Source organism: Pelophylax lessonae (genome assembly GCF_965119305.1).
Source record: "Pelophylax lessonae genome assembly, chromosome: 9".
Taxonomy (NCBI): domain Eukaryota; kingdom Metazoa; phylum Chordata; class Amphibia; order Anura; family Ranidae; genus Pelophylax; species Pelophylax lessonae.
Genome location: NC_138776.1, coordinates 30798749 through 31087106, shown reverse-complemented (window position 1 = coordinate 31087106; position 288358 = coordinate 30798749). Strand labels below are relative to the sequence as shown.

At 43.9% G+C, this 288358-nt stretch overlaps 2 protein-coding genes across 2 annotated transcripts in view; both read left to right on the top strand.

Annotated features, from left to right (window-relative positions):
- LOC309563277 (ovostatin-like) overlaps positions 1–51310 on the top strand; it is a 119928-nt gene extending 68618 nt beyond the window's left edge. Inside the window, exons 17-34 of the mRNA XM_082267682.1 lie at positions 5514–5640; positions 8624–8852; positions 11280–11403; positions 17676–17794; positions 17879–17930; positions 23157–23243; positions 26047–26223; positions 28893–28968; positions 29454–29607; positions 32608–32679; positions 35332–35494; positions 36977–37233; positions 37347–37562; positions 40773–40897; positions 43872–43962; positions 46108–46179; positions 48164–48269; positions 51248–51310. Coding sequence (XP_082123808.1) covers positions 5514–5640; positions 8624–8852; positions 11280–11403; positions 17676–17794; positions 17879–17930; positions 23157–23243; positions 26047–26223; positions 28893–28968; positions 29454–29607; positions 32608–32679; positions 35332–35494; positions 36977–37233; positions 37347–37562; positions 40773–40897; positions 43872–43962; positions 46108–46179; positions 48164–48269; positions 51248–51297 — 2297 coding nt within the window. The 3' untranslated portion in view covers positions 51298–51310. The remainder of the gene's footprint in view (positions 1–5513; positions 5641–8623; positions 8853–11279; positions 11404–17675; positions 17795–17878; positions 17931–23156; positions 23244–26046; positions 26224–28892; positions 28969–29453; positions 29608–32607; positions 32680–35331; positions 35495–36976; positions 37234–37346; positions 37563–40772; positions 40898–43871; positions 43963–46107; positions 46180–48163; positions 48270–51247) is intronic.
- A 69402-nt stretch (positions 51311–120712) lies between these two features.
- LOC309564199 (ovostatin-like) lies at positions 120713–276340 on the top strand (the record flags this gene model as incomplete). Its single annotated transcript, XM_082268829.1, has 38 exons — positions 120713–120777; positions 128537–128602; positions 133970–134168; positions 143198–143354; positions 145985–146037; positions 147346–147366; positions 148094–148262; positions 152644–152728; positions 156471–156597; positions 157742–157856; positions 167722–167834; positions 168640–168798; positions 171014–171265; positions 178258–178315; positions 182261–182403; positions 186529–186678; positions 189374–189541; positions 198406–198517; positions 199794–199826; positions 204927–205044; positions 210278–210509; positions 212474–212597; positions 219520–219638; positions 223430–223481; positions 225805–225888; positions 229749–229925; positions 230893–230971; positions 237678–237831; positions 243328–243408; positions 247080–247242; positions 247360–247577; positions 249529–249744; positions 257823–257950; positions 262609–262699; positions 265512–265571; positions 268237–268336; positions 272380–272435; positions 276075–276340. The coding sequence occupies 38 exons, from the start codon at positions 120713–120715 to the stop codon at positions 276075–276077; spliced, it is 4500 nt and encodes a 1499-aa protein (XP_082124955.1). The 3' UTR covers positions 276078–276340.
- Positions 276341–288358: the final 12018 nt, after the last annotated feature.

Here is a 288358-nt window from a genome sequence, read left to right as displayed (position 1 = left end):
TCAATGCAGAGTGACCAGCGTGCCCCCTTTCAATGCAGAGTGACCAGCGTGCCCCCTTTCAATGCAGAGTGACCAGCGTGCCCCCTTTCAATGCAGAGACACTTCTCCTCAGTTCCCCGAGTCATCCCGCCTCCTCCTCGGCCAATTGCATGCGTTCGCCTTTCGGGCCAATCAGGAAGCGGGTCTCAGACACGCTTCCTGATTGGCCAGGAGGAGGATCCATGTGACAATGGCAAATTTTCATTTGCTATTGTCACACAATGGGTGGGCTCGGGGCGCACTGCTCTCAGCCCTGGGTCCACCCTTTTTTTTTTTTTTTTTTTTTTTTTTTGAAGCCTATTAGAGCCTCTGGTTGATCAGATTTAAAAAAAAAAAAAAAAAAAAAAAACACACTCTGACAGCGACAGGCTGCTGACTCACTCGCTGCTAAACTGACTAAGCAGTGAAGAGAGGCGGCATAGGCGGGGCTTGCAACGGCTCCCCACCCTACACCAATGGACAGGTGAGGCACAGTCCAGCCCCGCCCGGACCTGCCATTTTCAGCCATAGGGTGGCCGTGCTGGACATCTCCCAGCCTAAAGATGGATGCAGCCGCAGACAGTGTGTGAACTGTGTATGTGAGTCAGACAGAGTGACACTGCAGATGCGCCCCCCCCCCCCCCAGATGTTGCACCCGGTGCGGCCTGCACCCCCCACGACGCTACGCAACTGGTTGTCTCACATATTATTCTTCCTGAGCATACCCCACAGATTCTCTATGGGATTTAGGTCAGACGAGCTTCCTGGCCAATGAAGCACACTTGATACCATGATCATGTGACCAGGTATTGGTAGTTTTGGCAGTGTGGGCGGTGCCAAGTCCTGCTGGAAAATGAAATCGGCATCTCCATAAAGCTGGTCAGCAGAGGGAAGCATGAAGTGCTGTAGAATTTCCTGGTAGAGGGCTGCACTGACTTTGGACTTGATAAAACACAGTGGACCGACACCAGCAGATGACATGGCTCCCCAAATCATCAGCGACTGTGGAAAATGATGCATTTCATGTGGAAATCAAGGTCTTAGAATCTGGGGGAAGAGTGGAGAGGCACAGAATCCAAGGTGCAGTGTGAAGTTTCCACAGTCAGTGATTTGGGGAGCCATGTCATCTGCTGGTGTTGGTCCACTGTTGATTTATCAAGTCCAAAGTCAGGCAACTGGTGTGATCAAATGCTTTTAAGGGCAGAAGAGGGACCTGGGGTCTAATGGACACCAGACTTCTCCATAAAGTGTACCGGTCACCTGGGCTGAAACTGGAGAGGGCGCACGCATGTGCATTGAGGGGGGCACTGCAGCTGGTACCAATCCTCCTGCAGCAGCTGAAAGGCTGCTTCTCCTCCTACCTCCCGCTAGCATTCAGCTGCTGCAGGAGGAAAAGACAGGGATCAGTACCTGTAAATGGTGACCCAGCTGCCACTCCTGTTATGCCCCTTCAGCTGACAGACCCCCCCCCCCCCCATGTCCTCTCCCTGGCTAGCTGTGCAGTATGCAGACAGGCCAGGGCCATCTTACTGAATGGGCATGCTGGGCAGTTTCCCAGGGGCCCCACCTGTCCAGCGACCCAGCCAAGCATTAATCCCGATTCCCGTGTGCATCCCACCGCCAAACATAGAAGGTGGCAAGCACCTGTCGGCCCTGCGCTGTTGTCAGGCCGCTTGGGCCATGGAGTAATGCCTGTCCGCCTCCACTGGAACAGGCGCACACAGGACAGTCGGGTCTGACTCCAGTCCGTGTGTGTGTTCACCGGACCCAGCCACCAAACTTTGAAGCGGTCATTAGCCTGGCACTGCTGTACCAATAAATATCACCTTATCGATAATTTGTATTTTTATTCTCGTGGTGATTGTGTAGGCGGGGCCCCAGTGCACTGCATTGCCCGGAGCCCTTTTATGCTCTTAAGATGCCACTGACAGGCTGAATAAAGGCATGATCCTCAGCACTGAAACTCCTCATATGATCGGGTCTCTATCCAGATTCCCCGCGGCAGCAGACAGGATGGAGAGCGGGGGAAGGGAATCAAGGAGAACGAGTGCAGAGGAAGGTTATGTTACAACTGCGTGGCTGCCTGTCTTTCCGATCATATGATGAGCTTCTCGGTGCTAAGGATCACGCCTTTTATTCTGCCCATCCGCATACTGAACAGCTAGCCAGGGAGAGGATCAAAGGGTTAAATGTGTGTCTAGGGGGTGCTTTCTAACTGTGTGGGGGATTTACTTGATGAACATAGACCTGTGTTCCTAAATGGAAGAAACACGGGATCCCTGTGTTCATCAATGACAGAACAGCGGTCTGCTGTGTTTACATAGGCAGACTGCCATTCTGTCTCCATTGGGAGCGATCGCTGGTGGCCGGCAGACCTGCTAAATGGCTCCCCCTCTGGCCAATCAGCGTGTGTGCACCCCCACTATCTATTACACTAAGCAATGTACAGGTAACAGAGCCAACCTGCCACCGTAAAACGAAAGCGACTGGTCGGCAAGTGGTTATAGTCAGGCTGGGTTCACGTTGGTGCGATTCAGGAACCAGCATGATTCCTGTGTGGGTTCCCACATCGCATCTCACTCACAGGCAGTTCAAACTGCTCTCTGCAAACCGCTGTGGGTGCCAATGTAAAGTTAATGACGTCTTCCCCCCCCCCCCCCCCCCCCAAATCAGTTTGCAGATCGCAGTGAAATCGGACAGGAATCGGATCGCATGGGTGTGAAAAGGGGTCCTGCACCATTTTGGTGCAAATGGAATGCGATTTCAGCCATACAAACCACATGGCTGCATTTGCATCGCACAGACATCGCATGTGATGTGCACAGCAAGAAATTCTATACAATTGCGACAGTCCTATTGTAATTAGGAAAGGTCATTTTAATATTCAATTACGGTAGGACTGTTTCAATTGTATTCTTTTTTTTTTTTTTTTTTTTTTTCAAAGTGAAGTCAGGCTGGGTTCACACTAGTGCGATGCCAGACATTGCATGCGATTCGCACTGCATTGCTGTGCACATCACATGTGATGTCTGTGTGATGCAAATTCAGCCATGCAGTTTGTATGGCTGAAATCGCATTGCATTCGCAGCAAAATGGTGCCAGACCTCTTTTCACACCCATGTGATCCGATTCCTGTCCTCAGTACGAACTGTGAAAGTGATCTGCAAACTGATTTGGGGTGTCATTAACTTTACATTGACACCCATAGCGGTTCGCAGAGAGCAGTGTGAGATGTGGGAGCCAGCACAGGAATCGCGCTGGTTCCTGCACTGCACCAGTGTGAACCCAGCCTGGCTTTATAACCACTTGCTGTCCGACTGCCATAGTTTTACTGCAGGAGGTCGGCTCTGTTACACGCTGTGATGTGCCTGAACGTGGCTTCGTGTACCGATAGTGGGGGTGTGAACATGTGCCGATTGGCCAAGTAGGAGCCACCGGCCATCCCTGATCACTCCCCATGGAGACAGAACAGCAGTCTGCCTGTCGGTGATGAACACGGGGATCCTGTGTTCCTCCTATTTAGGAACACATGTCTGTGCTCCTACAGTAAGTAAATCCCCCCCACACAGTTAGAAAGCACCCCATAGGAACACATTTAACCCTTTGATTGCCCCTGATGTGAACCCCATCCCTGCCAGTGTCATTACAGTAACCATGCATATTTTTAGCACTGATTACTGTAGTATTGTCACTGGTCCCCACCCAAAAAGTGTCAGGTGTCTGGCGCAATGTCGCAGTCCCACTAAAAATCGCTGATCGCCCGCCATTTCTAGTAAATAAAAATTACCTAAATCTATCCCATAGTTTGTGGACGTGGTAACCTTTGCACAAACCATTTAAATATAAACTTATTGGTTGTGTTTTTTTTTTTTTTTTTTTTTTTTTTTTTTTTAGCAGAAGGTAAAAAAAAAAAAAAAAAAAAAAATCATAATTGTTGCTCTTGCAAAAAGTAAACAGCAGAGGTGATCAAATACCACCAAAAAGTTTATATTTGTGGGAATAAGGTCATCAATTTTATTTGGTTACAGCATCGCACGACTGCCCAATTGTCAAAGTACGCAGTGCCGTATTGCTAAAAATGGCCTGGTCATTTAAGGGGGTAAAACCTTCCGGTCTTTAAGTGGGTTAAAGTCTGTTAAATGGGTGCAGTTGTGCCTAAGCCAGGGATGCAGACCATGCCACTTTCCTCATTGTAGCCCTGCAACTGCAGCAGGTGATTATTATAAAATCACTCCCAATTTGACTTTCATTTTGCACATGGATGCAGACAAACTGCCATTTCTTTAGCGTAACAAAAGATAGCAATCTTCAACAAAGTTATTAAAATTCCTGCAGTGTTCATGGATCACCCAGAGGGAAGAGCGTGGCGGTGGTGGTGTTTTTTTCTCAAGAGTTAACCTGTAATGTTTTGTGAACGGGTATCAAAGGTTACTATGTATCCCTTGTTTAATAGAAGGGGGGCCTCCCAAATATCCGCCCCCTACACGCATAAAGGGGACCTCCCACATTACCATTTCACATGCCCTCAACATGGGAGGGTACTTTTTTTTTTTTTTTTTTTTGGGGGGGGGGGGATGGAGCAAAAATAGAAAGCTGGTCTGAGCACTGTTGATTGCAAACACCTCCATCCCAAATTTACATAAGAAAGCAAAAGGGAGCGCCCAGTGGGACTTTGAGTGAGGTGGATGCAAAAAATAAATAACATAAGTATACAATAGCAGATTTATTAAATACAAATCATGTAATGCATATAAAAATGCATATGAACAACAGACATCCATACATGGCATAATCGCGTAGTAACGTAATAGCATAAATATAGGAAATAGATGACCTGCATAAACTCATATCTGGAGTGAAACTCGACGCGTTTCGTTAGGAGTTTATGCATGTCATCTATTTCCTATATTTATGCTATTACGTTACTACGCTTTTATGCTATGTATTGATGTCTGTTGTTCATATGCATTACATGATTTGTATTTAATCTGCTATTGTATACTTATGTTATTTATTTTTTGCATCCACCTCAAAGTCCCATTGGGCGCTCTCTTTTGCTTTTTTATAGGGATGGAGAGGTATAAAACCTCCCCCCCCCACTGATCTGCTCTCTGCCCAGGCTATGGTATGTACAGCATAGAGAGGAAGTCCTTGCTACTTTTGCAGGATAATATCTGGGTTTGCAAAGGCATTTGGTGTACAGAAAGTGAGTTTATATCCTTTGTGGCTGATATGGAAAATATTTAAATGACCGTTTTTGTGCCCGGAGTTCAACTTAAGGACATTTTACTGCAGACTGACTCCATATAATCGCATCGTTACCCCCAGTTCATAAATTAGTGATCCCTATGCAGGTGAAACCTCTCTAGAAAGAAATTAATAATGGTTTTTGTATATTGGAATTCCGCTTTCTGTGATAATGGTGTGTGTGTGTGTGTGTGTGTGCTTTTTTTTTTTTTTTTTATTCTCACACTGATTCTTTTCTTCGCTCCCAGCTGTACCAGCTAGTGGCCTCGCATTTGCTTCGGATCGGGCTTCAAGTGATTCTTCACGTTCTAATTCAATCGAAACTGTTCGGACGGACTTCTCTGACACTTTCATGTGGCTCATGGTTCCTCTGGAGTAAGTACCTAAAATCATTCATATAAAAGCTTGATGCAAAGTTCCTATTCCACGCATTGTGTATTTTATACGCTTCCTACTCATAGGGGTATATTTATAAGAAAAGTTTGCAGAGCGATTTTTTTTTTTTTTTTTTTTTTTTTTTTTTTTTTTTTTTTTTTTTTGTTATCCCCCCCCCCTTGTGAAACTCATACATGAACTGCAGATTTGACTGTTCTTCATACTGAATAGAATCAAGAAAATGCTACATTATGCATTATGACCACTAGATGGGGCTGCTGATCATCAGCAAAATACTTCTGTACAATGATCATCGGCTCAATCTAGTGGTCACAATGCATATTGCATTTATTCCCCCCTGATTTTCTTCTGTATAAAGGAACAGTCAACCTGGAGAGGGAACCCTTTATAACATTCAATTTTTGCCCCCAGTTGCACAGAATGAATGCGAATGCAGTTTCATTGGACAATTTTTTTTTTTTTTTTTTTTATAAATGCACCCCCATAGCATTGACTAAGTTGGCCAGAAGTGTAACTGCAGTCAAAACTTTGCATTTTGGGTGGAATAGAGGTTTAGAATCTTGATTGTTTTGTCATGTAGGTGTCTCCCTATGGGATGTCTTTTCTCCTGTATGGCCACTGGGATGACAAGTGAGCGGATTCTCTTCACTGGGGACACCCAGCTAATTCTTTGTTTTCGGATGGGGAAGCGTTCAGTGCTGGGACAAGGTCATCTAGAGCCCAGGGCAAACATGCCACAAATCTGCATGCTTGGCTCCAATCCTCAATTTTGCCCCTTCCCCCCCCCCCCCCCCCAAAAAAACAAAAGTCTCCCTTAACACAAATCCTCTACCTCTCAAAATTTCTCCCTCCACCACTCCAAATCCACCGCCCCACAAATTTCCTTCCAGCACACATGCCCCCAAATCATCCCTTCATACAAAAATCCCCCCACCCACCATATTACCTATTCTAGCAAAAAGCCCTCCAAATTCCTCACCCTAGCACAAATCCCCCCCCCCCCCCCCCCTGCAAGTTCCCATACTAGCACAAATGACACCCAATCATCTCTACTAGCACAGATCCCCCCCCAACCATATTACCTTTCCTAGTACAAATCCTCCGCCCCCCCCAAATTTTCCCTTCTAGCACAAAGGCCCCCCATCAGCCCTACTAGCACAAATCTCCCCCCCCCGCCATATTGCCTTTTCTAGCAAAAGCCCTCCAAAACCCCCGTTCCCCTTCTAGCACAAATGCCACCCAATCATCCCTACTAGCACAAATTTCCCCCCCCCCCCCTACCATATAACTTTTTTTTTTTTAAGCACAAATCCCCCCCAATCTCCCCTGTCAACACAAATCTTCCCCCCCCCCCAAACCACCACTAGCACACCTCCCGTAATTTCCCCTCCCCTCTAATCTCCTTGTGGTGCCCCCAAACCTCGTATGATGCCACAGTGCTCAGGGCAGCCGCCCCTCCTGCCCACCCCTTGTCCCGGCCCTGGAAGTGTTTAATGATTTATCTTTATTGGGAAAAACAAACACTTCCCCGCTCTGTCCAAAGCTCAAACAATTAAAATGGCTGCAGTTGCACCATTAACCCTTCCATCACTAGAGACTGCAGATATTATTCTAGATATCTGGGAACCCCTGCTTGTGGTGCAGTGAAACACAACAGACACCTGGTGTATTCGGAAGCGCCAACATGATCACCAGTCATTGCAGGTGAAATGACACCCACTCACGGTAAAATAAAGTTAATGCATACACACACGCGCATACACACAGTATACCAGTAGTTCAAGAAACTGCTTTCAATACTCCGTGACCTTTTTTACTGGGCTTGTAAAATCTTTGCAGCTGCTGCCCCAGAACTACAACTCCCAAGAGCCCTTTTTCTACAGTTTGTGTGTGGGCAGGGGAAGTCCAGACAGCAGCAGCATTGTTCTGCTAGGACAGAACTACACCCCCCCCCCTAAAGAGCCCGTTTTCTAGACATTAGGGTTGATTCGTTTTCTAGACATTAGGGTTGATTTGCTAAAACTGGAGTGGAAAATCTGGTACAGCCGTGCATGGCAGCCAATCAGCTTCTAGCTTCAGCTTGTTCACTTAAGCTTTGAGAATAACCTGGAAGCTGATTGGTTTCTATGCAGAGCTGCACCAGATTCAGTTTTAGTAAATCAACCCCAGTATGTAGACTTTTGAGTCCAGGCAACAGCATTGCTATGCTGGGAAATAAACCAATGTATAGGCATAGGAATTCTGTAGGTCAGGAGGAGGGCTGAGCTCGGGAAACATAGGTTGGGATTCCAGTGAAGCAAAGCTGGTTGGTTGGGAGCACACTAGATTTCTGGCAGAACAGCAAATGATTTCAATGTGGGAGATCTGCATGTACTGCTAAAATGTAATGAATAGGGATGGGCCTAGTTTCAGTCTCGACCTATAATTGGGCAGGCATTGACATTTCACTCCCAGATTCAGCCAATCACCTGTGGCCAGGGCATTTCCCACCCTGCAGCTCAGCTCACATAAAGTGGTGGAGATGCTTGTGACATCATTGACCTAATATGGCCATTTTCATTCCATGAACTTGACCTAATATGGCTTTATTGGCTTAATGATGTCACAAACATCCCCACCCCTTTGTGTATTTGAGCTGCAGGGGGGGGGGGGGGGGGAAATCCTCTGCTTGTGACATTGATCTGATTTGGTCACATGGATATATGAAGTCAGTCATTAACCAAAAATGGCCATATTAGGTTGATGACATTGGCCCAATATGGCCTTCATAGGTCATTGATGTCATGAGCATCCCTCTACCGTTGTGTACATGCAGCTGCCGGGAATGTCCCGGTTCTAACAGATTTCCTTCTGGGTTCACACCAAACCCAAGTTCGTTTCTTTTTTTTTTTTTTTTTTTTTTGTTCCATAGTCCAGTATATTTAGAAGGGTGCATGATTGTGTTTTCTTTCCTGTCTTTCAGTAATGAGGGTCACGCTTCATTATCTGAGGTTGTCCCAGACACCATCACAAAATGGCAAGGAACTGCTTTCTGCCTTTCCGATGGAGGTTTTGGAATGACCAAATATGCGGCCAACTATACAACATTTTTGCCGTTCTTCATGGAGCTCTCCAAGCCCTATTCCTTCATCCGAGGAGAGACTATGATCCTCACAGGAGTCGTACATAACTATCTGGATAATTGTGTCAAGGTGAGCGCTCCCTTCTGATCTACTATAGTGATTCAGCAATTTCTTTTGCATCTTTGTGCTATTGACTTTAGCTTTGAATACACGTAAAGGTGAACATTACACATAGAAAGCAAGTAAATAGAAAGGTGCTACTGCTAATGGGCCTTAAATATAGAGCTACATTTTGATGGTACACAAGAATTCCTTAGCTCTTGGCATCATTTCCAGCCATTTGTTCTCTAAATACAATCTCCCCTCAGGGCTGTGGTAATACAGTAAAAACCTCGGATGTATGTAAAATTACACTAGACCTATCCTTCGAGTATGGAAAGGAACATTTATGATCTATAGTTTAAGGATGATCGAACGGTTCGGGTCGACCTTAGGTTCGACCCGAACATTGGCTGTTCGAGGTTCGTCCGAATTTAGAACTTTTTGCCCAAAAAGTTCGGAATTCGGCAACCAGAACCGACCAAAAGGCAATGGGACAGGAAATGGGCTTTAAAAGCCCGTGATTGGACCAGAACAATTAGCAAAAGCCAATTGAGGGGACAGGAGAATGCTAGGAATGTGATTGGAGTGACTAGGGGGTCCCTAGACCAATCATTAGTGAATACGCCCCTTAGTATACAAGATGGCCCCGGCAAATTCCTAGCATTGTAATACAGGGACATGGAAGAGAATGGAAGCAGTTCTGTTAAATTGGCTTCAAAAGTGTCATTTAGCATTTATTAGTGTGAGGAAAGGGATATCTAGTGTAGTTAGAGTGCACCTTTACACTTTAGTTAGATGCAAAAATGTAGTTTCTGTAGGGAAAGTGTTAAGTGCCAGGGTGACCGTAATGTAGTGTAGGGTGAACTGACAGTGACTGCTATGGCAGGGTGACCAAACCCTTCCAATAGCAGGGTGACCGCAATAGAGAAAAGCTAGTTTCTCTGAAGTCACTTTCGCTGCAGTAATATGGCTTCTCACCCGTCAGCTTGCTTTTTGGCTGCAGGTGTCTATAGGGTTTTTTTTTTGAGGACATGTTTGGAGTCAGGCATGACATCTGAACATGTGTATAGGGGGTATATATATGTATGTATGTATGTATACACACCTAGACATGTATAGGTGTGAAAGGAGCAGAAAACGCTACTTGCGCTAATGAAATTAACACCAATATGGTTACGCTCCTATAACACCTATATATGTTGCAGTGTAAAATACATATAAGTATGTGTGTGTGTATACCACTATACACAAGTTCAGATGTTTTGCCTGCCTCCAAAGAACCCAAAAAAATGCCCAAAAAAAGCTAGCGCCAAAAAAACAAAAAAAAAACACCCAGGTGTGTTGTTGCTGGCATTTTTTTTGGGGGGTTTTTGGAGGCAGGCAAAACATCTGAACTTGTGTGTATGTATGAGAATCCCTCCAAGGGATTTCCTGAAAAAGCAGGGAAAGGGGATGTTGTGATGCCTATATGGTGAATTTTATATATGTATGTATGTATGTATGTATGTATATGTATGTATATGTATATATATGTATATATATATATGTGTATGTGTGTGTGTGTGTATGTATATATATATATATATATATATATATATATATATATATATATATATATATATATATATATATATATATATATATATATATATATATATATATATATATATATATATATATATATATATATATATATATATATATATATATATAATTACAGAGCTCAAAGTCTAGAAGACTGTATAAGAAATTCGAAAAAATGCAGCTAGGTTTTTTTTTTTTTTTTTTTTTATTGAGCTCTGAAATAAAGGTTTGTTTTCTTTTATGCCATATTTACTGCTATATATCAGTCACCATATAGGCATCACAACATCCCCTTTCCCCGCTTTTTCACCTCCCTACATAGTAATTTTTTATGTAGCTGCTGGGAGAGAGGTGAAGGGTTCATTGAATAATTGATTCTGCTGCCTATGATAAGACATACCTATAGGTACTGTAAATATCTCCTAAACATGCACCATTTAGGAGATATTTACCTTGCATGCAGCCAGTGACATCACTGGCGCATGCTCTCTGAAGGAACGGCAGCTTGTGCCGTTCCTTCAGAGCTCCGTGCCGTGACCGTCGGCTCCTGCGTGGGAGTGACGTAATAGCGGGTCTGGCCAATCAGATGGCGGGATGCCGCGATCCCGGAAGACGGTCTACTGAACATGTCGCCCGTCATACAGGTAAGCGGGTGGCACGGCGGGGGCTCATTCTAAGGTAAGTATTTCATAATGAGCTAGTATGCGTTTCTTTCAGGTTGGGGGGGAAAAAAAAATTTAATGAGTTTACAACCTCTTTAAATGGAAAGATTGTTGACATTAATGGTTTGGTTTGACAGGGTCTATTTATGTCATCTGTGAGCCCTATCATTTTCACTATGTCCACTGTCCTTTGCCTTTCCCCTGACAGGTACAAGTGGATTTGGAACCTTCTAATTCTTTCACTGCTGAACTGAAGGATGGAACCCAGAATACCTGTGTGTGCTCCAAAGACCGAGTTAGCTTTATTTGGGAGGTTCAATCACAGGTTCTCGGTATGCATTACAATAGTCTCTAAGCTTTAGGTGCATCTTGAAGTCTTACTGTAGTGTCCTTATTTTGAGGTAATTGAGGATAAAACTCCACTAATCACTATGATCGGGTTGACTTGGAGATGGAATAAGATACACTGGTCAAAAAAATTAAAGGAACACTTTGAAAACACATCAGATCTCAATGGGGAAAAATCTCATGCTGGATATCTATACTGGTATGGACTGGGTAATGTGTTAGGATCTATACTGGTATGGACTGGGTAATGTGTTAGGATAAAAGGAGTGCCACATTGTTTGATGAAAATGATCGCCCTACAGAGGACTGAATTCAAAGACACCCCGAAGTCAAAGTGGAAAAATGATGCAGCAGGCTAGTTCATTTTGCTGAAATTTCATTGCAGCAACTCAAAATGGTCCTCAGTAGTTTGTATGGCCCCCACGTGCTTGTATGCATGTCTGATAACATCAGAGCATGCTCCTAATGAGACGATGGATGGTGTCCTGGGGTATTTCCTCCCAGATCTGGACCAGGGCATCACTGAGGTGCAACCTGGCGGCATCGAATGGACCGAAACATAATGTCCCAGAGGTGTTCTATTGGATTTGGGTCAGGCGAGCGTGGGGGTCATTTAGGAACTGGCTGCATACTCTCACCACATGAGGCCAGGCATTGTCGTGCACCAGGAGGATCCCAGGACCCACTGCACCAGTGAATCGTCAAACAATGGGTCCAAGGATTTCATCCCAATACCGAATGGCAGCCAGGGTGCCATTGTCCAGCCTGTAGAGGTCTGTGCGTCCCTCCATGGAAATGCCTCCCCAGACCCACCACCAAACCAGTCATGCTGAACGATGATACAGGCAATATAACGTTCTCCAGACCCTTTCACGTCTGTCACGTGCTCAGGTTGAACCTGCTCTCATCTGTGAAAAGCAGTGCGCCAGTGGCAGACCTGCCAATTCTGGTGTTCAATGGCAAATGCCAATCGAGCTCCATGGGGCCGGGCAGTGAGCACAGGGCCCACTACAGGACGTTGGGCCCTCAGGCCACCCTCATGAAGTCTTTTTCTGATTGGTCAGACAGAGGCCTGCTGGAGGTCATTTTGTAGGGCTCTGGCAGTGCTCATCCTGTTCCTCCTTGCACAAAGGAGCAGATACCGGTCCTACTAATGGGTTAAGGACCTTCTATAACCCTGTCCAGCCCTCCTAGAGTAACTGCCTGTCTCCTGGAATCTCCTCCATGCTCTAAAGACTGTGCTGGGAGACAAAGCAAACCACCTGGCGATGGCACGTATTGATGTGCCATCCTGGAGGAGTTGGAATGCCTTTGCAACCTCCTATAGGGTCCAGGTATCGCCTCATGCTACCAGTAGTGACACTGACCCTAGCCAAATGCAAAACTAGTGAAAAACAGTCAGAAAAGAGTAGGGAAATGTCAGTGGCCTCCACCTGTAAAACCATCCCGGTTTTGGAGGTTGTCTCATTGTTGCCCATCTAGTGCACCTTTTTGCTTTCATTAACACTAAAGCAGCTGCTACTTAACTGACCAGATCAATATCCTGGGAGGTTTAATTGACTTGATGCTATACTCTAAAAAAAAAATGTAAAGGAACACTTTTTAATCAGTGTAGAATGGGGCCCTAGGAAAGTCTGGTCTGTATTTGCTTTGCCCTATGAAGTGAGCAGTCTACAAGCCAAGAAAAGTCCACAAATAGTCTAGATTTCCTTATTTCCTGCAGGAGCCTGAAGGTTTTAGTTGCCTCCAACCTACATAACCAGCCTCTTTTCAAAATATCACCCAAACGATTTGCTCCTCCAGTACCTCCTGCTCCCCACTATCTCATTCTATACTCTCATCAAGGACTTCTCCAAAGCTTCCCTCTTCCTCTGGAATTCCCTACTCCAAGCCATCCAGCTGTCTCCTACTCTGTCCACCTCCAGTCAATCATTGAAAACTACTTTAGGGAAGCCAATGCCACCTCTACCAAACTGAAATTTTACTTTCTCAAAGGCCCCCCCCTCTATGGGTAAAACTGGCTGGAGTTTTACTTTCTCAAACAACGCACACCCCCTCCCCCCTTACCCATTTTTTAAAAATATTTTTTTTTCCTTCTTGGATTGTGTTCTCATAGCCAGGACCATATTGCATTGTACTGTATGGTCTCTCGTAGCCAGGACCATATTGCATTGTACTGTATGGTCTCTCGTAGCCAGGACCATATTGCATTGTACTGTATGGTCTCTCGTAGCCAGGACCATATTGCATTGTACTGTATGGTCTCTCGTAGCCAGGACCATATTGCATTGTACTGTATGGTCTCCCTTGTATTAAAGTGCTGTCCAAACGGTTGGTGCTAACTAAATCCTGTTTAATAAGTTATAGCTGGTTCTGAACATCCACCGAACCCTAGACCCCCTTCCCAGGTTGCCTAGTGGATTAGCCAGCTCCAGGCTAATTGCAGACATGTATGTTCGTGTGCAAGTTGTAGTATATGATGGAAGATGAGCAAAGAAAAGTATTTGGGTTAAATAATCACTATTCAGTCGCAAAGAGTGCAAGAGGACACAAAGCCATTCAATGCGACTAGGAGAAGCGATTTGCCCACAGGCTATGCATGGTTTTTTTTTTTTTTTTTTACAGTAAGGGCAATAAGAATATGGAACTCTCTTCCACAAATAGTAGTAACTGCGGGGAGTATGGCTACTTTAAGACTCTTGGACGTACATCTCATGCATCAAAACATTCAGGGGTATGGGAAATTAATACGTCCACACACACCTACACAGGTTGAACTGGATGGACTATTGTCTTCGTCCTCAACTACCATGTAACTATGTAACCAGACTCCTCCATCTCACCACTCGTTTGGTGTCTTATATGTATGGGTGGTTCCTGCGCTATCCGAGGTCGTATATGTTTCCCTTCCTGCTGCTGCACCACAATACTGGTACCAGGAACCAGTCAATACAATAGTGCAATTTGGGTGGGTGGTGCGCTTCAGAAGTGGAAATGTAACTTATAAGGGTGTGGCTTAAAACATGGCTTAAAATGGTGAATATATAAAATAAAGACGTGTTCCTGTGATAAAATTGTGTATTCGTTAAATTATGCCGTGGTGATCAAACAAATTAAAATGTAAATAAACCATTACAATATATCTTCTATACAAAAAAAGTGCTGAGTACTTCAATTTCATAAAAAATCAGTAAATAAATAATCCGTTAATAAAGTATAAATATATAGATGGAGTTTCAAAACCAATTAAAGGTGCTTTGTGCTTTCTGAAATAAATAAATAAAGTGCACTGTTCAAGGTGTCCATTTATAAAAATCCAAAAATCAGGTACAATTCCCTTCAATAGCTTCAAAGAATAGTAAACGTGCTCTCATGCAAGAAATAAGGGTGTTGTGACTTGCTGCCTCCACCAGGTGTCACATCTAGGTGTTCTATATTCTCACCTCAATAAGGTGTATATTGCGCCTGTATGTAAAACTTAGCCTCCGGGTAACATGTAGGCTTTTGCTAATTCCAGTCTCCTGTTTCGACCTCCGGGTGTTTTCCTGTCCTGTCCTTTCAGCTTTTGGGGTGTAATCTGTAATCTGGCTATCCCGGGACGGAGCAGCCCGGCCCGGGATAGCCAGATTACAGATTACACCCCAAAAGCTGAAAGGACAGGACAGGAAAACACCCGGAGGTCGAAACAGGAGACTGGAATTAGCAAAAGCCTACATGTTACCCGGAGGCTAAGCTTTACATACAGGCGCAATATACACCTTATTGAGGTGAGAATATAGAACACCTAGATGTGACACCTGGTGGAGGCAGCAAGTCACAACACCCTTCTTTCTTGCATGAGAGCACGTTTACTATTCTTTGAAGCTATTGAAGGGAATTGTACCTGATTTTTGGATTTTTATAAATGGACACCTTGAACAGTGCACTTTATTTATTTATTTCAGAAAGCACAAAGCACCTTTAATTGGTTTTGAAACTCCATCTATATATTTATACTTTATTAACGGATTATTTATTTACTGATTTTTTATGAAATTGAAGTACTCAGCACTTTTTTTGTATAGAAGATATATTGTAATGGTTTATTTACATTTTAATTTGTTTGATCACCACGGCATAATTTAACGAATACACAATTTTATCACAGGAACACGTCTTTATTTTATATATTCACCATTTTAAGCCATGTTTTAAGCCACACCCTTATAAGTTACATTTCCACTTCTGAAGCGCACCACCCACCCAAATTGCACTCGTTTGGTGTCTGCTACTCCTCTCTGCCAATCCCTCCACTGCCTTCTGCTTGCCCAATAAATTAAATTCACAATACTAACAATTTAGAAAGTCATCCACAACTAAGCCCCCAGTTACATCACTTACCTAGTCCAAAATATCAACCTAATCGTTCTCTTCTCTCCTGCTCTATAGCTCCCTTATCCACTCCTCCCATGCTCACCTCTAGGACTTCTCCCGAGCTTCTGCGATCCTATGGAATTCCCTATCCCAATCTGTTCGACTTGTCACCTACTGTCTACTGTTAGATGATCCCTCAAAACCCTCCTTCAGAGAAGCCTATCCGTGCCAAATTGGCCCTTACCCCTATTGAGGTTTCAAAAACAAATTTTGGGACAGAGAAAGACGGGGCTTTGCGGGTCTATGGGAGTGGAAGGATCAGAAAATAGAACCAGTAGTAAAATCAAAATTACATTTTATTGGTTTCTCAAAGTATAAAAAACAAGCATGGATGACCATGCATGTATATTAACAAACAATTACAACATACAATGATTAAAATATAGTGTCACTGTGATTATAGAAACATATCCCATAAGGGTTTAGAAGCAGAAAAAACAAAGCCTGTATAGGTGGAAGGTAGGTCTCAAGCTGGATTCGGTCACGATAGGTCCCCAGCAAGCCGATGCGTTTCGCTTAAGGCTTCCTCAGGGCCTGAGAGACCCTAACAGACCGATGTTTCTATGAGTAACATAAATATAAGTGAATATACAACAGTTTATACATTTGATAATACAGGATGTATAACTAGTCTTTGTATATATTTGGTTCTAATTTTATACTGACCCTTTTTAACAGTGACTTGTTTGGGCGGCAGGGCTGTGGCGGTACATACAATGTTCAGAAGATAATATCTCCATATTTATCATACAAAATTTATATAGGTGTCACGTAAAACACTTTTGTATTATATCCGATGTGTTGAATTGTAGTTGTGTCATCAAGGTCAAGGCTGTGAATAAGAGAACCAATAGGTATACATCCAAGTCTGCAATACTGACACCAGTGATTTTAATATAATCTCTATTTTATAATTTCATAATTTTATAACCAACCTGCTATAAATAGCTCCAATCTTAGCAGATAATTGTCCTCTTCCTGGATTGTTTATCCATATATGCAATGACCCTCGGGTACATTCCATCTAGAAATATGAGTATATATATATTATGTATTATTGGCCACATATAACAATCATAAGATCTCCATTCCATGAGATTGATCATTGGACAATGGGGAATATCCTGAAAGTCATATCTGGGTAAGTAAAGGGGATACTGAAGGACTAGTTGCTAGTTATGTCAGAAGATTGGAACAAAGCGTATAGATACTCACTTAGTGTCACTATTGCACTCGTTTGAGCCAGGTTTTAGAGACCTCTATGCAGTTTGTAGGGAAAGTATCCCCAATCTACTTGTCCTAGGTGGCAGTAGGGTTGACCTAGAGAGGGGTGGGGTACATAAGGGGTTATTGTTATAACTATGGTGGAAAGTCAAGATCTGTGAGGACATATATTACATATTGGAAGGGAGGGGGGAGGGGGGGAGAGAGGGGGGTCAAAAAAACGGATCGGATGAAAAACGGATAACAACTGACGAAAAACGGATGAGAAACGGATAACAACTGACGAAAAACGGATGACAACGGATGAAAAACGGATGACAACTGATGAAAAACGGATGAGAAACGGATGACAACTGATGAAAAACGGATAACAACTGACGAAAAACGGATGAAAAATGGATGGAAAACTGATACATTTTGACGTGACTGAACTGATGAACTGAACGGACCGTATGTGTGAAAGGGGCCTAATTTCCCAGTCTGGGCCTCCCCTGCTCACTTGTGGACATAAAGTAATGCTGAACGTATTTTTTTTTTTTTTTTTTTGGGCTTGTGTGTTGGCTTCTGCCCACCCTTGGTATCCGGACCCCCAACTGACCACTAATTCTGTTCTCTGCAGGAGAGATTAGCTTCAGAGTGACCGCCCAGACCACTTTTATTGGGAAGTCATGTGATGGACCTAGCGATAATTCCCAGCCTTCTCGCAAAGACACCGTTGTGCAAACCAGTTTAGTAGAGGTAAGGCTGGTACCGATGTGTGATTGCATAGATTTTCCCAATGTGTGCTTTAACTTTTTTTATTTTTTCTTTTATTCTTACTAGCCTGAAGGAATCAGTCAAGAACTGACCTTGAGCAATCTCCTCTTTGTGAAATGTAAGTGAAAAAAATACCTTTTTCTCATTTCTTTGGGGGGGGGGGGGGCTTGTTATCTACAGGTTAGCAGTGCCTTGCAGCACTGGGGTTCTCCGTTGGAATACAGGCCAGAACACCATCTGCATGTTCTTCCTGTGCTTGTGTGGGTTTCCTCTAGGTACTCCTGTTTCCTACCACACACCAAAGACCTGGTAGTAGGTTATTTTGCGGCTGTCTAAATTTGGCTCTAGCAGGTGTAGGACTGTGAGATGGGGACAGGGCCTGCCTTTGGGGTGTGCGAGCTGTGCGGCCGCACAGGGCGCCATGGGCAGCAAGGGCGCCATGCGGCCATCACAGCTCACAGAAGATCAGGTGATTCAGGCCGCACAGCGGGAGGTAAGCGGCGACCGCGGCCTGGAGAGGGTTAACACAGGCCGCGGCCACCGCTTACCTCCCACTGTGCCTCGGTCACCTCACGGTCACCTACTGAGGCGAGCTGTGTATTAGGGGGGCTTTGGGGGGTCTCTGATGTAAAGGGGGCTCTGTGTGGGGGGTCTCTGATGTGAGGGGGGGCTTTGTGTAGGGTCTCTGATGTAAGGGGGCTTTGTGTGGGGGGTCTCTGATGTGAGGGGGGCTTTGTGTGGGGGGTCTCTGATGTAAAGGGGGCTCTGTGTGGGGGGTCTCTGATGTAAGGGGGATCTGTGTGGGGTCTCTGATGTGGGGGGGATTTGTGTGGGGGGGTCTCTGAAATGAGGGTGGCTCTGTGTGTGGGGTCTCTGATGTGAGGGGGGCTTTGTGTAGGGGGTCTCTGATGTGAGGGGGGCTTTGTGTAGGGGGTCTCTGATGTGAGGGGGGCTTTGTGTAGGGGGTCTCTGATGTGAGGGGGGCTTTGTGTAGGGGGTCTCTGATGTGAGGGGGGCTTTGTGTGTGGGGTTTCTGATGTGAGGGGGCTTTGTGTGTTGGGTCTCTGATGTGAGGGGGGTTTGTGTGTGGGGTCTCTGATGTGAGGGGGGGCTGTGTGGGGGGGGGGGCTCTCTGATGTAAAGGGGGCTAAGTTATTAGTGATCATAAAAAGAAAACTCAGTGCAGAAAAGGTGCAAGAAAATGCTCGCGGGGAGGGGGGTTGCGCCACAGGATTAGCTCGCACAGGGCGCCTGAACACCTAAGGCCGGCTCTGGATGGGGAACCTTAAATGGTAAGCTTCTTGAGGACAGGTGTTGTAAATTGACGGCACTGCATAAATGCCTGTAATGATAAATCTCCCACTTGGCTGTTTCTCGGCTGTTTCTCAGAGGTCATCGCCATCCAAAGTTCATAACGTATAAATCTCTGGTTTCCTAAATGTATCTCTTGACCGGATTTCCCTAAATAGTTCCTCTGCCTCTTCCAAGACCATAATAAAGAAGTCACGATTTATTTAATTTAGTTAACTTAATTTGACTATATTCTCCCTTTTCTGTACTATGGGCACTCTATTTGGGGTTGTAACAATCATTTTGCTTTCTAAAGTCTTTGACATTTAAGTACTGAGAAATATTGTCTTGAGAGATACAACCGTATGGGGGAGATTTACTGAAACTGGTGCACACAGAATGTAGTGATGGGTATGATAGCGCTCCCAAAAATGACAGGTGGGCACTTCAATTCACAATTAAAAATGAATAGTCACACGTTCAGCAAGGCGTCTCCATCTCCCTGGTACAATCGTTCCTGATGCCCCTTCACAAGCTGAGGATCTGGATAGTCGATCCCACCCAATCCCTGGGCCTCCTCAACAGGTATTGCCTCACAGCTGGATGCACCCTGCCTAACAGTGCTTTTACCGATTTTTTTTTTTTTTTTTTTTTTTTTTTTTTTTTTTTTTCCCACTGTGACTATTCATTTTTAATTGTGAATTTAAGTGCCCACCTGTCATTATTTTTGGGAGCGCTATCATACCCATCAATTTGTTGTCCTATGTCTCTCAGCTAGGATCTGAGCATGGGTCAGCTGCAACCCTGATATGACTCACTGGCACTTTGGCTAAAATTCGTCCATCCCATACAGCTGGATACCACAGTTCTTGGGACCTCTGACTAATCGTTTTTCAGCGCCAGGAATTGCTTGTATGTGTTACATCTGTGCATAATAACCAATCGGCTTTTTCAATGAAAGTGGTTGTAAACCTCAGACATGAAATATAAACCCAGCATATCGCTCTAGAGTGTGTACCTGTCTCAATTTAAAACCAAAAACAGAGTTTCATCTCTGTCTGCTGCTTTGTTCCTTCTGACAAGTGTTCAAGTGCTCCTGACCCAGGGGCGGATCTAGAGCATTTGGCACCCGGGGCAGATCCTATATCTGGCACCCCCCCCCCAGGTGGGCAGGCGACACACCACACATCGACGTGTCGTCAAATGACCTCGCATGTAGGGCCTCCGCGCACTGCGGCCTGAAACCTAAAAATCCTCCTCCCTCTGCTTAACCCCCCCCCCCGGCGGCCAGGCCCCTCCTCCACTGCAAAAACGGTGCAGACTGACCTGAGGCACCAGACAAATACACGTGACTGGCAGTGTTGTCACTAGGATTGGGGTCACCTGGTGCAGTAAACCATGGTGTCGCCCCCCCAAAACATGATTTTCTGGTTTTCTGAAAGTGCGCCAAAGATGCAGCATGCGGGACTTTGATTGCACGTTTTGTTTTTTCTGCTTTTTCTGAAAGCACGCCAAAGTAAAAATCTATAGGACTGCAGCTATAACTGCGGATAAAATGTAGACAGACCCCATTTACATTACACAGCCCCTGTACCTCTGGACCCCTTTACCATACACAGCCCCCGTACCTCTGGACCCCTTTACATTGCACAGCCCCCCCCCACACCTAAGGACCCCTTTACATTACATAGCCCTCCCACATCTATTGCCCCTTTAGATTAGTGCCCCCCAAACACCTCTGGACCTCTTTACATTACACAGCCCCCACACACACCTCTGGACCCCTTTATATTGCACAGTTCGCCCCCCATACCTCTGAACCCTTTTACATTATACAGCCCCTCCATGGACCCCTTTACATTATACAGCCCCCATTCCCATGGAACCCTTTATAATTTACAGCCCCCCTCCAAGGGAACCCTTTACATTATACAGGCCCCCCCCAAGGAACTATTTACATTACACAGGAAAAGCGCCGCCCCCCCACCTCATTGGTAGGAGAGCAGAGCAGCAGGCAGTGAGTCTAAATCATAACGGGACAGGGAGAATCATCAGCCCTGAATATAGCAGGAACTGCCGGAGTTAACTTAGCTAGTTAACACCAGGTGATTGGTTGCTAGGGGGTCCAAGCAACCAATCACCTGCTCCTTAACTTGGAAAGTTTCCACCGGCAGCGCCCGCTGTTTATTCGGAGTTGATGATTCTTCCTGTCCCGTTATGCTTTAGACTCACTGCCTGCTGTTCTGCTCTCCTGTGTCATTGAGCGGTGGAGGCAGTCCAGCTGCCGGCCCTGGGTGGCACCCCCCAATGTGTGGCACCCGGGGCAGACTGCCCCCCCTGTTAGCATGCCACTGCCTGAATTCAAAAGAAAAATGGTGACGGGAGAGATCTCCAGCAAATTGACAACCTCAACTGTGTTCCTGCGTGCTGTGTGAAGGTGGGGGGGGGGGGGGTCTCCTCTCCAGTCAGCTCTCGGACCTCTTCTCTCCAGTCAGCTCTCTACAACTTATGTGGAAGGATTTGTTTTACCTCTGTGTATCACCGAAGGATAGTTTCTTCACTGGGTATATGTAAGGGTTTACAACATGGGTGTCCAACCTTTTGGCTTCTCTGGGCCACGTTGAGTGTAGAGAAATTTTCTCAGGCCGCATATAAAATATATACTATAGTTAAGGTATATAAATAATAAAACCCTGCCGCGCCCTTCCTACACCGTATCAGGAATAATGGAATCAGTATACAGAGGTTTACTTCTTCTGAGAGATATTAAAGGAACACTCTAACCACCATGATCACTTCAGTGATTTGAAGTCATGGTGGTAGGAGTCAGAAACACTGCACATGCTGGGATATTTATAATTGTGTGTTGGGGGCTTAGTGCACCCCTAGCACATACGACTTAGGCAGCCAGAAAATGTAATGTCCTTATTCATACATGTATGAACAAGGACATGACATATTGACAAAACACAACTAGTTATTAATAAACATATTGCAACAATTTACACACACTAATGCACATACCTTTTCTACTTATTTTGCAGACTGCTGGCGGGTAATGCTGGTCATGACGTCGGGTACTGTTGGAGGAAGCAGCGGCTGCAGTAGAGGGCAGAGCCACTGCTTTCTGTATGGCTCCTGTCAAAGGCAGAGTGCATTTCATATCACTCCACCTGTGACAGTCGGACCTATACAGGAAGCAGCGGCTCTGTCATTGACTGCAGACATCCTAAGTCTCCCGTGGCAGCTGGGGGGGGTCGCACGGCGCTTGCAGCCTAGTGCCCGCCCATCCAATGCAGCTTCACCAGTGCCCGCCCATCCAATGCAGCCTGATCAGTGCCCATCCAATGCAGCCTGATCAGTGCCCATCCAATGCAGCCTGATCAGTGCCCATCCAATGCAGCCTGATCAGTGCCCATCCAATGCAGCCTGATCAGTGCCCGCCCATCCAATGCAGCCTCACCAGTGAGTGCCCATCCAATGCAGTCTGCAATGAAGAGAAAGGAGAGCCGCTGGATTACACAGAGCCGGGATCAGTCCTGCCTCCTGGACCGGCTAATATGATAGATGTCACCAATGTGCTGTCTATCATAGGAGCCAGCCCAGGAGGTGGGGCTTTGTATGACCGTGACCGCCAGATAAGCAGTAGATCCCCGCTCTGTTTGTAATCTGGCGGCACTTCCCCCCCCCCCCCCCCGACTCCTCCAAGGCAGCCTCTGCCTACAGTTAGTTGGAAGTCGCTGTGGCCGTGCCCCCTGACTCGACTTCCTTCCTCCCCTGGGCCGCAGGTTGGACAAGCCTGGTTTACAACCATTTTATGCATTGACAGTAAAACCTGGAAGCTGATTGGTTACTATGCACCGCTGCACCAGATTCTGTGTGCACCAGGTTTAGTAAATCTCCCCCTAATTTGTTCCAATCTAAATCAACCGTATAAAACTGAAAACACGGTTCTGGCTGAAATAGTCCTCCTCCTACTCTTTTTAAGGTTATAAACCAGTGTGACATTATTTTTTTTTTTTTTTTTTTTTTCTCTTGCTCCCTCCATCTTTAGCTGGCATGAAGTCGAAGGTGCCATTTAAAATAACTCCTCCAAGCAACGTGGTGCCAGATTCTATTTCAGCATATGTGACTGCTGTTGGTAAGTGGACCTTCTTGGTAGTTGTGCGATTTATCCTCTTCTTTAGCAGGTGTCCTTCATGTTCTGTACTGATTTAAAGGTTCAAAGGGCTGCGATGCTATTTGGTAGAAGTTGAATGGCTCGATCATATCCCAATACTCGGAACAGCCACTATCCTATCCTAAAAATTCTACTTGCCTTGGAATTTCCCAACTTGTGTATACATATAAAGATGAGTTTTTTTTTTTTTTTTGAGTTGTGGAAGAGTTGGACTTCCTGTCAAGTTTTCTATTTTTTTTCTGTGTCCCAATAGAGAAATTCACCTTATTTATCCTGATAACCGTGTAGGAAAAATTCTAAAAGTTGAATTGCCACCAGAAGAGGAATAGAGAAATCCTCCAGCGGGAACACTTGTTTCAATTGTAGCGCTACCCCTGCAGGGGCCGCTGGTAATAGCCGGTTCTTCCCTAATACAGAGGCTGTCAGGCTGCCCACCACCACAAGCGCCAGTCTATGCACTCCCGACTCCAATAACTCAGTTTGTGGCCAGTGATGGCGAACCTTGGCACTCCAGATGTTTTTTGGGCTTCATTTCCCATGATGCTCAACTACACTGCAGAGTGCATTAGCATCTATGGATAATGTAGTTCCAAAACATCTGGGGTGCTAGGGTTCGCCATTGTTGATCTAGGGCAGTGATGGCGAACCTTGGCACCCCAGATGTTTGTTTGGAACTACATTTCCCATGATGCTAATGCACTCTGCAGTGTAGTTGAGCATCATAGGAAGAGGAATGGAGAAATCCTCCAGTGGGAACACTTGTTTCAATTGTAGTGCTACCCCTGCAGGGGCCGCTGGTAATAGTCGGTTCTTCCCTAATACAGAGGCTGTCAGGCTGCCCACCACCACAAGTACCAGTCTGCACTCCCAACTCCAATAACTCAGTCTGTGGCCAGTGATGGCGAACCCTGGCACTCCAGATGTTTTGGAACTAGATTTCCCATGATGCTCAACTACACTGCAGAGTGCATGAGCATCATGGGTAATGTAGTTCCAAAACGTCTGGGGTGCCAGGGTTCGCCATTGTTGGGTCTAGGGCAGGGATCCTCAAACTATGGCCCTCCAGCTGTTGTGGAACTACAAATCCCATGAGGCATTGTACAACTCTGACATGCACAGACATGACTAGGCATGATGGGAATTGTAGTTCCTGAACAACTGGAGGGCCATAGTTTGAAGATCCCTGGTCTAGGGGATGTTTTTTTTTTTTTTTTTTTTTTAAATGTATTGCTTGCAGAACTTTAACCTGTTGGCACCAAGCACTCACAAATATGCGGCCTTTCAGTGGCCTTGGTGCCGAGCGGCCCCATATTTGTGTGCAGTAGAGCTGTGCCGAGAGCGCCCACTGTGCATGCTACCAGCACAGTGACCGGCGGCTAACTGAAGCCTCCCGATCGCAAGCTGCTTAGGATCGGGATTTTTTTCGATCATGTGACTGCCATGATTGAATGTCACATAGCCAAAAGCCCCACCCCTGTCAAGGGGTTAAACAGGAGCAGGGTTATGACATTGATACTCCAAAATGCTGCATAGTAACAAGAGGACACTTTTCTCAAGGCTCACACTCCAGGACTCTGCTGAGGACAAGGGAACAGCTAGTATTCTGAGACCATGTGCAAACTTACTTACTGCACATCCCAAAAGCACACAGCCAACCAGGAATCACAATTCAGGATCCGTACTCACAAATCACCAGGACAGCTGCCCACCTTTCAGCTTCCTCCAGACACTTCTAGTGAGGGAGACCATCCTTCTCTAGATCAGATCCCTTATGGTGAAGTCCTACAGTCAGATCCTCAAAGATCACTTCAGGTCCTCTGCTCTGCCACAGCTAAAACTTCAGAATGGCAACATGCTGCCACAGGGGGCAGCAGCCCCAGAGGCTATGGAATGCTCCCTCCCAAGGAAACAAGGCTTCAGACTATTTAGCAGCTCTCCAGCCACCTTTTGGAAGCTCCCTTCTAGGGATTGGCTAGGCCATGATAAATATTCAGGTTTGTAATATGACCCCCCCCCCCCCCACCCTCATGCTCTGGAAGACTCTTCCAGGGGCAGAAGAAGAAAGCTATCAAAATCCCAGCCTGTGAAGCCCTGAATAAACCAGAAAAAGCAATCCCTGCTCCCTTGCCTACAGAAGTAGCCAAAAGCTAAATTTGCCCAGCATCCTATGCTAGGAGGGTGCTACACAATAACTGTCCTAACAGTGCATCACTTTGGACAGATTTTACTCTACTTTCTGTTGCATAGAGGACAGGAAGTAACTGAAAATCTCCCCAGTGCGACACATGACAAAAAAGACCGACTTTTTTTTTTTTTTTTTTCCCCTTTCCTACTCTACCCAAAAGGGAAAAAAAAAATCAGATTTTAGATATTAAATATTCGGTTCGGATGAGGAGAGCAATTTTTTTTTTGACTGTTTAACAAGGACGGGTGAGTGGTTTTGAGCCATATTTATTCCTTGAATATCTGCTACGTGTTACAAAAGTCACTGACCAATCTTATTTTTTTTTAGGGTCTTTAAAAATGGAGATGTGGTTAACCGTGGGCCCAGTCAGTAGGATGTCTCGATTTAATTTTGAAAATCTGTTTACTTTTATTGTAGAACCAGTCACACTGAACCCCAAGGTGTAGTCCAGCCTCTATTACCCATTAATATTTTTATATCCTGCAGCTGAGTTTACAGAACAATACACTTCCAGAGTTGTGAATCAGACATCTTGCGACACTGATATTGTCTCTGATATTGATAATGTAATCTTTCTAGGTGACGTGTTTGGACTCCCATTGAAAAACCTTCAGGATTTGGTCCAGAAGCCGTATGGATGTGCTGAACAAAACCTGGCGCGAGTGGCTCCCATTATATATGCACTTGATTATCTCAACAGCACAGGCCAGCTAACAAATGAACTTCTGGAGAAGGGAAAGCAGTACATAGCGGAGGGTGAGAATAGATCTCTCACTTCTATGTGCACCATAATAATAATTCCTGAATGTTCTATTTGTGATCACCTTTCTATTCCACTGTTCACCATTCCTCACCTTGCCGTGTGTGTCTTTCTTTCTTTCTCCTTCCTTGCTTCCTCTTTCTTTCTCCTTCCTTGCTTCCTCTTTCTTTCTTTCCTTCCTTGCTTCCTCTTTCTTTCTTTCCTTCCTTGCTTCCGCTTTTTCTTTCCCTTTCCTTCCTTGCTTCCGCTTTTTTCTTTCTCTTTCCTTCCTTGCTTCCGCTTTTTTCTTTCTCTTTCCTTCCTTGCTTCCGCTTTCTTTCTCTTTCCTTCCTTGCTTCCGCTTTCTTTCCTTCCTTCCTTGCTTCCGCTTTCTTTCTTTCCTTCCTTGCTTCCGCTTTCTTTCTTTCTTTCCTTGCTTCCGCTTTCTTTCTTTCTTTCCTTGCTTCCGCTTTCTTTCTTTCTTTCCTTGCTTCCGCTTTCTTTCTTTCTTTCCTTGCTTCCGCTTTCTTTCTTTCTTTCCTTGCTTCCGCTTTCTTTCTTTCTTTCCTTGCTTCCGCTTTTTTCTTTTTCCTTCCTTCCTTGCTTCCGCTTTTTTCCTTCTTTTCCTTCCTTCCTTCCGCTTTTTTCTTTTTTTTCACACTATTACTGGCAGCTTTTGCACAGACTAGCTTTTGGTTTCCCCATAAATCTGGTTGGAACTACACATTATTCATACTAAATATGGCCGCAGCCCCAGAAGGAAAGCGGATCAATTCATTTTAAGCTTTGTGATGGTAACCAGGGAAATCTTAATGCAGAATGACACAATACTAAAAGTTTACTGTAACTTTTAATATTAGATTTTAAAGTGGTTGTAAACCCTTTACATATAACAAGTGAAGCAACAAGCCTTAGGTGATACACAGATAAAGAAAACCCTCCTGCATACGTTGTACCTGTTTATCTGCATCGCTCCTTCTACAGCCTTCTAAAGCGCACAGAACAAAAGCTATTTCTCTGCTCTTGTGGGGATCTGACATCTCGCGCTGCACAGCAGAGATGAGAGCTCAGTGTAATCTGCTACCTGAGTGGAAGGAATCGTTGTTTTTATATTTATGGTCAGAGATGCTTAATCCAAACTTTTTTTAGCATGTGTCAGTCACCTTGACCATAACTCAATGACTAATTTGACAATCTAAAATCCTCATAGGGTTTTTATTTATTTTTGATGGCATGTAAGGCTTTTTATTTGGTACCCTAATCTTAATAAATTCCCTATCCATGGACATTATATTATATATTTTTTTTTTTCTTTATAAATTGTTTACATGTTTTTTTATATAGAGAAAAGGGCACAGTGGCACCGCGCCATCCGGAGCCTTGAGAAGCTTGTTTGTAAACCATTCTCCAGTCTTCATTTGAGCTTCATACCCACAGCTATTACTTTTTTTTTTTTTTTTTTGGTTCCACCTCCCTTTAAAATTGCATTGTAATTTGTACTGTCTTCCTTTTTATTTTGTAAGTCCTGCACAAACCATTGGTGCTCTATAAATGCTGTGTAATAATTGGAGGCCATGGTGATCATAGTGGCAACCTGTAGACCTGATCATTGGTTTGAATCCCGTGGCTGAGACCTGTGACAGAATTGATCTCCGAACTAGCAGGATCTTTTATATGTTTTTATTGTTTTCTTTTAAAAATGCATACATACTAGGGATAGACCGATTATCGGCAAGGTCGATATATCGGGGGCCGATATGCACTTCCCCCATATATTGGTATCGGCCCCAGAACTGGCCGCTATTTTTGTGATGTCATTCTGCCTTCTTAGGCCGCCTCCCTCGCCTTGGACAGCCTCGTCTGGAGTCGGAACTAGTCTTGCTGGAGCGTATCACAGCCATCCACCCACAGCAGCCCTGTGCCAGCCAGCCACCCATAGGCCCTGTGCCAGCCAGCCACCCACAGCCCTGGTGCAAGCCAACCACCACAGGGTGCCAGCCACTCACCCACATCCATAGGCCCTGTGCCAGCCAGCCACCCATAGGCCCTATGCCAGCCAGCCACCCATAGGCCCTATGCCAGCCATCCACAGGCCCGGTGCCAGCCACTCACCCACATCCAGAGGCCCTGTGCCAGCCAGCCACCCATAGGCCCTGTGCCAGCCACCCACAGCCCCGGTGCCAGCCACTCACCCACATCCATAGGCCCTGTGCCAGCCACCCATAGGCCCGGTGCCAGCCACCCACCACAGGGTGCCAGCCACTCACCCACATCCAGAGGCCCTGTGCCAGCCACCCACCCATAGGCCCTGTGCCAGCCACCCACAGCCCCGGTGCCAGCCACCCACCCACCACAGGGTGCCAGCAAGCCAGCCATTAAGCATTAAACAAAAATTAACATGCTCAGTACCAGATTTGTGTCAAAAATTGTCTATTTTTCAAAACTTTAAATGTACAAAATATTGGCAGATACTGGTATGTTGTGACCAAAATATCAGTATCGGCCCTGAAAAAACATATCGGTCTATCCCTCATACATACAATTTATTTATTTTTTCTAGTACAAGCATCAGACCCCTGTAATATGTACTATTAAAAAAAAAAAAAAAACTTGGTATCAGAATCTGTTATACACATTTGTAAAATGCCCAATGTTATGGTGTGTTCTTCTCTCTAATCTTATCTAGGATATTATCGCCAACTTGGATTTGCCAGTGGAGCAGCTTATAAAGTATTCCGCAGTTCTCCACAGTCCAATTCATGGTAATGATTTTTGTTACACCTAAAACCTTTGTGAGATGCCGAAATAATATAAAGCCCAACTGCCTTCAGTTTAAACCTGCTAAAGCTATTCCAAGTACATCAGAACAAAGTGCATAAAGTGTTTAAAGTTCAAGTAGCCACATCTGAGTAGAAAAGCTTGTCTCCTGCCAGCATTCTGCAGAGAAGGATCCTTGTGTGTGTGGAAGCAGTGCTCTCTCTGCTGAGGTCCAGCACACCCCTTACGGAGTCAGAGCTAGAGCTCTTCAATTGGCTCGGACCCAAGGGGTGTCAGCTCTCTGAAAAGAGACTAATCAGTCTTCCACGTAGAGAATGAGGGTCCTTCTGTAAAGCATGCTGGCAGGGGACAGGCCTTTCTATTCAATGTGGCTGTTTTCTAAGAAAGTAGAATCCAAGCACAGTACACTTTTTTTTTTTTTTTTCAGTTGGTTTTTCTGCCTAACGCTGTAACCTTGTGCTTCTTGTAGGCTGACTGCGTACTCCTTTAAGACCTTTGAGCAAGCCAAGAAATATATTTCGATTGATGAAAACAGACAGCAGCAGAGCCTTATCTGGTTGGAGAACACGCAGAGGCTAGAAAATGGCTGCTTTAGACCCCAAGGGGGCTTGTTTACATTCCAGGTCAGACAAACATCTGCTTTTCCACCAATAATATGCCTGCCTAAAAGGGGAGCCATGTGCAAATGATCTTTAACAGCAATGCATTTTAGAGCTTGTTTTGAATGCCTTGTACTGGCTTAAAGGGAAACCGGCTAAATCTGTTATCTGTGAGTTGCGTGAAAGTAAAAAATACACTATATTACCAGGCCAGTCAAGTTCCTCCACCCCCAAACTCGCTCATCCATGTGTTTATAGACCTTGCTTTGTGCACTGGTCCAAATCATTTGGTGTAGGGGGGATTATGGTGTGGGGGTTGTTTTTCAGGGGTTGGGCTTGGCCCCTTCGTTCCAGTGAAGGGACTCTTAAGGCGTCAGCATACCAAGACATTTTGGACCATTTCATGCTCCATGTGGGAAGAGTTTGGGGATGGCCCCTTCCTGTTCCAACATGACCGCGCACCAGTGCACAAAGCAAGGTCCATAAAGACATGGATGAGTGAGTTTTGGGTGAAGGAACTTGACTGGGCTGCACAGTCCGGACTTCAACTCATTAGAACGGAGACACTGAGCCATGCTTCTCGTCCAATACCTCACAAATGTGCTTCTGGAAGAATGGTGAAACATTCCCATAGACACACTCCTAAACCTTGTGGACAGCCTTCCCAGAAGAGTGGAAGCTGTTATAGCTGCAAAGGGTGGGCCAACTCAATATTGACCTTAAGCTGGCCATACACTAGCCGAAAAATCGTTCAAACTCCTTTTCAAAAAAAGAAAAATCGGCCCGTGAGAGCAGACAATCGTGCCATCTAATGACCGAATTTCGAATGATAACTCGTTCAATGGACATCAATGAATCAGTTTTTCGTTCAGTTCGTCACATATTGGACTAGAGGGCATACAATGCGATTAGAGGAGAAGCGTTTTAACCTCAGGCAACGTGGGGGATTCTTTACTGTCAGGGCTACAAGATTGTGGAATTCTCTACCACAAGAGGTGGTTTCTGCGGGAAGTATGGCTACTTTCAAAAGACTCTTAGACGTACATCTCAAGGATCAGAACATTCAGGGGTATGAGAGATGATTACAGCCACACACCTACACAGGTTGAACTGGATGGGCTATGGTCTTTATTCAACCTCGCCTACTATGTAACTACGTAACCTATGCCTAGTGCAAACAGTTCGGGGGGGGAAAAACCTTTCAATTTATCATTCGTTCGGCAGAATTTTCCAAACTGTTCCTTCGATTATTCGGCTCTGAAAAGTTAAAACCGATTTTTCTCTTTGTGCCCATTAACTGGACGAAGAACGAACGGACCAAATGACAGATTTTTAAATAATATTTTTTGGCTGGTGGATGGCCAGCATAAGACTGGGATGTTCACATGGTGTAAAGGCAGGTGTCCCAATACTTTTGGTAATATAGTGTATGTGATTTAAGGTACAGTGCAGAACAGACCGACAGATGGTGGCATTCAAATACATGCTAACAGTAAGGTCCAGTACATTATAGAACAAATACAAATTATATAGACTAATTATTGTCATAGTGAATCTTCTTGTAAAAATGTGAATTAAATAGCATGTGGAATGTATGCTAAATGGAAGCTAGTGACAAATGGCTAGAGAACCGATTTTACTATTCCAGGTATAATTGTATACAAACTAGTCATCAAGCCAATAAGGGCGCCAAATTTCTTATAGGAGTCTAATGTCTTTAATCTGCAAATGCCAACAAGAAAGCTGAACGCAACCAATGCGTTTTCAGGGGCCAAAAAAAAACTTCATCAGGGTCAAAAGTTGGGGACCAGTTGAACATGTTGTAAACCTCAATAAAACAAACTATGAACAATTCTTATTCATATAATTAGGTCATGAGGGGACTCCTCACCTCCTGTCTACTGCTTTCTGAAGAACAGTCTGAATGACGATAAAAGCATGTGTGACCGAACCCTTACATATATGTATTTATTTTTGGGCTGAGCTTGACTTTGGCTTGGTTTTGGTCTGAACCAGTGTTTAACTGATCCTGGAAGGAAGTTGGCAATGCTGGTCCAATCAGCTGCAGACGGGCAATCCCACAGCTGCACGTACGCAAAAGGGCAGGAAAACTTGTGCCATAATAAGTACCTGTAGTAATAATAATAAATCATTGACATATTATGGCCACATGGAATAGTGGTAGATATTGGAGATGCTGGACATGGGACTCTCAGATGATCAAACTGTGGACATAGTCCTTGGATTTCTATTGTGAGAACCAGCATTCATGGTTTAAAACCTCTGCCTACTGATCAGTTTGCATAGGCGTACTTTTGAGTCCATTTAACTTTCCGCCATATAGTCCAGTCCTGATGAAGAATTGTGTGGCCCTTGAAACGTGTTGGTTGTCCTGTTTGTTGTAACTGTTAAACAATGACTTTGGACTTGTAGGGATTTTTCCTTTGCTGCTCTAACTGGTTACACCAGTACAGCCACATGGCCATATTAGGTCAAAATTCACCATGCCCACAGCTGATTGGCCCAGCATTGACAGCTTCCCATTCCATAGGTGTGCTTGGAGTTCAGCTTTTATAGAGATTAAAAACAAAAGTGCAAATGCCGAATAAAATTATTGTATTGGAGGAGCCAGGTTTGGACCCATAAGGGTGACAAAACATTGGTTCCTCTAAATAAAAAAGTGGATTGTTGAGGAGAGCTCCTGATGGGTGAGCACAAATTTAAATAATAAACATATTGAAAAAGGTATATAAATTTATTGAAGAGATAAAGATTATTAAAAGAGAATAAATCTCACAATACAGTGTACAAAATATCCATGTAGTGTAACCATAGTAGTCTCAGCCAGGAGGGACGGGCTGACGCGTTTCGCCCAGAGGCTTTTTCAAATGCCCTTCGGAGAGATATAGAGATGTATATGTATTTGCACACCATAAGCTGGTTGCTGAGAAATCCTATTAAACTGAATTTTTATTATTATTATTATTATTATTATTATTATTATATATATATTTTTTTTTACAGGACACCGATAATGAGGTTCATTTCACAGCATACCTTGCCATTGCACTTCTTGAATCCAAATACAGCTTGGGGGTAAGAAACCATCCAATACAATACTAAGATAGAGAAAGCTTAAAGTCTTGATTTTGAGGAAGAAGGGGAAAAAAAATTTTGCATGTGTATCCTCCTTTTTTTTTTTTTCCCCTTGTTTATTTTCTTATTTCTCCTTTATTAACCTTGGATTAGTGGCAACTGCTACGCTTTCTTTCAATGGTCACCAGACCAGAGTCAATCTCCCTAAAAGGAACAGACACAGGAGCATAAAGGTTTAAACTAGAACTTTTACGCAAAACTTTTATTTTACTTCAGATTGGATAAAATAGGAGGGCTATACCCTTTTCATCAGGTTATATTTTTTTTTTTCCCATCTGTGTCCCATTGGGGAGATTTCCTTTAACTTTGTCCCATAGCCACAACCGGACATGATGGGGAAATCCCAGGTAGTCACCAGAGCTAGTGTCCCCGTTCGAAGGTTTCCCCTATATTCCTATTCTAATGACCACTCCTATTTTGGAATTTCCTTTCACTTTTGGTAATAACAGAAAACAGGACAAATAGGGTGAATCTCTCTAACTGGGGAATATAGACAGTAATAACCCGACAGAGGTTCTAATCTCTCTCCCCCTCTATCCAGATCTAAAAATATAAATAACCCCAGTTAAAGGGGTTCTGACCCCTCAACACTCTATCCAAAACGTTAAAAAAAATGGGTTAAGGTATCTTTAAAGGCTAAGTACAACTTTCTGACCATGTTTTCGGATACACCGTATTTTGGGGTGTGACATGAAACTTGACTGCCCCTTATTACTGAAACCAGGGGTTCTTCTCCCCACCGCCTCCTGTGTTTTTTTTGTTTTTTTTTGTTTTTTTTTGGCATGACTGGTTCCACTTACACAGAGATCTGTGAATGGAAAAGCGACAAATCCCATCCTCCACCACGGCAGAGGAACTTGTATATCTCAATGGAGTACAAGTACGGTGAAGTCACTGCTCTTGTAGTTCATTGAGGTTTTATCCAGCCCCTTGAGGAAAGTTCTGTTCCCATGTCTGGACCTGGGGCTTGAGGAATAGTCTATGAGTGCCCATAAATATGCACGCGCAACCACAATTCAGTGTGCGATTTTTCTTTTTTGTGGAATTTGCCTTTTAGGAAACCCTTGTAGGTCTTGTCCCCACTACCAGCCTGTGACTGGACCGTGAAAGGAGAAGCAGCAGTTTGATAACCTCATCTGTCACTGCTGTCTCCTTCTGTCAGCATGCTCCTTGTCCTCGGTAGACACGTGCAGAATGAAAAAATTTTGTTTCTATTCGCTATTTCAATTTTAATTTAGTTTTAGATTTGTTGAATTCCTTTTTGGGTTTCATTTTTTTTATTCATTTTTGAATTCGGCATTTACATATTAACATTTTGGAAGATGGTTATATTCTATTTTATTCTATTTTAGCCTAGTCCAATTTTTTTTTTTTTTTTTTCAAAAATTTATTCTATTTGAGTTTTGGAAGATTAGGTTATATTCATTCTATTTTCTATTCTATTCAAATTTACTTTTATTCTATTTTAGTATAGTCCAATTTTTTTTTTTCTATTTAAACTTATTCTTTTCAAACTTTGAATGACAGTTATATTCTTTCTATTCTATTTTTATTTCTTTTCCATTTTATTCTTTCTATTGAATTCTATTCTATTGCATTTTCTATTTTCAATTTTTTTCTCTTCTAAGCTATTCTATTCAAAAGTCAAGTTTGTTAGACTGTTATGTTCTTTCTATTCCATTTTTTTTTTTTATTTGAAATTCAAATTTAGAAAGATGGATATACAGTAAACCCCCGCTCCATCCTGGTTCAGTTTTTGCGGTCCCGGTATATTGCGTTTTTTTTTTTTTTTTTGTAATGTTATTTTACTATATAAATCATTAAAAATGAAATATTTTTGTGTTTTTCCATAGCTCCTGCTATGTCTCTCAGTATCTTTTAGGTGTTTAAATGAGTTTCTATTGTTTTAAAGTGTGTTTAAAGACCTTAAAATGCTCTTACACGTACAGTGACAGTAAAAAAAAAAACATGCCTACAATGCATTTTAATAGGGTTTTTCTATTTCGCGGATTTTCACTTTTCGCGGCTGGGTCCGGAACGTAACCCCCGCAATGGAGGGGGGTTTACTGTATTCTATTTTATTCTATTCTTCTATCCATTGGGTAAAACCGAACAGAAAAATAAAAGAATAAAAAAACAATTTCTATTCTTTTTATATTCTATTCTATTTTTCTATCCATTGGGTAAAACAGAACAGAAAAATAAAAGAATATAAAATAGAATTTATATTCTATTTATTTTTCCATTTTCCTTGTTTTCAAATTAGAATTTCGTTTCGTTATTCCGTATTCATTTACATTCACTACTATTTAGAAATTCGGATACATCTAAATTTCCGAAGAATGAAAAATTTTGTCTGAATTTTCGATTCGGAACAAACTGCACGTCTGAGTCCTCGGAGAGGCAATGAAGAACCTGACAGAAGTTTTAAACTTGACCTACTCTATCCAAAGCCATTTAAATAAAATTGAATTTTGTGATCTGCAATAGAGGGAATCTAGATCAAACAGTAACCTTTTGTCTTCTGCACTGAAATTTTAAATGGCTGATGGCCTTCTTCTAAGTACATAAGAGAGTTCCGTTTTTTTCCAGAAAACTCTGCTGGCCGGGGCGATGGAGTGTCTAAAGAATGCATCAACCACACAGCAAAAAATTGGTGATGAGGTCCTCATGCTGTACGCCTTCACATTGGCCGATCTCCCACAATATAGAGATCCTCTGCTGGCCAAACTCATGAAGAAAGCCATAATTAAAGGTACAGTTATAAAAGAACAAAAATCTTCAAACTTCTTCCAGTATCTAAATTGCTAGGGATGGGTAGTGTGAATTTGGTGATGTTTGTGACTTGGCCTATGAAATTTTGTAAAAGTTGGCCTCGAGACTTATGGCACTCTCAAAAACCAGTAGGGATGGGCAAGGTTTGCCAGGTTGGCTTTGTGCACAGTTTAGAAAATCTTTCTCATAATGTAATGTTTGTGAATGAACCCAGTTAAAGTCTATGGGGGTTTGACTCTGTTATCCCATTCTGGCCATTTGTAAAAGCTTATAGGCAGCTATTGAGACAAAAAGTGCCAGAAGCTGGGAACTGCCATGGACTTGTATCAATGGCAAATTAAAACCCAAAAGTACAAGGGTCTTTTTTAGGTGATGGTAAGCCTGGTTTGCCAGTGGAAATGGCAACCTCAACATATGTAAAAGCCATTGGAAGGTGCACACTAGATGCCACACAGTGGTTTGCTGCATGGAAAGGGCAGCCCCATATACTGTTCAGCAACAAGTGTATGCTGCATAACCAAACTTTTAGTGCCAGTTTACACTGGTGCAATGCCAGACATCGCATGTGATTTGCATTGCTGTGCAGATCACATGTGATGTCTGTGCGATGCCATACACTGATTTGCATGGTTCCCGCATCGTACCAATGTGAATCGGGACTTATAATAAAAGGCCATGCAACTCAATATAATCTACCCCAAAATTGGTTTTGTCTTTAAACAAAGTGTGTGTGTGTATCTATAGTGTGTGTTTGTGATAGAGAGATAAAATATATTCTGATATATTATAATTTAATTACATTTATATACACACAATTGATGTGTGTGTGTGTGTGTATATAGTTTGTGTGTGATAGCTATATTATAGCTATATTATAATTTAAATAAATTCTATACAAACAGTGTATGTGTGTGATAGATATATTATATTATAATTTATTTAAATTATAATATAATATATCTATTATAATTTAAATAAATTCTATACAATTAGTGTGTGTATAGTGTATGTGTGTGATATATTATATTTTTAAATAAATTCTATTAAATTCTATACAAACAGTGTGTGTATAGTGTATGTGTGTGATAGATATATAATATTATTTAAATATAATTATAATTTAAATTCTATACAAACAATTAGTGTGTGTGTATAGTGCATGTGTGTGATAGATATATTATAATTTAAATATATTATAATTTAAATAAATTCTATACAAACAATTAGTGTGTGTGTGTGTGTGTGTGTGTGTGTGTGTGTGTATAATGTGTGTGATAGATATGATATATAATAGAATTTTTTTTTTTTTTTTTTTAATTATATTATATCATGGTCCTATGGCACAGACCTTTCATAAACCCTGTGATTGCACTGCATCCATGTGAATGAGCCAACACTACTTTATAAATCTGCTTCTATACATCCTGGTTGTCTTTACATTACACCAACCCTTTCTTTACAGACGGCACAATACACTGGGAAAGAGAAAACATGCCTTCATTACGGCCAGTTCCATTTTTCTGGCCTATATACGCCCCAGCCGAGGTGCAACTCACAGCTTACGTGTTGCTAAGCATGACAAAAGGGATCCGGAAATCTAATTCCGCAGTAAAGGGTAAAAGCTCACCATCCCCTCAAAACGACATGTCCACAATGGCGCAGATGGCCCTGTGGCTCGTTCGCCGGCAGAACTCTCATGGAGGGTTCTCATCTACACAGGTAATTTACAGAAGTTTGTGGAAGGCCAAAAAGTGGTGTTGGTTTAAAACTGCATTTTAACTCTGATTTTTAAGTTTCCATATTATTTGGTTTACAATTTCTCTGTCTGTTAGGACACGGTTGTCGCCCTCCAGGCTCTCGCTAGCTTCGGAAAGTTGCTGTACACTCCGAATGCCCAGCACACCATTCAGGTTAAACGTGGCAATGGAGATATTGGAAACCTTAACTTGAGTCCTGAAAACCGGCTGGTGGTGCAGAGACAGGATTTACCAGAAGCCGAAGGCGACTACAGCTTAGAAGTTGATGGAAGCGGGTGGTTTCTGTCCCAGGTAATACTACAAAGATACGGGTTTAGGAACTTTACTAGGATTGCAGATGACCAAAAATTACAGCAACATTTTGCTGAAGCTTCAACATTTTAATCGAAATGCAATGAGGGGGGGGGGAGAAGGTGTAGTCAAAAAGGTTGTGTAAGATGTTTAGGGGTGCAATGGGTTTAAGTGGTGGTAAAGTCTTGCTGCTAAATTTAAAAAAATTGAGCACCCTGCAGGTATAAGTCATAATATAAAGAAAGTTTTCGTATCTTCGGCTGCTGGAATGGCGATGGCGTCTCTCCAACACATACGCACAGGAGTCACATTGCTGTGACAGAGCGGGCCGTAAATGTAATTTGAGCCACACATGTAGCTTAGACCACATCACCTGCTGATAGTGTGTACATACATGAAAGGATATAATAAAATATTTACAAAAATGTGAGGGGTGTTATCACTTTTCTATGTATGTATGTATGTATGTATGTATGTATGTATTACACCCCTCACATTTTTGTAAATATTGTATTCTATCATTTCATGTGACAACACTGAAGAAATGACACTTTGCTACAATGTAAAGTAGTGCACAGATTGTATATCAGTGTAAATTTGCTGTCCCCTCAAAATAACTCAACACACAGCCATTAATGTCTAAACTGCTGGCAACAAAAGTGAGTACACCCCTAAGCCAAAAATGTCCAAATTGAGCCCAAAGTGTCAATATTTTGTGTGGCCACCATTATTTTCCAGCACTGCCTTAATCCTCTTGGGAATGGAGTTCACCAAAGCTTCACAGGTTGCCTCTTCCACTTCTCCATAACGATATTACAGAGCTGGTGGATGTTAGAGACCTTGCGCTCCTCCAACTTCCGTTTTGAGGATGCCCCACAGATGCTTAATATGGTTTAGGTCTGGAGACATGCTTGGCCAGTCCATCACCTTTGCCCTCAGCTTCTTTAGCAAGGCAGTGGTCATCTTGGAGGAGTGTTTTGGGTCATTATTATGTTGGCATGCAGCCCTGTCCCTGAAGGAAGGGGATCGTGCTCTGCCTCAGTATGTCACAGTACATGTTGGCATTCATGGTTCTCTCAATGAACTGTAGCTCCCCAGTGCCAGCAGCACTCATGCAGCCCCAGACCATGACACTCCCACCACCATGCTTGACTGTAGGCAAGACACACTTGTCTTTGTACTCCTCACCTGGTTGCCACCAAATATGCTTGACACCATCAAATAAGTTTATCTTGGTCTCATCAGACCACAGTATATGGTTCCAGTAATCCATGTCCTCAGTCTGCTTGTCTTCAGCAAACTATTTGCGGGCTTTCTTGTGCATCTTTAGAAGAGGCTTCCTTCTGGGACAGCCATGCTGACCAATTTGATGCAGTGTATGGTCTGAGCACTGACAGGCTGACCCCCCACCCCTTAAACCTCTGCAGCAATGCTGGCAGCTCTCATACGTCAATTTACCAAGGACAACCTCTGGAAATGACGCTGAGCACGTGTACTCAACTGCTTTGGTCGACCATGACGAGGCCTGTTCTGAGTGGAACCTGTCCTGTTAAACCGCTGTATGGTCTTGGCCACCATGCTGCAGCTCAGTTTCAGGGTCTTGGCAATCTTCTTATAGCCTAGGCCATCTTTATGTAGAGCAACATATCTTTTTTCAGATCCTCAGAGTTCTTTGCCATGAGATGTTGAACTTCCATTTACCAGTATGAGAGAGTGAGAGCAATAACACAAAATTTAACACACCTGCTCCCCATTCACACCTGAGACCTTGTAACACTAGGGCGGACAAATCTGACGCTAAGTGACACTTTTTGTGTCCAATTACACCAGTACAATATCGGTGCTAAAAAAATGCATGGTTACTGTATGAATGACACTGATAGGGAAGGGGCTAACACTAGGGGTGATCAAGGGGTTAAGTGTGCTCCTAGGGAGTGCTTTCTAACTGTAGGGGGACTGGATTTACTAACTAGAGGAAAAGAGATTGCTTTTCCTCCTTAGCGGTCTGCCTTGTTTACATATGCAGGCCGCCGTTCTGTCATTCCACCGAACGATTGGTGGTTCCCGGCAGCCACCGGACCCGCTGATTGGTTTCCACTATGGCCAATCACAGCAGGAGCGTCGGTGCGCACGCCTGAAAATCTGTGCACAAAATCACGTACATGTACATGATTTTGTGCAGCCAGGCCGTCCTGCCACAGTATTTTTTGCAGTGCGTGGTTCGGAAGTGTTTAAAGACACTACAGAGAAAATGCTGTATTAATGTAATGTGTCCAATAAGAACTTGGTACATAAATCATAGACCTCAGGTTTACATTAGTAGCTCATCGTTCCACTGTCAGTTGGTAGAAAAAATATTGGTGCAACCTACATCTGTGTAATGTATAGTAGTGATGGTCATCTACATTTAGCGACCGACGTGCACACTACTTTGTGTCAGTAAATTTTGGCTTTACTATCACTACCCACTGCAGTGTAAAGGTCAGGGGTCAGGCTCTGAGACCAGTAGCGCCCCCCCCCCCCCGAGCAGCAGGATGAGTACTCCAGCATATCGCCTTGGCAGAAAACATGGGCTAAGCCAAAGTGTGAGGTCACTAAACCATATTCACCAGAGCTCTTGATGGTGGAGATAGGTTTTGTTGTATCTTAGTACCTGGTCACGCTCCTGAAGTTCATGCAAGGAGCAAAAAGTTCAAGGTTCACCAGAAACCATAATCAAGTTTGTCCTAAGAGATCAGGCAGGGAGCTGTTCAGCATCTCAGGTGGCACAGCGAGAAGAACCACAGCCAGCCAGACATCAGAGATGGCAGGTTCAGATCCAGACCCAAACCTGCAGAGTGCCGGCATGGAGTGTATGACCCTGTCCCAATCGTTGTGTTCCTTCTCCATGTTGGACAGTTGATGCATGGGTTAGTGAGCTTCTTAGTTTTAGTTCCCAGTAGGGTTGTAACCATTAGGATCCCTCTTTCTCGCTACTATATTTCAAAGCCAATCCCTCTGGTGACACAGAATGCTATTTGCCTTAATGTGTTCCAATAGAAGCCTTCAAACTCTACCTACATTCATTGTATGCAAATGTGTTTGCCAGCTGCCTTTCCCACTTGCATAATTGGCTATGCATCCAGGCAATCAGGCAAGTCTTAACATATGAAGACAAACTATTCTCTTAACCTCTTTTAGTAATCCTTTTCTATTGTTTTTTACCCACAGACCACAGTCAAATACTATGTTCCGATACCGAAAGAAAGTGCAGTGTTCTCTCTAGCCGTGTCCACCACCTCGGATAAATGCCTGAATGGAGTGACAAAGGTCTTCAGCATGACTGTCACTGTCGGGTATGGAATACCTCTTCCTTTTTAGCGTAATCTTATTACAGTAGTAAAGAGAAATTGTTTGTGATCTCCAGCTAGGCGCACTTTGCATGCTGGAATGAAGGAGGTGTTGTCACCTGGACGACCGTTATGAGACAGTAGGGAAGCACAAGTACCCACCTCTAGTATAGATGGGCCCCGAAGCCCTAGTCAGGAGACCTAAAGAGAAGCTTCACTACCCCCCACCCTCTCCTTCCCCAGGTTTTAAGAAACCCTTACCTTTTTTAGGCTAGGTTATGTTAAAAAAATGTACTTGCATGCCTGGCAAATCCAGTATTGGTCTGCTAGAATCCTCTGCTCTGCATTGAACAGCTGGGTCCCATGGCGCTATCTCTGCTTCTGACATCAGAGGGTTCAAATAGCTGGCCTCCTGATGACTGGCTCCAGTCCCAGCCTCCTCAGGCCATTCTTTCAAATAATGCACCCTGAAATATGACCTGGAATATGTGAATGGGGGCTGGGTGGCCAAGGGGGGAAAATTAAGAGACTATGGGGGAGGGGGTGTACATATTGCAAAATGACAATATACTATTGGAATATCCTCTCCAAAGTGTGGGTAAGGGTTCAACCATCCTCTTTGTCCTGGTGACCATTTTCACTGAAACTCTGGGAATTGGGAATGCTGTTTCAGAACTGGGATAGGAGAAGGGATGAGTTGGATACTCAACTATGAACTATGCACAATCTTGAGGACAACTAGCTGTAGTGTGCGGCAAGGCCGCTGCTTCACCTGCCACTGAAGTGAAGATGGATGTGTTCCTGCTTGAATTACAAGGTTCTAACTTGGCACACCCTTTCTCACTTGCTGTGTGTGCTGACACCTGTCCACTGACTCTCCGCTGGTTCCTGGGCAGACCCCTGGCAAGCTTCCCGGTACTCACGGACACTGTTTTTCCAAGGTTGCTCTGCCTCCAACTCCACTAGTCGGCTTTCCTGGTCCTCCTGGCTCAGCTCCACACGTCTGGCTTAACAAGGCCGGCCGCCTTTGACCACCATCCACAGCAGCAGGAGAGATGAATATCACCCTCCTCCTGGGACCTGGCTTCCCGCCCAAAGACACCCTGTCACATGTGCCCTTGGCTTTTATAACATATCCCAGGATGCACCACTGTTGTGCCAACCCCCTGGGATAGTTACAAAAGCCTGTGTGTCACTGGCTGGGTTTCCTCCACTGTCCCAACAGGCTCCCCTATTGGATACAATGGGGACCCTCCCTCAGCCCAGATGAGTCCCACCCTGGACACATGCAACCGGCCTAACTATTAATCAGGCTCCCCTGATAAGATGGGAGATACTAGGCTTTGCCTACCTAGCACCTACCTAGGAGGGTGCTACATCAATTTGATGTATACTGCACCACTTTTAGAATGCATGGGAGACACTTTTGCAAGGGATTGTGTAAATAATAAAAAAAAAGTAGAGGTTTATTATCTTTATCTGTGAAATAGATAATCTGAGTGCTCAGTGGGACAGTTGTTTCTATCTAGGAGTAGATGTACCCAGTATCAGAACATTGAAGCTAGGAGGATCAAATGGCATGTTGGTAGGAACATGCTGATCACAGGGTTTTGGTGATAAAGCCATGTTGCATCTCTTGATGCACCTCAGAACGGTCGGTAACAGTAGTTTTATTTTTACATTTTAAGATTTTTTTTTATTTGGAGCCCCATTATAAGGCTTTGGAGAAATATCAAAGGTCTAACCAGATTACTGATGTCTCACTTTTGAGACAAAGCAACAAACTAAGGACAGGGATTCCTCGGTCTCTTTTTCTGCAGCCTGCAGTAACCTTTTTTTCTGCAGCCTGCAGTAACCTAGTTATAAGAATGAAGACCAGAGCGATTTGGTACAGATCACTCACTGTGGTCATTCAGAAAAGGGAGGCCAGTTAACTAAATATTTAGCAGCCCCTTCCCCACCCCTGAGAGTAGAGGGAAGCTGGAAGCACTGCAGGGGAAACGGCACCACACGGGTTGATTAGGGTGTGCCCAGGCACACCCTCTGCACACAAAATGACAAGCAAACACAAGGGCGCACCAGCCTACTGCATTATCCTTTGGAAGGTTTATTAAAAAGAAAGGTTAAAATACTCACAAACAAGTTCTTGATAAACACCCTCTGCACACGCCTATATTCCTAATCCTGTATTTACTAGGACGTATTTTTCACATGCAAGCTAAAGGCTTGAAGGAAAAATCTTGTTTGTAAAGGCCACTGCAGACCACAGATGGCCCCTGCTTACTGCTGTATTTGTTTTATACAATTACAGTATTAAAAAGTTATACAATACATATACATTTTTTGTCCACTTGTGAGCTGAAGTGTGGGGCTGCTGTATAGTGCATTGGACTGACTATTTAAGACAAATGGCACACATTCAATGGAGGGCATGTATTGACACATTTTGCAGCAATGAATGCAATAGTATGACTGTGCCTTTAAAGTGTTTGTTACCCCAACATTTCATATTTCTGCTGTACCATTTCCTTGTGTGAAAAAGTATCCTGTTCTCTGTGTTGCTTCCTTTGTGTGAAATCCCTGGTGTTTCTTCCAGTCCCTCTGCTTTCCTATTAAAAACTGACCTCACTAAGAGTACCAAGCTTGGTCAGTTCTCTAGCTGTGCTGGGAACTCAGCCTGCTCTCCAATGATCAGACTTGTCCTAACACACTCCCCTGCCCAGCCTTTCACTGGGAAGCTCAGTGTGCTGCTGCTTCTCCTCCCCCACCCCCACCCTAGCTATTATGTAGCTGAGAACAGACGGAATGTGATAATTTATAAAGATGGGGGGCATGTATAATGGTTTTTAGATCTATGCAAAAATGTTTTGCCTTTCATTTCAAACTGAAAGGGTTGTTTTACAAGTTGATTGTTTACAATCACTTTTAATGTACATTTTAAGTAGTTGTGGTACATTTATTTATTTCTTATTGTTTGTAGATATCAAGGATCTCATAATGCCTCTGGCATGACACTTGTTAAAATAAGAATGCTGTCTGGATACCACCCCGATTTTTGGTCTCTGAGAGAGGTAATTGTTTGAAGTTTTACCATTGTGTAATGATGGATGCTTCACTTTTTTCTTCCTGGTGACATTAGCTGGGCAATTTTATATCTTCCTGGTGACATTAGCTGGGCAGTTCTAGATCTTCCTGGTGACATTAGCTGGGCAATTCCATATCTTCCTGGTGACATTAGCTGGGCAATTCTAGATCTTCCTGGTGACATTAGCTGGGCAATTCCATATCTTCCTGGTGACATTAGCTGGGCAATTCTAGATCTTCCTGGTGACATTAGCTGGGCAATTCCATATCTTCCTGGTGACATTAGCTGAGCAGTTCTATAGCTTCCCGGTGAGTAACTTTAGCTGGGCAGTTCTATATCTTCCTGGTGACATTAGCTGGGCAGTTCTGTATCTCGCTTTAACCGAACACCACATCACCTGAGTGTTCTAAAATTAAATCTGCAAATTCTGTAATTTTTTTTTTTTTTTCCTGCACATAGCTGTGAAGGGTAAATTGTCAGAATAACCTTTTTACCCTATTTTACCTTAACCACTTGATCTCTGGAAGATTTTACCCTTTTCATGACCAGGGCTCTTTTTTTGTTATTCAGCACTGCACTATTTTAACTGACAATTGCACGTTCATGCAATCGCAAATTAAATTTTTAGCTTTTTTTTTTTTTTCACGCAAATGGAGCTTTCGTTGGGTGATATTCGATCACTCACTACTGGGTTTTTTTATTTTCTGCAATACAAACTAAAGACCATTTCTTTAAAAAAAAAAAAAAAAAAGTTATAAAACCTATTCAATAAAATCAAATTTTGTCATGTTTTAGGCTAAAAATGTATGGCCTCTGCTTAAAATTTTTTGCTAAATGTGAGTTCCTGGTCGCTTTTCTTCTGTTTGTATATAAAGCGGTCAGGGTTTCTCTTCTCTATATCAGAGCCTTATCCTAGAGTAGGGTCTGATTAGAGGTTTATTGGGGACCCAATAATACTTGTAGTGCCACTCTAAGCAAAGAAGAGGACTGTACATAGTCCTGCTGGTACTCAGGAATGGGGTGTTGGCTGTAATTATCACCATGCAGTAGTGTGGCAAACTTGTAAAGATGGCTGCTCAACCCAATTCATTCCATGTGGTAAACGTGTGCAAGTTGGCCTCAGCCTTGCATCACTCCACAAGCCATACCTTCTGACATGTTTTGCCCCACCCACTGGGACCTCCAGGACTAAGCCTCTGTGGGCGGGGCAAAATAAGTCAGGGTATGGTTTGTGGAGTGGGGCAAGGCTGAGGCCAACTTTCACACATTTACCACAAAGACTGGATTGGGTTGAGCAGCAGTCTTCATGGGGGGACCCCATACAAAAAAGGCTAAAAATACATACCCTACCCTCATCCTTGATGAGTCTGGTATAGACCCAGCACAAAATGTGGCGTTGCCCCAAAATTCCATACCAAACCCTCTGGGTCTGGTATGAATTTTAAGTGGGAACCCTAAGCAAAGAAACCATAAAAATCAAGCTTGAGGTCCCCTTCTTTAAATACGAAGTTTGGCAGGCCTGGAAACTATACTACACTATAGGCCACATGCCCTAATAGCTTCATAGGCCCCTGGGCAAAGTAATGCACTGCAGCTTCCCCAAGCCTGCACTACCTCTCCCCAAACAAAACCCCTTAGAATAAAAGGGTCTGTGCTGCAACTTTCCCGCAACCACATGCAATGCATTATATCACCTATAGCGCAACTCTGCCCAGCCCCCCACTCTCCTCATTGGCTCACTGGCTGTAATTAACAGTAGTGGGAGCCAATGGCTACTGCTGCTGTCTCAGCTAATGAGGGAGAGACTCGGGAGAGCCAAGGATCTCATGCACATAGCTGGATCGTGAGGGGGCTCAGGTAAGTATTAGGGGGCTGGGAGCGCTGCTGCACACAGGTTGTTTTGTAACCTCTTTAAAGCTGAATTTCGGGCAAAAGCTTTTTATAAATGTTATCACTGCGGGTCACTTGCTCCATATCTCTGCCATTCACAAAATGCCTTACATTCTTTTCAGTGAATGCAGGGGGCTCTCTGAACACTCAGTTGGGCTTTAATCTCTAGTCTGCATATTCCAAAACTGTAAAATGAAGGTTGTGGTTGCACATGATTAACTTTTTTTTTTTTTTTCTCAAGCTGGAAAATGATAAAATAATTTCTAAATTTGAAGAGAACGCAAAGAGAGAACTTGAAATCTATCTGGAGTCTGTGAGTAATCTGTCATTTGCTCAATTTCCTAAATTCATGTTCCCACTCCTACTTTATGCTCTCGTGTTTTTTTTTTTTTTTTTTTTAAGCATTAGACCCTCTCTTTATACACATGGCACAGCCATGACACTTAGCTTTGCAGCTACAGTAACCATTACCCTCCCCCCGCATTGTGTACTGCCAAATGCAAACCCATTCAAGCAAATAGGGCCACAGTATGGTGGTGCAGTATTTATGGGGTTAAAACAGCTGGTGAGAAGGCAACTTGTCCTCACTACCTGTTTTTAAAGGCCACTATTAATGACCCTTAAAAATGGGCCACCATTATTAGTAATGACCCCAGAATCTAGGCCACCATATTAGTAATGACCCCAGAATCTAGGCCACCACATTAGTAATGACCCCAGAATCTAGGCCACCATTATTAGTAATGACCCCAGAATCTAGGCCACCATTATTGACCCCAGAATCTAGGCAACCATTATTAGTAATGACCCCAGAATCTAGGCAACCATTATTAGTAATGACCCCAGAATCTAGGCCACCGTTATTAGTAATGACCCCAGAATCTAGGCCACCGTTATTAGTAATGACCCCAGAATCTAGGCCACCGTTATTAGTGATAGAATAATTGATGGTGCGCTATATCAAAACTTATAAAGTGTGTATTCCAATCAATACAAAAACAATTCCAAATATAAACAAAATATATATACAGAAATGGTGAAGAAAAGTCCCACGACACAACTGTGTCGATAGTGAGACCACCAACAGTGATGGTGACAAGTGAATGTGTCTTCTATACAATACAAATCAATGTATAAATGTAAATAAACAGTGTATAAGTCCCAACACAATTTTATCAATGGTGAAACCACCAGCAATGGTGAGGTGCTGACAGGTGATGGTTAATTCGCTTTGTGAATTGAAGTTCCCTCCACCTGCTGGAAAGCCTCCTTACCGGACGGAATAGGGTAAGTGCTTTTCTATAGTGAAAATAAACAATCCTGGTGCCCAAACTGAACAAAGTGCTCCCCGCCGTGCATTCACAAGAGCCCGTCATGACGGGGTTATGGTAGCAGCATATCACAGACCAGCGCACTTTACTCTTCATATCACCGTTATTAGTAATGACCCCAGAATCTAGGCCACCATATTAGTAATGACCCCAGAATCTAGGCCACCATTATTAATGACCCCAGAAATGGACCACCATTATTAGTAATGACCCCAGAATCTAGGCCGCTGTTATTAGTAATGACCCCAGAATCTAGGCCGCCGTTATTAGTAGTGACCCCAGAATCTAGGCCGCCGTTATTAGTAATGACCCCAGAATCTAGGCCGCCGTTATTAGTAATGACCCCAGAATCTAGGCCGCCGTTATTAGTAATGACCCCAGAATCTAGGCCGCCGTTGTTAGTAATGACCCCAGAATCTAGGCCGTCGTTGTTAGTAATGACCCCAGAATCTAGGCCGTCGTTGTTAGTAATGACCCCAGAATCTAGGCCACCGTTATTAGTAATGACCCCAGACTCTAGGCCACCGTTATTGACCCCAAAGATGGGTCACCACCATTGACCCCAAAGATGGGCCACCGCTATTATTGACCCCAATGCATTTTCTGCTCACAATGGCCACAGTGCGGCCCCCAGAAAGCCTGAAGGACAGTAAACTGTCCCTTTGTTTAGAAAGTTTGGAGACCCCCCTGATCTAGACAAACTGCAAACACATGGGAATGGTGTACCTGTGAATAGGATCGGGCCATCATAGCAGTTGCATAAATATTCTATCCCCATGCAGCAACAACACTTAAACACTTTTTGGGTTCTTGCAACTAGTTGTGCTGCTGGAGGCTAAAAAAAAATCTACAATTAAACTTTCACTGGTGGGAGCTAATGAGATGGAAAGAGACAGCTCTGTCCCTGGGGTTTACACTGCATTTTGTCACTGTTAAACATCCGTTTTTGTTCTCTCCCTCTTTCAGGTCAACAAGGGCGAGCCAATTACCTTCAAATTTAGAGTTTTAATCGGTGAGAGGATGCTGAACGTGAAGAAGAGCTCCGCCATGGTGTATGGCTACTATGAACAAGGTAATCCCCATCAGACTTGGAAAGGAAACCAGAGCTCTGGTTTCAGCTCTGAAACGAATGCTGCAGTATACCACGATAACTGGAATGTGTTCAGGTCAAAGAAGTTAAAAATGGAACTCTAGGCACGAGGGCTAAATACGATGCTTGAATCCATGGGTTTAGTGTTACCTGCTAAATAATTTTTACCTTGGTTCAGCTAATCATGTGGTGGTTTATCTCTGCCGCACTGCACAGCCAAGCACCCAGTTGCAGAGATGGAACTCTTACCACATTTCCACAGATGGGCTGGAGTGGCTGTCAAACAGCTCAACACATGCAACAAATGATGAAGTAACAACCAATCAAAACCTCCATTTATTATACATACAGTATTTTCCATAAAATAAGAAGCCCACCCAGTTTCCAAGTCTTATGACACATTGGATGTTTTGGTATACATACCCAATGGCATGAATCCATGCATACTGCAGTATAGCGCATCCTTTTTAGGGTATCTTTGTATGTCTACGTTTCTCTGGTCTTTTTGCCATCTTCCCATCGGAGCTTCTGTAGACAAGCTGTGACATTGTATTCCAACATGTTTAGCCTTGGTGTATTTTTCTGTGTTGATGAGCGCTAAAACTCCTTTGTTCAGTGCTTCTATCATTTGAGATTGATTTTGAGACAGCTGCACCCCCGACTCAGAACCCAAGGCTATTTCTTTCATACAGATTTTTTTTCATGGGATTTTTTTTTCCATGCTATTTTTTTCACTACCTTAACACATTTTTGGCCATATGTTAACCTTTTTGGGTTTCTTCTTTGGTAATTAGTTGTCAGCGCCAGGTTTTTCTTTTGTATGTTTCTCTGGTCTTGCCTGCCTCTTTAGCATGAGGACAGCCAAAACGGAATCCCGTTTTTTGCTTTTTTTTTTTTTAATACCTAAAGCATGTACACAAATGGTCATATGTCGAAAAGAAAAAAAATCACTTCCAAAAAAGGGTATAATCGTGCACTACCAGCAAAGTCAAAGGAGCTGCCTCAAAAAGACGGGTGAAGACTTTTCAATGTGGGTGGCCACAGTAAGTCCCCTTGAGCCAGGGGAGAGGTCCCTATGGGATTTTACTGTGGCCTCCTTTTCGTCTTAACACATCCTATTTTTGTGGTGGCTCATTTAATTCTGCTGCTAATAGATGGATGTGCACATGATTATACCCCCTTATTTTGGATGCGCACACAATTATACCCCCTTATTTTGGATGGAAGCGATTTTCAGACATATGCCCATTTCTATACATGCTTTGTAGAGCTAAATATTTTGGAAAATTTGCATAATTTAGTTTGGGTTGTCCTCGTCCTGAAGAAACAAGCAAGACCCAAGAGATGCGTGGAAGTATGGAATACCCTATAAAGAGATACTGTATACTATGTTTATATTTCATGCCATTTGGATATTTATACTGAAACAGTTATGCAAAATGTCTGTTTTTAAGATGTTTGGAAGCTGGAAGGGTTTTCTATTTTAATGGAATCCCAGTGGTATTAAACGGGTTTCATAGGGCAGCACAGTGGCTAATTGGTTAACGTTTCTGCCTAGCCGCACTAGGGCCGTTGGTTCAGATCCCAACCACAGCACTACCTGCCTGGAGTTTCCATTTACTCCCAGTGCCTTCATGGGTTTCCTCCTAATACGCCGGTTTCCTCTGACCCCAAACATCTGCTGCTGGATTAATTGGCTCCTGTTCTAAATTGGACCTAGTATGTGTGTATGAATGGGAGATAAGGACCTTGGATCATAAGCTCCCTGAGGGCAGGGACTGATGTGAATGTAAGATATACTGTATATGTAAAGCACTGTGTAAATTGTAAGATGCAATTTACATAGCGCTTTACATATACAGTATATCTTACAATTTACATAGCGCTTTACATATACAGTATATCTTACACTTTACACAGCACTTTACATATACAGTATATCTTACAATTTACACAGCGCTTTACATATACAGTATATCTTACACTTTACACAGCACTTTACATATACAGTATCTTACAATTTACACAGCACTTTACATATACAGTATATCTTATAATTTACACAGCGCTTTACATATACAGTATATCTTACAATTTACACAGCACTTTACATATACAGTATATCTTATAATTTACACAGCGCTTTACATATACAGTATATCTTACACTTTACACAGCGCTTTACATATACAGTATATCTTACACTTTACACAGCGCTTTACATATACAGTATATCTTACACTTTACACAGCGCTTTACATATACAGTATATCTTACACTTTACACAGCGCTTTACATATACAGTATATCTTACACTTTACACAGCGCTTTACATATACAGTATATCTTACACTTTACACAGCGCTTTACATATACAGTATATCTTACACTTTACATATACAGTATATCTTACACTTTACACAGCGCTTTACATATACAGTATATCTTACAATTTACACAGCGCTTTACATATACAGTATATCTTACAATTTACACAGCGCTTTACATATACAGTATAAGATACTTTATATGTAAAGTGCTGTGTAAATGAATGGTGCTACATAATACCTGTAGTAATAACATTACAATATCATTTTTTCCCAAAGCTGAATCGCATTCACAGATTTTTGTTTTCATTCAAAAAAAATTCCACCCTGCTCCTTTGAACTTTCTGATCGCTACAGTAAAAAAAGTCAGCTTGACCCCATTAACAATTAGAACATTGAACGATTGTTCACAAAACTTTGAACAAAACTCTACTGGTGTATAGCCAGTGGGCATTTTGTGTGTTTTTTTTGGTTTTTAGACTTGTCTTGTTTTTATTTAAATAAAAAATATGGACATGATTGCAGCTGGATGTCCACCTCATTAGGATTGAGGACCCTCATGCATGGTTACTTTTTTATTAGCCTTATGCTGCATTGTCTTCATTCCATTTTAATGTTCCTTCTCTTCCTCAGGTGAGAATGGGTTTGCTGAATATGAGCACCCCTGTGTAAAACGAGAGTAAAAACAAAATGGTAAGTCATGCTTTAACTAAGAAATTGTTGAATATAATGTTCGTTCTTAAAAACAGGGTCACCACTCAGTTTTGAGATCAAGGGGGACTCCATTTGGTATCAGTTTTTGGGCAAGGGGGACTCCATTTGGTATAAATTTTTGGGCAAAGTGTGGTACAAATCCATATCCGTTGTTAGCCAAAGGGGGATACAATTCATTCTAAGTTTTAAGGCAAACGGGTCCTGCACCATTTGGTCATACTTTTCTGTCCTATCCTATAGGATACCATAGCATCAATGATGCTCAGAATTGGGAGGTCTATTGGCAATACTCCTAATGGCTGTCTTGCCTAAACATCATCTGATCTGCAGAGAGTGCTGCCATTCAACCAATCCTGTTCTTATAAATTGTATGATTCCCTGTAGATTGGACTGATGGCTGAAATATACAGAGGAATGAAATAAAAAAAAAGACTGCAGCTAACCAGAGTTTTGAATCCCTGCACAAAACTACCAGTACTTGTAAAGATAAGATACAGTATATAATTTATATATCAAAGTATATGTATTGAAGTCATAGGGACGTGCACAGTTCTAAATCTTTGTATGCTGTAGCATTAGCCGTACCCTTCACTGGAAACAAACTCTATTTGGCTTTGAAGTTGGATGTCCCAGTTGTAGTTGTCATTTAAGTATTTCAGATTAGGTAGGTAAGATTTAACCCACCTAATGACCAGGCCATTTTTTTGCGGTGGGGCACTGCGTTACTTTAACTGACAATTGCACGGTTGTGTGACGCTGTACCCAAACAAAAAAATGTGATCTCCTTTTTTTCCCCCACGAATAGAGCTTTATTTTGGTGGCATTTGATCACCAAAAAACTCAAAATATATTGCGCTAAAATAAATAAAAAATGCTATAAACAAATGAGTATGAGCTGCTACCACAACATTCCATTGGTAAGGAACAATACAATATATACAAACAAAACGGCAGCGCTAAAAATGTGTCAATAAAAGGAAAAAAGGAAAGTCCTCCAGTGAGAGGCGACAAACCCTGTGGAGAGGTCAGTAGGTCTGCCACTAGGGGGAGTCGAACATACAGCCTCTTACCAAATGTATATAGTTAAACAGCCGTTCAAACAAATGTGCTGCTGTTGTCTGGAGTTGGGATTTACATCATCATCAGATCCATTGACCAATCACAAGGTGTATTCCAAAAAAGGTGGAGAGATAATCATTGCTCAAATATCTTACACACATTTAAAAAAAATGGAGGTGTAGAGTATAGAAAAAGTCCTCTAGTGAAATGCAGCAAAACACTGTGGAGAGCTAAACATACAGCCTCTTACCAGATTACCAGATGTATACGGGTAAACAGCCGTCAAAACAAATATATTGTTGTTGCCTGGGCAGTAGATCCAACAATATAACACCAACCAGTTCCAATCACACAGCACATTCCAAAAGAAATGAAGGCCATCCTTGCGCAAACCTTTCATATGTTTTATTAAAAAAAAAAAAAAAAAAAAAAAAAAAAATATTTTATTTATATATATATATATATAATAGATCAACAAACAGGGTACTCACACTTTCCCTTGTAAAATAAGTATGACAAATGGTCACAGTATGGCATGAACTTGTTTCCAACCGAAAAAATGGCCGACCTCCCAATGGTGCAGGCACCAGCATCAAGTAGCTAGAGCTTCCTCCCAACATGTTTTATTACAATTAACATCAGGGGCATCATTTGATCACTACTGTTGTTTTTTTATTTTTATTTTTTGCACTATCCACAGACCATTTTGAAAAAAAAAATTCTTACTTTTTGCTATAAAACATATCCAATAAAAATGTGAGAATCGGAATTTCTTCATCAATTTAGGCCAATATGTATTCTACATATTTTTGGTAAAAAAAAATCCCATCAGCAGTTTGTAGATGCTATAACCTTTGCGCAAACCAATCAAACTATGGGATATTTTTATTTATTTTAACTAATAATGGCGGCGATCAGCGACTTGTAGCAGGACTGCAATATTGCGGTGGACAGTCTGACACTGACACTTTTTGGGGACCAGTGACATTAGTGCAGCGACAGTGCATATTTTTAGCACTGATCACTGAATTAGTGACACTGGCAGGGAAGGGGGTTAAACATCAGGAGCGATCAAGTGTTAACTGTGTGCCTAGCCAGTGTTTTTAGTGTAGTGGGGGAGGGGCTTTTACTAGAGGAAGACATGGATCCATGTTCCTGCTTTACAGAAACACAGGATCCATACCTTCCCTACTGACAGAACGACGATCTGCCTTGTTTGCATAGGCAGACCGCTGTTCTGTCTGTCAGCAACGATCGGCGGACATCGGGTCCGTTGGACCCACTGATTGGGTCCCGCTGTGTCCAATCACAGCGGGAGCTAGTCGCCAGAGGAGGAAGGCAACATACAGGTATGATTTTGCCTGTAGGAGCTGCCACAACACAGTACATGTACATAAGGTGGTCAGCAAGCTTTTAAAAAGAAAAAACAAACATGCTTATACCTAGTTGCTCTGTGCAGTGGTTTTGCACAGAGCAACCCCTAATCCTCGGAGTCCCCTGCTGGAGCTTCTGGCCCCTCCCTCCTGCCAAATACCCCAGAGCAAGCAGCTTGTTAGGGGGGGGAACCCAAGCAGGCTTGCTCCTGAGCCGCTACTATGCATGTCCATTCACTCGCAGAACCATGGCTTGGCCCCACCCCTTTCTATAATTGGATCACTGACTGTGATTGACAGCAGCGGGAGCCAATGGCTCCCCCAGCTGTCTCAGCCAATAAGGAGTGTGAGTCCTTGGAGAGCCAAGGCTCTTGTGCACATTGCTGGATGGCGCTGGGGCTAAGGTAGGTATTAGGCGGGCTTGGGAGGCTGCTGCACACAGGTTTTTTACCCTCAGGTTAAAAAAAAACAAAAAACAAAAAACCTTGAGCCTTAACACTAAGAGTAGTTTAGATGTAAAGCAGCCTATTGATTGACCCCGATTCTATTTTTATAATGTGGTTTTATGACCAGTGTGGATACATATTAGATGGATTAATACATTTTTTTTTTTTCCTCCCCACACAGAAGCTGCTAACGATCTCATTGTACTGTCATATGAAGTTTCTGGAATTGGTTTCAGAATGTCTTATCTGTTACTGCCTGTACGCTGCTCTTGGTGTCTGTACAGTGTTGTTGTATATGGTATTTGCATTTATTTTTCACTAAACTCAACTTGTATAAACACCTGAAAATAAAAGTCAGTCGTACTGCAGCCTGTGTCGTGGTGTTTAAGTTATTTGGAGTCTTTTAAATGGTCATAAAATGAGAAATGTTGGATGGTGAACATCTAAGATCGTAGAATGGCTTCAAAAAGTCAACCCAAAAAAATTCAAGAATGCAAAAGCGGCTTGATGCTGCTTAGGGGGCCAAATACAGGTCAGTGGAAGCCAAATGAAGGTCAAGAGGACCAGTAAGATGCTTTCTATTGTGAAGTTCTTTCAAGGCAGGGCATCAACACCAATCAGCTGTCGTCTGGATTTGGTTTATTCGGAGTATACAATGATCATTGAACCACCAGCTACCAAGAGCCAAATGGTGGCCATACAGATTCACAACTCTTACTTTTATACACATTTTGTTGGCATGCTAAGCCATGATTTCATACCATGGATAAATGAGACTTTTTTGTATTAAAGCTTTCACAATTGTCTTGACTATATCAAATGTCAACATGCTCTCATTGTTACGTACTCTTTATTTAAACACTAGGATTATATCATTTCATTAATGACATGCGGGACTTTCCAGAGTACGCCAATACTTTAATGAATAATGACATTTGGACTTCCCCAATTGCATATTCATTTGCCAACTAACAGGCTTTAGTACATCTGTTTATGGTCATCCCCATTTTTATTTATGGATTGTCTTCATATTTGATAGTCATTTCTTTTGCATGTGTGCACTATTCTTTTTTAATATGCATGTCGCTTGGTCCATAGCTGCACCAGCTTTAGAAATACATGTTCAGGGTATGCTCCCCCAAATTGTTTTCTTGTTTATTATGTTCAGACTTTGGCCATGACTTATTAAGATCTGTTCTCATCTGTACTTGTTTAACACACCATATACCAGTGATGGTGAACCTTGGCACTCCAGATGTTTTGGAACTACATTTCCCATGATGCTCATGCACTCTGCAGTGTAGTTGAGCATCATGGGAAATGGTAGTTTCAAAACATCTCGGGTGCAAAAGTTCGCCATCACTGCCATATACTAGCTAAACCGATTACTGTTAGTTCATTTTAGAAGCTCCACGAGATACTTACATATATACCTTTCTTGGTAAACTCTACAATATCACATCTAATGCATATATGTTAGCTAAAAACTATAATATTATTATATAGTGCTATAACATATCCCTAAATACATACAGAAGAAATTATGAACAAATGTGTCTTATAATCATGTTTCAAACAATAGATTAAATAAGAAAAAGGGGAATATAAGGACTCTAAACTTCAGGAAGGCAAACTTTCCTAAAATGCTCAATAATCGAGAACATAGACTGGGACCTAACCCTAGGAACATTGAACACGGAGGAAAAATGGGAATGCTTTAGGAACAGATTAAACGGAAGTATCGAACACTGCATTCCAATAGGAAAATAAATTTAGAAGAGCCAAGGTCAAACCAGGGTGGCTAAACCGTAATTACGGGGTAATCGGGACGGCTAAAAATGACTTCGAGAGACACATAGCGGAGGAGAGTGAATTAAAAAAAAACTCCTAAGATTCTTTAAATACATTAATAGCAAAAAAAAACGAGGTCAGAGCCCGTTGCACACAATTAACAATGATGGGAGGATGGTTACAAAGAAAAGGCAACTGTGCTAAATACTTTCTTCTCGGTTTTTACACACGAAAAGGAGGGGTATACAGACCAGGACTGTCTTGTTAGCACAACATCACAAGACTTGCCGCTATGGCTATCAGAAGGCGAAATCAAGGAAAGACTTGATAACATTAACACTAATAAATTGCCAGGACTGGATGGCTTGCAAGACGAGTACTCCAGGAGCTCAGTAGGGTTATATCTAGCAGAGGTGGGGGACTTGAGTCACATGACTTGACTTAAGTCACCAGTTTGAGGACTTGAGACTTGCTTGACTAAAATTAATAAAAGACTCGACTTGACTTTGACTTGGTATTCATGACTTGAGACTTTGACTTGAGACACATGACTCGAAATGACTTTACTTTGCATTTTCTCAAGATGTGTTAAAGCAAAATTAATGTGCCTGTTATGTTTCTGACACCACAGTCACTTAAAACACCTCACCGTGTTCTGATTTTTAGGACACTGGCTGTTTAACAATGGAAATACTTAACATGTTTTAGTGACTGGTGTTGAAACCTGACCGGACGAAGGATTATGAGCTGTTTCGGCATTCAAAGTGTTTCTTTAATAAGCCAAGAAAAAAACACTAAGCAGTTTTGTTAATGTTGAAAATAAAACAAAACCTTTCCTGACCACTGACTTTTAACTGATTTAAAGGTGATAATTGGGGTAGATCAGTATTTTGACTCGATTTGTGACTTGACCAAAATAAATTACTTGACTTGCTTGACTTCTAGCAGGGACTCGACTTGACTGACTTGCTTTTTGCCACAGTAACTTGGGACTTGCTTCAGACTTGAAAGTTAAGACTTGAGACTTGCTTGTGACTTGCACATGTGACTCAAGTGGGGTGCACACTAGTAGAAAATCTGCCGAAAATTCCCGCCCGATGTGAAATCGCCCGATTTTCGCCTAGTGTGTACACAACTTTCAGCAGCCGATGCCGACATTTTCAACGAAAAAAAACGGAGGGACAAACACCAAATTTTTTTTCGTCCGTCCCCAGACAACAGTTTTTCGTTTAATGTGTATGCAGGATGTCCGTGAAAAATCGGATCCGAAAGACCGTGCATGATCTGAAGTTGCTGACAACCTGGAAGTCTAGGAACAAATGTGCCAAAAAAAACAAAAATCGGACGAGAAATTTTGTGAACATTTATGCACTGCCGACTAAAAACGGTAATGAACGCTGAGAAGACAGAGAAAAATTGGAGGATATTTCGTCCGATTTTTCAAGTGTGTACGGCCCTTAACTGCCATGTCTGATATCTAGACCGTTGTTCCTGATCTTCACAGACAGTATATTGACAGGAACTGTACCAGGTGACTGGAGAAAAGCTAATGTGATACCAATATTCAAAAAAGAGAGGAGGGATAATCCGAGAAACTATAGACCGGTCAGCCTGACATCAATTGTATGTAAATTATTGGAAGGGTTGATAAGGGACTATATCCAAGAATTTGCTAAGGACAACAGTATCATCGGCAGTAATCAGCATGGGTTCACAAAAGGACGTTCTTGCCAAACCAATCTGTTAACATTTTATGAGGAGGTGAGCTGGGAGCTCGATAGGGGGAGACCTGTGGGTGTGGTGGGTGTGGTGTATCTGGATTTTGCCAAGGCATTCGACACAGTTCCCCACAAACGCTTAATCTACAAACTATGGTCTGCAGGCATTGACCTTAAGGTTTTTTCTTGGATAGAAAACTGGTTGTGTCCAAAGGGTGGTGATAAATAACGCATACTCAGACTGGTCTGGAGTGGTAAGTGGGGTTCCCCAGGGCTCAGTCCTAGAGAGGATGGAATTAGTAGCTCAATCTCAGTTTCCGTGGATGACAAAGATATTAACCACTTGCCGACCGCCGCACGACTATCTACGTGGGCGGTCAGCCCCTCACAGGCAAAGTGACGTAGGGCTACGTCACTAGCTTGTGAGGGTCTAGGGAGCGAGCGCGCGCCGCCGGAGGCGCGCTCCCGCGTGGTCACGGACCCCCCCCCGCGCGTGTGACCGGCGGACCCGATCGCCGCCGGCCACTCTGCGATCGGCGGGGGAGAGGGAGAAAGTCAGGCAGCTTGTGTAAACAAGCTGCCTGTCATTCTCCTCTCTGTATGAGAGATGATCACATGGATCTACTATGTAGATCCGTTGATCACTCTGCATACAGTTGAAGCCACAGCCAATCACAGTTAGAATCACGCCCCTAGGGACACACACAGCCCCTCCCTCTCAAATAAAGTTAACCCCTTCACTACCAGTGTATTTTTACAGTAACAGTGCATATATATAGCACTGATTACTGTAGAAATGTCACTGGTAACCCCAAAAGTGTCAAAAATGTCAGTCAAGGGTCCGATCTGTCCGCCGCAATGTCGCAGTACCGCAAAAAAATCGCAGATCGCCGCCATTACGCGTTAAAAAAAAAAACAGCAAAAATGACAAATCTTTCCCTTTGTTAGTAAACGCAATAACTTTTGCGCAAACCAATCAAAATACGCTTTTTGCGTTTTTTTTTTTTTTTTACCAAACATAGGTAGCATAAAACAAATTGGCTGAAAATATTAAAAAATTTTGATTTTTAAATTTTTTTTGGGGGGAATTTCATATAAAAAAAAAAAGGGAAAAATATTGCTATTTTTGCAAAATTTACGCTCTTTTTTTTTTGTTTATAGCGCGTGATCAAAAAATCGCACAGGTGATCAAATACCGCCAAAAGAAAGCTCTGTTTGTGGGAAAAAAAGGACGCCAAATTCGTTTCGGTACAGCGTCGCACGACCGCGCAATTGTCCGTTAAAGTCACGCAGTGCCGAATCGCAAAATACCCTCTGGTCGTTTAGCAGCCAAATCCTCCGGGGCTTAAGTGGTTAAGGGCAATAACTTCTCATCAAGATATAGAAATCTTACAGAATGACCTGAACAAAAAATGGAGTGGGCAACTATGTGGCAAATGAGATTTAATATAGAGAAGTGTAAGGTATTGCACTTGGGGACAAAAAACATAAATGCAAATTATGCTCTAGGGGGGAACCTCTGGGGAATCCAGGATGGAGAAGGATTTGGGGGTTCTAGTAGAAGATAATAGCATGTAATGTCAAGCTGCAGCTGTCAAAGCCGGCAGAATATTAGCATGCATACAGAAGGGGATATACAATATTCCAAAGACAAAGCTATAATCCTACCACTTTATAAAACCCTGGTCTGGCCACATCTTGAGTATTCTGTCCAGTTCTGGTCGCCAATCCTCAAAGGATGTGCTTAAACTGGAGAGAGTCCAAAGAAGGGCAACTAAACTCATGAGGGGATTGGAGGACCTTAATTATGAGTAGCGATTACAAGGGCTTAATTTATTCTCCTTGGAGAGGAGACGCCCGAGAGGGACATGATAGCAATTTACAAATACCTCAATGGCGATCCCAGCATAGGAAACTATTTTGTCTCAAGGAGTGCAAGAGGACACGTGGCCATGCAATGAGATTAGGAGAGGTGGTTTAACCTTATGCTGCGTAAGTGGTTCTTCACTATAAGGGCGGTGAGAATGTGGAACTCTCTTCCACAATTGGTGGTAGCTGTGGGGAGTATGGCTACTTTTAAAAGACTCTTGGATGTGCATCTCACAGATCACAACATTCAGGTTTATGGGAAATGATCAGGCCACTAACACACACCTACACAGGTTGAACTAGATGGACTGATGTCTTTATTCAACCTCAACTACTATGTAACTATGTCTCCATATTTTAGTCAACTTGTCACTGTTTCATCTAAATTCTTGCAAACTGATTTGAAGTACCAGCTAAACCTACTTTATACACAAACCCCAGTTCTGCTCGGCTTCAGTTTTCCTGACTATCAGCGTTGCTGAGGAGCCAATCACCCCCCCCCCACACTGAACCTAACCTTAACTGAGGACAAGTACACAAACAACCCCTTCCCAACCTCTCCTTGCCCTTTAAGCAGATCTAAATCCTGGGAGGCGGAGGTGAGCATTCTGATCATGTGACCACTCTGATAGGCAGTGGTCACATGAATCTGAAAGCTCCCGATTGCAAGTATGGATTGGGAGCTGTCCAGTACCTGTTACTGTGCTGGGAGCGCACTTTCAGCACAGGAAAGTGTTTACCTAGGGCTGCATATATGTGCCAGGTTAGCAAGAAGTGGTTAAGTAATCAATGAGTCGGTTGGTGTCATGTACCTGGCCAGAGTGCTGAGGGCTTCCCTTGCGGCTGAGTGCACTGCACTCCTGAAGGTGATAATGGGAGATGCTACGCCCAAAGAAGCATGAGCTGCCAGCTGCGATGGACTGAAGTACGAAGATGATAACCGGAAGACGGCTAGACGAGCAGCATCCACTGCAGGGCAGGTGTCCCTCAGAAGTACCAGGTGATACTTGGCAACAGGGTGAGACAGGAGGCAGGGTCTGGAGCCAAGCAAGTAGTAATTTATGGGATGTCAGCTAGGATCAGAAAGCAGGACCTGGAACAAGCTGCGGTCACATATACAGGAGATCAGGCAGGAGCAGAGTCCGGAGAGCAGGCCAAGATCATACACTGGTAATCAGGCAGCAGCAGAGTCCGTAGAAAAAGCCAGGGGTCAGAGTCAGGATTGGAGACTAGATCAGTCAAAGGCAAGCCGGGTTGGTAACAGGAAGTTCAATGGTAGCATAAACAGGAGCACAAGCACATGTAGGAGGAGATGGGAGGGGGAACATCCAGCAACTTGTGGCTTAAATAGGGCACTGTGCGCCTAAGATCTGTCACGCATTGCCTGTGCGATTGACAGCCGTGCACAGATGCGCGTACGCCTGAGTACCCCCAAACATCTGTGCACATTTCTGTGCAAATTAGCACAGCCCTGTTAAGTGGGCAGATGTGCCAGCTCTTATGTGATTCATCCTCTGACAGTTGGACTTGGAGGGCAGGTTGCTTTGGGTAGAAGTGCCCTTAAAGTACATCTAAAGGGTCCATTATGACCATCTAAACAAATACCAAATGTAGTTAGTATGCACAAGCAAGTAACAAATAAAAAAACTTCACTTACATTCCCTGACTGAGCCAAATGCCAAATCCTCCATTTTTGTTTAACATGCAACTCACCAGGTGAGCGTTTTAGCGAGACACTGCTCTCATTCCATTGGGCAGGACTAGGTGTGGGCAGGCAATGAATGACGAGATAAAGGTTTAATTTTTTTTAACCGCCTAGTTCAAGCAGGCACCGCTTACATGACCGTGGCCACTTTGCTCTGAATTTAGGAGCAGTGCAGCATCATTGCTACCCCATCACAGGAAAGCTGGATTAAGTGGACATCCCTGACCAGTATTTGAGGGACTTTGCTGGAGACTTGGAATTAAGCACTGAAGTACATATTTTTAATGGAAGGCCATAGTTCTAAGTATTTTGGTTTAGGGTTAGTTTTACACCAAGATGTTAGCCAACTGAAGCTTTCACTTTGGACTTGGAAATTCATCAATTCTAAGTCACAGAACTTGCAGTAGAAAGAAAAGTGATCTAAAGATTCAATTGATTTAAAAATTGTGTCCTGCTTCTATGCAGAATTGATCACCACACCTTGCTGTGTGTAATTTTATGAACATTTGTTTCAAAAGTGACTGCAGAGCTCAATCTGAGTCTTCATGGAACGGAGATTGAGCTCTGCAGTCCCTTTTACAGCAGCAGTTTTCTTATTCCAGGTCACAATCCTGCTCAATGTCCTTTTTGTCTTTCGGTCAGTTGACCATGTCGACCGCGCTAATGCTTATCGGAGGACGTTTTCCTGGAAACTATATATGCCGTCACAGGGGCATAACCACAGGGGTTGCAATTGCAACTGGGCCCCATGCAGCTCTCCTCTACTCCTGGATAGGAGGGGCGGGGGCAGCATGTAGAGAAATCACTGTCCTCCTCTTTCACCTGTAGCTGCAGGAGGAAAATGGAGGATATTGGTTCCTCTGTATGCTGCCCCCACCACTCCTCCTATCCAGTTCACTTTGTGTTCTGCTGTCTCTGGGCCCCTGTGTGCTCCCCTGCCCCCCCCCCCCCCCCCCACTGAGCTCCCTTCCCTCTCCTGCCAGCTGCTGCAGGGGATGTGTCACAATAGAGAATCAGGAAGGGGTCGGTAAATATATAATTTACCAGCTCCTTCCTTTTCTGAATGGACAGAGTCATAGTCAGTGACATTGTAAAAAAATAAAATAAATGATTGCTAAGCAGGCGTGTCTTCTCTCGGTTTTCTGGACTATTGCGGCCCGCCTCCCGCTGTGTCTAAACACAGCGGGAGTGTGCGCCGCCGAAACCACATGCACTCCAGTCACGTAGTACTACGTGACTGGACGCAGCCGAGGCGCCCTGCCCCAGTAATATTATAGCGAGCGGTTGGGAAAAACTAGCAAATCAAGAAAAAAATTAATATAGCATATACAATTGCAACACAAGTCATATTGTGATTAAATTTTTTTTTTAAATTACCTTTGCTTTTTTAATCTGCAACTGCTGTAATTTTCTGAAAATGCAATGCAATATGGCCGCCTTGAAGTGTTCTGTAAACATAATTTCCTGCTGGTGTGATTGGTTTACCAATTTTCCCAGAAGTCAAATTACAAATCAGATACTCCCAATAGGAATATGTCTAAAGGTATGCAGGCCCAGCAGATTTTCTCATTAGAGCTCTGCAGCTGCAAAGCTGATTGATATTTAAGAAACCACTCCCATTAGACCTGCTCGGCACAGAGGAACAAACAGGGATGTCTTCAGAATAACAAAAGTTAGGAATCTGCGACAACGTTGGATGATCCATGTACAAGGATTATAACAAAAAGGTTTTTTTTTTTCTCCACAAAAGTGGAGTTACCCTTTAACCTTCTGCATAGAAACCAATTAGCTTCCAGGTTTTATTGCCAAAGTGAGCTTGATTTTGCATTCGAGCTTTGGTAAATAAATCCCACTATGTGACACCATTACAGTGTTAGATGACCATAATAGGCCTGAAGTACCCATCGGTAATCCAGGACTGGTTCAGATTAAAGTCTGTTGGTCCACGCTGTCAGGGGACAGGTGGATTCTTCTCTTTGCAGCAATAACTCCTGTTTTGTTGAATGCCCTCTCGGACTGCACACTGACTGCAGAGCAAGTCAAGCCCCAGCACATACTGTGAAAACTCTGGCCAGTGGTCCAGTCCCAAGAACCAATAGTCCAGGGGGTTCTAAATTTGGATGTTTGCATCAGTCCTGGACCTGATGTAGTTAGCAATCATGTGGTCCAGGTGCTGCAGGCATGGCATGTCTGCTGTGATTTAAAAAAAAATCAGAAAAACAGGAGTTTGAGCATAAAAGAACCGATTTGCCACAAATTGCATTCGACAGAGGACCCCAAGTCCTCAGTGCGGCTGAGGACAAAACTGTCTTCAACAGTCTCACCCTACTCGCATACAATTCCTGTGGTTTGGGAGGGGTGAAATGTCCCCTCCTAAACCTTGCCCCATTTCTTCCTCCTCACTGCCAACATTCCAACCCTTCTTCCTTGTATCCTTCCTTACAGAGACAGAGGTATCTGGCAAAAGATTCTGTTGTCAATGAGACAGTGCTCAATCGTCCTCCTTGCTGCTGTACCTCCAATGCCCAGTCTATCAGGCCATGGAGTATGTGCTCCAGGAGGAACATGAGAGGAACTGTATCACTAGTCCTAGTCACGACTTGCCAATGTGTTCCCCCCTCCAAAAGGTGCTAAAATGAGGCATGCATTCTGAATGATAAGCAAATTACATTGAAAAGAACCCTAGCTTTCCCGAGCCTGTCCTTATACCATAGAACCAAAGGGGCTGATTAATGGCACACTAGTTCAGTCTCTGCCGCATGGCCAATGATAAGTTCCAGTGTGTAGAAGTGTCGCAAATGAAGCGGTTTGCAGGCAGCTGATATTGGCTCTGCTTTCTGCAAGGCAAATACTGGACAGGTGTAACTGCCTAGAGTGGCCTCAAGCCCTTTGGCCCGACGAATGACCTTCTGAAAGCCAGGGTACTTCATGATGAACTGTTGCACCACCAAATTGAAAACGTGTGGAAGGCAAGGTACCTGTGTAATTGTCCCAAGTAATGGGCAGCCAGCAGGCTAATGCCATTGCCAAACATGCCCTTGCCTGACAATATGGGGTGGGGTATACCACCACTTAGCTTGGGCAGCTGCTAGTAGCTCTGGCCCAGTGTGGCTCCTTTCCCCCAGGGATAAGTTGCAAAAGGGCATTGCAGCATTTAGTCTGGAACACTGCTTTAGTTTGGAGGGCATAATGGTTCCATGAAGTTTGAGGATGAGGCTAGTGAGGAGGAGGAGGGGGTGCAGGTGAATGGGTTGTCACCATTTGACAAGACACGAGGCAGTACCAGCTCCAGTGGTTTGCACCAGCCTTCTCAGCTGCCAGAAGATTGATTCAGTATGCCACAAAGGATATGAAGCTTACTTGGCCATGTGTCCATGTTCATGTGTACTCTGCTGCTGTCCAGTGCTGCTTTCCATGGGGGCACTTGTGCTTGCTCACACCCAAACCCTGCTGCTGTGTCCATTGACAAAGACAGCAGGACTTGGCCCCACTCCCCAGTCCGTCGTCACTGCCTTTGATTGACAACAGTGGGAGTCAATGGCTCCGGGTGCCCCAGCAAAGCCAGTGAGACCCGGAAGTGAGGGGAGAGAAGAGCTACAGACGTGCACAGTGCTGGATCCAACGAAGGCTCAGGTAAGTAAAAGGGGGGGGGGGGTGAGGATGGATGCTGGTGCCTGCACATTTTTTTACCCTAATGCAAGGAATGAATTAAAGAGGAAGTAAACCCTCCTCTGCAAGTTGTACCTATAGGTAAGCCTATGATAAGGCTTACCTATAGGTACTGTAAATATCTCCTAAACATGCACCGTTTAGGAGATATTTACCTTACATGCAGCCAGTAACGTCACTGGCGCATGCGCTCTGAAGGAACGGCCGCTCGTGCCGTTCCTTCAGAGCCCCGTGCCGTGACTGTCGGCTCCCGCGCGCGTGCGCGGGAGTGGCGTCACCGCGGCTCCGGCCAATCAGATGGCCGGATGCCGCGATCCCGGAAGACGGGCGACTGAACATGTCGCCCGTCATAGAGGTAAGTGGGCGGCACGGCGGGGGCTCGTTCTAAGGTAAGTATTTCATAATGAGCTAGTATGCGATGCATACTAGCTCATTATGTCTTTCTCTTTCAGGGTGAAAAAAAAAATAAAAAATTTCGGTTTACAACCTCTTTAAGCTAAAAAAATGTTTAGGCTTTAGAACCACTTTAATTATGAGTGAGATTACCAAGGGAATCTCTCAGCTGCAGCTCATTGGCCCAGCAATGACAGCTTTCTTCTGTTGTGTGGCCAGAACCCAAGTTCTTCCCTAATCCCTAACAGGTAACGTTAAATACCCAAGGTTTTGTAAATCTTTTGCTACATGAAGCAGCATGATTGGCAGTACATTTCTTGCTAATATGCATGATAAACCTCCCCCTATTGAAGTCAGCCCTGCAATAGTTTTCAGCATGTACTCCGTCTTTGTGCCTTCAGCACCAAAGAAATGGACAGCTCCAGCCAACAAGTAGTCAGTCACCCAGAGGCTGCTGTAAATCTCACTTGTTAATTGTATTACAAGTCTGTAAATTACTATGGTGATTCTGACCAGTCTCTATCCCACAGCTTCTACAGGGCCCCGTAGATATGGCACTTAGATTGGTAATAGTAGGACCAATCAAACTTTGTAAAAATTGCCATACCTGGAATTCAACTTTAATAACACCAATGTATTCTCTTAGTTACCTATATCCTTGCAAAGATATTTTAACTTGAATGCAGTAATGGGAATTATTATACTTTTGTGGTTGTTAGATGTATTTTAGAAAGATCTATGTTCTGCTGGGCGGGATGTTTATATGAAGCGTCTTGCCATTTCTGGATACTCTAGACATAAGATATTAGATTTGTTCAACTTTATCACTGAGAATTTGAGAATTTTGGAGAAATGAGGATGACAACTTTGATTTTCAGTTTGGGGGTTCATCAGATCACATTATTATTCTAATAATAGTCTAACACTATAGCAGGGTCCCTGTGGTAATGCAGAACAGAAAGTTTGAATGAAAACTCTTGTTACTTGGGAACAAATGCAAACTTGCCTGCTCAATCAGAGAGCTATAGCAGGAACATGATGTCATGTAATAGGGTGAACAGTTAAATCAAAGTTCTTTTCTTTCAAAAACCAATCAGAATGGCCTCAGAAGATGACATGCGCCAACACAAAGAAAAAACATTTCCAGCCAATTGCGTTCAGGCGAACATATGCACAATTTACGGGGACCCATTCCCATTCTTGGCACCAGATGCACCAAAAAAAAAAGATACACATAAAAGCAGAGTTGTATAAAGTACTCGAAACCCATACTTGAGTAAAAGTCAAAGTGCTCGATCAAAAAGTGACTTGAGTAGAAGTACTAAAGTATTCAACATTTTTTGTACTTAAGTATTGCAAGTAGTTTTTTTAAAAAAATTTGCTACTCAAGTACTGAAAGTAAAAGTACCAGTAGTTTTGAAAAAAAAATTGCTACTCAAGTACTGAAAGTAAAAGTACAAGTACTGTGTTATGTAGTTATTAAAGAAAGAAGTCAAAAGTTTGAACATCATATTGTTTTTTATTATTTCAAATGCAGCTTTTATTTATACATACAGTAGCATTTATTTTCGTATGCGCTGATAACACACATGTTTTGAGCTTCATGAAACCTGCCATCTACTGTTCTGGCAGTGGTCATTTTTATAATAGTAACGAGTAACTATGCAGCACAAAAAAAAAATATCGGAGTAGAAGTATTGAAATCATTGAAAAAATGTAGTGAAGTAAAAGTGGAAGTAGGAGAAAAAAATACTACTCTAGGAAAGTACAGATGCTGTCTTTCGGTAAGTACAGTAGGGAAGTAGTTCTACTTAGTTACTATACATCTCTGCATAAAAGTAATATTTCACCAGTTCATGCGCTGACCAGATGCACACTCCAAAGCTGGCTGGTGGTCTTTTTTTGAATGCACACTTTTCCCATGTGAGGTCGTTGCAGCTCTCCTTGTTTCCACTTGGTGGCGTACAATGAGTCTGTATAAGAGTTACAAAAGGAGACACAAATGCACAGCCACCCTCGCATAATAAAGTTATAATTGGACATTGGACAAAATTTCTAACAGATACACTCACATGTTTCAAGAAGATAACAGGCACATACAACGATTGGTTCCTTTTCTTCCTCTCTCCCCCGGAAGGCCCCTTCAAATGCTATGGAGCTCCACCGCCGCTCCTGAAGTGCCTGATGACCCGAATCCTTCACGCTACGGCCCTGGCGTTCACAGCCCAGTGTGCCTGCGCCCGGACCAGCGGGCTAGTCGCCATGGCGCATGGGCGCTGTTGCCCTGCCAGAAGGCTGTCGATGGAAGAGGAGTAAGGAACGGAACGACGTTGCATGCTTGCTTGTTTGCTATGAAAGCGCCTTTTGGGAGGCAGAGCCTCCTTCCTCAGGTCACGCCCACATTATTATTATTATGCAAGGGCGGCTGTGCACTTGTGTTTCCTTTGGTAATTCTTATATTGGCACCAGATGGCCTATTGAAGGAACAGAGCTGAGCCAGGAAGGATAAGGCACACAGTGAGGGAAAAACCTAAATTATGTCTCACACAGCAATAAAAGCTTGCAGAAGTTCTAAATCCTTCCTACTCTACCCAAAACTAAAAGTGTGAAAATCTTTCAAAAGTCTTTGAAAACGCCCAGTAGGCGGGCGAAACGCGTTGACGCACTTCCGGTACGGCTCTGACTCATCGTCACTTCCGGTTGCACTTCCTTAATCGGCCGTGGAACGCACGCTAATAGCGGCGTCCACTACAACTTGTACACCTGTATACTGCACATTTTTTAGCTTTGCTTGTGAGTATGTTTTTTTCTCCACTTGGAAAATAAATTGTTTAAAACATACTTCACCATATGCGGTCCTTTGTTTCTAATTTGGGGTACATGGAGAAGACTCGGACCAGCTTTACCTAAGAAAATGTTAGAGAAATTAAGAATGTCTTTATAATCATTTATGTATAGGGCTGACTGTGACTCCATTTTATTCTGCTTGAATACAATCTAACTGGTTTTAAATGCCCTATACTATATGTGGTAATGGCTAGATTTAAGAGTTTGTAAGATGAAGCTTCTTCCCCTTTAAGGAAATGGCAATAAAAACAGACATTCCTCATTGTCCTGGGGGAAGGGTTGAGTCAGGATGTTTAACTGTATATAAGGGTAGGAGACACGTATGCAAACCAGACGGGTCATAGTAGCTAATAGTAGTATATCGGTGTAACCTGTCTCCTCGTATACGAGTATTAAATGCCTCTTTCCTTGTATCAGCTTGTGGTCTAAAGGTGATTTCCCTGACAGAAAACATCTGATACCACGTGGCATTCCATAGGAGAAGTCTCGGTGCAATATTTCATTGATTTCAGGCTATATCTTTCTGCTGTTGCGGTGAGTGGGGAACCGAGAGGGGTCACCGTCACCTGGAGCACTTTGGAATTTGATCACTTTAATGAAAGGACTTTTTTTTACTTGATATACACACTTATGTGATTTAAAATATTTATTTGCACTATATATTTTAATGTACAATTGTATTCATGCTAGCGCTGTTTTAATTTTGACAACATAAAAGAAAAAAAATGTCAGCAGTTGAGTTTTAAACCCCAAGTGGTGTGGGAAAGATCATCTGACCTGTTGGCTGACCTAGTCTGGGACCACCAATGTCTACCAATAATATGGAAGTCACCATAACCTACTTATTTCAGGTTAGAGGGTAATAGAAATTGTCCTCCAATGTGAACGTGATGAAAGATGGTTGCACAAGAATCACAAATAGTACCGTTGTTTGACAGATGTTAGTTGTCATCCCGTCAACCCTCAGGCTCTGAAGAATTGAGGAATTATCCTCGGATCATTTGATAAAAAGATGAGGAAATGTATGATTGCCATTACCAGTCCTCACATCTTCCTTCTCCAACCTGAGAACAGTCTTTGCCTTAGGCTATGCTCCCAGCATTTCAGTGTGCTGCAATGAGGAAGGATATTCTGTACACAATAACTCACAGAGGATATGTTACCCAATTGTCAGCTTTGTGCAATATTTAGATGACATTTGTCCCTGTAGTAATCGCCTATGTTGTAAGAACCCAAATGTAACCCTGTGACCTTTTCCACATTATTTTACCACTTCATGACTACACACCATTGAAGCCTAGTTGTCCAAACCATGTTTAGAAGCATTAGGCTAATTTGACAATATTTTTCATTACTTTGCCTACCTGAAAAATGTTTTAGTTGTTTGTTCAAGTAGATATAAACCCTATCTGGATTACATTTAGTTTGCTTAAGAACTTGGTGTAATAAAAAATGTTATAAAAATATTTTCTACCCTTTTTTAACCACTTCCAGACTGCACGAATTCCAGCATTCCTCTCCTACATGTAAAAAATCATCCTTTTCTTTTGCTAGAAAATTACTCATAACCCACAAACATTATATATATATATATATATATATATATATATATATATATATATATATATATATATATACAGTTAGGTCCATAAATATTGGGATATTGACACAATTCTAATCTTTTTGGCTCTATACACTACCACAATGGATTTGAAATGAAACAAACAAGATGTGCTTTAACTGTAGACTTTTAGCTTTAATTTGAGGGTATTTACATCCAAATCAGGTGAACGGTGTAGGAATTACAAAGGTTTGTATATGTGCCTCACACTTTTTAAGGGACCAAAAGTAGTGGGACAGATTAACAATCATAAATCAAACTTTCACTTTTTAATACTTGGTTGCAAATCCTTTATGCGTTCCAGACTTCAGGCTGTAATTGACTGCATACATCACCAGACGCTGGGTTTCATCCCTGGTGATGCTCTGCCAGGCCTCTACTGCAACTGTCTTCAGTTCCTGCTTGTTCTTGGGGCATTTTCCCTTCAGTTTTGTCTTCAGCAAGTGAAATGCATGCTCAATCGGATTCAGGTCAGGTGATTGACTTGGCCATTGCATAACATTTCACTTCTCTCCCTTTAAAGAACTCTTTGGTTGCTTTCGCAGTATGCTTCGGGTCATTCTCCATCTGCACTGTGTCCAATGAGTTCTGAAGCATTTGGCTGAATATGAGCAGATAATATTGCCCGAAACACTTCAGAATTCATCCTGCTGCTTTTGTCAGCAGTCACATCATCAATAAATAAATACAAGAGAACCAGTTCCATTGGCAGCCATAGTAGCACTAGTAGTAGCACTAGTGTGGCAGAGTAGTAGCACTAGTGTGTAATGAAAACGGAAATGTTTTATTTAAGAATTTTACAATTTCACTATCATTTTGTTAAGAGGGCAAGAACCAGGGAAGGCAAAATATAGGCAGGTTACATTTTATGGTCCCAACTTGCTATGGTACATAATGCAGTGACACCCTTATGGTGACTTCCATATTATTGGAGGGAAGACCAAAAGCAAATTTTATGGGTACAGGAAGGCTTTTGTTTTATTAAACCACATCCTCTAGGCCCCTCCCACTGAAAACAGAAAATGATCACACCCACCATTCCCTGCGGCTTTGGGGTGCACACCCTAATGCAATGGGCTGCGCACACCTATGTTTGAACGTCGTTTACATATGCGGACATTACCTATGTATGGGTTCGCTTCTGCATATGAGCACGAGGGGATGGGGCACTTTCATTTGGTTTTTTTTTTGTTTTTTTATTGTGTATCTTATTTTTTATTTTTACATTTTCCCTTTAAATTATTATTATTATTTTTTTTTTTTGATCACTTCTATTCCTATTAAAATGAATGTAAACATCCTTGTAATAGGAATAGGGCATGACAGGTCCTCTTTTTGGAGAGATGTGGGGTCTATAAGACGCCCCCTCCTGCTGCCTGTATAAACAATCAAGTGGCTGAACTGCCTCTATGATTGTTTTTACTGCGCAGGGAATCGCCGGCTGAAAAAAAAGATATCTGAATGATGCCTGTATCATTCAGATATCTCCACTGCAAACCCAGGACATCATATGACGGCCCACGGTATGGACATGGTTAAAAACGGTTGTTGCATCTCCTGCAGCCTTTTGCAACCACTTCCTTGCACTCCAGATGTGGCTGCATGGCATGTCTCAAAATGACTTTCCTAATGGTGACAACAGTGAACGATGCCTGTGTAATTTGTGTTCAAATGGCCACCAATAGTCTTCATTGGGAACCCTGTGTGACAGGGTGACAACACAAGAGCACAAGTAAGAGATGGAGGGGTTGATTTACTAAAGTCAAATAGATTGGGCACTTTGCAAAGTGCAGTTGCTCCAGAGCTTAGTGAATGAGTAAAGCTTTACTTTTAAAAGAGCGTCCAATCGCAAGCAAGGAAAATAAAAAAAAAAAACAGCATTTTTGCTTGCACATGATTGGAGGATGGAAGTCAGCAGAACTTCGGCTAATTTATTAAGCTCTGGAGCAACTGCTCTTGCAGATTGCCACTGCACTTTACAAAGTGCTCAGTCTGTTTGCCTTTAGTAAATCAACCCCTTGGACAGAATGTTGCCCCCTTTCACCTATAACAGGAAGAACCTGAACAAATAACCATAGAAAGCAGATTGCAGACCACACCTTTTTTGGAATAAAATGAGCATCCACTTACATCAAGGATAAGAATGGTCAGCACTGTGATAAAGGAAAGCCAGCGCCTCTCCAAGAATCACAGAAAGATAGAAGAAATGGAAGAGGTCCAGGATTCAGGCACAGCTCTACCAGTGCAGCCGCACACAGGATCAGCCTCACAGAGAAGCCAGGGTTTGGTTCTAGCTGGCAATAGCAGCATGTACAGCACTCTGTAACAGAGTAAGGAAGCTGCGGGGGAGAGGCACTGAACACAGCTTCACAGAGCTGCCAGCAAGGATAGAAAGAAAAATCAGCAACACGTTTCTGGGCAACACACCTCTTTCTCAAGCTTTTTTTAATAGCTTTCTTTTTTTTCTTCTTTTTAATTAATAAAAAAACAGTAAATTTGGAATAATTGGTGAATAAGGAGAATAAAGAAATGACTAAATTCTTTACCTACCTATGACCTGGATCTTTTAACTGCCTACATAGAGCAACTCATAGCCCAGTATTGCAAAATCCCTATGTATATAAAAAGTGCTGCGCTAAAATTGGTATGGAAAGTTTGAACGTGTGTTGTAACACATAATGCAATCAAGATTCTATTAATAAATGTCATAAATAAAAGTGTATAAACAATAGCAAAAGTGCGAAGTGCAAAAAAATGTGCAAAAAGTCCAATAATGCTTCCACCTTTCAATGAGAACCGAATGAAGTGCAAATTTTGCAAACTAAATAAATAAGTCAAAGTGTCCAAGTCCGAATGATATATCCTTATGTAAAAAGATAATTCTGTGTTCCAAGGTAGAAAAAAGGAAAAGACATCGCCAGTGCTCCAATGACCAAATAATAAACTTGGGACCGCTTACCAGAAATAGTGGACCATAATTACCATATGGCAAAAGAGTCGCATAGGCTTTGTGTATATAAACTTGCTGAAACAACCCTTGATGTGTAGTCCCTCTTTGGATGGCTCAGGTGCTGTATAGCAGTGTTCAGCGTGCATTCCACGCCTCCTCCAGTATTGCAAAATCACTAGCAGAGGGTGTGCAAGTACAACAATAGCAATAGGGATGTACAGTAGATACATTGCATCAAGAGTTGTTTAACATAGGAAATAAACAAATGAGTATTGTCCGCGCTATTTTTTCTTATTTCCACTAACAACTAAATGTTTTATTATAAGCTTTCAGGGGTGTACCCAGGGTCGTATCTACCGCGAGGCAAACAAGGCATTTGCCTTGGGTGGCATTTTTTCAGAGAGGCGGCGCCGCCCCCAGGCAGAAGGGCAGATTGTACCTGGATGATGCCTGCAGCTGCAGGCATCGCCCCAGTATAATTTTTTAGAGCCGGCGGTTGGCTCTCTTGTAATAGCAATCAGAGTGGCTTACTAGCGGCTCAATTGCTATTACAAGCAGTGGGAGAGGATGTCCCCCCTTCCCACGGCTCTCTTGGGGCCCTCCCGTCCCACTAGCTGGCCTGACAGCTAAGCAAAGCTGGGATCGGCTTTGATCGGCTGTTCGTAATGGTAAATCGGAAGCGATGACATGAAATCCCTTCCGGTTTACTCGGCAACCATCTGCGCTAGTTTAAAAAATTGAAAGCATTCAAAAACACAGATCTTGGTGTTTTGAATGCTTTTAAGCTCAGAGGAGGGATTTGGGGTGTTCTCAGGGCCGGTACTAGCCTGCTTTGTGCCCTAGGCAAGACCAGCTACTTGCACCCTCCTTCCCCCCAAAAAAAAAAAACTTTAAAATGTTAAACTTGGCTTGTGGTTGTGGTGTATTAACACCATTATAAACTGCCATTAGGCAGAAAAAAAACAAAAAAAAAACAAAAAAAAAAGGGTTGGCCTCTTGAACACTTGATAGCAGCTACTTAACCCCACTCTGAAAAGCAATCCACTGTGGATTGATTTTCAGAGTTTTAGGCTAGTGAGAACCCATTGTACAGCCATTGTAATGCCACCAATATTGTTTTTCTTGTATGTTGCACAGGTATCAGGTTACTTTTACCCTGTTAAAAAGGACAGGAACATGGGTGGCATTACAATGGCTGTTTATAAAGGGGGGCACAGGCACTTCTAACAGCTCCCTGTATTTCCTGGGCAAAACATTTGTTTGCTCTCTTCTCCCTCACTTTGATCATTGGAGGATCTTCACTGCACAGTTCAGGAACTTGAGTGCAGGCTTCTCCCCTATCAGAGCTTGCACTTGCTCTATCCCACACCTGCACTACAGGATACCTGTGGGATTTACTTGCAGTGATGTACAGTGAACTTGTGTACTCATTGGCTGAGGAGGCAGAGGGTGGCATTACAGCCTTTAGGCTACAGGTTGCACCACCCCCCTATTTGCTGTACCATTGATGGGTGCTTTGGAGGGGGGGTTGAACCCCTCTGACCCCCTCTTATCTACGCCCCTGGGCCATGGCTTCGCCCTAAGTGGCTGCCTAGTGGTAGCGCCAGCCCTGGGTCTTCTAGAACTCAGATCTCTCCTTAAAGAGTATCTGTCACTGCCTATTGCTGTCACAAGGATGTTTACATTTCTGGTGACAGCAATAAGGCCCCTTTCACACTTATGCGACGCGATTTTACAGCGATTTTGCGACGTGATTTTGCGACGTGATTTTGCGGCGATTTTGAAAGCAATAGCTATGGCTATATACCTCAAAACGCATTAAAATCGTGCCAAAGTAGTGCAGGAACTACTTTAAAGTCGGTGCGACTTTAAAACCCACTGATATGAATGGGGCTCATTGAAAATAATGGAAAACGACTTGTCGTGCGATTTTGCGGTCCGAAATCGCGGGACAAGTCGCACTAGTGTGAAAGGGGCCTAAAAACGATTAAAGAAATAAATAAATAAAGTAACTGTGTAAAAAAAGAAAAAAAATAATAATAAAAAATATGTTTTTTTTAAAATGCCTCGTCCTCCTGTGCTCACATGCAAAGGCAAACTCACATGTCAGTCCCGCACGCATGAAAACAGTGATAGTCCCACACATGTGATGTCAGATCATGGGCAGTAATGGCACTTGGATGAATCATGTCTCAAGGTCTGATGAGGAAGCTGCAGCAGTTCACTTGGAAGAGACCCTGAGACAAGAGCAGTATACTTTATAGATGTACAAATTTAGATGGGGGTGCATGATTTTAGTCTTGCCCAACGCAGCACAAAACCAAAATACACCAATGGGTGTACCCCCTTCTTCAAGGCACAAGCAGTATTAATAGAATTGTGTACAGTACATAGCAGTACATAGGAAAAAAAAGAAAGAATACAATAAAGTAGAACACAATAAAATACATTAGAAATGCAATAAGAAAAAAATAATAATGATCATAGTAACACAATAAATAAAAATGAGTGAATAGTCAGGCCCCGTTCACATAGGGGCGACGCTACTTCGCACCGCGACCTCGGAGCGGCCGCCATGGACTTCATAACATTGAAGTCTATGGCGGTCGCCTCCTGGTCGCCCCAAAGAAGCTCCGGACCCTTTTTCTAAGTCGGAGCGACTTGTGTCGCTCCTATTAGAACGGGTCTGCAGCTTCCCTATGGAAGGCAACCTACGGCGACCTGTGAGGCGACCAGGTCACCTTAATGTGAACGGGGACTAAAGGATAATAAATATGGCTTAAAAACAACAAAGCTATTATTATTGTAGTTGTTTAATCACAACACTGTATTTAGTACAAAGCTCTCATTTAGGCCTTTTGGGGGATATAGTGTCCAGTTTATAAATCCAAAACATCTCCTTTGTGCAGATTTTACGAAAACACTCTGCAGGGGGGAGACTGCTAGATAAAGCTTCTCTGATCCACAACCTAAGGCCAAAATTGGAGCTGCCATGCAGGGTGGATAAAAATCACTGCTTTTTTTTTATAAAAACATATAAAAAAATCAGATTTCTGTTATTTAAATCTGATTTTCTTTTTTATATTCAAATCTGATTTTTTTTTTATTTTTTATCAAATGTATTTAAATTAAATGATTTTGGAATAAAAATCTAAAGATAGTTTTCTATTTAAGATACATTCATAATTCAGTTAATTTAGCATGAAATGGAGCTTAGTTATGTAACATGAGGCTGTATATTCTGCAATATTTACATTTTTGGTAAATTCATTCAATAAATCCAAGCTCTGCAAGTTGAGATAACATGCACTTCATTGATACATTCACATAATTTCACAGTAACCATGAGATAAAACAAAGCCCAGGAATATTCCTTTATCCCATTGTTTTGCAAATCTATGAACACTACAAACTGAAATTGGTTCAGATATCGCTGTTTTACTAACCTGACAGCTTATTATTCTAAGTAGGAAACCTTCATTTTGTTTGCAAATATTAAAGATTCTAACTACCAGTAAGTCCTTACATTTAAAGAGCACCTGTCATTTCAGATCCATCATGGCAGTGCCTGTTAGCGGGCATCCACTCATCTGCTGCCACCACGTTCCTCACCTTGTTGTGTCACTGCCCCATCACCCGCCGTCCCATTAAAGTGAATGGGACTGTCGGTAAGTCAACAGCGGGTATGAGGAGGAGCTGCTGCAGGATAGAGATGACAGTTGCTCTTTAAAAATTATGATTTAAATCAATTTGATTTAAATCAAGCCTTTTTACTAGTGATTTAAATCGTTTTTTTAAATCAAATTGATTTAAATCAAATCCAACCTGCTGCCATGTGTTTCTAGGAAATGTCTGGGAACAGTATGATCATCCTTATCTTGGTCTATGAATTGCCTATGTTCTCCAGTGCAGCTTCTGAGAGCTCTGATGATTTGCTTTAGCTAGAGTAAGTCACAGGCACACCTGAGAGAGTAAATAATAAACTCTGTAGAGCAATTGTGAAATTATGTAATCTAGTAGGTGGTACCACTATTGGCCAAGGATTTTTGTCCATGGGTGTGTCGGGAACCATAAACGAGGCAGAGACAGAAAATGCAGTTACAATCACACCTTTAATGTAATAGCAAAAGTAACAACAGTTCAGAACTGTAGTAAAAAAAAGAAGCCAGGGTTTGGAAGCCAAGTAATCAGACGAGCCAGGATCAGGGAACGAGAAGTCTGCATTGTCAGGAGGTAAAAATCAGGAGCAGGAATCAGAAGAGAAGTCAGCCAGGCCAAGTCATACCCAGCAACACAGCAGAGACACACTGGAGATGTTGACCAGGCGAGGGCATGGACAGAATGAGCAAAGCTGTTTAAATAGCCAAAAGGAGCTGGCTGTAGGCTGGACTAATGAGGCATGTAATAGTAACCAGGTGAGTCACTGTGGAAATAGTGAATTGCTGGTAATTAACTGACAGCTGAGCAGCCCCTGTGCACTGAAAGAAAGTGCTGCTAGTAAATAGCAGGAGCCCAGCCCTGACAGGGTGATAAACGGACAAGCACTTTTTCTGCACTACAACATGCCAAATCAGCTGCCGATAATGTTTCCATCAGTGCAAAGGGGGCATTTGGGCTTTTTTAGCTTGCTAGGAGCTATATTACCTTTTATACCTACCGATTTACTATTCCGGGCCTTTTAGGTAACAATGGACCTGGGGGGGGGGGGGGGTGTCACCCAGCAAAAAAGACCATGTTTATAAATAATTCTTTCCATTTGTTTGTATGAACTGGGAAATTGTGTGATAAATTGTATTCCCTTTAAAGCCTCATATGAGGAAATATATCTTCTAAATAAGACCAATATGCTTTTTCTACCAACTTCTGGTATCCTTTATTAAGAAATGTATTAGTTAGTACCTTGCTTTGATGTAATCGTCCAAGTGGATACAATGCTTCACAAAAGGACAAAAATGACTTTTTGGGATATTAGCAGAGGCATAACTAGAACTTTCAGGGCCCCAGTGCAAGAAACCATGAAGAGTCTCCCTGACCCCATCCTGGAGCCCTTTTCAACAGTCCCAGGGCACTTCCCTCCAAGTCTGAGGCCCTTTACACTGATCCTGGGACCCTTTTATTATGGTCCTGCAGTGGAACCCTTCACATGTTCTATAGCTGACCCTCTTCCTCTCATCTTGGGGTCCCCCTACAGTGGCAGAATGCCAAGGCCTGTCACAAGTGCAACCTTTGTGACCCTGATAGTTTCACCACTGGATATTAGACATCCATTTGGGGTGGTAACAGCTATTTGTATGAAGGTAGGAATAGCCAGCAACAGTTGTGAAGTGAATTTTGGTAATGATATTATGTCCCTGATGACCGAATTCACGATCCAAGGCAGGGGTTCCCAACCTTTTGAAAAGTGAGAGCCAATTAAAATGATTGTAAAGTCTTGTTTCTTTCTTTTAAATAGCAAACATGTTATACTTACCTGCTCTATGCAGTTGGTTTTGCACAAAGCAGCCCGTATCCTCCTCTTCTTGTGTCCTGCTCCTGGCCCCTCCCTCCTGTTGAGTGCTGTGGGGGCACTTGAGTCGAGCCACAGCTCCATGTGTCGACATGGAGCTGCAGTTCAGCCCCGCCCCCTCTCTCTTCTGATTGGCTAACTGACTTTGATTATAAAAATGGGGATATTGCTGCGCTAAAATGTAAAGATAAAAACATACATGAATAAAAAGTCAACAGACCAAATGAAAGCAGCCAGCACCTGATCTAGAATCAGAAATACCAGATCTAAATAGCAATATAGAATGGGTATGGTGCAGCGCTAACACAATTGAATCCACAGTCCATACAAATGTTCAAATGGATCAAATACAAAAGTGCAGTAAACAAAAGTTCATCAGAGAGTGCTCCAATAAAGAAGGGAAACTGTCCACCACTTCAAACTTGGAAAAAGCCCCGAGTGCAGGAACCGCCACCAAGATAATAAATGGCCTCTTACCAAATTGCAATGACCCCCATTACAAGGATCAAAGACAGCCTGTGTGATCAAATCAGTGCCCAGATCGACATGTATCGATTCCCAGTGTTCCCTCAGCAGCTCCGACCGGAACAAGTGAACATAAGGAAAAGAGGGACAACTCCAATAGTGAAGTACGTTCACAGGTTTATTCAGTAAAAGCAGAGTGGCAACTCACGTTTGCATGAAGAAATCACAGCATGTCTCGGAGCTATACTCTCAGAACCTTTGTTTCCAACCAATAAAATGGCCGCCGTGTCTCCTTGCTGGCCTCAGCACGACGAACCGCAGGCTCCTCCTCCGACCGGTTTCATCAACACGTGACTTCGTCAGGGTCGACACCCCCTGACGAAGTCACGTGTTGATGAAACCGGTCGGAGGAGGAGCCTGCGGTTCGTCGTGCTGAGGCCAGCAAGGAGACACGGCGGCCATTTTATTGGTTGGAAACAAAGGTTCTGAGAGTATAGCTCCGAGACATGCTGTGATTTCTTCATGCAAACGTGAGTTGCCACTCTGCTTTTACTGAATAAACCTGTGAACGTACTTCACTATTGGAGTTGTCCCTCTTTTCCTTATGTTCACTTGTTCCGGTCGGAGCTGCTGAGGGAACACTGGGAATCGATACATGTCGATCTGGGCACTGATTTGATCACACAGGCTGTCTTTGATCCTTGTAATGGGGGTCATTGCAATTTGGTAAGAGGCCATTTATTATCTTGGTGGCGGTTCCTGCACTCGGGGCTTTTTCCAAGTTTGAAGTGGTGGACAGTTTCCCTTCTTTATTGGAGCACTCTCTGATGAACTTTTGTTTACTGCACTTTTGTATTTGATCCATTTGAACATTTGTATGGACTGTGGATTCAATTGTGTTAGCGCTGCACCAATCCCATCCTAACTGACTTTGATTGACAGCAGCGAGAGCCAATGGCGCCATGGCTGTGTCTCAGCCAATCAGTAAGGAGAGTCCCAGATGGCCGAGGGACTCGTCGACATCGCTGGACAGAGATGGGGCTCAGGTAAGTATTAGGGGGTGCTAGGGAGGCTGCTATACACAAAAGGCTTTTTATTTTAATGCATAGAATGCATTAAGATTTAAAAAAAAAACCTTCTGACTTTACAACTCCTTACCAGAGACTTGGTAACTGGTCGTCGGCCACAATGAGTGGAGTGAGTGGATGACAGGTCCGTGTACACTCTGCATATGCTGAGCAGCCCTCTCTACTCTATGGGCCCTCTGATCAGCCGAAATAGAAGGGAACGGATCCCTAAGTTTTTTTCCGGATCAGATTGGAGGTAGGCGGGTGTAAACAGACACAAGTATGTTTACATCTGCCACTCCATAGAGGTAAATGGAGGGTCCAATTGGGTCCGCCTGAAAAACGGACAAGCTGATCCGATTGGACCCATTGTGTGAAAGGGGCCTAAAGCTGCTTTCACGTTAATGCGCTGCGGTTTATCTGCAATACGTGTGCAGCGCAGTGTACCTGTGGCTTTTCTGTGGGTTAGCTGCATTTTGCCATAGAATTCTATTATATCCTGCAGGTATGGTGCGCTTTCTGAAAGCACACCAAAATTCAGAAAGTGCACCAAACCCGCAGGTAATAACAGAAGTCTATGGCTCAGTGCAGGTAACCTGTAGGTGCACTGTGCTGCACCTTCAGGTCAGTTTGAAAGCAGGCCAGTAACCACTGCAGAACAGAGGAGCCCATATATACACTGTGATTTTAGTAATAAACTGACCTTTAATAAAAGTCTTCCATTCAGGTATCGCCGATTGTTGCTGTCCTAGATGGAGTGCAGGGCCGCTGATAAGGCAGTACAACTGGTCCTGTTGTACTGAGCCCAGACCTCATCAACTAAACAGGGGGGCCCAGGGCAACGTTATGGTTATTTCTGTCTAAATTAATAAATAGATTTTACTAGACCACACCCCTGCTCCTGCTTGCCTACCAAGGCTTAAATTACATTTCCCTGGGCCCAATCAAGTCAACAGAGCGGCACAGGGACTTTTTTTAATTTTTCTGGGTGTAGGGGAATAAAGTCAGTGCTGCTGTTTTGCTGCACCCCAGGGGAGTGGGTGGGGTGTAGGCGGGGCTTTAGGGCCCTGTCAGGAAGACTGTATGGGGCCCCATGATTTTTAACAGCAGCCCTAGTGGAGTGCATTTGGTATCACTCCGTCTGCGATAGGAGCTAGGGATGAGCTGCGAGTTCCAGAAGGTGTGCTTCTTCACGGAAATTTGAGTTTCCCATAATGAACTGCACACGCACCACGTGTGCAGCGCGTTATGTGATTGGCCAAAGCATGCACCCTGACCTCAAGTGGTAGCTGCAAATACAGTGAAGGAGTTTAAGCATGCATGGGATAGGCATAAGGCTATCCTTCATATAAGATAGGGCCAGGGACTATTCATAGGATTCAGATATATTGGGCAGACTAGATGGGCCAATGGTTCTTATCGCCGACACATTCTATGTTTCTATGTTTCATGCTTTGGCCAATCAAATCTCTGCCATGATTGGACTAAAGGCAGGCTGTCTTTAGCCAACCATGGCTCAGGGGCCAAGTACACGCCCCACACTACATAAAGGCTGCTCACACAGCGGCAGCATGTAGTGTCATTGTGCGGGCGATGAGACAGGGGCAGGCACGCGATTCAGGCAGGGAGAGAGTAATTTTTTTTGGAGTCAGACAGTGCAGAGAGACATTCCTAGCAGTGTAGGGAGGGACAGGTTCCTGTGTGAGGTAGGGAGAGATTTATTTCCTTACATCATATCAGACAGTATAGTGCCAGTGAGTGAGTAGCAGTGCAGGGAGGGCCAGGTTCCTGTGTGAGGTAGGGAGAGCTGTCTTTCCTTACATCAGATACCAGTCACAGTATTGTTCATCGGTCAGTTTCTGCAACATTCTATAATATTCACAGACCTGTAGGAATAGAGGTCACTGCAGAAATCAGTCACAGTAACCTAAAGGCCCAATTTTTGGCACTTGTATAGTACATGCGATTTCAAATTTGCATGGAATTCTTACCAGCAGGTCCCATTCCAGTACCCAGCAAGAGTAACTGTAAGGGGTGTTTACTGTGTTCAGGCACCATCAACAACCAAGGCCCAATTTTTCTGCACCTGTATGACAAGCAGACATGGGAGTAAGTCACACATGTGCAAATCACAAGCAAGTCTCAAGTCTTAACCTTCAAGTCTCAAGCAAATGCCAAGTTACTGTGGCAAAAAGCAAGCAAGTCAAGTCCCTGCTAGAAGTCAAGAAAGTCATTTATTTTGGTCAAGTCCCAAATCAAGTCAAAATACTGATCTATCCCAATTTTCACCTTTAAATCCGTTAAAAGTCAGTGGTCAGGAAAGGTTTTATTTTATTTTCAACATTAACAAAACTGCTTAGTGCTTTTTTCTTGGCATATTAAAGAAACACTTTGAATGCCCAAACACCTCAAAATCCTTCGTCCGGTCATGTTTCAACACCACAGTCACTAAAAACATGTTAAGTATTTCCACTGTTAAACAGCCAGTGTCCTAAAAATCAGAATACACTGAGGTGTTTTAAGTGACTGTGGTGTCAGAAACATAACATGCACATTCATTTTGCTTTAACACATCTTGAGAAAATGCTAATATTTAATAACTTAAAAAAGTAAAGTAATTTCTAGGCATATGTCTCAAGTCAAGTCTCAAGTCATGAATACCAAGTCAAAATCAAGTCGAGTCTTTTATTAATTTTAGTCAAGCAAGTCTCAAGTCCTCAAACTGGTGACTTAAGTCTGACTTAAGTCAAGTCATGTGACTCGAGTCCCCCACCTCTGATGACAAATACATGCAATTTGAAATTTGTATGTATATTTGTATATGACATTTTTTGCTTTAGAAATGTCAGTATAGCTGCAGCAGGCTACAAACATTGTAGAGATGCGCTACTTTACAGGCACATTCAGGGGACCCCCCAGGCACGATATTTGAAGGAGTTTTTCATTTTTAGTTTCACTTTAAGTCTCATTAAAATCAGTAAATCACTGCTCCTTTAAAAACGATTGTTTTTAAAAACTTTTTTTTTATTGATACATGTTCCACAGGTCAGGACCCGGACCCCCATACACTTTTTTGGGGCAGTAACTTGCATTTAAGCCATCAAAATGAGGCCATTTCATTTTTGAGGTTCGAGTCCCATTGACTTCAATGGGATTTGTTTATTCGAACAAACTTTTTCTCTGTTCGCGGTGTTCTGGTGCGAACCGAGCCGGGGGGTGTTCGGATCATCACTAATAGGAGCCGGTGCTATACATGAAGCATTTGCTTATATGGCTCTGCTTCCTCCGCAGCCATGCTTCCTCTACTGCAGGCTTCATGCACACTGATGCTCTGGGATGCCGGGTTGGCAACCCACGATCTGAGCTTGCCGACCTGCCAACCCAGAGCAAGAGGTTGAGGGGCACCAGTTGGGCACCACTGATCTAAGGAAATGGAGAAATGGAATCACATACCTGTATGTGTGTGAATTTGAAGTTCATGGGATTATCAGTACAATATGAAACATAAGCTATGACAGTAGAAAGATCCCTGTCACAAATAATGACAATATTGGCGATGTATCGACCAAAAAACACAATCTGGGATGCAAACGGGTTAATATTCCAGATGTAATTGTGTTCCCACAGACCCATGGCTAGATTGGCGAAACTGGGCGCATCCATAGTTATGACAAAGGAAGAATTAATGCTGCGCTACGGTGAACGTGAAATGTGTCCAAAAGTGCTGCTGTGCATAAAATCAAAATGATTTTGAAAAGTGTTAGTGCAAAGGGAAACAGCGCAGATTTGGTGTAATATGCTTCTAAAGTGCTCAGTGTGCCAATGAAGATAAAAATAGGTGCGTGTATGAATATAAATATACAATAAGTCACATATAATATTAAATAAATTAATTAATTCTCATAACATATACATTCTCTAATAGTGCAAATCACCACCTAGTATAGTGCAGTTCATGAATGGAAAGAATAAATGATATATATAAAGTCCAAAATAAATTAGTCCCAAAATGCAATAGCCAGCAAGTAGCCAGTGAAAGTCGTTTGTTGAAGAAACAACCCAAAAAAGTGCTCAAGTGCTGGAAATTAAATGCATGCTGCAATGGTGCGACGATGGTGATTCACTCCTCTCCCCTAGGTAATTCCACTTACCGGACAGCGTGGACCCTCAGACCGTATAGATTAAGGGTCTCACAAGCAGAGTCCGGCATACAATCCGGGTTAAGGTGCTATGGATGGAAATAACAGCCGATGCAGGATCCCCTATGTAGTCTCACCGGATGGTCACCATATGGGAAGGAAAGAAGGAATCCCAATAGCGTAATATTGCTTGTAATAAATTTATTAGTCTCAAAAGAGGAAAACTCACATTTTTGTAGTAAAAACAGGCGCTGTACGAAACTAATCGGTAGATCCCTAGGGTGACGGTGCGCAGCGGCGCTGGCTTGGCTCCGGCGTGCGTTCCACCGCTACCGGAAGTGACGTTGCGAAGGGCTTGTAGCCGGAAATTGCTACAAGCCAAGCCAGCCCCGCTGCGCACCGTCACCCTAGGGATCTACCGATTAGTTTCGTACAGCGCCTGTTTTTACTACAAAAATGTGAGTTTTCCTCTTTTGAGACTAATAAATTTATTACAAGCAATATTACGCTATTGGGATTCCTTCTTTCCTTCTTATATGGTGACCATCCGGTGAGACTACATAGGGGATCCTGCATCGGCTGTTATTTCCATCCATAGCACCTTAAACCGGATTGTATGCCGGACTCTGCTTGTGAGACCCTTAATCTATACGGTCTGAGGGTCCACGCTGTCCGGTAAGTGGAATTACCTAGGGGAGAGGAGTGAATCACCATCGTCGCACCATTGCAGCATGCATTTAATTTCCAGCACTTGAGCACTTTTTTGGGTTGTTTCTTCAACAAAAGACTTTCACTGGCTACTTGCTGGCTATTGCATTTTGGGACTAATTTATTTTGGACTTTATATATATCATTTATTCTTTCCATTCATGAACTGCACTATACTAGGTGGTGATTTGCACTATTAGAGAATGTATATGTTATGAGAATTTGTTTATTTATTTAATATTATATGTGATTTATTGTATATTTATATTCATACACTCACCTATTTTTATCTTCATTGGCACACTGAGCACTTTAGAAGCATATTACACCAAATCTGCGCTGTTTCCCTTTGCACTAGCATCCATAGTTATGCCATAGGTCTGAAGGTAGTAGGAAAAATAGTAAAAATAATAGTATGTACAATTGGAAATAAATTGGATGTGTTTATAATGTAAGTGGGAGGTGATGGAAAAAAAAAATTATTAGAAAACGTTTTGTCCGCGACGCTCACTCTTTACATATACTTTTACAGCTTCTGCACTAAAACACTTATAGGGGTTGATTTACTAAAGACAAATAGACTGTCACGTACCTGGAGATGGAGCCTGACATGGAGAGGAAGGCGATCTCTTACACCCCTGGCCTGGTACCCCTGATAATGTAAACAGCAGGCACGGAAGCCTGGAGTGGCACGAGTGCCTAGAAGTTCAGATGGTGAAGGCTGCAGATGTGAGGTCTGTGCGTACTTGGATGCAGGCTGGGTCGTGACGCAGGGCAGCAGGTACTTGACAGGCTGGCGGGTGGCAGACAGCAGGTACTTGGCAGACTGGCTGGTCACAGGCAGCAGATGCTTAGCAGGCAGGCAGGTCACAGGCAGCAGACACTTGGCAGACTGGCAGGAAGCAGACAGCAGATATAAGGATGGCCAGTCACACAGCAGGGTCAGGCAAGCCGGGTCGGTAACTAGCAGGCATGTCAGAAACAGAGCAGAAGGCAGCAGAGTAGTCAGGTTCAGGAGGGAGTTGGCAACGGCAAAAAGCTGGACAGAAGGATAAAGCAGAGACGTTGTCGAAGAGCAAGCCAGGAGTCGGTTCAGGCAGAGTACAAGCGTGGTCAGAAGGATCAAGACGGCAAAAGAGTTTAAACACCAGGAACAGGTAGTAGAACACTGTAGACCATAAGGCAAGGTACTAGTGCAGCAGAGGTGTTTATATAGCCCATTTGGTGCCACTTCGTGGTGGACGTGAACGCTGGTGCGTGAGTCTGTCCTTGGGTTTGGCTAATAGGCTTTCTCCGTTGGCTAACAGACATTCTCCGTCTGCACATAACTACTGTATGTGCCTGGGCTCACTTCTTCTTCCCTGACATAGACTGTGCACTTTGTAAAGTGCAGTTGCTCCAGAGCTTAGTAAATTAGGTAAAGCTTCACTTTACAAAGAATACCCAATCATATGCAAGGAAACAAAAAACAAAAAAAAGCATTTTTGCTTGCACATGATTGGACGATGGAAGTCAGCAGAACTTATGCTCATTTACTAAGCTTCGGAGCAACTGCTCTTGCAGAGTGCAGTCTGTTTGCCTTTTTTTTAATTTTTATTCTTTTTATTTGCTTATAACACATATAACATAACAAGTGCATTTGGCTCTTAATACAAGAAAACATAACACGGTACAACTTAAGTTAACAGACCCACGCAGGAGTCTCAAAAAGATATTATGTGGCGGATTGGCTGTACAGAGAGGCAGGAAGGTAAAAGTGTCAATATATTGATAAATCCGGCAAAGCTACATAGGCAGAAGTCATAAGCTGGTATACTCTCATCAAGGCAGCCCCTAGGTAGGAGTTGACCAGGTAAGGGGTCTGCCAGTCTGGCCCAGGAGCAGGGGCCAAACTCCCTCTCCCAGTCTGTCTAGTCAGTCATGGCTGTAGAAGAGTCCGCCAGCCACTTGGCCCACACCCTATCATGCTTCTTGGGGCAGCCTCTATTTGAGTAGGTATCTCTGTAAAGAGGTATCACATCATTCACCTGTTTCTTCCACTGGGAGAGCGAGGAAGGAGCTTGTTGCTTCCAACGCAGTGTAATAGTTTTCCTGGCATAAAATAATAGGAGGCCCAAAAGAGTTTGTTCGGTCACCCTAGGTACCAAATCCTCCACCAGTCCCAGTTGGCAAATTTTGGGGATTGAATAATAGAGACATGCAGCAAATCATGTATTACCGAAACTACCTGTGACCAGTAGGTGTCCAGTTTCGGGCAGGCCCAAAAGATGTGAATAAAGTCCCCCGGAGGATGACCACAACGCCAACACTCCGGGGAAAGAGAGGCTTTAATTTTTTGTATGCGATAGGGGGTAAAATATGCTCTATGGGCAAATTTGTACTGTATGAGGTGATCCCTAAGAGAACGAGAATTTTGAATGGAAAGACCCACATGTCCACCCAATTCTCGAAATCCAGGTCCAGAACATCTCAGACCCAGCCTTGCCATAGGGCAGAGAGCTCGGGAGAGTAAACTTGGAGGAGATGTGCATTACGAAAGTAAACAGACCTCTCAGAGCACTCATAGCGCAAAACCCTCTCCAGATCCGGTTGTACTAACTGTGTTTTGCCGAGAGGAAATTGGTCCTTGAAAGCATGTGACAACTGTAGGTATCTGAAAAAATGCAATGATGGGATGTTGTTATGGAAAATGAGATGATCGAATGGGTGAAGGGAGAGATCCGAGGTGACGTCTGAAACTTTCTTAATATTGTACTTGGCCTACACTATTCGGGTCTGGGAGTTTAAAAAAATGCGGCAAGGTGGGAATGTTCCATAGGGGGGTATTAGGAGAGACCACGGTATTCGGATAGTTTTCAAAAAGTAAACCCACCTTCCATGCCCGTAGGGTCGTTTTCATGGAAGGGGTCAAGGCATACGGGGCCTCGAAAAAGCAAAGTTGCCAATGCCCCCACAGACCCTAGCACCGCAGCCTCCACAACTACAGCAGAGTTGGAGTTATCAGGAGTGAGCCACCAGGATGCAGTGACCAACTGGGACGCTATAAAGTATTTATGGAAGTCTGGACACACAAGGCCCCCTTGCGAGGAAGGGCGCATGAGGGTAGAAAGTTTGTATCTAGAAGGATGTGGGCCCCACAGGAAGGAAGAAAGAATCCTATTTAGCTGAGAGAAAAAGGACTTCGGAATAAACTGTGGTGAGTTGCGGAAGAGGTAGGTAAATTTTGGCAATATTTTCATTTTGATTAGGTTAATACGGCCCAGAAGGGAGAGCGGCAAATTCTCCCATGCCTTCAGCCTGGTTTTAACATCATTGACAACCCGATCCAGATTGAGTGGGATGAAGTCCCTCACATCTCTCGAAACACACACCCCTAAATAAGTAAACCTGTCCACCCGTTGTAGCTGAATATCTGGCGGGGCTACCTGTTTTGCCTTCAAGTCAATAGCGAGCAACTGCGATTTGGACCAGTTGACCCTCAGTCCTGTCACTCATCTATTTGCCTTTAATAAATCAACCCCATAGTGTCCTAAACACATATATAAAATTATGCAGTGCTTGACCTATTTAATTTATTACTAAAGTGCTTTTGTTACGTAAATACCTCTCAAACATGCAATATATAAATGCTATTCTTATGCAAATACTGTAACTCACAGGTTATGCAATGACACATTTCTTCAATACCTGTGTAAATGAAGCAATAAACGTGTGTTGTGCAATATACCCAGTACGTGCAAAATAAATTACATATACTGTATCCAAACTATAAAATAACATATACAGTACGCATTAATCAGTTCAGAAAAAGTTCATTCAAAACATTTTTAAAAGATAAATTTAATTTAAGTAAAGTTCATCCCAAGAAAAAGGGTTATGTGCTCATGCGATATCCTTTAACCACTTCCCGCCCACTGGACGTCATATGACGTTGTGGTCTTTGAGTGGAGATATCTGAATGATGGGTGCAGCTGCAGGCATCATTCAGATATCTTTTTTTCTGCCTGCAATTCTCTGCAAAGTAAAAGCCATCATAAAGGCCATTCAGCCGCTTGAGTGCTCTGGTGCTCATACCGGCCCGCCAGTGCGATTGGTGAGCCGGAGAATGAATTGGCCGGCGATGGCCGTTTAAAATAGAGCAAATCGAGGAACAGATGGTCTCCGGCCATTTCTATGACCTTCAGTAGCCGGGTGCAACGTTATGACGTCACTTCTGGCCTCGGCAGATGTAAACACCATCGTGCCTTTAGCTGAAAAGGCTGAGAATATATATATATTTTTTTTATCTTAGGCTTTTCAGCCTAGAGGAGAGATGTGGGGTCCATAAAAAGGACATGTCATGCACTATTTCTAATACAAGGGATGTTTACATTCCTTGTAACAGGAATTAAAGTAATACAAAAAAATGACAAACTATTAAATAACATATACACATTAATCAATTTAGAAAATATTTTGTGCAAATAGCCACCCTTCCACTTTCAATAAAGTTCATTCACAAAACTTTTCATAGATGCATTTCATTCAAATAAAGTTCATCCCAAGAAAAGGGTTATGTGCTCATGCTATTCTTTAAAGTGCTCTGTATATCTTTAGTGTAAAGCCTGCTTCACATTCCACCTTGTGCTGTTCCACCTTATGTGCTCCACCTGTAGGCAGGTTGCCTACTGTGAGTTAGTAAGTTAGCTTTTGCTGCCCAGTCTGGGAGAATGGGTTAATGTTTCACCACCTTCCCCGGGCTAAGTTTGTGGGCTTTCTGGGGTCTGGTCTCCCATCCTGTGCATTATAAATGGGAGAGGGGTCCAGGTCCTAGGGGAGAAGAAAACAAGGAGAGTAAAAGAGGACTAACTCTTTGGGACACCGTCATTATGGATACTGCCATTCTGGATTGACCAATTGTGGACCTAAGCTCTCATGGCCTTCCCATGGCTCGTGTGGGCACCAGAGCCACCACCTTACTGGAACCCCAGCCAAAGTTTCTATGGATGACCCTGTGAAGCTCTCCTGGAATAGCCTTCTCCTCTGGACCAAGGGTCAAGCTGTCACCCTGCCTTCCCACATTCGGATCTCCACCTGCTCTTCCCTTGAAAATCATTCTGGAAGTAGTACCGTCATCGCCAGCTCTGAACTTGTCTGCTGTAAACTTCCTGGACAGCATCAGTTCACCCACCCTAGACTCCCCAGCGCTGGTTCTCTCACAACAGCCCCTCCTGGGTTCTGCTGCAATGGTTACCCCTACTACCAGAGACAAGGATATGTTCATCCTCCAGGTTTCCCCTCCGGAGCCTCCCAAGGGGATCTCATGATTTTTGAGAGCAACAAAGAGTCCCAACCGTCACTGGAAAGCTGTGTGCCCTACATTGCCATCCCAGAGGCACCTCCTTGTCCTTCAAAGGCCCCTATTGAACGAACTGGATTCAAGTAATACTGCCTGGCAGATGTATATCTGCCCCAAGGAAACGTAAATTTTTTTGGGCCATGATTAACAGTTAGCCCATCTGCTGAGGTACTTTGATGCCCACGTATGGGAACAACACAAGTGCATCTTCAACCATTTTTGTGCCAGAGGCTCTTCCAACAGTTGGAGGAGGAGCAGCCCAAGGTGTACAGACACCATTTGGGAAAAGCTTTATGTCCCAGAGCACCTTTGGAGTTTCTAGCACCAAAATGACAGCTTGCGATTAAAGATAGGGGGTGTGTAGGCAGGTTGCATCCACATAATCAGAGGGGAAACTGGAGAGGGAGTTATCCACATCAATCACACAGATCAAGAGGTAACCATAGAGGGGGGCAGAGAGGTCATTCAGTCAGAAACAGACCACCTAGAGGTGGTTGTGGACACCCACAAGTCATTCATCACAAAGGCCCTGTTATGATACACCTGACAGGAACTTCCCTAAAAAGATTAAAAAGAGTATCACCAATACAATGAGAAGGGTGCTAACTCTTCCTATAAACCATATAATAATTACTCATCTTAACCATCTGTCCAATCAGAACAGGGTTGTTTTTTAGGACCCAACCGAAAAAGAAGCATAGACACAGGAGAGGCAGAAGAGGGGGACGGAACAGAAAACAAAAAAAGACACAAGTAAAACCATCAATGGACATTTTCAACCTTAGTTCAGTACAGTTAGGTTCAAAAGAAGAAAACATTCTGAACAAAGGTTTGAAATACACACCCAAAGCAAAATTAAATACATTTCAGACTAATGGATGTTCAGAAATGAACTAGATGGATCAGTATTAAGAAACGTTTTTCTCAGAATCCTATTATGAGAAATAATCAGTGCTCTACATTTCAACACACTACATTGAGAAATTCTTCCTTAATTAATCCACCCAGCAATGGAAATTGTCAAATCAATGTCTTGAAAGATCTAGTTCTAGAAGATTGAGATAAATTACTACAAGTTAAAAAGATTAGAACTAGTAAGGAAGACCATGTGGGTATGAAAAATGACTGGAAAGGCGAGATCTGGTTATCAGACCTGTGGACAAAGGTGGTAGTATCGTTCTTTTTGACAAAATATGCTACATCAACAAGATTAAAATTTTGAAAAAATGCGCTTGGGTCTATTAAATATAGCGGGACCTGTGATGCGGGACGTCATTACGGAGTGAAGCAGCAGCCATCTCGTTGGCGGTCAAACATTTCTGGCAGATAAGCTCTTTTTACTCTTATTACCTGAAAGCATTTATTTGCCATAAGGACATTAAATGGTGGTTCATTAGGTGTTGCACTATGGTTTTCTTTTTTGCTTTTTTTCTGGTATAAATGAGTGATCAGTCTGCCTTGAACCATCTGTATGGAGTCGCACCTAATTGGCTTGATCCTGGAATCGCTTAGGGTTTCTGGAGGAGCAGTTTGGTGGAGCCTTTGAGCCTTCTTTTATTAGTGGGACAGAAAGCGGCAGTGTGATTGGGGTTGCTTTCTCTCTCTGGTGGTGGTGGCACTTCAAGGAGACCAATCAGCTGGACCCTACCTATACCTGGAACTTTTATATAGCGCTGCTTTTCAATTTTATTAAGATGCAAAGCTTGTTGAATGATACCACCACTTATTCTTCCCTCCCTAAAGATCCAACATCAAAATTCAAGAAAATCCTCACTAATCTTGTGAAGTGTGGTTATGAACAGGGCATCTTAAATAAAAAAGAGAGAGACTATCTAGTTCCCAAAGCCCCAAAAATTCCTATCATATATTTCCTTCCAAAAAAAAACATAAAGACCCATTAGACCCACCAATGCTATAGGACCCCACTCCCATCAATTTTAGCTCCTGACCAGAGACTGCGTTCCGTAAATAGCTAACTAACTAACTCTTGACCCAAAAAGAACGGTGGGAACTCCGTCTGCCATGGAGGCCATCAGGAAAGAAAAATTACGGTAAGTATTGGATAGAAAATTTTCAGTTTTCCTGACAGTCTCTAAGGCAGCCTAGAAGTCAAGAAGAGAAGGTTTCTGATGTGGAAGAAAAATGTCCAAAAAGACAACGGACAGAAGAGAAAATTCATCATGGTGAAATAGATGCCATGTTCAGTGTTTTATTGGGGCCTCATGCGGAGGGTTCATCAGAATCTGCAATAATGAGCGTGAATGATGAACTCCATCTCTATTTGAAGGAACCAGTAATTGACAGAAAAAGTGATCCTCTTCAGTGGTGGAAAGAAAATGAGGCACGCTACAAAAGACTTGCTTCTCATGCTAGAAGATACCTTTCTGCTCCTCCTTCCTCGGTACCATGTGAGCGTGTTTTTAGTGAAGTGGCAGCAATTTATGAAAAGAAAAGAAGCCGTTTAACTGGTGAACATGTTGAAATGTTCTGCTTTCTGCACTATAATATTGTTCTATTTAACTGGGAGTATTGATTTGAAAATGTAGTAGTCCTCTCCAATCCACTGTCTAGCTTTTGTCTAGCTATTTTTTCTACCAGTTTTGCACTGATTGCACTGCGCTGCAGTCAGTGCAAAACTGCAAGAAAAAAAGCTAGACAGTGGATTGGAGTCAGTGGACTACTGCTGCAGTAGTGCACCACTCTCTGCTGCAATAATTTTAAATCACTACTGCAGTAGTGCAGTTGTGATTTAAAATTATTGCAGTGAGTGCCCTACTGCAGCGGTAGTCCACTGACTCCAGTTGAATCCACTGCGTAGCTGTTGTGTTGCCTAACTTTATTCTAGCAGTTTTGCACTGACTGCAGTAGTAGCAGTGAGTGCCCTACTGCAGAGGTAGTCCACTGACTCCAGTTGAATCCACTGTGTAGCTGTTGTGTTGCCTAGCTTTTTTTCTAGCAGTTTTGCACTGACTGCAGAAGTAGCAGTGAGTGCCCTACTGCAGAGGTAGTCCACTGACTCCAGTCCAATCCACTGTGTTGCTGTTGTGTTGCCTAACTTTTTTTCTAGCAGTTTTGCACTGACTGCACTGCAGTAGTGATTTAAAATGATTGCAGTGATTGAGTGCACTACTGCAGCAGTTTATTATGCATTAATGCACAATCAGAATGATGTGAAACTAAATGTCCCTGCAATTGAAGTTTTCCTATCAGTTCTCATGCAGTTAAGGTGTGAAGAACAAGCCTTTAATGTTAAAATTGTTAATAAATAAAATTTTACATGTTCAGTAACAGATTTGTGTTGAAATTTGTGTTTATTTTGCAAAAGTTTAAATGTGTGAAAATATTGGCCAATATCGGCCGATACCGATATGCGATGGCCAAAATATCGGTATCGACAATGAAAAAACAATATCGGTATATCACTACATTTTACTACTTTTGTATATGTTCTTTAATAGGGATTTCATATTATTTTCACAGTTATATTTCACTTGTTTGCATAGCGCTGCAATTTTTTATGTTGTTAATGCTAGTGTTGGTATATTTGCACTGTTTGCATGCTGCTTATATTTGTATATTTGGGCGCTGACAACACAATATTTTTATAAAGGTTGCCTACTGTGAGTTAGTGAGTTAGCTTTGGCTGACTCTTTTGGGAGAAGGGGTTAATGTTTTACCACCTTCCCCAGGCTAAGTTTGCAGGCTTTTTGGGGTTCGGCCTCCCATCCTGTGCATTATAAAAGGGAGAGGAATCCGGGTTCCAGGGAGAAGGAAGCAAGGGAGGAAAATCGAAGGAGAGAGATGATGGGACTTGTGGTTCACTTCTAGGGACAATAACTCGTCAGGGAACCGTCATTTTGGGCTCTGACATTCTGAACTGGTCAATTGTGGACTCTTCTTGTGCAGGTATGCTGGGGCAGCCACAATTCGTGTTAGATAGGAGAAGAACATTTGCCTGTCATGCTATTTTGTTAAAATGTCATCAGTAAAGTTGTTTCAACTGCTTTGAGCCTGTTCCATAGTTATTCAAAAAGTGCATGTTAGGTTTTGGCGTATTTCAATAAACCTGGGTCTGTAATAGCACTGTGGGGTATGAATAAAACTATTTCATGAGGTTGATTCTGCAAGCAAGGAAGAGGAGGTAGTTGCCACGGGTAACTAAAGGGAAGAACGTGCTACAAGTAACTAGTTGTTTGGTGTGGTACCTGGTTAGATGACAGGTCCTCCGGTAGTGAAGGGGTCGGTGCACTGGCTCCCTCCCTAGCAGTCTGTCTCCTCTGGTCACCAGGAGCTGACTAGCATCACAGAGATTCAAGGCCTAATTACAAGGTATTGAGGAGTGCGCTCTGCTCAAAGTATACCCCTACGTTCATGGGCGCAGTAGACCCCGCCCACACACCTCTGTATCCAAACACGCTAACCAAGATTTGTTGACCCCTTTATAAAAAACAAAGTGGATCAGACAGTGCTTTGTGCCCCAGGCAGATTTTTCTCCTCTGCTCCTCCCTGATCTTATATCCACACGTGACTCCTTATTGTAAGATCCTGGTACCTGCGGTACCCTTCCAGCCTATTATTTGTACATTACGTTCCACCATATAGATAGGTGGAACGCATCTAGTACCTGTCCTCATCAAATTCCATGACCTCATCAGTGAGTGCCGCTCTGAGCGGCTATTTCAACTGCCGGCATTCACTCACATGTGTTCGTGCAAACCGCTTGCTACAGCATTACCTAACGCTGCCGAATCCTCCAGCTATTCCCTAATACCTGGATTGACCGAAGACTTGCTACAACATCTTGTATCTCGCTACAAGATCATTACCTCAACGCCGGAACCCTCTCCTTACAAACCTACCAGTGATAAGTACCCCACAGGGGAATACCTTCCTAATCTACTTTCACTACTACTCTGCTTACTAAAGACTATTGCTACTCTAAGAACTATACTGTTACATCTAACATCTGCACCGCTACTTAGATTGCAAGCTCTTGAGCCTATTACCATCTTGTCACTGCACTAGCCTAGCATCTCCTGTACACTTCATCTGCTCTTCACTACCACCTGTTACCTGTACATGATTGCTATCCTAAGTGCTTACTATCACCATCTGTTACCTCTTACCATTGCTATCACTATCCAGGCCTGTTCCCTCAGTATCACCTCTATACTTTCACATATAAACATATCACTCCAGGAACATCTTTAATGAGTGTCTGTGTTTGTGTATGTGCTTGCTGAGACAGGCTGATGCACAATGATGAGTCTTGAGAGTTGGATATGGTAGTTCAACACATCTCTACATGACTACTGAGTGTAACTTCCGCAGCTGCAAATCCACACCACACAAATAAACGCCGGAGCGTTACAGATTGCACGAACCAGAAAAATGGATTCAGCGGAAATAGCTACACATGTGATACAACTATCACAAAAGGTAGATTCATTAATTTTTTCACTTACTGAAGTGAAAAATGAAAACCAGACCTTGAGACAGCAGATAGCCCGTGTTTCACAGCTCACTGCTGCCCAACCCCGTGAGCCCAAAATAAACCCTCCACAAGTGTTTACGGGTGATCGGAAAAAATTCAGTGAATTTAAAAGTGCATGTCAATTGCTTTTTAATCTAAAACCTCGTACTTACACTACAGACCAATTAAAAGTCTGCACCACTATATCATATATGTCAGGTGATCCACGGGCTTGGGCAGACTCTCTTATTGAGAAAAATGACCCTCTTCTCAACTCCTATCCTACGTTTTTAGCAGAGCTCTCTAGCCTATATGAAGACTCTAATAGGCAGAGTACTGCTGACAGCCAATTGAGGGCTTTAAAACAAGGAAGGAGACCTGTTGAAGATTTCGTAGCAGAGTTCAAGAGATGGACCCTTGATTCAGGGTGGAATGATGCATCTCTGCGAACCCAGTTCAGGCTTGGGTTATCTGAAGCCATAAAAGACGAGCTCGCCCGAGCGGATTTACCTGGCACCTTGGATGCCTTGATACAACTTAGTATCAAAATAGACAGACGATTGCGAGAGAGGAAGGCTGAGAAAATGGGAATCCCATTACCCAACCCTTCTCGGGAGTCGTTCTTCGATCCTACTCCTATGGAGGTAGGAACCATCCGCCCACCAATATCGTCTACTGAAAAGGCCAGGAGAAGAACAGAAAATCTCTGTATGTACTGCGCCTACGCCGAACATTTGATAAGCGTTTGTCCCCTTGTCCACAAGAAAAAGGGTGAGTGTTCACAGGTCTTGCTGGGGGGATTAACGACTTCTTTTACTAATCCCTATCTCTTTATTCGTTTGATCCTACAGTGGGACCAAATTAGGATCACCACCAAGGCCATGATCGACACAGGATCTTGTGGGAACTACATTGACACTAGTTTTGTTGCTTTAAATAAAATACCTATTATTTCAAAACCCAAACCTGTCTCTGTTAGTTTGATTAACGGTATTCCGTTATCTTCTGGTCCAATTACCACTCAGACACAAGCACTCCTTGCTACTGCTAACGAGTCTCATGTTGAGACCACCACGTTTGATGTGTTACCCTCACCACATTTTCCCATTATTTTGAGACTTCCCTGGTTACATATACATCAACCAACTATTGATTGGAAGACAAGGTCCCTAACCTTCCCTTCTCACTATTGCGAGACCACGTGTAACCTCCAATCTCAAAAGAAAATCCTGTCCATGGTGTCAGAGGAAATTACACCACCACCATGCTATCAGGATTTATCAGAAGTCTTCCTTGGGAAAAATGCTCAAGTGTTGCCTCCCCATAGGGACTACGATTGTTCTATTGATCTACTCCCTAATAGTAAGCTACCTTTCGGTCATGTTTATCCTCTTTCTCAGGATGAACTTTCTCATCTCAAGGAATACTTGGATGAGAACTTAGCGAAAGGGTTCATTAGACCCTCTACTTCCTCTACAGCTGCAGGACTTTTCTTTGTCCGCAATAAGGATTTAAGCCTTCGGCCTATTATTGACTATAGGCAATTAAATATTATTACGATAAAGGATCGCTATCCCTTACCTCTCATCCCGGAACTGATTGAACAAGTGCGTGGAGCCACTTACTTCTCAAAGTTAGACCTTACAATCTCATCCGCATCCGTAGTGGGGATGAGTGGAAGACGGCATTCAGAACTAGATACGGACTATTCGAATATCTAGTGATGCCGTTTGGGTTGTGTAATGCTCCCGCAGCATTTCAGCGGTTCATAAACGACATCTTCCGAGATCTACTCAATGTCTGTGTCATAGTATATCTGGACGATATACTCATTTACTCTCAATCCTTGTCTGAACATAAAAGACATGTAAGACTTGTGTTGTCCAGATTGCTCGCACACAACTTGTACGTAAAACTGAAGAAATGCCTATTCCATAAGGAAGAGGTGTTATTCTTAGGATACATCATATCCAAGAACAGCATCAAGATGGATATGAGCAAGATATCCTGTATTCTGGATTGGCCTGTACCAACAACTCGTAAGGCCTTACAACGATTTCTTGGATTCTCAAACTTCTATAGGAAGTTCATCAAGAACTTCTCGTCTATTGTGAGACCACTCACACAACTTACAAGTGTTAAGCAAACATTTAAATGGTCTGAAAAAGCAAATAAAGCGTTCAGCTTGTTGAAATCAAGCTTCATTACCGCTGCCATACTACGCCATCCAGACCCATCCCTCCAATACATCCTGGAGGTAGATGCGTCAAATATGGCTGTAGGAGCAGTTCTTTCCCAACAACCTACGAATACTTCACCACTTCATCCAGTTGCCTTCTTCTCTAAATCACAAAGTAACCCAGAGGTGAACTACCCAGTGGGTGAAAAAGAGTTACTTGCCATGAAGTTGGCACTGGAGAATTGGCGACATCTACTTGAGGGCACCCGGTTGCCAATACTCATATATACAGACCATAAAAACCTCCAATATCTCCAGACCAACAAGACCCTTTCCCACCGACAGGTACATTGGTCGCTATTCTTCCTAAGATTCAATTTCTTAGTGACCTATACACCTGCAGACAAAAACAAGAAGGCAGATGCGTTATCACGGTTAACCGAAGATAACTGTGCCGAAATTCCTTCATTACCTATAATACCCCATGACCGTATTAATGGTGTTGTTCGTCCCTTAAAGGAAGAGATTCTGCACAGTCTAAGACTGGATTCACCACCACCTCAACTAAGTACTGATGCAGAAGGCTTCCGCTACTTTAACGACAAACTCTACATACCTCCCGGTATGCGTACCAAAATCTTGGAGTTATCCCATGACGTACCTATGGCAGGACATATGGGTATGACTAAGACATTTAATTTGCTCACTAGGCAATTTTGGTGGCCTGGGATGAAGACGTCTGTACAAAAATTCATTTCTTCATGTGACATCTGTGCAAGGTCCAAAATTGACACTACAAAACCTTCTGGTTTACTTTGCAGTCTACCAATACCCAAAGTTCCATGGGAAGTTGTTTCTTTAGACTTTATAGTGGAATTACCACCGTCCAAGGGATTCACTACCATCCTAGTGTCAGTGGACCATCTGACAAAAATGGCACATTTCATTCCCATTCGCAGACTACCTTCATCTAAGGAAACAGCGGAATTGCTAGTAAAATATGTGTTCAAACTACATGGAATTCCAAAGACTCTTTTATCTGACCGGGGCTCGCAGTTCATCTCTAAGTTTTGGCAAGCTCTATGTCACATACTGCGCATTGAGCGAAAACTTACTTCCCCCTATCACCCGCAGACCAACGGACAAACTGAAAGAGTCAACCAGTGTATTGAACAATATTTGCGTTGCTACACCTCATACCTACAGGATGATTGGGTGGACCTCCTCCCTCTGGCAGAATTTGCTTATAACAATGCAACCCACAGTACTACTAAGCAAAGTCCGTTCTACCTGAACTATGGGTTCCATCCCACAATTCTTCCACCACACATCCTACCATCAAGAAACCCAGTAGCCTCTGACTATCTCACCCAAATAAAAGACTCTTTGGGCTTACTTAACACCACCATCTCACATGCTCATAGCCAACAAAAGAGGTACTATGACCTCCGCAGAAGACCTTCACCTCAATATGCTATTGGGGATCTTGTTTGGCTATCTACGAGGAACTTGAGGTTGAAAATTCCTAGTAAAAAGCTTGGACCTCTATTCCTGGGACCTTTCCCAATTGAGAAGCTCATTGGGGAATCTGCAGTTCGACTCACTTTACCGGCAGATCTTAAAATACACCCCACGTTCCATGTATCTCTATTGAAGCCACATACACCCAACCAAGGGATTAGACCTACCATCGCGCCTCCACCTCCAATACAAGTTGAAGGTGGAGAAGAATTTGAGATTAAAGAAATTTTGGATTCTCGTATCCACAGAGGAAAGCTCCATTATTTCATAAGATGGAAAAATTATGGTCCCCAAGATGACACCTGGTTGGATGCTTCTGACGTCCACGCACCCAGGCTTTTACGAAGGTTCCACTCCAAATACCCGGAGAGACCAGTGTTATAGGCCTTCCGGAGCCGGCCTTAGGGGGGGGGTACTGTAAGATCCTGGTACCTGTACCCTTCCAGCCTATTATTTGTACATTACGTTCCACCATATAGATAGGTGGAACGCATCTAGTACCTGTCCCTTTAAATTCCATGGCTTCATCAGTAAGTGCCGCTCTGAGCGGCTATTTCAACCGCCGGCATTAACTTACATGTGTTCGTGCAAACCGCTTGCTACAGCATTACCTAACGCTGCCGAATCCTCCAGCTATTCCCTAATACCTGGATTGACCGAAGACTTGCTACAACATCTCGTATCTCGCTAAAAGATCATTACCTCACCGACGCAACCCTCTCCTTACAAACCTACCAGTGATAAGTACCCCACAGGGGAATACCTTCCTAATCTACTTTCACTACTACTCTGCTTACTAAAGACTATTGCTACTCTAAGAACTATACTGTTACATCTAACATCTGCACCGCTACTTAGATTGCAAGCTCTTGAGCCTATTACCATCTTGTCACTGCACTAGCCTAGCATCTCCTGTACACTTCATCTGCTCTTCACTACCACCTGTTACCTGTACATGATTGCTATCCTAAGTGCTTACTATCACCATCTGTTACCTCTTACCATTGCTATCACTATCCAGGCCTGTTCCCTCAGTATCACCTCTATACTTTCACATATAAACATATCACTCCAGGAACATCTTTAATGAGTGTCTGTGTTTGTGTATGTGCTTGCTGAGACAGGCTGATGCACAATGATGAGTCTTGAGAGTTGGATATGGTAGTTCAACACATCTCTACATGACTACTGAGTGTAACTTCCGCAGCTGCAAATCCACACCACACAAATAAACGCCGGAGCGTTACACTTATACTGCACACCATCACTTCATGAGGACCAACCACATGAGAAATAAAATTGTTAATAGCATAAAACATTTTTTTATTAAATAGAAATGGGGGGGGGGGGGTTTCCCACTTCAGGCTCCTACATTTGCTTACTGATAAGTTCAGGGTGTATGCTTCTCAGCGTAACTGACTTCTCTTCTTTCCACAATCCTGAGGGATATGACTAGAGGCAGAAATGCGACACGCCACACAGCCAATCCTGTGAGTACTAAATCCTTGGGGGGAGCTCCTGCCGCCATTACCTGCAGCATTGCAACACAGACAGAAGGTCCAAGCTAGCCTCCTCGGACTCTAACAACTTTGATTCTCTCATGCTAGCTATTACTAGCCGCCAGTCTACCCTGACTTCTAAGACAGATCATGTGCACACTGAACTTGGCCTGATCCGCAGAGACCTGGATAACTTCAGGGAGTGCATTACTGAGGTGGAACATAGAGTGTCCTCTGTGGAAGATGTCCAAAGAGACCACGGGGCAGACTTCCATAAGCTAAAGGTGAAGGTTAAATACTTGGAATCCAGGGCCAAGGATGCAGAGAACCATAACCACTGCAACAGCCTAGGCATTGGGCTTGGACCCCAAAACATTCACGGAAAGCCTGAAAACCTGCTGAAATATTTATTACCAAGGGCCAAGATTTCACCCTATTTCACGGTTAAGAAAGCCCACCACATGCCTACAACTCACAGCCTGCAAGGGTCCCGCCATGTACATTTATTTTTAAGATTTTGAAGGTCTCCAATAGCAACCAGGGTTTCCAGACTCCAGCAGACATTTTCCTCTATCCAAATGAGTCCCAGGCTCCTCTGAGGGCAGATATCAATCCCTCTCCTGCAGGACAACCATCGGGTGCTACCACCTTGAAAGCCATACCCTCCTCAACCAGGCAGGGGTTGTAGAATTCTGGGCTATGCCCATACAGGTCCCAGGCCTTTGTAGCACAAGCACATGCACACATCCTCTCCAGGCCACAGCCTGGGAGAAAGAGAGCTTACCATGCCATTTCCCAAGCTTTTATAGCCTACTCCAGCATGCACCACTGACATAAACCTGTTAGTCGTAGTCAGAGGGGACATACGTAAATACTTTATAGCACAAGGTTCTCTACTGTCCTATAACTATTGCCCTAAGTGCCAGTAACACCCAGTGGCAGACGTAGGGAACTACAGCAATCCTAAGCATGGGGGAGAAACCAAATATTAAAAACTTGAACTTGCCCCAGGCAAATCACTACACAGGAAAGGTACATTTACTAATAAATGTACAAATGATTTATTTAATAATAAATAAATAATGCAGCAGCAGAATAGTGTGTACAGTGTTTGGGCTTTTAAAGACTTTTAACCACTTAAGCCCCGGAAGATTTTACCCCCTTCCTGACCAGGGCCTATTTTGCGATTCGGCACTGCGTGACTTTAACGGACAATTGCGCGGTCATGCAACGCTGTACCTAAACAAATTTGACGTCCTTTTTTTCCCACAAACAGAGCTTTCTTTTGGTGGTATTTGATCACCTGTGCGATTTTTTGATCATGCGCTATAAACAAAAAAAGAGCGTCAATTTTTCAAAAATAACAATATTTTTCACATTTTTTTATATGAAATTCCCCCCAAAAAAATGTAAAAATCAAAATTTTTTAACATTTTAGCCCAATTTGTTTTCTGCTACATATGTTTGGTAAAAAAAAATCACAATAAGCGTATTTTGATTGGTTTGCGCAAAAGTTATTGCGTTTACTAACTAAGGGAAAGATTTTTGTCATTTTTATAGTTTTTTTTTTTTAACGAGTAATGGCGGCGATCTGTGATTTTGTTTGCGGGACTGCGACATTGCGGCAGACAGATCGGACCCTTGACTGACATTTTTGACACTTTTGGGGAGACCAGTGACATTACTACAGTAATCAGTGCTATACATGTGCACTGTTATTGTAAAAATGACACTGGCAGTGAAGGGGTTAACTTTATTTGAGAGGGAGGGGTTAAGTGTGTCCCTAGGGGCGTGTTTCTTACTGTGATTGGATGTGGCTGTGTGTGTAACAGCACAGATCAACAGTCCTACATAGCAGGACCGAGTGATCTGTGCTGTTACACAAGGGAGAATGACAGGCGGCTTTGTTTACATTAGCCGCCTGCCTTTCTCCCTCTGTAACCGACGATCACGAGTGACCGGCGGACATCGGGTCCGCCGGTCACTTGTGCGGGGGGGGGGGGGGTCCGTGAGCGAGCGGGAGCGTGCCTCCAGCGGCGCGCGCTCGCTCCCTAGAGCCTCACAGGCTAGCGAAGTAGACCTACGTCACTTTGCCTGTGAGGGGCTGACCGCCGCCGTAAATCAATGTTAGGCAGTCGGAAAGTGGTTAAAGGATAAGTTCACCTTTTGGAACATGTTACATGTTACACCTGTATTTAGGGTGGTCCAGCTCCTGCTGCTTCTCCCTGTGATCCCCCTCTCAGTGTGACAGTGGGTGGGGGATCCTCTCCTCGCACCAGCTGTCACAATTTTAAAAGAGCGTGACTGTGCGGGGCTCCACCCACACATCCACATCATTCATTCACAGTTCCCAGTGAATAAATGAATGAAAAGTACCACCAGCCACCACAGCAGACAGCTTATAGTTCTGAATGAACTGTGAGGGTGCTGCTTAGCTCCCTCATAGTTTGTTTACAAGCCCGTACAAGCCAGTATGTAGTTACAGGGCTTTTCTACAGAAGCTTGACATTGCACCCCTTATGTGTAAAGTGCAAAGAGAGGTTGTAAACGGCGCTACCTTTGTGCAATTAAAAGAGATAAAGTGCATACATTCACTGTTAAAGAATTATAAAAAGGGAGTGTCCCATAAAATTGAAAAAATATATGTGCTATATATCAAGTGGGTTCAGGTCATAAAAGATCAAGATATCCTAGTCTGTGATAAAATAAAACCCAAAAAGTGCTGAAGTGCAATAAATAAATTTAATATCATAGACAGTGTTTTTATTGTGATGTACAAATAATAAAAATCAATCCAGTGTAGAAATAAAATCAGATGTTAGTGATATTTCGGGCACTGTTTATTGCTGAAAGTGCACCATGCCCGCAGAAAAACAAATCAGTGAAGTGAAAGTGATAAAGGTTACCGGGGAAAAAATCCCTAAAAATAAAAAGGAAATAATGAAATGAAAATGCCAGCTGCAATCACCCGTGTGACCACTAGGTGTCGCGCTGTAAATACAACCTGCCCTGCACGGAAGCTTTAGGCAAGGATGGATCTCCAGGGGTCCCCCTCCACAGTCAAAGCACCAGTTGGCGTGTTTCCATATGGAGAGAAAGAAGAGGGGAGCCTCATGAAGTATCAGATCGTATAAATAAAGAAGAAACGTAGCATCCACTCACTGTGTGAAACCGTGATAGCTGCCTCGGATCAGTAGTACTCGCCAGGAAGCTTCCGCGTTCCACGGCGGTGGAATCTCAAAACCGGAAGTGACGCTGTGACGCAATGGACCCGCTTCCTGGCGAGTACTACTGATCCGAGGCAGCTATCACGGTTTCACACAGTGAGTGGATCCGAGCCCCCCAATTTTCACAGGAAAAAAAGGGACCCCTGAACCCCTGAAGGTTCTGGCGGGATCTCACATTTTAGCTATGTATTTCTTATGGTTGGACCCATTTTCCATCCTACACAGGCTTTTGTGGTCATATCCCCTTTGGGGATTGTTTCTGTATTACTAGTGACTTTATATGTTTTTACCTATACATGCTAGTCTGTCATTTCTAAGTATGCATGGTTGTCCATGCGTATTTTATTTCATGTTTATCAATAAAATGTAATTTTGGTTTTACAATACTGGTTTTGCATCTGATCCTTCTGCTCCCACCGGCCTGTAAAGCCCCATCTTTCTCTTTCTTCAATTTTTATTGGTCTTACAGGGGTAAGGGCCTAAAATTGCACGGTACTTTGCGTATAGATTGTTTGGGAGTTCTGCTGCGAACAAAATGGGGGGGATGTTCAGCACATCCCTAAAGGCCACACAAAGTACTATACCCCCGGATCGGATCGTGGTTCATTTGGCTGCTGTGCAGCAAGGTGTTGTGGTATCTCTGTGAGATCTGGAAATCTGGTAAGGAGCTTTTTTTAACTCTTTGCAGTGAAGAGGCTTCAGTGACACTTTTTGGTGGTGTGATCTGTTTTACTGATTTTCACAAAAAGAAAGAAGAGTGTGGAGGATTGAACACTTGCCACTATTTTCTGACTTTAATTGGAGCCTTATCTTTATTTATGCACGTTATATGATTGTAGCACTGCCCCATGGAGGACTGCTGAGAATTGCACTTTCTGGATTCCCCAGGGTTACTCTTAGCAACTGATAGCAGACAAATAGCATTAAACGTCCTTGGCTCAGTCAATGTTCAATCCAGGGGATATTGTTTTTTTTGTGTTTTTATTTAGAACTGGGATAGGAGAAGGGATGAGTTGGATACTCCAACTATAGACTATGCACAATCTTGAGGACAACTAGCTGTAGTGTGCTGCAAGGCCGCTGCTTCACCTTGCCACAAAAGTGAAGATAGATAATGTGATCCTGTTTAAGATATTCTTCATGGTTCTAACTTGGCACCCTTTATCTCACTTGCTGTGTGCACTGACACCTGTCCACTGACTCTCCACAGGAGCAGTCCCCTTTCTTGGGCAGACCCCCGGCAAGCTTCCCGGTACTCAGACATTGTTTTTCCCAAGGTTCCTCTGCCTCCAACTCCACTTGTCAGCTTCCTGAACCTCCTGGCTCAGCACCACACTCTTGGCTCACTAGGCAGACCGCCTGTGACCATCATCCACAACAGACAGGAGGAGAGACAGCCATCACCCTCCTCCCGGGACCTGGCTTCCTGCCCAAAGACGCCCTGTCACATGTGCCCTTGACTTTTATAACATATCCCAGGATGCACCACTGTTTGTGCCAATCCACTGGGATAGTCTTAAAAGCCTGTGTGTCACTGGCTGGGTTTCCTCCACTGTCCAACAGGCTCCCCTATTGGATACAGTGGGGACACTCCCTCAGCCCAGATGAATCACACCCTGGACACATGCAACAGATCTAACTACTAATCAGGCTCCCCTGCTAAGCAGATGGAGCAGACTATGAATTACCTGCTACTCCCCTGTTAAGCAGGCAGAGCGAACTATTCTCCTTCCTAGTGCCTATCTAGGAGGGTGCTACATCATATTAATGCACTATTGATTAAACTGATTGATTATTCACGTGAATGTGCTATTGTAAGTGATTTATTTTTTGAGTTATATTAATTTACCAGGGGCAGTCACCCGATATGCCAGAGCCGATCATGAGCCAGGAAAAGCGATATTGGGGCCACAGATCAATACAATATAAGACATAATATGTTCTTAGAACTGGCATACAAAAAGTTTATTAATATGCACAACTCATGAAAATTCAAATATAATAAATGGCAATCCTCAAAAGCATAAATCAAAATAAATGACAAAGGTTAATAAAAAATTACGCAATACTGACTAAAATAGAGGGGGAAAATAAACATGGCCTGCCACAATAAATCAACTATTGTTGATATGACAATTTACATCCCACTCTATGTTCATACCCCACGGAGAGTACGTCTTCATGTCATATATCCAGCGGGTTTCTAGTTTTGAAATTTCCCGCCAGACATGACTACCTCTCCAGTGGGGGATGAACTTGTCAATACCCCAGACCTTGGTGCCAGCAGGATTCTTATTATTGTACCTGGTAATGCTTGGACACACTGTGATTAGGAAAACCTTTTCCGATATTCCTAAGGTGTTCATTCACTCTCACTGTCAAAGTCCTAATAATGCGGCCTATATATTGTAGGCCGCACGGACATTGAAGGAGATAGACCACGTTGGTAGAAGAACAACTGATAAAAGGCTTTATCACATAGTCCTTAGAGGTGGCTGTGGAAAGGACCTCGCAGGTCCTCCTGGCAGGCAAAGCATTTACCTGGCAGACCACACACCTCTTACAGGGAAAAAAAACAGTATGGTTATGAAAAAAGGAGACACGGTTAGGTTTATCCAAAACATTTGGAGCGATGTGTAAACGTAGAGGTTGAACACCTCTAAAGACCACTGGAGGAGCCTCCGGCAATTGGGGACCCAGCACCCTATCATTCTTGACGCTACATTGATGACGTCCTTCTCCTATGGGATGGTGACAGGGAATCTCTGGATGACTTCATAAAGGACCTTAATGTTAATTCATTGGGTATAATATTGCAACATGAGGCTAGCAATGTAAAAATTAATTTTCTTGACCCCAATAAAGAAGTCAGAGATGGCATTATTGTGACAAGTACCAATTTCAAGACTACCAACCGTAAGGTGGTGTCATTCCTGCTGGAGACTAAGAGGGGTTCAGGCTTTTTTCCACCTATATTTTGTCCCCCTATACAAGAGTCTGGGAGCCATTTCTGGTTGGAGGAGTTGAGAGGGATCCTTTTCATGCAAAGTGTACCTTGATTTTGCTGGCGTTGTTTGACCGCTCTGTAACAGGAGGGTCAGACTCTCTGGTAAGCAGGTTTGGCTGTCACTACTGGGAGATATCATGCTTTTCCCACTCTGTACACCGGTGACTGGATGATCTGGACTGGTCTTCCCCCTTTCCTTTCTATAAGGACTTTGGGACATTTACAGCTTATTATTTATGGACTCTCTTTTATTTGCATATATTTTTATATGCATATTTACCATTGGCACTGCTTCTATTGTGTTATTGCCTTTCATAGCATAGTTGGAGGTAAATCAAAAGGAAATCTACCAACAAAAGTTGTATAGTATGTATCCAGCTATAATCTGTAGGGTTCAGTATTGAGTTGGTCCACCCTTTGCAGCTATAACAGCTTCAACTCTTCTGGGAAGGCTGTCCACAAGGTTTAGGAGTGTGTCTATGGGAATGTTTGACCATTCTTCCAGAAGCGCATTTGTGAGGTCAGGCGCTGATGTTGGAGAGAAGGCCTGGCTCGCTGTCTCTGCTCTAATTCATCCCAAAGGTGTTCTATTGGGTTGAGGTCAGGACTCTGTGCATGCCAGTCAAGTTCCTCCCCCCAAAACTCGCTCATCCATGTCTTTATGGACCTTGCTTTGTGCACTGGTGCGCAGTCATGTTGGAACAGGAAAGGGCTATCCCCAAACTGTTCCCACAAAGTTGGGAGAATGAAATTGTCCAAAATGTCTGTATTTGCTGACGTCTTTAGAGTTCCCTTCACTGGAACTAAGGGGCCAAGCCCAACCCCTGAAAGACAATCCCACACCATTACCCCCCCTCCACCAAATGATTTGGACCAGTGCATAAAGCAAGGTTCATAAAGACATGAATGAGCGAGTTTGGTGTAAAGGAACTTGACTGGCCTGCAAAGAGTCCTTACCTCAACCCTATAGAACACCTTTGGGATGAATTTACGGCGGAGACTGCGAGCCAGGACTTTTAATCCAACATCAGTGCCTGACCTCACAAGTGTGCTTCTGGAGGAATGGTAAAACATTCCCATAGACACACTCCTAAACCTTGTGGACAGCCTTCCCAGAGGAGTTGAAGCTGTTATAGCTGCAAAGGGTGGGCCAACTCAATATTGAACCCTACGGACTAAGACTGGGATGCCATTAAAGTCCATGTATGTGTAAAGGCAGGCGTCCCAATACTTTTGGTAATATAGTGTATGTTATTCAAACTGCCCATTTTGCCTTGCCTTGTTTTATCAGTTGCTGTCACAGTGAGGGGCGGCTGTGTAGCTGGGACAGGTTAAAACACAAAGCAAAGCACACTGCCAATTCTGCCTTGTTTTCTCATGTCACTACATTACAGAGCAGACCTGTTTGGTGGCAATGGCTTCTGACACATTTTTAATTGCACTTTGTTTTATGAAAAACCTGTTTTTCAAAGCTCAAAGTTTTTCTTTGTAGCCCAGAAGCAAGTTTGGCTTGTTTTATCATTTGACTACAGACCTGGCTGATTGGTGGCGATGGGTTACTTGCATATTCTAATTGCACTTTATACACCCCTTTTTGTGCACCCCCCTTTAACCACTTAAGGGCCGCCCGCCGCAGTTTTACTGTGGCAGGCAGCCCCTCCTGCGGGAACCGACGTAGCCCTACGTCGGTAACGCGCCTGCTGCTAGGGTGCACAATATGATCATGTTTTATTATTTGTTTTTATGGACAATTATGAATTTTTCTCATGTTTAACAATTCAATGTTTATGAGCGCTGCATTTTATCCACCTATTTATGTTTAGGTATGTCTATTGAACTGTGCTAGCTGTTATTTATTTCATCTATTTTATTACCGTTTATTGAATGTAGGTTTTTCTTTAGGTTAATATAATGCTGATTTATTTATTTATGAGCGCTGCATTTTATCCACTTATTAAAATGAGTATTTTTTGCTAGAAAATTACTTAGAACCCCAAAACATTATATATATATATATATATATATATATATATATATATATATATATATATATATATATGTGTATATATATATATATACATATGTATATATATATATATATATATATATATATATATATATATGTATATATATATATATATATATTTAGCAGAGACCCTAGAGAATAAAATGGCGATCGTTGCTATATTTTGTTACACTGTATTTGCACAGCAGTCTTTTAAATGCAATTTTGGTAAAAATGCACTTCAATGAATAAAAAATAAATAAACAGTAAAGTTAGTCCAAGTTTTTTGTATAATGTGAAAGATGATGTTACGTAAATAGATACCTAACATGTCATGCTTTTAAATTGCGCACACTCGTGGAATAGTGACCAACTACAGAACCTAAAAATCTCCATAGGCGCCAATTTAAAACATTTTTTTTACGGTTACCTGTTTAGAGTTATAATGGAGGTCCTGCACTAGAATTATTGCTCTCGCTCTGACGATCGGGGCGGTACCTCACATGTGTGGTTTGAACACCGTTTACATTTGCAGGCGTGACTTACGTATGCATTTGCTTTGGCGCGTGAGCACGGAGGGATGGGGCGCTTTAATATTTTTTATTGTTTTTATTTCTTTTATTAAATATTTTTTTTTTATTTACACTGTCCCTTAGCGCCGGTTCACATAGCAGCGCGCCGCGACCTCGGAGCGGCCGTCACGGACTTCATAACATTGAAGTCTATGGCGGTCGCCCCAAAGAAGCTCCGGACCCTTTTTCTAAGTCGGAGCGACTTGTGTTGCTCCTATTAGAACGGGTCGCCTCACAGGTCGCCCTAGTGTGAACCGGCACTTAGAGCTGCACGATTCTGGATAAAAAGATAATCACAAATTTTTTGCTTAGAATAAAGATCACGATTCTCTCATGATTCCTAGCATAACATTATACAAAAAAATTGGACTAACTTTTTTTTTTTTTTTATGCATTCAAGTGCATTTTTCCCCAAAAAAATTGCATTTTAAAGACCACTGCGCAAATACTGTGTGACATAAAATATTGCAACGAGCGCCATTTTTTTTCTGAGGTCTCTGATAAAAAATATATATAACATTTGGGGGTTCTAAGTAATTTTCAAGCAAGTACTGATTTTAACTCGTAAGCAACAAGTGTCAGAAAAAGGCCTGGTTTTTAAAAAAAATAATAGCAAATAGCAAAAAAAAAAAAAATAGCAAATAAAAATATAAATATAGCGTATCTAATTGCGACACAAATTATTTTTTAATTGAATGTTATTTAAAATTCCCTTTCCTTTTCAGTTTGCAGCTGTTGTAATTTTCTAAAAATGCAATGCAATATGGATACCTGGAGGTGTTCTGTACACAGAATGTATACTGACCACACCCCCAGAAACATCATTTCCCGCTTGTGTGATTGGCTCACGCATTTCGAGGACTTGCCTCTTCCTCAGAGCCAATAGAACTGTGTCTTACATCCACACATTAGGGAGTTTTATAGAATGTGCAGAGTACACATCTACAGCTTACTGTTTGCCAGGCAGCTATATCATTCTAACTACTGTTACACAGTTCTTTTGTCTCTGAGGAAGAGGCGAGTCCTCGAAACACGTTAGTCTGTTGAATTTCCATTATTTCAATATGTGATGCGATGGATCGTGGACTGGAAATTTCTGTTTGAGGATGACAAGTTGCCCCTGTCAGTTTTGTGAGTTTATCACTTACCACCGTTTCATAATATAATATCATTATACGCTCACCGGCCAATTTATTAGGTACACCTGTTCAATTGCGTGGTAACACAAATTGCTTATCAGCCAATCATATGGCAGCAACTCAATGCATTTAGGCATCTAGACATGGTGAAGAGGACTTGCTGAAGTTCAAACTGAGCATCAGAATGGGGTAGAAAGGGGATTTAAGTGACTTTGAAGGTGGCATGGTTGTTGGTGACAGACGGACTGGTCTGAGTATTTCAAAAACTGCTGATCTACTGGAATTTTCACACACAACCATATCTCGGGTTTACAGAGAATGGTGGGAAAAAGAGAAAATATCCAGTGAGCGGCAGTTGTGTGGAGGAAAATGCCTTGTTGATGTCAGAGGTCAGAGGAGAAAGGATAGACTGGTTGGAGATGATAGAAAGGCAAGCCAAAAATTCTTGAAAAGAAATTGAAAAATTGAAAAAAGAATTTTTGGCTACCCTTTTTTTTTGGGTGAAGGTGCAGGACCTAATTGTTTGGACGTTTATATATTTATGAAAGGCAACATTAGCTCAAATAACCACTCGTTACATCCAAGGTATGCAGAATACCTTCTCTGAATGCACAACACATGGAACCTTGAAGCAGATGGGCTACAGCAGCAGAAGACCACACCGGGTGCCACTCCTGTCTGCTAAGAACAGGAAACTGAGGTTACAATTGGCACAGGCTCACCAAAATTGAACATTAGAAGATTGGAAAAACGTTGCCTGGTCTGATGAGTTTCAATTTCAGCAGCGACATTCAGATGGTAGGGTCAGAATTTGGCATAAACAACATAAAATCATAGATCCATCGTGCCTTGTATTACCGGTTCAGGCTGGTGGTGGTTGTGTAATGGTGTGGGGGATATTTTCTTGGCACACTTTGGGCCCCTTAGTACCAACTGAGCATGGTTTACATGCCACGGCCTACCTGAGTATTGTTGCTGACCATGTCCATCCCTTTAGGACTACAGTGTCCCCATCTTCTGATGGCTCCTTCCAGCAGGATAATGCACCATGTCACAAAGCTCCAATCATCTCACCACTGGTTTCTTCACCATGACAATGAGGTCACTGTACTCCAATGGCCTCCACACTCACCAGATCCAGTCACTGTACTCCAATGGCCTCCACACTCACCAGATCCAGTCACTGTACTCCAATGGCCTCCACACTCACCAGATTCAGTCACTGTACTCCAATGGCCTCCACACTCACCAGATCCAGTCACTGTACTCCAATGGCCTCCACACTTACCAGATCCAGTCACTGTACTCCAATGGCCTCCACACTCACCAGATCCAGTCACTGTACTCCAATGGCCTCCACACTCACCAGATCCAGTCACTGTACTCCAATGGCCTCCACACTCACCAGATCCAGTCACTGTACTCCAATGGCCTCCACACTCAGCAGATCCAGTCACTGTACTCCAATGGCCTCCACACTCACCAGATCCAGTCACTGCACTCCAATGGCCTTCACACTCACAGGGGCAAACTCACTGGTTAGTCTCATGTCCATGCCAGTAAAGTCCTCCTGATGCAGGGCGAGGTCCTGCTCTCTTTATGTCTACTATACATTAACTTGGAAACTTGGATGTGGCATAACTAGTGGTCATTGTTTTTTTTAGTTTAATGTACAGGGGCTGACTGGCAACTTTAAGCCCAGGGGGCAAGTACAAACCAGATGGCAACGGTGCAGCGACTTGCCCCCCCCTCCCATTCTTCCACTCCTCCTCCTGACCCCCATTCCAAGCTGAAGCCCTGCTCCAGATACTCTCTACTTTCCAGCTGAATCATGGGTTTCTGACCCGGCCAGCAGGGGATGGTTGAGGGAAGCAGGGACAGCTCGGTTGGGGATGCCCAGGGCAGAAGAGTCTCCAGTGGAGCATGGCACCGGCCTCTTCTCAGACAAAGTATACACCAGCCATGCTGCGGGGGGGGGGGGGGGAGGCCTGCGCTTTGTCCTTATCTTCAACCCGCACTCAGTAGGTCAGGTGCAATGACTTTTTACTTCTCTTCACCAGGAATCCTTTAGGCATGTCTGTGGCAGCCTTTTTACAGGGCATCAGAGCGGCCCAGGGGGCAATTGCCCACCTGCCCCCTGGCCCAGTCCTCCCCTGCACACTCAACACATCTCATCCAATAGAGCGCCTTTGGGATGTGGTAGAATGGGAATAGCAACTGTGTGATGCTATCATGTGTCACTATGGACTAAGAACTCTGAGGAATGTTTCCCACACCTTGTAGAATCTATGCCACGAAGAATGAAGGCAGTTGTGAAGGCAAAAGGGGGTCCAACCCAATACTTCCAATGTGTACCCAATAAAGTGACCGGTGAGTGTAAGCATGTAAAAAATGACTTTATTGATGCCATATAAAAGCCATTGGAAAAATCACATCATCATCATCAGTAGGGCATTGTGTATAATGGAACACAGAGCCAAGGTTCCTACGGGAAGTTCTGGTCACCTAAAAACAGAAACACAATTGATGAATACATGACGTAGTTCGTATTGCCCAGCTACCTTGCCCAACACAAGGATCTTTTTGTTGGATTTTGCCTGGTCACAGCTTTTATTGTTACACAATAAAACAATCCTGACACACACTTTTAAAGTGGCTGAATAATTAATACAATTCCAAAGAAGGTGTTCAATGCTCTCTGTGTCAGTGCCAATGGAGACGTGTACCAGCCACTAGCCATGTGTGTCCAGCTTGGTAGGTATGGTTTTTTTTTTTTTTGGAAGCAACGCCAAAAACAATGTGGCACGGGCTATTCTATCCATAATTTAAAAAAAAAAAAAAAAAAAAAAAAAAAAGTTTCTGCTTGGTTTTTTTCAGTTTTTTTACAGTGTGGTCAATTTTCATACTTACACTCACATCTGTCTCTGCCATCAAGAAGCCTACAATCTAAGGTCCCTATCATATGGGGCATGCATATCTACTCTATACTAGGGCCAATATAGGCAGGAGCCAATTCAACTTCCAGCATGTTTTTTGGAGTGTGGGAGGAAAGCCATGCAAACCCCAGACTGGAAGCAACCTGGACAGGATTAAAACAGGACCTCAGTGCTGCAAGGCAGAAGTGCTAACCGTTAAGCCATCCTTATGTCCTATATGCTTTTGTAACCTGGACTGTGGACTGTAGATTAGAATAGTGTGAAATACCTTTGTTACATCGCTGCTCCGGGCTCAGCTAATCTCCCGGCAATATCAGTAACCTCCGGGCCGATTCCGATATATCGGCGAAAGTTCATATCGACCCTCGATATATCGGCCTTGCCGATAATCGGTCGATCCCTAATATATATATATATATATATATACACACATTTAATTTCTAATATGAAATAAGATAGAATTATCCCCAAGGATCACTTACGGACTGACTGATAGGATCTGTGAAGTCATCATCATATGTCTTTGGGGGGGGGACATAGGGACTACAGGATATCCCATCTACTGACGCCTCATTGTCTAGATATTGCCAAAAACTCTACAACATGTACATAGGTAGGGGGGAAATTAAGTTATTCATTCTAATCATGCTGCAAAGAGATATAGCAGCACTATAGATATAGCAGCAATATAGATATAGCAGCAGTATAGATTCATGTAAAGTGGCATTGGCAATCTAATATATCATACCTGTCTGGTCTCTTTAAGATAGCCCATTCGGGTCTACGCTTGTATATAAAAGGCGCTGTTGTAATAGTGTCTCGCAATCTAATGTAGATTAATCCACTTATACTGACAGGTAGCTACAACACAGGGTGGGAAGATAAATCCTGTGAGCCAGTAAAGCTATACATCAACTAGTTACACAAGGCTACCAACTACATTATTGCTGCTACATTGATATTGCTGCTATATCTATATTGCTGCTTTATCTCTTTGCAGCATAATTAGAATGAATACCTTAATTACCCCCCTACCTATGTACCTGCTGTAGAGTTTTTGGCAATGTCTAGACAATGAGGCTTCAGTAGATGGGATATCCTGTAGTCCCTATGCAGGACCACTGATAGGGGAAGGGGGGACCACCAGTCCTCCTGTAGGGGGCCCGGGCACACAGGGGCGCCCCATTAGCAGGGGGAATTGGTGTGGTCGGGCGGAGGGGCAATTACAGAAGGAAGCCCTGTGCGGCTCTCTGCAGCAGCTGAAAGCCAGTTTCTCCCCGTCTTGCCAGCTTTCACCTGCTGCAGGGAGAGACACAGACACAGGGTAATTGCTTCCCCGACACCGATTACCCTCCCTGTTCTGCCTGCTTCTGTTCCACCTCTCCATATGCCCCCCTTTCACTCTGTGCCACCCCCCCCCTTCTCCCTCCCGCAGCACTGCAGGCTTCCCTGTCCTGTAAAAAAAAAAAAAATTGTAAAAAAAAAAAACAAAAAAAAATATAATTAAACATTGTAATAAATAATTAAAAAAAAGTAAAATAAAATAATTTTAAACATTTTTAACATTTAAAAAAAATTATAATGTTTTTTAAAAAAAAAAATGTAAAAAACAATTAAAAAGGGCTAATTCACACAGGTTCTCTGTTATGTTTGTGTCTGCATGTATTTTTAGTGAAAACATTGTCTTGACATATTCGAGGGGGCCCTACCAGGTAGGTTGTACGGGGCCCCATGATTTCTAACAGCAACCCTGTCCCTATGTCTGCCCCAGACATATGATGATGACTTTGCAGATCCTATCAGTTTTACCATAAGTGATCCTTGGGGATACTTCTATCTTATTTTATATTAGAAATTAAATATATGTATATATATCAAAATGTGATTTTTCATATATACCTGACCAATGGTTATTATGTTTAGCAGAATATAATTTCCTCCATATTCGGTCCTGAAGAAGCTACGCAATACAGCAAAATTCGGTGACCTATGGAGGCGACCCCTACATACGTAAACCCCCATTTGGGAATCATTACCCTTTACTATCCCTGTATAGGAGAGGTACTAGTTTTGGGTCATATTTTCATTTTGCTATGTTTCTTTTTATATGATTTTAATCATGCACTCACATGCAAACTGGATGTCATGTGATACATTTGATTTTTAACATGTTTCAATAAATATTTTTTGATACTTTCATATGTTTGGTTAGTCTCTTGTCCATGCCAGTAAAGTCCTCCTGATGCAGCTCTCTTTTTGTCTTCTATATCTTAACTTGGATGTGGCATAACTAGTGGTCATTGTTTTTTAGTTTAATGTACAGGGGCTGACTGGCAACTTTCATCCCAGGGGCAAGTACAAACCAGAGGCTCATGGTGCAGCAACTCGGCCCCCCTCCCACTCTCCCTCCTCCTGACCCCCATTCCAGGCTGAAGCTCCAATCCAGGTACTCTCTACTCACAGGGCGAATCCGGGTTCTCGACCTGGATAGCAGGTGGTGGCTGGGGGGAGCTGGGACAGCTCGGTTGGGGCTCCAGTGGGGCATGGAACTGCTCTGCTCAGACACAGTTTACATCACCTATGCTGGGGGGGGGGGGGGCCCGTGCTCTGTCCTTGTCTTCAACCCACAAGCAGTAGCTCAGCGGCGGGGACTTTTTACTTCCCTTCACCAGGAATCGTTTAGGCATGTCTGTGGCAGCCTTTTTACAGGTCATCAGAGCGGCCCAGGGGGCAATTGCCCCCATGCCCCCTGGCCCAGTCCTCCCCTGCACACTCACCACATCTCATCCAATAGAGCGCCTTTGGGATGTGGTGGAACGGGAATAGCAACTGCGTGATGCTATCATGTCACTATGGACTTTTTTTACGGGGCATCAGAGTGGCCCAGGGGGGAAATTGCCCACCTGGACCACCCCCCCCCCCTCCCGTTAATGTAGCAGAATACATATTGGCCTAAATTAAGGAATAAATCTGATTTGTTACATTTTTTCATTAGATATGTTTTAGAGCAGAAAGTAATGAATTTAATCCATTTTGGAATAAAGCTGTACCATAACAAAATTTGGAAAAAGGTGAAGCGCTGTAAATACTTTTTACTGGATTCACTGTATATAATAAGCTAAAAAATACAATAACATTGCAAAAAGTTGTGATTGAAAACCTGCTGCAACAAGTGCAGATGAAATTACCAGGTGTGCCGAAAGTTCATGTATATAAACTGGTGCTCCAACTTTTCCTGTATTTGCATAACATGATTACATGGTTCCAACTTCCCACATGCAGTTCATAAAGAATTGTGCTTGTGCAAACATAATAATCCAGAGTTCAATTACATCACCACTGTGCTATAAACGTAAGGTTGGCCGCTTACCAACTGGAATGATCCCACCAAGAGATCATATGCGTGTGTGTGACATCTCCTCTGAAGATCAGCCAGCTTCTGGGGATGGATCCAGGCTTATAGGTCTTCCTACTCACGTATCTCACATCATGTAGTGACAAAAGCAATGGAGAAGGCTCATAGTGCATTACTATATAAAAGCTGTTTAACTGTCCTCCAGCCATCCACCCGCTGTCCTACCCCGCCGTCCTCCCGCTGTCCTCCCCCGCTGTCCTCCCGCTGTCCTCCCCCGCCGTTCTCCCGCTGTCCTACCGCTGTCCTCCCCCGCCGTCCTCCCGCTGTCCTACCGCTGTCCTCCCCCGCCGTCCTCCCGCTGTCCTCCCCCGCTGTCCTCCCGCTGTCCTCCCCCGCCGTTCTCCCGCTGTCCTACCGCTGTCCTCCCCCGCTGTCCTCCCGCTGTCCTCCCCTGCCGTTCTCCCGCTGTCCTACCGCTGTCCTCCCCCGCCGTCCTCCCGCTGTCCTCCCCTGCCGTCCTCCCCCGCCGTCCTCCCTCTGTCCTCCCGCTCTGTGTTCAGCAGATGCCGGCACCTGTCTTCCGGTTCCCTTCCCTGTGAGCGATGCGATGCAGGGGGTGGAACCGGCGGCAAATTCAAAAATTTAAATAAACAAAATGAGATGATAGAAAGCTGTGATCCTAACGGATTACACTGTATCATCCCATCTCACCACAGGATTTCACCTGGTGACCTTTCCAGTGCCCTGCCTGTGCCTTTCCAGTTCTTTGTGCCTGGAAAATAGAGAACGATCATGGCGTCCAAAAAGCATTTTTTTTTGCAAAAGCGCTTTTAGACGAACTGGAAAACAGCGATAGCAAAACGGAGCGATAGCGAATTTGTGGGAAAATTCCTCATCAGGTACGACATCAGGTAGTGACGACAGCGACGATTCTGATGTCTCTTTCTGGCACATCGCTCCGTTGGAAATTCTGAAGAATCGTTTGATAAACTTCCCAAATTCCACAAGCTATGTGCCAGAATCGTCCCTGTCGTCAGTTTCCGTACCTGATGACGAATTTTCCCACAAATCGCTATCCTCAGTTCTTCAAGTAATTCCGTTTCACTGTCGCTGTTTTCCAGTTCGTCTAAAAGCGCTTTTGCGAAAAACGAGCGTTTTTTGGACGCCATGGTCGCTCAAAATTTTCCAGGCACAAAGAAATGGAAAAGCACAGGCAGGGCACTGGAAAAGTCACCAGGTGAAATACTGTGGGGAAATGGCATCATACAGTGTAATCCGTTAGGATCACAGCTTTCTATCATGTCATTTGCTGTATTTACATTTTTTAATTTGCCGCCGGTTCCACCCCCCTGCGTCGCAACGCTTGCAGGGAAGGGAACCGGAAGGCAAGTGTCGGCATCTGCTGAGCACAGAGGGGAGGAGAGAGTGTGAGGATGGCGGGGAGGAAGGCGGGGGATCGCAGGGAAAGGGAACAGAAGGCAAGTGTCGGCATCTGCTGAGCACAGTGCAGGGGAGAGAGTGTGAGGATGGCGGGGAGGACGGCGGTGGATCGCAGGGAAGGGGAACGGAAGCCAAGTGTCGGCATCTGCTGAGCACAGAGCGGGGAGAGAGTGTGAGGATGGCAGGAGGATGGCGGGGGATCGCAGGGAAGGGGAACGGAAGGCAAGTGTCGGCATCTGCTGAGCACAGTGCGGGGGAGAGAGTGTGAGGATGGCCGGGAGGACGGCGGGGGATCGCAGGGAAGGTGAGTGTGATTCTGGGGTAATCCCGAGTGTGGCTCGTGGTTACTGCTTTTGGTACTGGAAATTAACCCTGAGCCACACTCGGGATTACCGCCAGGGAGGTTAATGGGACACGTGTTGAGTCAGTTGATGCTGTAAATAAGAAAACGGCGGATGTGTTGAAACAGTCGACAGAAATTGATTTTCTCCATGCCTTCGGCCACTGGAAAACAAGACTCCAGCAATGATTGATGCAAATGGGGAATATACTGAAGGGGACAAGCATTACATTTGTAATACATATAAATAAAGGTGAGTTATTTATTCAGTCTCGTTATTTAATAGACACACCTATTATATAGCCAAATTAGTGAATTCAGTTGTTTCCATTGATGGGTACCATTTATGTTATAGCATACAAAGACATTATAGATAATTTTGCACTTCCAACCTTGTGGCACCAGTTGGATGAAGGCCCTTTTCTGTTTCATCATGGCTGTGCCCCTGTGCACAAATCTATCGCCATAAAGATAAAGCTTGACCAGTTGGGTGTGGGGGAAACTTAAGTGGTCTGCACAGAGCCCATGACCTCAACTCTACTGAACGCCTTTGGGATGTATTGGAACACCGATTGTGGGCCATGTCTTCTCAACCAGCATCAGAACCTGACCTCACAAATGTTCTTTTGGCTGAATAGACGCAAATACCTAAAAAATGCCAAATTTGATGAAGGCTCTTTTCTGTCCCAGCAAAATTGTACCCCTGTGGTCAGCTTATAAAAACGTGGTTTAATGAGTTTAGTGGGGAGGAACTAGAGTGACCTACACAGACCCCTGACTTCAACCCTACTGAACATTTTTCAGATGAATTGGAATTCCGATTGTAAGCCGGATCTTCTTATTGAACATTAGTACCTGACTTCACAAATGTTCTGTTGGCTGAATGGGTACAACAGACACATTGCAAATTCTTGTGGAAAGCCTTCCCAGAAAAGTGGAGGCTGTTATAGTCACAGAGGTGGGACAGCTCCATATTATTGCCCATGGTTTTAGACTAGGATATAAAAAGAAACTTATTTATAGGTGCAAAGGTCAGGTGTTCATACACTTTTGGTCATATAGTGTAAATGTAGCCTTAAGCCTCGTACACACGAGTAGAAATTCGGCTAGGAAATTTCGTCTGACGACCGAGTTGCTGATTTTCAGGTTGTTAGTATGGTGCTTCCGATAACCGACTCCGACTTTTCGGCCGAAAAAATCCTGATGTGCAGGCTATATCATTTTTGTCGACCGTCAAAACACGTCCGATTTTCCTCTCATTAGTACAGATTTCGGTGGGGAAAAATCTTATGAGCAAGACTAGGCATGCTTAGAGATGAAAGAACACAAAGAAAGCAATCCAACACATGACATCACTTCTGAAGTAGAATTCTGTCATGCGGGAAAATTCGTATGCAGTCTAGAGCACATTCCAACCAACAGACACCACTCTGGACAAAAGACGGACGACCGGTCGGCGGAAATTCGTTGCGTGTGTTTGAGGCTTTAATGATCAGGAATCTATAGTATTCAGGATAAAGCTACCATTTTGAATATTTGTAGCAGAATTTTTATTTTCTAGACAAGCAGTATCCATTACACCAGTCTGTAAATGGTATATGACTGGAGGGGCTCTTTAATGGCTATTGTCCAACTCCATAAAGAAATAAACTCTATTAAACAAAAGTGTATCTACTGCAATTGCACAGGCGGCAGTTCCCTTGCTCCTTCCCACACAACTGACTCAGCCTTGCCCTGAGGCGAGCATTGTCCTTTTATTCTGGTAATGAGGAAATCCATACATTTCATCTGATTCAAAACATTCTCGCACCTGACGTGTTCCTTTTGCAGTCTAATCATTTAATACCTGGCTCCTTCTCCAACTTAGCAAATGATCCTTATTTCTTAATGTTTGCATAGATGCTGGGTGTCAATGTGGTTGTTCATCGGGTGGCACCAATAGATCACAGGGGAGGTTCCACCTTCAGGTCTATAAAAGTCCCAGGTTCCAAGTATACCTGCTCCCAGTCCTATCACCATCTGCGAAGATGGGTTCCAGAGGTTTTCTGCTGAGCGTCACCCTCCTGGGTCTCATTGCTGGAGGCATATCACAGTAAGAAATTGTCTTTTTTCTGTTCTTTATTAAGGAAGTATAGAGGGTTTGATTGGTGGACTCTTCTGAAAACACCAGTTCTTTGGCTGCCATGCTTTTCAAAAGGTTTTGGTGGCTTTTTAGATACTGATCTCAAACAAGTATGCAGATAAGGAGTTATGACTTCACTTTGGCTTTTCTGATCTGTTTGCATGCTCTGGGTCTGTGACTTATGCCTCGTACACACGCAACGATTATCGGCCGACCGATCATCCGACTTTTGTCCAGAGTGGTGTTTGGTTGGTTGGAATGTGCTCTAGACTGCACACAAATTTTCTCGGCCAACAAAAATCAACTTCAGAAGTGATGTCATGTGCTGGTTTACTTTCCGTGTGTTTTTTCTTCTCTGAGCATGCCCAGTCTTGCTCCTCAGATTTTTGTCTGCCGAAATCTGTACTGACTGACGGAAAAATCAGCCGTTGTGTTGACGGCCAACAAAAATTTTATAGCCTGCACACCAGATTTTTTTCGGCCGAAAGTCAGAGTCGGTTGTCGAAAGCATCATACTAACAAGCCGAAAATCGGCCGATCGGACGTTGGCCGAAAATTCCCGGCCAATAATCGATGCTTGTGTACGAGACATTAGAAAGCACTGAAGCCAGAGACGGCAAGTTGACTATTGTTTGCAGAGACAGGCGGTCATCAGGTTACAAAAATCCTACAAATGACTCCTACTTACAAACGGAGAGAGACAACAGGAAAAGAGGAGAAATCTCCCCCTAGGAAGGGAAATTCACTCCTGTAAGAGTTCTCATGGGAAAAAGGTGTCTCCACTGAAGCTTTATCACCAATCCTTGTTTCCACAACAACCCAACATTTTCAAAATCCAATTGTCATAGGGACAGAAAGTGACTTGAAATCTTCTGAACAGGGGTACAGACAGCAAAACAAATGGTACAGGGGTGTTAACCTTTCCCTATGCTATCCAAAAAACGTAAAAATTATTCTTTTGGCTGGAGCTACACTTAAAAAATGTACCTGTTCCAACTTACAAACAAATTCGACTTAAGAACAAACCTACAGTCCCTATCTTGTTTGTAGCCCGTGGACCGCCTGTGGTGTTGACCCTCAAATTATAGAGAGGTCAACACCAGCGTGGGTCATAATAATATAAGTTGTTCCAATGATGGCTATAAGATATCTTTCTCAACAATAGGGATGAGCCAAACTCTCCGTTCGGGCAGGGTTCGGCAAACTTCAAAGCTGAACCTGAACCCCAATAAAAATCAATGGGGTCCAACATTGTTACATCAAAAATATCTATTTTCTCGGCTAATAGGCAAAGAGTTGTCAAGAAAAAAAATGCATAGGGGGTTGAGCACTGTCCTGGGGAACATGTACCAGTTCAACATTTTTAAAAATACAATTTGGTATTGAGTTAAGATTCTTCTTAAAAATGAATAAAAATTATTGAAATAAAAAAAAATAAAAAATACCATTTGGCTGGCAGCACTGATTTTTTTAAAGCCCTGACATTTACAAAAGAAAAATGGTTTCAAATTGCCGACAAATGTTCTATTTAAAAAAAATGGCACAAAAACCTCTCCAAAATTCTCCTAAAACGCTTGGGGAACCTTTGGTGGGGTTTGTGTGTTTTTTTGTTCTCCTAAAATGAAGTCAGAAATGAAGTGTATTCTGCTAGAATTTCTTAAAATATTATCATTTTTTTATTTGTTACTTTCACTTTTGCTGTAGCATATCTTATATAAAAAGTAAAAAAAAAAAAAAAGAATGCAAAAAGTCCCCCCCTCCCCCCAAAAAAAAAAAAGACCCATTGGGGTCGATTTACTAAAGGCAAATAAATAGATTGTGCACTGTGCAATGTGCAGTTTCCCTCTGCAAGTGCAGTTGCTCCAGAGCTTAGTAAATTTGGTTAAGATGATTCCCTTTGCAAAGAATACCCAAATTACGTGCAAGGAAAATAAAAAAAAACAGCATTTTCGATTGCACGTGATTGGATGAAGAAAGTTAGCAGAGCTTCCGCTCATTTACTAAGCTCTGGAGCAACTTGCAGAGGGCAACTGCACTTTGCAAAGTGCACAGTCTATTTGCCTTTAGTAAATCCACCCCATTGAGTCCTGTTGGAAAAACAAAAAAAGCCCCAAAAAGTGTCCCTCTTTGTAAATGAATTATCACAATGCCTGCTGCCTTTAAACTGATCGGAATAAAAAACCCGACATACCCAATGCTCACGACTAATCCCAATAGTACTGCTTTCCATATGACAACTCCCTGAGCTGTTGTCAGCTATATAAGGGAAAAGATGGGGTTACTAGTGACATTAATAATGAAAGATGGCCGTGGCCTTATTTGGTATGGCCAGTGACCTTATTTGGGCAGTGGTATCTCCCATATACTGGCCCCATTGCTTGCATGGCAGTGGATTCCTGGCCATGTAAGGCAATGTACCGGAGATTGCTGCGGTTGCTAGGGATACAGCGGGTGCCAGCACCCGCTGCTTCCTTAGGAACCATTGACAATGGGAAGTTGTCACATATAGAAGTGGTAGAAATTCTATATATGATGTTCAGCTCCCCCTGAACAGGGAGTCAAACAGGCAAAAGTTTGGGCATTCTTCCAAAAGCCATAAAGTCAAAGTTTGATCTGAACCTAGGTTCCAACCAATCCATTGGCTCATCCCTGGTCAGCAATTGCAGTCTCTATATATATCTAACTATAAGATATAAAGTGCACATATAGCATATTCTTTTCATTTGGATGAAGTGCGGAAGGGTTAGGAATGCCAATGGGAAGATTCTTTATTTATCCAAGTGATCATTGTTTTGAGTTGTCACTGAAACAGGAAGAGAGGGGAAATCTTCCAATGGGGAAATTCGCTTTAGTGTCAAAAGATAGGATGAAGGGATTTTCCGAACTTTGGACAGATTTCCCATCACTACCTATTGGGTCTATGGGACAAAAATTTAATAGAAACCTCCCCAATGTTATACAGACAAAAAAATAAGAAAGAAAGACACTGGAGGGGGGATTTTAACCTTTCTCTACTCTAGCCAAAGTTATAAAGCCCCCTACACATGGGCCCAATGCCGGGCGACACCGGGCGGTTCAATAAAAAACGGCCGACATTTGGCCCGTCTGTAGACAGAAGCTGGCCCTTTGGCCGGCTTCTGTCAGAAGAGCATATTGGAAAACCGGCCGTCCCCCTGTCAGGACACAACAGCTCAATTTGGGAGATCGCTGTACTAACATCAGATCGTTAGTACGGCAGCTCTGATCGGAGCTGACAGTTTTTGAAGTCAAATTAAATAGACTGTGCACTTTGCTAAGTGCAGTTACACTCTGAAGGAACAGTTGGTCCACAGATTAGTAAATGAACAGAAGCTCTGCTGACCTCCATTATCCTATTGCGTACTAGAAAAAATGTTTTTTTTTTTTTTTTTTTTATTATTATCTTTATTTTATTTATTTTTTTGCACATGATTGGGTATTCTTTGCAAAGTGAAGATTTACCTCATTTACTAAACTCTGGAGCAACTGCACTTTCCAAAGTGCACAATCTATTTGCCTTTAGTAAATCAACCCTACAGAATGTACTAGGCTTAAGAAGAAAGTTTGGCTATCCTTTTAAAGCTGATGTTGAAGCTGATTACCGTATATACTCGAGTATAAGCCAACCCGAATATAAGCCGAGGCACCTAATTTTACCACAAAAAAATGGAAAACGTATTGACTTGAGTATAAGCCTAGGGTGGGAAATGCAGCAGCTACTTGACCCAACTGGACCACCACGAGACCCAACACAGGGGCTGCGGGCATGGTGCAGGGGCTGCGGACATGGTACAGGAGATGCAGGGCTGTGGGCATGGCACAGGAGATGGTTCAGGCATGGTACAGGAGAAGGTACAGGCATGGCACAGGAGATGGTACAGGCATGGCACAGATGGTACAGGCATGGCACAGATGGTACAGGCATGGCACAGATATGGCACAGATGATACAGGCATGACACAGATATGGCACAGATGGTACAGGCATTGCACAGATGGTACATGCATGACACAGATATGGCAGAGATGGTACAGGCATGGCACAGATATTACAGGAGAAGCAGTGCTGTGGACATGGTACAGGAGTAAGCCTAGGGTGGGAAAATGCAGCAGCTACTAAACCCAACTGGACCACCACGAGACCCAACACAGGGGCTGCGGGCATGGTGCTGGGCTGCGGACATGGTACAGGAGATGCAGGGCTGTGGGCATGGCACAGGAGATGGTTCAGGCATGGTACAGGAGATGGTACAGGCATGGCAAAGGAGAAGGTACAGGCATGGCACAGGAGATGGTACAGGCATGGCACAGATGGTACAGGCATGGCACAGGAGATGGTGCAGGCATGGCACAGATGGTACAGGCATGGCACAGATATGGCACAGATGGTACAGGCATGACACAGATGGTACAGGCATGGCACAGATATGGCACAGATATTACAGGAGAAGCAGTGCTGTGGACATGGTACAGGAGTATCTCCTGTACCATGCCCCACAGCACTCCCTGTCCTGAGGAGATGCAGGGGCTGCGGCGGAGTCTCACTTACCTTTCCGCCTTACATTTAAAAATGGTGCCGCCCGGCGCCAACACATGACTGCGCATGCGCTTTCTGCCCGGGAATAGCCAAACGTGTACAGGCTTTCCCGAGCAGCGGCGGCACATGCGCACTGACCGGGGAAAAGGTAAGTAAGACCGTGACTTGAGTATAAGCAGAGGGGGGCTTTTTCAGTATGAAAAAACATGCTGAAAAACTCAGCTTATACTCAAGTATATACGGTATATTTTGCCTTCCCTGGTTTCTCCCTTCCCCCTCTATATCATGCTAAAGAAATGTTTGAATAAAATCTGTTTTTATTGAATACCTTGTTTTGGACCCAGTGACATCATCACTGGGCCTCTGTGCTTCTCTATGCAATGCATTATTGTGCCTGAATTCCCCCTTCTCCCCTCCACACATGCTTCTAATGGGAGATTCATCCTCTCTATTTGTCCTGGTGGCCATTGTCACCTGAAAAGTAAGAGTGATGGGAAATCCAAAATGTTATGGATGTCACAAGAACAGGATTATGGTGGAATTCTTCCAGTGGAAGACGTGACAATTAGGAAGGGATTTCCTCTTACTTCTTGTTGTGTCCCTAGAACAGGAAGTAAGAGATATCCCCCCCCCCCCCTCCCAGAAGTAAAAAAAAATTCACAGGGGTTTTATATTACTCCCTAAATCTAAAGTGTGCCTAGAGCTAAAATGGTAGTTTTGAAATCAAATAACCAATTCAAAAACACAGAAGGATAATAATATAATAATAATATATACATTGAACATTACACTTGTATCTTATGTTAATGTATACTATATGACCAAGGTTTGCGAATACCTGACCTCTCATATGAGCTTGTTGAACATCCAATATCAAAACCATGGACATTTGACCAAATCCTACCCTCTTTGCAATATATTGCTGCTATAGTAGCCTCCACTCTTTTGGGAAGGTTTTCCATGGGATTTTGGAGTGTGTCTATGGGAATGTGTGCTGATTCAGCCAAAAGAGCATTTGTGAGGTCAGGTACTGGTGTTGGATGAGAAGCAGGGCCAGACTGGCCTACCGGGATACTGGGAAATTTCCCAGTAGGCCGACAAGACCATAGCCATGTCCATAGCCCCTGCATCTCCTGTACCATGCCCGCAGCCCCTGCATCTCCTGTACCATGCCCGCAGCCTCTGCATCTCCATTACCATGCCTGCAACCTCTGCATCTCCTGTAAGATGCCTGCAGCCTCTGCATCTCCTGTACCAAGCCCGCAGCCTCTGCATCTCCTGTACCATGCCTGCAGCCTCTGCATATCCTGTACCATGCCCGCAGCCCCTGCATCTCCTGTACCATGCCTGCTGCCTCCTCCTGTTCTATGCCCGCAACCTCTCAACCTCTGCATCTCCTGTACCATGGCTGCAGCCTCTGCATCTATTGTACAATGCCCGCAGCCTCTGAATCTCCTTTACCATGCCTGCAGCCTCTGAATCTTCTGTACCATGCCCGCAGCCTCTGCATCTCCTGTACCATGCCCGCAGCCTCTGCATCTCCTGCACCATGCCCACAGCCGCTGCATCTCCTCCCGTACTGTGTCCGCAGCCTCTGACCATCTCCTCCTGTACCGTGTCTGCAGCCTCTGACCATCTCCTCCTGTATCGTGTCCGCAGCCTCTGACCATCTCCTCCTGTACCGTGTCCGCAGCCTCTGACCGTCTCCTCCTGTACTGTGTCTGCAGCCTCTGACCATTTCCTAATGTCTCTGCAGTCTCTGACATGTCCTCCGGTATTATTTCCGCACAGCCTCTGACATGTCCCCCTGTACCATGTCCGCAGTCTCGGACACGTCTTCCTATACCATGTCCACACAGCCTCTGACCACCTCCTGTACTTATAAAGCCTGATATGCTTTCATATCTGTCTTATCTATATACAATACACTCTTCAAATGTGCTTTAAAATGCATGGTTTTCCCTTTTATGTACAAGAAAATAATGAAGTTATGCTGTTGGGCCGGTATAATAATGCTATGGGGCTGGTATTAAATTATTTCCAGGGCTGGTTTTTATTTCCAGTCCGGCCCTGATAGGAAGACCTGGCTCACAATTGCCATCCCATAGCTGTTTAGTAGGGTTGAGGTCAGGGCTCTCTGCAAGGCACTTGAGTTCCTCCACATGATACTGGCCAAATCATGTCTTTTAGTTGCTGGTTTTGCACATGGGAGAACAGTCATGTTGGAACTGAAAAGTGCCTTCACCAAACTTGTACCACAAGGTTGGAAGAGCAAATTTGCCTAAAACAGTGGTCTCCAAACTGTGGCCCAGGGGTCAGATGTGGCCCTTTGCTTGCTTTTATTAGGCCCTTGGGGCATTATTTCACTTACTGTCAGCAACAGTGGAGCATAGTTCCTGCCAATGGCCCCAACAATGGGGCACTAGTCCTCTCACTGAAACCAACAATGAAACACTCGTTCTTTCATTGATACCAATGATGGGGCACTGTTCCTCCCACTAACACTAATGATGGGGCACTATTCATCCCACTGTCACCAATAATTGGGCACTTCAACATCCACTCATACCAATAATGGGGCACTATTCCTCCCACTGATACCAATGATGGGACACTATTCCTCCCACTGATACCAATGACGGGGCACTATTCCTCCCACTGATACCAATGATGGGACACTATTCCTCCCACTGATACCATGATGGGACATTATTCCTCCCACTGATACCAATGATGGGGCACTATTCCTCCCACTGATACCAATGATGGGACATTATTCCTCCCACTGATACCAATGATGGGACATTATTCCTTGCACTTATACCAATGATGGGGCTCTATTCCTCCCACTGATACCAATGATGGGGCATTATTCCTTCCACTGATACCAATGATGGGGCACTATTCCTTCCACTGACACCAATGATGGAGTATTGTTAACTCTCACTGACGCCAAGACATTGTATTTCCCCGCTGTCCACAGTCTGGCCCCCCAAAAGTTTGAAGGACAGTAAACTTGCCCTTTGTTTAGAAAGTTTGGAAATCCCTGGTCTAAAATGCCTTTGTATGTTGTAGTATTACCAGAACCCTTCACTGGAAACATTTGAACTCATTTTGCTTTTGTGAAAGAAGATAAATCCTCATTATGAATTCTCTTTTGTGTTCCTAACTACAGATTAATCGACATTCGACCTGTTCCTGTTCCTGTGCCAAACGAGTCATGCCAATCTCCACCCCCCAGGTATGCTTGTTCTGATGTCTTCATTGGCTTGTTGAAATTTGAGTTTCCCAGTTCTACTCAGAGCTGACTTCTGACACGGACCTAAGGTTGGCGTGGTACTCAATGGCCAAGCGCCCCTGATATGGGGAGATAATATAAAGTTTTATTATAGGTTGTGAAGGTGCTATATGTTATTCATTTTGGGGAGTCTTTTCCTTCTATTGCGTCACAATGTTGGCAGCATTTTAAGAATCATTAAAGTCCATCAGTAAAGGCTGGAATGGAGAAATAGCTTTGGTCCTGTGCCAAATTTCTTTGTATGATCTCCAATCCTCACTAGTAAAAATGATTGCCAGAGTCTCTCTACTTACACAGGAATTCCAGGTATGGATAATTTTATATAGTTACATTGGATCAGCTTGGACAAATGTAACTATGTATATACCATACCTGTGGGATCTCTCTAGAAGCTGGAAATCACTGTAGTAGACACAACTACTCCAGTGATCTCTACTAGCTTCCAGGACTTGTGCAGAGTGGCCGTCCTGCTGTATTTTGAACATAGGAGGTCAGCCACTTGGCATGGCCACCATTCAGATGCTTTGGATGAGATAGAGAGCGTGATGTCCCCGTCCCACCTTAAGGTGGCCAACCTTTTGTGTTTGCAAGGCAGCAGGGAAAGGGACCTGGGAGCCAGTGGAGATCATTGGAGTAGCAGTGTTTACAACTTCTAGAGGGATTCCACAGGTATGGTATATACATAGTCACATTGGTCCAAGTCCTGCTGTATTTTGAACATAGGAGGTCGGCCACTTGGCATGGCCACCATTCAGATGCTTTGGATGAGATAGAGAGCGTGATGTCTCCGTCCCACCTTTAGGTGGCCGACCTTGTGTGTTTGCAAGGCAGCAGGGCAAGGGACCTGGAAGCCAGTGGAGATCATTGGAGTAGCAGTGTCTACGACTTCTAGAGGGATTCCACAGGTATGGTATATACATAGTCACATTGGTCCAAGTCCTGCTGTATTTTGAACATAGGAGGTCAGCCACTTGGCATGGCCACCATTCAGATGCTTTGGATGAGATAGAGAGCGTGATGTCCCCGTCCCACCTTAAGGTGGCCAACCTTTTGTGTTCGCAAGGCAGCAGGGCAAGGGACCTGGAAGTCAGTGGAGATCATTGGAGTAGCAGTGTCTACGACTTCTAGAGGCATTCCACAGGTATGGTATATACAGTACATAGTCACATTGGTCCAAGCTGGCCAAAGTAACCATGTAAAAAATATCCGTATCTGTATTTCTTCTTTAAGTAACACGGAATAATAGATGCCCCAAAGGACAGAGAGAAGAAAGGGGTGAAGAAGCACCATGAGAGAATCTGGTAAGTGTAGCATTGCTGTGATAACAAGGTTGTAGGCTGGTTCACAAGGATATTATCAATGCCAATACTATGTGGAAGGGTGCAAGAAGCCCAAGCAGGGATCAAGCAACCTGTATCTTTAGAATGTGGAGAATATTGTTGTCTCCTTCTGCACAGAAAGTGGTTGCACTCAGTGCTTGATGGGGTTCTTCTCAAATACCTTATGCTGAAGGTAGTGGGATCCCAGTGTGTGTGTGATAATGGAGCTTAAAGTAGAACTAAAGGCAAAACTTTTTAAAAAGATTTTGGATAGTGAAAGGGATTCAAACCCCTGTCATTTTTTATTTCTGTCTGTGTCCCCCATTAGGGATGATCGAACGGTTCGGGTCCACCATCGGTTCGGCCCGAACATTGGGTGTTCGAGGTTCGGCCGAATTTAGAACTTTTTGCCCAAAAAGTTCGGAATTCGGCAACCAGAACCGACCAAAATGCAATGCTTCAGGAAATGGGCTTTAAAAGCCCGTGATTGGACCAGAACCATTAGCAAAAGCCAATTGAGGGGGCAGGAGAATGCTAGGAATGTGATTGGAGTGACTAGGGGGTCCCTAGACCAATCATTAGTGAATACGCCCCCCAGTATATAAGATCGCCCCCGCCATATTCCTAGCATTGTTATACTGGACATGGAAGAGAGTGGAAGCAGTTCTGTTAATTTTACTTTAAAAGTGTCATTTAGCTATTTATTAGTGTGAGGAAAGGGATATCTAGTGTAGTTAGAGTGCTCCTTTACACTTAAGTTAGCTTCAAAAATGTAGTTTCTGTAGGGAAAGTGTTAAGTGTAAGGGGACCGTAGTGTAGTGTAGGGTTAACTGGCAGTGACTGCTATGGCAGGGTGACAAAACCCTTCCATAGCAGGGTGACCGCTATAGAGAAATGATCATTTCTCTGAGTTGCTTCGGGACAGGAATATGGCTTCTCACCAGCCAAGCATTTTTTATGCTGCAGGGGCTGCCACTGCCAGTGCTTTTTTGAGGACATGTTTGATGTCAGACATGACATCTGAACATGTGTATAGGGGGTATATATACACATATATGTCTGTATATATACCCCTAGACATATATAGGTGTGATAGTAGCAGAAATAAATGCTTGCGCTAATGAAATCATTTACAGTAATATATTTCTGCTACTATCACACCTATATATGGCTAGGTGTCTATATACATATAATTATGTGTGTATATATACCACTATACACAAGTTCAGATGTTTTGCTTGCCTCAAAAGAACCCAAAAAAATGCCCAAAAAACGCTAGCGTCAAAAAAAAAAAAAAATGCCCAGGTGTGTTTTTGCTGGCATTTTTTGGGGGGTTTTGGAGGCAGGCAAAACATCTGAACTTGTGTATAGTGGTGTATATACACACATCCATATATTTATATACACACCTAGACATATATAGGTGTGATAGTAGCAGAAATATATGCTTGCGCTAATGAAATCATTTACAGTAATATATCTCTGCTACTATCACACCTATATATGGCTAGGTGTCTATATACATATAATTATGTGTGTATATATACCACTATACACAAGTTCAGATGTTTTGCATGCCTCAAAAGAACCCAAAAAAATGCCCAAAAAACGCTAGCGTCAAAAAAAAAAATGCCCAGGTGTGTTTTTGCTGGCATTTTTTGGGGGTTTTTGGAGGCAGGCAAAACATCAGAACTTGTGCACAGTACCACTATACACAAGTTCAGATGTTTTCCCTGACTGCAAAGAACCCAAAAAATGCCTGCTATTAAACCGGCAAGGTGTTACAGCAGAGAAGCCATATTCCTGTGCTTAAAGTTTTCTAATACAAACAATCTTTTTTTTTATGGTTCTGGACATGCTACAGAGCTGAAACTTCACAGGTACACCTTTTAGACCCCCCAGATACTAAATCCAAAGTAAAAATCAAAAAATCTCTCTTTTTTTTTTAATTTTTCAATAATTGGCTTTTTTTTAATCAAAAATGACAATTTTTAAGAACTTTTTTTGTGTGATTTTGTGTCTGGGGGGTCTAAAAGGTGTACCTGTGTAGTTTCAGCTCTGTAGCATGTCCAGAACCAGAAAAAAAGATCATATAGGTGTTAAAGGAGGGTCCCACATCCCTGTTCTACTGAAAAATTATCTATTTTTTTTTCATGGTTCTGGACATGCTACAGAGCTGAAACTTCACATGCACAGCTTTTAGACCCCCCAGATACTAAATCCAAAGTCAAAATCAAGAAAATCTCTCTTTTTTTAAAAATTTTTTCCAATAATTGGCTTTTTTTATCAAAAATGACAATTTTTAAGAACTTTTTTTTGTGTGATTAATAGTTAATGGGGAATGACCCAGAACCCTATGCACTTTTTAGGGGCATTTATTGGGTTTTAGGGCTTAAAAATTGTGTTTTTTGATTACCGAAGTTCGGGTCCCATTGATTTCAATGGGGTTCTGAAATCCGGGCCGAACTTTCGGGAAGTTCGGATGTTCTGGCTGAACTGAACTTTTCAAAAGTTCGATCATCCTTAGTCCCCATTAGGGAGATTCATCTTCTCTATTTGTCCTGTGAAAGTGAAAGAAAATCCCAAATTTTGGGTTGCCTCCAGAAAAGTAATAGAAGGTAAATCTTCCAATGGGGACACTAGGTCTAGTGACCTGGGGGTCCCCAAGAAATTCCCTTAAATTTCAAGGATTTCCTCTCACTTCCTATTTGGCTATGGCACAGGAAGTGAAGGGAAAGCTCCGCAATGGGACACAGAGGGCGAAATAAAAATCTGACTGGCGATATAACACTCCCCTAGTTTTTTTTTTAAAAGTTGATGGCTGCGCTGGACTGACCTGCTCGATAGAGGGACTGTGGGTGGGTGGGTGCTAGGTGAGAGAGGGCCACTTGGGGAAATTAACTCCCAATCAATCTGGCCCAACTGGTTTAAAAAAGGGGTCTGTCCTGCTACCTTAACCACTTAAGCCCCGGAGGATTTGGCTGCTCAAAGATCAGGGCCTATTTTGCGATTCGGCACTGCGTGACTTTAACGGACAATTGCGCGGTCGTGCGATGCCGTACCCAAATGAAATTGACTTTCTTTTTTTCCCCACAAACAGAACTTTCTTTTGGTGGTATTTGATCACCTGTGCGATTTTTACTTTTTGTGCTATAAACCAAAAAAGAGCGACAATTTTGAAAAAAACAACAATATTTTTCACATTTTTTTATATGAAATCCCCCCCCCCCCCCAAAAAAAAAAATGTAAAAATCAAAATTTTTTAACATTTTAGGCCAATTTGTTACATATTTTTGATGAAAAAAATCACAATAAGCATATTTTGATTGGTTTTCGCAAAAGTTATTGCGTTTACTAACTAAGGGAAAGATTTATGTAATTTTTGTTGTTTTTTTTTAAACTAGTAATGGCGGCGATCTGCAATTTAAGGGAACAGAGGGGACAGTAATGAAGGTGACATGGGGAACTGAGGGGACAGTAATGAAGGTGACATGGGGAACTGAGGGGATAGTAATAAAGGTGACACATGGAACTGAGTGGACAGTAATAAAGGTGATACAGGGAATTGAGGGGACACTAATAAAGGAGGCACACAGAGAGAGGTGAGAGCGGAGCGTCTGCAGAGCGCGTCCTCTGCACCCTATGCCGCATTCCAAGAACTGGCAAAGAAAAAAAAAAATCAAAAATCATCTTTTTTTGAGCGGGGGGTCGTTGTTGGGGGGGGGGGGGGGCAGGGGAGCAGAGGATCAGGTTGGTTATAATGCTTTCATTCTCCTCTAGACTAAATAAGCATTTAACCCTTGAAGTGGGGGTGCAGGGATAATCTTTAGGTTTCCTGGAGATAGGCTTTAAGACAAGATTCACACCTCACTCCATGGATGAATAGTTGCCCGTTTCTCAACAGGGCGCTGATTAAAAAAAGTAAAAAGGTAAAAAAATCACCAAGTGGGAATCTTTTTGGGCAACTTAACCCTTCTCATTCTCATTACAGCGCTGCTCCAAACCCTAAATGTGATTATATGATGATCGTGCCGTTCAAACTGACCAGCGGATCCCAAGGCACCGTCTGCACGTGGCTGAAGAGTGAAGTCCCTGTCACTATCACGGTTGACCTGGGATATTTTTCTGAGAATTTGAACATTGTCAGCAAACCCGTCACTTCTGAACATTATGACTGCACTGAATTCACCGTAAGTCATGTCCTCCCAGCTGCAAAAAGTCAATATTCTAATATATCCTGCATACAATCCCACCATTTATAGACACACCGCTAAAGCCCCGTACACACGTACCGATCGTCGGCATACAAATGTTCGTCTTTTCTCCCCGGGATGTCGGTGTCTGTTGAAAAGTGCAAAGACAGCACAAGGACAGCACAAGAATTTTGTCTGCAGACTTCAGCTGACTGCAGAAGTGATGTCATGTAATGGTTAACTTTCCCTGTGTTTTTAATTTTCTGAGCATGCCCAGTCTTGCAAATCTGCGGTCTGTCGGCCGAATTCTGTACTGACAGGCGAACAATCGTCCGTTCTGGTGTCCGCAGACAAAAATTTTCATGTTTGCATGAAAGACTTTTGTCCGCGGATTGTGCGCAGACATCTGTCGGAGGCACCATACTAACACGCGTACAATCGGCAGATCTTTCGTCCGCCGACGTTTGTATGCCGACGATCGGTACGTGTGTACGGGCCTTAAGGGAGCACAAACCTCTTGCAATATCACTCTGCATTAAAGTGTAAAGGTGTACTCCACCCCTACTGAACACCACATGTCTTCTCTTCTTCCAGTACTGACAAGTCAAAAAATGTCCCCAGCACACTGAGCCCTGCTATTTTCCGCCAATGCCCCCATAAGTTCAGCAGGGGGGGATGGAGGTAGAGAGAGGACTCTTTAAAGCGGAACTGCACTGAATCTTAGCACCACAAAGCAAAAACTTTATTCAATTCATTTTTTATATTCAAGGCAAACTCCCCCATCCAGCCATGTCTCCATGCTTTATAAAACACTTTGAAAAACACCCCCTAGCGTTTCTGGTTGTGGCCATCTTGACTAAGGGCAGATGATTCATGTAGCATTTACTTCCTGGAATCCATCAGCCCTTAACTCAGGCATGCAGGCTGGCAGAAAAAAACCCTCCTCCCCTCATCAAGACTCCTGGGATATATGAAATCATTTGCCTAGGCAAGAAACCAGGAAGTGACTTAAGACATTTAAAATAAAGTTTAAAACAAGTGACTATAATATACTTTCCTACCTATTTACTAATGCTAGCAGCATGAGGTTTACAAATAATCAATGTTGATTGATTAATTGATTGAGTGAAGTTCCGCTTTAAGTACCTTTGGGCACACGTACTGTAATAGCCTGGCCCATGGCTCCCAGAAAATAGTTAAAAGTTCCCCAGGCCCTGTCAGTTCAGCATCAGGGGACTGGGACAGAGAGGAGACTAGCTAGGCCCCTTTCACACGGGCTTTCCGATCCTATCCACCTGTCACTTTTTCAGGCGGACCTGATTGGATGCTCCATGCACCCCTATGGAGCAGCGGATGTCAGCAGTGACAAGTCCACTGACACCCGCTGCTATCCGATCCGATCCTGTCTGTGAAATCCAGACAGATGGAAACCCTATTTTCCATCCTTCTGGAAGATCGGATTGGATAGGAGCGGATGAAAACGGACAGGCGATCCGTTTTCATCTGATCTCCCATAGAGGAGAGTGGGGATCTGACAGGTCTGTCTCTGCAAAGTAGGTGGAGACAGACCTGTCATCTGCCTGCTCAGCGGGGATTGGCTGATCGATCCCTGCTGAGCAAAATGGAGTCCACCGGGTGAAAGGACCCTATCTAATTTTTGGGAGCAAGCAGAGTAATCCTCCATGCCACGGTTCCCAACCAATAAATTGAAGTTCCGGCTTCTTCTTTGAAGTCAATCTGACTGGGCAGGTAAAAACTTTAATTTAATTGTTGGGAACCGTGCCATCGAGGATTACTTCACCTGACCCTGTCAGAATGTTTATACTGCTCTGAATATAACAGTGTCTATTTATGTCAATAAGCAAAGATCTGTGCTGTAGGAGAATCTCCACTTATTTCCACAAATCAATATGTAGCGAATTCTTTTTATTGATTAATTTCTTTTTAAAAGCATATACCAATCCTAGTGAAAAGTCTACAGTATGGAATATATAAGAATATTTATTCACCAGACATGTATTCACCCCTAAATGATCAAACTTGAGATGACACAAAAAGATAACTTTACATAAAATATGAACTTCAAACAATAAATGCAATGTGATGTGAAGCTCAATAATGAAAGTGAAAATAAAGCAAGATTATGTTTTCTCCAGGGATAGTATAAATCATAAATGAATGTTCTATATAATCAGACCACAATTGTCTGCGCAATGCACAGTCTGATAGTCACTCCACTGCAGATGAAGCGAGAATAGGCTATGCAAAACGTGAGACTAATACGCCAATATGCGCTAAATCTGATATTAATAAAAATTTAAAAAAAGCAAAAATCATCTCTTAGAGAAAAATCTACATATGGTTTATACGGCTGGGATTGTAATCTTGTTACCCTTAAATATGCAATGTAAAACATTTAAGGAAGTACTTAAACAATATTGAGTAATAATCAAATAATTAGCAAGGAATATTTACCATATTTAAAATGGCTGCTAGCTTAGAATGGTCGTTACCAGAGTCCTTAAGATGGCTGCCTTTCCAAGATGGTGGCCAATTAGGGAGGAGTTTCGTTTTGGCGTCCCTCAAAGTTTCAGATACATGATGGAGCAAAATGGAGTCTGTGTAGATGAGTCTATGCATGGCTGTAGTAGCGTGTGTGTTGTATGTGTATTGTATGTTGTGCAAATGTCCTGTCCCTCTCTCATCTGGGTTTTCCTTTTTATATGGTATAGAACAAATGACTATTAAAATTACCATAAGTTAAACCCAGAAGGAGTGACATTATCCCCATTGGTTGGGACATCTTATTCATTAACTGGTGATGTCATTGGGTGACACCTCTTGGTTGACCAGAATATTGAATATTCAAACTATAGAATTTCTCCATTTAAGAATATCATAAAACAACATAAAATGTATCCATCTCTCATCTATTACATGTCCATTTAATATCCATCATGTATCTAAATAAAGATTAAATCTGGTAACACCATTTTAATATTTAATATATCTTATTTAATATATATATCTATATATATATTGGAAATTCGTTTTTAACCTAAGACTTCAATTAGTAGTAGTCAGTCACTAGAGATGGCAGTATTGTGTTGCTCTTAGGTTCAGTATTACAGCATTATTTACCTACAAATAAACTTTGAACCTTATATTGACAAAGAGCTTACCATCTCAGACTTTCTAGAGTCTAGCAAGGTCAGAAAAGTTTTATGATTAATTTTTACAGCTTACAAAGGTTTAACATGAAGTCTTTCTAAACATGCAGTGATGAGTCATCAAAATCAGTTTAACTTTCTTTTAGCAAGGATGAAACAATTATATAACGGTTTTCTACATATCTATGTATGTTAGTTATATATATATTTCATTGCTAATATTATGTTACATATAAGATTATAACGTATCTGTAAATCTTATTTTTAAATGGATCTAAACACAGAAAATACTGACTAAGGTTTATGGTCCCACACACAGATAAGATTATCTTGGTATAGCGTCTTAGACTTATATCTAAGGAAAGTCAACAGACTATTTATTTATTACCTTAGGTCAACACAGCATGTTTGGGGTAAACCTGTTTAAGAATTTCCTGAATAGGCACTTTTTGTTAAAGAGATTTAACCTTTCAGTAACCTAACAAAAATGGATGTCATTGCTTCATATTTCTATATAGAACAAAATATGAAATATTTCATTTCTTTTTTAAATTTAACCTCCCCAAATAATCCTGACAACCCTAAAAATGAGTAAACAATCTCTTCTCGGTCCCTACCCTTGCTGCTGAACTGATGAGGACCAGGGAATTGTTAAGCCGCGGCTGATGAGATTACTGTGCATGCACAATGAAATATTCAAAGTGGTTCTAAAGCCTGAAGGTTTTTTTTGTATCTTAATGCATTCTATGCATTAGGGTAAAAAAACCTTCATTGTAGCAGAATCCCCCACTTATACATATCTGAGCCTATCCATGATCCAGCGCTGTGCATGAGAGCCAAGGTTCTCCTGGCTCTGTCCCCCTTTTCTGGGCAGATCATTAGCAGCGGAGTGATTGGTTTACGTTACTGTCAGTCAAATGCTGTGATGAGGAGTTGGGGGCGGGGCCGAGCTGCCTGGTCTGTGTCAATGAACAGAGAAAAGGTGGTTTGAGAGCGAATGGGTGTCCCCATAGAAAGCTGCTTCCACTAAAGAGGAGGAGCCAGGACCACCAGCGTTGTACCCCAGAAGAAAAGGATCGGGACTGCTCTGTGCCATTGCTCAGAGCAGGTAAGTATGACATGTTAAATATTTTATGTAAAAAAAAAAAACCTTTATTATCATTTTAAAATCTCTGTGTAGAGTGAAGGGGGGGGGGGGGGAACTGGCCCTGTCAGGTAGGCTATACGGGGCCCAATAATTTCTAATTGCGGCCCTGCACTTATAGATTACTTGTTCAACCTACGAGCTATTGGTTGAACTAGATCAGGGTTCCTTAAACTACGGCCCTCCAGCTGTTGTGGAACTACACATCCCATGAGGCAATGTAAAACTCTGATATCACAGACATGACTAGGCATGATGGGAATTGTAGTTCCTGAACAACTGGAGGGCCATAGCTTGAGGACCCTTGAAGTAGATGGACTTGTGCCTTTTTTCAACCTAACTATATAACCCTTCTAGGGCTCATTCACAACACCACAGTTTTACTCCTCCCCAACGATTCCCATGTTCACATTGGGGCGATTTGACATGTCAATTCACGTGTCAAATCTGAGCCGATTCCTGTCAATGGCATTGTCCAAATCGGTGCAGCGCCGACTTTGTGGCGCCATACCGATTCCCAAAAGTAGTTTCTGCCCTACTTTTAGTGACTTCAGCGGGCGATTTTAATAGACATCTGTGCAGGAACCCGCACAGATGTCGGTCAAATCTGCCCCAAAGTCGGACTGAAAATGCCGGTTTGAAATCGAGCGAGTTCAGCTGACTTCAGCGTAAACCTAGGCTTAGCTGCAGGGGGCAGCAGCAGGGAGTGTGCACATGCTGAGGCTGCAATGCTGGAAACTATCCTGTGGCTTTCGGTGGCCGCTTGAAACCCATTCAAGTGAATTTGGCTGCTCTGTAACTGCATGCAATGCGAGGTCCAAGATGTTAAAGCAGTGGTTAGGAGATGGGTAAGAGGCAATACAACACCTGAAATAAACTTATATAATAATTTATAAGGGCAGCGCTCACCAATAAATTAAATAGAATTAAATGAGTTGAGTAAACACCCCTTATAGTGTAATGCACATATACCAATAAAAATAAAAATAATAATAATTAATTATAATACCAGTGCACAAAATAATCAACCTCTATATACCATCAATCAACTAGACTGCACATAGAGTGAATATAACACAATAGATATTGAATAATTAATATGAGTGAATAAGAATATATATGACGGTGATAAATAATAAGTGACTAGTGCAATAAGGTGCAAAATAAAGTCCCAACAGCGATGTTAATGGGCCACTAAGCAGTCCAATAAGCACTTATCCAAGGATTTGGAATATCAGAAGAATACTGTTTGGGCTGCTTGCAATATAAACAACTCCACCATACACCTTGACCCCCCGGTAAATCAAAATTCTTACCAGAGATGGTAGAACCTCAATACAACACCTGTCCAATGCTCCCTGAAGAGTGATCTGAACCAGAATTTAACATATAGCATGTACCCAGCTTTAGAGCCAAGGCTTTCCAGGTCCATCTTTGCTGCCTACTCTTCTGCTAGCACAAAGGACACCTTCCTCCTACCCAACGTCAACTCTCTGAGACCCACAGAGGGATCTATATTTTCATTTCTGTAGACACAAGGATCGATTTTCCCAATCACTCAGCCTGTTCAGTGAGGCCGACCTTAGGTCTCTGCCTGACTCATACCTAATGAGACAAGTTATACACACAAGTGGGTCGATGTCATCTTCAAGCCCCTCTATGAAGGGAAAGCCACACTCATTTCTGGATTTAAAAATGTATTTTGAAATTTTTTTTTCAATGCAAACAGTAAAAATGAAGCCCCCCAGGCCTGCCACCAATGTATGGCATACTGTAAATCGGCAGCAATGGGGAAGTCTACACACAAACCTACCAAGTTGACTGTTGGCTGTCAAGTGGACCCCCAGTAGTGGACGCCACTCTCCTTGTGCACAACTTCTCAGCCATCTTTCCTGGGCTCCATTATCCCACTTGTAGGCCCAGGAGCCTCACGGCTGGTGCCACTGGGTAGGGGACAGGGAGGCAGCAAACGTCTGTTTGCTGATTTCACCGACCTAGAATGAACATGGAAGTGACGTGCATTATATCACTTCCATTTTTGGCTATCACTTTTCCCAGCAGATGTGGCCAGGAAAGGAGATAATAGAACAAGGTTTGTACTAAATTAACTTCAACTAAGGGCAGGTGAGACATCAGGGGTTAAAGAGAACCTCTCACAACAAAATGCTATCACTTGTGGTCCCCTATGTGGTAAAAATAAAGTTTAGTGAAAAAAAAAAGTGTAAAAAATTAAATTTACATCCAAATAGTAATGCCCCCCCACCCCAAAAAATTTGAGTCCCCTCTCTAACCCACATACATGGACATATGAACATTTCTCTACACATGATACATATCACCCCACACGCAGGAGAGAAAGCGATAATTCTAGGTCCATTATTCAGCACTTGACTGATAACAGGTAACAGTTTTAACGTGTCGCCTATGGAAAATTGTGGGTGCCAAAGTTTGCCACCGTTTTTTGGGCACATGCAATTTTAAGGCTCAAAATGTTGGGTATCTTTTTACTCGACACAGGTATAAAAAACTGGCGCAAAAGGAGGAGAAAATTAAAGACCTAACAGGTTCCACACTAGGGACCTAAATGGCAGGGGACAATTATAAAACACAGACAATAGACATCCATAAATAAATAATCCATTAACTGATAGTCCATATGATCAGGTCCATATGTGATCCATATGAAAAATCCAAAAAAGCACTCCATAGGCTGCACTGATGACAAGTAGAAGAAACTTGGGAGCAGCTGTAGGGAGAACACCGGCGCCACAATAAGTGCAGTATAAGGATTTATTGATATAAAATCAGATGTAAAGGTACTCACAAAAGAATATGTAAATAGGCATGGGAATGTCCATCTGTGTGGAAAGGATCCATCAATCCGGTGCAATGGTCAGGATGGCTCGAGCGGTCTCGATCCTCAGAAGGTTGACCGGTGGTTACCAGTACTTCCTGATGGTTGGAACGCACTGGGGCTGTCCCGCCGTCACTTCCGGGTATGACGTGATGGTTCCAGCGACGTGTTCTTGGAGCATGCGCTCCTTCTTCAGGCCTATTTTAAAATGTTGGCTTTCTCTTCGCTGTCTATTCCAATGACAAGAGCCTCTAGGACAAATGGAGACAGTGGCACTCCCCTCAGTTTTAATACCTCCCCACATTATTTCGATACTAAAAAAAAACTAAAATTATATCTTTTGATACATTTTAAGCCATTGAATAAGATGACCAGGCAAGTGCCATTTTCAGGGGAACCATCAACTTACCTCTTTGGAATCTCTCCCCAACTAGCATGGTGAGCTAACAAATCTCCTTTGCTAGCAAGGGTGTGTGTCTTCCTCTCCCAACTAGTGAATGAGCGACTCCAAAGAGACAAGTAAGTGGTCTCTTAGACTGAGTTGGTATCAGTGGGAGGAATAGTGCCCTATCATTGGTGTCATTGGGAGGAATAGGTGGCCCATATTTGGGGTTATTACTTGGAATAGTGCCCCATATTTGGTGTTAGTGGGAGGAATGGTGCCCCATTTTTGTTGTCAGGAGGAGGAATAGTGCCCCATCATTGGTATTTCTGTGGGAAATAGTGCCCAATCATTGGTGTCAGTGGGAGGAATAGTGCCCCATCATTGGTATTTGTGTGGGAAATAGTGCCCAATCATTGGTGTCAGTGGGAGGAATAGTGCCCTATCATTGGTGTCATTGGGAGGAATAGTGCCCCATATTTGGGGTTAGTGGGAGGAATTTATCCCCCTCATTAGTGCCCTATTAACATTGACACCAACAATGGTGCACAATTCCTCCCACTGACACCAATGATAGGACACTATTCCTTCTCATTATACCAACAATTTGGACTATTCCTCCCATAGACATCAAAGACACCAATGAGGGGGCATAATTCCTCCTTAAGACACCAGTCTGAGGAATAGTACCTTGTTTTTGGGGGAGCAATAGTACCCCAAGGGCCAGAAAAAACTCAAGCAAAGGGCTGCATCTGGCCCCCAGGCCACAGTTTGGACACCACTGCATTAGCCTATCCTAACACTGCCAAAAGCACAACTGATTCTATTTGTATTCAAAAATGAATGGCACCACAGCTTACTTGTGTTAGGGTGATCCAGCCTAAGAAACCACTTACTTGTCTTTGGAGTTGCTCATTCACTAGCTTGGAGAATGAGTAGTCACACCCTTGCTAGCAATGGGAGATTTGTTAGCATACCAGGCTAGTTGAGGGAAGATTCCATAGAGGTAAGTTGATGTACATGTTATTGTACTGGGCTGGTGAACCTGGGCAAATTGATCCTGTTGTTATCAATGGGTTTGCACAAGTGACATGGCCCTATAGTTTTTCGGTCAACTAATAAAATATTTGTGTGAGATGAATACAATCACTCCCCAACCCATGTGTCTAGAATATGGTAGTCAGGTAATGGTGTGTCTGCTTCTATCAGATTCTTCGTATGCAGGTGTTCTTCTCAGTTTATTTAACCATGCCTGCCATAGGATTGGGTGCCGATGCTCTCAGAGTATTAAGTAGATATTAGTCAACTAGTTCAGTCAAACCTAAATAGCGAACTTGCAAGACATTGCTGGACTTGACAGGGACAGAGCATTCGGCGCTGGTGAAAATTCATATTTTATACATGTGACGGCTACCATATACCACACAGTATACATACCCCAGGTGTTTACATGAACTCTCATTTCTTCCTCTTAAGGTGCCAGCAGTTGGTGAGGAGACAAGCGTTTTTTTCACTTTTTCGGCTACTGGTGACAAAGTTAATGTGGTGGATCGAAAAGCTGCCGTGATTGATGTCTCGCAATCAGCCTGCTTGGCTCAGAAAGACAAACCGCTTTACAAGCAAGGGGAATCAAGTGAGTGCAAAGGAAATGAGGGATGGTCAGACCTCCCCAAAATTTATATATGCTTAATTTTTAACAATAATTTCAAAATGGTTGTGAAAAAATAGGTCAATGGCATGCACTGAAATATTTGCAGTATTGTACTGTGACTCTGGCCTGGTGCCATGTGTACCTCCAAGGGGGGGTGTGTCCATGACACCCAGGGCTCACAGGAAGTGGGATGACTAATGCTTACACATGTTTACACAGGCTTGAGGACTCTCCTCTTGCCCTCGTTGTGTGATGTAGCTGGGTGCCTAAGTGGCCAATCAACAAACACCAGTGCTGTCTCGTCAAAGAAGGGGAGTGAGTCCCATGCTCCCTATAAGAAATAATTTTGGTATTAATCTATTTTCCTGGAGCCTGAACAGAGGGCAAAAAAAGGTGAATATTGAGTTATACGATCCTGATCCCCCAAAGTACGGGTTATTTCTCCTTATTCACTTAGGTAAACAGAACAATGGTGGAGTAAAGTAAAATTAAATATATAATAATATACATTTTAGCCCCGGGTCACACTTATGCGATGCGGGAAAGCTGCGAATTCGCAGCCTGTTCCCGCATCGCAAACGCACCCCCGGCAGTTCACACTGCCATATGCGATACGCTGGGGGTGTCAATGTAATCTTAATGACACCCCCAGTTTGATCGCATATCGCAGTGCGATCTTGCAGTTCGCACAGGATCGGATCGCACAAGTGTGAACCGCTGTGCGATCCGATCCTGATTTTTTATACTGGTCGAAAGCACTGTTTATATTTGTTTTGTCACTGCAATTGTGTTATCTTTTTGTTTTTTTGCACAGATGCCCTGCCCTGATGTCGGGGGAAGCTCTGTTGCCTTCGGGTCTTTTACCTCTCCCCATTCCAGTCTCTCTTCAGGAGAGCCCCCCACCAAGTACATGGTGGACCAGCTTTTGTTGGTCTCTAATGAGTGGGATCCACTGGTTTCAGCTAGGTGGACCATGGGGTGCCTTGCCTCTGTCAGGAGCCTTGCACCTCTGAAGGTTTAGGGTTAGAGGCCCTTCCTCCTCCTCCTCTTTCTCCATTCTGTACCCTCTGTGCACTTTTTAGTGTGCTGTGAGTTCACGGTTCACTTTTTCTGTTCACAGCCATATTGTGTGTGGGAGTAGAGTGTGAATCAATACTCACCCTAAGGAAGTACCATCCCTCGAGAGACAATATAGAAATCTAAGTAAGGTTTGGGACTTTTCATGTACTTCCTTTGGTTAATAACCACTGAGCCAACACGTTATATAAAATCATTTGTACATCACTTTATTTAGAACATTACACAATACAATACAAGGCAGTATTGGAGCAGATTTCACAGAGGACACACGACACATCACGTCAATAAAACTTGTTGAGACCTGAGACTTACTACAATAATGCCTTCCCAGTTTGTGATATCCACTATTTCTTGGACACTCTATTGGGGAGCAAATGATATAGACTTTGTAGTATATATTTACAACATTCAGATATATGGTATCGTCCTTGCTCCTATGTGGGTGTTTCTTTTTGGGGTATTGGAGATGTTCCCCATGGGCTCCCAAGGCTACTTTCCACCACTCTTAGATGGAATACTATACAGTAATTGACTGAATTTGAGGCCCTAACGAAGTGGGTCACCACGCGAAATGCGTTGGCTAAAAGATATACATAACCGGATCTTGAATCCAGGATTACAAGCAGTTGGTTAATCCATTTTTTTAATGGAAAAAAAACCCCTTTCTTTTAAAAATTGTATAATGTTCTAAATAAAGTTGTCACAAGTTAGCCTATAGTTTTGTCTGTAAATTCTTATCTCCTTGCTGCAGTGCTTCTGTCTTGCCTCCCTTCACATGTGGTGTTTGGGCTTCTATGGGCGTCGCCTACTCCACTGTGGGTTATATCCTGTTCCTGTCAATTACTTCCTGGGTCACCTCCCTGTATGCTTCCCTATATATAAACACATGCTCAGTGCACTGCTCCTTAGTGGAGCAACATTGCTGTTCTCTGAGCTCCCATCCGTGTATCCCTTGGCTATTGTATCTGATCTCCTGTGTACCGACCTGGCTTCGTTTCTCCGTCTATGTTCATCTGCTGCCTGTCCTGACCTCGGCTTGTCTCTTGGATCTCCTTATAGTCTCCTGTTTACCCTGCACACGCCAGCGGTCTCCACATCCTCAGCTGGGCCTACCTGGGGGCCGCGACCTGGTTCCAGTCTGCTTCAAGTCCATCCCCACCATCAGGGGTCCTGGTGAAGAAGCAGGCTGGGGCTTAGACTCCGCGCCCTGGGGAATCCTTAGCTGGGGATCTATAAGTGCTCACTACTACAGACTCGTTGACAAAAGTGATGTACAAATGATTTTATATAACGTGTTGGCTCAGTGGTTATTAACCCAAGGAAGTACATGAAAATCCCAAACCTTTTTTTTGTTCACAGTGGTTCAACAAAGCATCTCTATGAGTGCTTTAAAACTCCTTTCACATTTATTATTAGTTCCTAGATTCCAACCTTTCCAAGCTCTATCCAAACTAAAATCAATTTGTTGTGTCTATCTCCTATGATACAGTATATGCCAGACATCCCTTTAACTCTCTGTTCTTTTTCTGCAGTACAAATCAGGATGCCATGTTATGATGAAAATCTGAAGAAAGTTGTAAAAAACGTAAGAGAATTTTATAATGTTCTGCTTTATAAAAAAAATACTTTCAGGCTTTAGGCAGCCTACTCTCAATGATTTGGCAAAAATCAAATTTCACGGTCTCATTGTGTGCCCCATTTAAAGTATATAGCCCATCATACTATTATAACTTCCCTCGAAAACATGGTAATGGTCCTTGCCCATCCGCCAGATGACCATCCAGCTTCCCATTATGCCCTTTGTACTCTGCATTACTCAATGGTTTTACTTAATGGAAAGAGTGGCTACAGGTCCACAACTGGCAAGACACTCATGTATTAGAATGCCAGTTACCTGCTCTACCATTTGCAAAGAAAATATTATTAATGTACTTTACAGCCGAACGTCTGTGGGTGTCTGACCATCACACGTACAGTACATGAGCATATTGGACATCTCATATTCAAACCATGGCCATTATTATGGACAGCCTTTGCAGTTAAAGTTGCTTTAGTATATGAGCTTGTTGGACATCCTATTTGCAAAACCATGGTCATTAATTTGGAGTTGACTCTGCCTTTGTAGCTAACCCTTCTGGAAAGGATTTTCACAAGTATATCGAAAGTGTCTAATACAAAAAAGAACATTTGTAAGAAGAATTTGGATGAAAACACCCGGCTTCCATTTTTTTTCCAATTTATCCCAAAGGTGTTCAGTAGGGTTGAGGTCAAGGCTCTGTGCAGGACACTCAAGTTACTCCAAACCAAAACTCACCAAACCATGTCATTATAGAGCTAGCTCTCTACACAGGGTTACAGCCATGCTGTAACAGAAAAGGGCCATCCACGAACTGTTATCACATGGTTGGAAATACACAATTGTCTACAATGCCTTTGTATGATGTAGTATTAACGGAAACCTTCACTGGAAACTCCTGAACTTATATAGAGGAGGGTCCACATTTGTTTAGCCAAATGGTGTGTTTCAAAGCCGGTTCACACTAATCCGTCTCAAAGTCGCCCCGAATTCGGGCGACTAATGAAGTCGCCCGTGCAGCGCGGCTTGCAACGACTTCTCATAATGGAAGTCAATGCAAGTCGCTCCAACTTTGCCAAAAAATAGTGCAGGAACCTTTTTCTAAGTCAGAGCGACTTGAGTCGCTCTTATTAGAACGGTTCCATTGCACAGCACTGGAAGCTACTTGTCAGGCGACCAAGTCGCCTGACAAGTCGGATCAGTGTGAACCGACAGTCAACCATTGTATGTGTATGTGTGTATAAACAATGCAAAATGAAACAAATCATTTATTTACCACTTTTTGATTAATGCCTTTTCTTTTTCTTTGGTTTACAGTTCACAAAAGCCACACTTGTGGTAAGACTTGTCTTTTTTAATTTTATTTCATGTTTTTGGTATTTGTCCCCCTTAATCAGAGTCGCCCCTTACATCAGTCCCAATTAAAGTTCCCCTTTCATGAGGGTTCCCTTCAGAGTCCCCCTTACACCTTGGTTCCACATCTTCATACATTAAGGTTTCCATCAGAATCCTCCCTTACATAAGAGTCCCTGTTACATCAGGGTCCCCATATGAGCCCCCTTTACATCAAGGTCTCCTTCAGAGTCCCATTATATCAAATTCCTCATTTCCATCAGGTTCCCCATTAGAGCCCCCCTTTCATCAGAGCCTCCTTCAGGGTCCCCCTTTTGTCTTGGTCCCCATCTAATTCCTCACATAACTCAAGGTTCCCATCAGAGTCCCCCTTACATCAGGGTCCCCCTTACATTAGTGTCCCCATATGGGCCCCCTTACATCAAGGTCCCCATCAGAGTCCCCCCCCTACATCAGGGTCCCTATCAGAGCCTCCCCTTATATCAAAGTCCCCATTTACATCAGGGTCACCATTAGAGTCTTCCTTTAAAACACGGTCCCCCATTATATCAAGGACTTAAGTCCCTCCTTATGTTAGGGTCCACATCACATCAGTATCCCCATTAGAGCCCCTCTTACTAAAGCAAAAAGTACAAAACCGCCATAAATTCCTTTAAAGCTTCATTATTTTGGAGGCTCTTGAATGTCCCATGCTTCATTTATGTTTCTGCAGGATCCAACTGGAGCTCGCGTTAACCAAATTCTGAATCCCACAATAGACCATGGTGTGGTGACAGTGGTCTTCCCTACATCTGAGCGCTCACGGGTCGGGTATTGGAGTATACAGCTTGAAGATGATAAGGGAGAAACTCAGTATGCATCTGCTCAGCTTCAGAGATACGGTGCGTTGATTTTTTTCACCCTTGTAACTGATGTAGTGAATATGTAGGGGTAGGCGGGTGGCACTTCCTCCATGTTCCCCTCCTCCTCTGGCACCGAATGTGGGTCACATAGGAGGCCTACCCCGGCGTGGGTTCTTCTGGGCTACGCTAGACACCCTGAACAGGGTCACTGCCTTACCTGTCAGCATTAAACTCAACCTGCTTATATGTAAAGGAAATAGAATTGGCAGGACTCCAGGTTGAGTCAAAATCCAGATTTATTGACTGGACGCAAATATGACAATCGTGACAAGGTAGACGCGTTTCACACACTGACTGTGTGCTTAAGCACACAGTCAGTGTGTGAAACGCGTCTACCTTGTCACGATTGTCATATTTGGATGTCCAGTCAATAAATCTGGATTTTGACTCAACCTGGAGTGTTGCCAATTCCTTTTCCTTTATCAAGTTTCCACGGAGGCGAGCCGGGGCATGCACCGGTGTGAGTCGTCAGGCAATTACATCACCTTGAGCAGTGAGTTCTTGTCTCTTCAACTGCTTATATGTATGTAGAGATGGCCACTGTATATGTTTTCAAGTAACTGGTCCTTATCTAGGCCTTTAGAAATAAACAGAAAATTGAAACATTTCATATTATAATACAGTGTAAACGTAGATCCTTGACATAGTTTTATTGTCTCTGTGACCCTACTGGGGAGATTTCACCTTTATTTCCTGTGCAGTCATTAAGATAGGAAATTAAGGAGATCTAATTTCTAGGGATGAGCTGAACGTACCTGGGTTTGGTTCGAGGCGTGTCTTGTAAACTTTGCCGAAGTTTGGGTGCTGGGCCCACACCCCATGGACGTCAAGGGGAGCCAAATGTTAAAAACGAGTAATGCCCATTTTCTATACAGGGAGCAGCAATGTTATTCCTGCCTAACGTGAATTAAAAATGCTAAATTCTTTTAAAGTAGAACTAAAGGCAAAACTGTTTTTCATTTTGGATTGCCTGGGTAGGGTTATAACCCCTTCATAGTCCAACAAAGAAAATATGCTCTTTTGCAAATTACCTGGGAGACTGGGAACGAGTGTTCTGGCCCAGATGCCTTTAGAATGTAGCAATAACCCTCTCATATAATGAAACCGGCTACTCGCTAACATCCATTGCATTAATTCTTTATTGGCTACATGCAGGATACAGAAGTAACATGCTAACGCGTTTTGCCCGAAGCCTTACTCATAACATGCCATAGAGTACCCTAGATTAGGGTTTGAAAAGATGTAATAAGGGGACCCCCTATGTCAATGAGTAATGGGTACATAGACCAAAAATGGTGTAGAGTGTAAATCAAGGCACACGTTTTGATAAGTCCTTTATTACAAAAGAAAAATGTCCTGCAATGTAAATCCATCCTCAATCATGTCAACTAGGGATGCAGAGCCTCATCAATTACGATGAATGACACTCGCCTACCCCCCAAAGAAAAAAAAAACACTGACCTCTGACATGTCTAATCTCGTTGCTTCACTCACTATCAATCTCCTCATCCCCATCGTTAAATGTATAAAAATGGGCGAGATCTCTAGGGTGATGTCATTGACTAAATAGGGTCATATTTAATCGGTGGTGTCAACACTATCCCTGACAGGTAAAGTTGTCCTATAACAGTGAGGGAGGGGGTTCACACAAAGATAGAAGTTATCGGGCTGCAGCCACCCAATTGCTTCCACACACCTTGGTAACTGCTGCACCCCCCCCCCCCCCCCATCCCCAGCATGTATGCTCTTTGGACCATCGTGGTGGGTACCACATGGTGCAGGGGAGACAGACCTGCAAACATCCATTTGCTGGGGTCCCCTTCCACTTATTAACCCAAAAGCAACGTGTCACTTTTGGGTCCCCGTGTCATTTTTCCCAGCCTGTATGGTTGTATGTAGGGCGACCTCCATTGCATTAGATTCATTGTAGGACAGGTGGGAGATCAGGGGTCTTTTAGATCCCTGGTGTCTCATTGGAGGGAACCTGTCAGCAAAAATCATCATATAGGGAAATGTTTTTGCCCTATGTGAAGAAAGCGTTTAGTAGAAGTTTAAAAAAAATATAAAATTAAAGTTGCACCAGAGTACTGAAAATCTCCCTCCAAAAAAATGTAAGCCCCATCACATACGCTGTTTGCTTCTAGAGAATCCCTGAAAACCCTCCTCTTCAGAGAAGGCTTATCCTGCCCCCACATACCAACTGTAATCCGATTTTCTCCATCAGCTCATTCCCAACAGTATTACTTTTGTATCACTTGACCCTCCCTCCTAGATTATAAACTCTAACAAGCAGGGCCCTCTGATTCTTTCCATATTGAAATGTATTGTAACTACCGTATTTATCGGCGTATAACACGCGCCGGCATATAACACGCACCTCAATATTAGGAGAGAAATTTCAGGAAAATAGCTTAAATTGACATCTCGCCAGTGCCCATGAATGCAGCCTCATCAGCAGTCTCCAGCAATGCAGCCTCATCAGCAGTGTCCAGCAATGCAGCCTCATCAGCAGTGTCCAGCAATGCAGCCTCATCAGCAGTGTCCAGCAATGCAGTCTCATCAGCAGTCTCCAGCAATGCAGCCTCATCAGCAGTCTCCAGCAATGCAGCCTCATCAGCAGTGTCCAGCAATGCAGCCTCCTCAGCAGTGTCCAGCAATGCAGCCTCATCAGTAGTCTCCAGCAATGCAGCCTCATCAGTAGTCTCCAGCAATGCAGCCTCATCAGCAGTGTCCAGCAATGCAGCCTCATCAGCAGTGTCCAGCAATGCAGCCTCATCAGCAGTCTCCAGCAATGCAGCCTCATCAGCAGTCTCCAGCAATGCAGCCTCATCAGCAGTCTCCAGCAATGCAGCCTCATCAGCAGTCTCCAGCAATGCAGCCTCACCAGTGCAATGTCCATATATGCAGCCTCGCAAGAGCCATTGACACTATCCGAATAACTTTTTAAAAAGGCCAGGAAGCAGCGCCGAGATCAGAAGGGGGCATGCCGGGCCTAGGAGAAAGGGAGAACGAGCGCTCGCTGTCATCAGCAGTGTCCAGCAATGCAGCCTCATCAGCAGTGTCCAGCAATGCAGCCTCATCAGCAGTCTCCAGCAATGCAGCCTCATCAGCAGTCTCCAGCAATGCAGCCTCGCCAGTGCAGTGTCCATATATGCAGCCTCGAAAGCGCCATTGACACTATCCGAATAACTTTTTAAAAAGGCCGGGAAGCAGCGCCGAGAGCAGAAGGGGGTATGCCGGGCCTAGGAGAAAGGGAGAACGAGTGCTCGCTGTCATCGGAAGTCCCGCCTCCTCTGCTGAGACGTGTGACGTTTATCATAGGCGGGACTTCCGATAACAGCGAGCGCTCGTTCTCCCTTCTCCTCTGCCTGGCCCGCCCCTTCTGCTCACGGCACTGCTACCCGGCCTTTTGTTTTTTTAATATGGGCGTATAACACGCACTATTGTTTTCTCCTCCATTTTTAGGAGGAAAAAGTGTGTGTTATACGCCGATAAATACGGTATATTTTCTGGCCTCATGTTGTAAAGCCCTGGGAAAACTGTTGGTTCTATATTAACCCTGTATATTAATAATAATAATAATAATGTTTGGGGTTTCTGTGTAAACTTCAGGGCTAAAATTATTTTTTTAAACATGTGTGCAAAAAAAAACGCAACAGCGGCCCTAACAGCGAAAGGGTTAAAGAAAACCCAAAGTCCTCCACTAAGCCAGTGCACCACAGCATGGTAGACTCCTAATTTCCTAATTCCTAATATAAAAAATATCAGGGACAATGTACAGGGCCGCTGATAGGGGGGGACCACCAGCCCTCTTGTAGGGGGCCCAAGCACACAGGGGGGCCCACACAGAGAGGGGGATTAGTGATGGACAACAAATACAGAAATCTTCCTCCAGCACCTGAATCTGATCTGTCCCTCTCCCTGCTATCCGCTTTTATCTGTTGAGAAAGAGACAGTCGTCCCTCACTAATCCCCCTCCCTTGCCCCCCCCCCTCCCAGCACTTATCTCTGCTCAGGAGTTTATTTGTAAATTGTAACTTTGTTTCTCTCTCTCTGTCTCTCTGATCACTGAGCTCCAACTGCCCAGCCTGTATATTTTTCTCATCTCATCTTCTTTTTTATTTAACATAGTTTTTCTTTTTTTTTTGATTTAGCAGTAATGATGCGAGTTATGTTATATTTGTGTCTGCTAATAGTGATTTTGTTGTCATTTTAGCTAAATATATCTTTAATATTTTCTTGGGGGGGCCCTGCCAGGTAGTCTGTACGGGGCCCCGCGATTTCTAATAGCAGCCCTGACAATGTATATAGCAAGTGCCCTTCTAGGATGAGAGTTGATCATGTGGTCATTCCTTTTCAGAGCTACCAAGATTTGATTGGAAAACCAAGTGTCCCGACACCGTCTCTGTTTTGGACCAAACGGCTGAAATTACTGGAACTGCAGAGTAAGTACAGTCCAAGCTCACAACTCTATAAACTTTCACATACCATGAGGGCATGTTCACATCATAGTGGCAAGGTAACATTCGGTGTGTATTACACAAGTTGGCGCACCTTCTCACTGATGAGCAGCTAAAAATGTTGCATGCATGAATTTTTGGTCCATTGTGGTACATTGGGCAGCCCATTTACACATTGCGACGCACCTTAATTACTTCCTTACCGCTGGATGTCATATGACATCCTGGGCTTTAAGTGGGGATATCTGAATGATGCCTGCAGGCTTCATTCAGATATCATTTTTTTTTTAGCCAGCGATTCCCTGCACAGTAAGAACAATCATAGCGGTTGTTCAGTCGCTTGATCGTTCTCGCCAGGGGGCAGCGGGAGGGGGTGATGTCCCCTCCTGCCCCCCTCCAGTGCTTCAACCAGCTCGCCTGTGCGATCAGCAAGCCAGAGACAGAATCCGCCGGCAGCGAAAGTACACCATAGAGAATACAGAGGACCGATGGTCCCTGGCCGTCTCTATGACTCTCGGAGGCTCGGGAGCGACGTTATGACATCACGCCCGGCCTGGCAGTTGTCTATACTGCCGTGTAAAAATGTTTTCTTTTTCAGGCTTTCCAGCCTGTGGGAGAGATCAGATCTCTCCATAAAGAGGACCTGTCATGCACTATTCCTATTACAAGGGATGTTTACATAACCTTGTAATAGTAATAAAAGTGATCAAAAAAAACATTTTAAGGGAAAGTGTAAAAATAAAAATAAAATAAACAATAAGAAAAAAAATTTAAAGTGCCCCGTCGATGCGTGCTTGCACCCAGAAGCGAACGCATACGTAAGTTGCTGCCACATATGTAAACGGCGTTCAATCCATACATGTGAGGGATCGCTGCAAACATTAGAGTGAGAGCAATAATTCTAGCCCAAGACCTCCTCTGTAACTCTAAACTGGTAACCTGTAAAAGTTTTTAAAGCGTTGTCTATGGAGATTTTTAGGTACCAAAGTTTGGCGTCTTTTCACGACCGTGCGCAATTTTAACCACTTAAGCCTCGGAAGATTTTACCCCCTTCCTGACCAGGGCCTATTTTGCGATTCGGCACTGCGTGACTTTAACGGACAATTGCGCGGTCATGCGACGCTGTACCCAAACGAATTTAACGTACTTTTTTTCCCACAAACAGAGCTTTCTTTGGTGGTATTTGATCACCTGTGCGATTTTTATAAACAAAAAAAGAGCGTCAATTTTGCAAAAATAACAATATTTTTCACATTTTTTATATGAAATTCCCCCCAAAAAAATTAAAAAATCAACATTTTTTAACATTTTAGGCCAATTTGTTTTCTGGTACATATGTTTGGTAAAAAAAATCGCAAAAAGTGTATTTGATTGGTTTGCGCAAAAGTTATTGCGTTTACTAATTAAGGGAAAGATTTTTGTCATTTTTGTTGTTTTTTTTAACGCGTAATGGCGACAATCTGTGATTTTTTTTGCGGGACTGCGACATTGCGGCGGACAGATCGGACCCTTGACTGACATTTTTGACACTTTTGGGGTTACCAGTGACATTACTGCAGTAATCAGTGCTATACATATGCACTGTTACTGTAAAATGACACTGGCAGTGAAGGGGTTAACTTTTTTTGAGAGGGAGGGGTTATGTGTGTCCCTAGGGGCGTGATTCTAACTGTGATTGGCTGTGGCTTGAGCTGTATGAACAGTGATCAATGGTCCTACATAGTAGAACCGCATGATCACTGTTTCTACACAGGGAAGAATGACAGGCGGCTTGTTTACATTAGCCACCTGCCTTTCTCCCGCTCTAACGGACGATCGCGAGTGACCGGTGGACATCGGGTCCGCCTTTCACACGCGCGGGGGAGTCCGTGACCGCGCGGGAGCGCGCCTCTGGCGGCGCGCACTCGCTCCCTAGACCCTCACAGGCTATCGACGTAGCCCTACGTCGCTCTGCCTGTGAGGGGATGACTGCCGACGTAAATAGTCGTGCGGCAGTCTGCAAGTGGTTAAAGCATGACATGTTAGGTATCTATTTACTCGGCGAAACATCATCTTTCACATTATACAAAAAAAACGGGCTAACTTTAGTGTTTTTTTTTTAATTCATTCATTTTCCAAAAAAAAAAAACACCTTTGAATGCAGGGAATGCAGGAACATGTAGATGCGCAAGTGTCAGCATTAAAGGCAACACCAGATCTGTTGAGGTTGGCAGGTAAACCCCTAGATAGGAACCAGATGTAGATCAGATCGGTGTAGCAGAGTAGGTGACAGGGACCTAGGCATAATACAAGCTGAGGTTGGTAACAGCTGAGCAGAATAGTACCAGTTCAGAAGACAGGATCAGAGTTGGGAATTCAAGTCCAAGTCAGTAGTACTCAGGGATTAAAGGAACCAATTCAGCAGACAAGATTTGAGTTGGGAATTCAGCCAATGTTGGTAATAGAAAATGAAGGAGCCAAATCAGGAGACAGGATGAGAGTTTTGAATTCAAGCCAAAGTTGGTAATAGGAAGTAAGGGAACCAATTCAGGAGACGGGATTGAAATTGGGAATTCAGCCAATGTTGGTAATAGTCAGAAAGTGAAGGAGCCAAATCAGGACACAGGATGAGAGTTCGGAATTCAAGCCAAAGTTGGTAATAGTCAGGAAGTAAAGGATCCAATTCAGGAGACAGGATTAGAGTTGGGAATTCAAGTTAAGGTTGCTTGTAATAGTCAAGCAGTAAGGGTACCAATTCAGAAGACAGGATCAGAGTTGGTAATTTGAAGCCAAAGGTGGTAGTTGTCAGTCAGTAAAGGAACCAATTCAGGAGCCAGGATCAGAGCTAAGGCTCAAAGCTAAGGTTGGTAAGGTAAGGTTAATAAAGTTGGGATGGTGGGGTTTGTTAAGCTAAGGTAAGGTTGGAAATGAAACATTGGTGGTAATAGTCAGGCAGTAAGGGTACCAATACAGGAGAAGGGTTCAGAGTTGGGAATGAAAGCCAAGGTTTATAATAGTCAGGCAGTATTGGAATCAATTCAGGAAAGCAGGATCGGAGTTGGAAATTCAAGCCAAGGTTGGTGGTAATTGTAAGGCAGGAAGGGTACCAATTCAGGAGACAGGATCAGAGGTGAGGATTAAAGCTGAGGTTGGTAACAGCTGGACAGAGAAGGGTTAGGCAGACGGCAGTAGGCTGAGTCAAGCAAGCAGGCCAAAGTCAGAATGAGTGAGCAGTTTGGCTCCAGCACCAGTAATAACAGCACTGGTCTTCTTGTTCTAGAACAAACCAGACCTATCTTACAGAATTAGTGCTATGCCTCGTTTCCACTGAGTGGTACGGTACAGTTCGGTTCAGTACAGTACGGTTCGGAACGGTACACCTTGCGTTTCCACTGCCAATAGTACCCTTTCATGATAGGCGTGGTGTAGCAGGAAAGCTGTGATAGACGATTCTCTGTAAACCAATCAAAGTTCTGCAGAGTGTAGCTCCACCCTGTTGGTACGGTACTAATATGCTTGGTACCCCAATGAAAGGGTCCCAAAAAAGTGGTACGGTACAGTTCGGAATTAGGGTACCATTCACAATGGAAACGGCATAAATAGTGTGTACCATACCGAACCGAACCGTACCAGAAAGCTCAGTGGAAACGAGCCATTAGATAATAAGTTTGAACCATTGTATTTACATGTGCTATACTGTTTAATATTTTATTACTCACAAATGCTGATATTTTTTTCCATTCTCCAGATACGTATATGGGGAGCCTGTATCAGGCACTATTGTAGTCCGGTGCTGCAGAACTGTACCTAAATATGGAAGTGAAGCCAACTGCTTTCGGGGTGTTAGTGACATCTGCTATGAGTTTACAAAAGAGGTGATTACATGGAATGGTTATTAAAGAATCCAAATAGGCCTGCTGAATAGCTCCCAACTGTCCCAAATTTCGATGGACTGTCCCTGATTTAGAACAAAGTCCCTCTGTCCCCCCTTCCTACTCATTTGTTCCTCATTTTGGTCTAATCTAAATAGTGGTATATAAAATTCACTAATTATCTGTCAAGAAGTGTTTCTCAGTGCTAAACCTTTCATCCAATTTCTAATGCCTCGTACACACGCATCGATAGTTGGCCGACCGATCGGCCGTCTTTTGTCCAGTGTTGTTGTGTTTGTTGAAATTTGCTGTAGACCGCACACAAATTTTCTCGGCCAACAAAAACCAACTTCAGAAGTGATGTCATGTGCTGGTTGACTTTCCGTGTGTTTTTTCTTCTCTGAGAATGCCCAGTCTTGCTCGTCAGATTTTTGTCGGCCGAAATCTGTACTGACTGACGGAAAATCGGCCGTTCTGTTGACGGCCAACAAAAATTTTATAGCCTGCACACCAGATTTTGTTCGGCCAAAAAGTCGGAGTCGGTTGTCGAAAGCATCATACTAACAAGCCGAAAATCGGCCAATCGGACGTTGGCCGAAAATTCACGGCCAACTATCGATGCATGTGTACGAGGCATAAATTGCTGCATTAGTAAATTACAAAAGCCAATATAAGGGAATAGAAGTGGTTAAAAAAAAGCACTTATGGATTTACTGTATCTGAGCACAATAAACTAAAAATTTAATTTCATTTATTTTTAATATTCAAAGCAATCTCCCCCCATCCATCCATGTCTTCATGCTTTATTTTGTTAAGAAGTCGCTTTGAAAAACACCCCTCCTAGCATTTCAAGCCACAGCCATCTTTAGTAAGGGTACATAATTCATGTAGCATTTACTTCCTGGTATCCTTCTGCTCTTAGCTCAGCTCGTCCCAACTCTAGACTTCAATGTGTAGTAAAATGGATGCCCCAAAAGCCACACATTGAGGCAGACCCAATATAATATGGTATGTGGCAACCTCAGCCTGGCCACGCCCCCAATGCGTTCTTCTCTGCCCCTCAACTTTAAGCTATAAGTAGGGTCTGGTGGGCTGAATTGGCTTGTTTTATGTCTTTAAAATACTAATTTGTACTTTGTCCTTGCAGCTGGACGAGAACGGCACGTTCAGTGAAATCCTGGATTTAGATCAATTTAAATTACCATTTTCAGGACTTTTAAATTATCTCTCTTGTGACATCACAATGAAAGAAAACGGGACAGGTAAAGTCTACCTCTTTTGTTCTGACTTAAAGCGAATCTATCACAAACAGAGATAAAAGAACGGCCATGACCTCCTACTGAAAATGTTTGTTGATGGATTGTTGCCCCAACGTACTGGTTGCAGAAACACATGTTGGGCTACTGTGCATGATATGCACGGGGAATTCATTCACACTCAGTGGTGTATTTTGGTTTTGTGCTGCCCTAGGCAAAACTAAAATTGTGCACCCCCCCTCCTTTGTAAATTTGCTCCACTCCTTTTTTAACGGATGTGACTCCTTCCAAAATTGAAGGACTACAAGTCCCAGCATGAACCCCTGAGATCTCACAAGAGGGGGGTTAGAGGGGGTGGGTGATGGAGAGAGGGGGTGGGTGACGGAGAGAGGGGGAGGGTGACGGAGAGAGGGGGGGGTGAGGGAGAGAGAGGGGGGGTGAGAGGGGATGAAAGAGAGGGAGGGGGGTCAAAGAGGGAGAGAGAGGATGAGAGAGAGGGGATGAGAGAGAGAGAGGGAATGAGAGAGAGAGGGGGGGTGATAGAGAGAGGGAGGGATGAGAGAGAGAGAGAGTGAGAGAAGGGGTGAGAGGAGGGATGAGAGAAAGAGGGGGGAGAGAGGGGGATGATAGAGAGAGGGGGGGATGAGAGAGAGAGGGGGAATGAGAGAGAAAGAGAGGGGGTGAGAGAGAGGGGGGGGATGATAGAGAGAGGGGGGATGAGAGAGGGGGATGAGAGAGAGGGGGGTGAGAGAGAGAGGGTGAGAGAGAGAGAGGGGGGTGAGAGAGATAGAGGGGGTGAGAGAGAGAGAGACAGGAGGGGTGTGAGAGAGGGAGTGAGAAAGAGAGGGGGTGAGAGAGAGCGAGAGAGAGGGGGAAGAGAGAGAGGGGGGATGATAGAGAGGGGGGGATGAGAAAGAGAGAGGGGGGATGAGAGAGAGAGGGGGGATGAGAGAGAGGGGGGATGAGAGAGGGGGGGTGAGAGAGGGGGTGAGAAAGAGAGAGAGAAAGGGGAGGTGAGCGAGAGAGGGGGATGAGAGAGAAAGAGAGAGGGGGTGAGAGAGAGCGGGAGATGAGAGAGAAAGAGAGAGGGGGTGAGAGAGAGAGAGAGGGGGTGAGAGAGAGAGAGGGGGTGAGAGAGAAAGAGAGAGGGGTGAGAGGGGGAGGTGAGAGAGAGGGAGAGAGACAGGAGGGGTGTGAGAGAGAGGTGAGAGAGAGAGGGGGGTGAGAGAGAGGGGGGTGAGAGAGGCGGCTCTAGCAACCAGTGGCCAATAAAGTCTCAGGTGGAGGGGGGGGCGACTTTTTTGCTGCCCCCTGCAAAGTGCTGCCCTAGGCCTGGGCCTTGTTGGCCTAGGCCAAAATACAGCACTGTCCACACTCCACTAAAAGTGCCTCAATACACCTAGCTGGCCTGTACAGACTTTCCTTTTGCTTGAATTGCTTCACTTCTTACTATACAGTATCTTTAGTACATGCCAGATTGCTCCCTACATACATGCATCCAGTTGGGCTAATCTTGCCACATTTTTGGTGACCCTCAGGCATTGGCAGTGATGTGGACTCTTGTGCAGTTTGAGCCAGTTGGCCACCTCCACTGACTATGGGTACCCAGATAGCAAAGATAAGTTGCCATAAATTTGTGGCAGTGTTGAATTGTAAGTCTGTTAACTTGCTGCACATTTTCACTGTCAAGTTGGACACTTGCAAAGCACTTGAAGCACAAGTTCTAGCTGCCACTTTTCCAATTTGTAGCAAATTTGCATGGCTATCTCTGGCAAGAGCAAAGTTGCAGTGGTGAGTCTACAGCAAGAGGAATATTAGGATAAAGCTGGAAAAAAGTACCTACAATTTTTAGTGGACACCCCCCCCATTACTTGGGTAGGGGGACAGCATAGCTCATACAGTGTGGGGAATCCCAGGACCACTTTTTTGTTATGTAGAAATAATTTTGGGGCCAAATGAGAAACTGGGACTGTTGTGGAGGGCCGAACTTAATTCTGCTCAATAATAAAGTATAACTAAAGGCAAAACTTTTTTTTTACATTTTGGATGGAGTGGAGAGGGATTAGAGCACCAGTCGGTTTTTATTTCTGTCTGTATCCCCATTAAAGAGATTCACCCTCGCTATTTGTCCTATTTACCATTATCATTGAAAGTGAAAGTAAAAGAAAATCTTACATTTTGGGTTGTCTACAGAAAAATGAATAGAGGGGAAATCTTCCAATGAGGATACTAACTTTGGTGATCTGGGGTCCCCAAGGAATTCCCTTCATTTGCAGGGATTTTTGGCTATGGGACAGGAAGTGAAAGGAAATTTCCGCAATGGGACACGGATGGGGAAAAAAATTCTAACAGGGGTTATAACCTTCCCTTACTCTATCCAAAATTAATAAAAATGGGAAAATTGTATCAAATACTTACCGTAATTTTCCTTTTTTTGACAACAATCAATGGCAGCATAAATATGATATAGCTCTGCCCCTATATCCACCACAGGACCTGTTTAAACCTATACAATTCTGACTGAGAGCAATCTCCTTAATGCTGTAAAAATAACAATATAAAAAAAGATAGTCACCTCTCCCCAGTACAGATAGTCACCCCTCCCCAGTACAGACCTCTCAGGACAGTCACCTCTCCCCAGTTCAGACCCCTCAGGACAGTCACCTCTCCCCAGTACAGACCTCTCAGGACAGTCACCTCTCCCCAGTTCAGACCCCTCAGGATAGCCACCCCTTCCCAGTACAGACCTCTCAGGACAGTCACCTCTCCCCAGTTCAGACCCCTCAGGACAGTCACCCCCCCCCCCCCCCAGTACAGACCCCTCAGGACAGTCACCTCTCCCCAGTTCAGACCCCTCAGGATAGCCACCCCTTCCCAGTACAGACCTCTCAGGACAGTCACCCCTCCCCAGTACAGACCTCTCAGGACAGTCACCTCTCCCCAGTTCAGACCCCTCAGGATAGCCACCCCTTCCCAGTACAGACCTCTCAGGACAGTCACCTCTGCCCAGTACAGACCCCTCAGGACAGTCACCTCTCCCCAGTTCAGACCCCTCAGGAAAGTCACCTCTCCCCAGTACAGACCTCTCAGGACAGTCACCTCTCCCCAGTTCAGACCCCTCAGGATAGCCACCCCTTCCCAGTACAGACCTCTCAGGACAGTCACCTCTCCCCAGTACAGACCCCTCAGGACAGTCACCTCTCCCCAGTTCAGACCCCTCAGGAAAGTCACCTCTCCCCATTACAGACCTCTCAGGACAGTCACCTCTCCCCAGTTCAGACCCCTCAGGAAAGTCACCTCTCCCCAGTACAGACCTCTCAGGACAGTCACCTCTCCCCAGTACAGACCCCTCAGGACAGTCACCTCTCCCCAGTTCAGACCCCTCAGGATAGCCACCCCTCCCCAGTACAGACCTCTCAGGACAGTCACCTCTCCCCAGTTCAGACCCCTCAGGACAGTCACCCCTCCCCAGTACAGACCTCTCAGGACAGTCACCTCTCCCCAGTTCAGACCCCTCAGGACAGTCACCCCTCCCCAGTACAGACCTCTCAGGACAGTCACCTCTCCCCAGTTCAGACCCCTCAGGATAGCCACCCCTTCCCAGTACAGACCTCTCAGGACAGTCACCTCTCCCCAGTACAGACCCCTCAGGACAGTCACCTCTCCCCAGTTCAGACCCCTCAGGAAAGTCACCTCTCCCCAGTACAGACCTCTCAGGACAGTCACCTCTCCCCAGTACAGACCCCTCAGGACAGTCACATCTCCCCAGTTCAGACCCCTCAGGATAGCGACCCCTCCCCAGTACAGCCCTCTCAGGACAGTCACTCCTCCCCAGTTCAGACCCCTCAGGAAAGTCACCTCTCCCCAGTACAGACCTCTCAGGACAGTCACCTCTCCCCAGTACAGACCCCTCAGGACAGTCACCTCTCCCCAGTTCAGACCCCTCAGGATAGCCACCCCTTCCCAGTACAGACCTCTCAGGACAGTCACCTCTCCCCAGTTCAGACCCCTCAGGAAAGTCACCTCTCCCCAGTACAGACCTCTCAGGACAGTCACCTCTCCCCAGTACAGACCCCTCAGGACAGTCACCTCTCCCCAGTTCAGACCCCTCAGGATAGCCACCCCTCCCCAGTACAGACCTCTCAGGACAGTCACCTCTCCCCAGTTCAGACCCCTCAGGACAGTCACCCCTCCCCAGTACAGACCTCTCAGGACAGTCACCTCTCCCCAGTTCAGACCCCTCAGGACAGTCACCCCTCCCCAGTACAGACCTCTCAGGACAGTCACCTCTCCCCAGTTCAGACCCCTCAGGATAGCCACCCCTTCCCAGTACAGACCTCTCAGGACAGTCACCTCTCCCCAGTTCAGACCCCTCAGGACAGTCACCCCCCCCCCCCCCCAGTACAGACCCCTCAGGACAGTCACCTCTCCCCAGTTCAGACCCCTCAGGATAGCCACCCCTTCCCAGTACAGACCTCTCAGGACAGTCACCCCTCCCCAGTACAGACCTCTCAGGACAGTCACCTCTCCCCAGTTCAGACCCCTCAGGATAGCCACCCCTTCCCAGTACAGACCTCTCAGGACAGTCACCTCTGCCCAGTACAGACCCCTCAGGACAGTCACCTCTCCCCAGTTCAGACCCCTCAGGAAAGTCACCTCTCCCCAGTACAGACCTCTCAGGACAGTCACCTCTCCCCAGTTCAGACCCCTCAGGATAGCCACCCCTTCCCAGTACAGACCTCTCAGGACAGTCACCTCTCCCCAGTACAGACCCCTCAGGACAGTCACCTCTCCCCAGTTCAGACCCCTCAGGAAAGTCACCTCTCCCCATTACAGACCTCTCAGGACAGTCACCTCTCCCCAGTTCAGACCCCTCAGGAAAGTCACCTCTCCCCAGTACAGACCTCTCAGGACAGTCACCTCTCCCCAGTACAGACCCCTCAGGACAGTCACCTCTCCCCAGTTCAGACCCCTCAGGATAGCCACCCCTCCCCAGTACAGACCTCTCAGGACAGTCACCTCTCCCCAGTTCAGACCCCTCAGGACAGTCACCCCTCCCCAGTACAGACCTCTCAGGACAGTCACCTCTCCCCAGTTCAGACCCCTCAGGACAGTCACCCCTCCCCAGTACAGACCTCTCAGGACAGTCACCTCTCCCCAGTTCAGACCCCTCAGGATAGCCACCCCTTCCCAGTACAGACCTCTCAGGACAGTCACCTCTCCCCAGTACAGACCCCTCAGGACAGTCACCTCTCCCCAGTTCAGACCCCTCAGGAAAGTCACCTCTCCCCAGTACAGACCTCTCAGGACAGTCACCTCTCCCCAGTACAGACCCCTCAGGACAGTCACATCTCCCCAGTTCAGACCCCTCAGGATAGCGACCCCTCCCCAGTACAGCCCTCTCAGGACAGTCACTCCTCCCCAGTTCAGACCCCTCAGGAAAGTCACCTCTCCCCAGTACAGACCTCTCAGGACAGTCACCTCTCCCCAGTACAGACCCCTCAGGACAGTCACCTCTCCCCAGTTCAGACCCCTCAGGATAGCCACCCCTTCCCAGTACAGACCTCTCAGGACAGTCACCTCTCCCCAGTTCAGACCCCTCAGGAAAGTCACCTCTCCCCAGTACAGACCTCTCAGGACAGTCACCTCTCCCCAGTTCAGACCCCTCAGGAAAGTCACCTCTCCCCAGTACAGACCTCTCAGGACAGTCACTCCTCCCCATTACAGACCCCTCAGGACAGTCACCCCTCCCCAGTTCAGACCCCTCAGGACAGTCACCCCTCCCCAGTTCAGACCCCTCAGGAAAGTCACCGCTCCCCAGTACAGACCTCTCAGGACAGTCACCCCTCCCCATTACAGACCCCTCAGGACAGTCACCCCTCCCCAGTAGAGAGAGACCCCTCACGACAGTCACCTCTCCCCAATACAGACCCCTCAGGACAGTCAATCCTCCCCAGTACAGACCCCTCAGGACAGTCAATCCTCCCAAGTACAGACCCCTCAGGGCAGTCACCCCTCCCCAGTACAGACCCCTCAGGACAGTCCCCTGTTCCCAGTACAGACCCCTCAGGGCAGTCACCCCTCCCCAGTACAGACCCCTCAGGACAGTCCCCTGTTCCCAGTACAGACCGCTCAGGACAGTCACCCCTCCTCCCCAGTTTAGACATCCAGAAAAGGACTCCTCCCTCCCTAAATTTACTCATCAGATGCAGTTCAGAGTGAGGAAAGTCCCCCCCCCCCCCCGGCTCTGTCTTATGACCAGAACAGGGTGAGAGGACTCCCCTCACTCTAATCTGTTGCTATCAGGTGAAAACCATGTGCTGACTCGCTGGGGGTACTGTGGCCCGCCCAAAATTATTTTATTTTTTTGTTGCAAGGTGCTGCGGTGCAGCAAAATGCAACACAAAAACAGAATGTCGGGAGGACACAGCACCCCCAGCGAGTCAGCACCCACACCATCCTTGCACAGTAGTTCACCACTGCTTTGTAATATATTCCTTCTTTGTATGTTATATTGTGGAGGCCTGATCTCATCCATTGCTTTGGCTGAATATGTACAGCATAGCTGCATGTCTTTGTCAGCATTGATGTAGTTAAAGTATGTGTCCCCATTAGGGAGATTTCCCCTCTCTATTTGTCCTGTTTACCATTATCATTAAAAGTGAAAGTAAAGGAAAATCCCAAATTTTGGGCTGTCTATAGAAAAAGTAATAGAGGGAAATCTTCCAATGGGGACACTAGCTTTGGTGATCTGGGGTCCCTAAGGAATTCCCTTCATTTGCAGGGATTTTTTGCTGTGGGACAGGAAGTGAAAGGAAATTTCCACGATGGGACACGGATGGCGAAAAAAAAAAAAATCTGACGGGTTATAACCTTCCCTTACTCTATCCAAAATGAATAAAAATGGAAAATTGTATTAAACACTTACCGTAATTTTCCTTTCTTGACGCCAATCCATGGCGGCATACATATGATATAGCTCCACCCCTATATCCACCACAGGACCTGTTTCAACCTATAAAAATTCTGACTGAGAGCAACCTCCCTAATGCCATAAAAATAACAAGATAAAAAAAAAAAGGAGGGTTCGTATGCTGCCATGGATTGACTTCAGGAAAGGAAAATTACGGTAAGTATTTGACACAATTTTCCATTTTCCTGACGCCAACATGACAGCATACATGTGGTAAATAACGAGCTAAACAGGGAGGGCTAAAATGTACAATCAAACTTTATTACAATGGATATCAAAGCCTGGACCATCATTCCAATGAAGTCCATTGATGTACGAGCCCCTGGATCTTCCCTGTAGTGCCTGAGGCAGGCGCCAACCAGCCTGTTGCTTTGCAGATATCTCCATAGGCAAATGCCCAAATTTAAAGATGTAAAAATGGAGGAGGTTTCTCTCAGTCAGACTTTTATAAATGTAAACAGGTCCTGTGGTGGATATAGGACGCAGAGCTATATCATATGTATGCTGCCATGGATTGGCGTCAAGAAAGGAAAATTACGGTAAGTATTTGATACAATTTTCCCATTTTTATTAATTTTGGATAGAGTAAGGGAAGGTTATAACCCCCTGTCAGAATTTTTTTCGCCATCCGTGTCCCATTGCGGAAATTTCTTTTCACTTCCTGTCCCATAGCCAAAAATCCCTGCAAATGAAGAAAAAAGTTTTGCCTGTAGCTCTACTTTAATTTGGGACCAGGGAAGGTCAGTGAGTGCGTAAACCTTTAACAAAAAATAAACTAGGAATAAAAGCTACAACTACTCATGAAATAGGTCACTTCCAGATGCGTGGTCAGTGGGTGGTAAAAACGCGCAGCTGAGACATGGTTTTAGTGCTTCCTGGCCACCCACCAGGACCGCAAATGGGGCTGTTCACATGCTGCTGCTGCCATGCTTGGCATCTGTAGCATTTTTAATTCAGGGTTCAAAGTTTGACAAGTGGCACCGCTTGTCAAACTCGCCCATTGAGATCAATGGGGGCGACACCACAACTGCATGCAATACGTAACTGTTGAAACGGTTAAATCAGGCAGTGGGGAAGCGATATAACACCTTCACACCACGCCCTGTCAAATGCTCTCTGAAAAGTCCTGTGACTGGAAGAAGAGGGCCTGAGAATGGTACAGTGGGGATTTCTGCAGATCATGACCTGGATTAACGAACCGGTGTACTCGAAACCCATACTTGAGTAAAAGTACAAGTGCTCGATCAAAAAGTGACTTGAGTAGAAGTGGAAGTGCTCTATCAAAAAGTGACTTGAGTAGAAGTCCTAAAGTATTCAACATTTTTTGTACTTAAGTATTGCAAGTATTTTTTTTTAAAAATGTTGCTACTCAAGTACTGAAAGTAAAAGTACAAGTACTGTGTTATGTAGTTATTAAAGAAAGAAGTCAAAAGTTTGAACATCATATTGTTTTTTATTATTTCAAATGCAGCTTTTATTTATACATACAGTAGCTTTTGTTTTCGTATGCGCTGATAATACACATGTTTTGAGCTTCATGAAACCTGCCATCTACTGTTCTGGCAGTGGTAATTTTTATAATTGTAACGAGTAACTAAGCAGCACAAAAAAAATATATCGGAGTAGAAGTATTGAAATCATTGAAAAAATGTAGTGAAGTAAAAGTGGAAGTAGGAGAAAAAAATTCTACTCTAGGAAAGTACAGATACCGCCTTTCGGTACTTAAGTACAGTAGTGAAGTAGTTCTACTAAGTTACTATACATCTCTGGTCTGCAGCATGCAGGTGCTAACATAGGAAGAATGTAGCTGGGTAGCAGAGTGGCGGGAGAGTGTCAGGACATCCCCTAGGCAATGCTCTCCCACCAGAAAAGAGACTCCCGGCTGCTCTGATCAGCTTCTCAGCGACTGCCTCAAAGTCCCCGAGGGGTGTCCCGCTGCATGTATATGCAATGATTTATATTCTTCCATGAATTGGGATGTTGGCAGTTTTAAGTAAAACATGAAAGATATTTCACTCGGCCTCTTTTCCTTTGATCAGCTTCTCAGGCTCTTTCCTTTCAGTCCTCGCAGCTCTCCACTTGGACATCTGTTAGTGTGCCTCTCTTCTTCAGAAGCTGCCAGGCTCAGAGAGGCATGCTGACAGTGGGGGCATGCAGGCCAGGCAGGGACAGCCATAGGGCTGGATGTGGCCTTGGAGCTGTAATTTGCCCAGGTCTGAGTTAATAAAAAGGATAGAAAACATTATCTTTACCCTTTTTTGGGTCATTCACTCAACATATTAAAGCTAGAGGGTCAACATGACACCAGCCTCATATGTTATTTGTGAGCCATGAGATAAGTTTGATTGCAAAGCCCCTAAGGAGAGAATACAAGTGAATAACAGCACACATAGTCAGCCCTGAGATCAGACAGGTCAGTTTCCATAGGTGCCTTGAAGCCAAACACTGAGCTGACCTGACAATTCTGTATGATGGGGAGAGAATACAAGTGAATAACAGCACACATAGTCAGCCCTGAGATCAGACAGGTCAGCTTCCATAGGTGCCTTGAAGCCAAACACTGAGCTGACCTGACAATTCTGTATGATGGGGAGAGAATACAAGTGAATAACAGCACACATAGTCAGCCCTGAGATCAGACAGGTCAGCTTCCATAGGTGCCTTGAAGCCAAACACTGAGCTGACCTGACAATTCTGTATGATGGGGAGAGAATATAAGTGAATAACAGCACACATAGTCAGCCCTGAGATCAGACAGGTCAGCTTCCATAGGTGCCTTGAAGCCAAACACTGAGCTGATCTGACAATTCTGTATGATGGGGAGAGAATATAAGTGAATAACAGCACACACAGTCAGTCCTGAGAGGTCATTCACAAACATGGATTCTTTTTTCACAGGTGTTCTGGTTCCTAGTTCTTGTTACATGTCGATCACCAACAGGCTCGCTATCCTCACACTGGATCATGCAAGAATTGGCACATACTACAATAAAGTCCACCTACCATTTGCTGTGAGTATAGTGCATTCTAGGTTAAAACAAAATATTGACACTTTGGGCTCAATTAGGACATTGTCACTTAGGGGTGTACTCACTTTTGTTGCCAGCGGTTTAGACATTAATGGCTGTGTGTTGAGTTATTTTGAGGGGACAGCAAATTTACACTGTTATACAAGCTGTACATTCACTACTTTACATTGTAGCAAAGTGTCATTTCTTCAGTGTTGTCACATGAAAAGGTATAATAAAATATTTACAAAAATATGAAGGGTGTACTCACTTTTGTGAGATACTGTATATATAATATTTGGGGGTTCTAGGTAATTTTCTAGCAAAAATATTAATAGGGCTTTAAGCAGCCCATAGATGACTCCATTTTCGTTCCTTCTACCACTGGAGTAATTGAATGTAAAATAAAAAGAAATGACAGACTGGTTGTACCCATGTCGATCGATAGTTAAACTTGGGTACAATCAGCCTGCCCATACATGGATCAAATTTCGGTTGATCCCTCCTTCATTGCTATTGTGTTCTGCTGGCGGGGGGACATGGGGAGCCTTCCCGGCTGACAGAACGCTATGATTACTGTTAGGGCCTATAGCTGCTGGAAGTAATCAAATCTAAAAAAAATCTGACAGACTGGGTGTACCCATGTCTATCTATGGATCAACTTGGGTACAATCAGCCTGCCCATACATGGATCAAATCTCGGTTTAACCAGCCTAACTTCGATCCAAGCATGGCTGGCTTTAGATTTAATTGCTGTTTTTGTTTAATGGAAGCCAATCTTTAATTGTGTATACATTTTGTATTTTAGGCAACATTAACAGATGAGAAAGGCAAGCCACTGGCCTCTAAAACAATTAAAGTGCGGATTGATGGAGCAGAAGTCAAATGTCTAACAACGGACGCTAATGGAAGAGTTGAGAGTGTGATAGACACATCATCATACTACAAGCCCAACATCACCCTTTCTGTACGTACCATATACAAATTAAGGGATGGGGATAAATACACGCAGGAGAGTTTGAAACATTTTCGGTTGTAAACATTCGTCTGAATGTATCATGCTGGATATGTCCAGCTTTATCGAAGCCCTCTATAAACTCTTCAGAGTGGAAAGAGTAAAAAAAGGCTGAAAAGTGATTGTAAAACCTTACCTATACCCAGCGAAGTGACTGGCCTCAGGTGATACACAGAGATGAAACAAATTCTCCGACATATGTTGTACCTGTTTATCTGTAGCCCTGTCTTCTCTACCAGTGCTCCCCAACCTTTTTATCGCCGCGGACCGGTCAACGTTTTGATCATTTTTCCGTGGCCCGCTGAATGAATGACAGATGGCTGTGTTTACATCTGCCTTTCTCCCTCTCCTGAGCGAGATCGCGAGTGGCTGGTGGACATCGGAGCTTGTTAATGGAGTGAGGTCCTGGACACGATATCACCAGTGTTCATGTTTAGACTCCAGAGGGAACCCATTATTTGGTTGCTGGGTGCCTTGGAGGAGGAATTTCCTACTCCGCATGCACACACTACGGTCTTATGTTTGTTATATACTGCTCGCAAGCTAATTGCTCGCTATTGGATTGTTCCTTGGGTGCCCAAATGAGTAAACAATATGCTTATTCGTGAGAATTTGACATAGAAAAGTTCCTCGAAAATTTTATTCTATGTGGCATTTATGGCTGGATGAACCAGGTTTGGCACCACACCAGGTGGTGGTGAAATTTAGGGATAGTTCCCTACTAGGGTTTCTGTATAATACGGGTTTGATTTATTCAGGTGATAGTGCTCCTTTAATATCTTTATTAATGGAGGTCAAGTATTTCTCTTTCTTCTTTTCTTATTCCAGGTCCCAAACTAAAGCCTCGTACACACGCGTCGAAAATTGGCAGGGAATTTTCTTCCGACGACCGATCTGACGATTTTCGGCTTGTTAGTATGATGCTTCCGACAGCCAACTCCGACTTTTCGGCCGAAAAAATCTGGTGTGCAGGCTATAAAATTTTTGTTGGCCGACACAACGGCCGATTTTCGTGCAGTCAGTACAGATTTCGACAGGGAAAAATCTAATGAGCAAGACTAGGCATGCTCAGAGAAGAAAGAACACAAAGAAAGCAATCCAACACATGACATCACTTCTGAAGTAGAATTTTGTTGGGCAAGAAAATTAGTGTGCAGTCTAGGCACATTCCAACCAACAGACACCACTCTGGACAAAAGACGGACGATCGGTCGGCCGATAATCGCTGCGTGTGTACGGGGCTTAAGGCCCCTTTCCCACTTGCCGCTCTGTCGGCAGACTCCGTTTTTCTCAGCGGGGGGATGGATCCGCCGATCCCTCGCTGAGCAGCCAGATGGCAGCTCTGTCTCTGCGCTGTGTGCGGAGACGGAGCCGTCAGGTCCCCGCTCTTCTCCTGTCCTGTCCCGTCCGTCTGTCCGTTCTCATCCGATCCCATCCGATCCGATCCGCCAGATGGATGGAAAAATAGAGTTTCCATCCGTCCGGATTTGACGGACCGTATCAGATCGGATGTCAGCGGACATGTCTCTGCTGACATCCGATGCCCCATAGAGATGCATGGGGCATCCATTCAGATCCGCCTGAAAAATTGACAGGCGGATCTGAACGGTCCGCAAGTGTGAAAGGGGCCTTAAGCAGATACCTTGGATATGTTTGTCTTTGTTGAATTTATAATGTTGTTTGTCTGAGTAGTACACATCTTTCTTTTAGAGCCGGTTCACACTGAGGCGACACGACTTCGGGGGGCAACCTGTGAAGTCGCGTGCACCGCGACTTCGGCGCGACTTGCAGGGACTTCACTTAATGGAAGTCTATGCAAGTCGCTCCGAGGTCGCCCCAAAGTAGTACAGGACCCTTTTTCTAAGTCGAAGCGACTTGTGTCGCTCCTATTAGAATGGGTCCTGTACTACTCAATGGACCGCGACCGACCGCGACTTGTCAGGCTGACAAGTCGCCTGACAAGTCGCGCTAATGTGAATGGGCTCTTAAATATTACTACCTATTGTGAGATTTCACTGTTTGTCTCTGCTGTATACCGATCTAACATATCTAACTGTATGTTTATATCATTTTTGATATGCATTTACTGGTTTATAAAATAATTTTTTTTTCGGCCTGAAAAAAAAAAAAATAATAATAATTTGATGCCTTTCTTTTACTTCCACAGGCCTCATATGAAGATGATAACCTCTGTTATGGGAAGGATGAATACAGCAGTTTCTACATCAATTCTGCTAGAACTTACCCCTATGATGAGAAGACGCTCTTTCGTATTTTCTCAAAGTCACAGAGCCATTTACGTATAAGACCTCTAAAGGATCAGCTGTCCTGCGATCAGAGTTACAGCATACAAGTGGATTACTTATTCACAGAAGAAGGAGTTGGGAAAGGTGTAACTAGCACCAGCATCAAATACATTGTGAGTTTTAAGCGCAAAAGAAGTCACTTGAAAACAATGTTGTATATCAGCTTAACCCCTTCGACCGCGCTAAAGCTGAATGATGGCTACAGCGCAGGCGCACTTTGCCGGGAGGACGTCATATGACGTCCTCCCGTACCCCGCGCTGCCTGTGCACCCCCTGCGGCACGCACCGGCAGTGATCTGTGATCGCTGTGTCCTTTGGATGCAGCTAATCACAAATCGTGGTAAACAGCCAATCACAGTGGCTCTTTACCATGTGATCAGTTGTGTCTAATCACAGCTAATCACAAAGTAAACAGGATTCGCCTCATGCTGACAGGGCGTGAGAAGAGGAGAGCAGAAAACTGGAAAATCCACACAGGGGACATTTGCACTGACAATCAGGGCAATGATTACTAGTGTCCTGATTTTTAGTGCAGCCCCAACATTGCCCACCAGTGCTCCCAATCTGTGCCCACCAGTGCAGCCAATCTGTGCCCACCAGTGCAGCCAATCTGTGCCCACCAGTGCAGCAAATCAGTGCCCATCAGTGATGCCTGTCAGTGCCATCTATCACTGATGCCTATCAGCAGTGCCGGGACAAGGCCATCCAGCGCCCAGGGCAAACATGCCAAGGTGCCCCACCCTTTTTAATGCACGACCAATCATCTTACCCACACCTGTTCATTATACCTACGTATAGCGTGCAGAGTTTAAGATTAGATAAATTACAAGGTGCAAGGGTCAGGAGCAAAACAATTGTACAGAGTGCAGCAGTCATGAGTGGATAAAGTAGGGTGAAGGGGCGTGTATGTAATATACAATGTGCACGAGTCAAGAGTGTGTAAACTACATAGTGCAGAGATAAAGAGTATAAGTATACACCCTAGTGCACCACAGTATCCCCTATGAGGCATTTCACAAATACAGTATATATATATATATATATATATATATATATACACACACAAACACTCACATATATACATAAAGCCACCCATTTATGTTTCTGCCTGACCCAAGTGTCTTCCCTAACATTATCATACATAACAAAGATTTAAAAAAAAAATCCACCCTCGCAGTAGGGCCTCTGTACTGTATGGGTTAAATGCTCATTTAGTCTAGGGGCAGAGGATAAAGGTATAAATACATAAGGGCTAGGTTCGCCTTTAATTAAAAAATAATATATGCACATATTTTCGCCAGTAATAAATTTGCATTTATTCTTTTATAAAACAGTATTCTACAAAATATTGCACCCATGATTAGCAGATCACGTGTGCAATGTCAGGCTCCTGCACACACTGCCTAAACCTCTGTGCCCAAACCTCTGCACAGGCTGTTAGTTCAGAGCTGTAGGCAAGGGGAATGAAATACAGCGGGTGAGCTGATCAGTGTGCTGGCAGATCATTTCAACTTCAAGTCTGTCTGCTGCAATGGGGGACAGGACTTGTAGTTTCTACATTCACAGATTCCTGTGAATTAATAATGTGGCCGTGTGGGTGGAGCCTTGAACAGCCATGCTGTCTTCAAAATGTGACAACAGGTGAGGGAGAAGAATCTCTGCCCACTGTCACACTGAGGGGGGCGCTAAGGAGGAGAGGGGGGCAACTAGAACATGTTACACCCTGAATACTAGTGTAACATGTTCTAAAATGTGAATTTATAATTTAAGCTGGTACACATGCACAGTTTATTTTGTTCATATTGCTAGCTGATGTGGATACAGGAATATTCAGGGGCACTGTATTCTGAAAATGGGCACCCCCTACTGTCAGCATACACAAACTAGTGCTGCAGCCAATTGGCTGCAATCCATTGATTAAGCAATGTTTTCCAGCAGTCCTGTTCAACATAAGCTGATCTAATGATAGGCTTCTAACAGGGGCAGCTACACTCAGATTGAAATTCAGCTGATCCCTGCTGAACTAGACACATCTCAATCTATGTGTACCTAGCTTTACCTTATTCCTTGCTGCTGTAGGCTTCCTCCAGTGCTGTGACATGTCCCCTTCAGCTTCTATGTATGTTACTGGCTGTGGTCACACTCCGGCCTCCCCATCATACTATATAGGGTTAATGTCCCTGTATGGTATGTGATGATGTCAGGGCTTTGTGTGGAGGAAGAGAGCACTGGAGCTGGCTGGAACATGGAATAAGCAGTGGTGGGATTCAAAAATTTTAGTAACCAGTTCCGACTTTCAATGCACAGTGATCAGCGTGCCCCCTTTCAATGCAGAATGACCAGCGTGCCCCCTTTCAATGCACAGTGACCAGCGTGCCCCCTTTCAATGCACAGTGACCATCGTGCGTGCCCCCTTTAATGCAGTGAACAGCGTGCCCCCTTCAATGCAGTGACCAGCGTGCGTGCCCCCTTCAATGCAGTGACCAGCGTGCCCCCTTCAATACAGTGACCAGCGTGCCCCCTTTCAATGCACAGTGACAAGCATGCCCCCTTTCAATGCACAGTGACCAGCGTGCCCCCTTTCAATGCACAGTGACCAGCGTGCCCCCTTTCAATGCACAGCGACCATCGTGCTGCGTGCCCTCTTTCAATGCAGATATCATCATGCCCCCTTTCAATGCAGAGATCACCGTGCCCCCTTTCAATGCAGAGACCAGCGTGCGGGGTGCCCCCTTCATGCAGAGATCATCATTCGTACCCCCTTCAATGCAGAGATCATCATTCGTGCCCCCTTCAATGCAGAGATCATCATTCATGCCCCCTTTCAATGCAGAGACCAGCGTGCCCCCTTCAATGCAGAGATCATCATGCCCCCTTCAATGCAGAGATCATCGTGTCTCCTTCAATGCAGAGACCAGTGTTCCCTCCTTCAATGCATAGTGAACAGCATGCCAACTTGCCAAGCCCCCCCAAGACCAGTGCACTTGACTTACCTGTTGTAGCGGCGGCTTCTTCTCTTCGGTCCCCACGTCTCCTCGAGTATTCCTGCCTCCTCCTCGGCCAATGGCATGGGGTTTCCCTTTCGGCCAATCAGGAAGTGGGTCTCGAACCCGCTTCCTGATTGGCCAGGAGGAGGATCCGTGTGACAATAGCAAATTTGCATTCGCTATTGTCACACAATGGGTGGGCTCGGGGCGCACTGCTCTGCGCCCCGGGTCCACCCTTTCCTGAAGCCTACTAGAGCCAAATTGTAATAGGCGGGGACTGTCTAGGAGGCGGCGGCCTGGAGGAGAAAGGGGTGACGCTAAGTGGCTCTAGCCTAGCAACCAGTGCAGTGTGTGTGCTCCGGCCGCCTCCCTGCAGAGAGAGAGAGCGCCGCCGCCACGGCCACAAGCAGGGACAGAGGACAGAGAGAGCAGCAGAGCAGCCGATGATATATAGATGGTCACAAGGCGGTTCTGCGAACGTCCAAATATTTAGTAACCGGTTCTGTGGAACCGGTGCGAACTGGCTGAATCCCACCACTGGGAATAAGGTAAGAGAAAGACGCACTTTCTCCCCCTCCCCACACCTACACTGCAAGGGTGGACTTTTTTTTTTACTTTCCTGGAGTTGTCTCTATTATGCAATCACATTCATTGCTGTTTATAATAGGTTAGGAATATGCCGGGACTTCTGAGGTGATACAGAGATGTATTCCATATACATTATATATCTTATTAAAGAGGTTGTAAACCCACTTTTATAACGTTTACCTATAGGTAAGCCTTTAACCACTTAAGCCCCGAAAGATTTTACCCCCTTCCTGACCAGGGCCTATTTTGCGATTCGGCACTGCGTGACTTTAACGGACAATTGCGCGGTCGTGCGATGCTGTACCTAAACGAATTTGACGTCCTTTTTTCCCACAAACAGAGCTTTCTTTTGGTGGTATTTGATCACCTGTGCGATTTTTACTTTTTGCGCTATAAACAAAAAAAGAGCGTCAATTTTGCAAAAATAACAATATTTTTCACATTTTTTTATATGAAATTCCCCCCCAAAAAAATGTAAAAATCAAAATTTTTTAACATTTTAGGCCAATTTGTTTTATGCTACATATGTTTGGTAAAAAGAAATCGCAGAAAGCGTATTTTGATTGGTTTGCGCAAAAGTTATTGCATTTACTAACTAAGGAAAAGATTTTTGTCATTTTGGTGTTTTTTTTTAACGCGTAATGGCGGCGATCTGCGATTTTTTTTGCGGTACTGCGACATTGCGGCGTACAGATCAGACCCTTGACTGACATTTTTGACACTTTTGGGGTTACCAGTGACATTACTACAGTAATCAGTGCTATACATTTGCACTGTTACTGCAAAATGACACTGGCAGGGAAGGGGTTAACTTTATTGGGGAAGGAGGGGTTAAGTGTGTCCCTAGGGGCGTGATTCTAACTGTGATTGGACATGGCTACTGGTGTAGGAACAGTGATCAACGGTCCTACATAGTAGAACCGTATGATCATTATTCATACACAGGGGAGAATGACAGGCGGTTTTGTTTACATTAGCCGCCTGCCTTTCCCTTCACGGCAGACGATCGCGAGTGACACACGCACGGACTTCCCAGGGAACGAGCCGGGGCGGGAGCGCGCCTCCGCGGGCGCGCGCTCGCCCGCTATTGGCTCACAAGCAAGTGACAGGCTAGTGACGTACCGGTACGTCACTTTACCTGGCCGGGGCTGACCGCTGCAGTATATGTACTTGTCCCCTCCTTGTCCCAACCCTGCCTATCAATGCCACCTATCATTTCCTCTTATGAGTGCCCATCAGTGCCGCTTATCAGCGCCCATTAGTGCCAACTATCAGTGCCCATCAGTGCCGCATATCAGTGCCTCCTCATCAGTGCTGCCTCATCAGTGCTCATCAGTGTAGCATATCAGTGCCTCCTATCAGTACTCATTAGTGCAGCTTATCGGTGCCCATCAGTGCAGCCTCATTAGCGCACATCAGTGAAGGAGAAAAATGACCTATTTACAACATTTCCTAACAGAAACTAAGGAAAAATTTTTAAAAACTAATTTCTGTCTTTTTTCATTTGCTTCGCAAAAAAATAAAAAACCCAGTGGTGATTAAACACCACCAAAAGAAAGCTCTATCTGTTTCACAAAAACGATAAACATTTTGTTTGGGTACAGTGTTGCATGACCACGCAATTGTCTTTCAAAATGCGGCAACGTGGCAGCTGAAAATTGGTCTGGGCAGAAAGGGGGTGAAAGTGCCCAGTAGGTAGCCATTTCAGGGCTCCTCACTCTCCCTTCATCAGGGCTAAAACTAGATGATGTAGGCACTTGCCTGGAAAGGCCAAGTGCCTACATCATGTAGTTTTTATCCCCGACAAAGGGGGATGCTGAGCCCCCGAAATAGTTGTTGCAAAATAAAAATCTTTGAAAAAGTCTGTACAAGCTGGTGTGGAACTCCCATGCTTCGTCCCCCTTCTCTGACACACCTCATTAGTTAATGAGATGTTGCAAACACCAAAGTAAGCTCAGGTATTAGTATCCTACTCACAACTATATTAGTTTATCAGAAGATAGGCACTAGGCTACCTAATTGTAAGTAAAGTAAGTATATTGTCACAAGGCAAAGTAAGTGGAAATGTACAAATATCAATGGACAGGCCAAATAATCTGTTTTTCATGCAGTAAACTGACATATGTGCTAGTTAGTCTAAGCAAGATTAACCTAGTAGCAGCAGTACTAGTATTGAGCAGTATAAGCAGCGAATCGTATAAACAATGAACAGTATAAACAGTAATGAAAAGGCTCACAGTAACTCCTCTAAAATAAATAAATAGCAGGTGTATCAGAGTGCACTTTGTGTATGCCCCCCCCCCCCTGTAGATATGGATATAAATAGATGAGAGTATCAGTATCTGGAACCTGACCTGCAAACTTCAGCCAGCTAAACGGTGGGGCCCAGTCTGTACGGTGATGCACTTGATTACTGTCCCCTTCAGTCTGCATACAGTGATTTGTTTTTGGGGCTACAAGGCACAAGTCTCATCCTGTCCTGATCTGCTAAACAGTGGTAAAGTCAGCACAGCCGTAGAGGTTCACAAGTCCTGTCACCCAGCCCTGGACTCTTGTCTATCTCTGATCCTCAGGAAGCTGTTGAGTCCCCCAGCACTCTGGCCCTTTAAAGGCTCTGTTTCTGATGTAGACCCACATAGGTACAGAGGCGGGCACAGCTCTGGTCCCTACACAGCAAGACAGCATTCTGTATATCACAAGCCCAGAAAACTCTCCTTGACTCTCCTCTTACCAGGTTTTTGTGAGCATTGTAGTTTATCCGCTTCCACAGCACAGTGCTCCCCACAAACGACAGCTCCTATGATCCAGCATGGCTGCATCGTAGTCCTTTTAGTTTCTGTCAATGAATTTACCTTTAGACCACAAGCTGATTCAAAGAAGAATTCATTTAATACTTGTATACGAGGAGACAGGTTATACCGACATACAGTACTTCTGTGAGTTACTATAACCCGTCTGGTTTGCATACGTGTCTCCTTATCCTATATACACTTTGGACAAAGTTAAGATTGAAACCCCCCCCCTTTCTTTGGACAATGATTGACAGCCTTTAATATATCCTAAAGAGGGGGGGGGGGTGGGGGTTGAACAGTAGTCTATTGTATTCTAAAACATCTGGACAGGATATACGAACGTCATGCAATATAGTGTAATGTAAGGTCTTTAACAAAAACCATATGGCAGGATATGCAGTAGCCACTGTTTAAATTCTTAGCAGAATCTGCTGAAGAAATGCAGTTTCTAGATATACTCTATATATGTATACATAAATGATTATAACACTTATAATAATTATGAAACATTCATAATTTCTTGGATTTCCCATTACTTTCTGTCTCGGACACAATGATCAGCAGGACGAGAAACAAATCTCTCCAGCAGGGAGACAGAGAGCAAAAAAAAAAAAAAGACAGAAATTCTACCTTTTTCCTACTGGATCTAAAAACTGAAAAAATATTTTGTCTATATATAAACTATCAACATGTTTTGCTTTTTCATCTAATTTGCATCTATTTTTTTTTTTTTTTCAGTTTATGGCAAGAAACAAAATTGTAACAAATGGTGAAATCACTGTTGACCTGTCAGGAAGTAAGTATTACATTTCTGGATATGTGTGGATGGGGCATGTGTGTGGCTATGGTTCAGAGGGATCTGATGACACCAGTTTTCTTTACTCTCCATTCACACTGGTACGACTTGTCAGGCGACTTGGTCAGCCTGACAAGTCGTGCACCGTCGCGCCCCATAGTGTAGTACAGGACCGGTTCTAATAGGAGCGACACAAGTCGCTCCGACTTAGAAAAAGGGTCCTGTACTACTTCGGGGCGACTTGCATAGACATTCATTTTATGAAGTCCGTGCAAGTCGCGCCGAAGTCGCGCTGCACGCGACTTCACTGGTCGCCCCCTAAGTCGGAGCGACGTAGTGTGAACCGAGACTTAATGTTTTGTTTTACAAAAAATTGTTAGTGGGAAATGATAATTACAATAAATGTTCAAACGGCTTTCAAATGCTTGGCAAGGTGCTACAGGCTTGAGAATGAGCAGTGACAATGCTGATAGCCACACCCCCAAAAAAAAAATCTACAGTGGCAATGCTGCTTTGAATTCGGGAACAGTGCAGCATCCTTGCCACAACATCACATCTGCTTTAGGTGGATTTCACTGGCACGATTAACAGGTATCTGTATGACTTTAGTACAATTGCACTTGTGGTCGACCTGAGGACCTTAGAGTCAGAGAGAAGCTGAACCCAAATGTTCTGCAGAGCTGACTGGAAGGGAGACACTGGAGAGGATCTGATTCTGCCTACAGAGAGTACAGATCTGTGTCGTGGGGCCTGACCTGAGAGGGCCACTCCTTCTGTGGAAGAGTCAGTGGACGGGTGTCAGTCTAGGTGATGCTAGAGAGTGTCCTAAAGATAATGTAGTTGCATCAAGTCTGCTGCTAGAGAGAGCAAGAGGACCTAATTCTTCCATACAAGTGGCAGTATGGTTAAAGCAGTGTGTCTGCTTCCACAAATAATACGATGAGGTGAAGTGAGAGTTGTCCTTATCAACCGTAAATAGTTAAGGTTGGAGTATCCCACTATAAACCATACAGTGCATACGCAGCATCTAGGAAATGTACACCAGAGTTCCCCCAGACAGCGCGAGAATCACACCAAAATACATATACTTATCCCACCACTCCCTTTTCCCATCCAAGTTCCACAATAAATATAAAACCACTGAACTGTTTATTGGGTAACAAGCAACTGGGAGTAAAGTGAGGATGAGTGAACTGTCCCTAAGTGACTGTCTGCAGGTAATCAGAGGAGACCCAACAAGTCATCACACAGCAAGCCCTATGGGAACAGTGCTACATATATATATATATATATATATATATATATATATATATATATATATATATATATATATATATATATATATATACATATATATATATATATACACACACACATATACTTTAAAGTGGTTGTAAACCTCAGACATGAAATATGAACAAAGCATATTCCTCTATAGAGTGTACCTGTCTCAATTAAGAGCACTAAGTGTCATTCTCTGTGTGCTGAAGGAGCTCCGGTACACAGCTTGCGATTGACAGCCTCAGCTGTGTGCTGTATAAAGGGGATGTGTTCCTTCCCTCCAATCAGCTCTCAGAGCTCTCCTCACTGAGCTCTGCAGTGTGTAACTTCTGCTCCCCACCCCCTATTTTCTAAAGCTCAGACAAGCTGTATCAATTCTGGGCTTTCAACTAGGGTGACCAGATGTCCCCGGTTTCCGAGGACAGCCCCCGGATTGGAGACACTGTCCCCTGTCCAAGTCTGTCCCCGGTTTTGTCCCCAGATTCAGGGCCAGATTAATGTAGGCAGGGCTTCCCATGCTGGCTGAGAAACAGCCTGGTGGATCAGATGCAGATGCCACCTGCTGGACGATCTCACTGCTGCTCCTGTTCAGTGGAGGAGAGGCAGAGCCATAAATTGACTGTGTAGAGGGCTGAGACCGGGAGGTGAGCAGATGGGGGGGGGGGATCTGTTTGTACACAGGTTAGGGCAGTGGAGGAGCTGGGATCAGAGCTGGTGCAGCTGCATGGAGAGATGGAGAGTTTGGCTCTTGTGGGGGAAGGGCTGGGAGGTGGCTGCAGAGATAATCTGTAATAGAAGGGTGCAGAGGTGAGCTATGGATGTGGGGGCAGAAGTGTCCTCTGTGCATAGCAAACCTTGGAACCCTGTACTCTATGCTTAACACCCTCCTGTATATTATGCAGCCCTGTGCCCAGCGCTCTGTGTATTATGCAGCCCATCGCTCTGTGTATTATGTAGCCCTGTACCCAGTGTTCTGTGTATTATGTAGTCCTGTGCAATGCGCACTGTGTATTATGCAGTCCTGTGCTCAACGCTCTGTGTATTATGTAGTCCTGTTCCTAGCGTTCTCTGTGTATTATGCAGTCCTGTGCCCAGTGCTCTGTGTATTATTTAATCCTGTACCCAGCACTCTGTGTATTATGCAGCCCTGTGCCCAGCGCTCTGTGTATTATGCAGTATTGTGCCCAGCGCTCTGTGTATTATGTAGTCCTGTGCCCAGCGCTCTGTGTATTATGCAGTATTGTGCCCAGCGCTCTGTGTATTATGTAGTCCTGTGCCCAGCACTCTATGTATTATGCAGTCCTGTGCCCAGCACTCTGTGTATTATGTAGTCCTGTGCCCAGCGCTCTGTGTATTATGCAGTCCTGTGCCCAACGCTCTGTGTATTTTGTAGTCCTGTTCCTAGTGCTCTGTGTATTATGCAGTCCTGTGCCCAGTGCTCTGTGTATTATGTAATCCTATACCCAGCACTCTGTGTATTATGCAGTCCTGTACCCAGCGCTTTGTGTATTATGCAGTCCTGTGCCCAGCGCTCTGTTTATTATGCAGTCCTGTACTCAGCGCATTGTGTATTATGTAGTCCTGTGCCCAGCACTCTGTGTATTATGTAGTCCTGTACCCAGCGCTCTGTGTATTATGCAGTCCTGTGCCCAGCGCTCTGTTTATTATGCAGTCCTGTACTCAGCGCATTGTGTATTATGTAGTCCTGTGCCCAGCACTCTGTGTATTATGTAGTCCTGTACCCAGCGCTCTGTGTATTATGCAGTCTTGTGCCCAGCGCTCTGTTTATTATGCAGTCCTGTACCCAGCGCATTGTGTATTATGTAGTCCTGTGCCCAGCACTCTGTGTATTATGCAGTCTTGTGCCCAGCGCTCTGCGTATTATACAGTCTTGTGCCATTTGCCAATAGGAAAAAAAAATAATATGTCTCCGGATTTCATTTTAAAAATCTGGTCACCTTACTTTAAACAGTTGTAGAGAACAGAATACTGCAGATAAACAGGTACAACTTATATGGTGCAATTTGTTTTATCTCTGTGTATCACCTGAGGCCAGTCACTTCACTGGGTATATGTAAGGGTTTACAACCACTTTAAAGGACACCTGTACGTTTAACATAGCTTGAATAGTAATTACTACCCAATAGCACAAAGGCTTTGCAGAATAAATCCACACTGGGCTCTCTTACTAGTGTGCCTGCGCAGATTCATTCCCTTGGGTAATTCGTACTCATGACACTATTCAGCCTTTCTGCTACCTCTGCTTCTCCGTTCTCACATCATTGGCGGAGTTGGGAACCATAGTAGGCCCATTGTAGCATTGGAGCCTTCAGCCAATCAGCTGTGGACTGATTGTGCTGCAGATTGGGATTTCAAAGGTTATCACAACATTGGTTTAAAAATATATTCTCTGTCCATGTTTCCTTATTTTTTGTATTTATTTATTTTTTTCACAATAAAAAATGATGAGCTTTTGATTTAGCAATATAATAACTTTGAGGGGCATTATGCAATACAATTGAATGTATTTTTGACTCACTAGTAACAGAGGTGGATTGGTTTGGTTTTATTAGCTCAACTGATTTCTGCTTCTCATAGCAGCCTAGTGTTCCAAAAATACTAGTAGTAGGTTGAAATTTGACATATGTTCCTTTGTCTTTACAGGTCATAGAGGGTCAGCTTCAATAGCATTTACCGTAAATAGTACATTTGCAACAGAAGCTACGTTACTGGCCTTTGTGCCCCTGAAGGAGGACGTGATCTCAGATACTGCAGTGATGAACATTGGCACCTGCTTCGAGAATAAGGTATGACAGAATCACTGCATGAACCTAAAATGGCTAAAGTTTAACCACTTCACGCCCGCCCTATAAGCGATTGACGGCGGGAAAGTGGTTGCATTATCCTGACCGGACGTCATATGACGGCGGTAGGACAATGCGCTCTGGGCGCCCCCGGGGGGCGCGCAGATCGGCGATCGGTGATGCGGCGTGTCACACTGACAGACCGCATCTCTGATCTCGGTAAAGAGCCTACTGACGTAGCCTCTTTACCCTGTGTCCAATCACGGCTGGTCACATTGTACACAGGAAGAGCCGTTGATCGGCTTTCCTCAGAACGTAAAGGAGCGCCGATCTGCGGCTCTCCTGACAGGGAGGGGTCTGCACTGGTAATCAGATCATTGATTACCAGTGCAGACCCTCGGGGGGGGGGGGGTGCCACTAGAACCACCAGGGATGCCCACCCATGACCCCAGGGATGCCCACCCATGACCCCAGGGATGCCCACTATGGCTACCAGGGATGGCAATCAGGGCTCAGGGAGCCCACCAGTGCCTTCCACATCAGTGCTGCCCGCCAGTGCCCTCCCCATCAGTGCCCATCATTGCCATCTATCAGTGCCGCCCACCAGTGCCCATTATTGCCCACCAGTGCCACCTATCAGTGCCCATTAGTGCCCACCAGTGCCGCCCGTCAGTGCCAATCAGTGCCGCCTATCAGTGCCCACCAGTGCCGCCTATCAGTGTCCATCAGTGCCACCTATCAGTGCCCAGCAGTGCCGCCTATCAGTGCCCACCAATGCTGCATATCAGTGCCGCCTATCAGTGCCCACCAATGCTGTATATCAGTGCCGCCTATCAGTGCCACATATCAGTGCCACCCCATCAGTGCCTCCTCATCAGTGCCTGTCAGTGCAGCCTCATCAGTGCTCATCAGTGCAGGAAAAAACAGATTTATTTACAAAATTGTATAACATAATCTGTCTCCACATTGTAGCCACTATTTTATGCCTCGTACACACGATCAGATAATCGGATGACTTATCGTTCGCATTTTGTTGCATGATACTAGTATCGAATTCAACAATGCATACTAAACGTATAATATTTTACTTTGACCCCTTGATGGGACGGAACTGAGGGCCGCCAACCTGCTTGCAGCATAGTAGTCAGGGGGACAATAGTGTTACTAGTTCATTACTACATGTGGGGTGCACTGGTGAAGACCTAGCTGTCACTTAGAATCAGAGTTGTATAAAGTACTCGAAACCCATACTTGAGTAAAAGTACAAGTGCTCAATCAAAAAGTGACTTGAGTAGAAGTGGAAGTGCTCGATCAAAAAGTGACTTGAGTAGAAGTACTAAAGTATTCAACATTTTTTGTACTTAAGTATTGCAAGTAGTTTTTTTAAAGATTTTGCTACTCAAGTACTGAAAGTAAAAGTACAAGTACTGTGTTATGTAGTTATTAAAGAAAGAAGTCAAAAGTTTGAACATCATATTGTTTTTTATTATTTCAAATGCAGCTTTTATTTATACATACAGTAGCATTTATTTCCGTATGCGCTGATAATACACATGTTTTGAACTTCATGAATCCTGCCATCTACTGTTCTGGCAGTGGTAATTTTTATAATTGTAACGAGTAACTATGCAGCACAAAAAAAAAATATTGGAGTAGAAGTATTGAAATCATAGAAAAAATGTAGTGAAGTAAAAGTGGAAGTAGGAGAAAAAAATTCTACTCCAGGAAAGTACAGATACCGCCTTTTGGGACTTAAGTACAGTAGTGAAGTAGTTCTACTTAGTTACTATACATCTCTGCTTAGAATCCACACTTTGGGTGATCCTGAGTTACTTGCCAGGGGTGTCAACAACTTGGAGCCAATCCACATAAACATGGATGGTCAGGACAGGGGAGAATCACATATAATCTTAACATATTACTCAGATATCCTAGTCATGTCTCATTTGAAGTTCTTGACTCACTTTTTCTGCTGCAGTAGACGGTGCACACTCATTATCCTTACATTGTTCCTATTATTACAAAGACAATGCCCCAAAAATTAAAAATGAGTTTCCCTTTCAATGGTGGTGGCACTGCTGGAGTCCCAAGGAAATGAATGATTCCCATGTAATATGGAGATCCCGGGATCACCAGCCAGCCAGCCGCTTGTAAAAGTAAACAGTCTTTATTGTTCTTTAAAAGTCAAACGTCACCAGAAGAATCATCTTAAAAAACTGGACTACTCCCTCCCACCCAACAATCTCTCTAACCAAAAGATACCTTTGCCTGTTATTATACTGGGAAAAAATGGCCACTGACTTTAACACTCTTCCGTGGCAAACTTCTATAAGAGATGGAAGGCCTTATGCTAGCGACTATACCCACCAAGGAGCTTATTGCCTTTGAGGAACCTTTCTCCTATCTCCAGGGTCTCCAATAAATATATGACAAGGAGGACATCCACTAAATAGATCATTCGAATTCTGGGTCCTAACTGAGGACTCACCAATCCTGAGAGTACTGTAAATCAGTCCTCTCCTCTCCAACTGGATTACCCTGGAACCCCTCACCCTGCATGACTGAGAACCCCTTAGTACTCATAAATGTGTTGCCCTCCCTATAGGAACCACAACCCAAATAGTGGGTACATATATTTCCTGTCCAGGACCCTGTTCCTGGCTTCCTGTATACACTGAAATCCCAGCCAATTAGAAAAAAAAAAAGATTTTCTCAGCTGCCTTTCAATCGTACATTGCCGAATATTCTGTAAGTCCTCCTTTGCATTACGCATCTATCATTTTCTGCACACCAGCTGAAATTTTACATCTGATCAGGGCTTTTTTTCAGCAGGAACGAGGGGGAACGCAGTTCCGGCACCTCCAGCACTGAATGTATGTAATTTTGTTGCTAGGGAGGTCTATTGTTGCTGGTGAGGGACCTACTGTTTCTGCGGGTGGGTCTTATATTGCTGGAGGGGGGGTCAGTTGTTGCTGGGAGAGATGGAGAGATCCACTTGGGGGGGGGGGGGCTATTGTTGCTGGCTGACGAAGAGTCTATTGATGCTTGCTGTGGGGAGATCTGTTGCTGCTGCCGGGAATCTATAGTTGCTGGGGGGGGGGGGATTTGTTGCAGGTGATCCATTGTTGCTAAGGGATCTATTATTGCTGGTGGGGGGCCCTAATGTTACTTGCTGCAGGGGTTCTATGTCCCTGCTTTTCTTGTTATCAAATTCCATACAAATTACTTAGCGCCACAAATTGATACAGTACTTGGTTCTGTATTCTGGGATTCTGGGAGATAGGTAGGGGGTGTAACCAAGGAATGGTGCTTGGAGGTGGGTAGGGGGTGTAACCAAGGAATGGTGCTTGGAGGTGGGTAGGGGGTGTAACCAAGGAATGGTGCTCGGAGGTGGGTAGGGGTGTAAATAAGGAATGTTGCTCGGAGGTGGGTAGGGGGTGTACCAAGGAATGGTGCTCGAAAGGGGGGGGAGTGTAAACAAGGAATGGTGCTCGGAGGTGGGTAGGGGGTGTAACCAAGGAATGTTGCTCAGAGGTGGGTAGGGGGTGTAACCAAGGAATGGTGCTCGGAGGTGGGTAAGGGGTGTAACCAAGGAATGGTGCTTGAAAGGGGGGGAGGGGGTGTAAACAAGGAATGGTGCTCGGAGGTGGGTGGGGGGGGTGTAACCAAGGAATGGTGCTCGGAGGTGGGTAGGGGGTGTAACCAAGGAATGGTTCTCGGAGGTGGGTAGGGGGTGTAACCAAGGAATGGTGCTCGGAGGTGGGTAGGTGGTGTAACCAAGGAATGGTGCTCGGAGGTGGGTAGGGGGTGTAACCAAGGAATGGTGCTTGGAGGTGGGTAGGGGGTGTAACCAAGGAATGGTGCTCAGAGGTGGGTAGGGGGTGTAAACAAGGAATGGTGCTCAGAGGTGGGTAGGGGGTGTAACCAAGGAATGGTGCTTGGAGGTGAGTAGGGGGGTGGAGAAAAGGGCTGATTTGGAAAGGGGGAGTTCCTGCACCTATTTTCTGAGAAAAAAAGCCCTGCATCTGATAATACAGTAGGAGTGTAGGGGGTGCTCTGGCTTTTAGAAAGTATAAAGGCTTAATTACATAGAAAGGATATATCATGTCAATACTTATTTGATTTTAGGTGAATATGGAGTTCACGGAGAAGGTTGTGAAACCAGGCGCTACGGTTATTCGAAAAGTAACAGCTGCAGCAGGGTCCTTCTGTGGAATTAGAGCAAGAGACGCATCCTTCAGTTTGCTCAACTCATATGATGAATTCAACCCTTCTAATGTAAGAATTATTTTATTTTAGGTGTATCTGTTTATTGGAGGAAGCTATTGTTGCCACCCAGGCTGATCTCCTAATATGGACTGCAAACACCTCTTCTGTTTATTGTGTTATGTACTGTTCATCACTTGGGGAGGTGGGTGGTATTAGTAGTTTACAGAAGATAGCTTGGAAAGAAGAACATGGTTTGTGATTTCAGTTCAATTAACAGTAATTGACAAGGACATTGCATTTTTGGCAAGATCTAATTATATTTTCTGTGCTTGCTAAAAAGATCCTTATCCTGACAAATTAAAAGTAATGTAGCCACCACACTGGTGGACAGGTAAGCTGCAATATATTAAAATGTTTTTACATAATACATAAACATGTTGGAGGAATTCAAAGCCCAAATTAACGTGGAACTTCAGTCCCGCTATGAGAAGACTCCACCCCTCTAGCGGCACCATTATTGCACATGCGCAGATGCGCCTATGGGGCTCAGGTTCTGGAAGAGCCCACCGGTGCATCAGAGCAAGTGCGGGAGGTTTTCCATGCATGTGCAAAGACAGGGAAGGTTTAAGACTTCCCTGTTAGTATATTTGTGCAGGTGTGGGAAACCTTGTGCAGATGTACCAACTGGGATCTCTCAGGACCTGGGGTGGGGAAAATATCTCACCTGGAAATTGCAGCACACATAAAGTACATTTTAAAAATAAATGTCCGTTGATAAGAAAGGGAGGGGGAGGGGGCAGGTTAACACAAGATGAAGTTCTTATTGTTAGGTTTGAGTCCAATTTTTTTGTATAATTTTGGGCAGAGTAGGGAAGGGTTAGGGGTCTCCAAACTTTCTAAACAAATGGCCAGTTTACTGGTCTTCAGACTTTTGAGGGGAGAACTGTGACCAGTGGGAGTGGAAAATGCTACAGAAATAGTTCCCCATTGTTGGTGTAGAGAATGGAATAGTGCCTCATCGTTGGTGTCAGTGGGAGGAATAGTGCCCCAATATTGGAGTCAGTGGGAGGAATACCATCCCAACATTGACTTCAGTTAAAGGAATGGTGCCCCAACATTGGTGTCCATGAAACAAATATTGCCCCGACATTGGTGTCAGTAGAAGGAATGGTGCCCCAACATTGGTATCCATGAAACAAATATTGCCCCGACATTGGTGTCAGTAGAAGGAATGGTGCCCCAACATTGGTGTCCATGAAACAAATATTGCCCCGACATTGGTGTCAGTAGAAGGAATGGTGCCCCAACATTGGTGTCCATGAAACAAATATTGCCCCGACATTGGTGTCAGTAGAAGGAATGGTGCCCCAACATTGGTGTCTGTGGGAAAATACCCCATTGATGATATAGGTGGAAGGAATTATGCTCCAATGTTGTTGGTGGAAGAAATGGTGTCTAATTTTGTCAGTGGGAGGAGTAGTGATTCATATCAGTGGGAGGAATGGTGCCCCAATATTGGAGTCAGTGGGAGGAATAGCATCCCAACATTGATTTCAGTTGAAGGAATGGTGCCCCAACATTGGTATCCATGAAACAAATAATGCCCCGACATTGGTGTCAGTAGAAGGAATGGTGCCCCAACATTGGTGTCCGTGGGAAAATACCCCATTGATGATATAGGTGGAAGGAATTATGCCCCAATGTTGTTGGTGGAAGAAATGGTGTCTCATTTTGTCAGTGGGAGGAGTAGTGATTCATATCAGTGGGAGGAATGGTGCCCCAATATTGGAGTCAGTGGGCGGAATAGCATCCCAACATTGATTTCAGTTGAAGGAATGGTGCCCCAACATTGTTATCCTTAAAGCAAATATTGCCCCGACATTGGTGTCAGTAGAAGGAATGGTGCCCCAACATTGGTGTCCGTGGCAAAATACCCCATTGATGACATAGGTGGAAGGAATTATGCCCCAATGTTGTTGGTGAAAGAAATGGTGTCTAATTTTGTCAGTGGGAGGAGTAGTGATTCATATCAGTGGGAGGAATGGTGCCCAATATTGGAGTCAGTGGGAGGAATAGCATCCCACCATTGATTTCAGTTAAAGGAATGGTGCCCCAACATTGGTATCCATGAAACAAATATTGCCCCGACATTGGTGTCAGTAGAAGGAATGGTGCCCCAACATTGGTGTCCCTGGGAAAATACCCCATTGATGACATAGGTGGAAGGAATTATGCCCCAATGTTGTTGGTGGAAGAAATGGTGTCTCATTTTGTCAGTGGGAGGAGTAGTGATTCATATCAGTGGGAGGAATGGTGCCCCAAGCGCTGGATGAAAGCAAGCAAAGGGTCGCATCTAGCCAACGGGCCGCAGTTTGGTGACCACTGGATTAGACCCTCTGCTTCTGCTCTGCAAACTAGGAGCCATTATGTATTACAAGATATAGGCCAAAGAAGTCTTACATATAGCGGAAAAAAATATGTTAGGGCAAAAAGTGAGCGCTCTACTCTACTCTACTCTCTAATCTTGCAGGGCAAAGCCTTACACAGGAAGGGATAGACCCATGATGCTTTATGTGATTTTTGTAATCATACCCAACACATTTTGGACCTATACCTATACCAACACATTTTGGACCTATATTCTTCATCAGGGCTTTTTTTTTTTAAGTTTATCTCAGTCTTTGTACATGGGAGGGTGACTTGGAAGTAGCAGGATCTTGTATGTATGCAGTTCACACAAACTGGACTTATGTTTACTTCACAGGTTTACAGTCAAGTGCGTTCTTATATTTTTGGTTTCCGATATAAAAACATTGATTATGAGGACCCGAAACCTCAATGTATAGATGGAAATACAGAACAATTCCACAACGGGATGTACGTTAAGCCAACCAGCAGCAGAACAGATGGGGAAACTTATCAAGACTTTGTGGTAAGTTATAGGATTCATAGCTGTAACAAAGCTTGACCCCCTGACTCATTTATTAAAGCCCCCCTTGTGTCTCTAAATGTCATAGATGTCATATTTAGGTGAATGGTCCCCAAGCAGTAAATTAAACTGAAGGTATTAGAGACCACGTCTTAGGGGACAATGTCATCAGTAGCTCATTAATACCTATCTGTCTCAGGCTGCAGTCACACTTCAGTGTTGCATTATTGAGCATTTTTTATTGCCTTTATATGCATTTTTTAAAGAGTTTTTGAGCTTTGGCATTTTATAATTAGCCAATAGAGAAAAATATCATCTGTTTCCTCATTTGTTGCTATGTTTTCAACTTTTTTATCTGCTTTTCTTTTATTATTTATTAATTCTATTTACATTTTTTTGTTAGGGGGTTATGGTTAGGTTTGGGGGTTAATGTATGTATGTATTTATTTTATTTAATATTATTTATTTACTTTTTTTTATCTATTTAGTTAGGTTGGGAGTTAGGATTAGGGTTATAGTTTGGGGTTAGGGCTAGGGGCTAGTATTAGGGTAAGAGTTCATTTTTTTTTTCATTTTTTTTTTTCATTTATGATTATTATAATTACTTTTTTTAAAGGTATTTGTTTTATTTATTTATGATTATTTATTCATGAATTAATTACTATTATTTATTTAATCATTGCATTTGAGCAGAAAAATGCTCAAAAAGGCGCTAACACACTCAAAAACTTGTTAATCGTGCATTTCTATAGACAAATATGCTTTGAAAACTCACCAATCTGCCCAATTCGATCTACAAAAAAAGCTCCAGAATTTTTTTGAACTTAAGACATTTGTATTTAGGTGACTTGGGAGTGGAGATGTGAACCATCTCAACAGAGAATATTTATTTTTTTCTCTTCTAGAGTTTTGGAGCTTCAAGCTACAAAACACTCAGGTCTGAATGTAGCCCTAAAGTGTAAACCAAAATCCATACCTCCCAAATTTCTGAGACGGGAAAAAGGGACACCTTGTAGAACAAAGTATGTCAGCAAAGGATACACTCTTACTATGCCCCAAGCTTCATGGACCACAAGGTCCAAAAATGATTTCCACTTTTCCTTTGTAATAGATTTTCAAAATGGCAAATGCAATATCATAGAGACTGGATAAAATATTCAATGTAATATACAATTTTTTACACTTAAATAGTACATGTATTTAAAGAGGTCTATATATCAGGCCAAAAAAAGAAGAGCATTGCAGGATAAAAGAGGGGCAGAGGAGTTCCAAAAGAAGAACAGTCGCTCTACATAAAGGAAAGCTTGGGCGCCATGCAAAATGTATTTTTCAGTATGCTCGGCATCATGCCCCACTAAACACAGTTTTCTTTACCTAATGAATCTGCCCATACAGACCCATGTAGACAGTTGCTCATGTCAAGCACAGCCTCGAATTCAATTTCAGCGTTGATCAAAAGCGTGTGTTTGAATACAGAACTCGGAAATCGACAAAAAAAGGCCCTGTGTGAGTCACTTTGCCCACAATCCTAATGTACCTTAATAGAAGAAACCCTATGCAAAGCCATTCAACGTGGATTCTGAATCTTCATCCATACTACTCCACAGGGGCAAAACGACAGATCACGGGGTCCCCGGTGACGTGACATGGGGTATGATTATTCCCGTGGCCAAGAAGCATAGCATTGCAGCCTCAGTGTGTGTACAGCCTCGTCCAGCCATCATTGCAGTTTAAAGTAGGGGGCAAGCGGCGATATACCAGCAGCTCAACCCCAGGGTGCGTGTGTGAATGAGCCATTAGGGTTTACATATAGTTTACTTGACTAAGGCACCCCAGATGTAACTATCTCCCCCAACATAACCGTTATCCTAAAACCCAAACCCTTTACCTAAAACTTCCTGCAGTAAATACGCAGACACTGTTGTTGGAGTAAAATTGGCCGAAACTGCCATTTATTAACCAGTAACAAAAATATATATAACACATTCCTTAGAACAGGAACCAAAATAATATAATAAAAGATAAACATAAGGTTGCCGATCTTTGGAGGCCCCAAATATCAAATACCATTTTAGTATCTGTGTAACTCTTAACTGTCCCCAGCCGCACCACACCGGCTCGGGTATGACCTCAATACACAGCAGATACCTCCCAATTTAAACTACCAGTTAACCCATCTATTAACTGGCATTCCCCAGGTGACTCCATACCTTAGATGGGTCCCTAAGCTGATAAGCACAGCAGGTTTTAGCAAAACACCTCCAAAGACCCCAACCGTCAAATCAGAGAAAACAATCACAGCAGAAAGAAATCCCAATGTAGGAGCGGGCGGGCGGGAACGATCCTCCACCCACACTGTTCCGATGCCCGGGAACTGCAGGTCAGCCTAACTCCCCCCTATTTGGCCCCTCCCACCGCAACTATTAGGGGCCAATAGGGAAGAACCCCAACAAAGTTTTCTTATTTTTTAACCCCTACTCTGCCAATTCCACTGATGGCCCAGTCATGCTCGCCCTGCGCCTATTTTTCTTATTTTTTTGCTCTGGGCTGTACTTTAAAGTTGCCATGCATATGAAGACTGGGCTTCCTGTCCTGATGCAAGAATAAAGCAAACCTGCATTGTATTTTAACTCCCAGGTGGTCAAGAGCAGAGTCAGGAATAATTAAAGGAAGATCTTGTAGCACCTATAATGCAGCTGCTGACTCTGTCCATCATGTTACAGCTAACACAACAATAACACTTTAAGATGAATTGACCTTATAACTCTTTCCCTGTTGCAGATGTAGTATTTGCAATGGTGGCAGCTAGGGTGGGGGGTGGGGTTACAAACACTGTTGGCTGTTACAGCAGCCAGATATGCATGTGCATATCTTAAGCCAACTGTCAGCTTACAGAGCAAAGTGATCTGGTAACTCTACAGCTGCTGGATCGCTTCCATATCACCCCCTAAAAAGGCACCTAACCCCAGACTCTACTTTACCACCATGTGAAAGCAATAACATTAAGTAAAAAAAAGAAAAGTAAAAAGAATCCAAGATACACCCAGGGTACTGTTAAATGAAGCCTGTTTACAGAACTCAGTAATTGAAGCTGAAGTTTACACACATAAGGGAATAAGTCACAGCAAAAGTCTCCATTCATTAATTCAAAGAGATTTTATTTTATTTTTTCATCCTTGTTTTACTACTTTTGACAACACGCAGATGCATATGTCTGGGGGGGGGAGGCTTTATAAGAACACATGATATGCACAGCATATAATACAAGACATTTTGCTGCCTGAATCCATGAATGTAATGCGGCCCGCCCCCCCCCAAAAAAAAAAAAGTGTAATTAATAAACAGGCTAGGGTAGTATTTGAACAGGCTAGGGTAGTATATAGACAGGCTAGGGTAGTATATGGATAGGCTAGGGTAGTATATAGACAGGATAGGGTAGTATATGGACAGGCTAGGGTAGTATATAGACAGGCTAGGGTAGTATATGGATAGGCTAGGGTAGTATATAGACAGGCTAGGGTAGTATATGGACAGGCTAGGGTAGTATATAGACAGGCTAGGGTAGTATATGGATAGGCTAGGGTAGTATATAGACAGGCTAGGGTAGTATAAAGACAGGCTAGAGTGATATATAGACAAGCTAGGGCAGTATAGGGGCAGGCTAGGGTAATATATATATATATATATATATATATATATATATATATATATATATATATATATATATATATATATATATATATATATATATATATATATATATATATATATATATAGGCTAGGTGATTTTTGAGCATGACAGGTTATGCAACATTTTGCCATCTGGCAGATCAGCAGCCATTACTAAACGATGGACACCCTTTGTGTCCTTTCAAACAGAACTAACTTATATTACCTCTCTGTTGCTCTCTCCCAGTGCTCCCACAGTCTTCGGTGAGCCTCACGCATGCCCCAGAGCAGAAGAAAGCGGGCTAGGAGCGAGGCCGGCCACACCCTCTCCTTCAGTTCCACCCAATAGAAATGCAAGCCTCGCAAGCTGCGCCCGAACATTGGCTGCTGGCTGAACCTTTGGGGAATGGATCTTTCATTGCTCTCTGTCTCCTGTGGGTACCCTGCCCCGGCAGAACTCACACCTGAGCTCTTCATGTGTGCTTGGGTGTTTAACAGCCGGTGTTAGACTGTGTGCAAGCACCCTCGCGTCTGGAAACTATAAGTATGCGTGTTGAGGGAAGCAGGGCAGCAAAGAGGCCTAGGGGGCAGTTGTCTCCCTGCCCCTGGGCCCCCGGCTCAGTCTGCCTCTGGATGACACACAACTGCTGGATAAAAAATCTTGGGTGTCAATTTTCCACCCCTCTCAAAGTTCCGCTTGGGTCCAATGGACCCAGCAGGACCTATGGTAGGGTGGGCCCTGTATTACACAGTAGTGAGGGCAGTTATTTTCAGAGCCATTATTCACAACTGGTGACCTTAACCGCTTGCCGCCCGCCCGCCGTCATATGACGGCGGAGCGGAGCGACCATTATCCTGGGCCGCCGTCATATGACGGCGGCACTTTAAGCAGGGCAGGCGCGCGATCGCGTGCGCGCCACCCTGCACTGCCGGTGTCGGGGTGTCCCCGGGACACCCCCCGTCACCGGCAGGGGGGAAACAGCCAATGGGCGTGGCTGTTTCCCACGTGATCGGCTGTGTTCCAATGACACAGCCGATCACAATGAAGGCGCCCACCAGATGACCGCGCATGCGCGATCGGGAGCGCGCAGCGCGGTCATGTCGGTGGCACTGTGTTCCGTAGGAACACAGCTGTCACCGGCGGTAGTAAACAGTCACTTGACAGTGACTGTTTACTATGTGATCGGCTGTGAATCCATTCACAGCCGATCACAAAATGTAAACAAAGAGCAGTAACTCACTGTTACTAGCTCTTCTCCCCTCATACAGCTTCCAGTATGAGGGGAGAAGAACTAGAAATAGTGAGTTACTGCTCTGTGTACCTGCAAAAAGTAAAATCACACTAATAAAGGTCCCCCCACACAGTCCTCAGCCCCCCCCAATGTCACCTGTCACCCAACAGTCACCTCATCAGTGCCCAGAAATTGACACCCATAACGTTCACATGTGAGCGCAGCGATCGCGGGCAGAATCACTCCGATTCTGCCCGCGATCCGGAAATCATTGCAAATCGCGGGACGCCTGTGCGTTGCCCTGATTTGCAATAGCACCCCAAACGCTGTGCGATGTTGCCGCCATTTCCGCCTGCCGAATCGCGGTAACATCGCGCAAACATCGCATGACGCCCAAAAAAGGTACAAGAGTTTTTATTTGGAGCGTCATGCGTTGTTTGCGCGATGTTACCGCGATTCGGCAGGCGGAAATCGCAGCAACATCGCACAGCATTTGGGGTGCTATTGCAAATCACGGGCAACACACAGGCGCCCTGCAATTTGCAATGATTTCTGGATCACGGGCAGAATCGCAGTGATTCTGCCCGCGATCGCTACGCTCACATGTGAACATAGCCTAAAGTTCACCGGTCACCAGAGACTGCCATCAGTACCGCCGTGCACCATCGCCGTCACCTGTCACCCATCAGTGACCATCGCCCGTCACCTGTCACCCATCAGTGACCATCGCCCGTCACCTGTCACCCCCATCAATCACCGTCACCTGTCACCCCATCAGTCATCGTCACCTGTCACCCCATCAGTCATCGTCACTTGACACCCCATCAGTGATCGTCACTTGTCACCCCATCAATCATCGTCATATGTCACCCCGTCAGTGACTGTCATCTGTCACCCCATCAATCATCGTCACCTGTCACCCCATCAATCATCGTCACCTGTCACCTCATCAATCATCATCACCTGTCACCTCATCAATCATCGTCACCTGTCACCCCATCAGTCATCGTCACCTGTCACCCCATCAGTCATCGTCACCTGTCACCCCATCAGTCATCGTCACCTGTCACCCCGTCAGTCATCGTCACCTGTTTGCCATATACATGCAATCACTTACTGACCGCCTAACGACTATATGCGTCGGCCATTAAAAGCTAAATACTGGGGTTATGGCAGCAGATAGCCCCCATAACCCCGGTATTTTTTGAAACGGCGGGCGGTCGGCTTTCAGATAAGGGTGGTCCCAGTGGCGGATTCGCCGCGGAATTACCCTTACGGTGCAGGGGAAGAGGTGCCCCCCCCCCCCCCCCTCCTGCCGCGTCCCAGACGTTTTCCCAGCTTACCGGACCCGCCGGCAGCGGGGAAAACTATCCGGTCCCGGATCCTCAGAGACAGGAAGTCGAGTGAGGGCAAGATGGCCCTCACTCAACTCTATGGTCTTGGAGGACCGGAGCTACGTCAAAAGACGTTGCCTAGCAACCGGATTAAAGGGCCGCTTTTTTTTTTTGCTTTTTTTTTTTTTCCTCTTTCAACAATTTTTTTTTTTTTTTCCTTTTTTAGTGTAGTTGTGAGGTGTGAGGTCTTTTTGACCCCAGATCTCACAATAAAGAGGACCTGTCATGCCTATTTCTATTACAAGGGATGTTTACATTCCTTGTAATAGGAATAAAAATGATCAAAACATTTTTTTTTTAAACTGTGTAAAAATAAAAAAATAATAAATAAAATAAATAGGAAAAAAAAAAAAAAAAAAAATTAAAGCGCCCTGTCCCCGTTAGCTCGCGCGCAGAAGCAAATGCATACGCAAGTCCCGCCCACATATGTAAACGGTGTTCAAATCATACATGTGAGGTATCGCCGCGATCGTTAGAGCGAGTGCAATAATTTGAGCCCTAGACCCCCTCTGTAACTCTAAGCTAGTAACCTGCAGAAATTTTTAAAATGTTGCCTATGGGGATTTTTAAGTACCAATGTTTGGCGCCATTCTGTGAGCATGCGCAATTTTGAAGCATGACATGTTGGGTATCTAATTACTCAGCGTAACATTATCTTTCACATTATGGAAAAAAATTGGGCTACATTTACTGTTTTCTTATTTTTTAGTTAAAAAAAGTGAATTTTTTTCAAAAAAATCGCATTTGGAAGACTGCTGCGCAAATATGGTGTGATAAAAAATATTGCAACGATCTCCATTTTATTCTCTAGGGTCTCTGCTAAAAAAAAATATATAATGTTTGGGGGTTCAAAGTAGTTTTCTAGCAAAAAAAATGATTTTAGCTTGTAAACACCAAGTGTCAAAAATAGGCCCAGTCTTAAAGTGGATAAATGGACAACTTTGTGTAAAGCGCTACTTGGATGTTAGGCCTATGTATGTGGCCAGGCTGTGAAAAAGTGTTACACATGTGGTATCGCCATACTCAGGAGGAATAGCAGAATGTATTTTGGGGTGCAAGTTTTGCTATGTACATGCGATGTGTTAGAAATATTGCATAAATGGACAGCTTTGTGTAAAAAAAATGTGTTTTCATTTTCTTTCCACATTTTCCAAAAACTTGTGGAAAAAAATGACATATTCAAAAGACTCATTATGCCTAAAAAATTATACGTTGGGCTGTTTGCTTTCCAAAATGGGGTCATTTTATGGGGGTTTCCATTGTCCTGGTGCTCCAGGGCCTTCAAAAGTGCGATAGGTTGTTAGGAAATGATATGTGTAATTTGTGCTCCTAGAATGCCGGACGCTGCTACTCGGATGTTAGGCCTCTGTATGTGGCCAGGCTGTGAAAAAGTCTCACACATGTGGTATCGCCATACTCAGGAGGAGTAGTAGAATGTGTTTTGGGGTGTAGTTGCAAGTATACATGTGCTGTGTGAGAGAAATAACCTGTTAATACGGCAATTTGTAAAAAATAAAAAATAAAAAAAAATAAATCTTCATTTTGCAAAGCATTGTGGGAAAAAATTACAACTTCAAAAAACTCATCATGCCCCTTATTAAATACCTTGGAATGTCTACTTTCCAAAAAGGGATCATTTGGGGGGTATTTGTACTTTCTTGACCTTTTAGTGTCTCAAGAAATGAGATAGGCCTTCAGTACATCAGGTGTGATCAAGTGTGATCAATTTTCAATGAATAGCACCATAACTTGTGGACTCTATAACTTTCACAAAGACCAAATAATATACACTTATTTGGGTTTTTTTTTTACCAAAGATAAGTAGCAGTATAAATTTTGGCCAAAATTTGTGAAGAAAAATGACTAATTTGCAAAATTTTATGACAGAAACAAAGAAAAATGCGTTTTTTTCACGATATTTTCAGTCTTTTTTTATTTATAGCACAAAAAAATAAAAAACCCAGTATTGATCAAATACCATCAAAAGAAAGCTCTATTTGTGTGAAAAAAAGGACACAATTTTTGTATGGGTACAGTGTTGCATGACTGAGTAATTCTCAGTCAAAGTGTGAGAGCGCTGAAAGCTGAAAATCGGTCTGGGCAGGAAGGGGGTGAAAGTGCACTGTAGGCAAGTGGTTAAAAGGCTTCACGGGCACACACATTTTTAAGGCTAGACAGGTTGGGTATCTATTTACTAGACGTAAACTCATTTTTTATATTTTACCAAAACTAGGTAATACATTGTGTGCTCTAAAACTGTGCTGTGCTCTAAAACTTCATTTTTTTTTACTGAAAAGATGCGCTTGACAAACTGTTGAGCTAATATTGCCTGACATAAAATTTTAAACCACCCCAATTTTATTTCTCAGGTTTAGGAATTATATATTGTTTGGGGGGGGGGGGGGTTAACTAATCTTCAGGCCTAAAATGTGGATTTTAACATGTGGAAATAAATACAAGCTGTCTATAGCAGTGCACGGTTTACACCATTCCCAAAAGCCACAAACTATGGTGGCTGTTTGTCCCGAAAGTTTATAATGGAAAAAAATTAAAATTGATGTTATCTCTCCAGGGCCTCAGTATTCAGTTGGCTTCCAGTCTTGGCTCGAGAAGACCTAAAGTCTGTGGGTTGGAGGATGAACCTGACTTTCCAATATTTCGGACATTTGATGGATCTGGTAGCGGTAAATATATCAGAATCATGTTCCTGTTTGAAAGGAATGCCCTCACTCATTCCCTCCTGCCATCCCCTCCAACACAGACCCTTTAACCCCCCCCCCCTCCTCCAATTGCTGGGTTACAAGAAAAAAACTCAAAAAAGCCCCTTTTACTTTCCTGATTCCTAAATCACATGGTTCCCTTGGTCCTTCACTTCAGTGTTCCTCAGTGCAGAGTGGGAGGATCCTTTTTCGGCTGCCCATGTTGCTGCTGCATGGGTGGCTTGGACAGTCCCCATTGGTTGTTCAGCAGTAGAGTTCTCTAAAGCCTCGTACACAAGCGTCGAAAATTGGCAGGGAATTTTCGTCCGACGACCGATCGGCCGATTTTCGGCTTGTTAGTATGATGCTTTCGACAACCAACTCCGACTTTTCGGCCAAAAAAAATCTGGTGTGCAGACTATAAAATTTTTGTTGGCCGTCAACACAATGGCCGATTTTCATGCAGTCAGTACAGATTTCGACAGGGAAAAATCTGATGAGCAAGTCTGGGCATGCTCATAGAAGAAAGAACACAAAGAAAGCAAACCAACACATGACATCACTTCTGAAGTAGAATTTTGTTGAGCGAGAAAATTCGTGTGCAGTCTAGACACATTCCAACCAACAAAACACCACTCTGGACAAAAGACGGACGATCAGTCGGCCGATAATCGTTGCGTGTGTACGAGGCTTTAGGCTCCAGAAGAATGCAGAGACAGGGTGCTAAATCAAAACTGGTTTTAGAGTAAATGTTAACCAGCTGAAAAACCCATTGACTTCTTATATATTTTTTGAATCTTCAGCAGTGAGATCTCTGCCATAGAGTCTTTATCTCCAGCCATCCATTTTTCTTTTGGTTGGCCTTTTTCAATACGGAGAGAATAAAACAGTAGGAATGAGACTCTATGGTGGGAGGGATTTTTCTCCTGGAGACTCTCCAAGGTAGAAGTAAATGGGGTTGATAGACTGTTCAGTTTTCAAGGGAAGTTGCCCCAGAGCTCAGTAAATGAGGCTAAGCTCTAATCTCATCCAATCACGTACCAGCAAAAATGCTGTTTTTTTCCCTGGCATATGATTGGGTATTTGCAAAGTGGAACTACACCGTATTCACTAAGCTCTGGGGAAAATTCCCCTTATGCAAAGTGCAAACTTACCATGCAAAGTGAGCAACCCATGGGACTAGTAAATCAACCCCATTGTGTGACTCATACTGCCGACCTTCACCTAGTGTGAATTCTAACAATTTTTCTTCTTTCCTCAGGATTTGGTGGTGGTGGTATTGGTGGGCCCCTCAGTAAGTACAAAATACAATGCGATGCGTACTAGCACATTATGACATTGCCTTGCAGGAATTTTTTTTTACTACCCCTTTAGGCACTACCACCCCCCCCCCCCTTCTTCAGCTATGGCCAAAATGTTCTTTATTTTGTTTTTGAGTTTTAGGTCTGATTCACACCCATGTGTCTTGTAGCTCGAAGCACCAAAATGCTCAACATCCAAAATCCGATGTATTTCAACTGTTCACATATGAGCACTCAGACATCTGCAGCTTGGCACCAAATGTTATATGAGCTACTTTTGGGGCAGAATTGGGCATTTTTTTGCCCTATGTACTTCAAAAGGAATGCAAGAAAACAAAAGTATCGAGCATTTTAATGCATTTTTTTGGGTGTTATTCTTAGGAGTTTTTTTAGCCTGTAAGAACTGTTCTCCACCCCCCCTAGTGCTTTTCATTGGCTAAATCAAAAATCTCCAAAGCATTTCATTGGCTAAAACAAAAACACACCTGAAAATAAACCCCAAACAATCGCTCTGCTCAGGTGTTGGAGATTAATGGTAGAATGAGGCTGGATTAGAAAGATCAGGACAGAAATGCTTTCTGTGTTCTAGAACTTTCCCCTGGACAGGAAGTAAGGGCAAGTCTCATTGATGGGGACACAGACGGCAATAACATGCAGAAGTTTGAACCCTTCCTCACTCTACAACAAGATGTGTTCATATTTCTAACTATGTCACTGCTGGAATTCCCCTCATTGCTACAGGAAGTGGGGAGAAATCTTCCAAGTGAAGACAAAGACAGCAATTAACCACTTAAGCCCCGGAGGATTTGGCTGCTCAAAGACCAGGGCCTATTTTGCGATTCGGCACTGCGTGATTTTATCTGACAATTGCGAGGTCGTGCGGCGTTGTACCCAAATGAAATTGATGTCCTTTTTTTCCCCACAAATAGAGCTTTCTTTTGGTGGTATTTGATCACCCGTGCGATTTTTAATTTTTGTGCTATAAACAAAAAAAGTGCGACAATTTTGAAAAAATAACAATATTTTTCACATTTTTTATATGAAATTCCCCCCCAAAAAATGTAAAAATCAAAATTTTTTAACATTTTAGGCCAATTTGTTTTCTGCTACATATTTTTGGTAAAAAAAAAAAAAATTGCAATAAGCGTATTTTGATTGGATTGCGCAAAAGTTATTGCGTTTACTAACTATGGGAAAGATGTCCGTTTTATTGTTTTTTTTTAACTAGTAATGGCAGCGGACCCTTGACTGACATTTTTGACACTTTTGGGAGTACCAGTGACATTACTACAGTAATCAGTGCTATACATATGCACTGTTACTGTAAAAATGACACTGGCAAGGAAGGGGTTAACTTTATTAGTGATCAGTAGGTTAAGTGTATCCCTAGGGGCGTGTTTCTAACTGTGGGGGGGCGTGGCTATTGATGTAACCACAGAGACATACGATCCTACATAGCAGGATCGTGTAGTCTCTGCAGTTAGATCAGGGAGAATGACAGGCGGCTGTGTTTACATCAGCCGCCTGCCTTTCTCCCTCTCCAGCGGGAGATCGCGAGTGACCGGCGGACATGGGAGCCGATGATCACTGGCGCGGGGATGTCAGGGAACGAGCGGGGGCGGGAGCGCGCCTCCGGCGGCGCACGCTAGCCCCCTAGAGGCTCGTGGGCGAGCGACGTAGCCCTACGTCGGATTGCAAAGGAGAGACAGACTGCCGCAGTAAATAGTCGTGCGGCGGTCGGCAAGTGGTTAAAAGTTGACAGAAGTCCTGACACTTCTTCAATCTATGTAAACTTATTTTGGATGGAGTTGGGCTTTAACATGCAACCCCCAACCCTAAGGCCCCGTTTACGCTATCACTCTCCGGTAACACACACTACGTGCAATGGTGTGATGCCCTGCCCTTTTTATTTAATGGCGCCCCAACACACCCTGCAAATGGGCATGCATTGAAGCACACCACAACACACAGTAATGGACTGCCTTTCTTTGTAGGGCACAGCATGTACGTTCTTGTACTTTGTCTTCTAATGTGAACCTTTCAATGGTTGTAAACCTCTAAAATGAAAAATTAACAAAGCAAATCCTTCTATAGTGTGTACTTGACTCAATCAAAAGCACCTAATGTGATTTCTGTCTGCTTTCCCATTACTCTGCTATCTGAACGAGTCACTTTTAACAGGTTATCCCGACACCACAGAAACCCAGAGGACAGACCCCCCTCCCAGGACACAGAATCTGATTGTTAGCCTCAGCTGTGCATGTTTTCCTATGAGATTGTGTAGAGTGGAGTGTTTCCATGCTCTCCACTCAGGTCTCAGATTACACTGTGCTGTGTAGTTTGTAACATCAGAGCCCCACCTTTGGGAGCTGAGAAATGGCCTTTGATCTGTGTGCTTTAGAAGGCGGTAGAGAAGACAGGGCTGCAGGTAAACAGGTGCAACTTATGTAGGATGATTTGTTTAATTTTGGTGTATCACCTGAGGCCAGTCACTTCAGTGGGTATACGTAAGGCTTGGCTCACCCTGCCGAGACAAGGGATCCAACTTGTGAGACCGCAGGTCGCGTGACATGTGAAATCCCGTGTTAATCAATGAGAGCTGTCTTAAATTAGCACTACTGAAGTCACTACGACTTCAGAAAAAGTTCCTGTACTATTTCAAGGCCACTTCTATGTGACTTCTATTCTACAGTGGGGATCAAACGTTTGGGAACCCCAGGTAAAAATTTGTATTAATGTGCATAAAGAAGCCAAGGAAAGATGGAAAAATCTCCAAAAGGCATCAAAATACAGATTATGCATTCTTATAATATGTCAACAAAAGTTAGATTTTATTTCCATCATTTACACTTTCAAAACAGAAAACAAAACAATGGCGTCTGCAAAAGTTTGGGCACCCTGCAAAGTTAATATCTTGTACTGCCGCCTTTGGCAAGTATCACGGCTTGTAAACGGTTTTTGTAGCCAGCCAAGAGTCTTTCAATTCTTGTTTGAGGTATCTTTGCCCATTCTTCCTTACAAAAGTCTTCCACTTCTTTGAGATTTCTGGGCTGTCTGTCACGCACTGCTCTTTTAAGGTCTATCCATAGATTTTCAATTATTGAGGTCAGGAGATTGTGAAGGCCATGGCAAAACCTTCAGTTTACGCCTCTTGATGTAATCCCTCGTGGATTTCGAGGTGTGTTTAGGATCATTATCCATTTGTAGAAGCCATCCTCTCTTTAACTTCAGCTTTTTCACAGATGGCATCAAGTTACCATCCAAAATTTGCTGAAATTTTATTGAATCAATTTTTCCTTCTACTCGTGAGATGTTCCCTGTGCCACTGGCTGCAGTACAACCCCAAAGCATGATTGATCCACCCCCATGCTTAACAGTTGGACAGAGGTTCTTTTCATTAAATTCTATGCCCCTTCTTCTCCAAACGTACCTTTGCTCATTCCGGCCAAAAAGTTCAATTTTAACCTCATCGGTCCACAGAACTTGTTTCCAAAATGCATAAGGCTTGTCTATATGTTCATTTGCAAAGTTCAAACGCTGATTTTTGTGGTGAGGACGTAGAAGAGGTTTTCTTCTGATGACTCTTCCATGAAGACCATATTTGTACAAGTATCTCTTTATAGTGGAATAGTGTACCCCAACTCCAGTGTCTGCCAGATCTTTCTGGAGGGATCGTGCAGTCAAACGTGCGTTTTGAATTGTTTTTCTCACAATCCTGCGAGCTGTTCTGTCTGATATTTTTCTTGGTCTTCCAGATCTTGCTTTAACTTCCACTGTTCCTGATGACTGCCATTTCTTAATTACATTCCGAACAGAGGATATTGACATCTGAAAACGCTTTGCTATCTTCTTATAGCCTTCTCCAGCTTTGTGAGCGTCAACTATTTTCAGTTTCAGTTTTCTAGACAACTGCCTAGAAGATCCCATGGTGCTGATTGTTGGGGCAAGGTCAGATGAGTCTGGGCATTTAAAACCTTTGAGATTGACATCACCTGGTCTTCCCAGACGATGATTGAGAACAATCCATGACACTGGCAGGTCTCAGCCTTGCAAAGGGGGCAGTGCATGCTATAAATTCTGCAGGATGCCCAAACTTTTGCAGACACCATTTTTTTGTTTTCTGTAATTTTGAAAGTGTCAATGATGGAAATAAAATCTAACTTTTGTTGACATATTATAAGAATGTCTAATCTGTAATTTGATGCCTTTTGGAGATTTTTCCATCTTTCCTTGGCTTCTTTATGTACACTAATACAAATTTTTACCTGGGGTGCCCAAACTTTCGGTCCCCACTGTATACTTCTATCAAAGTAGTACTCAAGTCACCAGGAAGTTGCCAGGCAAAGTCCCACCGCAGGTCTCGGCAGTGGGAACCAAGCCTACGAGTTTACAACCACTTACCCCCTCTAACTGTAACACTTGAAGAAAAAAAGTATGCTGTGTGAATGTCACAAACCATAGCCATCGTGCACAATCTCAGTAATTTACCTAATATGTTTATTTCCGAGGATCATTAGCTCCATTTGGTGGCCACAATGTGTTTTTTTTTCCTAATATAGGTATTTCAGTAAAATACCACATTGTGGCCACTAGAGAGCGCTAATGGTTCTCTTAAATAAACATATTAGGCAAATGACAGTGATTATTTGTAATTACTGTGCGAATAATTGAGACAGACACAGCAAATCTATCCCTTAGCCCCCCTGTTCACATTGAATGCAGCTTGGAATTTGTGCAACTTCTTTGGAAATTGCACATTTTGAAAGCTGCATGCCAGTGCGACTTGGCTGACATCTGTGCGACTTCATGCAAACATGTTTTGGCAATTTGCACCTGAAATCGCAAAAAATAGTGCAGGAATTTTTTTAAATTGGTACGGCACCGCAAAGTCGGCGTTGCACCGATTTGAACATTCCATTGCCGACAATAGGGTGCGACTTGGACCTATCGCATTGCATGACAAGTCGCCCCGGTGTGAACGGGGGCTTAAACTAACCTCTAAGGTGAGCCCAACTGTTCCTCATTTTTTCTAAAACAAAAAATATTTGCTTGGAGTTCCATTGTAAAAGCAGGCCTAACCTAACCTGTCTGCATTATTGGATGTAATTGTAAGTGTAATGTTTTGTATATTGCAGTGGCTTTGGCAAAAAGCATTGACACCGTTCGTAGTGACTTTAGGGACAGCTTTGGATTTGACACAGTCATTGTTGGGTAAGTGTTCACCCCATGCAGGGAACAATCTGCATTGAGGAAGGCTGCTTTGTAGTTTGAAAGTTAGAAAAGCTAACATTGTTTTAGACTTTTATGGTAGCATCAAGGGGAATTTATCCATACTTGCAAAAAAAAAAGCCGCCACATCTAAGAACCGGTAAGCTGTAATATATGACATTTGTGTTCTTGGGGAGTTTAAGACTTTAAAAAAGTTTATTTTTACTTTAACCACTTGACCTCTGGAAGATTTACCCCCTTCATGATCAGGCCATTTTTTTGCGCTACTTTACCTGGCAATTGTGCGTTTTTTATTTTTTTTATTTTTTATTGGATATGTTTTCTAGCAGAAAGTAAAAAAATATTGTTTGTTTGTTTTGTTTTTTTTTTTCAAAATTGTCAGGGTTTTTTTTCTTGTTTTTTTTTTTTTTTGTTGTTTATAGCGCTACTTTACCTGACAATTGTGCGGTCGTACGACGCTGTACCCAAATAAAATTGATGTCCTTTTTTCCCACAAATAAAGCGTGATTTTTGGTATTTTATCACTTCTGCGTTTTTTTTTTGGTTTTTTTTTGCGCTATAAACAAAACAAAAAAAAAAAACAAGAAAAAAAAAACAAGAAAAAAAAAAAACAAGAAAAAAAAGCCCTGACAATTTTGAAAAAAAAAACAAAATTTTCAGGGTTTTTTTTTTTCTTGTTTTTTTTTTTTTGTTTTGTTTATAGCGCAAAAAATAAAAACCACAGAAGTGATAAAATACCAAAAAGAAAGCTCTATTTGTGGGAAAAAAGGACATCAATTTTATTTGGGTACAGCGTCGTATGACCGCACAATTGTCAGGTAAAGTAGCGCTATAAACAACAACAAAAAAAAAAAACAAGAAAAAAAAACCTGACAATTTTGAAAAAAAAAACAAAACAAACAAACAATACTGTATTTTCTGGCGTATAAGACTACTTTTGAACCTCAAAAAAATCCCCCAAAAATGGGAGGTCGTCTTATACGCCGAGTATAATATCTCCAAGGTAACCTAAGTATAAGTATTACCGGTAGATCATGTAATAGGGGGGTCGTCTTATACGACCAGTCGTCTTATACGCCGGAAAATACGGTATTTTTTACTTTCTGCTATAAAACATATCCAATAAAAAATAAAAAAATAAATAAATTCTTTATAAATGTAGGCCAATATCTATTCTGCTACATATATTTGGTAAACAAAATCCCAATAAGAGTATATTGGGATTCAGGGCCGGTTCACATTTCTGCGAGTGCGGCGATCGCATGTAATTCGGAGCGCACTGCTCCTTCATTACATGCGATCGGATGTGCGGATGCAAATTCAGCCATACACTTTGTATGGCTGAATTCGCACTGTATCTGCACCAAAGACGCACAGGACCCTTTTTTCCAGCTGCATCAGGATCGGATCGCACAGTGGTTCACACTTGTGTGATCCGATCCTGTGCGAACTGTCAGATTGCACTGCGATATGCGATCAAACTGGGGGTGTCGTTAACATTTAATTGACACCCCCTGCGTATCGCATATGGCAGTGTGAACTGCCAGAGGTGTGTTTGCGATGCAGGAACAGGCTGTATATTCGCAGCCTTTCCGCATCGCACCAATGTGAACCGGGACTCATTTGCACAAAAGTTATAGCGCCTACAAACTATGGGATATATTTATGGAATCTTTATTTTTTTATTGTTTTTTTACTAGTAATGGCGGCGTTCAGCAGCCTATATCGGGACTGTGATATTGTGGCGGCTATTCTGACACTAACTGACACTTTGTGGGGGACCAGTGACACTAATACAGAGATCAGTGTTAAAAATATGCACTGTCACTGTACTAATAACACTGGCTGAGAAGGGGTTAACATTAGGGGCGATTAAAGGGTTAACTGTGTGCTTAGCCGGTGTTTTACTACACTGTGGGAGGTGCTTTTATTAGGGGAAGAGATAAAATGTATTCCCTTTGCAGGGACTTCCAGGAGTGTCAGATTGCTTAGGATCCCGCTGGTCGAGCCCCTAACTGCTATGTTGGTGTCTTTTTTTCAAGCTCCCGTTCACAGACTCACATTATCAGTGTTCAGCCGGCTGGGATCATACCGCTACTTTTTTTTTTTTTTAATCAAGCCTGTGGTGCCGTGCGCAAAAGTTAAACACATTGTGGGAACAAAAACGTATGTAAGCACACACACACACAAGAAAAAGAGCACTTAGGGTGTGTCAAATGGTCCCGAAGAGAAGGGACGTTTCCCTGATCCCCCTGGTGCAAAAGGCACCTAACAGGGGTAGGGAGCAGTTAAATTTCTTTTGGTGCTGCTCAAATTAGAGGTGAAAGCATACCCTTGTGTCCTAGAGCATTACAGGCTTGGCTTGTCCTGATACCAATCCAGAGGGCTAGTAAATGTAAAGAGGAAAGGATCGCCGCTACTCCCGACCAGCCCAGGTTAATAAATGATAAGGAGCGGCCTCAGCCTACATGTCTCCATCAACCACTGTATTGAAGTGGTTAAAACAACTAAATATAATATACTTTCTTATCTATTTACTAATGCTAGCAGCAAAAGGATTAATAAATAGGGATGATCGAACTTTTGAAAAGTTTGGTTCGACCAGAACACCCGAATTTCCTGAAAGTTCGGTTCGGATTTCAGAACCCCATTGAAATCAATGGGACCCGAACTTCTGGAATCAAAAAAACCAATTTTGAAGCCCTAAAACCCAATAAATGCCCCTAAAAAGTGCCTAGGGTTCTGGGTCATGCCCCAGGGACTATTAATCACACAAAAAAAAGTTCTTAAAAATTGTCATTTTTGATAGAGAGCCAATTATTGAATAAAAAAAAAAAAAAAAGATTTCTTTGGATTTAGTGTCTGGGGGGTCTAAAAAGTGTACCTGTGAAGTTTCAGCTCTGTAGCATGTCCAGAACCAGAAATAAAAAGATCATTTGTCTTAGAATTGCAGTAGAGCAGGCATATGGCTCCGCTATTTTCACATCTTGCCGGTTTTGTAGCAAGTGTTTTTTTATGGCATTTTTTGGGGGTCTTTGGAGGCAGGCATAAAATCAGAACTTCTGGGTAGGGGTATACACACACACACACACACACACACACACACACACACACACACACACACACACACACACACACACACACACACACACACATGTATGTATATATACACATACACATACATAGGTGTGAAAGTAGCAGAACACTATACTTGCGCTAATGAAATAATTAACAGGCATATGTCTCCACTCCTATCACACCTATATGTGTGTATGTGTATGTGTATAAATACATATAAGTGTGTGTGTATATATACCCCTATACAGAAGTTCAGATGTTTTGCCTGCCTCCAAAGACCCCAAAAAAATGCCCAAAAAAACGCCAGCTACAAAAACGCCCAGGTGTGTTTTTGCAGCAGGCGTTTTTTTGGGCATTTTTTTGGGGTCTTTGGAGGCAGGCAAAACATCTGAACTTCTGTATAGGGGTATATATACACACACACTTATATGTATTTATACACATACACACATATAGGTGTGATAGGAGCGGAGATATATGCCTGTTAATTATTTCATTAGCGCAAGCATAGTGTTCTGCTACTTTCACACCTATATATGTGTATATATACACATAGCAGTCAGAGTCAGTTAACCCTACACTACACTACGGTCCCCTTACACTTAACACTTTCCCTACAGAAACTAGATTATTAAAGCTAACTATAGTGGAAAATAGTACCATAACTACACTAGATATCCCTTTCCTCACACTAATAATTGCTAAATGACACTTTGAAGCAGAAGTAACAGAACTGCTTCCACTCTCTTCCACATCCCTGTATTACAATGCTAGGAATTTGGCGGGGCTATCTTATATACTGGGGGGCGTATTCACTAATGATTGGCCTCTGGACCCCCTAGTCACTCCAATCACATTCCTAGCATTCTCCTGCCCCCTCAATTGTCTTTTACTGATGGTTCTGGTCCAATTACAGGCTTTTAAAGCCCATTTCCTGTCCCATTTTGGTCGGTTCTGGTTGCCGAATTCCAAACAGTCAATGTTCGGGTCGAACCAATGGTGGACCCGAACCGTTCGATCATCCCTATTAATAAGACCCAATTCACATCAGCGCGACTTGTCAGGCGATTTGTCAGCCTGACAAGTCGCGCTCCCTCACGGTCCATTGACTGCTTTAGGACCCGTTCATATAGGAGCGACACAAGGAGCGACACAAGAAAAAGCGTCCTGTTCTACTTCGGGGCAACCTCAGAGCGACTTGCATAGACTTCCATTATGTGAAGTCCCTGCAAGTCGTCCGAAGTCGTGGTGCATGGGAATGCACAAGTCGCCCCCGAAGTAGTATAGAGTCGTGCCGCCCCAGTGTGAACCGAGCCTTATAGTTTATGTTGATCAAGAGCATTTAGTTCCGCTTTAAATACATAAACTGTAAAATATGATAGAAGATGCTTACTTTTCCTGCACTGACCAGTACTTTGGACCCCACTGAAGCCAGTCAAGTGACCAAATGTTGGAGTATTGATGGGGACATAAGTCAGGTCCCTGTCTAAATCAATGCTATGGCCTCCCTCTAAAGCCCATCACATAACCTGAATTTAAATTAGAACTTTTTTATTTTAGGCTAAGGGAGTGTTATAACCCCCTGTCAGCTTTTTTGCCCTTTGTGTCCCTTTACCCTTCACTTCCTGTCCCATAACCAAAGCAGGAAGTGAGAGGGAATCTCTCCAAAATGAGGGAATCCCTTGATGTCACCGGAACTAGAGTCCCCATTGGCAGATTTACCCTCTTTCCTTCTTCTGGTGACGACTCAAAATTTGAGATTTTCTTTCATTTTCGGTGATAATAAACAAGACAAATAGAAAGAGTGAATTTCCCTAACAGAGGGCACAGGCAACAATAAAAACCTGACAGGGGTTCCAATCCCTCTCCATTCTATCCATAGCTAAAGAAAAAAAATGTTGCCTTTAGTTATACTTTAATACTGGCATTAGAGGGCTCCCAGAACACTGTTTTTTTGCATTAAGGATGTCTTTTTTTTTTTTTTTTTTTTTTTTTAGAATGCGTTTATGAGAGCAGGATGGTCGAGTTACAAATGTATTCATTTACGGGACTTATAGAAATCTCCTTTAGCAAAAGGTCCACTTTAAAGCCCCCAAAGATTTGTTTAACAACTGGTCCACTTTTATTTCGTTCACAGTCCAAACGGCGTAGCAACAGTCAGTTCAACAATCCCGCAAAGCATCACCGAATGGGAGAGTGACGGATTCTGTATTTCAGATAACAAAGGTCTAGGCTTGACCAATGTGGCAGCAAAGACCACCACAATACAGCCATTCTTTGTGGAGTCTTCTATCCCATCATACGTCATTAGAAATGAAGAGGTGATCGCCAGGATCGTGGTCTCCAACTACCTGCCAAAATGTGCACAGGTGAGTATTGTGGACTATAGGGGGACAATTTCAATTTACAACCACCTCATGTTTACAGTTAGTCCTTCTGGCTCTCCCAAAAACATAAACATGTTTAGATATTTTGCTACCCTAGGCACACTCAAACAACGATGCCCTATGGCACAAGCTCTGCCCCTGAGGGCAACTATGCAAAATCTAAATAAAGCTTTTAAGGTTGGAGTTAGCCTTCAAATGCTACTACATTCACAGAAAGTGGCTTTGCCTATATAGCTACAGACAACTGTCAGAGACTGTAAAATACAAGAGAAGAGAGTCAGAGACTGGGGACAAGATACAGGTGACTGTCAGAGAGCACTGTCATTACAACCCATGCGCAATATCATGGTTCCATATTAGTTCTGGCTACTGTACAGCCCGGTTAAAATGACTGGGACTGCATTTGATATTGATTACATAGAACATGCTGCAAGAGATATTTAGAGACTGGAGTCATGTTACAAGAATAGAGTCTAAAACTGGGGACATTGTAGGATGAGTTACCAGAGACTGGGGATAATACAGGAATGATTGGAGAATGAGGACAAATTATAGGAGACAGTCAGAGACTGGAGACAATACAGAAATGGTTGGAGACTGAGGACAAGTTGGAGGTGACAGTCAGAGACTGGGGACATTACAGGAATGGTTGGAGACTGAGGACAAGTTACCTGAGACATTCCAAGACTGGAGACATCACAGGAATGGTTGGAGACTGAGGACATGTTATAGGAGACATTCGGAAACTGAGGACATTACAGGAATGGTTGAAGACTAAGGATGAGCTATAGGAGACAGTCAGAGACTGGGGACATTACAGGAATGGTTGGAGACTGAGGATGAGTTATAGGAGACAGTCAGAGACTGGGGACAATACAGGGATGTTTGGAGACTGAGGAAAAGTTATAGGTGACAATCAGTGACTGGGGACAATACAGGAATGGTTGGAAACTGAGGACATGTTATAGGAGACAGTCAGAGATGGGGGACATTGCAGGAATGTTTGGAGAGTAGGGATGAGTTATAGGAGATAGTCTGAGACTGGGGACGTTACAAGAATGGTTGGAGACTAAGGATGAGTTATAGGAGAAAGTTAGTGACTGGGGACAATACAGGAATGGTTGGAGACTAAGGATCAATTATAGGAGACAGTCAGAGACTGGGGATAATACAGGAATGGTTGGAGACTGAGCACAAGTTATAGGAGACTGTAAGAAACTGGGAACATTACAGAAATGGTTGGAGACTGAGGACAAGCTATAGGTGACAGTCCAAGACTGGAGAGATTACAGAAATGATTGGAGACTGAAGGGGTTACAGGAAAAGTCAGAGACTGGGCATGTTACAGGTGACTGCTAAAGATCACTGTTATTACAACTCATTTACAAGGCAATGTTTCCAAACTAATGCTCTTCATAGCCCAGTTAAAAATGATTGGTGCCACATTTGATATTCTTCTCAACAAGATCAATTATATAAGGACAGAGAAAAAAATACATAACAAGAAAAAAGGAAATGGACAACGCCCAAGGGTTGCACATTGGTTACCAAAGGGCCACATCTTGAGTGCCAAACACCTGCACATTGAACACCTAAAGGGCTGCACATTGAGCACCAAAGGCCCACCATTGAGTGCCAAACAGCTGCACATTGAACACCAAAAGGGCTGCACATTGAGGGCCAAATGGCTGCATGTTGAGGGCCGCATATTGAACAACAAAGGGCTGCACACTGAGCACTAAAGGGCTGCATACTAAGCACCAAAGGGTCACACATTGAGTACCAAAGGGCCACACACTGAGCACCAAAGGGCTGCACACTGAGCACCAAAGGGCCGCACACTGAGCACTATAGCGGTAGAGGAACTCTTACCAATGATTTCTTATCCCAAACAGAAAACAAGTCTGCATTATAAATGATCTATTGATCTTCATTTCTGTGCACAGGTTGAAATAGAAGTGGATGTTTCTGGGGATTATCAGGTGACCCCTCTGGACAACAAGGTACAGCAATGCGTCTGCGGCCAGCAGAAAGTCTTCTGGACAGTAGCAATCACATTTATAAAAATAGGTAAGGATCCCAGACCCGACTTTTATTCTCTTCATATAGAGCAACTGGACATTTTTAATTGGGAACACCTGCTGGAAGAAACCCCTTCCAGATCTTCATACTGGATCCAGCAGCAGTGACTCTGTATGAGACTTCGAAAGCTGGATACACACTATCCAACTTTTGTGGTTAGTTTTCCTTCAGATTTACCTTTTCTATGTAGTGCAAGGGCCTGCCAGATTGCATACAAATTGAAAGTGTTTAGGTTTGACCTTATATTATATGGTTTTGGTAAGTCTAAAGGAAAAAGAGTTGGGGATGCCAGGTAGGCTGTACGGGGCCCTGTGATTTCTAACAGCAGCCCTGATTGGTATCATTGGGATTAATAGTGCCCCATCATTGGTATCAGTGGGAGAAATAGTGCCCTATCATTGGTATCAGTGGGAGGAATAGTGCCCCATCATTGGTATCAGTGGGAAGAATAGTGCCCGATCATTGGTATCATTGGGAAGAATAGTGCCCCATCATTGGTATCAGTGGGAAGAATAGTGCCCGATCATTGGTATCAGTGGGAGAAAAAGTGCCCCATCATTGGTATCAGTGGGAAGAATAGTGTCCAAACATTGGTATCAGTGGGAAGAATAGTGCCCCATCATTGGTATCAGTGGGAGCAATAGTGCCCAAACATTGGTATCAGTGGGAGCAATAGTGTCCCATCATTGTTATCAGTGGGAGCAATAGTGCCCCATCATTGGTATCAGTGGGAGGAATAGTGCCCCATCATTGGTATCAGTGGGAAGAATAGTGCCCCATCATTGGTATCAGTGGGAGGAAAAGTGCCCCATCATTTGTATCAGTGGGAAGAATAGTGACCCATCATTGATATCAGTGGGAAGAATAGTGTCCAAACATTGGTATCAGTGGGAAGAATAGTGCCCAAACATTGGTATCAGTGGGAAGAATAGTGCCCGATCATTGGTATCAGTGGGAAGAATAGTGCATGATCATTGGTATCAGTATCAGTGGGAGGAAAAGTGCTCCATCATTGGTATCAGTAGGAAGAATAGTGCCCCATCATTGGTATCAGTGGGAAGAATAGTGCCCCATCATTGGTATCAGTGAGAAGAATAGTGCCCGATTATTGGTATCAGTGGGAGGAAAAGTGCCCCATCATTGGTATCAGTGGGAAGAATAGTGTCCAAACATTGGTATCAGTGGGAAGAATAGTGTTCCATCATTGGTATCAGTGGGAAGAATAGTGCCCAAACATTGGTATCAGTAGGAGCAATAGTGCCCCATCATTGGTATCAGTGGGAGGAATAGTGCCCCACCATTGGTATCAGTGGGAGGAAAAGTGCCCCATCATTTGTATCAGTGGGAAGAATAGTGACCCATCATTGATATCAGTGGGAAGAATAGTGTCCAAACATTGGTATCAGTGGGAAGAATAGTGTTCCATCATTGGTATCAGTGGGAAGAATAGTGTTCCATCATTGGTATCAGTGGGAGGAATAGTGCCCCATCATTGGTATTGTAAGAATATTTAATAATAATATCTTGCGCTTGTACTTCATTATGTCAGAAATTTATACTGCTCTGATTATAACAGTGTATATTTATGGTTAATAAGCAAAGATCTGTGTGGTAGGAGAGTCTTCACTTATTCCACAAATCAATATGTCATGAATTCTTTTTAATTGATTAATTTCTTTTTAAAAGCATATACCAATCTTAGTGAGTACAGTCTACAGTATGGAATATATATAAAATATTTATTCTCAAGACATGTAAACACAATATATGATCAAACAGGAAGTGACACAAAGAAACAACTCTACATAAAATACTAACTTCAAACAATCAATGCAATGTGATGTTTAGCTCAATAATGAAAGTGAAACTGAAACAAAGTGAAAGTGAAACGAAAGCAAGATTACCATTTCTTCAGGTACAGCATGAGCCATAGGTATGTGTTCTATATAAACAGACCACAATTGTCTACGAATCACACGGCCGAAAGTCATTCCACTGCAGATGGAGTGAGAATAAGCCATGCAAAACGGAAGACTAAATTCGCAATAATGCGCTAAATCTGATATTAATAAAAATGTATAAAAACAAAAATCAGCTTTCTAGAGAAAAATCTACTATGGTTCATACAGCTGGGATTGTAATCTTATTACCCTTTAAATATGCAATATAAAACACATAAGGAAGGAAATAAACAATTGAATAAAATCAAATAATACAGCAAGTTATATTTACCACACTTAAGATGGCCGCTAGCTTCAAATGGTCGTTACCAGAGTCCTAAGATGGATGCCTTTCTTAAGATGGTGGCTTCCCTTCGAGTTTCAGATGAATGATGGATGATGGAGTATGTCTGGATGAGTCTATAGATGGACGTAGTAGCGTGTGTGATGTAAGTGTAAGGTGTGTTGTCAGTAGTGTAACGTAATGTGCTCTCATCTGGGGTGTTCTTTTATATGGTAAGAACAAAGGGCTATAAAAATTACCATAAGTTAAACCCAGAGGGATGAAACATTATCTCCATTGGTTGGGATATTCTATACCTTAACTGGTGAGATCAGAGACACACCTCTTTTGATAATTCAATGTTCGTATAATAAATTAAAGGATGATTTCTCTATATGTAAGAGTAATCATAAAACACAACATAAAACTTTGTCCATACTCCCAGTACATACATAAATGTCCATCTGTATCTCCATCATTCACCTTGGCAAGTAATGCCATTTCAATAATTATATTTTTAATACAATATAATATTTCTATATGGGAATATCTGAAATATCCCAAAACCGCATTTGGTATTTCGTCTATAGAGGGCAATAACGTACCGTTTATTAAATTCAGCGTATTTAGACTAATAATAAGATATTCTTATCTGATGATCTTTGACCTCTGGCTAGTGAAAAGCCATTAATTATTTGACCATACCATAGGCTTTCAGACATAGCGTCTGGTTTGTAATATTTACGACACCTTGAACACTTAGACACAAACTTCTCTGAAATGAGGTAATTAGTGACGAGATACATATGTTCTTACACTTAAAAGTAATGTATTCTAAGTAAGATTACTACTGTTAGAATATAAACCCAAAAGGTAATATAACATTCCTAAATATATATGTATATGCCTTACATAATATAATGACATAATTATGGCTAATATCTTCTCACACATAATAATGTATCTTTTACATTTATATTTTAAATGTCTGATGAAGAACACTGAGCCATTGTCTATTGTTATATACAGATAAGATTACAAGCTAGACTAGTATGGTGTCTCGCTAATTGTCCGTTATCTGATGAGATGTCAATGTATTACCTTATTTACGATTACATAGATACAAAGACCTCTGTGAAATTATAAGGCCCTATTGTAAGCTTGTAAGAGACATTTCGTTTTAACAAGTACATATATGAACTTTCTTTCACCTTCAAAACAAAATGGAAGCCATGCTGTACTGTTCAGCATCATAAGATATGAATAAACATGGCTTTTAAAATCATTTTTATTCTATTATTTAATTAATCAATCACCCCCAATAATCCCGACAGTATCAGTGGGAAGAATAGTGACCTATCATTGGTATCAGTGGGAAGAATAGTGCCCTATCATTGGTATCAGTGGGAAGAATAGTGCCCAAACATTGGTATCTGTGGGAGGAATAGTGCCCCATCATTGGTATCAGTGGAAGGAATAGTGCCCCCATCATTGGTATCAGTGGGAAGAATAGTGCCCCATCATCAATGTCAGGGCAGCATCACCTGGTTAATTGGGACAGCATGTAGGCAGGCACCTGCTGTATAGAATGTTTTGTTTTTAAGTCATGTTAACATATACTGTAACTTTAAATGCAGGCTGTAGATTCAATTTTGTTACACAAAGAGCTGCCTGGTCTGAATTACTTAAAAAATTAAGCAAGTTACATAGTAGTTAAGGTTGAATAAAGACAACAATCCATCCAGTTCAACCTGTACAGGTGTGTGTGTGTCAGTGACAATATTTATTTCCCATATCCCTAAATGTTGTGTTCTTTGAGATGCACGTTCAACTTCAAGAGTCTTTTAAAAGTATTGATACTCTCCACTGATACCACCAATTGTGGAAGAGAGTTCCACATTCTTACCGCCCTGACAGTGAAAAACCCCCTACGCAGCTTAAAGCGGAGTTCCAGCCATTTACTCACCTGTCCAACGGTCCAGCGATGCGGCCGCCGGAAGCCTCGATCCTCTGCTGTGGGCACCCGGCTGTTACAGTTTGCGGCTTCACAGCCGGGTACCCACTGCGCATGCGCGAGTCGCGCTGCGCGCCGTGATTGGCCGGCAATCTTCTGGGACCTCTGACGTGTCCCAGAAGATTGCAGGGAGGGAGGGGGAGAGGAGAACTTCCGCTCAGGGCGCCGCGGCGCTCCGAGCGGAAGTGGGAGCGGGTACCTGTCAAAACTAGGTACCCGCTCCCCCCCCCAAAAAAATGACATGCCAAATGTGGCATGTCGGGGGGTCAGGACTCCCTAAAGCGGAAGTTCCACTTTTGGGTGGAACTCCGCTTTAAGGTTAAACCACTTCTCCTCTAATCTCATTGTGTGGCCACGTGTCCTCTTACACTCTCTTAGACTAAATAGTTTATTTTCTATGCTGGGATCGCCATTGAGGTATTTGTAAATCGCTATCATGTCCCCTCTCAGGCGTCTTTTCTCCAGGGAGTATAAGTTAAGCACGTTTAATCGCTCATCATAATTAAGGTCTTCCAATCCCCTTATTAGTTTAGTTGCCCTTCTTTGGACTCTCTCCAGTTCCAGCCCGTCCCTTCTGAGGATTGGTGACCAGAACTGGAAAGAATACTCCAGATGTGGCCAGACCAGAGTTTTATAAAGTGGAATTTCTAAAGGGGGAACATTCATGGTATATTCACAAAGAAATAGGAACTGGGAACTAGGAGTAAAACCGGATTTAACCCTCTGGGTTAAGGAGAAGAGTATCTATGCAGCAACAGACATAACTAGGTTAACACTAGTGTTTATGTTTTACAAGTGAACATTGTGGTCAGCCTTTAAGGTTCATTAACCACTATACCGCTGCTCACTGAGCCTCTACTGCGGCAAAGTGGCTCGATAACGTCTGACGAAGTAGACCTACGTCGACAGACATTCCCCTCTCTCGGCTCCCGCTGTATTAAGTCACAGCGGGAGTCGGGCCAGGGGAGGAGAGGCGGTGATCAGCGCCGCTCTTCCCCGATCTTCGGGGAATCGAGTGTGGAAATCCGCCCGCTTGTGTAAACAAAGCGGGCGGATCTCCTAAGTGACAGGCAGGGTCAGATTTCAGGGTTCAGCATAGCTGAACCTGCAATCTGTCCCTGTGTCACATAGTCCCCTCCCCCCACACACGTTAGTAAGCACCAACCCCTTGATCACCAATAAAAATTAACCCCTTTCTGCCCGTGTCATTTTTACAGGAACAGTACATATGTATAGCACTGATTACTGCAGTAATGTCACTGATACCCCCAAAAGTGTCAAAAATGTCAGTCAAGGGTCCAATCTGTCCGCCGCAATGTCGCAGTCCTGCAAAAAAATCGCAGATCGCCGCCATTACTCGTTAAAAAAAAAAAACACAAAAAATGACAGAAATCTTTCCCTTAGTTAGTAAATGCAATAACTTTTGCGCAAACCAATCAAAATACGCTTATTGCGATTTTTTTTTACCAAAAATATGTAGCAGAAAACAAATTGGCCAAAAATGATAAAAAAATTTAGATTTTTACATTTTTTGGGGGAGGGAATTTCATATAAAAAAATGTGAAAAATATTGTTATTTTTTCAAAATTGTCGCTCTTTTTTTGTGTATAGCGCAAAAAAGTAAAAATCACACAGGTGATCAAATACCACCAAAAGAAAGCTCAGTTTGTGGGAAAAAAAAGGACGTAAATTTCGTTTGGGTACAGCGTTGCACGACCGCGCAATTGTCAGTTAAAGTCGCACAGTGCTGAATCGCAAAAAGTGGCCCAGACGTAAGACAGCAAAATCCTCCGGTGGTAAAGTGGTTAACAACTGTGTGCAAAGTGAAAAGTCGAATGAGTAGCAACTGTTTGACAGTGAGAGCAGTGACGGGGGCCTTGGTAGTGAGGGAACAGATGTTATTTCATCTTCTCCACTTAGTGGCTGGGCCTCCATATTGAAATCCACAGGGCCTGCCCAGCGACCAAGCCTGGGTACATGAGATGAAAAGCCTTGCTGAAATCAAGTACGGTGGCTTCCCTGTGTACCAAACAGAGGAACATGTAATGTGAAGTGTAAAGTGAAGGTGTGAGAAAGACTGGTGGAGTCAAGTACATAATTGGTGTTACTTTCTGAAAATGCTATGGAGTCTGCTGTCAGGGCAGGTAGGAACAGACCTATCCACCTACCGAAGAAGGTCCCTTGAGGTCGGTGGGGCAGTAAGTGGTAATTAGCCTCCAGGCTGGAAAGTGTTAAATGCCCACATGAGGTAAGAGATACAAGAGTATACAGTGTATAGCCTGCAATGTTCGCAGTGGGGTGATGCAACTCCCCACCTCCTTATAAAAGTTTAGGGGTGTCAGACTGCTGAAGACCAGGGCTGCTTTTTTGTGTATGAGCCCCTTTTGCAGCACTTAGCAGTTTGAGAAATAAAAAAAAATCCCTATTATACATATGTGTATATATATTACATATATATATATATATATATATATATATATATATACACACACACACACACACTGTATGTATATATATATATATATATATATATATAAAAAGCCAACCACCTTACAATACTCAATAAGGTCCAATTGAGACACATATTCTGCTTTAACATAAGTTTACATTACAAATTGTCAGTTTTGGTAAATGAAGCAACAATGAAATTCCCTTTTTTTATATCTTTTAAAGGCAAATTAAACATCGGAATTACAGCGAGAACAAAGAAGATCTCTGATACATGTAATGGAGCCAACGATGCCAGCCAGCCATCCCGCTCAGACAAAATCATACTGAAAGTCAATTCAGAGGTAAGAAGCTATAGGCTTAATTCACAAAGATATAGTACATGTGTTATCTGCCATAACTGTGTATTTCATTATTATTATAGTCAATTCATAATATTATATTATAGAGGATTTACTGTATATAGCGCCAGTAATTAGTGCAGCTCTCAAGCGAATTAGTAAAAATGTAAACGTCCGATGTACTCAGGCAACGGATAAATAAAACCTGAGCCTACTCCTCTACTCCTCCTATATACATCACACATATGCCACAGTCCTTTTACCCCCCCCCCCCATCCAGCTTATATACCCATTCCTGTCCAAACCCCCTGTACAGACTCCTTAGGGCAGACAGACCCCCTCCATACAGTACACCAGCACAGACCATTAAGTACAGACATCTCTCCCCAGTGCAGACCCCTCAATACAGACTCCCCTTCCTCAGTACAAACCCCCCCACAGAACACCAGTACAGACCCTTCAATACATACACCCTTCCCTAGTACAGACCCCTCAGAACAGTTACCCTCAGTACAGAACCTTCTAGACAGTAATCCCCCAGTACAGAACCCGCAAGACAACCACCCCTCCCCAGTACAGACCCCTCAGTACAGATACTCCTCCTCCTTAGTACAGACCCCTCAGTACAGACCCTTCCACAGTACAGACCCCTCAGGACAATCTCCCCTCCCAAGTACAGACCCCTCAGTACCCATACTTTCCCTCCTTAGTACAGACCCCTCAGTACAAACCCTTCCCCAGTACAGACCCCTTTGGGACAGTTACACCCTTGTACAGAACCCTCAGGACAGTAACTCCCCAGTACAAACCCCCTTCCCCAGTAAAGAACCCTTAGGACAATCATCCGTCCCCAGTACATACCCCAAAGCACAGCCCCCACCCCCATCTTCTTAGTAAAGTCACAGACACCTAAGGACAGTCACCTCTCCCCAGTACAGACAGTCACCCCTCCCCAGTTCAGCCCCTTCAGGACAGTCACCCCTCCCCAGGTTCAGACCCCTCGGGACAGTCACCCCCCCCCCCCCAGGAAAGACCTCTCAGGACAGTCACCTCTCCCCAGTTCAGACCCCTCAGGACAGTCACCCCCCCCCCCAGTACAGACCCCTCGGGACAGTCACCCCCCCCCCCCAGTACAGATCCCTCAGGATAGTAACTTCTCCCCAGTACAGATCCCTCGGGACAGTCACCCCTCCCCAGTACAGACTCCTCAGGACAGTCACCCCTCCCTAGTACAGACCTCTCATGACAGTCACCCCTCCCCAGTACAGACCCCTCAGGACAGTCACCCCTCCCCATTTCAGGCCCCTCAGGACAGTCACCCCTCCCCAGTACAGACCTCTCAGTACAGTCACCCCTCTCCAGTACAGACCCCTCAGGACTGTCTCTCCTCCCCAGTTTAGACCCCTTTGGACAGTCACCCCCTCCCCAGTACAGACCCCTCAGGACTGTCTCCCCTCCCCAGTTTAGACCCCTTTGGACAGTCACCCCCTCCCCAGTACAGACCCCTCAGGACAGTCACCCCCCCCCTAATTCAGACCCCTGAGGACAGTCTCCCCTCCCAGTACAGACCCCTCAGGACAGTCACCCCTCCCCAGTACAGTAACAGACCTCTCAGGATAGTCACCCCTTCCCACTACAGATCCCCCAGTGCAGAGACACAGCCAAACCCCCCTCCCCAGTTCAGACATTTGGGAAAGGACTCCTCCCTCCCTAAATTTACTCATCAGATATAGTTCAGAGTGAGTTAAGTCCTCCCCCGGCTCTGTCATATGACCAGAACAGGAAAGGAGGCCTCCCCTCACTCTAATCTGTTGCTGTCAGGTGAATACCGTGTGCTGACTCGCTGGGGGTACTGTGGCCACCCAACAAAATGCAACACAAAAACAGAATGTCGGAAGGCCACAGCCCCCCCCCAGCGAGTCAGCACCCACACCATCCTTGCACAGTAGTTCACCACTGCTGTGTAATATATTCCTTCTTTGTATGTTATATTGCAGAAGCCTGATCTCATCCATTGCTTTGGCTGAATATGTACAGCATAGCTGCATGTCTTTGTCAGCATCGATGTCGTTGAAGTATGACTAAAGGCAAAACTTTTGTTTCATTTTGGATAGCGAGGAGAGGGAATAGAACCCCTGTCAGTTTTTATGCTGTCTGTGTCCCCATTAGGGAGATTCTCCCTCTTTATCTGTCCTGTTTACCATTATCATTAAAAGTGAAAGTAAAAGAAAATCCCAGATTTTGGGTTGTCCCCAGAAAAATAATAGAGGGGAAATCTTCCAATGGAGACACTGGTTCTGGTAACCTGGGGGTCCCCAAGGAATTCCCTTCATTTGCAGGGATTACCTTTCAATTTCTATTTTGCTATGTGGCAGGAAGTGAAGTGAAATCTCTGCAATGGGACACAGATGGTAAAAAAGTTCCTGGCAGGTTATAACCCTCCCTTACTCTATCCAAAATGAAAAGAAAAAAAAAGTTTTACCTATAGTTCTACTTTAAAAACAAAATCTTCTGAAGGAGTGTTCTTTTACATACAACTTTATAACAAAAGATACATTGTAACAATTTTAGATGGTTACATTTTTTTGCCAATTCCCTCTAGTGTTCTCCAAAATCCATTCATTGTATCTCTTCTATGTTTTCCTATGCTCCTCACCTCCATCTAGTGGCCATAATGTAGTAATACTGCCCATTTTGAAAAAAAAAAAAAAACATTTGTTTAGAATACATAATAGCCTAAAAGAACATTTGTTTGCACAGAACGAAAGTACATGCAGATTTGCTGGATAAATGGACATACAAATTGTATTTTATTTTTTTATAATAAATAGGCTGCTTAGCCCTGGTTCACAGTGGTGCCACTTTGAAATCGCGCTACTTCAGCGCAGTTTGAAAGCTACGCATCAGTGGGATTTGCACTGCTGATTTTATTGCCGCTTGTGACTTCATTTAACAGAAGTCTATGCAAGTTGCAATTAAATTGCTGAAAAGTAGTGCAGGAACCTTTTTTTTATAAACGCTACAACATGAGTCGCAGTGATATTACTGTTCCATTGCCGGCAATGGGGTGCGACTTGGAACAATCAAATGGCATGAAAAGTCGCACCGGTGTGATTGCAGACTCAAGCCTCGTACACACGCACCGATTGTTGGCCGTGAATTTTCGGCCAACGTCCGATCGGCTGATTGTCGGCTTCTTAGTATGATGCTTCCGACAACTGACTGCGACTTTTCGGCCGAACAAAATCTGGTGTGCATGCTATAAAATTTTTGTTGGCCATCACCAGAACGGCCGATTGTTCTTCAGTCAGTACAGATTTCGGCAGACAAAAATGTGATGAGCAAGACTGGGCATGCTCAGAGAAGAAAAAACACACAGAAAGTAAACCAGAACATGACATCACTTCTGAAGTTGGTTGTTGTTGGCCGACAAAATTTGTGTGCAGTCTAGGCACATTCCAACCAACACAACAACACCGGACAAAAGACGGCTGATCGGTTGGCCAACAATCGGTGCGTGTGTACGAGGCTTTAGAGTCTAGCAGGTCTTTGCAACTGGTGGCGGCTTCTTTTCTGGGTACTGTGGGAATGACATACAGTGCATTGTACAGGATTATACACCCCTATGGATGTTTATAGGTAATTATAAGCGTTGAAAAGCTCTCAGCCTTAGGATTCTTTTTATGATCACAGATTTGCTGACTTTCCTTGTTGCAGGGGGGTCTTTACTCTCTATATAAACCATATGTAAGCTACGGCTATTTTTATATTGTCTCTTTCATTTATTTTGAAAGGCTGAAGGTATTAAAAGAGACGTATCTTCCAGTCACCTAGTCACTGTCTCAGGTAAGAGCAAAAAAATATCAAGTACGTGTTCTTCTAATCGTTTGATGTAAAACCATTCTTGTGAGAGATGGAGGCTACCATTGCTCCATATCATTCCTCAAATGATAGCTTCCTGGCTGTTATGCTTACTCCTTTGCTTCAATACATAAGGGTCTATTTATAAAACTTTAATCCCTCTTACATTTGTGCAAGCTGAAGAAAATGTCACCATCATTTTTCTAAGTGATTAACTCCTGTATCGTCAGCTCCATCTAGTGGCCAAAATGTGCTATAGTGTTTTCATTTTTCATTGCGGTATTACAGAAAACTATACTGCATTTTAGCCACTAGATGGCGCTGACGATAAAATACATTGACATTTTTTATTGACATTCATTTTGCACAAATGCTTCTGACATTTTGCAGCAAATGTTTTAAAACTAGACCCCTAAGACCCGGTTCACACTACTGCGACCATAAGTCGCCCCATGACGGAGCGACTTTTTACCACGACTTTACCGTGACTTTACCGCGACTTCAGCGCGACTTGTGAATTATTTAAAGCGACTTATATGATAGACGACTTTGTATTTGGCCAATCAGAATATGATGTGTTGTGACCTAATTCCCCTTTTCTGTTTTCTTTTTTACTCATTTCCTCATTGCCCACCAGTGCTACGTATCAGTATCCACCAGTGCCATGTATGTGTCCACCAGTGCCACTGCCCACCAGTGCCACGTATCAGTGTCCACCAGTGCCACTGCCCACCAGTGCCACGTATCAGTGTCCACCAGTGCCACTGCCCACCAGTGCTACGTATCAGTGTCCACCAGTGCCACTGCCCACCAGTGCCACGTATCAGTGTCCACCAGTGCCACTGCCCCCCAGTGCCACGTATCAGTGTCCACCAGTGCCACTGCCCCCCAGTGCCACATATCAGTGTCCACCAGTGCCACTGCCCACCAGTGCCAAGTATCAGTGCCACGAATCAGTGTCCACCAGTGCCACATATCAGTGCCACGTATCAGTGCCACAAATCAGTGTCCACCAGTGCCACATATCAGTGCCATGTATCAGTGCCACAAATCAGTGTCCACCAGTGCCACATATCAGTGCCACGAATCAGTGTCCACCAGTGCCACGTATCAGTGTCCACCAGTGCCACTGCCCACCAGTGCCACTTATCTGTGTCCCCCAGTGCCACTCACACAGGCCAGGCAGAGATAATGGTATATAGGAACTGTAGGCATGGCTGCAATGTGGGGAATGCCTGGCTAATTTTCCTTCTTCTTCCTGGAAAGTCGGATCACAGTCGCTTGACAAACGATAAGGATCCGACTTGGAGGTGACTCCCATTGAAGTCTATTGGCACAAGTTGGATAGAGGTCGCCTTGAAGTAGTACAGGACCCTTTTCTGAAGTCGGAGCGACTTCAGTAGTGCATATTAAGACGGCTCTCATTCATTTACATTGCATTTGTTATGACATGCGACTTGGGGCGACTTGAGGGCACACAAGTCGCCTGACAAGTCGTACTAGTGTGAATGGAGCCTTAAGCTGGAGCAAGTATGCTAATGAAGATTTACAACTCTACGGACATGCTACGGACATCATTGTTGGCTGGTTTACTATAACATATTAACATCTTCAAACCAGGGTTGGAAATGAAAGCCCCCCCCATGTGTCTCTCAGGAAAGGTTTGCTTTAGGAGGATATAATGTTTCCTACAGATTTTTGATATATACTGCATATTATGTTTAACATTTAAAGCATGACCCTTCTAATATTTGCTTATCTTGTTTTAGTAAGTTATATAAGACATATTGCATTCCACACAAGACCAGTCATGTTTGCAGGCAAATTATGTAGATCTGATATGAACCAGACATGAATGGTGGGAGAGACCAGACTACATACACCAGTGAATCATTGAAGTGAGGGACACACCCAGGGCTGCTGTTAAGACAGTACAACCAGTAGTGTTGTACTGGGCTCAGGCCTCATCAGCTAAACAGGGGGGGGCCCAGGCCTCATCAGCTAAACAGGGGGGCCCAGACCTCATCAGTTAAACAGGGGGGCCCAGGCCTCATCAGCTAAACAGGGGGGTCCAGGCTTCATCAGCTAAACAGGGGGGGCCCAGGCCTCATCAGCTAGTAGTTTCTGAAAAATAAAACACATAGGGAATTGTTTTTAACAAATTGCAATCCAATTTAGTAGGAAAGTGTTTAAGGGGGGCTCAACCATGTGTTTTTACCCCCCCCCCCCATCCCATCCAACTGCAAGTCTAATTCAGCCCTCATGGTAGAAAAAAATGAATTAACCTTCTATTCTTTCTTATCCTCAGATTCAACAACTAAAGTAGATATCAATATCAAGGAGCCAGTCAACTTGGTGCCAGATTCCTTTGCATTAACTGTAAATGTCATGGGTAAGTCGACTGCATGAAAACAGGTGGGTGGACACATGGGGTAAAGCCCAGTTAGGACCAGACAGGATATTAAATCTTACTGCATGCCACAAGACAAAAATCTAATTTGGAGATCCACCTTAAAAGCTGATTGAACACCATTAAATCACTTCCTGTTGTAGGGTGACTACGCTTACACTGTACCTCTATGGATCAGAAACGTTGTCACCCTAAGCTGCATGTTTCTGATTTGAGCTACCGTACACTTCTCCATCCCCTCATCTGCCTGACATAGAGTGGCGGTGTTCTGTAGTTCACAGAGGTTACCTATGAGGGGCTAATAAGACTACTTGAGATAATGTTGGAAGTTATGAGCTTGCTAGATTTATGACAGGATCAGCTGTGCCCATGTTCAGATTTTCCCCTCACTCCCTGTCCTGCTGCAACTGTTTTGCCAAGCCGGAAGTGAGAGGAAATTTCTCAGGTGGCTGTAAAAACCCAACAAAAGTTATAATTCCCCCCCCCCCCCCCAATAGAAATCCAGCTTGACGGATAAGGGGGGTAAATATGAGAAGTTGATTGTTGGGGTTCCTCCATTTTTGTTATACGTTTGTTTCATGTTTTGTCTCCCTTGTATTATTACCTAGTCATCCTGCCAGTAACACACTTCCTGTTGTAGGATGACAATGCCCACTCATATGGTACAACTATAAAAGAGAGTATTGTCACCCTAAGATGCTCACTTTTGATTTGAGCTCCTGAACACCTTCCCCATATCCTTATCTCTCTAACGTACAGTAGAGGTATTCTGTAGTTTAGAGGTTACCTGTGGAGAGCTAATAAATCTGCTTGAGATAAGGCTGCAGAAGGTACAAGCTCACTGTATTTCTGCCAGGATCAACAGATTTTCCCTCACTTCCAGTTGTCAGCAGGACAGGAAGTGACGGGAAATCTCTTGGCTCCATCGCAAGTCCTAATCCTTCCCTACCCAATCAAAAACTATCTAGACATACACTTTACCAGATAAAAGGGAGCAGATATGACAGGTTCATTGTTACCTCTTGGATCTAACATACCTTTTGGATCTCTTCATTAGGGATGGGCTGAATGACCCCCCTGTTCAGTTCATACCAGAACTTTCCAAAATCGTGAAAGTTCGGAACCCAACAACGAACCCCGTTGAAGTCTATGGGACCTGAACTGGAAAATTCAAAAGTGCCCATTTTGAAGGCTTATGCTGTATGCAAGTAATTGGGCATGCAATAGTTATGCCGGTACTGCCCTGGGGGACATGTATCAATGAAAAAAAAGTTTGTAAAAAACATTTTTAAATAAGCAGTGATTTACTGATGCTTAAAGTAAAATCATAAAAATGAGAAATAACAATAAAAAAATTGAAAATTCCCTTAAATATAGTGCCTGGGGGGTCCCCTTAGTCTGTTTGTAAAGTGGCACATCTGTACTGTGTATAGAAGCTGCTGCAGCAATAATGACATTTTTAAAGCCAAAAAATTACATTTTACCGGAAAGCTTTCTTTATTTTTTAAACAACGGCTTGGGGAGCCATTCTGTATGATGAGGCCACACAATAGTGCGATGGAAACAAGACTACGGACTTTCTGGATAAATTCTGGTGTCTTTTCCGCAGACTTTGGATAGAAGTAACAGGTGCGGAAAAATTGGTCTTTGGGTGTCAGGGGTGCCTTCACACCGTAACCCTATAGAGATACTCTTGATGAAAGCAATGCCTTGTCAAGCATGTGGTACCCAAATGGCTGGTGTTTTTGCCACGCTTGATATGCTTGAGACAAAGTTTGCAAATTGCAACAGTGCGATTGGCTGCACACATGCTAAAAAAGGCCCAGACAGCTGAGCTGTGTGAAGTGGTTCGGGAGATAATGGCTCCAAAATGTGATAGAATAGGGTGGCTGCTCTCTACTCTTCCATGATGGGTGACTCCTTGGGGTTGTGCCTCACCCTCACTTTCTGCACCCAAGTCGCATCAGTGACCTCATCATCATCATCTCCTCCATCCTCAATATCACTGGAATCCACTTGGCAATACGCTGTGGCTGGGGGAACATTACTGCCAATTTGTGTACCAGTGTTCTCCCCTCTCTGTAGGATCATGAGGTTGAGGAAAGTTCACCTTCCGCAACCTCAGAATTAACAACTGAATCAAGTAATGACTGTGCATCATCAAGGAGCAAGTGGCTGACGCTGTGTTCAAATAACTCAGCTGACTCCTCCATGCCTGATGCTGGGGCTATAGCAGGAATAGCTGTGGACAAGCAGGCCTATGGACACATACGCTGCTGGCCCCCTCATAGTGCCATGGGAATGTGTGTCTCTCCTTGTTGGCCTCCCAGACATGATTGGGCGGGGGGTTGCTTTTTACCAAAATGTAATAAAGATGTGGAACTGTGTACGTGGATGCACTTTAACCAATGGAATGTGGTGTTTGGTGCACTTTAACCTGAATACTCACTACACAGACACACTCCACTGACACACTACAATATACTGCAGTAAAACTGCACTGACGCACAGAAATATACTGTGTTAAACGTGCAGTAAAGCACAGAAATATACTGTGTTAAACGTGCAGTAACGCACTGAAATATACTGAAAAAATAAACTGACACTAATGTAAAAATGAATGGTCACTACACTCACACTGACTGAACTATCACTATATTCACACTAAACTGATATTCTACACTGACAATAAAATCACAATAGCACACTATAGCACACTAATTCTATAGCAGCACTGAACAGAGCCCAGTTATATCTCTCTTCATGCCAAAATTACACTACAAATGGCCGCTATTGAAAGAATACTTTTAAAGTGTGGGGTGGGACTAAGAGAAATGAACCATGATTGGATATCATCATGACAGCGTCCAATCATGACTCTGACAATGCTATATGCCCTTATTAAGCAAAGCTTTAATTGCTTCAGCCAATCAGGGCTTCCAATAAACTGTGCGGCGGGGCAGTGCATTGTGGTAGTTTGGCAGGCCGAACAAACGGTCAAACACCCAGATAATTTGCGTGATCATTGATCGGGCGAACGGCCAATGTTCGACCCGAACTCATGCTCAGCCCGAACCATTCGCCCATCCCTGCTCTTCATGTTTTTCACAACTCCCAATCCTTTCCTACCCAATCAATCAAAAACTAGCTTGACATACACTTTAACAGACCAAAAGGGAGCAGATATGAGAAGTTCATTGTTAGGGTTCACATGCATCTTGGATCTCTTCATGTTTTAATTTTTTGGTTTACGTTGGATCTCTTGAACCTAACACAAGTCCTAATCCTTCACCACCCAATAAAAACTATATTGACATATGCTTTAACAGATAAAAAGGGCGAATATATGAAAAGTTCATTGTTAGGGTTCACAAACCTCTTGGATCTCAAATAACTCTTGAATCTCTTGGGCCTATCTCTTGGATCTCTTCACATTTTCACTTCTCAGTTCCTACATGTTGGAACTCTTGGATCTCTGAAACCCAACACAAGTCCTATTCCTTCCCTACCCAATCAAACACTAACTTGACATGCACTTTAACAGATCAAAAGGGAGCAGATATAAGAAGTTCATTGTTAGGGTTCACATACCTCTTTGATCTCTTGGATGTACCTCTTGGATCTTTTCATGTTTTTACAATTCAGTTTACTTACATCTTGAATCGCTTGGACCCAACACAAGTACCTCTTGGATTCAACACAATTCCTAATCCTTCCCTACCCAATCAAAAGCTAGCTTGACATACACATTAACAGATCAAAAGCAGATATGAGAAGTTCATTGTTAGGGTCTACATACCCTTCATTTATTACTTTTGTCTCTTTCTCTCTCTGTCTTGTAGGTGACCCCGTAGCCTTGGCGGTAGAAAACTATGACAACTTGCTGTCCACTCCCTCCGGTTGCTGTGACCAGTTGCAGGGTAGCGTGCTGTCCCTTATCTTCCTATCAAAATATCTGAAGGACATTGGAGAGCTAAGTGATGACCGATCAAGGAAAATGCTGGGTAAACTGTCAAAAGGTACGGAAAGACCTCTTGCTTCCACGTATAAAGCACTGAAGCTTAAAGTAGATCTAAACCCAAAAATCAAAAAATGTGTACATTGTAGCTTAACAATTGTTAAAAGTGCAGTCTGCATTTGTTTTTTGTTTTTTAAGTCTTTTTTCCCCCTTTATTTTCACCTGCTGATCCGTTATACCTTCCTGTCTTTGGGTGTCTCTGCTCTGGATGGAGGAGCTATGGGGACACCCTTGGACAGAAACACTGTAAATCTGGCCATAGATGGATAAAAAGTCAACCCCGTTCAGCAAGGACTGTTTGAATTTTGATCCATCTACAGCTGTTCCCACTCAACAGAAGTCAACTTCTGCCGACCGGGAATGTTGGAAATTGTTGCTGATCAGCAGCTGCAGACAATTTATTTCCCAGCAAAACAATACTACTTTCCTGACTTTCACAGCTTGCCCATATGTGTAGGGAAAGGGCTCTTGGAAGACGTAGTTCTGGTGGTGTGCATATGTCAATAGAAACTGATCTCCGAGCTTCTAATCATGCAAGGAGAAGAGGGAGGTTTTGGGTCAAATTTGGGTAATACCAGTCTCAATACTCTAAACTGGTCATAGATGAATCGCAATTCGGCTGATTCAGCAGGGACTGGCTGAATTTCAATCAATCCACAGCCATTCTTGGTCAAAAGAAGTCAATCTAACATTCAACTTCTGTTAAATGGGAATGTTGGAAATTTTTGCTGATCGGCAACTGCAGCCAATTTCTTTCTCAGCAAAACAATGCTGCTGTCTTGACTCTTAACAGCCTGCCCATGCCTCATGCAAGGGCCCTTGGGAGATATAGTTCTGGTGATGTGCGTATGTGAATCGGAACTGACCTCTGAGCGGCTAATCCTGCAAGGAGGAGAGGGAGGTTTTGGCTTAAATTTGGGCAGTACCTGGACATACACTTTATAGGGTATTTTTTTTTTTACTTACAGGCTATATGGATATGATTACATGTCAACAATATGATGGAGGCTTCAGTCGGTATCCAAGCACCTATGGAATAACCTCTTGGTAAGGACAATGCACAGCCAAGTACACATGGGCATTTCATACATTTACTGAAAAACACATTTGAATTAGAGGTTGGAGTTCACAGCTAATGCAGCCTGTTGGATGGAGGCTCATAAACCTGCAGTGAGATGGACTAGTAGACGAGGATCTTCTCTGGCAGCATTTTCCCTAACAACCAGGATGCCATTTCTATTCTTTTCTAATAAGAATCAGCAGAGGATATTAGCCATGCTTTGATCTTAAAGAGAACCAATCATCAGCAGGCATTTGTAGTAATCTGAATTGCCACTTCTAAAATGTCAACAGTATACAACAATAGCAAAATTTACTTCTCAGGAATTGCTTGCATTTGGATTTTTTACTTGTATTTTCTCCCTGCCAAAGTGTCAGGCTGGGAGTCAGACTGTAAGGCTGTCCTATCTCCTGCCTGAGCTCAATGCTGATAGCAGACAAAATAAAGGCTTAAAGAGGAAGTAAACCCTCCTCTGACACTTTTACCTATAGGTAAGCCTATGATAAGGCTTACCTATAGGTACTGTAAATATCTCCTAAACATGTACCGTTTAGGAGATATTTACCTTACATGTAGCCAGTGACGTCACTGGCGCATGCACTTTGAAGGAACAGCCGCTGGTGCCATTTCTTCAGAGCCCCGTGCCGTGACTGTCGGCTCCCGCGCGAGTGCGCGGGAGTGACGTCACCGCGGCTCCGGCCAATCAGATGGCCGGATGCCGCGATCCCTGAAGATGGGCGACTGGACATGTCGCCCGTCATACAGGTGAGCGGGCGGCACGGCGGGGGCTCGTTCTAAGGTAAGTATTTCATAATGAGCTAGTATGCGATGCATACTAGCTCATTATGTCTTTCTCTTACAGGTTGCAAAAAAAAAAAAGTAATATGGGTTTACAACCTCTTTAAAGGCCCATACACACTTGACGGAAATCAGGCGAAATATCCTCCGATTTTTCTCTCTCTTGCTCAGCGTTCATAACCGTTTTTAGTAGACAGTGTATAAATGTTCACAAAATTTCTCGTTCGATTTTTTTTTTGGGACATTCCGGGTCATCAGCAACTTCAGATCATGCGCGGTCTTTCGTATCCGATTTTTCACGGACGTACTGCGTACACATTAAACGAAAACTGGTCGTCTGGGGACGGACGATAAAAATTTTGGTGTTTGGCCCTCTGTTTTTTTTTCATTGAAAATGTCGGCATCGCTGCTGAAAGTTGTGTACACACTAGCCGAAAATCGTCGGTATCGTCAGTAGTTATACTGCAGGCCACTTGCCTGCAGTATAACTACTGTGGGCGGGCGGCAAGTAGTTAATGTTGGACTAAACTTTATCTGAGCACCAGAAACTGAAAACTTTATTTAATTCATTTTTAATATTCAAAGCAAATTCTTACATCCCTCCATGTCGCCATGCTTTATTTTGTGATTTTGAGAAATCACTTTGAAAAATACCTCCCTAACATTTCTAGCTGGGGGCCATCTTGAGTAAGGGCAGATGTTTCATGTAGCAGTGGCGGTCCGTCCATTAGGGGCGCTGCCCCCCCCCATCCATGCATCCAGCCCCCTAATCTACATGCAGGGCACTGGATGCATGGATTCCACTGGGGATTTTTTTTTTTTTTTTGAAGCACGTGATTAGAGCCAAAGGCTCTAATAAGCTTCAAAAAAGAGTGGGCTCGGGGCACAGAGCAGGAGAAGCCATCCATTGGCAAAGGAGGAGGAGGGAGGAGAGTCAGGGGAAGCCCGACAAACGAAGGGGGACACAGAGGAGACTGAGAGGGAAGCCGCCGCTGCTTCCACATATCAGTCCAGGGACAGCACGGGGTGAGTGAGCAGGCGACCGGGGGGGGGGGGGGTGGAGCTGGTGTGGTCTGTGGTTGGTCAGGTCCATCTGCCGCCCCCCCCCCCCAACCCAGTGAGCACCAGCCGCCACTATCATGTAGCATTTATTTCCTGGAACCCATTGCTCCTTAGCTCAGGCATGCAGGCAGTACGGTGAGAAAGCTCCTCCTCCCATGAAGACCCCTGGGATGTATGACATCATATTGGCCTAGGCTAGAAACCAGGAAGCAACTGAAAACAAAATGTATTAAAAAGTTTTAAACAAGTACTGTACATTTATACCTTCCTATCTACTTACTAATGGTAGCAGCATAAGGATAAAAAATGGTTCATGTTGATGGAGAAAGTTTAGTTCCACTTTAGCTGGCAGGTTTGTGTTCCTCCAGCATCCTGGACAGAGTATCAGTTATTAGCTACAATCCCAGATTAGCTATGGGGGCCTTCTACAGCCTGACACTGGGTTGACATTTTTAACTCTGGTAGGGATAGAATACAAGTGAATAACAAGCACACACATCATCCCTGAGAGGAAGGCTAAACTATTATACCAAAGTTACTTAGGTGTAAACTCCAATCACTAAAATTTCATAAAAGCCTTAACATTCTTATGTAATTCCAAAAGTCATTTTCAATCTTTGTAAATGTTCAACTTTCATTCACATACCCAGCGCCATGGAGATGTGTGTTCAGGCATTTCCTATTATAAGGTGACAGTGGTTTGTCCCCTGTCACATGGGCTTTCTATGGAGATTGCAAGTGCTGCAAGCATTGTCTACTTTTATCACCATCAGTAATCGCTTGCTGCGAAATGCCATGCAGCCATCACTGGAGGGAGTGCATGTTGATAGAAAGCGGTTGGAAGAGATTAGTAGGACTAATGGGCCATACAAACTATAAGATTTTCTGAAGACTTTTCCTTTAGACTTACCAAAACCATATAATATGAGGTCAAACCTAAACCCTTTCAATTTGTATAAAATCTGGCAGGCCCTTGCACTACATAGAAAAGGTAAATCTGAAGGAAATCTAACCACAAAAGTTGGATAGTGTGTATCCAGCTTAAGTCTGCATTCACACTTGAATTGAGCATGCTCACTGTGTGGTCCAAGCACAGAGACTGAGCTGTCAAGGACATCTCTCAGTCTCTACTAATAATCAGGAGCTGGCTGGGACAAACAACGATCATGTGACCACTGTGGCAGTCAATCACTGTTATCACCTGTTCTCAGGGCTTTTTTTCTTGGAGAATAGGTGCAGGAACTTCCCCCTTCTGAGTGACCCCCTTGTCTCCACCCACTACCCACCTCTGAGCACTGTCCCTTGTTTCCATCCCCTACCCACCTCCCACGCACAACAAAATACCTTACAAAGCAACAAAATATCCACCCAAGCAACATTAGCCCCCTCCAGTAGCAATAACGGCTCTCCCAGCAACCAGTATCAATAGATCAGCTAACAATAGTCCTCTATCTCAACAGGAGATCCCTACCAACAACATAAGAACCCCCAGCAACAATAGATCCCCCAGCAGCAACAACAGACCCTCACACAAACACAGATCCCTACCAGTGACAATAGATCCCCAAGCAGCCAACATCAAGAGACCCTCCAACATTCCCCACTCCCCTTGCTATTACATACATAGATTCAGTGCTGGAGATGCCGGAACTGCGTTCCCCCACGTTCCTGCTGAAAAAAAGCCCTGCCTGTTCCTATCTTTTCTCGAAAATCTCTAAGTTCCATCACCAGATGCCAACCCACAGAAGAAGGAAGAGAAGGGTGGGGGATGAAAGCACCACTCCAATGGTATGAGTCCAGAACTTCATTTTATTTGTGTTTAGTAAATAAAGCCAACACAAGGCTGGCGTACCATGAATTGGCACCTGGACTTGTGTTGTACGCTTTAAAACCCTTTGAAAGTAATAGAGAGCGACCTGCTCTATCTCAAGTTCTGCAAGGCTTGAAGCCCTCAAAACACGCTGGTTATTTTAAATGGGCGCAAATAAAATTACATTTTTCATACATACTAGTGGAATGGCGCTTTCACCCACCCTTTTATTCCAGTTTATTATGGACTGCAATTCCCTTAGGACCCAAGAACTGCTGACAAATCCAGGGCTTTCCTCCAAAAGGAATAATAACCTTCTCTTTCTCTGTCACAATTGTAGCCTACAGAAGAAGACCAGTTAGTTACCTCATTCCCTTAGGATGTACCGGTACATCCTCAGGTTGAAGTGGTTATACCAAGATCATGGCTAAAGCAACAGTCATGATCCCCGGATCAAAATTTGCATCGGGCAAAGGGATTTCCTGATGAAGTGATATCGCTTCTCGGCCTTTTGGCTAAGATCAAGTGTAGTATCTGTTCTTATAAGTTGGTATGGACCTTGATGGTTAGTATCGGCAGGGGCTGAAATGAACCGGGGCGCTCTGGGAGTAACTGGAGGACCGGGAAGTAGGCACTGTCAGAGAAAGCCGGATGGGTCCGCCGCCTTCTGATTTGAATGGGTCCGCCCCTATCAGTTTGAAGGGAGCGAGAAAGCCGGCCTTGTCCACCGGTTAGTACTGCTCCTGGATGTAATTGGTGGGGAATGCGGATGGTGGTGGGAGTGCCTTTCCTCCTGGGTGAATTTGGCTTGCAAGGGGGGCCATTTTTTCCCAGTTGAAGGTAGGCTCTCCCTAAGCTGTCTACGTTCCTAACCTCCTGGTAGGAAGGGATACGCTGGGTCTGGCCGGGGGCCGAGACTGAAAAAGCCCGTGGTGTACGTGCCCCTGTGGTGGCAGCCCAGGGGTGCCTTAATTCTCACTGGTGAGGGGCAGCTCGCCTTGAGTTTTTCGGCACCTTGGTCACTGCACCAGCCTCTTGGGCCAGGCCTTTTGACTTAGACCAGAGGAATTTTTTATTCCGGCCGAAAGGCCTGCCTTTGTACTTCACATTGACACCTTAGCACTTTCTCCACTTCCCTTCCCCCACCTTTTTGTTTGTGTGTGTTTTATTTGGTGTGTGTCACTTCACTGTCACTCTTTTCTTCCTGCACGACAAGTACGGTGTGGGTCTTCGGGCCTACCTTGAACGTCTTGGGAGGGGGTGGACAAGGCCTTCTGGCTTAGTTCGCCCTCTCTCATGGGGTCTCCCTTCGGGGGAGCCCCACCTAGTACTTGGGGTGGGCTGTTTCGGCAGTCCCCCTAGAGAACGGGGTTTGCCAGGTTTCGGCCAGGCAAATCATTTGGAAGTACGTCAGTCCCTGTCAGGAGTCTTGCGCCCCGGGGGATCAAGGTCAGGGTCCAACCTCTTCGGAGGCCAGACCATTTCGCACACCCTGTGCAGTTTTTGTGTTTCCCACGTTTGTGTGTGTGCACTTTTTATGCACCTGGTGTAAGTCTTTTGAGTGTGTTCACACACCACGGGCTTTAAAAAAAAAAAAAGTGATCCGAGCTGCTTTATAGCCACCTGATCACCTCTACAAGGCATGGAAGGGACCTCCCCTCCTGCCACCACTATTCCCAGGCTCTCTGGTGCAATCAGGAAGAAGCAGACTGCTGAGACCTTGATCTTGATGGCTGTCCAAAGAGGAAAGGCAAGTACATCAGTACTCCCCCCTCTTCTATAAGGTCAGAAGACAGAAGCAATGAGGAATTTGGCACTTTCGGTTTTGGTTTGTAAAAGTAAAGAGTAACTGTCACTGCCTAAGCTATCACAAGGTATGTTATTTACCCATGTGATAGCAATAAAGTTGAGCCAAAAAAAAAAAGAAATGAAAGAAACAGTGTTAAAAAAAATGTTAAAGCGCCCCCATCCCCCCGCATACATATGTCCCTTGCGCTTCTGTAAACGATGATCGCACCACACATGTGAGGTATCATCACGAACATCAGAATGAGAGCAATAATTCTAACCCCCTTTTCTGTAACTCTCCACTGGTAACCTGTAAAGGCTTTTAAAGCATTGCTTATTGATAATTTAATGTACTGTATTTTCTGGCGTATAAGACTACTTTTGAACCTCAAAAAAATCCCTTATACGCCGAGTATAATATCTTCAAGGTAACCTAAGTATAAGTATTAATATCAATAATAGAATACATCGCTCACTGTGATTGGCTCAGCGTGGTATACTGTGTGTAGCCGAAGCTACGGTACATACGGTATACCGGTACAGGATTCCCACACAGCCAGCGTCTTGAGATTCCATCTACTGGTATTACTTATACTTAGGGTACCTTGGAGATATTTTGAGAGATTACATGTATTACAGTACTTGGGGTACCTTGGAGATCTATGAGAAATCTGATGTTTTTCAAAGGTGTTGCCTTGCTTCGGAAGGGGGTCGTCTTATACGGCGAGTATAGCCCAAAACCTATGTTTTAACTTGAAAATTAGGGGGGTCGTCTTATATGCCCAGTCGTCTTATACGCTGGAAAATACGGTACTGTAATTTGTCACCATACCACAGGCGTGCACAATTTTGAAGCCTGACATGTTAGGTATCTATCTACTCAGCATAACATTATCTTTTATCATTTCCCAAAAATGTGCGTATTATATTGTGTTTGCGTGCACTAAAATTAATAAAACTGTATTTTTTCCAGAAAATATGTGTTTGATAAATGACTGTGCAAATATCAGATGACATAAACAATTGTAACAACCACCATTTTATTCTCCAGGGCCTTTGCTTTTAGAAAACATATAAAGTGTGGGGGTTCTAAGTAATTTTCTAGCAAAAAAAAAATGCAGGTTTTTACTTGTGTGTGAGAAGTATCAGAATTGGTCGGGTTTTGAAGTGGTTAAAGGGCAGAGAGAGAATGGAGGTGGGCACTATTATGAATTCTCTTCTTTTTTTTTTCTCAGGGGGACCTTGTTAAGTCTTCGCACAATCTTCTATCTGGACAAATACATTTATATTGATGAGCAGATCTCAACCCAAACCCTCATATATATAAGCAGAGCACAAGACTTGAAAAGCGGCTGCCTTAACCCCGTAGGGTACTGGTCCATATATCAGGTGACTGTAATGCTAACTGAATTATTTTAAAATCCATAGATCTCACCAGGCTTTTTTTGTAGGCATTTTACTACAAAGCCACCCAGTTCTCTTTTGACTAAAGAAATTCTATGACTTTGCCCATTCACGGCCAAAAGACAATGTGACAGGGGGTCCTAAGTAAGCATTTGGAAAATGGCACTAGGAAAGCCAGAAACTGTCAGGTTCCCGGCAGCCTATAAAATGCTGAGAATGGGGATGGGGGGGGGGGGGGGTGCTTGTTCCCAATGAAGGTGTTAAAAGGACTCATTGACACCAGTAAAATGAGCAAATGTATGACATGCTGTATCTTGTGTCAAAAAAATATATCCAAATACAAAACCCCCCCAAAAAAATATAATATGAGGGTTGTACATACATACGTCTTTCATATTTCACATGCTGGTGGAGTGACTCTTCCTCTATGGAAACTCTTCTTCTATGCAGGTAAATAATGGATTCCAAGCAGAAGCAACTTGCCGTCATTGAGTTCTTGATGAAGAAGGAGGGCTGGCTGTCTGACATCACTAATATAGAATGTTTAATGAGATGACACTATTGACAAGAGAAATGTCTTGTCATTAAAGACTCTTCTTAATGGTGTCATCTCCATAAACAATCTGCAGCGTTCTGTGGATGTCGAACAGCCTGCACCCCTCCCTCCTTTGTCAAGAACTCAACAACGGCACATTGCTTCTGCTTGTAATCCATTATTTACCTGCAAAGAAGAGGAAGAGTTTCTATAGAGGAAGAGTTACTCTACCATCATGTGAAATTTCACAGGAGCGAGCTCTTTCTCTGATTCACCCCCCCCCCCCCATCCCCACATGCTTTCTCTTCCCTGATTATTATTATTATTATACAGAATTTATATAGTGCCAACAGTTTGCGCAGTGCTTTACAACATGAGGGCAGACTGTACAGTTACAATACAATTCTATACGGGAGGAATCAGAGGGCCCTGCTTGTTAGAGCTTATAATCTAGGACAGTGATGGCGAACCTTGGCACCCCAGATGTTTTGGAACTATATTTCCCATGATGCTCAACCACACTGCAAGGTTCATGAGCATTATGGGAAATGTAGTTCCAAAGCATCTGGGGTGCCAAGGTTCGCCATCACTGATCTAGGAGATGCAGCAGCTCTGAGCTTAGTGTTTGAGAGCTCACTCCAGTGGTCATGGGCAGTAACAACTAGGTCTCTTCATCCTAACTAGGGATGATCGAACTTTTGAAAAGTTTGGTTCGACCAGAACACCCGAACTTCCTGAAAGTTCGGCCCGGATTTCAGAACCCCATTGAAATCAATGGGACCCAAACTTCGGTAATCAAAAAACACAATTTTGAAGCCCTAAAACACAATAAATGACCCTAAAAAGTGCCTAGGGTTCTGGGTCATGTCCCAGGGACTATTAATCACACAAAAAAAAAGTTCCTAAAAATTGACATTTTTTATAGAGAGCCAATTATTGAAAAAATTATTGAAAAAAAAAAGCGATTTCTTTGGATTTAGTGTCTGGAGGGTCTAAAAAGTGTACCTGTGATGTCTCAGCTCTGTAGCATGTCCAGCACCAGAAAAAAAAGTTTGTTTGTATTAGAATTGCAGTAGAGCAGGATAGTGGCTTCGCTATTTTCACACCCGGGTTTTTGGTGCAGGCATTTATAGGGCTTTTTTGTGGACGTGTTTGGAGGCAGGCATGACATCTGAACTTCTGTGTAGGGGTATATATACACACACACATGTATGTATATATACACATACACATATATAGGTGTGAAAGTAGCAGAACCCTATGCCTGCGCTAATGAAATAATTAACAGGCATAGGACTTCGCTCCTATCACCCTACACTAGATATCCCTTTCCTCACTCTAATAATTGCTAAACGACACTTTGAAGCAGGAGTAACAGAACTGCTTCCACTCTCTTCCACGTCCCTGTATTACAATGCTAGAGATTTGGCGGGGCTATGTTATATACTGGGGGGTGTATTCACTCATAGGTGTGCGCAGCCTATTGCATTAGGGTGTGCACCCCAAAACTCAAACTCACATGCGCACACATATATATATATACACATACACACGCAAACACCCTTATAAATAAATGTAAACAAACATTTAAATGTATCAAAACATTTTTTAAATGTATTAAATAAATAAATAAAACACTTTATTTTTGTAACTTATTACAACATTTAATTGTTTATAGTGGTTGAAGGGCAGTAAAATTCTGCTTTCGAAACATTCTTTTACCACCCCTCAACCGCTACCATCTTTTAGCTGTAGAGGCAGCAGCTGGGCTTGTTCATATGCCACAGCTGCAATTATATCCCCTGTTGCTTTCAGCAGGTGTAGAACCCACTGACTGTGACCCATTCAAATGAATGGTGGCATTCTGCAAGCGCCCCACAACCATGTGCAATGTAGAGTTCAATGGGTTAAAGCAGGTGGTGAGGAGGCAATACAATGCCTCTTCACCTCCTCTAAAATGCTCTCTGAAGATCAATCTGTTTGTGGATCGCTCTTCAGAAAACAAAGCATTTGTGAAGGAGCCGCTACATATTCCACAGTGGCCACAGTGCTCCCCTCACATCAGAGTCCTCCTTTACATCTGAGTCTACAGCATTTCCCCTAAAAGCAGAGTCAATAGTGTTTAGCCTATCACAGTTACCCCCCTTAAATCAAGGTTCCCAGAGAGCCTCCCTCACATCAGAATCCCCAGAGTTCCCCTTTACACTGGGAAATTGGATGTAAAGAGTACTGTGGACTCTGGTGTAAAGGAGGGAGCAGTATGGGGGGGCAGCATGATGGGAGAGGGAAAGCGTGATGGGAGGGGGGCAGTGGAGGGAAGTATGGGGGAACAGTGTGCCAGGAGGGGGTAGTATGATATGGGGGCAGCACAATTGGAGGGGACAGTGGAGGGCAGTACTGGGAGACAGTGTGCCAGGAGGGGTAGTATGGGGGTGCAACATGATGGGAGGGGGACAGCGTAATGGGAGGGGGCCAGTACTGGGGGAGTTTGCCAGGAGGGGGTAGTATGGGGGGCAGCAGGATGGGAGGGGACAGTATGGAGGGGAAAAAATAACAGGAGGGGGCAGTATGGGGGGCAACAGTGGGGGTATAGTGTGCCAAGAGGGGGCAGTAAGGGGGGAGGGCAGCATGATGGGAGGGGGCAGTATGGAGGGGACAAAATAAAAGGAGGGGGCAGTATGGGGGGGGCAGAGTGACAGTCACTAGGACACCAGGCTGGAACACTACACTCTGCTGTGGCAGACATTGCGTTTGTGTCTTACCAGGCAGAAGAGCCTAGGAGGCATTTCTAGCATTTCTCCTTTCATTTCAGCGGCAGGAACAGCATTGACAGAAGAGGCGGGAGCTGAAGCTGGAGTTGGGGGGCGGAGCTAGGAGGCAGTCCTAGGTACGGATGCTTGTCACCATCGTGGATAGCTAGCAGCAGTCTGGATAGGAGGTCCGATGGGACGGCATACACTAACAACCGATCCCGCTCCTGCAGCCACTGAAAGCCCTGCAGGAGTCAAGAAGTGAATAAGGAGATCGGTTCTCCTATATGCCGCCCCGCTGGCTCCCCTATCCAGCCTGATGCTAGCTGTCCCACTATCCAGGATGGTGACAAGTAGTCATCTGTACCTAGAACCGACACAGCAGTGAAGACAAATGTGACTGACAGGGGAGCTACAGGGGCGCCTTTCAGCACGGGGCCGGGTCGCACCCCTATTGTTTTGCCACTGTGATATTTGCTACCTCTATAGTCCAGCTACAGCATACCTGACAGCAGGCGGCGGATTGATATTCAGCTGTCAGTGATGCTGTAGCCGGAACTATAGAAGTAGCATCGGAAAATGCGGCCGCCTGCCTGCTTAATCCGCGGTCAGTGACTTCACATGTAGGAGGTACACAGCCGACAGACTCACAGCGCTGCCATTATACATTAGCAGAGGTGCTGAAATAGAGATTGATTCCCACACATTCTGCCAGCAAAAAAGCCCTGGGGTGTGCCAGATGTGCCTGGGCATTAGGGTGTGCCCAGGCACACCCGGCACACCCCGTGCGCACGCCTATGTATTCACTACTGATTGGCCTCTGGACCCCCTAGTCACTCCAATCACATTCCTAGCATCCTCCTGCCCCCTCAATTGGCTTTTACTGATGGTTCTGGTCCAATCACAGGCTTTTGAAGCCCAGTTCCTGTCCCATTGCATTTTGGTCGGTTCTGGTTGCCGAATTCCAAACTTTTTCAGCAAAAAGTCAATGTTCGGGTCGAACCGATGGTCGATCCGAACCGTTCGATCATCCCTAATCCTAACATCCTCTTAGCAACAGACAGCTAAGCTGCATTTTTACTGTTTCCCTAGCCACCCACCCAAAGCTCCAAAAGCAGCCGTATGAGGTATACACATGCTGCAACCCTAATGCTTTTATTATTGCTATAGTTATCCCCTCTATCACATTTCAGTTGACTGGGACCATGCTGCCAATGCCCCTCAACTGTGTGCAGTTTCCAGTTTTTCTTGTCCTTAAATATGTGGGGGGCCGCCAACTCGTGGCCATGATTCTATCAGGATACAAGAGAAATGGCCACACACCAAGCGATGGCTCACGATGAAAGGCTTTATTGAGCAAGGATGCAAGGCTCAGCAAAATGGATGGTAGACATGTTTCACACGACTCACAGCATGCTTGTTCCCTAACTGTGAAGTTCCAACTGCCTGAGCGGTGTACATCTCTTTCCCTGTGTCATGATTCCATCAGGTGATGCCTTTGGCTGAGTTATTGTGCATGCACAGAAACTTAGATAAGGGTGATCTGGGGACAAAGCTCAGGACATGGCAACCTCGGGACAGAGCATTGAGATGAAGGACTGTCCCGGTAAATCCAGGACAGTTGGCATCTACTGTAACCGCAGTGTGAAATCTTTGGTACTGCTGCCTTTCACTGCTAGTCTCAGGAGATTTGGTGATGCCACTACTGTGCTGTCCACTGTTCTCCTTGCTGGAGGCTCTGACATGCAGACGCAAAGCCTTGCCTTTACCATGTCCAATACTGGTGTCTGGTCCCGTATTTACTGAATATTGTGGACACCGCTTTCAGAACTCAGTTCCACTTATGAGGCGACACGACTCTGTACTACTTCGGGGGCGACTTGTGCATTACCATGCACCACGACTTCGGAGCGACTTGCAGGGACTTCACATAATGGAAGTCTATGCAAGTCGCTCCGAGGTCACCCCGAAGTAGTACAGGACCCTTTTTCTAAGTCGGAGCGACTTGTGTCGCTCCTATTAGAACGGGTCCTGTAGCGGTCAATGGACTGCGAGGGAGCGCGATTTGTCAGGCTGACAAGTCGCCTGACAAGTCGCGCTAGTGTGAACCGACTCTTACAGTGCGATTGCTATAAGCTTTGTATTATATATATTTTTATTGGATAAAACATTTAAACGTTTGTATTTCTTTCACAGGAGAACATTAATTTCACCATCCAGTTCAATGCCTTGGCGGCATCTATACTGCAGGAAATTTCTCTTAAATACAGTGCTGCAGTAAGTACATCATTTGCTGTAATATACTAAAAGCAGAAATTAAAGAAATTCCTAGTTTTTTCTATTAGAAAGCCGGATAATGGCGACACATACTAGGGGACAAAAATGTAAATTTGAAGTGCTTTTCCATGGCTCAAAGGTCCAGATATAACTTTATTCCAGTGAAGGTCAGGGGAACAATTCAAAAAATCCAAAGCATGTTGGAGGATTCAAAAGCTCCCCTTCATTAGGGCTTGATATTGAAATGGACTAGAAGCAAACTAGAGACCTTTAATGATATTTCTTCCAGTCTGATTAGAAGCACATGAAATCATGATTTGATAGACATCAAACACGATTTTGATCTTATGCATTTTCTCCTTACGACATGTAATATGACTAATTAGGCTTCTGCATATTATAGCATGGTCCTGTTCAGTATGAAACTGATTGCTATTCTCTTATACATTGGTGTAGCCATGTTATATTACGATATCTCCATTACAGAACTAATTATATACAGAACTAATTATAGTCTAATATATAATCTTGAGTCTACAACATCAAATGCACATATATTGTCAACAGCGGGTTTGGCATCAAGGGTGCTTTTGGAACCCTGAAATCCATTGGGCTTCCTTTGGATTGTCCCCTTTATTTTGCTTCTGATGTCCTCCAGCCTTTTTCAGCCATTTCCTGCCTATATGCACTCATTCTAGCAGCTGCTGCATTGCTTTGGATCAGCTTCCTTATGACGGTAACAGTAGACCATGTCTGGGCAATGTGTGTTCACATGACTGTTTGTAGCCTTCATTAAGGATGTAGTGACAGGGTGACAACACAGGACTAAAATTGAAAATTAATAGGAGGTTGTCACCCCCCAACAGGAAGTGTGGGACCTTTATGGCAAGATTAACAGGCATTATTTTGAGAACAGCTGCAGATTTAAAGTGGCATTCTAGGCACTTTTATTTAAATGCATTCCTGAATAGCCACAGAGATTATAAATCAACTTTGTGTGTAAATACCTTTACAAACCCTATTATTACCTTGTAAAGTAGCATTGACTTCATCACTGTGCTGTACATAGCCTGTTGTAGGGGGGCGCAACATGTCCACCCACTACAAGCTGCCTGAAGAACACTACAGGAGGGTCGGAGACAAGACCAGTCACTCTGCACAAGGAGAGAGCAGCAGTTACTGGTCTTTATTACAGGAAGTTCCACACTGGAATCCTGCACAGATCTCAAAAAAATACAAACCAAGATCCAAGTAACAAAACACATGGCTTTTGTGTTTAGACAATATTTATTTATCCTACATGTGACAATGGCACCCTTAGCCTCAGTTTGTGCAGATATTTTCCAGCTTGCAGGACAACAGTCTATGCACCAGCAGACTGAGAGTGATCATCACTGGACACTTGGGGTATTTATTCTGCTCTGCGGCTTATAAAAGCTGTAGCCCCCTTTCTGCAGTATAGACATCAAATTTAAATCTAGACATTTTGCCGCAGACTTGTGAGTTTTGGAGAACTGAGGATGGCACTGCGTGCAACTCTCCTCTTCTTCTTTTTCCTCCTTCTCAGTTTGGGGTCATCAGACTTCATTATCATCACAGGGCAGTTCAGCTTCAAATACATTGTAAAAAAACGATTGACATTTACAGGAGGTCAGCAATGGTCAAGCATATGAGATGTTTGTATGGCCTTGTGGTTTGCACTGCACTATATAGAACATTTTTTGAAACAGCAATATCGGTAATTTAAGGGTGCCATAACACACAGATCATAAAAATGTTTGTTTATTATACTTCAACATTAAAAATATATAAATACAAATGAATAATAAAAACAAGCATGGACTATCGAATACAAATTCTTATGTTGACAAATGCTCTTCACTTGACATGTTTAGCCAGTTGGCTTCTTCAGGAGCCGCAAAGCATTAAATATATTGTCACAACATCAATATTCAAAGGTTGATTTGCACTGATCCAAATTATTTGGTGGAGGGGGGATTATGGTGTGGGGTTGTTTTTCAGGGGTTGGGCTTGGCTCCTTAGTTGCAGTGAAAGGAATTCTTAAAGCATCAGTATAATAAGAGTCGGTTCACACTAGGCGACACGACTCCTTACTACTTCGGGGGCGACTTGTGCATTACAATGCACCACGACTTCGGAGCGACTTGCAGGGTTTTCACATAATAGAAGTCTATGCAAGTCGCTCCGAGGTCGCCCCGAAGTAGTACAGGACCCTTTTTCTAAGTCGGAGCGACTTGTGTCGCTCCTATTAGAACGGGTCCTGTTGCGGTCAATGGATCGCGAGGGAGCGCGACTTGTCAGACTGACAAGTCGCCTGACAAGTCGCGGCAATGTGAACCGGCTCTAAGACATTTTTAACAATTTAATACCCCCAACTTTGTGGGAACAGTTTGGGGATGGCCCCTTCTTGTTCCAACATGACTGCCCACCAGTGCACAAAGCAAGGTCCATAAAGACATGGATGAGCAAGTTTGGGGTGGAGGAACTTGACTGGCCTTCACAGAGTCATGACCTCAACTCGATAGAACACCTTTGGGATGAATTAGAGCGCAAACTGCGAGCCAGGCCTTCTCCTTCACATCAATGCCTGACCTCACAAATGTGCTTCCGAAAGAATGGTAAAACATTCCCATAGACCAGTGATGGCAAACCTTGGCACCCCAGATGTTTTGGAACTACATTTCACATGATGCTCAACTACACTGCAGAGTGCATGAGCATCATGGGAAATGTAGTTCCAAAACATCTGGGGTGCCAATGTTTACCATCACTGCCATAGACACACTCCTAAACCTTGTATCCCAGAAGAGTTGAAGCTGTTATAGCTGCAAAGGGTGGGCCAACTCAATATTGCACGCTACAGACTAAGACTGGGATGCCATTAAAATGTATGTGTGTGTAAAGGCAAGCATCCCAATACTTTTGCACTTTAGTGTATAATGCTTTACAGCTCCTGAAGAAGCCAACTGGCGAAACATGTCGAGCGAAGAGCATTTGTCAACAACATAAGAATTTGTATTTAATTCCTTGCTTGTTTTTAATTTTCCTTTGAATTTACATATTTTTAATGTTGAAGTATAATAAACAAACATTTTTATGATCTGTGTGTTATGGCACCTTTAGTCTCCTTTCACACTTGGAGTCCGTTGTTGTTTCTCAGCGGGGGATCAATCCGCCGATTCCCGCTGAGCAGGCGGATGGCAGCTCTCTCTCCGTGCTGTGTGCGGAGACACAGCTGTCAGGTCCCCGCTGTTCTCTATAGGGGAATCGGATAAGAACGGACCGCCCTGCCTGTCCCTTCTCATCCGATCCGCTGGACGGATGGAAAATAGGGTTTCCATCCATTCAGATTTGACGGATCGTATCGGATCAGATGTCAGCGGACATGTCTCCGCTGACATCCGATGCCCCATAGAGATGCATGGGGCATCCGTTCAGATCCGCCTGAAAAACTGACAGGCGGATCTGAACGGTCCGCTAGAGTGAAAGGGGCCTTAAAGTCCCATTATTGCTGTATCAAAATATGTTCTCCTCTGGAATGCAGGTCTCTTTGATCTCCAGTGTTGAGTGGTATATTTAAAAGTGTTGCACTACATAGAAAATAATCCAAGTGAAATGATTACATTGTAAAGTGCTGCTTTTCTTTCCAGGGACCGGTGTTAGAAGGTGTAAAGCGGTGTCTTAATAACGCGGACTTCAAAAGCCAGGATATTTTGACCCAATCTTACATGTTAAATGCCGCAGCTTCAGTTGGAGACTGGGTCAAGTGGCAGACCTACTACGATGTCCTGAAAGCTAAGGGCGTCAGCGACGGTAATATTCCTGGTTTAAATCCATAAGCAAGCCATAGATTATGCAATTTTCTTTCTTTAACCCCGAGTCACCTCTCTTCATGTTCCCTGTATAATAATTCAACCTTCTCATCTCTAGGTGACACACTTTATTGGAGGAATAACAACAAAGCCAAGTTTGTATTATATCAGTATTTCCCATCATCGAGTACTGGAGACGTCTTGATCACATCAAACATGCTGATAGGCATGACGAAACATCCAAGACCCAGTAAAGAGCTTTTAAACAAAATGGGCAGTGCAGCAAAATGGCTGTCTGGGCGAATGACCCGATATGGAGGTTTTTACGCTTCACAGGTAATAAAGATTTACTATATCATTGTGGCCAAAGATTTACAATGGTTGCCATGACACAGTAAAGCTTCTTAGAACCAGGGCTTTTTTTCAGCGGGAATGCGGGGGGATCGAAGTTCTGGCACCTCCAGAACTAAATGTATGTAATGGCAAGGGGTGCTGGGGTGTGCTGGAGGGTTGATTGATGCTGGCTAATAGGAAATCTATTGTTGCTGAAGGGGATCTACTTTTGCAGAGGATGGGGATCTATTGTTGCTGGGGAGGTGTTTTGTTGCTCATGGGGCATTTATTGTTGCTGGGGTGGGTCTTATGTTGTTTGGGGGTCAGTTGTTGCTGGGAGGGACTTATTATTGCGGGGGGGGGTCTTTGTTCCTGGCTGCTGGAGGGTTTATGGATGCTGGCTATTGGGGAATCTATTGTTGCTGGAGGGGATCTATTTGCTGCTGGAGGGGATCTATTTGTGCAGAGGAACAATTGTTGCAGAGGAAGTCTGCTGTTGCTGGTGGGGTATCTATTATTGCTGGGGTGGGTCTTATGTTGCAGGGGTCATTCATTGCTGGGAGGGATCTACTGTTGAGGGAAGGGTCTAATGTTCCTGGCTGCTCGAGGGTCTATTGATGCTGGATGTTGGGAGTCCACTGTTGCAGGGGTGGATCTATTGTCGCCGGGGTGTCCATTGTTGCTAGATCTATTATATTGCCTTTCTTGTTATCATTAATTCTCTAAAAGGGGTGGTACTGGGAGGTGGGTAAGAGGTAGAACTAAGGAACGGTGCTCGGAGGTGGGGTAGTGGCAAAGTCAAGGGGTGACTCAGAAGGGAGGAGTTCCTGCACCTATTCTCTGAGAAAAAAAGCCCTGCTTAGAACATAAAGCATCCACCTGTTCAACAACTTAAGCCCCGGAGGATTTGGCTGCTCAAAGACCAGGGCCTATTTTGCAATTCGGCACCGCGTGATTTTAACGGACAATTGCGCGGTCGAGCGACGCTGTACCCAAATGAAATTGACGTCCTTTTTTTCCCCACAAACAGAGCTTTCTTTTACTTTTTGCGCTATAAACAAAAAAAGAGCGACAATTTTGAAAAAATAACAATATTTTTCACATTTTTTTATATTTTTCCCCAAAAAAAAATGTAAAAATCAAAATTTTTTTAACATTTTAGGCCAATTTGTTTTCTGCTACCTATGTTTGGTAAAAAAAAATCGCAATAAGCGTATTTTGATTGGTTTGCGCAAAAGTTATTGCGTTTACTAACTACAGGAAAGATTTTTGTCATTTTTGTTGTTTTTTTTTTTTAACGAGTAATGGCGGCGATCTGCGATTTTTTTTGCGGGACTGCGACATTGCAGTGGACAAATCGGACCCTTGACTGACATTTTTGACACTTTTGGGGGTAACAGTGACATTTCTACAGTAATCAGTGCTATAAATATGCACTGTTACTGTAAAAATGACACTGGCAGGGAAGGAGTTAACTTTATTGGAGAGGGAGAGGTTAAGTGTGTCCCTAGGGGCGTGTTTCTAACTGTGCAGGGATGTGGCTTGTGATGTAACAGCAGAGATCTACGGTCCTACATAGCAGGGCCGTATGATCTCTGCTGTTACACAGGGGAGAATGACAGGCGGCTGTATTTACATTAGCCGCCTGCCTTTCTCCCTCCGTAACTGACGATCGTGAGTGACCGGCGGACATCGGGTCCGCCGGTCACTCGCACTGAGGTGTCCGTGAACGAGCGGGGGCGGGAGCGCACCTCCGGCGGCGCGCGCTCGCCCCCTATTGGCTCACAGGCTAGTGATGTACCGGTACGTCACTTTGCCTGCACGGGGCTGACCGCCGCAGTATATATACTTGCGGCGGTCGGCAAGTGGTTAAGTGGTTAAAAATCACAAATTGTCCTTTGAACTATTACAGTTTTCCTTTAAACTTTTCATCCGTTTCTTTTCTTCCTGGCAGCCTACATCATCGACCATTGAAGCTCTGACTCGCTTTGGACGGATGATTAATACCAACAAGACCAACGTCGTGGTTTCCTTACTTCAAAATAACAAGGAGGTTTTCAATGTGAAGATTAACAAACAAAACAGATTTTTAGTTCAGAGTAAGGAAATCACTCGACCTTTTGCGGCTTATAAATTCGTCGCCACCGGAACAGGCAGCCCTTTTCTTCAGGTAAGCTAGGCGCCATCACTAAGAAAAACAACTGTCTTGGAAAAGTCTTACTAGATATATACAAGAAATAATCCTCACCAATGCAACTAAAGGCTCATGTTGATTGGCTTTAATTATAAACTCAACTTCAATGTTAAAAACGCAACAATTGCATGACGCATTATTTAACGCAAATGCATCCATTGATGGAAATAAAGCAACCGTGGTCCTGCAGGCGGTTGCGTTTGTTCCCGCTGCACCAAAACCGTCACTATCGGCAGCTCGCCAATGCTCTCTAGTTGGGCCAGTTTACACTGGAAAATGCACAGGAAAGCGTCCGCATGCGGTTCAATGTGATGCGATTTGAGCCCATTCATTTTGAATGGGCATAAATCGCATTGCACCACACCAAAAGCAGTACATGCACAACTTTTGGAAACTGCGTTTGTGACCTGCCTTTGGCATGCCTCCCAACTTTGTGAGATGAGAACGAGGGACACCTATTAGAAAAAGTATGTATTTGTAGGACACCCCCCCCCCCCCGCCATACCTCCTTAAAGCGGAGTTCCAGCCTTTTCACTCACCTGTCCCACGGTCCAGCGATGTGGCCGCCCGAAGCCTCGATCCTCTTCCCTCTGGTCTCAGCGCCGGCGCCGGCATCACTGGTGTGGGCACCCGGCTGTGACAGTTTGCGGCTTCACAGCTGGGTACGCACTGCGCATGCGCGAGTTGCGGTGCACGTCTTGATTGGCCGGCAATCTTCTGGGACCTCTGACGTGTCCCAGAAGATTGCAGGGAGGGAGGGGGAGAGGAGAACTTCCGTTCAGGGTGCCGCGGCACTCCGAGCGGAAGTGGGAGCGGGTACCTGTCAAAATAGGTACCCGCTCCCCCCCCCCCAAAAAAAAATGACATGCCAAATGTGGCATGTCAGGGGGTTATTAGTACCTAAAACGGAAGTTCCACTTTTGAGAGGAACTCCGCTTTAAGGGCTCTTTCACACAGCCCGTCCATCGGACGCACTCCGTTTATCTCAGTGGGGGAGCAGGAGGATGACAGCTGTTCTCCATGCTGTGTGCGGAGACACAGCTGGCAGTTCCCCATGCATCTCTATGGGGGAGTCGGATGATAATGAACCGTCGGCTCGTTCTCATCCGATCCGCTGGACGGATGGAAAATAGGGTTTCCAGATTTGACGGATCGGATGTCAGCGGACATGTCTCCGCTGACATCCGATGCCCCATAGACATGCATGGGGGGACCGTTCAGATCCGCCAAAAAACGGACAGGTGGATCTGAACGGTCCGCCTGTGTGAAAGGAGCCTAAAGGAGAATTATATATAAAGGCTTTTTTTGTCACTATTTTCCCTTATATTGACTTTTGTCATTTACTGTACAAATGCAGCAATTTAGAAATTGGATGGAGGTTTAGCACTGGGAAACACTTTTTGAAAGATAAAAAGTACATTTTATATACGACTATACAGATCAGACCAAAATGAGGGACAAATAAGGAGGAAAGTGGGACAGAGGGACTTTTTTCCAAATCAGGGACAGTCCCTCCAAATCGGGGACAGTCTCTCCAAATCAGGGACAGTCCCTCCAAATCAGGGAAAGTCCCTCCAAATCGGTGACAGTCCCTCCAAATCGGTGACAGTCCCTCCAAATCAGGGACAGTCCCTCCAAATCGGTGACAGTCTCTCCAAATCGGGGACAGTCCCTCCAAATCAGGGACAGTTGGGAGCTATGGTTTGGGGTGTCATTATCTTAAAATTGACACCCATTGCAACTGCAGTGCATCTTTAACGTGATGCGGGAAACAGTAATGTGAACGGTAATGCCGGCGCCTCCCAGCCCTTTAACGGGTTTGTGATGCCAGGAGGCGGGACGAGGTTTATGAAAATGTGACCGCCGTGATTGGCTGTCACAGTGGTCACATGATCGTAAAGTCTATCGCAAGTAGTGTGTGGGAGCTTTCTGTTAGGCGCCGGTAACTGTGCCGGAAGCGCGCTCTTTGCACAGGTTTGTTTACATTTTGGCACGCAAATATGCGGCCTCTCTGCATATTTGCACATTGTTGGTGCCAAAAGGTTAAAGCAGAACTACCTATATCAGAGCACCACAAACCAAAAATGCTATTTAATTCATTTTTAATATTCAAAGCAAACTCCACCATCCATCCATGTCTCCATGCTTTATTTTTTTGGGAATTCACTTTGAAAAACACCCCTCCTAGAATTTCTAGCCATGGACATCTTGAGTAAGGGCAAATGATTCATGTAGAATTTGCTTTCGGGAATCCATCTGCCCTTAGCTCAGACATGAAAGCCTCCTGGGATGTATGACATCATTTTGGCCTAGGTCAAGAAGCAGCTGAAGAAATGTAAAAAAAAAAGTTTAACACAAGTAAATACAATATACCTTATACATACAGTGGGTACGGAAAGTATTCAGACCCCCTTAAATTTTTCACTCTTTGTTATATTGCAGCCATTTGCTAAAATCATTTAAGTTCATTCTTCTTCCTCATGAATGTACACATAGCACCCCATACTGACAGAAAAACACAGAATTGTTGACATTGTTGCAGATTTATTAAAAAAGAAAAACTGAAATATCACATGGTCCTAAGTATTCAGACCCTTTGCTGTGACACTCATATATTTAACTCAGGTGCTTTCCATTTCTTCTGATCATCCTTGAGATGGTTCTACACCTTCATTTGAGTCCAGCTGTGTTTGATTATACTGATTGGACTTGATTAGGAAAGCCACACGCCTGTCTATATAAGACCTTCCAGATCACAATGCATGTCAGAGCAAATGAGAATCATGAGGTCAAAGGAACTGCCTGAAGAGCTCAGAGACAGAATTGTAGCAAGGCACAGATCTGGCCAATGTTACAAAAAGATTTCTGCTGCACTTAAGGTTCCTAAGAGCACAGTGGCCTCCATAATCCTCAAATGGAAGACGTTTGGGACGACCAGAACCCTTCCTAGAGCTGGCCATCCGGCCAAACTGAGCTATCGGGGGAGAAGAGCCTTGGTGAGAGAGGTAAAGAAGAACCCAAAGATCACTGTAGCTGAGCTCCAGAGATGCAGTCAGGAGATGGGAGAAAGTTGTAGAAAGTCAACCATCACTGCAGCCCTCCACCAGTCGGGGCTTTATGGCAGAGTGGCCCGACGGAAGCCTCTCCTCAGTGTAAGAACATGAAAGCCCGCATGGAGTTTGCTAAAAAACACCTGAAGGACTCCAAGATGGTGAGAAATAAGATTCTCTGGTCTGATGAGACCAAAATAGAACTTTTTGGCCTTAATTATAAGCGGTATGTGTGGAGAAAACCAGGCACTGCTCATCACCTGTCCAATACAGTCCCAACAGTGAAGCATGGTGGTGGCAGCATCATGCTGTGGGGGTGTTTTTCAGCTGCAGGGACAGGACGACTGGTTGCAATCGAGGGAAAGATGAATGCGGCCAAGTACAGGGATATCCTGGACAAAAACCTTCTCCAGAGTGCTCTGGACCTCAGACTGGGTCGAAGGTTTACCTTCCAACAAGACAATGACCCTAAGCACACAGCTAAAATAACGAAGGAGTGGCTTCACAACAACTCCGTGACTGTTCTTGAATGGCCCAGCCAGAGCCCTGACTTAAACCCAATTGAGCATCTCTGGAGAGACCTAAAAATGGCTGTCCACCAACGTTTACCATCCAACCTGACAGAACTGGAGAGGATCTGCAAGGAGGAATGGCAGAGGATCCCCAAATCCAGGTGTGAAAGACTTGTTGCATCTTTCCCAAAAAGACTCCTGGCTGTATTAGATCAAAAGGGGGCTTCTACTAAATACTGAGCAAAGGGTCTGAATACTTAGGACCATGTGATATTTCAGTTTTTCTTTTTTAATAAATCTGCAACAATGTCAACAATTCTGTGTTTTTCTGTCAGTATGGGGTGCTATGTGTACATTCATGAGGAAGAAGAATGAACTTAAATGATTTTAGCAAATGGCTGCAATATAACAAAGAGTGAAAAATTTAAGGGGGTCTGAATACTTTCCGTACCCACTGTATATACATATATACCTTCCTATCAATTTACTAAAACTGGCAGCATAAGGATTAAAAATAGTCAGTGTTGATTAAGAGACAATGAAATTCTGTTTTAAATACAATGAAATGGCGACAACCAATAGGAGCCTTTACTCTTGCAAAAATATAGGAATTCCTGTAAATCCATAGTCATAACAAATTTGGCCAATGCTTCTGGACTGTGTTTCGTCCCAACACATATGTGCAGCAGTAAAAGGATGGGCTATAACGTCCACATATATGTCCCTGGGGGGCACGCCCACAGCACAAATACGGAGCTGTCAAAGACAGCTCTCAGTCTGGGCTAAAAATCAGCAATCGCTTTTAATCATGTGATCAATTCTGTGCCAATTCTTCCCAAACTGTTTAAAGAGATACCAGGTGAGGTGGGTAGGGGTTAAGTTGATGCGGTGTCATCCATTTGCAGTTAAGCTGGCCATACGCTTTGTAGAACTTCACTTGAAATTTCGATTTACTAATTGTTAGTGGGGACAAATCGGTCATAGTGATGAGAAAATTCAAGAGAGCAGGATGGGAAATTTTTCTACGATGAACAAATTTCAAAGAGTGTATGTGGTTTTTCTTTGGGAAATTACATTCATTCCAACATTCAACATCCCTCTTCCCCTCCCCCATCCTCACTCCTCCTTTATCCCCCCTATTTCCCCGTTCACAAGGGATGATTAGCTCTGTGCTGGTCCGCCTTTTATCGGCACAGGGATACACAGGTGGTGCGTGCTTCCCCATGCTGGCATCCCATTTAAGTCTATTGGGACACGCGGTTGCACAGGCAAAGCCGCTGTGTCTCTATGAAGCACCCCTTTGACAACCCAGTTTTATTGCAGAATGATGGAGGTGAGGGTTAGGGGTCCCAGATACCATAGCAGATCACTTAGAGACCCTCCAGATCAATGTCCAGCTTCACAGTCCAAGAACCTTTGAGCCGACCCGTCCATAGTAATGAGAAAATTAAAATTCAAAGGAGCGGGATGGGAAATTCTTCTACAATGAACAAATTTCAAAGAGTGTATGTGGTTTTTCTTTGGGAAATTACATTCATTCCAACATTCAACATCCCTCTTCCCCTCCCCCATCCTCAATTCTTCTTTATCTCCCCTATGGCCCCGTTCACAAGGGCTGATTAGCTCTGTGCTGGTCTGCCTTTTATTGCCACAGGGATAAACAGGTGGTGCGTGCATCCCCGTGCTGGCATCCCATTTAGGTCTATTGGGACACACGGTTGCACAGACAAAGCCACTGTGTCTCTATGTAGCACCCCTCTGACATCCCAAAGGCAGGATGGCACCTCCAGAGGGCAGGGGCGGGATAGCATTCCACCCCAGGACTGAGTCTATGCCTAAAATGAGGAAACTGGGAAAGGATATTGGGTACCAGTGACTTTTGTCTTTTCAGAGTAATTTAGCAGAATGATGAAGGAGGTGAGGGTTAGCTTAGGGGTCCCAGATATCATAACAGATCACTTACAGACCCTCCAGATCAATGTCCAGCTTCAAAGTCCCAGAACGTTTGAGCTGACCCGGCCATAGTGATGAGAAAATTCAAAGGAGCAGGATGGGAAATTTTTCTACAATGAACAAATTTCAAAGAGTGTATGTGGTTTTTCTTTTGGAAATTACATTAATTCCAACATTCAACATCCCTCTTCCCTCCCCCATCCTCAATTCTTCTTTATCCCCCCTATTGCCCCGTTCACAAGGGATGATTAGATCTGTGCTGGTCTGCCTTTTATTGCCACGGGGATACACAGGTGGTGCTTGCTTCCCCGTGCTGGCATCCCATTTAAGTCTATTGGGACATGTGGTTGCACAGACAAAGCCACTGTGTCTCTGTGTAGCACCCCTCTGACATCCCAAAGGCAGGATGGCACCTCCAGAGGAAAGGGGTGTGCTAGCAATTTACCCCAGGACTGAGTCCATGCCTAAAATTATGGGGACTGAGAAAGGATATTGGGTACCAGTGACTTTTGTCTTTTCAGAGTGTTATTGCAGAATGATGGAGGTGAGGGTTAGGGGTCTCAGATACCGTACCGTAGCAGATCACTTGCAGACCCTCCGGATCAATGTCCAGCTTCACAGTGCCAGAACCTTTGAGCCGACCTGTCCATAATGATGAAAAAATTAAAAGTAGCAGGATGGGAAATTTTTCTACAATGAACAAATTTTAAAGACTTCATGTAGTTTTGGGAAATTACAATTTCAAAATCCCTCTCCCCCTCCCCCATCCTCCCTTCTTCTTTATCCCTCCTATGGCCCTGTTCACAAGAGCCGATTAGGTCTGTTTTGGCCTGCCTTTTACCGCCATAGGGATACACAGGTGCTTCGTGCATCACTGAGCTGGAATTCCATTTAAGTCTATTGGGACACGTGGTTGCACAGACACAGCTACTGTGTCTCTATGTAGCACCCCTCTGACATCCCAAAAAGAGGATGGCACCTCCAGAGGCCAGGGGCGTGCTAGCATTTCACCCCAGGACTGAGTCTATGCCTAAAATGAAGGGACTGAGAAAGAATATTGGGTGCCAGTGACTTTTGTCTTCTCAGAGTTTTATTGCAGAATAATGAAGAAGGTGAGAGTTAGGGGTCCCAGATACCATAGCAGATCACTTACAAACCCTCCAGATCAATGCCCAGCTTCACAGTGTCAGAAACTTTAGGCTGACCCAGAAACACTGTAAGCATGTTCCCAAACTTCAGTGCATCCCCCAAGAGAGTCACCTGGCCCTTATGAGAGACCTGCCTTCTTCCTGGCTCTCTCAAGAAATGGGCCTCCCCTGAGTCTCCTCCTTGGCACAGCCTCCCCCACACCAAGCAGGACAGCTTCAGGACCACTTCATCACACGTTAGGCCCCAAAACACAAAACAGACTTTTGGGACTGCAGAGCTCATTCCAACAGCACCTCCCCAGGCCTAAGCCCAGGGGAAGAGAGAGAGAGCACATGGCCTGTCCCAAATGTTTATATCCTCACCCAGTATGCACCAGTGGCCTAAACCTCCTACTGGATTGGCAGAAGGAAATATAAATATCCATAACTTAGCTTTGTTTGTGAAATCTCATACTATGACCATTGATACCAGTGACGTCTACTGGCGACAGTGAGAATTCACAAGCCAACTTAAAGCAGAGCTCCACTCAAAAGGTGAAGCTCTGTTTGTTCACACCATCCCCCCCCCCCCCTCCACTGCCACATTTGGCACTTTTTGGGGGGGAGGGGAGCGGGTTCCAGGTTTTAACAGGTACCCACTCCCAATTCCGGGTAAGATCGCCACGGAAATCTACGAAGATGTCTGGCCCCTCCTTTCCCCCTGCTGCCTTCTGGGGGACACACAGGTCCCAGAAGATGGCAGGACCATTCAGAAAGCACGGCACGACTCGCACATGCACAGTAAGAAACCGGCTGTGAAGCCTTCAGGCTTTACTGCTGGTTTCCCTTAGTGAAGATGCCAGCACCTTCACCCAAAGCCGATTGAAGAATCGGCTCGGGTGCTGACATCGCTGGATCCCTGGACAGGTAAATGTCCTTATGTTAAAAGTCAGCAGCTACAGTATTTGTAGCTGTTGACTTTTATTTTTTGGGGAGACTCGAGTTTCTCTTTAAGCTAAGAGAAAAACTTGGTGAAAAAAGTATACAATCAGTCTGAGATAACTACAGCCCAGCCAACAACTAAATTGACATAGAAGCCCCTGTTTAGGAAAAGGGGGCTACACTATATGACATGCAAGTGCGTGTGATCCCGATCTCACCTTGTGTACGCTCGGGGACTAACAACCGTGTCTGTGCAGCCGCATGCCCCAAAAAACTAAAATGGGACACCGGTACGGGGATGAGCTAATCGTCCCGTGTAAATGGGGTTTCGTTCTCTCTTTCTACTACTTTATCTCTTTTTTTCTCTCACTCTCTCATGTATCCCCCTCTCTCTCCTTCTTTGTCTCTCTCTCTCTCCTTTATCTCTAGCCCTTTTTTTTATGTTTCCTTTACGCTCTCTCTCTTTTCAGCTTTCGACTTCCTACAACACAAAGATTGCTAAAGGAGAAGATTCTGCTTTTGAAGTGACTGCCCAGGCAACAGCATTGGATTGCTTCGGTGGGGTAGCAAGAAAGGTCGATGTTGCAGTTTCTATCAGGTACCTTTGTAGACAAATATAGACAACGTGTTTCAGGGCCTACCTGATTCCCCTTTATCAGGGTCTGGGAGTTGGGATAAAGCTGTACTGAGAACAGGTATCCTGAGGTAGATATTTCTAGCATGAATTAGAAAAAAAATAAAATAAAACATTAACCACTTGCCGACCGCCGCAAGTACATTTACTGCGGCGATCAGCCCTGTGCAGGCAAAGTGACGTAGTACTACGTCACTCGCCTGAGAGCCTCTAGGGGGTGAGCCCCCGCTCGTTCCCTGACATGTCCGCGCGTGTGACCGGCGGACCCGATGTCTGCCGGTCACTCGCGATCTCCGGGTGGAGAGGGAGAAGGGCAGGCGGCTAATGTAAACAAAGCCGCCTGTCATTCTCCCTGATCTAACTACAAAGATCATACGATCCTGCTATGTAGGATCATATGTCTCTGTGGTTACATCACTAGCCACACCCCTGTACAGTTAGAAGCATGCCCCTAGGGACACACTTAACCCCTGCATCACCAATAAGGTTAACCCCTCCCTGCCAGTGTCATTTTTACAGTAACAATGCATATATATAGCACTGATTACTGTAGTAATGTCACTGGTACCCCCAAAAGTGTCAAAAATGTCAGTCAAGGGTCCGATCTGTCCGCCGCAATGTCACAGTCCCGCAAATAAATTTGCAGATCGCCGCCATTACTCGTTAAAAAAAAAAAACAATAAAAATGACAAAATCTTTCCCTTAGTTAGTAAACGCAATAACTTTTGTGCAAACCAATCAAAATACGCTTATTGCTATTTTTTTACCAAACATATATAACAGAAAACAAATTGGCCTAAAATGTTAAAAAATTTTGATTTTTACATTTTTTTGGGGGAATTTCATATAAAAAAATGTGAAAAATATTGTTATTTTTTCAAAATTGTCGCTCTTTTTTTGTTTATAGCGCAAAAAGTAAAAATCGCAGAGGTGATCAAATACCACCAAAAGAAAGCTCTGTTTGTGGGAAAAAAAGACATCAATTTCATTTGGGTACAGCGTCACACGACCGCGCAATTTTCCATTAAAGTCACACAGTGCCGAATCGCAAAATAGGGCCTGGTCTTTGGGCAGCCAAATCCTCCGGGGCTTAAGTGGTTAAAAACCAATTTTATTTAAGACCAAAGAAAATGTTCTACTTTAGGCGGGGTTCGCACTATTTGCCGAACAGCTCGCAGTAGGGGGTTTGGTGTGTTCCTGTTCACTGTTTTAGGGGTGAATTAGGTCAGAATTTTTGCATGAATTGAAATGGAGCCAAAGACACACAGGACCCTTCTGCAGTGCGCTCCGTGGGCGTCCCGGAGATGTGTAAACCGGGTCCATTGTAATCCGGTCACACTCTCCTGTCATGCGAATTGGATGCGGGGAATCCCGCATTCGGTTTGCTTAAGTGTGAACCCAGCCTTAAAGTAGATCTTAGTACCCCCATGGAGTTTTTCTAATGTTAACCTGGACTTAAAATTGGTTAAAAGGGAGTTAATTTTGTTAGTTTATAGTGCCTACTATTAACTGATTGGAATTGTTCTTTTGTTTTCATAGAACATTGAGTAAATGTAAAGTGTATGACTACCTTTTTTTTGTTTTAGATAGAGCGGGGAAGGATTAGAGGCCCTGTCAGGGTTTTATTGTTGCTGAAGAGGGAAGCCGCTCAGCTGAAACAAAGCACTCCGGTGCAGGTCAGATCCGCCATCCAGGACTGTCTCAAACCAAGGAAATTGGACCGCACTCAGAAGTAGATGAAATCAGAAATATCCTTTAATCCTCATGAATAAATCCATACAGACAGTGCATCAAAGGACATGCGACAGGTTGACGCGTTTCACGATACAGAGGATCGCTTATTCATAACCACACCATGGATATTTCTGATTTCATCTACTTCTGAGTGCGGTCCAATTTCCTTGGTTTGAGAGGGTTTAATTGTTGTCTGGGTCCCTGCCAGATGATTCAGTCTCTCTGTTTTTCCTGATGGCCACTGCAACAGTAAAAATGACAGGAAATATCAACATATATACAACTTTTTACAGCTGTCATCAGATAATGACATGAGGGGAGATCTGTTCCATTGTCAAATATCTATGAAGAAATTCATTGACAACAGCAAGCCACTTTTTTTTTTGTTACTGTGGTGCAGTGTGAAAAAATTGAACACCAAAGGTGAACACACACAAAACTACAATTAGAGTGTGCTGTATTGTCCCTTCCCAAAGAGAAAAGGGGTGCAAGACTCCTGATGTGGGGGTACAGCACAGCCGCCGAAAAGGCCTGGCAGACCCTACTTCTTACGATCAGCCTAACTTACATACGTCTTTCAAATCTCCCATGTTAATAGAGTAAAGCCCTGTACACACGATCAGATGATCGAACGATCTGTCATCCGTTTTTTGTGGCATGCTAGTCTGATGTGGAAAGTGAAGAGGTTTTGTTTCTTTTACGAATTTTCCCGTACAACAGAATTCTGCTTCAGAAGTGATGTCATGTGTTGGATTGCTTTGTATGTGTTCTTTCATCTCTGAGCATGCCTAGTCTTGCTCTTAAGATTTTTTTCCGTCTAAATCTGTACTAATGAGACAAAAATTGGACGTTGTATCACGGACAACAAAAATTATATAGCCTGCAGATCAGGATTTTGTCAGCCGAAAAGTCGGAGTCGGCTGTCGAAAGCACCATACTAACAATCTTAAGATCGGTCGTCGGACGAATTTTCCCTTCAGATTTTCTTATTGTATGTATGGGCCTTTACTCTTTTTCAATAGTACCTCTTCTTCATTTTTATTGCAGGTAAGGAAGGGATTCTATGCAGAAGCAATGTGCCGTCCTTGAGTTCTTGACGAAGAAGGGGTTCAGGCTCTCCGACATCCACAGAAAACTACAGAATGTTTAAGAAGATGACATCACTGACAAGCGTCAAGACATTGCTTTTGTGAATGGTGTCATTTCTGTAAACATTTTGTAGCCTTCTTTAAATATTGGACAGCCTGTACCCCTACTTCATTAATAACTCAAGGACGACACCTTGCTTCTACTTGGAATCCATTATTTACCTGCAATGAAAAAGAAAGAGAGTTACTGTAGAGGACAAGCTAGCTACTCAACCAACATACACTATATTACCAAAATTATTGGGATGCCTGCCCTTACACACACATGAACTTTAATGGCATCCCGGTGTTAGTCGCTAGGGTTCAACATTCAGTTGGCCCACCCTTTGCAAGTATAACAGCTTCAACTCTTCTGGGAAGGCTGTCCACAAGGTTTAGGAGTGTGTCTATGGAAATGTTTGACCATTCTTCCAGAAACGCAGTTGTGAGGTCAGGCACTGACGAGGACGAGAAAGCCTGGCTCATAGTCTGCGCTCAAATTCATTCCAAAGGTGTTCTATTGGGTTGAGGTCAGGGCTCTGTGCAGGACAGTCAAGTTCCTCCACCCCAAACTCGCTCATCCACACTATATTGTCAAAAGTATTGGGCCACCTCTCCAAATGATTTGGAGAGGGGATTATGATGTGGGGCTGTTTTTCAGAGGTTGGGCTTGGCCCCTTAGTTCCAGTGAAGGGACCTCTTAAAACATTAACATACCAAGATATTTTGGGCAATTTCATGCTCCCCACTTTGTGGGAACAGTTTGGGGATGGCCCCTTTCTGTTCCAACATGACTTTGCACCAGTGCACAAAGCAAGGTCCCTATAGACACGAATGAGTGAGTTTGGGGGTGGAGGAACTTAAATGGCCTGCACAGAGTCCCGACCTCAATCCAAAAGAACACCTTTGGGATGAATTGGGGTGCGAGGCAGGCCTTCACATCCACATTAGTGCCTGACATCACAAATGACCTTCTGGAAGAATGGTTAAACATTCCCATAGATACACCATTAAACCTTTTTGGACAGCCTTCCCTGAAGAGTTAAAGATGTTATAGATGCAAAGGGTGGGCCAACTCAATATTGAACCAAATGGACTAAAACTGGGATGCCATTAAAGTTCATGTGCATGTAAAAGCAGGCGTCCCAATCCTTTGGGTAATATAGTGTATGATATTTGGTTGACCTGTGTAAATGATGCTCACTTTTGCATTACTTTTGGTACAGCCCTTGTACATTTAAAGGCAGAAAGTTTTTTTTTTTTAATCATAATGCATTAAAATAAAAAGCCTTCTGGATGTAGCAGTGTCCCCAGCACCCCCTAATACTTACCTGTGCCCCATCTCTGTCCAGCGATGTATACAAGTCCCTTGGCCGCCTGGGACTCTCCCTCCTAAATTGGCTGATACACAGCCGCGGCACCATTGGCTGCTGTGGCTGTCAATCAAAGTCAGTTAGCCAATCAGGAGAGAGAGGGGGCGGGGGAGTAGCAGCTTGGTGTCTGAATGAACACACGGAGCTGCAGCTCTCCTCGGCTGCCCCCATAGCAAGCTGCCTGCTGTGAGGGCATTCGATGGGGGGGGGGGGGGGGGGGCAGGGGCAGCGAAGAGGAACTTAAGAAGAAGAGGATCCGGGCTGCTCTGTGCAAAACCAACTGCACAGAGGAGGTAAGTATAACATGTTTGTTATTTAAAGAAAAAACAACAAAACTTTTCAATCACTTTATTTTCTATTCTTACAAAATCGAATTTCCCTTTTTCAGATACAAAGGAAACAGAGATAAGAGTGGTGATACTATTGTGTCTGTTGGTATACTGACTGGATATCAGCCTGACTTTAGTTCAGTAAGCCAGGTAAGTCTTACAATTTTTTTGATTGAAAAGCATTGGCTGAAACAAGCACATTGGTAATACACTGATTGGGTGAACATATTTGGGGGCCAGGTTAGATAGTAGTTTAAATGGGTTGCAGGGTTTTTTTGTGGAAAGTAACTGGCCTGTTTGATGATCAAAGCATGGGCGTCTGCAGGTAGGGGCAAAGGGGGGCAAATGCCCCCCCCCCCCCTGGAATCTCAACTTCCCCTTTCAAGTGGTTGTTAAGCCACTTTATACCATTCTGTCTGGTCTGGTCAGGAGGGCTGCGGATGACGGAGACAGGTAAACTGACCACGGTGTCAGGACTCAGCAGCCATGGTATACCGTGGTCAGTTTACAGAGGGGAGGACATAACCAGGCAGGATCAGCCAGGTATTTTAGGTGATAGAAGGGGCCAAATTACACAGCAAAGCACTGGCACTGTGCTGTATAACATGCTTTAAGGGAACAGGATACATATTTTTTTTTTTTTTAGGTTAACAAATGCTTTAAAAATAAATACTCAAAATAAGTATAATGACTAAGCCCCTCCCCTTCATTACATTGTTGAAAAGGGGTGGAGCATGGGTGACCCTAAAATTATGCCCCCCCCCTGAAAAAAGTTCTGTGGGCGCCCTTGGATCAAAGTGTAATTTCATGGTGTATGACAAAAAAAAAATAGGGAAATAATTTGCCTGATGACTACCAAATGCAACATCTGGCATTCTGTAGGAAGGGAATCTTAACCCTACCCATCAAAATTTGATTTGGATGCCTTTATAAATATGCTTTATAAATATGCTCATTCCTGATCATTCACAAAGAATAAATTCATAATCCTGATGCCCAACAAAATTTAACGGACCTGCTGTTGCCCCCAGGGTCAAAGCTCTCCACTATGGAGTAGAGAGTAGAATGGCTCCTTTTGATCACACAGATAGCATGGAGAAACCAGCATGCCATGACCTAATGATAGTTTGAGTTTTTACATGTTGGTGCCATATAATATGTGAATTATCACCCTCTCATGGCCGGAGTCCAACCGGTTACACCGGGCCCCACAACAGAAGGATAAGGTATTTTCTCGTACCAGTGACTACTGTCCCAGCACTGAATATCAAACTATTTTAAAGGGAGATAACAAAGTAAACCAATCTGCCTCCACCAGTTCTGTAACACACGCTACACTACTGTTCAACCCAAAGGCATGGAGGGAAACTGTTGTATACTTTTCAAGGTCTTTCAAACTCCTGGTTTAGGCCCAGTCCATAGGGGGGTTTTGCTATGCAGCAAGCCCTAGCTTTGGGTCCCTGTCACTAGAAGGCTTGACTGTACAGCCACCAACCCACCCCTCTGTCACCGACCATCACCGTCTCCGCTCCCAAACGGGCTGCTTCTCCTTCTTTTACCTTCTCACTCCATTATTCAGAAAGTTAAACATTTAGCTACACACTTCATTCCCCATTCCCATACACTGTAGGATTTCACTAGGGTATTCCCAGAAATGTCCGATAATGCACTTAACCAGTAACTCCAATTACTGAATAAAGTTGGCAAAACAGTTTCGATTCAGCGTTTACATGGCAACTCAACAGTTCTCCACACGATCGGTGTTCTTCTTTAATTTAGGCAGAAATTTTAGCTCTGTGTTTTCCCATACCTTTAGCTTGTAGTAGTTCCCATCTTTCAGTGGTGCACTCATTAATAGTCCTGCTCAGGGTCCCACCAAAAGGCAGAGTTGTATAAAGTACTCAAAACCCATACTTGAATAAAAGTACAAGTGCTCGATCAAAAAGTGACTTGAGTAGAAGTGGAAGTGCTCTATCAAAAAGTGACTTGAGTAGAAGTACTAAAGTATTCAACATTTTTTGTACTTAAGTATTGCAAGTAGTTTTTTAAAAAATGTTGCTACTCAAGTACTGAAAGTAAAAGTACCAGTAGTTTTGAAAAAAAATTGCTACTCAAGTACTGAAAGTAAAAGTACAAGTACTGCGTTATGTAGTTATTAAAGAAAGAAGTCAAATATTTGAACATCATATTGTTTTTTATTATTTCAAATGCAGCTTTTATTTATACATACAGTAGCATTTATTTTCGTATGCGCTGATAATACACATGTTTTTTTTGCTTCATGAAACCTGCCATCTACTGTTCTGGCAGTGGTAATTTTTATAATTGTAACGAGTAACTATGCAGCACAAAAAAAAAATATCAGAGTAGAAGTATTGAAATCATTGAAAAAATGTAGTGAAGTAAAAGTGGAAGTAGAAGAAAAAAATTCTACTCTAGGAAAGTACAGATAGCGCCTTTCGGTACTTAAGTACAGTAGTGAAGTAGTTCTACTTAGTTACTATACATCTCTGCCAAAAGGTGATCTGCTTCAGTGCCACACTACATCTCTTGATGTACAGTCCCTTTCCTTCACATGACCAATCTTCTAAGCAAAAGAGCCCTAGAGACCCAAACCCTTATGCTTAAATACCCCCTCGCTAATGGAACCTTCACAGGCCAAATAGACTCACCACAGCAAGTTAACCCCAATGATACCAGAAACACATTAAAAATATAGTGCAACAATAAGATGGTTGGCACCTGCCTACATACTGCTGGTGGAAGAAGTGATGAAGAGGATATGTGACATTATCAAACCTGGTTGAAGAAACCTGGAAACGAGGTAAAGTATATTGTTTTTTTTAAAATACTGTAATAGGGTAGTGGTAGAAGGAAGTCATTTCATAATAGATTTTACAATATGTCCATACGAAGCCAAGGTGGGTCACCATTTCATTTTTTCCATGCATTTTTTTTCTAGCTACCATTTATTGAGGATTATAGAATGGAAGACAACAAGGCGCTCTTCTTTTTAAACTCAGTAAGTGAAAACCTCTCCTATCTGTCAGTTCATTATTCTTGTAAACTTTCTCCAACGCTGTCCTATATTAGAACTGCTCCCATCCTCTCTGCTGTTTGACATTTGGTAAAAGCCAGCAATGAGTGTATGTGGGGAGGTGCAGCGTGGTGTGCTGTCAGTAATTACACACTGTAGAGAAAAGAGCTTGTATTAATGCAGAATCTAGTAAATCACAACAAACCTGGTGGGAAGGCGCCGGATCAGGAACATTCAGGGCAAGTTACAGCAACGTGTAGCAAAGCAGGTCGCAGATGTGCCAACAGTGTCTGTCTTGGGGGACTGAATGTGACCTGGCCAGTCCGGACCCAAATGGGGAGGTCTCCAGGTAGGATAGAGTGTCCCTATCCTTTCCCTACTCGTCTGGAACCTCTGCCTGTCACTAATGACTGTCCCTGTCAGATGGGCCTGGCCAGTCCGGACCCAAATTGGGAGGTCTCCAGGTAGGGTGGCATATCCCTATCCTTTCCCTACTCGTCTGGAACCTCTGCCTGTCACTAATGACTGTCCCTGTCAGATGGGCCTGGCCAGTCCGGACCCAAATGGGGAGGTCTCCAGGTAGGGTGGCATATCCCTATCCTTTCCCTACTCGTCTGGAACCTCAGCCTGTCACTAATGACTGTCCCTGTCAGATGGGTCTGGCCAGTCCGGACCCAAATGGGGAGATCTCCAGGTAGGATGGCGTATCTCTATCCTTTCCCTACTTGTCTGGAACCTCAGCCTGTCACTAATGACTGTCCCTGTCAGATGGGTCTGGCCAGTCCAGACCCAAATGGGGAGGTCTCCAGGTAGGATGGTGTATCCCTATCCTTTTCTAATCCTGTCACTAATGACTGTCCCTGTCAGATGGGCCTGGTCAGTCCGCACCCAAATGGGGAGGTCTCCAGGTAGGATGGCGTGTCCCTATCCTTTCCCTACTCGTCTGGAACCTCTGCCTGTCACTAATGACTGTCCCTGTCAGATGGGCCTGGCCAGTCCGGACCCAAATGGGGAGGTCTCCAGGTAGGGTGGCATATCCCTATCCTTTCCCTACTCGTCTGGAACCTCTGCCTGTCACTAATGACTGTCCCTGTCAGATGGGCCTGGCCAGTCCGGACCCAAATGGGGAGGTCTCCAGGTAGGGTCGCATATCCCTATCCTTTCCCTACTCGTCTGGAACCTCAGCCTGTCACTAATGACTGTCCCTGTCAGATGGGTCTGGCCAGTCCGGACCCAAATGGGGAGATCTCCAGGTAGGATGGCGTGTCCCTATCCTTTCCCTACTCGTCTGGAACCTCAGCCTGTCACTAATGACTGTCCCTGTCAGATGGGCCTGGCCAGTCCGGACCCAAATGGGGAGGTCTCCAGGTAGGATGGCATGTCCCTATCCTTTCCCTACTCGTCTGGAACCTCTCCTGTCACTAATGACTGTCCCTGTCAGATGGGCCTGGCCAGTCCGGACCCAAATGGGGATGTCTCCAGGTAGGATAGAGTGTCCCTATCCTTTCCCTACTTGTCTGGAACCTCTCCCTGTCACTAATGACTGTCCCTGTTAGATGGGTGACCTGTCCCTACCTACCCACACGTGAAATTGTGCATCAAGCCTGGGAGCCAGGAACCTAACTAGGCTCTGCCTGACCCAAGATGGCTGCTATAGTCACGTGGAGCAGCAGCATCCAATCAGATAGCTTCCCGAGTCACTCAGGAATCCATAGGGGAACCATTTTCCTCTTGACTTTCTCTTCCTCCGCTATGCCGCTGTGGGGAAAGTAGACAGCACCTACCTACAAGTAGATATGCTTGGCTGGGCCAGGAGGTGGTTTGGGTCAAGGCTTGAATACCTAAAGAGACAGAGCTGGAGCTGTTCTTTCTATGTTTGAAATGCCCATATTTAAAGTGAACCAGTACTTTGCTCATGTAGGCAAAGACATGAGAGCCACTTTAAAGAAATAATGTCACCTTGTCCAGTGCTGTATCTTGGCCTAGGCCAACAAAGCCCAGGCCTAGGGCAGCACTTTGCAGGGGGGCAGCAAAAAAGCTGCACCACGCACAAGTACAAAACAGCCTCCTCCCGCCTCCCCCACTAAAAAGAGTTCCCGATGGCTTGCGCTACACACTTTTAGTAAAGTGCCAGTCTTATAGGGCGAATTGGGCTGGAGGGCAGGATCCAGGAGGCAAATCAGTCTGGCACCCCCATAAAGCGGTCGCACTGCTACCTCCTGGTATGATATGGTATGATATTATGGTATGATGATGGGCACTGCTGAGGCTGAACTTATGGGAACTGATGAGGCTACACTGATAGACTGTGGCTGTGATTTAACAGTGATTTTGACAGTGCGGGTCATAAACAGGAAGAGGTGTGGCATTTACAGGAAGGGGTGCGTCATATTTAAATTAGGGGGTGCACAAGTTTAGTCAGGCCTAGGGCAGCACAAAACCCAAATACACCACTGACCTTGTCCATGCAGAGAAAAGTGACAGTGTCTGCAAAAAGCATTCCCCCGACCTGCACATTGTCCTTTAAGGCAATTCATTTAATTCTGTATCAGGCATGTTCATTTTCTCCTAGATTAGTCAAGTTAAGTTATTGAGTCTGACTGATGTATCATTTTTTTTCAAGCTATATATTAATATCTTTTTCTTTTAGGTCAATGGCACAGCAACCAAGTTTACTTTACCAACATATTTGCAGAACAGAGTCTCGGCCTTCCAGTCAGCCTCCGTTGTAGCAGAAGAAATAGTAACAGGTAATGTCAGAGAATCCTAATATACAGGTATCAAAACTGCATGGAGCAATACATGCCTATACGTACAAGCAGACTCGGTAAACCCATATAGGCATTGCCTATGTCACAGCCTCTCTGTACTGACCAATAAAATCCAGGACAAAGAAAATTGGCAAATAATAAAACGTGCTGCTAATAGCAAGCCATCAGCTTTCATCTTTCAGGTAATACCAGGACCAGGGATGGGCCGAACACCCCCCTGTTCGGTTCGCAGCAGAACTTCCAAACAGGAAAAATGTTCTAACCTGAACGGGGAACCCCATTGAAGTCTAATGCCCCGTACACACGCATCGATTATTGGACGGGAATTTTCGGCCAACGTCCGATCTGCCGATTTTCGGCTTGTTAGTATGATGCTTCCGACAACCGACTCCGACTTTTCAGCCGAACAAAATCTGGTGTGCAGACTATAACATTTTTGTTGGCCATCAGCACAACGTCCGATTTTCCGTCAGTCAGTACAGATTTCGGCAGACAAAAATCTGATGAGCAAGACTGGGCATGCTCAGAGAAGAAAAAACACACGGAAAGTAAACCAGCACATGACATCACTTCTGAAGTAGATTTTTGTTGGCCGAGAAAATTTGTGTGCAGTCTAGGCACATTCCAACCAACAAAACACCACTCTGGACAAAAGTCGGACGATCGGTCGGCCGATAATCGTTGCGTGTGTACGAGGCATTAGGCCTCTTTCACACATACGGACCGTTTGTCCGTTTTTCATCCATCCATTGACGGATGAAAAACGGAAATCAATGCATTTCTACGGAAAAATGGATGACAACGGATGATCATCCGTTCACATCCGTTTTCATCTGCTTCCGTCAAAATCCTTTTGTTTGAACGGATGAAAGCCCTATTTTTTTTTCCCGTTAAAAAAACAGATCAGACGAAAAACGGATGTAGACTAACAAACGGTCTGTTTTTCATCTGTTTTTGCATTGGTAGTGGATGTAAAAAAAATGGATGAAAAATGGATGAAAAATGGATGAAAAATGGACGAAAAATGGACGAAAAACTGATGAATACTTCATCCATTTTGACGTGACTGAACTGATGAAATGAAAAGTCCGTATGTGTGAAAGGGGCCTTATATGCAAGTAATTGGCCATAAAAGGGGTACGGGGGTCCGGGTACTGCCCTGGGGGACATGGATCAAGGAAAAAAAACATTTTTAAAAAAACAATTGTTTTTTCAAGAGCAGTGATTTTAATTATGCTTAAAATGCAACAATAAAAATGAAAAATTCCTTTAAATATAAAGTCTGGGGAGGGGGGGGGGGGCCCCCTTAATGTGCCTGTAAAGTGGCACATCAGTGGCATGCATAAAACATGCTACAGCAAAAATTGCATTTCTAAAGTCAAATCCCATTTAAATGACTCGCGGTTACAATTGCCAGCACTTGGCTATTAAAAAATTAAGGAAAAAAACTGCATGGGATTCCTCCCCCAGTCCATGCCAGCCCCTTCGGATCTGGTATGAATTGTAATGGGAACCCCACACCGAAATTAAAAAAAAAAAAAGGTTTGGGGTGCCACCCCCCCCCCCCCCCCAAAATCCATACCAGATTGGCAGGTCAGGAAAGGGGAGGGAAAAGGGGAGGGGGTCCTGGACCATACCCCTCCCCCCCGTTAGCTGTCACAATTAAAAAAAATTGTGGCTCTGTCCGCGTCACTCATTCACATTATCCTGTGAATGGAAAACTGTAAGGTCCAGCAGCCTTTGCGGCTGTCAGGTTGCAATTTTCAATGAACTAGTACGGCATTGTGGAACGCCATGGTAGTTTATTCGCACTTCCCGCCAGATTGTATCTGCTTGCCCATAAGGGATGTATGGACACAGATACACTGACAGGTCTGCAGGAGACCTGCACTGCACAAGTAATCTGCAGATCGCTAGTGCAGAAAAAGGCTCAAACAAATTTAATAAATAAATGCACATTTTCTTTTACCTGCAAAAAAATGTGCATTTATTTATTTATTTTTTTAAAGTGAACTTATCCTTTAAAAAATGAGTTCTGGCCATTTTAAAGGCTAATAGCAAGGGATTGTCAAATAAATGGCAAAGGGGGCCAGGTACTGCCATGGGGGATGTGTACTAGTGCAAACATTTTTTTTTTTTACAAAAATACTGTTTTTACAAAAATACTGTTTGATAGGGAGCAACAACAATTCTTAAAGCGTTGTTCCGCTCCCCCTCCAAAAAATTAAAAGTCAGCAGCTACACATACTGTACATATACTTTAGCTGCTGACTTTAATATTAAGACACTTACCTGTCCTGGAGTCCAGCGATGTCGGCACCGCAGCCAGAGTTTCCATCGGCTGTCGGGTGCTCCTGCTGCCATTGCCGTTAAGGGAACCCGGCAGTGAAGCCTTGTGGCTTCACGGCTGGGTCCCTACTGCGCATGCGCGAAGAGCACTGCGCTCGGTAATTGGCCTGGAAGCAGAGGGAGGAGGGGACAGAACCTCTGATGTACCTCACCGCGGTGAGGTCCGACGGAAGTGGGGACAGGGCACCTGTCAAAAACAGGTACCCGCTCCCCCTTGAAAGATGCCAAATGTGGCACCGGAGGAAGGGGGGGGGAGGGGGAGGAGGAGACAGATAAGCGGAAGTCCTTCTTTTGACTGGAACTCTGCTTTAAAATAAAAAATATAAAATTCCAAAATTCCTTTAAAGTGGTAATTAATTTCTACATGAAATATGAACAAAGCATATCCTTCTATAGTGTGTACTTGTCCCAGTCCAGAGCACTAAGTGTAATTTCTGTCTGCTGCCTTGTCACTTCTGACAAGTTTTCCTGACACCAAGAGAAAAATGGTGACAGGGGAGGGAGCTCCAGCACACAGCCTATGATTGACAGCCTAAGCTCTCTTCCTGTGTGCTGTTTGAAGGGGGGGGGGGTGTCCCTTTCCTCCAGTGGCGGTGGTCGATTTGGCTGCCGGCTGTCCCATGGCGGTTGTGGGGGATTTGTCGGCGACCGGCCGTCCTGCCGATGGGGGGGTGTTCGTTTTGCCGTCCCCCCCAAATTATCATGCACCAGCCACCACAGCTTGTCGCAGATTGTCGTCTGTGGTGTTAGCAGCTGTTCCATAGTTCTTGATAGTTGGCGCAGTATTTCCTTCCCACCATACAATATTTACTAACCCCCCCAAATGAAAAACACGCCAATCCACCAACACCTCACCACTTTTGGCCATCAGTTGGTTTGAAAAGAAAGGGTCAGGAATGGTGACCATGGCTATATTTTGTCAGTGATGTCAACCAACCCAGATGGGAAGAAATACATATCTATGTAAAACATATCTGTCTGACAAACTGCTATGTTGTCTTACGGAGAGCCTGGCTATAGATAAGGATTTTTTTTTCCCATTCAGCCACTGGGTAAAAAAAAAAAAAAGGATTCCTCCTGTCACACAGTCGAGGTGGTGGACAGAGGATTCCTCCTCACTGGGCCATTGTGTTCTGACAGCAGGACTCCTCCCCTGTCAGGATACAATGATCGCTGGCTGTAGCCACTGATCAAGAAAATTTTCAAATGGACCCAATCAACATAAGTCGATCATTAAATTGACTTCTATCGAGCGGTAGCAGGCACACATGGATCGAAATTCAGACGGTCCTTGCTGAACCAGACAAATTTCACTCCTTCTGTGGCCTGCTTAGGACTGGGTAGGTTTAGTTTTAATGCATCAGACGAGAAACGGATGTCTTATCTCCTATCTATCTGGGCCGTACACCTGTCTAAATGGGAAGGTAGGATTACTAGTAGTAACTCTGGCTCCAGGCAGTAACAGTCCGGAGACACTGAGTGGAGTCACTGGCAGCTTCGGCCGGCAACCCCCCCTTTTTTAACATTGTGAAGCTCCTGGGTGCTGTGCATCCCCCGCACCCGCCCAGGATCGACCCTGCTGTCAATGGCATGCCCTCAATTTAATTCTGCTTTGTATTTGACCTTTAACCTTCCACCATTTCTCAAACTTTCTTTATTATCTCTGATTCTAGGGGAGACTGGAGGTGCAGGATATAAGTATCCATGTGACAGTGAACTTGGTAGACAGGTTTGTATTTTTTTTATTTACATATAGCAGTTAAGGACTCAATAGATTTATTTTTTATTATTTTGAAGGATGTGGGAGAGTCACCATTGGCTTCTTGATTTTTCTAGCTGATTGAATTCTTCATTAAAAACGATCAGAGATAGAGGCACCTGCATATATAAGCCATTCTATATTTCTCCTGTAAAATTCTAGCCTGGCACCACCCCTTCCTTCCTCCCATGCCTCTTTATTGGTCTTTTAATGTAATGGGTGGCATTCCTTGACCAATAAAGAGACTCGTCGGATAGAGGGGGGTGGGGCTTAGCTTGACTTTTACGTTTAAAGTCATAATTTGCAAATAGTTGCCTATATACTGTATTAATGATTCTACATATTGTTATTTTTGGAGTTTTTATACATTTCTTCATTATGTGTTTAGTCTGAATATCCCAGGCATGAGACAGATAAAGTCTGAGCATATTTTCCTTTCTTTGTGCCTGTAAAACAATGCTCCAGGATGATATTAACTTCCTGAAATTCATTATTAAAGCGGAGCTCCCCCCAAAAAGTGGAAGCTCTGCTTGTCTGCCCCCCCCCCCCTCCCTGGCTGCCGCATTTGGCACCTTTTGGAGGGGAGGGGGGAGCGGGTACCTGGTTTTGGCAGGTACTTACTCCCACTTTCGACTCAGTTTGCCTTAGCAAAGTGAGCCAGAAGTTTGGCCCCTCCTCCTTCCTCCCTGCTGCCGGCCCATTAAGAAAGCACAGCGCGATTTGCGCATGTGCAGTAGGGAACCGGCTGTGAAGCGGCAAGGCTTTGCTGCCGGGTTTCCGCTAGCCAAGAAGGCGGCAGCAGCACCCGAGAGCCGATTCAAGAATCGGCTCGAGTGAGGACACTGCTGGATGCCTTGACAGGTATGTACCCAAATAGAAAAAATCAGCAGCTACACCATACAGTAGCTGCTGACTTTTAATTTTTTTTTGGGGGGGTGGTGGAACCAGAGATACCAATACAAATACCAGACACAAATACAGAACAGCAAATTGAAGCACAAGTGAAGTTATTGTTTATGCTAGTGATCGGCCGATATGCACTTTCCCCGATATATCGGAATTGGCCCCGGAGGTTACCAATATTGACGATATTTCGGGAAAGTGCTGTACCGGAGTGATGCCTGCAGCTAAAGGCATCATCCCGGTACCGGCGTCCATAGCTGATGGTCGGCTGTCTTGTAATGACAACCGATGTGGCTGAGAAGCCGCTCGGCTGTCATTACAAGGAGCGGGGTGGGACATCCCCCCTTCCGCGGCTCGCCCGGCTCTCCCTTCCCACCGGGAGACCCGGGCAAATAGCCTGCACGGCTGCCGAAGACCCGATCAAAGCCGCATTCAGCTCTGATCGGGTCTCCATGTAAAAACCCGGAAGTGATGTCATGACATCACTTCCGGGTACTCGGCGCCAGATTAAAAAAAATGACAGCATTCAAAACAGCCAAACTTGGCGTTTTGATTGATTTAAAGTGCAGAGGAGGGGTTTAGGGTCTTTTAGATCCCCAGATCCCTCCACAAGAGTACCTGTCAAGTGATAAAAATAAAAAAACGTTAAAATGTACGAAAATATCGGCCAATATCGGCCGATACTGATATGCAATGGCCAAAATATCGGCAACGAAAAACCAATATCGGTCTATCACTAGTTTATACTGTAGTTACCAGTTCGATTTCATTTGACAAAGCAAGGAATCTGATCCGGTTTCTGGCCCTCCAGTCTTTGCTCCAATTATTTGCAAATAGATCTCTAACTAGATGCCATTTAATATCCCCCCACCCCCAAAAAAAAGATGGACCCCTCCCCCTAACACACATATGCTTGATATAATTCTCATTTGTGTCGATGGGCTCTAAAAGTACTTACCTTATTCTGTTGACCCCAACAGCACACAATCTCTTCCAACAGCAGCGGTAGCAGTAGCACCATACACAGGCTCCCGGATGCTCTATAGGCAGTCCTCAGGACTGAACCCTGTCCCAGTGTTCACTGCACACTCCATGCACACACACCTGCTCTCTTTGTGGGTCTCAGCTTTATTCCCTGCAGCCCCGAGTGGATTTCCATTCCCAGCCATGCAGCAGACAATCTGAATATTCCCTTCTCTGTTCCTTGGGGCAAGCTGCAATACATACACTTTTCTTCACATCTAATTCCTCAAAGTGATGCTAAGGGCTTATTTTTCTTTGTTCAAAAATAACAAACATGCTTTACTTATCTGCTCTATAATAGTTTTGCACAGAATAGCCCAGATTCTCCTCTTCTCGGGTCCCTCGCCTATGCTCCTGCCGAGTGCCCCCCACAGCAAGCAGCTTGCTATGGGGGCACCCAAGCCAAGCCACTGCTCTGTGTGTCCATTCAGACATGTAGCCACGGCACGGCCCCACCTCCTCTCTACTCATTGGCTCACTGACTTTGAATGGTGCCCGCCACTGGCTCAGCCAATGAGGAGGGACAGTCCCAGACAGCTGAGTCTCTTGTGCAACATTGCTGGATCAAGCAGGGGCTCAGGTAAGTATTAGGGGGACTGAGGGGGCTGCTGCAAACGTGCACAATGTTTTTATATTAATACATAGAATGCATTAAAATAAAAACCTTCTGCCTTTATAACCACTTTAAGGACAGAGAGTACCCTTTGCCAGGACCTGAACCCCTGGGTCACATGTGCACACCCGGAGAATCCAGGAAGCAGGGGCACAAGCATCATTCTAGCCTAGACAAGAAATACGTAAGTGCATTGCAGCATAGAAAAATCCAATATAGCTGGAATTCAGCAACTTTACAAAGAGTGCAGGCACAGTATAAGTTAAGCCCAGTTAGGTGCTTGTCATCTCTGGGACTTATCTCTATTACTTATATGTAACCGGTTTATTGCATTCCCAGATGACACACTCCAGCTGTGAGAGCAGAGAAGCACACACAGCAGCTATTCCTGCCCCACCCCTCTGCTGCCCATTCACAGAAGCCTTTGCATATTGTGAAAGGCTTCTGTAAATAGGCAAAATTAGGGGAGGGGCAGGCATAGCAATTCCAGCAACTCTGCTCTTGAAGTAGCTGAGACTACAGCGAGCATCTGGCTATACTCTGGAAGTTATCTTCCTGGAGCACAAAAAAACTGTCAGATGTAAATAATAGAGATAAGTCAACAAGGTGGCAGGCACCTCGTTAGACTTAACTCATGGTATGCCTGCAGTTTTAACTTAGAAATTAAAAAACAAATAAATGAAAATAAAAATAAAATTAATATCCAAATGTGAGAAAGGGAGGGGGAGGAGGCAGGACAAAATTAAAGTTAATTTAGGGTAAAGGTCCATTTTGGAGACTGGCAATTTAATGATAAATGATACTGCTTCTATAAATTGTGATGTGAAGGGAATTTATTTATGCAGACCATAAAGGACGGCTTATGTTGTCAGATGTCAGGTCCTACTCATAGCCATGCACTTTTCATTTCCCCAAATGTACAGTAAATGTTGGCTGTTATACAGCACATGTTGAAATGTTGCGGTGTATGAAGATATTTCTGTTAAACCTCAATCCAGACTATTGAAATCCTCAAAACAGACTTTTGAATGAGCGCTAAAATAACATGTTGTATTGTTTTATCTCTACAGTAGGGCAAATAACCATGGTGGCATGAACAAGAAGAAAACAAGTCCACATTCTAAAATCCAAGGAGTAAGACAATTAGAAGAAGAATATTCATAGATTTTATATGTAACTGAAAACGGCAAGACTGAAAACTGCAACAAAGTCTCCAGAGCAACAGGAGGAACATCATATTGTGTGGTTTATGCTCAAAGCATTGATTACTAAAAAGGAATATTTCATGCATGGTTGTTATGGTTTTCAATTAAAACTGCAATATTTGGCTCTTGAATGCTCATGATTCCTTGTGTTGATTTCTGATACCTGTATTGGCTCTTAAAGTGTCCATTATGTCAAAGGAGAATAGTAACATTTACATTAAAAAAGCTGTAAAGCCCACCAACTACAACTGCCTATGACATACTGGCTCAGTATTTATGTGTTTAGAGTTATATCATAAAAGCCAGCAACATCTGAACAATTCCCTCTGCGATGGATACTTCTAGGGCAGTTGTTCTTAACCTTGTTGGAGGTACTGAACCCCACCAGTTTCATATGCGCATTCACCGAACCCTTCTTAATTGAAAAAATAAAATATGATTTTTTCAAATTCAAAACATAGGTATATATTTAGATATATATTTATACATAGGTACACAAAATGAACAAAACCATTAAAAAACAAAACCATAAAAAAAAAAAAAAAAAAAAAAAAAAAAAAAAAAAAAAAAAAAAAAAGGCTCCATAGCTCAGGGGTTAGAGCACTGGTCTTGTAAACCAGGGGTTGCGAGTTCAAATCTCGCTGGGGCCTCCCTGCAAGTGTTGGCGACTGTATCTCAAAAAACAAAACCATTAAGAACAAAGAACAAAACCATTAAAACATGGGGTGTCAGGAGGGCACACCATGGGGTGTCAGGAGAGAACACACTGAGGGGGGAGGTGTTGGGAGGGCACACACTGGGGGGGCTGGGAGGACATACCATGGGGTGTCAGGAGGGAACACACTGGGAGGAGGTGTTGGGAGGGCATTCCATGGGGTATCAGGAGGGCACACACTGGGGGGGGTTCGGAGGACATAGCATGGGGTGTCAAGAGGGAACACACTTTGGGGAGGTGTTTGGAGGGCATACCATGGGGTGTTAGGAGGGCACACATTGGGGGGAGGTGTTGGGAGAGCATTCCATGGGGTATCAGGAGGGCACACACCAGGGGGTATTCACAATGCTTTATTGAGCTAAATGAAAAGGACATGCATTTCCATCTGTCAGCTAACAGCACCTCTATGCTAAGCTGCAGTAACTCAGCAGACGTAGCATAGAGGTCCTTGTAAACGAATCCACCACGTACAGCTAGCTGAGCCTACCTCCAGGAACATTCACTCAGCTCCCTCTGCTCAGCTGCTCACACTTCCCTCTTCCAGGCGGGCGCGATCTCCGTGGTCAGGTACATCCCCATCCCGCCCACTCACGCAGCAAGCAGCCTGCAGGAGATAGGCTGGAATCCTGCTGGGGGAGGTACAGGGGGCGGAGTGTCAAGTGTCTATGTGTAATGGCTGTGAGTTGTCCCGACCGCAGCTCTGATTTCCCGGGGTGCGCTCGGCCTCACAATCAGTAATATTTTCTCGGGGGGAGCAATTGCCCCTTTGTCCCCCCCCCCGCCGAACCCCGGAGACTGACTCACCGAACCCCTGGGGTTCGATCGAACCCAGGTTAAGAACCACTGTTCTAGGGTTTGTAGGCGCTTAAAGGGAGCAAGTTAGGTAATAAACATTATTTAGAACTATTTATTATTATTTCCTGTCTTATAATGTCAGTCTGCCCAAAAATAGATAAAGTTGCTATGGAGTATTTATTGGTTGGCTAAGTTCAACACATAAAACTGCTTTTTAGTTGGATTAGAGAAAGAAGTAGGACTTCTGTGCCGCACCAAAGTATTGTAGTCCAAGGAACAAATTTAATTTGATAAAAAACAATTCAAGTAGAATTGTTTTACAAATAGCCAACATGTTTTGAGGATTCATATGTTCTCTCTTCATCGGGGCATATGAGTAAATGTAAAGCGTTTCAAGGGTTCTGATTTTCTTTTTTCATCAGGGCTCATGATGAATAAATAAAGTCTTAGGTGGAGGACTTTGAGCATTGAATTGACATGTTTGGACAGGCAACCTTTAGGCAAGCATGTAAGCTGTAGCAATGGGCAGAACACCCCAGGTTCTGTTCTACACCACAGCTCTAGAACTGGAAAAATGTTCTGACCAGAGCCCAGAACCCTATTAAAGTCTATGGGTCCAGAACTCGAAAAATCAAAAGTCCCCATTTTTAGGACTTGTATGAAAGTGTTTGGCCATAGAAAGGGTATGGTGGCCCGGGTACTCAACTGGGGGACATGTATCCGTGCATAAAAAACATTTTAAAAAATATAGTTTTTAAATGAGCAGTGATTTCCTAGGGGGTCCCTTTAATCTGCTTACCAGAACAGCAGGGTCCCCCAACCTAATGGGTTAGCCATACACATTTTAGGGGAAGTAAACCAACTGGCGGATCACCGAACCACAAGTTCTCATAGTATCGGCACCATGAGATTTAAAGCATGGTTGCAGGGATGAAAAGGAGAGACACAAATAGCGTAATATTGTCAAAAAAATATGAGCCCATTTATTAAAAGTTGCACTTACATAATAAAAACGGAGACAAGCATATCAAGGCAAAAAATGTCCACAACGAAAAGCCGCGGCGTCCCGCGATCACATACAGAGCCAGCGTTCAGGGGGTCGTGGTGACGTCACGTCTGGTAACACCTGGCGCATTTCGTCATAGGTTGACGTCGTCTGGGGTGTGAAAATTATGTTACAAAGGTGCAGAAAAATTTGTCCTTGGGTGTTGGTCATGCCTGTAAACTATAACTCCTCACAGTTACTCTTGGAGGGCGCAGGACTGGACTCTATTGCACAAAAACGCAAATTACATGTGTCTGGCTGTCACATGGTTGTAGAAAAATTGAGCAATGAGTGTCGGTTGTGCCTTTTATGGAGGTACATTTGATGAAAGCAAGAATTGGCCTTGCTGTAAAAAATCTAACCTATAAGCACCTGTTAAACAGGTGGGGAAAAGTGGGCCTTACTTACATGTTGGCTGTGCCTGCACATTGTAACCCCCCACACAGTTACTCTTGGAGAGAGCAGGACTGGATCCTGATGTAAAGTGTTTCAAGGGTTCTGATTTTCTCTCTTCATCAGGGCTCATGATGAATAAATAAATAAAGTCTTAGGTGGAGGACTTTGAGCATTGAATTGACATGTTTGGACAGGCAACCTTTAGGCAAGCATGTGAGCTGTAGCAATGGGCAGAACATCCCAGGTTCTGTTCTACACCACAGCTCTAGAACAGGAAAAAGGTTCTGACCAGAGCCCAGAACCCTATTGAAGTCTATGGGTCCAGAACTCAAAAAATCAAAAGTCCCCATTTTTAGGACTTATATGAAAGTGTTTGGCCATAGAAAGGGTATGGTGGCCCTGGTACTCAACTGGGGGACATGTATCAGTGCATAAAAAACGTTTAAAAAAATATAGTTTTTAACCACTTGTCAGTAGATTTACTGCGGCAGTCAGCCCCTCACAGGCAAAGTGACTTAAATTAACGTCACTAGCCTGGGAGGCTCTCGGGAGCGAGCGCGCGCCGCCGGCGCCGGCGCAGTCACGGAGCTCCCCCGCGCGTGTGACCGGCAGACCCGATGTCCGCCGGTCACTCGGCAATCGGCGGGGGAGAGGGAGAAAGGCAGGCAGCTTGTGTAAACAAGCCACCTGTCAGTTCTTCCTGTGTAGAAACACTGATCATACGGTTCTACTATGTAGAACCGTTGATCAGTGTAACTACAGCTCAACAGACAGCCAATCACAGTTAGAATCACGCCCCTAGGGACACACACCACCCCTCCCTCTCAAATAAAGTTAACCCCTTCACTACCAGTGTATTTTTACAGTAACAGTGCATATATATAGCACTGATTACTGTAGAAATGTAACTGGTAACCCCAAAAGTGTCAAAAATGTCAGTCAAGGGTTCGATCTGTCCGCCCCAATGTCGCAGTACCGCAAAAAAAATCGCAGATCTCCGCCATTACGCGTTAAAAAAAAAACAACAAAAATGACAAAAATCTTTCCCTTTGTTAGTAAACGCAATAACTTTTGCGCAAACCAATCAAAATACGCTTTTTGCGATTTTTTTTACCAAACATATGTAGCAGAAAACAAATTGGCCAAAAATGTTAAAAAATTTTGATTTTTACTTTTTTTTTGGGGGGAATTTCATATAAAAAAATGTGAAAAATATTGTTATTTTTGCAAAATTGTCGCTCTTTTTTTGTTTATAGCGCATGATCAAAAAATCGCACAGGTGATCAAATACCACCAAAAGAAAGCTCTGTTTGTGGGAAAAAAAGGACGTCAAATTCGTTTAGGTACAGCGTCGCACGACCGCGCAATTCTCCGTTAAAGTCACGCAGTGCCGAATCACAAAATACCCCCTGGCCTTTTAGCAGCCAAATCCTCCTGGGCTTAAGTGGTTAAATGAGCAGTAATTATAAACAATAATGCTTAAAGCGAGGCAATAAAAATGAAAATTTCCTTTAAATATAGTGCCTAGGGGGACCTGCTGCAGCAAAACTGAAATATATAAAGAAAAAAATGACATTTAAACAGATTTTCCCTTTAAGATTTCTTTATTTTGTAAACAAGAGCTTGGGGAGCCAGTCTGTATAATGAGGCCACAATTTAGTGCACTTGGAACAAGATTAGAGATTTTTTGAATAAATTCTGATGTCTTTTTGGCAGACTTCGGAAGAAAATAACAAAGTTTTGCACCACATTGAGCATGCCTTATGTAAAGAAGCCAAATAATTGTACACTCAGGCCAAGATTAACAATTTTTTTTAGATAAAGTGTGGTGTCTTTTTCGCAGACTTTGGATAGAAGCAACAGGTGCGGAAAATTGGGGTTTTTGGTGTTGGTGGTGCCTTCACGCCATAACCCTTCACAGTTATCCTTGGAAAATGCAGAATTGGATTCTGCTCTTAAATTAAATATAGCGAAATAAAGCAAAGGTTTTCTGCGCTAAAAATGGTGAACAAAAATCGAGTGTGCAATAGAAATATATATATAAAGGGAAGCTACAATACACTGGTCTACAGAAAAAAAACAATCAACAAGTATGTATACAATGTGTAGCGCTAACCCTAAAATAATATAAAATGAATCATCAATATAAAATGAATGCAAAATAAACACTGTGCAAACAAATACACAATCGATAACTGTGATAAATTAATATCGTCCAACACTCCAGACAGGAACAGTGAGTGATATATAAAGTGAAAGTCCATGAGACAAAGAAGAGTTCTTGAAGTACCATAACCACCAAAGCATTGAAAAAGGAACCACAGGTCCCAGCAGAGGATTGGAAGAAGGCCTCTTCCCAGCTGTAACAGGAGTAGTGTCACCCGTGAGCAAACAACATAAGGAAGGCTGCTTACCAGAACAGCAGGGCCCTCCAACCTAATGGGTTAGCCAATAGCCATACACATTTTAGGGGAAGTAAACCAGCTGGTGGATCACCGGACCACAAGTTCTCATAGTATCGGCACCATCAGATTTAAAGCATGGTTGCAGGGATGAAAAGGAGAGACATAAATAGCGTAATATTGTCAAAAAAATATGAGCCCATTTATTAAAAGTTGCACTTACATAATAAAAACGGAGACAAGCATATCAAGGCAAAAAATGTCCACAACGAAAGCCGCGGCGTCCCGCGATCACATACAGAGCCAGCATTCAGGGGGTTGTGGTGACGTCACGTCTGGTAACGCCCGGCGCGTTTTGTCATAGGTTGACGTCATCTGAGGTGTGAAAATTATGTTACAAAGGTGCAGAAAAATTTGTCCTTGGGTGTTGGTCATGCCTGTAAACTATAACTCCTCACAGTTACTCTTGGAGGGCACAGGACTGGACTCTGCTGCACAAAAACTCAAATTATATGTATCTGGCTGTCACACAGGTGTAGAAAAATTGAGCAATGAGTGTCGGTTGTGCCTTTTATGGAGGTACTTTTGATGAAAGCAAGAATTGGCCTTGCTGTAAAAAATCTAAACTATAACCACCTGTCAAACAGGTGGGGAAAATTGGGCCTTACTTACATGTTGGCTGTGCCCCCACACAGTTACTCTTGGGGAGAGCAGGACTGGATCTTGATGTAAAGAAATAAAAGTTATATGCACTTGTCACACTTTCCCTTCCTTTACTTACCCAGGGAAGTAACCTCCCAAACCTCGTCCTCCATGATATTCGCCTCTAACCTCTCACATTGTTCCTGTGATAAGGTGGGAAACAACAAGTCTGACAGGTAAGCGTCTATGTCATCACTAGTAAAGGTCAAAGTGGAGGTATACATAGTCGTGTAAAAATCATAGAAACGGGAACCATACAAAGTACCATAGGAGTGACAGGAGAGGCAAACCAAGCATTAATAGCACCATGTGGAACAGCACAATCATGGAAATGTAGATGCACCTGTAAGAAAAAAGTAATAAAAGTAGCCGGAACTCCGGGCTACACAGCAAAATATGCTGGGAAATGTAAACTGACATAAACAAAGGAAACACATAAATAAACAGTTTCAATGGGGCATTGCCCACACAATGCCACAGAATATGTGAGGGCAATTCGTGGAGCCGGCTGGCTAAGAGCTCTCATAGACAGAAAAATACAATGACAGCCCATGACTGAGCACGGAGCTAATACCCTATAGCATAAAATAGGAGAAAGACAAAAAGAGGGAGGAGACGATGTAAAAACAAGTGATGGAAATCAGCAGCAAAAAAAAAATCTGTTAGTTTCGCCATCAGGTCACAGAGGGATGTGAGGAGTCACTAAAGGAGCTCCGAAGTTTGACCAGGAGAGGGCAGTGGAGAACAACAGAGGATAGTGAAAAAAAAGAAAAAAATTGCTGCAGTCGCAAAAGGGGACACACAGTACTCCATTGAACTAAAGGATAATGTAGATCACAGAGGAAGTTCCAAAAGTTGACCAGCACAGAGCAGCGGAGACCAACAGTAGTATATAGGAGAATATTTGCAACTCAAAATGAGAGATATACCTGCAGTTCACACAAGCAGCAGGAAAATAAATGGAAAGGTCATCCATGCACCAGCTGCATAGTCAACATAGGCACAGACAACACAGTAGAGCCCAGATTGACTAAAATAAGGTAACTCCTGTGAGTGGCAAGAAAAGAAAAATGTAAAAAAAATAAAAAAAAAACAGGAAAAAAGAAATCACTCCAGTCACATCGGATTGGAAACAATAGGCACTTCAATCACAGGTGGACTTCTAAGGCAGATAGAAAAGGAATTCATGGCGGCCATCCTTTCATGTTGAACCACACCTGGGCAGCATCCGGGGTGTTGAAGAAGAGGACATGACTGCCATCAATCACTCTTAGGTGAGTTGGGTAGGACATCGAGTAAATAATCCCGTTCTCCCTAAACTTCCCCTTGATCTCAATGAAAGTGGCTCGCTGCTTCTGCAACTCAATTGAGAAGTCAGGGAAAATGGAGATGTGAGCATTTTCAAACCGCAGCTGGCCTTTCTGGCGGGCTTTGCGGAGGATCAGGTCGCGGTCTCTACAATTCAATAAGCGAGCCAGTAAAGCCCGGGGGGCATCACCAGGTATAGGTGGCTTGGCAGGGACTCGGTGTGCCCGCTCAACTGCAAAGGCAGATGAAAACTGGGCATCAGGAAAAGTAGCTTTAAACCAGGCCTCAATAAAGTCTCCATGGTCCTGACTTTCTGCCTACTCAGGGAGCCCCACTATTCTGACATTATTGCGTCTAAGGCGATTTTCAAGATCATCAGCTTTCTGGAACCAGAAGGATATTTGTTTTTCTGCGGCAGACACCCGAGCAGGGAGAGGGGAAAAGTAATCTTCAATGGAAGAGATCCTCCTTTCAGTCTCTGTCACCCACTCCCGCACTTTCTGCATGTCATGGCGCATGAGGCCTATGTCCACCTTAATCTCCTCCATCTTGCCTGTCAGAGAAGTATTGCAGGCAGTGATGGCCTCCAGAAGTTGAGCATTTACCGGCTCTAGGGTAAGCTTACCCGGTTTCTCAGCCGTGGAGACGCCGGGCTTCACAGGCTCTCCCACCACCACGGTGCTGCCCGCGGCCATCTTGCTTCTCCATGCGGGCAAACTCCTTCAGGCGTTCTGCGGAGTTAGAGGAGTGATCCTTGCTCATGGCTGCAGGGGGAGGAGCGGGTGTCACAGCGGGTCACTGTTGTGAGAGAGAGCGGTAGGGAACAAGCAGGATTACACCGAATTCTGTGAGCAGCCGACGGAGCTCCTTTCAAACACGTCCGGCCATGCCGATGCAAGCCACCCCCCGTATAAAGCTTTTTAAAGTTTGAAATTACCTGCTAATCCATGGGCTGGAGTAGTGTAGTGGTATTGGGAGAAAGGAACTTGACCTTAATGAATTCGAATTCCTCCAGTAAGTCATCCTGAAGGCCTGGAAGATGAGCAGGGGCATTATCCATTAGCAGCAAGACTTTGAGTGGCAGATTATTTTATAAAAGATATTTTTCACCGTAGGACCCAATACCTCGTTGATCCACTCAAGGAACAAGATACAGGTGATTCATGCCTTGCTGTTGGACCTCCACATAATGTTTAACTGGCTGTTCTGCAGTGCACCTTGTATTTCTTAAAGGCTCGTGGATTCTCAGAATGATGCATGAGCAGGGGCTTGATTTTGATATCCTCGCTTGCATTAGAACAAAACAAGAGGGTGAGACTGTCTTTCATGGGCTTGTGACTGGGCATTGCATTCTCTTTTGCTGTATTGTAGGTCCTCTTTGGCACCTTTTGCCAAAAATGCCCCGTCTCATCGCAGTTAAAAACATGCTGCGACAGGTAACACTCAGGAACCATGAGTTTTTGGAACTCAGCAGTGAATGCCTCAGCTGCCTTAAACCCCGTAGACACGAGTAGAAATTTGGCCGGGAAATTTCGTCCGTCGCCCGATCTGCTGATTATCGGCTTGTAAGTATGGTGCTTCCGATAACCGACTCCGACTTTTGGGCCGAAAAAATCCTGGTGTGCAGGCTATATAATTTTTGTCGACCGTCAAAACATGTCCGATTTTTGTTTCATTAGTACAGATTTCGATGGGGAAAAATCTTATGAGCAAGACTAGGCATGCTCAGAGATGAAAGAACACAAAGAAAGCAATCCAACACATGACATCACTTCTGAAGTAGAATTCTGTCGTGCGGGAAAATTCATGTGCAGTCTAGAGCACATTCCAACCAACAGACACCACTCTGGACAAAAGCGGAAATTCATTGCATGTGTACGAGGCTTAAGCATCATAACTCATTTTGGTACAGGCTGGAGCTTTGCTGTAAGCCAACCCAACTTTTTGTGAATTCAGCTCCTAGCTTAATTGTTTAACTACCGATGCTTTTGGGAAAGGTCAACACACTTCAGTCAAGGGTCAAGCTTTGACTAATTTCTTTGAAAGGGATACATTAAAGGAGAAGTACAGCCAAAGCTTGTTTGGCTGTACTTCTCCTGTGGATCACAGGAGTGCATTTCGTTCTGCACTCCTAAGACCCGTTTTCAGCAGACAGAGGGCTGAATCCCGCTGTCGGCTGACATCATAGAGCCGGTCCAACCTAAGGAAAGATTGAGTCCATATGGTCAGGATCCGCCCATATCCCTGAACCCCTGAGAGCTGAAGCTGGCCTCTCCCACCCCCTCCATGCTCCAGTGAGGGTGGGAGGGAGGAAGGTTGCAGAATTGCTCTCTGCTCACAGAGCTCTGAGAACCGAGCGATCAGCGGTGTTTGATAGCTCTCAGTCTTAGAGCCGGAAGGGGACAGATGCAGCATCCATCTAGGTAAATATGATTCTTTAAAAAAAAAAAATTCACACTTCACTTTTAAATCAGCTAAACACTATGACTATGAACACAACAATAGAATGATCTTGTAAGAGCCATTGCTTCGTCCTTTCTTAGTATAATGCTTTGTTTCTCTGGATTAGAGAAGAGACCCCTCTTTTTTCCTCCATGCCATATTCTGCTTCCCACTATAAGTAATTATAAAAAATGTGGCGCTAATCTCCAAACTGCTTGCACAGAATGTCCATAGTAATAATAGAGGGAAACAACAGTTTCTAAGTGATCAATTTCAATAAAGATGAATATCCTATGAGTCGCGCTCGGTCGGGGTCCATTGATAAGCACAGGATCCGTTCTAATAGGAGGGACACAAGTCGCTCCGACTTAGAAAAAGGGTCCTGTACTACTTTGGGGCGACCTGGAGGCGACTTGCATAGACTTCCATTATGTGAAGTCTCTGCAAGTCGCGCCGAAGTCGCGGTGCACAGCAGTGCACGCGACTTCACAGGTCGCCCCCCAAAGTCGTGTCACGCTAGTCTGAATGGGCTCTTAGCCAAGAAAGCCACCACCAGACACCAGTTTACACTGTCTATTACCAGAATTGTAAGTGATTTTTAATCTCCTTGGGCCAAATAAACTTAGAAAACAGTTTGCACTATGAGGAGTGTTTTGTTTTATGTTTTCTGAGCCTGAGTTTGATGGAGGGGGTGAGAGAGGACAGGAGGACCTTATCTGCCTATGAGTGAGTGTGTATGACCTTTGTAATGAGGGTCATAGAATTCCGGTAAGAGACAGTGTGAACTGGTGTCTGGTGGTGGCTCTCTTGGCTAAAGGATCTTCACCTCTATTGAAAATTGATCACTTAGAAACTGTTGTTTCCCTCTATTATTACTATGGACATTCTGTGCAAGCAGTTTGGAGATTAGCGCCACATTTTTTATAATATTTTATAGATCTGCCATTTCAAGATTTGTGTTGGCTGCTTTTCGCCTTGTATATTATTTAATTTTATTTATTACCATAGTGCAGCAATACTGTTATATATCCACTATAAGTAAGGCCTCATGCACACTGGGCATCAAATGCTGCATTAAAGGTAGTTTGACATTGTATTTTCTGCCTCTAAACACCTTCCCATGTTAGCCTTTGTGTTTCAGCCAAGGGTATGATATTGTTTACTATGAGTTTTCTCTCTATTTATGGAGAAACCTTGCTTGTGATAACTTTTGCACGAGCCGTTACCTAGAATCCCCCAATGTCCATTGATTCCTGCTCTTCTGTTTAACCACTTAAAGACCACCCACCGCAGATTTACTGCAGCAGGCAGCCCCTCCTGCGCGAACCGACGTGGCTCTACGTCGGTCGTGTGCCTGCAGCTAGAGGGCGAGCTTGCGCCGCTGCCGGCGCGCTCCCACCCCCACTCGGCAACGGGGACTCCGATGCACGGGGCCGGCAGCTCCGATTGCCACCGGGCACCGGCGATCGTTCCCCACTAAGAGAGAAGGACAGTCAGCTGTTGTAAACACAGATGACCGTTTTTCTTTCTGGAATGATCAGAGAGCTCCTGTGATCCTTCTATATAGGATCACATGATCATTTGAAAAGCCCCTCCCCCATACAGTTAGAAACACTCCCCTAGGCTTACATTTAACCCCTTGATCACCCACTGTGTTAACCCCTTCCCTGCCAGTGTCATTATTACAGTAACAGTGCATATTTTTAGCACTGATTACTGTAGTAATGTCACTGGTCCCCCCAAAAGTGTCAAAAATGTCAGTTAGGTGTCCGATCTGTCCGCCGCAATGTCGCAGTCCCGCTAAAAAAATGATAAACGGTTTTTGGCATTTTTTACAAATAAATATGTGAAAAGTGTGGAGTGTATTTGTATTCACACCCCCCCCCCCCACCCTGAGTCAATACTTTGTAGAACCGCCTTTCCCTGCAATTACAGCTGCAAGTCTTCTTGGGATGTCTCTACCAGCTTTGCACATCTAGAGTGACATTTTTGCCCATTCTTCATTGCAAAATATCTCAAGCTCTGTCAGATTGGATGGGGAGCGTCTGTGAACAGCAATTTTCAAGTTTTGCCACAGATTCTCAATTGGATTTAGGTCTGGACTTTGACTGGACCATTCTAACACACGAATATGCTTTGATGTAAACCATTCCATTGTAGCTCTGGCTGTATGTTTAGGGTCATTGTACTCCTGGAAGGTGAAACTCCGCCCCAGTCTCAAGTCTTTTGCAGACTCTAACGGGTTTTCTTGTAAGATTGCCCTGTATTTGGCTCCATTCATCTTCCCATCAACTCTGACCAGCTTCCCTGTCCCTGCAGAAGAAAAACATCCCCACAACATGAT